Raw genomic sequence first — 288,358 nt, 5'->3', positions numbered from 1 at the left:
AGGAGGTCGAGGGCCTGGCCGCAACGGCCGCGTATGACCTCGAGGTCGCTGAACTCGAGGCCGCTAGCGGGGGACGGAGGAGTTTGCTCTCCAGCACATTAAAACGTTGCTGGAAAGCAGCCATCTCCCTGCGAAGTAGCTCCACCAAATCAGGTTCCGCCGGAGGCTGAGGTTGACGTCCTCGGCAAACGGCAAGCTCAGCCTTAGTGGCCCGGAGCTCGGCCTCCAGCGCCGCATTGGAGGCCGACAAGCGCGACAGCTCCCGCCGCATGTCGGCCAGCTCCCGATGTACTTTTCCCGCCGAGGGAACCCTACATATATCGAAGGCCGCCGCCATAATTTCGGCCTCCACCGACTTCAGCTGAGCGGCTCCGGCAGGCTGGGATTTCTTTCCTGCTATCTGGCGAAGTCCCTCCCTGACAGCTTGACGAAGGGTCTCAGAGCCACGCTCACCATTCAAGCTCTCGGCATCCACAACCTCCATCACGGAGGAGTCCGAGTGGACGGCACTGATTAGAGCGCTACCCTCTGCGGCAGGGCGCTCAGCCGGCTTGGGTCGGACAGTACCTGCCAACCTCTTGCCCTTCCCCCTGCCTCCACCCCGCGCGGCCGTGGGGATTTTAGGGGGGGCCGGGGCCTCCTGCGCGTTGGAGGACGAGGACAATCCCCGACCCTCCTCCGTCCTGGGGCGCTTGAAAGCCGCCCTTGTCTGTCGCTGAGAGCTCACGCTCGCGGCAAACACTGATGAGGAGTCGGACTCCGAGTCCGACGCCTTCCAGCTTGGGACCCGTGTGTGGGACTTGCTGGACGAGTCCAGCGCCTCCCCACGGGTATCAGAGCCATTAAGGCTCTCTGCCACAACAACTGCAGGCGAGCTAAGCTCACCTGCCCTCTCCTCCTCTGGTGGTTTTATTGATTTTGTTTTCTTTCCCATACAGTTCCCACGAGTGTGGGGGAAATATTCAGTCCACCCAGGCAGTGCCCCCTGTACCTGGGTAAGTGTATATTTGTATCCCAACTAGAGGGTCCACCGGTCCCCTAGCTGGGGGTGCGCTCGAGACTGACACTACTCCTCAGCCACGCATACCCTCGCCGCGCACCAGAACTTGGTATTGGAGGAATTTTTTATAGAGGTTAACTTCCTCGCGGTCCGGGCGATCAAGCCAAGACCCTCGTCCCGTTCAGAGTCATAAAACATGACCATGACATCTTCCCGGATTACGATATCAACGGTTGCAGTCGGGAACAACTTGTGCCCCGATGCTGCTCGTTGGCAGGGTGAGTGCACAACGAGCACCGTCCTTGCCTCTCCACCACGCTCTCTGCTAAGTCAGAGAGACGGGTGGAAAGACGCTCCCTCGGAGGCGCAGGCCATGTGTCAGCACAGAGCCTGCCGCCTTTGGAACCCATCTCGGGTCCTTCCGCTTCGTCCAGAAGTTCGCTACAGGCAATAGCCACTCCAACCCTATCACCCCCGTTAGGGGGACTATTACCTGTACCCAGGGTGCACCACGGGGAGGTCTTCTGGCACCGCACCCCGACTAGATTGGCTGCGAAGGGAAGTAATACTGAATGACTGCGATTTATTAAGCTATATTTTTACGTAATATTTCCAACGGTAAGATAAATAAATAAAAACAAACAACGTCTCGTCTTTTATCCCCGAAGGGGTAGGCAGAGGTGCACTGCCGCTATGTGTATGTGTATGTACACCCATTTTTCATTATTTGTCCTGTAAGTCCTATGTAATAGGGGATGAACTGATTGCCATACACAATTCCAGACACTGAAAAGAAATTTTCGAAAACTGAAAAAAGCCCAGTAATACTTTGCCTGACCCGGGAATCGAAACCGAGACCCCTTGTCCGGCAGTCGCACTTGTGACCAACGAGGCAGTTGCATAAATAAATAACACTTTGTACAAATGTGAAGCTTCATTCCAATATTTTACGGTTTATATACATTTATGGTGTCGTTAAGGTCGCAAATTGTACATTAAAAGTTGACGATATCATTGTGTTCTAACGAATTCTTTTTGTTATGTTTTGTGTTTACACAAATCTCGTGGAAATATTAAAGTAATTTCTACGAAAGCGAAATTCTGGAATAAAACATATTAAAGTAATACCTACCGTAAATAATTCCGTCAAATTTATTTTTTTATTATTCTTCCGAGATGTTTTCAGAATTCAGAAGGTTTTAGCTTCTTAGTTTTACGCAACCTGTATATTACGTATTATTCAATTACAATTCGACGAACTTTTAAGAATAATATCCCACTTATTATTACCTAAACATTATAATAACGCACTTGTGTTGCGACTGTCTATGGGAGGCAGCTATTACAATACTTACCATCAGGTGATCTGTCTGCTGGTTTACGGTCTTATACTTAAAAAAAAAAAAAAAACAAAGCCAACTACATAAAGAAACCAATCTCTAATTGTGTTTCCTTGTTCCAAATTAATATTTTCATAAAATGATTTAACCAGTTAAAAAAAAACAAGAAACAAAAGAAAATCTATTAAAAAAAAAAGACGTATCAAAAAGTTCTTTCCCCTCTGGTATAAGATCCTACTATATAAAAGTCACAATCTGTCACAGGGCTGTACCTAGTCTATCAATTCCCTTCAGGGATGACCCATGTCTTCGATCTGTACTGTTTATTTAATACAACCATTGATATACTACCCAAGGTTGATAGACCTATTTATCTTTATAGAAAATGGGTGGTCCCATGGGTTGCCAAAGGGTGGGAAGATAATTTTCTTGAAACTGTCAGTATGTTTAGAGAGTTGAGAGTTTGAGAGTCACTTGGGATTTATGAGTGAGGTTATAATGTCTTTCAAGTATGAGGTATTATATTTTAAGTGAGTTCTTAATAGATAATCCTCTTGTAGATTATTAGATAGCCTTTGAACGGCAGTTGATATTGTAGCTGTATGATGATATGATAAACAACAAAGACTGACGTGTTAATCAAGTGAATAATGTAATTTGTCAGTCGTTTTCTCAGCAATAACATTGCTATTATTTTTTTTTTTATAAAAACGTTACCCCGCACTAGTATTTTATCCTGTGTCGTGGGTGCGTATACAAACATACACTATCACATACCTAAACATGACACCCAGACATGAAATTATGATTTGGAAACCACACAAAGAGTTGCTGAACCCGCTACACGTTGATCGGCAGCCGATTGCAAAGCTACCGCACGTTGTCGTCGCTGGTTTGAAATTCTGTCTGGTGTATAGTAATAGCATCACATTTGATAAAACATATGAGCGAATTGAGAACCTCCCCCATTTTGAAGTCAGTTAATCATAGTTAATAGGTAATATCGCGCCCAATGGATCTAAAAGAGGTACTTACACTCTAAAGTATTTACTTACGAAGTTTTTTATGCTTCTACTTAATGTTATACACATTTATTTTCACACTTTATTACACCATCGGGTAAAATAATTATACCTACATCACATCACATATTCAAAAAAGCACCCAAAACTTTACCATATAAAAACGAAACCTTATAGCTGGTGCTCCAAAATTGCTGTAACAAATACTTATTTTTGTGTCCAAATTGCCCTTTTTTGAGAAGAAAAGGCCATTAACTTTGCTCCATTGTTATAACGAGGTTACTTCAACTTTGTAAGTGACACCCTGTGACTGCCTTTATGCGGACCAAGTCAAGGTGACGAGAATAAAATAATATTACATAAGTTAATTTTAACAAGTCTAATGGCTACTGAGTATTAAATATGAATAAATTGTTTTTCAAGTGAGTATTGGATTATAATGAATTTTGGTCTGCTTTGAAATGGTTTCGTTTAAATATTCGGTTATAAAGGCAAATTAAAGTTTAGGTTAGTGACACAACATCGTTAATTAACTTTTTATTTCATGTAGAATTGGGTAGAGACTCATGGCGTGATGTCCCGGGGAGGTTTAACAAGCCCGCTTCTCATACATGAGAGTGGGGGTTTGAAATCTACCAACGGCAAGTACCAATGTGACTTTTTCCGAGTTATATGTACTTTCTAAGGAAAACATCGTGAGGAAACCTGGGCTTATAATTTCTAATTATAAGTTTGCAATTGCCAACCTGAATTGAACAAATGTGGTGATTAATACTCAAATCTTAATTTGAGAGTGGTTTTGATCAGCAGTGGCCACCACCACACGACCCACAAGTCATCACGCTTGCCACCAATTAACTGATGAAACAGCCTAAAGTCTAGTCTAGTAAATTGAGTTTTAAATATTAATATTTACGATTAAAATTGTAAATAGATGTTTTTGAAGTTCTCTATATTGTGGAATACTAATGAATTTGGTTGCTTTGAAAAGGTTACTATTTTAATATTCAGTTAGAAAGTCAAGGTTAGCATAAATTAGGCTATGTTCATTTATAGTATAGGTATTTAGTAGATAGTAAAATTTAATTTAATTTGTAAATGAACATTATTTTGGAAAAGCCTTTTCATTTTCCTGCGGTTCATTTTACCGCTGTGTATAAGTTGCTACTTAAGACAGCAAGAAGAACAGGATTTTCAGCAACTTTAGGATTTTCTCCTGGGTACATTTACAAACATACAACATTAAACCCGGACCAGAACCCGCTATACGCGACAGCCAGTTACCCAGCCATCGCACCAACCGTGCAGTCGAACTTTAAACACAACTTCACCTACTAAAGGATCATTAGATAGTCTCCCTTTGTAAAATAAAACTCAAACGATACAACTTGCAAAATAAAAATACTCTTCCTAAAAATCTCGAACATTACCTCTGCACTTACAAAGGCGAAATCTCCAATTTCTTCATTCATCCTTCAACATTTTTCCTCGCTACTTATTCCTCCCAATTCTAAAACTTTAAGATAAAAATCTATACTGCAACGATACCTATTTATCTTGCTTGCAATTTACATATAAACCAAAGTTTTTATTCTACTTTCTTTACTGAAATCTATCTTAAGAAACGTTACAGAACTTTGCTTTTAGAAAAACGAGTTTTCTTTGTAATTTATTGTTGGTACTTGCAACCATAACATAGTCGTGGTGTCTCAGAGGCTTCTCATGCTTGAGGGCGCGGCTCCGAAACCTACTAACGGCAAGTACCAATGTGACTTTGTCGGAAACTCCTTACATATTTGGTGAAATGTGGGTGTTTCACTATGTATTTGCACCTTTGATTAGCCTTTGCCTAGAATATCTTTCCAAAAAATAAGGGTTGTTATGCTAACCAATAGTACTTGTAGTTATTAGACCAACCCGGAGCTGCGTACTACCTAGCGGGTTACCGGGTCTCCGGCTTGAAGAACACGAGTAGGAACAAGCTGGTTTTTAGTCAGTAAGAGTCTGTCACTACCTCTCGCCTCGCTCAAGGCGGAAGAAATGATTGGATGATTTTCCTCAATCAAAAAAAAAAGAGTCTGGCATTTTCTCTCCACCCTAGGAGTCAATGGATGATTTTCGTCCTCAAAAAAAAAGTCATTAGGTCTAATGCGACAATAATTACTAACAAAATTTTCGCATCCACTAAAGTTCACTTGATAGTAAATTTAAAGTTACGTAACCATCTAATTGCAATGTAATGTCAGCGATAACTACATATTTATTTGACTCTCATTTAGCCGCCATTATACAGGGCAATTCAGCAGCATTAATTATAGACTCTGCATCAAATGCAAATGATTGGGTTTTAATTTAGTTAGGTATCAATTCACAATTTATTTCGTCAGTATTCGAATCGACTGTCTCGTTGGACAAGGGCTCAATTTTTTTTATTGGAATATGGAAGAGAAGGAGCTCACCCCCTATTACATGGGACTTATAATACAAATGACCCACACTTTATGCTCGTGGGTCTGCCTTCTACTAGAGCAGGTCGGCTCGTTCATCTCTGTGTTTAATATAAGTATTATTGACTATAAAACTAACTAATTGTATGACAAAGGCTATTGTCTATTGTAAAATATAAAAGTGACACAAACGGTGAAAAGTGGGTGTACATTGTACAGTGTATAATGTACACTTCTGCCTACCCCTTCAAGGTAAAAGGCGTGACGTAACTGAATAGGAAGGGAAGTGAGCCGATAAGGGCCTGCTAGTAAGCAAGTACTGCCCATGGACACCCACAATATCAAGGAGTTTACAAGTGCATTGCAACTGATTTGGAAACCATTAGAGGCGGCAGTAATCTTGTGTCTAATATGATTATGTATGAAATATGATTATATTATATTTAAAAAAATACTGTGACGTTCAAAAGTACCTTCCTGGTCTATTTGAAATAAATATATTTTTTTAATAAAAACCTTAAGTCCACATTCATTGTAATTTTTATTACAATACTGTATTATATTTTAGGGAAAAACATAAATAACAAAGTAAATAACCCTAAGCAATTAAATAGGTACTTAATTGTTATTCTAACTACCTTTTTTCATTTAAAACCTCTTTTTATTGCACAATATTTTACAGGACCACAAACCGACGTTGTTTTTTAACAAAATAATGTTCTGTTTAATTTAATATAGTTAATGGTTGGTCATTGTAAATGGTATCCGTTACGACTCTGCCATATTGTATTTATATAAGAAGGGTAACTTAGAACAGAAGTTTAAAGTTTGAAGAAGGAATTCGAGTTGGTTACTTTTGTAGTTTATGTTAAAAAAATCTTGTATCAAAACTTATATTTACAGCTTGTATATAAATACGAGTTGCCTATTTTGTTTGCAATTTTAAAGATGACTATCAATCTTAATTGACAAATACAAAACAAAGAGATTTTCCATTAGATTTTTCGTTTGTTTTTTTGAAAAACGTGGCTCTAAACAAGGTTTTTTTCCCTTGTCGTGGGTGCGTTTACAAATACATTAAGTTCACATACACATGACACCCAGACCCGAAGCAACAATTTGTGGATCACACCAAAGAGATCAATACTACTACTATGGATACGTCGCATACTTGAGCTGCGCATCTTCCTCGCACGGCTACATAGCTTAGTATCAGTGGAAACGGTCACATAGTTTCACAGCTTAGGTATTACATCTTCAGAGCATATATATGGTAGAAAAGCACTCATATCATCGTACAAAATTATCCATTGATAGCCTTGGTTTTCTACCATACTATAGCATGACAATAAAACGATCATGTCTCAGCCTTCAAGTTACAAAAGTATCGTACAAAATAACAATACAATGATATCTTAGCCTTTTATTCTATTTAATTCAATATCACCGCCCACGAACTACGAACGTGAGAGCGACCACACCAAAATTGCCACGTCTAATATGATTGTTTGACATATCTATACTAATATTATAAAGCTGAAGAGTTTGTTTGTTTGTTTGAACACGCTAATCTCCAGAACTACTGGTCCGATTTGTATAATTATTTTTGTGTTGAATAGTGCATTTATCGAGGAAGGCTATAGGCTAAAACATCACGTTATGACCAATAGAAGCCGAGCAGAGCGGGTGAAACCGCGCGGAATTTATTATATTATAATAAAAAAAAAATACTAATTATTACATATTTCCTTTGACGTTCAAAAGTACCTTCCTGGTTTATTTGAAATAAATAATTTTGATTTTGACTGTGATTTTGAAAGTGTAACAAAAACCTTAAGTCCACATTCATTGTAATTTTTGTTATAATACTGTGCTAATTTTCTAGCCTTTTATTCTATTTAATTCAATATCACCGCCCGCGAACCACGAACGTGAAAACCACACCGAAATTGCCACGCCAAATGAGTCATGTAAAATAAAACTAAATATGGCGTCCATTTCATTTCAAATTAAGGGTGTAATGTCGTATTATTGTTTCACATTGGGCGTATTTAATTATAATATTAACACAAGGTTTCTTTTTACACGAATGCTAGATAGAAATGTAATACTTTGATGTGTTTTTGTTGATTGAATACTTTTAAAGATTCATATGCCTGCTTCGTTGGTCGAGTGGTCGCAAGAGGTCTCAGGTTCGATTCCTGGGTCGGGTAAATTATTACTGAACTTTTTCCGGTTTTTATTGTAATTTCTTAGTAGTAGCAAGGAGTCTGGAATTGTGGTCAGTATATGGCAATAGGGTCACCCCTTATTATATGGGACTTATATAACGCAAATTGTAAAAAGTGGGTATACATTGTATAGCGGCATTACGTGCCGTAATGTACACCTATGCCTATCCCTTGGGGGGTAAAAAGCATGACATTGTTTTTTTTAAAGATTCATACAAACATAACCTCACGCCTGTTTTACATAGTGGTAGGCAGAGACAATGGAACGCCAATTGCTACGAATCTCACATACTTATTTCAGAGTTTATAAAAATGTGTTTAAATTAAACAAACACGGATTAGACACCTATGATCATACAGATTAATTACCTAACAGAATGTTGCCTCAGGGTAATCGGAGCCACTCAATTTTACGTACCAACAGCTTAAGTCACTCAATAGTAACAATTATAATTGACGAATGCTTGCCAATTACAACAATATTACTGAGTGTTTGTATGTTTATGTTAATTAGTAGATCTCTTATTAGAAGGCTGTTCGTATCGCTTTGATCTGCTTAGTGGTAATTACGTGTGTGTGTTATGTAAGACTATGACTTAAGGCCGTCACAGACCTTGGTAGCTATAATATGTATTAATATATCGAGCTATATTATAGTAAAGCGATCTATCTACTACAGACGGGTGTATATACTATGATATAGTATAGTTTCGGTCTCTAATAATTTAGATATGTATGTATTCTCAGTAGTAGCACGGAGTCCATAAATATAATTATATTTCGTGGATAAATTTTGGTGATCTCACAGAAGAAGATATTTCGGGTGTTTCCGTTTTCATCCCACGTTTTCATCCCAGGAGTTAAAAATAATAATAATTATTCCGCTTTCAACCCGCAACAAAAATGGACTCCGTTTTCAACCCACGGCATAGTACATAACTGTTTAGTAACTTATGTACTTATGTAAGTAACGTTAGCAGACAAACAAACTTTGTTAGAAAAATCTTTATTCTTAATTAACACAACTAAGTCTTTAGAATATTGATATCTAGAAAATCACAGATTCGTACTATTATAAATTCTACATTTTAAAAAAATCACAGATTGTATTATTCATCCTACATCCTACATCTGTGCTGCCCATGTCACAATGAATGACATATAGCTGCATAAATGGTCGTATGCAACATTTAAATGTTCCGTCTCCAAAAAACATTGCAAGTTTACTCATTCGATCTCTAGCTTCATGTGTAGCGAACGCAATTATTCTATTATTGCTATCTTCGTAATCAAACAGTAAAAAATCTTTGAAGGTGTTTGGTATTTCTACTTCATTTTTGTTCTTAAATACTAATTTAGAAACATTTTGACTTCTGTTTCGGGCATCGAAATATGCTGTTTTCACACTTGAGAACTTGGGGATTTCTTCTACTAAATCTAACCCTTGTTCTTTTATTAATAAAACTTCATTTTCGTAGATCTGTTGAATAGGGCGACCATCGGCAGATTTGACTTGTTCTTTTATTTTCTTCATCAAATTATAAGTATAAAAAGTTTAAATAGTTTAAGATTATTTTTCTGTCTGTACCAAAAACAATTATAAACTGCAGTGGGTAGAAACCGGAATAAATTTTAGGTAGAATACGGAAAAAATAACTATTATTATGATTGTGGGTAGAACACGGACTAAGATTTGGGTAGAAAACGGAATAAAATATTCGTGGGATGAAAACTTGGGATGAAAACGGAAACACCCGATATTTCTTTATGCATAAAAATCAATTGTTGTTCGGTTGTTTCGACAAAACTCAAGAACGGCTGAACCGATTTGGCATGAATTATTTATTTAGCGTATATGCTTAGCGTAAGATCTCATCTAATTCTCTTTATAACGAGAGAAATTCTTTTTAAAATAGCAACTTCAATTTATAGAAACTATAAAAATGCTAGCACATTTTTACTATGCATCTTGAAAATGTATAAGGCGTCGTAGCGTCTTTAATGTAATATGTACATTGAAAGTACTTACTGCATAGTAGATCGCAAATTTATAAGATCAAGTCTGTGGACAGGCAAAATAATAATATTATTACCGTCTTAGGACTTCTAACAACAATTGTAAGCTGTGGGTGTACATTGTATAGCGGTATTACGTGCCGTAATGTGCACCTCTATCGAGGATAAAAGGGGTGACGTTGCGGTGCGTTGCGTATCGCCTAGGTATTAAAAAGACTATAATCTAGTTTATTAGGTACCATTTTAGGCTTACAGAAAACCAACATGAAACAACGCTTGCATTGTGTTTTGTTGCGTGAGTGATGCTATCGGAGGCCTACTACCCCCCTTCCCAATCTTCCTAATCCCCGACTCCCCAACAACCCTTAAATTCCTAACCCTCAAAAGGCAGGCAACGCACTTGTAACGCCTTTGGTGTTACGGGTGCCAATGGGCGGCGGCGATTGCTTACCATCAGGTGATCCGTCAGCTCATCCACCGGCTTCGAAACTACACCAACCACAAAACGCCCACTGCTAAACATAAGCCTCTCGAATGACTTCTAAAATCTCTAATATTGTATTATTAATAGTCACAAGCGCAAAATTATCCACAAATGTGGCAATACTTGGCTAATTATAACGTATTTCGAAGCGAAAGCTATCGTTAGTCGAGCACACGCGTCCGGGACGTGAGCGTAACGATTTGCCGTACAGTTGGAGCAAATGAAAATGGTGCAACGTTATTATTTAATCAGTGTTTTGCGTGCAATATTATATTTAGTTGCGCTATGATGCTTATAGATATTATTCTTGGCTAGTTTGTTAGATAACATACCAAGATTTGACTGCACGGTTGGCGCGGTGCTGGGCAATAAGGCTACCGCGTAACATGTAGCGGGTTCGATTCCCGCAAAGAATAACTCTTTGTGACATCCACAAATTGTGGTTCCGGGTCTGGGCGTCATGTGTAATGTGTAATGTTTGTAAAAGCACCCAAGACACAGGAGAAAATCCTAACAGTTTTTGTTTAAAAGACTTGAGCTTTTTACAGGATGTTTTTGATGGTATTATGGTTAGGTATGCAAATCCAATAACAAATGAAAATCAAAACTTAATAAATTTCTAATCACAACAACCACTAAAGTAGAACGAAGAACATCTATAAATGGACACAAGACGGCCGCGAAATACAAAATCAAATAAAAGCGAAACTCTGTGTTAATTCTGTCGAATCTAATCTTAGAACAGACGGACTTAGTTCGCTACGTCAATTTATATCGTAAATAAGGCAGATCTGTTTAATTCTGCTTTGTAGTTATTTAGATCTCTTGTTGATTGTTCTACAAGAAAGTCGAAAGTTTGTGGTTGAATGATTGTGAGCTTGACGACTCAGTAAAAGCGACTACACACCTTACGATTGACGATTTTACTATACTGGTAAAACTGCCTGTATAAGTCGGCCACTACAGATAAATCGTCACAGTCTGACTGTACAGATTCACTGCACAATCTGATTGTACAGTTAAAACTGCATTGTTAAATGGTAAGGTACGTATGGACTATAAGAGTTTTAAGTTACTGGGTCGGGTAAATATTGTTGACGATTTTTCGAAAGTTTCCTAGTAAAAACAGAGAGTCCCAAATTGCGTTCGGTGTACAAGTTACACGGTAATCGTTATATAACATAGTCCTTAAAATAAAAAGTGGGTGTTACGATGTATTATGTAAAATTCTGCCCAACCCTTGTAATGTAATAATACCTGTCTTTCATGGGGGTACATAGAGACAATGGAACGCCAATTGCCACGAATCTTACTAATAACATCTCTTCAAGATATAGCGTTTGCTTCGCAATCAAAAGATACGAGGTAATCATTACAATGTTACATTGCACCACATTCCAGCCGATGTATTGTAAACTAAAGGCAGTCCTGCATAGCCAGATTAGTTGGCGAACTGTAGGCACGTTGCAGATATCTGCATTCACGAACGTACTGACAATTTATTTATACTATGGACGTGCCACCACGTATTCTCCAGCCAATCCTCAAGTGTGGACTTAGGAAATAGTCTGTATAGATTCTTAGGTATAAGCTATGAATTATTAGAATGCCGGTTTTAGTGAAATATCGTAATGAAAATTTTGGGGGTTTTGTATACCAGAGATTTGCTACCAAGATGTAATAACTAATCTTTCAAACTATGTGACCGTTTCCACTAATAGTAAGCTATGTAGCTGTGCGAGGAAGATGCGCAACTCGAGTATGCTACGTATCGATAGTAGGGAAGCCAACCACAGCACGCATCCACAGCAAGTATCCATAGCACGCATCCACAGCAACGTAGCATAGCACATCTCTCGTGGAAAACACCTTTACCCTGATAGGTGTAATAATAAGTTGCATCTTGTTTGAAATAATTAGACCAATAAAGCAATATTATGAACCTTGCTAAGAAAAAAGTAAATTCACCATTAGGAACAGATTGCTAAATCACCAACCCGCATTGAGCAAGCGTGGCGATTAATGCTCAAACTTTCTCCATGCGAGAAGAGGCCTTTGGTCAGCAGTGGCCACTTACAGGCTGTTAAAGTAAAAGTAAGTAAGTAAAGAACAGATGGACATCCATACATAAATCTTTTTGCTTTTTGCTTCGCCATAGTCGGATAAGAACATGAAAAAGTTATGATCACCCAAGAATATTTGCTTCACTGTACTCATAATATTATTTTACGAAAATACAGCACCTAAACGGCGACGTAACAAAACAGAAAAGCTTAAATAATTACGTAGAACTAACAAATAGCTGACATCGTTTTCCTGTGAGGATTCTACTAAACTTTTGTTTCGAATTTTCCCTCTCTGCTCATCCCCTGACTACAAACTCTCCTTAAAACGCGTTTATTTTAAGCAAGAAGTTTTGAAACATATATTTATCACTCCTTGTGGGCCACTTTACATTCTCAGTTGCATACTGAGTCAGTTCCGCATTCAGTTTTTGCTCCGTGACTTAGTTTTAACAAAAACGTAGTTTTTGTCGGTTACGTGGTTGCAACAAGTTGGTTTTAACGTATTGTATGGAGGTTTATTTGAATAAAAACTATCTAAGTAATATGTTTTTGCTACGGGCTATCTGCATTTCAAGATTAAGGTGCAATAGTTTATAAGTAATAGGGTAGATTTTCAGCGTGGTCGTCCCACTGCAGGGCAAAGGCCTCCATACCACTCGTATCTCTGTGAAGCTTTCCAAACCTTTTTATAGGCATCGAGTTCATCTACATCGAAGCTACGCTTTCGAACGAGAACCTAGCTATACTGACGGACAGACTGACAGACTATTATTTATTCCTTTAGTTGTTGACATTTCAAAAGTACCATTTATGGTTTAATTGAAATAAATGCTTTCACTTTGACTTAAGTGTACTTAATTATTTGTTAGCTTAGTATTACAGAATTTTGAAATTCATTACCTTTGCTCATTTATATTTAAACTTTAATGTAAGCAAATTCAATTTTTAATAGTTTTGCTCAATTATTACACACTGGTCTAGATTCATTGGAATTCAATTTGAAATTAACGTTTTCATTTGTTTTACTTGGAAAAGTTAAACGTTGGATATAGTTGTAATTACTTCTACATAAATTGAAAACAAATATTAGATTTTCAATGTTACAATAATTTATTGGAATTCATTGCGTAATATTAATTTTTAATAATTTAAAGCCGACTGAACGATCGTGGTTTGTATTAAACTTAAGTTTTGTTTCAGATATTGTTGCACACCATGAGAGTGCGTATTGTAATGTACTTTATACTTTTCATCTTGAAATTTTATTTTATACAAGTATTTTCTACTAAGAGAAACTTCTTTATTGTATGTGGTCGTGGTCAAATGTTGTCATATTGACGACGAATGTATAATTTCCGCATCTATTGTATAGGTCTGCACGGTGTTGACACATACACACGGATTAACGTGCACGCACGAACGGACTGACTGCACAATTGACGCAGTGCCTGGGTAACCGACTGTCGCGAGTTCGATTCAGGCGTAGGACAAAAAATGCGAATGGCTTTTTCTGTGTTAAATAACCATTATTAGTTCGCAGTCAGGAAGTAATCTTCGGTAAATAAGTAAAGGCGTTGATCCTACACCTGACCTCTCTCCGATAGTGTCGGTCTGCGGTCCCATCGAGTTTAGAGAGTATGGGAACAGAGAGTGCACTTATATTGAGAGTGTATTTGCGCACACACTTGTGCACTATAATATCTCCTGCATAGTGGGCTAGTTTAGTTAGTCAGACTGGCTACCATGATTGAAATTGATTGGGAGGTTTTATTTATTTGTAGCTGGTTTTACTAATAATACATTATTGTCAAGAAACACATACTTATTGTACCTATACGGTAGTAAGTTTAGTTCTTAATATTTGCTATATTTTGTTCACAAAGTAAGTTTCATTATATTTTGTAATCTCTTTCCTCCAACACGTATTACAGTAAAACCGCCCAACCATTAGACATTGTAACAGCTTTTACTTAGAATATCAAATTAACCGAAACATACTCTTCATTACCTAAGTACGGAACGTAGTTAATAATAATTTATTAGTGTGTGGTACATGCATTGTAATGTAACGGAACATTTTGCTTAATTAATTGTTCAATACACTTGCGAGCAAAATTAAGGGCACCCCGAAACCTTGTGACGAATTTGATTTAGTTAGTTATGTTATAAGGTTCGTGTAAAATTAGATTTTAGAATGTTAGGTTGTAATGTGATTGGGGGAATTATGTTGATGTGTGGTTTTGTATGTAGGTCGAAATATAAATAGATAAACTCGAATTTAGGTCAGTATGTTACGTGTGTTAACAGATATTCACTAAAAGTATTGACTGATTTACAATGATATCTTCTTAGTTTTTCGTTAGTGATATTCCAAGTATTTACGTGGTACATTTTAATTACAGATTTTAAGAATTGAACTATACTATAGTCTGCTATTGCGAGAACTAAAATAAATAATCTCAGGATCTCATATTGTTAATTACTACAGTTCCAATCACTTACAGAAATAATGCTATTATTATTTTTTATGGAATAGGAGGTACTTAGAATGCGGTAAGCTTGATAGCTTACCATTAGAAGATTACGCTGATGCGTACATGGACATCCGCAACACCAGTGGAGTCACAGGTGCGTTGTTGTGTCTTTTAAAAGGAATACGCCTTTTTCTTAAAGGTTTGAAAGTCATATCGGTTCCAAAATACCGCCGACGACAGCTTATTCTATAGTAAGTTTTGCTGCGTGAGGCAGACAGTTTCGAGAGAAACGCACAGTTGTGGCCCACCATCTATATGATGGAGACGGAAGTGCTGTCGTATAGATCGATAGCGAAAAGACACGGTAGGTATCAGACCAAACAATCCTCAAAGCACTCCTCGTGGTATAAGCTATAGAAAATGCACAACGAAGGATTATATTTTAATATTCTTGATATTATGATTTTCATTTGTGCCCCAATTATTATGGCTAGATGTGTAATCACCAAACGTTTCTGCAGTTGGGAATACTAATCTAACAACATGTATCGCTTAGCACTTATCTTCCATTACTTGTTATAAATTATAATACATTTATACCTACACTATAAGCAGACTATTAGAAAATTCATTAATGTTTAACATAGTGTAAGACAAACCATTACTGGGACGTTAATAATTATAATGAGGTGTCGGTAACAGATGTTTAGTTTAAATTACTAGTAATAATGAGATATTATATGTATAATGTGGTCTACTAATTAATAAACTTTTTTTTTATATAACTTCACGCCTTTAATCCCCGAAGGGGTAGGCAGAGGTGCACATTATGGCATATGATGCCAATGTACACCCACATTTCCCAATTTATGTTGTAAGTCCCATGTAATAGGTGGTGAGCCTATTGCCATATACCGGGCACATTTCCAGACTTCACCCGACCCGGGAATCGAACCCGAGACCCCTTGCCAGGCAGTCGCACTTGCAACCACTCGGCCAACGAGGCCGTCGTCAATTTTTTTTTTTTTAATATATCTTGCTATCTTAGTAACTAGAGGTTCACAACGTCAAATAGTCAGCAACATTCGTGAAAGGCTTCTATTGGACAATACTGCATGGTTAGCGCGCTGGCTGCTGATTCGATTCCTGCACGGAGTAACTCTTTGTGTGATCTATAAATTGTTCTTTCCGGTCTAGATGATATGTGTTTCTTCTCAGAGTAGTCCGATAGGAAATGCCGGCCTCATCTAGTTAGTTACTATTTAAAAGACTGACGTGTAAAAGAGTTACATTGTAACCTATTTGCAAAATAAATAAATATCATTTATTTATCATTTATGTGAATGTGAACTTGTATGTTTGTAAACGCACCCACAACACAAGAGAATATTGTAGGGCAGGGCCACGTTTAAAACAAACAAAGAATTGGTTTTCTTTATTATGGTCCAGGTTCACTTGATATAAACAAAATTACGTACAAGCCCTTCAACAATTATGTATTGTTACGACTATTTAATAGCATACAAATAGAACCTATTACTATATACAGATTTCAATTGCTTACTGAGAATTTTATCTTAATTATATTTATTTTTATACCGCCATCTCAATAAATATAGAAAAGTAGCTAAAGTAGTGACATTCAAAATAGTTAGTAAATAGTAATGTTAAAAATATAGACAGACAGACTTCCCTTTAGAACGACTGAATACCTATTTCCTCATTTTGCTCAATCTAAAGTTGGGTGACATACGGCAAGTTATAGAGTTGGTAGGGATTTGGTCTAAATGAGAAGCGTTTGATGATGAAATTAATAAACTACAAAATAAAACGTTTTTAAAAAAGGGTATACGAAAGTATATGATATGTTTGTTACTCTTTCAAGCAAAATCTACTCCAATAGGGTAATGATAGATTATGCTTTGGATAGGCTACTTTATCCCACGAGAATGCGGACGAAGTCGCTGGCAAAAGCTAATTGGAAATATAGGATGATTAATTTCAAAATAGAATAATACAACATAGAATTCTACTCTATAATCTCGAACAACCAATACTTTTTTCACAATAGTTATTAAAAAATCAAATACCTATATTTTGGGTCTACTTCATACATTTACTGTTTGACTACACAACCAAATAATTTAAATTGAACTCGAATCGAAATACAAACATTAATCGAAAATGATTTCATTCAATCTAATTTAGTTTTATTTACATACACACTCCATTACAGTCCAATCAAATAAATGTAGTTGATAAAACAAATCATATAGATTAGCTGTAGCTATTTCGAACAAATTACTCATTCACGTCACAGAGTAATAAATCGTAACAGAGATAACAATTGGTACAGTAAAGTTTTTGCTTTCTCTAAGCTGACATATAAAATACTTAACTAGATTTGCGTCTACAGACCCGCCATTTGAGCTAAGATGTTTTTTAATAGGTGTAGGAATATTGATAAAAAATTGTCCATGTTACTGTTACTCTCTTAAAAGCATGTTTGGTGGTGGTGGAAGTATTTTACCATTTTTTTATTGGTCCAATAGTCCTAGATCTCACTTAATACAAACGAACAATATAAATATTTCTCCACAATAGCATACTACTAGCAGTTACTCGTAGCTTCATCCACATGGTGAAAACAACAGAACATCTGTTTTTGGGTCTCCAAACGCAAAAATCGTACCAAGAAATTACATCATTGCGATTTAAGAAAAACAAACAAACAGACGCATTTTCAAAATAATCTTAAGCAAAATTTATACAGACATGTTCTAGAAAATATACATACCATTTTTTACTTCGCCTCACAAGATTATCCATGTTTCGTAATTCCATTTTCTGATAACGCAATCAGGGAGTGGGTAGCGTCATCGTGACGAGTGTTTTTTCGGTTGCTCGCTCATCCCTTGCGACGTCGAAGAGTTGGGGGATGAAATATGAGCCCTCCTTCGGACGTGCTTCCCGAATCACCCGAATATTGGGTCTCAGCAGACTGCCGACATATATCATGCAAGTTATTTATGTGCGGTATTCACGCTTTCAAAACATTATCGTTGCGGTGCACGGTTTTTGCGATTGCAATCAATCTTGAATTGGATTTATGTGGTTGTGTCTTAGGTGTAATAACTTTTTACTTAACAACATCCTGGTCTAATAAGACTTGCTATCATATTATTAAGATTGACTATTATGTTACATATTAGCTATAGAATATGGATGATGACGAGGTATGTAAACTAAAAATCTATTTAGTCCGTCAGTGAGGTAAGGAAAAAAATATTAGACACGTACTTTTTTCGTGTCATATAAATTAACTAGCGACCCGCCCCGGCTTCGCACGGGTGCAATGCTGATATACTAAATACGCTGCAGAAAAACTGTGAACGTTGTTTATAAAAAAACATAGCGGCCCGCTCCGGCTTTGCACGGGTTTAAAATATGTAACTCACTGAAAAAATGATAAAATCAATCCAGTAGATTTGATTTATTCATTTACTGCCCGTAGCCCGCACGCGTTTTTGGAGTACTTAAAACAATTCCCCTTTCCTTGCTCCGCTCCGCTGCCGCCGCGCCGCGTCGCCGTAAACGCTACGTTCCGCAATTTTTAAATCTGTACATCTTCAAAAATATTGATTTAAATCAGATGCTGTAAAAGGCCAAATAGATCTACATATATTAAATCAACAATGTATTTAAGGTATTTAATTGGATAAGGATTAATGCTGTATTGGTTAAAATCGCTTTGAATATTAGTCATTATTTGTCGTAAAAAGTAAATGACAAAAAAATGTTATTATGGGATATCCATAAGAGATAGACATATACCATCGCGGAGTTTTCTGTAGACCTTTTCATTGTGTACAATACTTAGTACATTATTTTGATAAATCTCTTAGGATTCAGCCTGCGTTTGCAATGTAAGCGGAAAAAAATTAATTATTTGCGACATCACATTAGAAACCTCAAAAATAACAGTATTTGTCCACTATTTAATGGATGATATTATACATAAAAACCTTCCTCATGAGTTACTCTATCTATTAAAAAACATCAAACCGCATCAAAATCCGTTGCGTAGTTTTAAAGATTTAAGCGTTCATAGGGACATACAACATGACACATGACAGAAAAAGTGACTTTGTTTTATACTATGTAGTGATAAATACTTAGATAAAACGAATCAAAGGAATGGAAGCGAATTCGTCATTTCTACTTCTCCTTCTCCTGCTTTGGGCGAAGCGAGAGATATAATTAAAAACATAACGTATTCGATTAATTAAATCTAGTTTCATATAAAAAGAAATAATGTGAATCTGCTCTTTTTAAATTAATATACGCAAATTTTCATTAGGATTAATATAGGGAGAAAATCTTTACGAGTAATATTATTTCCCACTGCAAACAAATAAAAATATCTACATTCTGTTTATAAGCTTCAGTAGAGTGAACAAATCTACATTCTGTTTATAAGCTTTAACAGAATGAACACAAGATCTTTTAATATATTATGATGATGCATATATTACATACTGACATAAACCATGTTTCTTATTTTTCTAAAAAAACACGTCGCATTTTCTTGTACCATTGAAAAATTCTTAGTATCTAGTTAGTGTTTGAGCTGTAGGATCGTGCTAAGTTCGTCATATACTTTATTGGTAGAGTGCTTTCTACATGGAGAAGATGCTTTGATCTAGGAATATTTTTTTAAAGTTAGGAACCTTTCATAATATTGTACATCTGGGGGCACGGCAGTGCGACAGGGTACAACTTAACTAACGTAAGCTAACGTATAAAAACTGTTCAACAGCCAATCATAATATTATTATAACATTACCTACTCCTAAAAACTATCACTTTACTAAAAGTTACTTAGCGTGACATAATACCTAAACTAATTCCTTATTGTAGAGTTAGTTTTCACTTATAGGATGGTAAAAACAAATAAGGCTTTTATTATAACTTTCGTGAGATAACTAATTAACAAAAATGGCGTTAAATTTCATATATATACTTAGCTTAAGCCTTTCTTTAAAATTATGAGAGGTTTGTGGAAAACGGTGGTTAATGGATTTTAAAAGGCTACACAATAAAATTAAGGTAGCGTTATTACGCTAACCAAATTCAGGAAAGGGAAGGCAAAACAAATACTTCATGATTTTTGTCACTTAAAGCAATCAAGCGAAATTTATGGTTCACTTAAATTAGGCCACTGTGCCGTGGCGGTGTCGTAGTAAAATTATTTTAGACCAGTTCATAAAATTTTCATTGCTCTTCCTTAGACTGCCTGTGTGTGTTATAAAAACCTTTAATAACGTACATTTAAGAGATTTTATTCCTCTCAGCTGTGTCTTTCTTGATGAAGAAGTCGTAGTTAATAGACATTTGAAATTAAAATTAATTTTGGTAACTTTTTTTTATGAAACACCCGGTAAACGAGCAGACGTATCACCTGATGGTAAGCAATCGCCGCCGCCCATAGACACTTGAAACACCAGAGACGTTACAAGTGCGTTGCCGGCTTTTTGGGGGTTAGGAATTTAAGGGTTGTTGTTCGGGAATCGGGGATTGGGAAGATTGGGAAGGGGTAATTGGGCCTCCGGTAACCTCACTCACACAGCGCAAGCGTTGTTTCACGTCGGTTTTCTGTGAGGCCGTGGTATCACTCCGGTCGAGCTGGCCCATTCGTGCCGAAGCATGGCTCTCCCACACTTATAACTAACTTCCTCAATAATAAACGTTTGAATGATAGACGATGTACGAGCTGTTTGCCCGTACACTGAGATGTATTTGTTGTCAAGGAAGAAGGGATGTTCACAGAAATAAAATTACTGTTTTTGTATCCATTCATCCGTGCAAGATAGTATTTATTAATGAACTACATTAATTAATAAATGTGGCTACAAATAACATACTGTTGTTAGTAAGTTGCGTCATGAAGGCGCCATATTGCGTATTTGTAAAATGTTAGTATAGCATAATAAGGTTAAAAGTGAATTAATTAAAATCATATGGCGATGCTCGTACATAGAATCAGACAACAATGTGTTGCCTAGGAACCTAAAAATATAGTGGAAAATTCTAAAAATATGACATAAAATTGTATAACCACATTTCTAGATTGTCTAGCTATAAATTGTCATACAGAGTTCTAATAATTTTAGTTTCATTTTACATAATAACACATCTTGAATACATAATTCACGCCTATTGCTCAGGGTAAGATTCCTAAGCTACAATAAATTTCCACAAGATATGTTATTTGTAATAGGAGCAAGCCTCTATGATCAATGGTCATTTATCACAAAGTAAGTCTCCTAGCTTATATTTACCTAAATACCTACCCATGTCATCGAAATCTGACTGCTTTGTTGGCCGACTGGTTGTAAGTGGGACTGCCAGGCAAGTGGTCTCGCTAGCTCGCCAGGCAAATAATTGCTGTTCTTTTTTCGGTTTTCCGAAAATTTATAAGTAGCACGGAGTCTGTAAATGTGCCCGGTATATGGCAATAGATTCACCCCCAATTGTGAAAAAATGGGTGTACATTGTGCAGCGGCATTACGTGGTATAATGTGAATCTCTGCCTACCCCTTCGGGGATAGAAAGGTGACGTGACGATAAAAAAAGAAACAAACTATCATTGAAATCATAAGTTTGACTGCACGGTTGGTGCGGTGGCTGGGCAACTGGCTGCCGCGCAACGGGTAGCGGGTTCGATTCCCGCACGGAGCAACTCTTTGTGTGATCCACAAATTGTTGTTTCGGGTCTGGGTGTCATGTGTATGTGAACTTGTATGTTTGTAAACGCACCCACGACACAGGAGAAAATCCTAATGTGGGGCAACGTTAAAAAAAAGTACGATAGCATATCTTCTAAAATAACACCAAAACTTGTTTCTAAAAACGAAACCAATAATCGCGGTCAATCTCAAAGTCAATGAAATAGCTAATAAAACGTAAGTAATTCCCATAAATTATTAGCTAATGACATTCTAATATTCATGAAGGTCCAATGAAGAACTTTTACTGCTTTTAGAGCAAGCTAGGTAAGTTCAGTGCCTGAGTCATTTCATTAAACGTTCAAGATTAATAGTTTTCTGTCTTTAAGATGCACGGTTGGGACAAAGACAGGACTGAGCTAGTTAATTTCGTCTTCATGAAAAATGTATTGTTCCAAAATGTTTTATGAAAGAGTTGGTTTGTGTTACAAGTTGTATTTAAGCACCATCACGCCTTTGATCCCTGAAGGGGTAGGCAGAGGTATCCAGAGCTGTGGACAACGTAACAGGTTACCAGGGCTCCGGCTCAAAGCAGGAGAAGGAACGGAGTGGTTTTTAGTCAGTAAGAGTCTGACACTCCCTCTCGCCTCACCCAAGACATTGGATAATTTGCCCACCTTAAAAAAAAAAAGGCAGACAGAGGTGCACATTACGGCACGTAATACCGCCATACAATGAACACCCACTGGTGGTGGTACTGACAAAATTAGGTACGGTACACCTGTGGCGACACCTGACAAGTGACAGATGACAGAAGTCGCACATATACTATCGACGAGCAAATCAACGGTTGATGTCATAAAGATCCTATATCGCACATATGAAGTTTACATGCGGATAAACATTGATAGAAAATCCCAACGAACAACAGTTGGGCGGAAAGCCCGCCAGTCACGATCACCTCGCCTGGTCGGAGGATCCTTCTTATCTTAGGGAACTTTACTCTCTGTTCCCTAAACACCAAACTTCAGCCATTGTATACAGACCTCATTATCATCACCATTTAAAATGCGGTAATCTTCTGTCTTGCCAAGAAAAATGCCATTCCCATTAACATTCGCATATTTTTTCACTAAATTACTTGCCATAAGTAATTGCTTTCGCAAGAAATGCATGCGGTTAATTACCATTGTCTTTTGTAAATTGACAGTCTCATTTATTTGCAGTTGGGTAAAGTTATATTAGGTTTTGCAATATTCTTCACTATACTGATTTTTATTAGTTTGTAGAAGAATGTTGATAACTTTTTGTCTCTTAACATTAATTTATTTTGACGTCCGTGCGTCTTTTGATTGCATGCAACTACGTCATGTTCGTGATTAGAAACGACCATCCATGTGATAGGCCACAAATACAAATATAGATACAAAAAAATTGGCTAAAAATGTTCGTCAACAAATATTTATTCTGATAAAAAGCAACCCCGAGATTGTGTAAAAGAATTTCGGAATTTTTAATATACCTATCTGTAGTAGGTATATGAACGAATAAACTCGCAAATTCTGTAGTATTTATTATAATAAAATACCCCAGTTTATAATAAACTGAGGCAAAGATACATCAACCCTTTCTGTATATAAAAAAGCATGTTCAAATGTGCAACTTAATACAGTTTCAAAAATAAAAAGCGTCAAAATCTCACTCACAAACAAAATAAAACAATAAATATCCCACAAAACCCGCCCAGGATAATAATTTATCACTTAGCACAACTTTTTTACGTCCAAAATTTTAAAAATATGGTGACAACTTTTTCAAGCAGATTACATTTTTATTAAAAAACTCGCGAATGTAAAGGTTCACAGTAGTAAAGTTTCAGAGTGCGATTTACAACTGAATTAAAAGGAGAATTGAGTCCTTAGAGTGTATTTTTCTAACATTACACTTGTATACTTTAAAGGGCTAGATAGACATTCATTTCCGTAGTTAAGTTATTGATGACTTTTGATAGCGTAATTTGGATCTCTGAGCAAATTTTCAAGCTCAGTGCTAATAATAATAACCGAAAGAGTTGTAAACTCCACACGAAAACTAATTAATTCGTGTTTTATTTTATTAAGTGCAATTAATAAAATAAATTTAATTAATCTTAATACATTATTGAAAACTCTATTTTTTGCGTTTTTCACAAATGCATTCGTAAGACACACAAGAATAAGCTATAAAACAATGATTTAAACACTATTATTAGAACTCGAAACGGGATATTTACCAAGTTTTTCTATTTCTATGAGTTTCTGATATTTCGGCACTGTTGCAAGCGCCATGATCCCGTTTCGAGTTCTAATACTAGTGTTAATGACCAAGTCAGTTTAAAAATGATTGAAACAACTTAAAACACTTAGCAATATTTATTACGAATTTCCAAAACGGAAACGCTTCAACTAATCATAATAATATCTTGATCTTAATTAGTTTTGTAGACGAGTGAAAAGCTATATTTGTGGTACGAATTCATTTCGGAGTTGGAACAAAAGAAAATAAGCTTCGCTCGTCACACAGGTCTTTGTGCAGACGTTTATAAAGAAATATACGGTAACTTTGCACTTCAAATATTGTATTGTTTGATTTATAAACTAGTAGTCTGCCCCAACTTCGTATGAATGTTAACCCAAGGAACGTAGATCTATGCGAGACAAAGTGCTTTCTATTGTGTCTCATATACTGACAGACAAGAGGTTAAACTCCGAATTGGAACTATAAAGTCATATTTTCTGTCTTACCGTACTAATTTTGTCATTATTACCTAATTTAATACCATCTTTAGCAGGTAAATCTATCGACAGATTATAGAGACAGGCAAACAAAACATAAAATAGTAATACGTGTATTAAAAATGATCCAATTTGTTGAAAAATGTTCTTAACTTATCTAGCGATGACTTTTTTATACATACAGGATTATGACGTCTAAATATAAATCAAAAAGCGGATTTACTGTCATATAGCAAAAAAACAACTCAAAGGAAACGTTTGCTTTAGTAAGAAACAAAAAATATCTGCATGTTAGTGTCAGAATTGCGTAGATACCGTACTACTTTGTAATGATGTACTTTGATCTACCAGAGCAAAGCTATCGAGATGAAAAGATGTCATATCCTTTTTTATCGTCGATTGTGACTCTTTTTCTAAGCTATGTGAAAGCGCGTATGCGTAGTGTATAGAATACATGACAGTTGATTATTTACATGGATTGCTGTTTCTAAAAAAAATAGCCAGGATAAGTCTGTTATGGCAAAATATTATATATATATCATTACCCCTTTCGAACCGGAGTTGCGGAATACCTAACTGGTTACCGGGGTTCCGCCCGGTTCGAAGAGCAGGACTAGGAACGCGTTAGGTTTTAGTACGACAGAGTCTTACATTCCCTCTCACCTCAACCAAGGCGGGAGAAATAATAAGACGTTTTTCCCCTAGGTATTAAAATAGGTACACCCACTCTTCCCGCAAGTATTGATAAACCAAATAAGTTACCACTTATTTGGTTTATATTTGTGTGAACAGCAATTTGTAAATCACACTATTAGTTGCTCCTTGTGGGTATCAAACTCGTTACATACTGAGCGCTTCTTTAATAGATATACTGTATAGAAATCTTTTATGACAAGCCCATGCTAACTTTCACAAAGTTGAAGTCAAAGTCAAATAATTTATTCCGATTAAACCATAAATATGTACTTTTGAAATGTCAGAAATAAAGAAATGATAGTCTGTCCTTCCAAAATGAAGCTTCAAATCAGGAAGAATGAGCAAGAAACTCTATTCCTTACTCTTTTAAGAAACAGGTAGCAGTACCAGGTATAGGCACCTATTTCACAGACATATACTTTCATATACTTTCGTCATTTAAATATTCAACTACGAACCTTTCATTAAGTTCCTTTGATCGCAGATTTCCAAGTAAAAATATATGAATATATATTTTTCTCGTATAAATATGAACTGTATACATTTTTACTTTAATATTAATTTAGATGGAAATCTTCTACTTTTCTTAATTACACGTGCCTGTTTTGACTTGTAAAGTTATGTATATAAAATGATGTCAAAGGTGCTGTTGTATATAATGTGTAGTTAGGTATGTATTTAGTTGTAATAAAAGTGTTTGAGTGAGTTTGTTTCACTGTTGTTGAACTTGAAACGAACTTTTGTAAATGTAATTGTGTAGAGTATAATAAAATTGTAAAAAAATAAATAAAAGAATGATACTTATTATTTTTAGTAATATAATTCTTTTTTATAAGTTACGTGCGTTATTGATGTTAAATTTTACTCTTTATGTGTTGACTGTTTGATTATTATTAGTCTGCATAGTTGGTCAACCGACTGCTACGCAACGTTTAGTGGACACTGAACAACTCTTTGTGTGATCTATAAATTGTTGTTTCGGGTCTGGGTGTCATATGTATGTGAACTTGTATTTTTGTGAACGCACCGATGACACAGAAGAAAATCTTAATCGTTTATTAAAAAAAAAATAACAGAATACGATATATATCTTACGATATAATCTTTATGTATTGTTTCTGATTTGAACGCTGTTTTATTTTATTTTTTTCTTAGAACATCTGACTTTTATCGTCTAGAATCTTCCAAATTAAACTTTTTCATTACAACGTTGACATAGCCACATGCTTTAAACTATACGTATTGTCTATTTACAGAAGCCAGCTGCCGAAATAATTTAATCTGACTCACACACTACTGTCAGGAACTCAAACTTAAATACAGTGTAACTGTCGCACTCAACTTTATTTTGTAAAATAGTGGAGATGGGATGGGATGCATATAGTAGCAACCAAAGTACTGGGTAAATATACATAAAAACGCTGGGTAAATATCCAATTTATGTCTATATAAATAATATCAATTTATTCTTGAATATAATATAAATTATCATCTTCCTGCCATTATCCAAAATTCAGTGAGATTTTTTAGTGTAGGAAACGGTTCCGGCCCGACCGGAGTGATAGCACAGCCTCATACAAAGCCGACGTGAAACAACGCTTGCGTTGTGTTTCTTCGTATGAGTCAGGTCTCCTTAATCCTCAGCAGTCTTCTAACGTAACGCCTTGTAACGCCTCTGGTGTTGTGGGTGTTCATGGGCGCGCAAAGATATGATAAAAAAACCACCATTGGTGACATATTAATTAACACTGCAATACCCAAGCCACCTAACATGGAAAATTTGCCCCGCCCCTTAAGAAGGAGGCCGTTTTTCCATAGCTGACTCACAATGATATATTTTGACACTCTCCAAAGACTTTAGTAACTCATCCACTCTTTTTGTACCAAACAACCCATCTCTACTCTTGACTTGTGATACACATTCAACCGTTTTTGCCCAAGTAAACTGAGTAAGTTGCAGTGAAATGGGAGAATAATGCCCTGTCTAAACCTATTTAGCATATGATCATTTTGGACGACCACAACACTGTGGGTTCCGTTGATTAGTTTTACTGCATGCGGTATACAGTATGTTAACTAACAGAGGGCGTTCCTGTTAACCCGCAATAGTATAGCATCCATACATGCTAAAAAAATATTATTTTTCAAAAACAAAACAATTTTTTTTTTTAATTTTCAAATATTTACCCAAAATTTTAAATCGATACTTAAAAGAAACACTCTCACGTAGTTGAAGGAAGGCAACGTTGCAATTTATTACTTATTTTTCTATGCTGATATTTTTATTTTAATCTATTAACAAGTGACCCGCTCCAGCTTCGCATGGGTGCATTGGTGCATACATGTATTATCATCACTCAGAATCACTCTACCTATTACAAAAAACCGCATCAAAATCCGTTGCGTAATTTTAAAGATTTAAGCATACAGACAAACAGACAAAAATAGCGACTTTGTTTTATACTATGTAGTGATGATATAGATTAACAAGTTTAAAGGAACGCCCTCTGTTAGTTAACATACTGTATTTGTGCCAGTTTGATTACTGAACTGTAATTAAATATTGGACTTTGTTTAGTTATATCTCATTGTAAATGTACAGTGATATATTAAATGTTTCATTTTATTTACATTGTATGTTTAACTAGATATCGCATGACTAGGCTTTGTAAATAGCCAATATTGATGTGTTGAAATTATATATCATTTGCCTTTTCCTAAAATAATAGGGTAGATGACTAATTTTTATTTTAATATCCGTCTAGGTTAATTTATTTAAAACATTAGACACGTATAATTTTATTATATTGATTTAAAATATTGCGAGACTTCTAGGTAGGTATGTTTTATACGTAGAAATACGTAAAAGCCGAAGCTAACTTCGGTAACCGGTGACCTCCGTAGCGTTTAAAGTATTAACTAACCAACGGACTAACGGCGCATTCCAATAACCTACCTATCTTTAAATCCACCTCTGGTAGGCAAATCTACCGATAGGTAGGTTATTGGAATGCGCCGTAAATAGATTTTTGTTTTATACCCCGTCATCATCTCTATTGTAATGGTAAGTAACCAGTGCCTCCCATGTTGATTGGTGTCGATTATATTAAAAACTAGCGGACTCCGCAAACTTAATTTCACCAAGAATATTTTCTGAGCATCTTTGTTAATTTTTATAACACAAGAACCTTCTCTTAACAATAACAAACACAACAAAAAAAAAAGAATTAACGAAGTCAGTTCAGCTATTCTCGAGATATGCACTTAGCATTTAGTGATTATTTTTTCTATTATAAATATTAAAAAAAACTTTTACACGTAGTATAATGGTAAACTATAAAAACATTTTCAAAATAAAAGTAGTTGTATCGTTACATGCAGTTGTTAACTAAAACTTTCGAAATACTGTTATGGCCGTCATAAATAAGAATTCATAGACATTTATTATTTTAACAAACAAAATATAAAAGTTGGAAGTTCACAGCGATTTTATTGAACAATAAAATATGAAAAATAACAAAACTTCACGCCTTTTGACCTCCAAAGGGGTTAATCGAGCTGTGTGGATGGTTCATTCTAAATAGTTATGTATAGTTCTGTTTTATTATGTACTTAATACTTATTACTTTCAAACAAAACTACTACAAAATTCGTGATTATATGAGTGGAGTCAATTTATTTTATGATATTAGCCGATACACGAGCCCACGAATCACCTGATCGTAAGCAATCGCCGCTGCCTATTGCCCCAGAAACACCAGAGGCGTTACAAGTGCGTTGCCAGCCTTTTGGGGGTTAGGAATTTAATGGTTGTTGGCAAATCGGGGATTCACATCAACAGCTCGTGACAGTCCACCACTGGATTATACGGCTGTTTTCCATAATAGTGTTGGTTTTATCCAATATATCGACACATCACAGAGTATCGGACCTACGGCCGCGTGAGCACAGCTCCACTCACTCGACTCACTAACGCGCTAACATTGGAGCATTTCTTTATATCAGCAACATTAGTATTAACGATCTTTATTGTGGTTTGAGTAATAAACCTATGTAATTCTACAGTCCTCTATTTTTTTTTACTTCATAACCCAACAGAGCCTCGGAAAATATATGTTACCTATTTTTTTTAAGGGTACGTACAATGTTACTTGTTATATTTCAATCCCTTTTAACATAATTCCCCACTGACTACAACTCCATTTAGGTTCTACGCCACAAATGGCTAACAAGCTCCAATTTTATTTGAAACTTTTAAAGCCCGCATGTGACTTGTGTCAGCAACAAATACTGCAACAGAGCTCTGTGGTTCACTTCGTTATATTACAGTCAAAAAGAAAGGCTAAATATCAATGTACACCATTATAGTTGGAAATGGAGACAGGCAGACTTTATGCACTTTTTAAACTGTTTTATTAAGATTGCCCAGTTTATTTGTTGGGGTAAACAGCCACTTTATATTTATAGTGCACAGTTGGCGCAGTGATTGAGTGACCAACTGCTGTGCAACGTGTCGCGGGTTCGATTCCCACTTCGGCCAAAAACTGAGAATGGCAATTTCTGTGTAAAATACCCATTATTAGCCTGGAGTCTGGAAGTTTGGTGGGGTTTCACCCTCGTGTCTCGGAAAGCACGTAAATCTGTTTGTCCTGCGCCAGACCTTCTTCGGACGTGTCGGTATACCGTCTCATCGGATTTGAAGAGTGCACCTGTGTTTGTGGACACACTTGTTCACTATAATACCTCCTGCGTAGTGTACTAGTTATATAGACAGACTGGCCACCAAGATCGAAATTGATCGAGAGATTTATGTTTAGTCGAGCTGTTAATGTAAAGTCAATACAATTGACTGCCTCGTTGGCCGAGTGGTCGCAAGTGCGACTGCCGAACAAGGGGTCTCGGGTTCGATTCCCGGATCGGGCAAAATATTGCTGGGCTTTTTTCGGTTTTTCGAAAATTTCTCAGTAGTAGCATGGAGCCTGGAATTGTATGCAGTATGGTGTCAATTGACTCACCCCATATTACATGGGACTTATAACAAAAATTCTGAAAAGTAGGTGTACATTGTTTAGCGGCATTACGTGTCGTGCACCTCTGCCTACCCCTTCGGGGATAAAAGGCGTGAAGTTGTGTGTGTTTGTCAATAAAAGATCGGATGGTCATCGCACCGCATAGCACCATTTTATTTACAGTGTTAAAACTAGCCATACAAAACAAGTTTACTGTTAGTCACTTCGTGTTTTAAAAATCCAAATACTTTTGCTTATCCCTATGCTAAATTTAACTCGGGGGTCTTGATCGACTTCGACTAAAAGTTATTGCCTGTAGCTTTAAAATACATAATGAGCTAAATGAGCTTATAATAAGCCAACTCTTCACCAAATGCATCATTTTGCAATTATATCATATTGTACCTTATCCTTCTTGTATTTAAAAGTGAATTTAATTTGTGTAAGCGAAATATTCTCAAAGTTGTATTTGTATATTGAGAAAATATGGAATATTTTTAACATTGAAATAATAATACGTAGCAGTAACATAGTTGCATAATGAGTACTATATTTCTTTATGAAAATCTTATAACTGAAACGTTATTCATTTTACATCAAAGAAAATGTACCTTGCCTTACTACTCTTACGTATGTGATGCATATAATGTAGGAAAAACGTTGCGAGTAAGGTAGTAGAGTAACAGTTAATTATGTAATTAGCAACTAATTAACTAACGCGTGTAGTAGAGTATTTTCTATGACGTTATACGTAATTAGGTAAGTAGTAGGTAGTTTCCTCAGTCAAAAATATATTATTTCGATTTTTCAACAGAATAAAATAAACTATTAAACATTATTTCACACTTTCATTCATAGATTTGATGGACTACTTGATTTTAGAATTTTCCTAATTAATTTTCTTGGAATAAGTCTGATTTTTGACGTAAAAATTTTATGACGTCATGACGCACTATTTCAAACAAAAATCATAGAAATCATCATTTTCTGAAATGCCTATTATCAGACTTTTCGATTTTGTAATTCGAAATAGCCCATGGAACACGTAACAAACCTATCTGTCCTATACATATATACTATCTGTGTCCAGTTTATAAAAAAACATTAAAAACAAACAACACAAAATGGTTGTTACACTAAACATACCGTCTAAAATTTTCTATTACGATGTTAAATGTATGAATGCAAGCACAGTTCTCTCCTTGTGTATTATGTACGTAAACATAGAAAGAGATGACACACAAATTGAAAAATGTCCAAAATAAAAACAATTTTCATCACATTCCCAGTTCCAGTACGTGTGAAACAAAACGTAAATAAAAAATACAACAACGTAACATAGATATGGTATTCAAACCTGTATTCTAGGTTTTGGTCAAAAAATATCCGTTGAGGTAAAACACGTTGAAATTTTAAAATTCTATGAAACCGTGTTAATATAAAACTATGGTAGAAATGTGACACATTATTAAAATGAATGGACTTTACTTTTAATTTTTTTCAACACCCGCTAGTCTTGTTTTGGCTACGAAATTAGTAACGTGCTCTGTTTGGTACTTACTTACACGTGAATATAATGCACAGTGAAGTAAAAATTATAATGAAGAAAAATAAAAAGAAAAAAATAAGCGGGCAAGTAGAATACCTACTCTAGAATCCTTAGGCTACCGTACAACGTGTAACGTAGGTTTTTTTATCACCTCAATTGTTTTAAGTCAAGTAATATACCTTCACACATCTCCTAAGTCTGAAAAATACTATGGTAAAAACCGCATCAAAATCGGTGTAGCCAATCATACATACATATAGGTCAAACTCAGAACGCCCCCTTTTTTAAGTCGATTAAAAATACAAAGAAATTAGGGAACACAGTGATTTTTTTGTACTTTATTATAAAAGCACTGTTGTAAAATCAGTTTACCTTCAATTAAAACAACCACTTCTTAAGCAAGGAAACATCCATTCTCGCAACACAAGATATTTAGCAGACAAACTATGCCTTTTACTGTTCTCGGCCGCCCGTCCAATAACTAGGATTCCAGCAATATTGTCTGTGACATTGACAGTTATTAAATTAATAACAAAAGCGAGGCAAGAACGTGTCGGTACAAATCTGCCATCAATAGTATTGATAAGAATCGGCTTTTTGTGGCGTTACACAACATTTTAGAAAGTACCTACACATATTTTCCGATAAGAAGTTTTCCGTAAAAGTTTTCCTCTAGTTTATTTTTTGTTGTGATATGTTTGGTTGTCTAATGTTTATGGAATCGCATTGTTACATAACAAAACCTATTGTTATGTTTATAGAAACGCATTTTTTACAAGACCAATTTATGCCTATTGTTGACGTGCACACACAACATTCTGAAAAATGTCACAATTTTCTGAATATATAGATTTATTTCTCAATGTTAACAAAGAATATTGAATTGTACTCGGCATATGGCAATAGGTTCACCCCTTATAACAAGGAATTTGAAACTGGTGAAAATTAGACTCGCGATCTGGTGAAAACTGGTATAAATTAGATGTAACATTGTAATAAGTGCGTGTGTGTGTAATATGCTATCACATGATATCAACAGATTATAAGTAGCCACTACTTATCAAAGGGAAGCCACTCACACCGAGCAGATTTTGGGCATAATCACCAAACTGGCTCAGTGCGGTTTGGTGATCTCAAACTTTTAATTTAAATTATATAAGTCCAGGATTTCCTTAAACGTTTGTCAGTGATATTTAAATAATCTAAGAAAACACATATAACTTGGAAAAAATAATATTGGTACTTGCCGTTGGTAGGTATCGAACCCGCACTATCATGCATGAGTAACTCGTATTAATATCCCCATTAATAAATATATTTAATAGGGGTATATATACATAACCTAACGCCTATCTTCAATGGAGACAATGGAACGCCAATTGCTACAAATCTTTTTTTTTTTTTTTTGAGGGGGAAAATCATCCAATGACTTTTCTCGCCTTGGGCGAGGCGAGAGGGAGTGTCAGACTCTTACTGACTAAAAACCACCCCGTTCCTTCTCCTGCTTTTCGAGCCGGAGCCCCGGTAAACCCGCTAGGTAGTCCGCAGCTCCGGATCAGGCATCAGCCCTGTTGGGCCCCATCTGTAGTGGTCTGATGGCTCTTTGAGGCGCGCGCGGAACGCGACGCGCCGCACGCACGGGTCTGGTTCTGTTCGGGCGGTGAGCTACCCTTGCTCGCCGTCCGCAGGCCCGCACTTACGGTGGCCGGAGATCGTCTCGGGATCCCCTACGCCCGGAGTGTCTTTCGCGACGGCTGGGGCGTGAGGAGGTTTGTTCTCTCACGCGCCCCGCCTCCTCCTTAGCTAGCATGACTGCTTCGCAGAAGGAGGAGACGGCATCCCAGTCCCTCTCGCTCCGCAACATGGCCTGAACCAGTGCCGGGCGCGAGAGGTCGCCGTCGCCGACCACATCCCTGAGGACTTGGCGGTGCTCAGCCCACGCAGGGCACACCGCCACCGTATGTTCTACCGTGTCCTCCGGGCGGTCCTCACAGTGATGACACCCGGGCGTTTCCTCCCGCCCAATAAGGAACAGGAACCTACCAAAACTAATTGCTACAAATCTTACATTATGCCAATCTTATATCATTAACATATTAATAAGTCAGTAGGTACCGTGAGCTCTTTACACTGTATTTGTTATATTAGAGCTGCTATCAAGCCGTCGCTATACGCCGTGCCCACAAGGATTTCAATTTCCTGCACCACTCAATGTAGAAGCGAAACGCTTCGAGTCACCACAATAAGTGTAAATACGGGTATTGGGTACTGCTAAGCAGAAATCACATTTGTCGGCACGAAATTTGTGTCTATAAAATTTGCGCTTCAAATGTAGCGTCTATATAGTAAGTATCTATTTTAATTTGTTTTATATGTTTATATATAGAGGATAGCTATTGTTCCTGAGTACGATACACTGCCATCTATTATAGGATTGGCTGTAGTCGTAAGTAATGATGACAACGTCATAAAATCCTTGAGCCAGTAGTTCGGTTAGGTCACTGAAGGGGGCGTAGTTGAGCCGAAGTGTCGTGGACATGGTGCGACGGCTGACGGCACGAAAACATCCATTGAGTCTAGTTCATAACCAAAACTTGATTCGCGCCGCGAAATGCATAAAAGTTGTACCCCGAATACTACTTTAACCAACTTTTAGATCACATTCACTACAACAAAGAATCAGTATTGTACTACACAAATTCCATTCACGTTTTCCAACACTCAGTACGATGATGTAATTTAAATATAGCCATACTTTTTTTTAATGTAAAACATTAACATAATATTTATAACCCATCATACAGCAGCATTTTATCTTCACAGCTGACTGCACGTTACGTTGCAGTCACGTTGACGTCGGCAGACATGTTACAGATTGACGTAATTATCAGTTTGACGGCAACATGAGTCAACGTCACGGCTTGCCATGCCGACATTTTGTTCATCTGTTTATATGAATAGCATGTCTTGTTTGATGTATGTATGTATATGAGATGATAAGTGTGGGTAATATACAACTACTTACTTACTTACGTTTGGTAATATTAGTCGTTAGTATAGCATGTAAGGACAAGGACTTATGTTGATGCTGTTTTAATATAGTAACGCGATAAAAACAAAATCAATATAACAATTAATACATAGTCAATATATTTCCAATGACTCTATTAACAAAGTTTTTGAAAAAATCTAAAATGTTCTACGAATTTTCATTTTTATTTGAATTAATTAATTTGATTTTACGCGAAAGCTTTAAAATTTTGTTACAGCAATTTATACCCAAGTGTACTAGAATTTCACAGTACATTGAACAATTTAGTTAATTCAATTACTGAGTACAATATTAAAGTATTGAAAACTTTAGTTCAATTACGAAGAACTTCTGACCAATTAAATGTAATCTATATTGATTACGTTCTAATTGAATCGGATTAAAACGTCTAGTCTGGAGTATTGTTAAGTATTCTTTCAATGATTGTAAATATAATTAATAGTTAATTTAATTAGTACGGTATTGATTACTTGTATAGTTACACTTCTGTGCGATACTCTAAAAACTTGCGAATTATGTTAAATATGAAGATGCATACTCGTTGTCAGTTGTGTTATGAATTGACACAAAACTTGAAAACAATATCAAACTCCATAATTTAAATTCAATTTTTCAAACTCAATCTCAAATAAAACTCAAAGTCACTTTTCCGTTTCTTTTTTTGTGTCTGAATTTGACGATTTTTATTCATTCTTTCCCAGCAAATGCTCTTAATCAACCAACGAGGTATTTAGTTACATTTTTTTTATTCTTTTATAATACAATATGTCGGCATTGGGACATTAAACAGTAGTTTTGTCTATTCAATAAAGGCGTTCAATTAAGGACGATAACCGGCCTATCTGGAAGTCATTGGGGAGGCCTATGTTCAGCAGTGAACGTCTTGTGGCTGATATGATGATGATGAATAAAGACGTGCTCAGGGTAGCCAACCTGTGTCGCATCCTTCTTAATACATTTGTGTGTCTACTGCAGCAAACCTTGAGAAATCTTTCATAGTTAAAATATTAAGATGAACGTGTCAAGGAAGGTGTAGGCGTATAGTACACGTGTGTACTTACTTAGAGTCAACTGCAGGCACTTCCAGTGTTCCAGCATTATTTATGTATGCACCTCTGTGTACCGTACTACAACGTACAAAGCACTTTCTTTGAAAAGGTAGAAAATGAGCACTCACTTAAGAACGTAGGTAGTTAAGAATGAAAATGAAAATTGTATTTTCTGTTTGCCATCATAGTTAGAGTCACACTATTTACAAGATTTTATTTAATTAGCAACGTGGATGTGTGTGTGTGTGTGTGTATGTGTGTGAATTGGATCGATTTTTTTGAGTAGGGAAAATCATCCAATGACGTCTTTTGAAGAAGCGAAGCGAGAGGGAGTTTCAGAGTCATACTGACTAAAAACCACCCCGTTCCTACTCCTGCTTTTCGAGCTGGAGCCCCGATAACCCGCTAAGAAACCCGCAGTGAAGTAAAATCTTGCAATATTTTTTTATATATTACTCTTTGGTCTCCTTACATTTAACGTATAATGTATCGTCATATAAACCATAAGACGTTCACTGCTGAACATAGGCCTCCCTAACGACAACATAATGTATACTTAGTTAATTAAACGATAACTTAGATAACTTAAACATACATACATAATAATGTAAGCAAATATCCATAAACATGTTGTACAAACAAGGTAATAGGACTGAATAAACGGTGCATTTACCGTCTTAATGCGAACTTATTATTTCCTTCCGAGTACGGACGAAGGTTCATTTTGTGTAAGCACAACATCCGCACTCGAGGCACTTAATTAATTATTTTACACTATCAACATAGTAGTTAGTAAGTGTAATCCGTGTTATGTAATACGGAGTGAAATTGGGAACAGATTTAGTATATGATTCAGGCCATTGTCAATATAAAAATTTGTGTAAATGGAAGTTGAGGTAGTTCCCCAGTTACGATTTTATCAAATTACTGCAAGTTTGATGAATTTGCATGTTGAGATAGAGAACTGGTCAAATAGACTCACCACCAACATGAAATTTTTCAAACTAGTTTTAACCCAAACTGCATTTGGTGCTACGACGTAGCCGGCGTAGTAATATCGTAGCAAAATCGACTACGGCGTAGTAGCTTGGTACTAAAATATGATTTTAACGGTAACGTTGTGTAATGCAATCTGCTCGAAGCTTCTATTTGTATTTACATAGGGTTGTTAATTGTTATGATGTAACCATCTATTAATATCATCCCTAGAGGGGTAATATAAACTGTATACTATGAACATTTATATAGGAAAATTTTTGGACTGGAGAAGTATTCATCGACGAAAAGTCCAAATACTGGCGTCAGTCATGTAGATTTTGAGCTGTTGATAAATGGCATGTCCCAGCCACAGGCGGTTATGAGTGATGGTCTCACTTCTTGCGTAGCTTCATCAACTTTTTACCGGATTCCAAAGTTAGGAGTCTGATGTTTTCCATGAGTTATGTTTGACACCTGACCTGATTCGACGCACTGGAAAATAGGGTAAGGCTGACATGTGTATGGATAGGTATGATGGTTTATTTTGGTGGTTTCTGCTATCAATGGATGCTGTTAGGCATGGATTTTTTTGTTGAGATTGTGTTTTTAAATGATTTTTTTTTGGTAGTGTAGAATTAAATGACTGACTCTATCAGCATAATTCAGACACACTACTAGTCTATACTGGTCATGTTAGAATAATAGAGTAGATAAAGATTCACATTATATCACGTAATGCCACAGTATAACTGACAAAAACCCAGCAATACTTTACCCAAGACCCTTTGTCCGGCAATCGCGCTTGTGACCACTTGTGATAGACACATTTGTAATACAATTTTATTATCAATACAAACATAAATAATCACGAAGCCTTTATTCAATTTGAAACGCCATTTACTTTAACACTAAGCTACTCAAAAGTATAACTGCCAATGGTTAACCGCTAACTCGAAACACAACTGTCTATATTTAATTACGTTCAATTGTAACTTGAACTTCATACTTCTGTAGTGGTTTCAGTTAACGTTTGACATTTAAACTGGCTGTTTTCACTTTGAAGTTTTACCGTAGCCCTGTTAATAACTATTTTATGAACAATTGTTAAATTAAACTGTATTTAGATGGGCTCATGGTACATATTTAAATGGTGCTGTTTCCACGGCAACAGTTTCGTCATCAAATTAATGGTTTATGGAGTTACGTAAGTATTCTTTGTGAAGGAAAATATGGGTGATGTAATGTACATCAGAGGCGTAAATCTGACAGAGAATGCGTCGCGTAATATCGGTCGCGTTACGCCAAAACAGACCAACGTATAGAAAAAGCACTTGGCCGTTCATACTCAACCGATGATACGTTAGTGCGACCGACTATACGTCAGACATATTTTACGCCAGATATGAACCGACCCTATAAAGTTGTTCTTGTCCAGAGACTAGCTTTTCTAGAAATATTGCTAGGAGAAATAGCGGAAAACCCCCAAAAATATTGTAAGAAAGAAAATACTGGAAAAGAGAATGAAAACTGTCACATATGCAATAAACAAGATCGTCCACATTCTGTCGCCAACTTTGGAAAAAATATTATACATACAAGGAAACCACCGTCCAAAGATTGTAGAACTTCTTTTCAAAACTATTGTCACTTACTGAAGTACCAACCTAGACTGGACGATGCAAAAATCTCGTATGGTAAATATTTACAGAAATGTAATACCAGCCTAAGGCTTGGTATTACGAAAAGTCAATTTATGCTAATATAAAAGTTTTGTGGGAGATACATCGTATACTGTATGAGCCCGAAAATTGGCATGTACTATTTTTATGTACATTTTTTATATGAAAAAAGGGGAAAAATGTCGTATATTAGTTACTGCTAGTTTTATCTTATCACACAGCGGGGCTTGGGGTATGTAATATTTCGTAGTTAGGGTTGCCTCGCGCGAATTTAACTGGATATATTACATTTTTCCGTATTCGGCTCGTTTCTCGCGTTTTCTCTTTGCGTGTTTAACTGCAGACAGCGGTCTCGGGCAATTCGCATACTTTTGTGAAAGGCTTCCTTTGTAAGGTGTGTGGGATGTTTTAAATTCTTTCTTTTATTATAATATTTGGTTTAATACTATGTTTTAGGAAGATAATTAGGATAGAGATTGTAAAATTCGTAGAATTCGTATTTAGTTTTAAAGGATTTCAAAATTGTTGACCTATTTCATATGTTCTCTCATGATCTTTTATAATAAAAAATCTGATCATATCACTTTAGTATGAATTTAAAATAAAGGTTTACTCACGTAAATATATTGAGAACAGGTCTACTAGTTTCGAGTCCTAGAGGGACTTTTCATCATGAGCAGCGTGCGCGGACGTGTGACGTCACGCAGCCTACAGTTAGTTACTACTTTTCTCACTATATTTACGTGAGTAAAAGACCTCACGACTTTAGTTTTAGGTATTCATAGTCATAAAAAACTAAAATGAATGTTTTTTTTTCTATAGCATTCGATCATTATCAATGTTATGTGAGTACTTACCTACATATGCAAAATTTCATCCTAATCCGTCTAGACATATTTGAGTACAAGCGTAAGAAACCAACTATCCATCATCATAAATAATTCTCCTTTATAGTAGTAAATAAGTACATAGAATAACAAAAACTATCATACCTATTTGATCCGCTCTTCACAGAGGCTATACATAAATTCATATATTTTATCGACAAATTATTCTAAGGTTGATGTGAGATAAACCCAAAGTGAACCGTATAAATCGCCTTTAGGTACAAACAAAAATATCCGTAAAATACTCCTAATGCCTCATCCATATTTCCTTTTTCTATTGTCTGTCAATAAGCAATAGGGGTCAAAATTGATCAATAAGACCTTGAATAGAGTCCCTTGTGTTGTGTGTTATGGTAAGTTTATATTTTGAAGTAAATTATGTATAAAAAAAGGTTTTGTGTAGTTATTGTTTGTGTTTTTTTATGGTATGGTATAAACTAGCATACGCAAAACCTTATGGTAAGAAATTGAAAATCGAAACACCAGAGGCGTTGCCAGTGTGTGGTAGGTCTTTTGGGGGTTAGTAATTTAAGAGTTGTTATGGAATCGGGGATTGAAAAGATTGGGAAAGTGGGTAATTGGGCCTCCGGTAACCCTACTCGCACCACGAAACACAACGCAAGCGTTGATTCACGACGGTTTTCTGTGAGGCCGTGGTATCACTCCGGTTGAGCCGGCCCATTCATGCCGAAGCATGGTGCTGCCAAATGATGGGTGGTACAGAAAGAAAAAACGTTATACAAAAATGAGAATGAAACAATGAGTCTCTACTCTTACTACCGAAAACAAAAAGTTCACGCTTGGCCACATAACAAAAAAAAGCAAAGAAAATACTAACCTCATTTTAAATAACATTTTCCTATTTCGTATTTTAACTTGTTTAGTTACTTTTTTTACATCACTGATTCCCTTAAAAACTGTTGAACCGAGACAAAAATGATTTTCCAACGTTTCCTCTAAAATCGAAATGAAAATAATAATTCTTGTGGAAAAGTTATCTATCAATCTAACTTGTTACTCAAGGGAGTTGCCCTCACTTTTGAATATTCGGAACAAAAGTTATTAATCTTGATTATTCCTGTTTATTATTGTCATGCCATTGATCAGGATTCGTCTCTAGCAAACTTCCAAGGATTGGATCGGTGTGAAAATAATATTATTTTATATGTAGTACTATACTACATAAAAAATCTGAAATCTGGCACTGGTGGATTTACTCCAATATTTGTATTATAAATTGTATTACACATGGGTGAGAAGAACCACCCATGTTAAATAACTATGATTTCTTGACCATTGTTAATCGTAAACTCTTAAAAAGACTTTTATTCTGATTGACAATGACATGACGAATACAACTTCGAAACTTCCAATTACTTCTAGAAAAATAATGCCTAATTAATTACGTCTTTCATAAGTGTAACTTTCATAAATTTATAAGATTGACAGTAGTTTCATTATTATAAGAAAATGTTTACGTATAAGAGATACAGTATGCTCCAAAAATTCCTAAACTCAGTAGGCACCAGACGGCTGTATCATATAAAATAAAATTATCACACGCCACACGAAAAAAGGGGTAACATCAATTCTCATAAAAGACGGTGAATATGCAAATAAAACGTAACATTTATTTACTTCCACGTTATTGCTAGCATTACACGGTATTGCACGTTCGCCTGTTTTTATTTATTTGAATATATGAGCGGTTGCGTTTACCCCTTTACCCAGAAGCAACCGTCGTGTCTTTGTTTGACGTGTGATGTGGTAAATATGTTGATTTCGCTGTATAGATAATTAGTAATGGTTTTTTATGAATGTTCCATTTTCTATAGATAATTCGGCAGTTATTTTTAAGCCTTAAGCATTTTTTTTTGGAATGGGTCAGAATTGGGTTAACTAAAAATTACTGATTACTTACGTACATTAATGGAGAAAAGCTCTGCTATAGTTTCGAGTCATAGAGGGACTCTTCATCACGAGTAGCATGTGCAGACGCGGTGACGTAACGTAGCCTACTCTCGCCGCGTCTTACGTGAGTAAACCGAGATTATTTTGTTAATTTAGTATGTTTCATGTTAGTTATTATAAAGAAAATTGTGTTCTTAATTTTCTTTTGCTGTGCATTCTGTATAGTATGTTTTGTATATATGTATTAGCCAAACCGACTGCATATACCTCTCCCACTTTCCTATACTTTTGATGACCGCATTACTGACTTGAATAACTTAAACCAACGACAAATAAATAAATACACAAATAAACACACATGTTGTTTCAGACCACCAAATTAGATTTAACTGTTACCAAACAAAACCCATTCGTTCGTTACATAATTCTCAGTTAATGGACTTCAGATAACAGGATTAAGTGTAACGCACTCGATATAAAAGCCTTACTTTACACGTGCCATTAATATTAACAATATTCTCTTTATAAAGCACTATTTCACACAATACGTACAGCTGTTACTGAGAAACTTTCTAAGGGTTTCTGCGCTCCTGGTACTTTCATTTCTATTCTTGGAGTAGATACTTACGTATTTTAATGTGCACGTGTATTTTACTTACATTATAAAACTATACTGTACCCTTAGTACGGGTTTAATTTACGTTTAAATTAAACGAGAACGCGTTCGGCGCTTTGATTGGTTGGTTTATTCGAACCGGCCAATCAGAGTGTTGAACGTACTTTTCTGTTTCGATTATTTTAAATGTAAAGAAAACTCATACTAAGGGTACTGTTACTATGTATTTACGAAATAGTGTTTGGTTAAGTATTAATTCTGTGTAATGCACGCTACAAACATTACAGAAATGAATTTATTACTCGATAATCCCATGCTGGAAATGGGGAGTTACGGTAAAAAAGTAAAAGATTTAAAAAAGTAAATGAACAATTAACTAAGAGTCAACTTCAAAGCCTTTCAAAAGTCTACCATCTTACAACTTAGGTCTTAATAATAGAAATTGACACAAAATAGGTTTTCAGTTCAGTTACAATATTCCAGGAGACATTTTAACGTTTGATACAGGTCTCGATATTGCCGCTCCTATTATGTCAAGATTTGTGTCGACTTTTACTGCCTCGCCCGTTTATTTTAAGTTCCGATACTTTCTCGATGCGGTAAAGATATTTGTGTCGATTCTTGCTTTAGAATTTATTTAATTTTAAGTTGCTATTTTATTGTTATATTTGCTTTTTTAAGTGTGTGAGAGCCATGATTCGGCATGAATGGGCTGACTCGACCGGAGTGATACCACGACCTCACAGAAAACTGACGTGAAACAACGCGCTGTTTTTCGATGTATGAGCAAGGTACAGTTACCCCCTTCTCAATCTTCCCAATTCCCCGATTCCCCAACAACCCTTAAATTCTTAACCCCCAAAAGCAACGCACTTGTACCACCTCTGGTGTTTCAGGTGTCCATGGTTGGCGACGATTGCTTATTACCATTATTGATAATCAGTATGCTCGTTTACCGGCTTATACCATAAAAAATACAATAAAATCTATGTTCAAAACAATCACGAGAATGTCAAGCTATGAAATCAAATAATTTTACCAAATTAAAATAAATAAATTTTGTTACTAAATCCGACTCCCCAATTTGAATTCTTCGAAAAATTGTATCCAAAAAGCAATCACTCAAAAATTGGCTGACGTTAGCTATAGGTAAGGTAAACAGTGTGGCATCGGTCCAATTCAACAAAACACCCGCACACCAAACTATCCCATTCTACCAAACTTCCACAACCAATTCTCAACTTTATTACAAAAGCTTATGGTTCAATGTCCATTAAATATATTTGACAAGATGGAGGAGGTCGACCTGCCCAGCATTTCCATCATAGACGTACTTCCGACGTGTTCTATCAGCCCTACAGATCTTGGATCCCGGTGAGCTCGTCTTAAATCGGATCCTCGAAGGCAGAGAAGGGTTACAGAACACTATTTAGGCCCCGTCTTTTTGTAGGACATTTGATTTCGAGGATCCGTACGTATTTGCTGATAAAATCGTGAGCTACGGTCATGGAGGACGAAAGTAAATGAGAGTTTTGGGGTAAGTTCGTTGCTATGGCAACCATTAACTGGTGAAATGTTAACAATACAACAGTATGAAAACAATGTGAGAATCTATAACTCTTCCGTATAGATTTGATTGGCTCACAGTTCTCAGAAATTGTTGATTAAGTGTTTAGTACTCAGGTAAGTTTATTACTCGTATTTTCAGAAATAGAGAAATATGCTTTTATACAAGCAGATCAACTGACAATATTGTGAAGCAATTCCACCGTGAATAGGATTTTCCTTTTATCGCCCGCATCTTTAAAAAAGAAGTTCTACGGCACATAGCTATAATAAAAGATTTCAATACCTTTTTAAATAAAAATGAATAGCAAAATAAATGTCCTTTGTATACGCGATAAATATGTTTTTTTCAAACCACTCGTTTCAATCAAATACGCATGATATTGGATAACAGGGACTGAATATATTTTCATTGAACAAGTCTCGTATTTATTTTGCGTTAAATCTACATATTTAAAAGCCGACATGTGTATTTTATTCTCCAATTCATGGAAAATCGAAATTCTTCGTAAATTCATTTAAAAATTACATTTATTCAAACGTAATAAATGAAGTTGTTGGTAAACTGATAAATAGAGATGTATGATTGAAAACAGGGATTTCAACATTAGACCTTACTAAGTTATAGCACAGATGGTGAAAAGTGGGTGTACAGTATAGCAGAGCCGTACTGTGCACCTCTGCCTAACCCTTCGCGGGGAATAAGTCGTGACAGCTGCTGCAATTACTAAGTCTGATTTAGAGTCATAGAGCTTCTCTGTAACTGTCCTCATTTGAGGGCTAAAAGATTTATATTTCCCTATCGTCTCACTCAGGGCAAAGAGCCTCCTTCCAATCCTCTCTGTGTAAAACTTTTTGCAGCCAATCCTTGTCATAGATGTTGAGTTCATCCCGCCATCTCCTTTTGGGCCTGCCGCGAGGTCTGTGGACTTTGAGCAGCCTCCACTTAGTAGTGAGTTTTCGCCACCGCTCGTCTGACATGCGGCAGACATAACGAGCCCAGCCCCAGTTTCACTTCAAGCTCGCGGCTTTATGATCGACGTCGATGGTTTTAGTCGTGTTCAAGTAAACCTAATGACAAAAAAATTACCCGCAGCACCAGACTAAAAATCGAGCTAATGGGTTCAAAACTACGCTCATTATGCCACTCTTAAACCAACCTTACTATAGCAACTGCTAAGTTACTAAAACAACACTAGATTACAACGAAACCTAACCAAAACACGATCGACTTGATCCCGATGTAAGTAGAGCAACGTCCAATGCATACCACAAGCGTGTTACAAAGTTTCAAACATAATCAGAGAACTGGTGTTACTCGTCTAGGGTCACTTTGAAAGGCTTCGAGCCTCATTCGTAAAATAGGTCAAGAGACGAATGAACGACACGCCGATTTGTCATTGTCCCCTTTTCTATAAAAAGAGGTATGGTTGTCGTCGCAGAATGATCGCCTACCACAGTTTGATGACGAAATATGTTTGATATGACGTTACTTTTTTGTATATGTGATCTGTGATGGGAAGCTAACTTTGTTCTTTAACGATTATCAACCTGTATATATGACTTGGCGGATTGCTGAATTATTCTTCCGATCATTAACCGACTCAAAAAAATTTGGTTCTCAGTACCTGTATGTATGTTTTTGAGCGACTATCTCGCATTTGGCTGAACGGATTTCGAACCGAATATTGCTGGAGTTTTAGCATAGTATTTTTCAACCGACTTAGGACGAAGGTTTTACCTGGTATATTACTCAGGTTTTCAAAAAAGTTTAGGTTAACACATTACTTTTAAAAAATGGCGGTTCCTTTTTTTAAGTTTTTACAGGAAAAGGTTTGCATAATATTCTACCACGCCTAATAAGTGGGTTGAAAATCGCAGTTTGGAAGGTGCAGGTTTATCAAACAGCATTTGCAGCTTCTCTAACAAAAAAAATAATATTAAAACTTAAATAGGTACGATCATTACACTTGCCAAGTTCTACCTTAGTATTATGTTGCTATTACACAAGTTTGAAGTGGTCTCCGAACAATTCCACAGGTGATACACGAACACGTACAAGACGTTACATTGGTAACTATGACATTTTCGAAGTGCTTTTTAATTGTTAGCTTGTTAGCTAACGGTGGCAATTTCTAACTACGAAGCATTTGTAATTTGCATTCTCTTTAGTTTAATAATTATATAATATTATTTTTTGAAGGTGGAAAATCAATGGCTTCTCCTGCTTTAGGTTGAGGCGAGAGGGAGTGTCAGATTCTTATTGATTACAATACTCATTCGGTTCCTACTCCTGCTTCGAACCCCCGGCTAAAGTTACATAATATCTTGTCTAAATGTAACGCCTAGTACAAACAATACAATTTCACATACACACGACATCCAGACCCGAAGCAACAATTTGTGGATTAACAAAGAGTTACTCCGTGCGGGAATCGAACACGATGCCCGTTGCCCGGCAGCCAGTTGGCCCAGCCACCGCGTCAACCATGCAGTGCATCAACGTTAATAGTGAATAACAATATTTGCAAAAATGAATATCATTTATTTATGAATATTACTGTTTTTTTCTCATATTACATGTATGTGTGAAAAACATATTCTTTTTAAAAACTCGTCAGCTAACTTGTACCGCATCGTTGAAAGGTAAAAAGATACCTCTAAATTATTTAAAACCTCCGGCCTCTGGAGTCCGTTTTATACAAATTTAAAAGGTTTAAATTCTACTGAATAAAACATAGACTCGTATCTGGGCTAAAATCATTTATCGGTGTGAATAATAAATATGTAATCCCATAGTGTGTCTAGCCGGAGGCTTGAACTCACGGCGAACCTATACAGCTATTTTCTTTACCACAGTTATTTATTTAGTCGATGGTACTAGTGTTATTTTAGACAATTATTTTGTGTTTGCAGATTGGTAGGTGTAATTTTAAAATATTTTATTTGAATTGGCTTGTAAGTCGAATGGTGTTAACAACAGCAAATAGATGATTAGGTACACGTTTCAGTTAATAAATGCTGCGTTACAGTGTGAAATCTTCAACTGTAGTCAAAGTCAAAGTATTTATTACAATTAATCCTTAATTAGGCACTTTTGAAACGTCAAATCGAATCGTCTGTCAGTCTCTCTGTCAGTGAAGCGAGGTGATAGACTGGTAGATAATTGAAAAAAAATATTTTTCTCGACAGAATCCGCTTTAAGCCAAAAAGTGGTAAAATAAATGTCTAAGAATTAATTTTATCTAAACTAAAATCTAACTCTAGAATTCTAGTAGTGTCTATACTAAAATCATACCTACAGATGCATTCACCTTTAGAAAATGAGCAATACACATAAATACATAACACTATATCCTATACACTCCATACTATTTGCATTTCCATCGACGAAGTCATGTTTCTCAGAACGTTTGCCTTGATCAATACCTTCCCGAACATCGACTTGGTAACAGCTAATCAAATTTATTGTTACATAAATCCAATAGAATAGTACAATATATCAAGCTTATTGTCCCCTAAAGGGGTGGTCACAGACTGACTTATAGTGCATTCACTGTTGCTAAATTGTTGGTTTCGTTTTGTGGCTCGTTTCATGTGGATTGAGCTTTGTAATAGGATTAGTATTATTTACATAATTAGTACTTAATGAAAAGTGTCTGTCGATAAGTAGCAAAAGTAAGTAGATGTTATGACGTAGGCATCCATTAAAGGTTTTTATCCAAGAAGATAAAATAGAGGATGAAAGTTTGTATGAAACTTTATCGATTTTTAACCGATCGGACTGACACGTTGCATGCAAAAAGCTACACTATGACGTAAGCATCCCCTAATAAAATACTTTTTACAAAAAAATAAACCGACTTCACTAAAAAAGTTAAAAATAACTTTAATTTCGGAAGTCGGTGTTTCTCGGTATTATTTGTTTGTTTGTAAAAAGTATTTTATTTCACACTTTTTAGTTGCGATACTGAGTATCGCAACTAAAAAAGTCGGTTAAAATTCTCTATCTCAATAACTACTTTATTTATTTGTATTGTCACAGTCACTTAATTAACTTTATTGTGATTTCTATGTGAGTATGAAGTTCCATTGGCCATTTCTGGTCTTCTTCATCAGGTCCACCTCTTCAAAGGTTACTTTTTGACTGTAAATGCTTCAATTCTAGATGAATATACCAAAATCACTATATAGTTCCCTATAATATTTGAGGAGTTCCCTCGATTTCTCTAAGATCCCATCATCAGATCCTAACTTGGTGACAATGGGACCACCTCAGAACTATCTACTTTCGAACAAAAAAAGAATTTTGAAAATCCGTCGACAATTGACGGAGTATTCGATGAACAAACATACAAAAAAAAACATACAAACAGCCGAACATAGTACCTCCTCCTTTTTGTGAAGTCGGTAAAAACCGATCCGGAGCTGCGCAGACTACCTGGCTGGTTACCGGAGCTCCAGCTCAAAAAGCAGGAATAGGAACGGGGTGTTTATTAGTCAATAAGACTCTGTCACTTCCTGTCGCCTTGTCCAAGACAGGATGACTTTCCCCCGCAAAAAACCCCTGACAAAGAATTTTGATAAACTCTATTAATAATAATACTTCTTAACGCGAGAGAAATCGCGAGCAAAAACGAATAGGTACTACATAACATTACATAAACACACACACATACACAACTTCAAGCTACGCAAACAATACACAAATGACGTGCAGTCAAAAATGCACGCTTGCTTGAGTTTCGTTCATATTGGCTGCCTCTGATGGACCGAAAGTGTAAGCGAAGTAGTACAATCTATTCCAATAGTGCTTATTTATTCAACCGTGGGAAGTGCATGTGGGTTGCAATGCAAGGCGAAGCTATACAAAACATATAAACGCAAATACGGATACTGTACATATTCAGAAAGTTCGACATTTGAGTTCTATTTTTAGCAAGTGATATTATGAGATTTGAACAATCTATGTGTAATTTTTGTAAATGTTTTATGAAATAACTTTTTTCTTGCAGTATTCTAAAATAAAGGTAGCCTAAGTTACTTCTAGTCTTTAGTACGCTTTATTAGCTGCCAATAACGGTCCCGTCAAAATTAATTCCGCAATTTCAGAGATTAGCCAGAACAAAGAGATAGACAAAAAATGTAATAAGTAATGTGCGATACCAATTCCAACTGTTTAAGGCTTGTTAGAAAAAAATTTTACTTCAGTGATCTATTCTAATGACTTTCTTGATCGTATCTTAGTAAGCTTAAGAAGAGAGTAAGCATAGGAAATCGTGAAAATATTAATAGCAATACATGCAAAAAATATTAATCAACTAGCTTTTGCCCGCGACTTCGTTCGCGTGGAATAGTGACTTCCGGCAAATTTTTGGTTTTAACCACATAGTTCCCGATCTCGCGGGATCTCTTCAAAAATGAGATGTGGAAGATATTCCAGGGAACTCTTCAAAAATCAACATAATGAGCTCTGCGTTTGAATTTAATAGATGTATACTCACTTAGGGCTTTGAAAAAATAGTTTAAAAACGGACTTAAACTAACTTAAAACTAAAGATTCGTAATTTGTAGCTTACGAATTACGAATTTATAACAATTAAAAAAGAAACTATATTACAACCTATCCTCTATGCTATAATAACCAAGCTTAAACTAAATAATTTAAAAGAAACGACTTAAATCTAATCTAATTAAAAAAAAATTAGACTTACAATTTTATTAAAAAAACTAACTACAGTAACTACTAATAATCGATATCAAACTAAACCTACGTTAAATAGTTTAACCAAAAAACCAGGAAAACCCAACAAATAAACTTATTAATTGACAAATACAACGAAACCAATTTAGAATATACGAAACAGCAGGACCACTACAGACAAATAATCATACGACTGATAATACACTTTTACCGATAAAGACAACTTGGATTATTTATTTATACTCCGTTCGGGGATTTTCTTTGTACTAAAAGTTTAATTATATTGATATTATTTTTTTCATACCTTTTTACTATTTATTTACTTTTTTTCGATGAATTAAAACAATAACATGAACCGAAGTCGTGTAACGATCGACATAGAATTATCTATACTCCGTTAGAGCATTTTCTTTGTACTAAATGTTTTATTATATTGATATTATTTTTTTCATACCTTTTTACTATTTATTTACTTTTTTTCGATAAATTAAAACAATAACATGAACCGAAGTCGTGTAACGATCGACATAGAATTATTTATAAATAATTTATTTCTTATTTTTATTTTTTGATTTTTGAAATAAAAATATATCTATGTCCTTTCTAAGGTTCTAAACTATATCTGTACCAAATTTCAACCAAATCCGTCAAATAGTTGCGGAGATTAATGGTATAAGCATAGAATGTTCGACGTGATTCTTTAATTTGACATAACTTTTTTATTTATGAACCGATTGACATGAAACAAACACTAAATGTAAATTTAAGCATCCCACAATATATTCGTGAAAACATCATCCAACTCGGATCAGCCGTTTCTGAGATTAGCGCGCACAGACGAACAGACAAACAGACAAACAGACAAAAAAAAAGTTAATTACATTTTTGGGTTCGACATCGACATAACAATAACCCCTGCTATTTTTTTTATTTTTATTTTCAATGTACAGACAGCACTTTTCTACGATTTTATTATATGTATAGATATAGATGATGAGTATTGTGGTAACAACACAACAGCAAATATGAACGTTTATTTAAATTTATCATCACACATTGTATAACCATGTAAAACCATTTGCCTAAAAGATACACCTATAACTACTCGTATAACAACAACGTACAAACGACGGACAGACAATCAACAAACAGTCACGTAAAAATGAAGTGATACAATAAAAATGTGAAACGTTCGGTATGATTCTGATGATAGGCGCAGGAAATTTCGTTTAAAATTAAAAGGTACATTAATTTCGAACATCCAGAATTCACGTCACATAAAAAATGTATTCATTCGTTTAACAATTAATGACCGGAACTGTTTCGATTGGCTTTTTTATATATGTATGAGGAGTAACTTATATACTTACATACGGTAACACATCAAGCTATGCATAACCAGTATAAACTGACTGTTCGATACTTGGAAGGATAATAGAAAGCGAGACCAAGATAAACTGGTTTTGTATAAGCTTGATGTGTGTAAAATGTGGTTGGACAAAACGGACATTTTACCGACCACGGGAGACACGTGCGACCACGAGCCCTGCCGCACCAGAATCGCCAACCACAACCAAAATGGTTGACATTTTCTGTTTTATTTCACGCTAACTATTAATGACGCGTGATACGCATTTTTGTGGTAATGTGATCCAGCCCAGTACAATTTGATTCGAGCCTTTATTTAAATATTACAAATAACTGGAATACATGCCTATTTTCGGTGCTGCTGAAAATTTGTGAAGCGGAAATTTCTGTGTAAAAGTATTTTTTGCAATCGAATCTGTTATGTCAAAAGACATCCAGTAAAGTTTTCCTACGTTGTTTATAAAATAACACGGCACTTTTAAAAACGGAAAAATCGTGAATCAAACCTTTTTAAAAAAAACCTTTAAAAAAATCTTGATGCCTCGTGTTTTGTAGGCGTAGTTCGACCATTTAACGAACGAATCAGCTTATATTTATAAAAAAAAAATGTTGGAAAAATACGAAGTCATATATTTGAAAGTACCTAGTACACGCAAATACAGAAGCAATTAAAAAAAGCTAGGATGAATACCAGATTTAGTTGCCGTGAAAACTGGTATGAAAACTATTAATAAAAATTCAAAACTGACCGAGCTAAATTAATTGGTAGATGGATTTACTGGTGATCTGATATATCTGATGATGATAGGGATATAAAGTGTTTTAGGGCGCTTTTGCACCAGAATGTGCTAAGCTACGTTGCTGTGGATGCGTTTGGCTTCCACCAATTATATTTATTTTTTTATGTGGAAAGATGCGTGCTATGGATGCGTGTTATGAATGTGTGCTATTGATGGCTTCCCTACTATCGATACATCGCATTCTCAAGCTACGCATCTTCCACACGCGGCTACTTTGCAGCGACGCATATTCATAGCACATCTTACTCGCACAACTACAATTATACCATGCCTGATCAAGGTTATTAAGGCCCATCACAAAATAGGTCACTTACAATTAATTTAAGCTCGATAATTTCTATTAACCTTTAAGTACCGACGTGGGGCCTGTGAGGCCGTGGCGGATGGACAAGTTGTAAGTTTTACCCCTTCCCAGTGCAGGAGAGACCCGTGCTCATCAGTAGCTGCGAGTTTAGTTGCACCGACGTCGTCGAGTGTGGTAGAAGTACCGGCAAATACTGTTTTTGCAAGTTATGTCGATTTAAAATAACGACGCGGCCTCTCAGGCCCAACGTCGGTACTAACGTTAGTTTTTTGCTTGAGCTATGATCAAAATAAAGTGCTTAATTTCAGAAATTAAACTGCTAATAAGAATAATGGATGTACCTGGGACATCGAGGGGTAAACCTAGTTTACCTACAGACATATAACACTATTCCAAAAGACCTTGTTTTCATATAAATTCAAATAAATAGAATACTCGGTTCAGATATGCCAGATTTAGTTCAATTTGAGGCGAACGAAGAAAAAATAAGAAAAGTATGTGCAAGATGCACATACTTTTCTTATTTTTTTCGTCCACAAATTTTGTCATTATATTTACAAATAAAAAATCCACATATCAATGTTACTCATGCAAGAAACATGTTTGTGTGCGTGTCTTGATTGTGAGTAACTTTGATATTGGACATTTTTTTTATTTCTGGAATACCAAATACTTTTTGTTTTTTTTATGTATCTAATAACCCATAAATTTAGGAAAAATATAATTTACGGTTCCTAAGAAGTAATATATTGTTATTTTAGATATTTTTTTGTAGGCGAGTAATTTTTTAGTAAAAAATGGGACCAAAGATTGAAAATGTTATAATTTCAAAGTCTTTTAAAAATGATTATTAAAAATGTCATTTCTTTTATTTAGAAATCCCAAATTAACAGTTTTGAATTTGATGTATTTTTATACATATTTTTTACAAAACTCAGTGTTATTTATGCGGCCTCTCAGGCCCTATGTCGGTACTAGTGTGACAAAAAAACCACGTCAGTAGCTAAAGGTTAACAGACGTTTTCTAATAGATAAAGTCACTTATAAACAATAATGGTTGTCTGTTTTGTTAAAACAACCAAAGATCATACAATAAAGACAAAACAAATAATACCTTATTATCTTTCATTTCAAATCATTGCACGGAGGGTAAATGCACAATAAAAAATATTGAACACTAAACTTTACGTGCAAGCTTTTAAAGTTTATTTTACAAAAACCACTCATACTCCCTTCAATGCGTGGAACTCTGTAAAAATAAAAAAAATACAGCGACAATATAACAGCCATATTAAATAAAATAAAATAAAAGACAAAAACGTAGTCAACAGTATAGTGGCGACAGATCGACATTGATGGCTTTTATTCCGTAAGCATTAAGAGCGGATTTCGCGGTTGACTGTGCAAAACAATAATCTTATGCCATACTGTGGAACATATTGGAAGCTTGGAAGGTAGGTACTTAAACCGCGATATGAGCTCGGGTACACGGAATGCAATAACTATCTGACGTATATAGCAACTCTTACAGATATGGGTAGTAAGTACAATATTCCATGCCATTTGCCCTCAAAATGGCAGTCCCAAAACGATTTGAGGACGCTTATTAAAAATGTTACGAATATCCAAATATATGCTTTAGCTTTTCCATTCAACGTTTGCCGGTATTTCGGGTTGGTCCACTGAAATTGTGATTTTTTGATAGTTATTAAATTTTAGTTCTATTTTAGTTGCGTAGTTTCAAAAACTGTACCTACATGAGAAGCATGGATGGATTTGGTCGAAATTGGCGATTCTTGGATTTAGTAAATTAATATTGCGCATTGCACTTTCCAGTTATATATTTAACAGTATTTTTCTTTGAAATTCAGATAAGTAATTGGATATCGATATCGCCTATACTATTATATTAAATACTTTTATGTATATATCCAAATTAAACTTATTTGCAGCTTTTGGTAACTAATATAAATACTATTTACATAATGTAATTTATTCTCTGTATGGGAAAAAGCCTTTTCTTGGTATTCCGCAGTAGGACAGTTCCAGGCTGATTATGATAAAGGTACGTAAGTAGGTACGTAAGTATCTACATTACATATTGTGTTAATATATTTAATCTATAGGTATACATATATATATATATGTATGTTTAGTAATGTAGTATACATATTATTTATCAATTCTGAAATTTTTTGACTTCTCACCAACCTGTACATTTCTCAACACTACCCTATGGTTGAATGTCAGAGAATGCCTTAAGGCATTAAGTCCGCCATTCACTGTTATTTGTGTGAAGAAGATTAAATAAATAAATAAAAAAAAAATACATAGGTATCCAAATCAAACTAAATCCTAGATCTAAGCATTGTTTTTAATTTCATCCCTATCTCTTCAATAGTTTTTGCATAAAAGAGTAACAAACTTCCATACTCACAAACATTCGCATTTATAATAATAAGTAAGATTCCAAAATCTATCATACGGTATTTCTTGCTTTACCTACGTGCCTACGTCATCACGTTTTATCGATGTATGATGTTGCAACGCAGTATTGTGGCCTTGCCCTATATACAAATAGTACGTATGACCCGGCCACCGCTCTTAGTTTATTTAAAGCACTCCACATACGGACTAAATGCACTGAAAATCCCTCACAAGGGTACTATGGGGAGAGTAGGTGGATTTTGTCTGAATGTCCTGTGGTCTGTCTCCTTGTTAGAGTGCCTAGTAGTGTTGCAAGGGGTTTATAAATTAGATTACTAAACTAAAAGCTAAGTAACCTATGTGTTATTCCAGACTATGTTCTATGTGTGATCATGGCGCTTGCAACAGTGCCGAAATATCGGAAACTATTGATGAATAAACATGGTAAATATCCCCTAGGTTCTAATATTATGTTCTACCCCTATTCTAAATTTCATTTTTATCCCTTCAGCCGTTGTCACGTGATTGACTAACAAATATACACTCAAACACACACACTCACAAACATTCGCATCACTACATAGTAAACAAAGTCGCTTTCTCTGTACCTATGTTCCTTTGTATGCTTGAATCTTTAAAATTACGCAATAGATTTTGATGCGGTTTTTTTAATAGATAGAGTGATTCAAGAGGAAAGTTTATATTTATATGTAATAAGTGCATAATATATCACGGGTCGCTAGTTTATAATATTTAAGTAAGATAAACATTCGAACCATATATTACATACTAATATATTTGGTTTTAGTTCATAATACACTGAGCTAAGCTTACTTGTAGGTACTAAAGTGTTTTTCAATTGAGAAACTCTCAACACTAGTCCAGCCTTCTGATTAATTATGCCCAGTTGATGACATTTGGCTCGACCCTTATCATGGAGGGAAACTGGCGAAAATTAGCTTATTTATACTTTCACTTGTGCGTAGTTTAGTGAATTAGCTTTAGTATAAAGAATGTTTTTGTATGTAGCCTATAGTTTATATCTATATGAGGACTTGTAACTGGTAACATATATAAGTTTTTAAACTGACATGGTCTGCATTGGCACTGTTGCAAGCGCTATGATCACAGATGAACTGTAATAAGAAATATCGTAAACTCATAGAAATAGGAAAACATGGTAAATATCCCGTTTCGAGTTCTAATACTAGTGGTAAAATATAGTCAAAGACAAACCATTTATTTTAATTAATCCTTAATTAGGCACTTTTGAAACGTCAAAGTAGATACAAAATCATCATCATCATCATCGTCAGCCTTTTCTCGTCCGATGCTGGACATGTAAGAGGCCTAGGTATGTCCATCAGTGGACGTGTAGGTTCATCCGTGTACAAAATTTTCATCCAAAACCAACGGGAAAAGCTCAAATGTAGGGTTAACGTGATGTCCAAATGTCCGATCCGACGCATGTAGCAAGAGAAATTTTTAATTAGTGGATATGTACTCATACGAAAAGTCGACTGTTGCAGTTTCGACGATCATGCTGCCAGACTAAAACTTATTATTGTCTCATACCATGTTATTATTACGTGTGCTATTAAGCCTTATGTATAGGCATATTTAACTAATTTGTTAGTTTCTACGTGGTTTCTACTGCAAGTGACTTAACTACTGCAATTATAGAAATAATCAAGAAAAGAGCGTATTCCTTTTTAAAAGGCCTTTGACTCCTCGGGTGTTGCCGTTGTCCTTGGATGCTGTTCGCTTAACATCAGGGGAGCCGTATGCACCCTGTTGCATAAAAAAATTAAAACGTGGCTTAGTCTTAACCTAACAATGTGCGTGATGTGGTGACAGATGTAGTCAAGGAGTTTAGTTACACCGCAACAAAAGTCCGATTCTATGATTTTAGAAAATACCATCTAATCTTCAAGTTACTCCTAGCCTCTTTGAAAGTCCAAGCATTATAAAGCTAATCAATTTTAAACCCTCCCACATAAGTCTATAGGTATAACTTTGCTTGTAAGCCGAGCTAGTCGTGCATAATTCATCAACACTAAATTACTTGCCGAGGTGACATACGGAAGTTAGATGCCACAGCGCAGGTGGTACCTTTCTAATGGATTAATTCACTCCATAGATGTACCCCATATATCTAATATAGAACTTAGGTAATTGAATTTAAAGTTCCATTTTGCATATGGGTAGCTAATGTGGGAAGTTTAAAATTATTTGGTGGTTATGATCCTTTGTTATGGGGTGATATATGTGATGTAACATTATGGTACTAACTTGTAAAATCGAGGCTTTATTTAATGATATCTGAAAAAAATTTGACCTGGCTACCTCTTTAAGTATAGCAGCGTTGATGGATTACAGTTTTTGAACTAAATTTCATTACATACTAATGTAGACACATAAAATTTTTTTCGTGCTACTAAAATTATTTACCAAAAAAAAAACAAATTGCCAATTAGTACTAAAAAAGCAATTTAAGAGTCACTAGAATAGAACAACGACCTAAGTAAAATCAAAGATGCATAAAAATTGTGTATAATTATCTCAACCTTTACCTTATCTGTACCTAAAACAAATAAAAGTAAATAAAAACACAAAGTTCTAGAAAGTATTAATTAGCTAACTGTTCACAAGAAATAATTAAGCTTCGATCATGACTATCAACATTGTGAAACTTTGCCTAGTCTTGTAAGAAAAAGAAAAGCGAAGAAAGCAATTTTGTTATTAAAGGAAATGAGTTAAAGTTTTATATTTGCTCCAAGTGAGCAAACTATCGATAAAATAATGTAAGTATACTGCATTATTCTATATTTATTTGATGTATTATTGATGATGTGAATTGATGTATTGATACATCAATTTATATGTATATAGAATAATCAGGACAAGTACCTAAAATAATTATTTGTAAAGTTCTTTGAGAATTTTGTCGCATTTAACGTGCTGATTTTTTAAAAACGTTGCCCCATACTTGTATTTTCTTCTGTGTCGTGGGCGCTATGTGTATGTAAATGACATACACATGATACCCAGATCCAAAACAACAATTCGTGGTTCACACTAAGAGTTGTTCAGTGCGGAAATCGAACCGGCTACACGTTACGCGGCAGCCGAATGCCAGGCCACCGCGCCATCCGTGCAGTCAGATGGATCATGAATAACGTTTAAAAGTATTTTTGTTCGATTACAGTTATTTCTAATTAAAAACTATGACTCACATTGCATAACCATATTAACATACAAAAATAATATATAGTATTCATTCATACAAATTCTACTGTAACAAAATATACCTATACTAAAGTTACACACAAAGTCAAACCTTACACAATTGTACATAGAAATTAGTTTCCATTGAGCTTTAGTGTGCTCTCTTCAGAATTCACCGAAGCCGGTTCTTGTATGCAGTAGGGGAGCCATTGTATAGCCTTTGTGTGGTGCTATAGTGTATGTGTATAACAAGCTATCTTGTTGCACCAGACAGTTTCGAAATACCTAGACGTAAACGTTTACCTTTTGAAAATAGACCTAAAGGGCTGAGAATCGGTTCATTTTTGGAAGGACAATAACTGGAAGAAAAATAGACAAAAAATGGGAGTGTGAACAATATGTATTCTTGACATACTTAATACCGTTTACATGATGATGAGAGAATAAAAATAAAACTACGTTTAAAAAGACCGACTTCAAAAACTATAAACTAAAAACCAAATGAAAATACGTAAAACATGTGTTCAAGTGCTAACCTCCATTTTTTATGCTGAAAACTGCATTAAAACATTCAGACAAGTCAAACTGACGACCATATTTTTGCAATTGGTTAAAAAAACACTGTTACTAATAATTTCTCTTACCAAATGAAAAAGTTACAGGAATGTGTGCATATACAGCGTGTGACAAAATACCTATATACATCAAGAAGCACTGAAGAATACAGGTTGAATAGAATCTCTACACAAAGTTTCAGCTTAAAATATGTTTAAAAAAGATTGATACTAAATACTTGGTGTCGCAAGGTTCTTGATTTTATAAATCATACAAACGTGTCACAGCATTACAGGGGTCACTGGCTAATTACAAAACATTTCTTCTATAAATCTGATCGCCTAGTACCTATCCACCTATATTTTAATTCGCGTGAAAAATAAAAAAAAATATTGGAAAAATTCATAACTATGGTACCGTGGTAGTATTTCCAATCGTCAAATGATCACATAAAAAATATACTACACCACCAAATGTAAAACCAACACTTACTTATAACATCTTGACACATATTTCAATACCATTCACGTCACCCGCCATCAGCACCCCGCCATATTGCCTAGCATATAGCTGTCAGCTGACCGCAGCAGGATTATATAATCATAAACTATGTTGAGTTAATGTCCATACAAGACCACAACGCGTACCTATTAGATTTGGGCTGTGAAAGGTCAAACACGATACCTGTTCTTCCTGTAACTGTTCCGTGAAAATCACAGTTCTTAATACCTGTTATTTTTTTAATAACAGGTATTTAATTTAAGTACATTACACATTATTACTTGAGGTTTATTTACGTTAATTTTATACAGGTGTAATTTTGTAATGAAATAACAGGTATTTAGAACAGATAACATTGTACTCTTTAGTGTATCTATTAAGTCCGGTAACAGACAATGACAAGGTGTTATTTATTTGAGTTGAAATATCATTAGAGTTGTAATTCAATGTCATAACAAAGGTTATTTTAGTTGGACTGTGATTTGAGCTTTTGAGCTATAAAATAAATAAGGAAACATGTGTTATCTATGTAATATCCGTTACCCATACCCATTACATCAACTGTTATCAGCTAGCATATTAAGATTGTGCAATACCTGTTAATTATACCTGTGATAATAAATACGCCTCACACCTAACTTGTATACCTGACGCCTACGTGGGGTTGCAATTAGGCAACGCGGTTTATTAGTGACCCATAAATTCTTTTGTATAGCCTATATTTTCGGGAAATATGCCTCCCCAGTACCGGTTATATATAATAGGTTTAGGCCTAAAACTGAAGCTTATTTTGGGAACATTTCTAGTGTTTTAGCAACTTTGCAGCATTTTCTCATACGATTATGATTGGTATATTTTATAAATATTGTGATAGATATAAGATATAAAATTGCAAAGCAGACATACTTACACATACTTTCTTTTATACAAAGTATACACACATATCATCTACTTGTATGTGATCACTTAAATAATTCTCAAGGTTGTCTAACCATAAAAATACACACTGTATACGATAACCATCTTGAAAAATTTCTATAAACCACATCCTTATTACATGATGCATAAGAGTTATTTTTCCCTATTCCCTACAAGCAGGTTCCACTCATTCACGTTGAAGGTTACAACTACTTATAACTTATTATACGTAGTTTATAACGGGGGTCCATTAGACCTCTCTTGGGAATTCTGCGCATCTGTTATAGGGCACTTTACATAGTCCTTAGAACGACTAGACCCAAGGGATCTAATTAATTTCTTGTTCATATTTGAAAGGTGCAGAGACAAAGGGTTTTGGTCTAGAATTTGTAGGTTGAAAGGGTATTTTGGTATTTTATTATTAAAATTGCCTTCTATTTCTAATATTAAACTATTAACGTATACAAACATATTTTAACATATTGAACGCCGTGGTGGTCACCGGTGACCGACGTTAGCGGAGGATTTACCTTCAACAGTTTTCTATTGACAGTCAAAGACTTGAATGTTTCTTTTAAACATCCACTTTTCAACAGTAATGCTATAAGTCCCATGTAATAGAGATTGAGTCTATTGCCATACTGAGCACAATTCCAGGCTTCATGTTAAGATCAACATAAGCTGTCAAAATCCGATCACACCCGAACACTAACGAATTGTTCCGAACAGATTGCATAAATAGGTACCTACTCGTAGTATTCGTTGATGCATAAAGTATTGGTCACACCGTCAGCTTGCGAACGAGCGATATATACAAGACTTACTGCAGTTTATTTATTGGGAGATGAGCCTTTGGGGGACAGTTCAACAGCGACCAATGTTACGATATTGATCCAACTAGGAATACTGTTCCCCATAGGCGTGATATTTTAGATCTGGATCCGGACTAAAGGATACTATTCGCATAATTTTAATAAAAATTAGTCCTTCCTAAGTTACTCACAAATCCGGAGCTGCGGACTACCTAGCAGGTTTACTGGGGCTCCGGCACGAAAAGTTAGGAACGGGGTGGGTTTTACTCAGTAAAAGTGTGACACTCCCTATTGCCTCGCTCAAGGCGGGAGAAGTATGATATGATTTTCCTCCTCAAAAAAAAGTTGCTCAGAAATTAATGAACTGTTTATATTGAATTCAGGTACGGAAAGACTATTATTATATGTAATGTCATAGTTAGGTAAATATCTCTGGCAAATTTAAAAGATTTGATACGATATATTTTATGATCGCTCGATTCATTCGCTCGCTCGCTGACGGTGTAACCTACGCTTAATTTCCTTCCTCACGAGCGAGGATTAATCGAAACTAGTATTTTACTCTCACAAAGGGAATGCACCAGCTTTCTTCTTTTTCTTCATTCGGCATGCAAGGTTCGTCCCAAGACTGTCTATAGACTAACAGACGGATAAGTAATTGGTTTTTTAATTTAGTTTCTTTCTTAGAACAAGATAGAAGTTTATCTATACATATAATAAAATCGTAGAAAAGTGCTGTCTGTACATTGAAAATAAAAATAAAAAAAATAGCAGGGGTTATTGTTATGTCGATGTCGAACCCAAAAATGTAATTAACTTTTTTTTTGTCTGTTTGTCTGTTTGTCTGTTTGTCTGTTTGTCTGTTTGTCTGTTCGTCTGTGCGCGCTAATCTCAGAAACGGCTGATCCGAGTTGGATGCGGTTTTCACGAATATATTGTGGGATGCTTAAATTTACATTTAGTGTTTGTTTCATGTCAATCGGTTCATAAATAAAAAAGTTATGTCAAATTAAAGAATCACGTCGAACATTCTATGCTTATACCATTAATCTCCGCAACTATTTGACGGATTTGGTTCAAATTTGGTACAGATATAGTTTAGAACCTTAGAAAGGACATAGATATATTTTTATTTCAAAAATCAAAAAATAAAAATAAGAAATAAATTATTTATAAATAAAATAATTCTATGTCGATCGTTACACGACTTCGGTTCATGTTATTGTTTTAATTCATCGAAAAAAGTAAATAAATAGTAAAAAGGTATGAAAAAAATAATATCAATATAATTAAACTTTTAGTACAAAGAAAATGCCCGAACGGAGTATAAATAAATAATCCAAGTTGTCTTTATCCTCGATAGATGGATGGATGGATGAAATAGATCGCGCTATGGTTTCGTTACATTCATTTGGTTGGGTATCGGCCGAGCGCTTCGGTACTATCGTAGAAAAAGTGTATTATCAGTCGTATGATTATTTGTCTGGAGTGGTCCTGCTGTTTCGTATATTCTAAATTGGTTTCGTTGTATTTGTCAATTAATAAGTTAATTTGTTGGGTTTTCCTGGTTTTTTGGTTAAACTATTTAACGTAGGTTTAGTTTGATATCGATTATTAGTAGTTACTGTAGTTAGTTTTTTTAATAAAATTGTAAGTCTAATTTATAAATTAATTAGATTAGATTTAAGTCGTTTCTTTTAAATTATTTAGTTTAAGCTTGGTTATTATAGCATAGAGGATAGGTTGTAATATAGTTTCTTTTTTGATTGTTATAAATTCGTAATTCGTAGCTTTCTTTAGTTTTAAGTTAGTTTAAGTCCGTTTTTAAACTATTTTTTCAATGCCCTAAGTGAGTATACATCTATTAAATTCAAACGCAGAGCTCATTATGTTGATTTTTGAAGAGTTCCCTGGAATATCTTCCACATCTCATTTTTGAAGAGATCCCGCGAGATCGGGAACTATGTGGTTAAAACCAAAAATTTGCCGGAAGTCACTATTCCACGCGAACGAAGTCGCGGGCAAAAGCTATCTATCTATACATATAATAAAATCGTAGAAAAGTGCTGTCTGTACATTGAAAATAAAAATAAAAAAAATAGCAGGGGTTATTGCTATGCCGATGTCGAACCCAAAAATGTAATTAACTTTTTTTTTGTCTGTTTGTCTGTTTGTCTGTTTGTCTGTTTGTCTGTTTGTCTGTTTGTCTGTTCGTCTGTGCGCGCTAATCTCAGAAACGGCTGATCCGAGTTGGATGCGGTTTTCACGAATATATTGTGGGATGCTTAAATTTACATTTAGTGTTTGTTTCATGTCAATCGGTTTATAAATAAAAAAGTTATGTCAAATTAAAGAATCACGTCGAACATTCTATGCTTATACCATTAATCTCCGCAACTATTTGACGGATTTGGTTGAAATTTGGTACAGATATAGTTTAGAACCTTAGAAAGGACATAGATATATTTTTATTTCAAAAATCAAAAAATAAAAATAAGAAATAAATTATTTATAAATAATTCTATGTCGATCGTTACACGACTTCGGTTCATGTTATTGTTTTAATTCATCGAAAAAAAGTAAATAAATAGTTAAAAGGTATGAAAAAAATAATATCAATATAATAAAACCTTTAGTACAGAAAAAAGGCTCTAACGGAGTATAGATAATTCTATGTCGATCGTTACACGACTTCGGTTCATGTTATTGTTTTAATTCATCGAAAAAAAGTAAATAAATAGTAAAAAGGTATGAAAAAAATAATATCAATATAATTAAACTTTTAGTACAAAGAAAATGCCCGAACGGAGTATAAATAAATAATCCAAGTTGTCTTTATCCTCGATAGATGGCGTTGGGATCGAAATAGATCGCGCTATGGTTTCGTTACATTCATTTGGTTGGGTATCGGCCGAGCGCTTCGGTACTATCGTAGAAAAAGTGTATTATCAGTCGTATGATTATTTGTCCGTAGTGGTCCTGCTGTTTCGTATATTCTAAATTGGTTTCGTTGTATTTGTCAATTAATAAGTTTATTTGTTGGGTTTTCCTGGTTTTTTGGTTAAACTATTTAACGTAGGTTTAGTTTGATATCGATTATTAGTAGTTACTGTAGTTAGTTTTTTTAATAAAATTGTAAGTCTAATTTATAAATTAATTAGATTAGATTTAAGTCGTTTCTTTTAAATTATTTAGTTTAAGCTTGGTTATTATAGCATAGAGGATAGGTTGTAATATAGTTTCTTTTTTAATTGTTATAAATTCGTAATTCGTAGCTTTCTTTAGTTTTAAGTTAGTTTAAGTCCGTTTTTAAACTATTTTTTCAATGCCCTAAGTGAGTATACATCTATTAAATTCAAACGCAGAGCTTATTATGTTGATTTTTGAAGAGTTCCCTGGAATATCTTCCACATCTCATTTTTGAAGAGATCCCGCGAGATCGGGAACTATGTGGTTAAAACCAAAAATTTGCCGGAAGTCACTATTCCACGCGAACGAAGTCGCGGGCAAAAGCTAGTAAGTAAATAAAAGTGTATTGCTTGTCTCTATTAGTTGTTAAAATTGGGTTTCTAATTTACTAGGAATTTTCAACTCAAGCTCGATCTTGATAGGTTTTTTGATGTTAGGATTTTCTCCTGTGTCATGGGTGCTTTTACAAACATACAATTTCACATACACATGACACCCAGACCCGAAGCTACAATTTGTGGGTCACACAAAGAGTTGCTACGTGCAGGTTTATAATATAAAGTTGTCAGTTTGGGTGTCTTGAAATCATAGTTGTTAACTATATCGTTATTTCCAATATCGTATTGTATCTAAGTCCAGCCCCTTCGTCACTCACTCAAATTTCATAATACGGTCATCATTTCTTTACCGTTTATACATAAGTGATGAAGAAAATTGAGGTAAAATTTCTTTCACGGTATTTTGAGGCGACCAAACAATCAAGGCTCAAATTGTAATAATGATGGGTTGACAAGACTTCCTCAATCAGCTGTCCATATTAAATTACACACACTCTCATTTCATTTTTGAAAATATAAGGCGCCCTTCACATATACAATATGTAATAAATGAAGTGGTTTAGCGGTTCATTCTATAGAGGAAGTTAACATCCATGCTTAATGGAGTCGAAAATCATATCACAGAAGTGACAATTTTTTGGTTCATTACCTCATAACATAATGTGAGATGTCACATTGTTATATGTTTTATGAGTGTCTATATGTGATAAGGATTTGAGTATCATCATCGTTAGCAACGGCATTGTGTTCTGATAGTTGAAATGATGACAAAGCAATTTGTTATAAATAAATCACTAAACGAATAGGTAAGTACTTACCTACTACTATTTATTTAGTAGGGAGTCTTATAATCCGGAGCTGCAGACTACCTAGCAGGTTTACTGGGGCTGGGGTTCAAAAAGCAGGAGTAGGAACGCGGTGGATTTTACTTAGTAAGAGTTTGACACTCACTCTCGCCTCGCCCAAGGCGGGAGAAGCCATTGGATAATTTTACCCCTTAAAAAAAGGAGTCTTATAATGAAAAAATGGTACGGTATGTTTGTTGTGACACAAAATACAAACTAACTTCTTGGTTGATGACGCGACGATTCAATTTGCAAAATATGTGCAGTTTCTCCTTTCTAAATACTATGTGAATTTAACTCATTCTTAGATACTAACTCATTGCTTTCATAAAAACCTTATCTCAGGACTTAATACTTACATTAATAGTAACTTATCTATGTAGGTAGATCCAGTAAATCTTCCACACATTTGGTCGCGTATATATATTCTAAGAAAATTCACAAATAAAGCGTAAGAAACTAAGCATCCAATTTCTCAGAGACGTGAATCTCCGCAAACACCAGAAGATCTATGACAATTTAAATCGTGGACTAGCGCGCGTCCCGGCGCGACCCGTAAGCGATACGAAACGGCAATTTACATTAATTCGCTATATATTTTTGATGTTACCCGTTCTTTGTAATCCTAGCCGTATTATGCAAACTGTTGCCGTGACCCGCTTCCAAACGGCACTTCGGTAGAACATAATAGGTGCCCAATCTGTTATTGTTACTTGAATTTAATTGGACACTTTAGTTAATGTATGAGCGTGGATGAAGCTAAGAAAGTGTGGAAAGATTGTGTTTTCGAGAAAGATATTATCATCCGACGTATATACTACGTAAGTCTGTGTTTATTTGCGCTTATGTCAATGTTTCCAGAAGGTGGTGATGTGCTCCATAATTTGCTGAATCATCACCCCCTAACGACTTAGGCATTAGGCCTAACTGGTAGATCGGCACCTACCAATTATAATGAGGTTGTACTGTGGCTAACCCTCATAGCACAGTTTGGTGGCAGTCGTTGGGTGACCGACTGTTGTGCAACGTGTCGCAGGTTCGCTTCTCGCGCCGGTCTTAACGTGATAATTTCATTTTCAGAGTAAAACGATCATTATTAGCTCGGTGTTAGGAAGTTCGGCGGTGTCACCCTCGTGCCTCGAAAAGCAGGTAAAAGCGTTAGTCCTGCGTCTGACCTCGCTGCGGTCGTGTCGGTCTGTCTTCCATTAGGTTTCGAGAGTAAGGGAACAAAGAGTGCACCTGTGTTTGCGCACACACTTGTGCACTAAAATATCTCCTGCGTAGTGGGCTAGTCTAGTTAGACAGACTGGCCACCGTGATAGAAATTGATCAGCAGATTTACTATTTGTTTGTCATCCAATTTTACCTTATCTAAAAATTTGTAATCCTAATTGACACCTTAAAAAATCTACATCTTTAAAACAAACCTTAAGAAAAACATCTTTCCACAAATAAATATAAACACAAGAAATATTTAACTTTACCTATGTAACTGCTCACTCAAATGAATAGGCTCTCCGAGTAAATATAATAAGTACATAACATATGTTTATATGAACAACCAACCCTTATACATCTTGGGAGGATCCCGTGACCACTTTACCCCAAGTAACGAGCAACTTAAGAATTTGTAGAGGGACCTCCACAATTATGAATAATTCATGGGCCGTATTATGATTATTTTTTTCTTTTTCTCTTATTTTTTTTTCTCAAAAATATGACTGGATTAGAGTGTTCCTCGTTTTTTTATGAGATGTATTTGTATATAATTCTGGAAATCGAGGTCTTCTTAGAAATTATTAGGAAGACTGGATGAACATGAAACTAATTATTTTGAAGTGTGGGAGAGCCATGCTTCGGCACGAATGGCTTGACCGGAGTGATACCACGGCCTCACAGAAAACCACCGCGAAACAACGGTTGCGTTGTGTTTCGTTGTGAGAGTGAGGTTACTGGAGGCTCAATACCCCCTCCCTAATCTTCCCAAGCCCTGATTTCCTAACTACCTTTAAATTCCTAAGCCCCAAAATCAAAATGCCGGCAACGCACTTGGAACATCTCTGGTGTTTTCGGTATCAATGGGTGACGGCGATTCCTTACCATCAGGTGATCCATCTGATCGTATACCGGCTTATGCTATAAAAAAAGAAAACGTATTTGTAGTGTTTGTTTTTTCAGCTTTTTTACGTATCTATTCTTCTTTATTTTAAGCTAAGTATTCTAATATCTGAAACATTCATCTTATACTTCCAATAACTTTCTACATTTGCACGATTATGGTTAATCATAATTTATAAGTCATACTAAAACATCTTCAATGCTTTAATAATCTCACAAATTTGACGTACTGACAAATTACATGAAATAGGTCGACGTCAATCTCCAACCGATCTGATCTTGTACGAAGGGGATTTACGACACTCCTCAGGATACGAGCCGATCAATGGACTTGCAGACACTGACATACTTTCCATTGTGTCAGGAAATAAGTACCTAACACTTTACTACCGAAGATTTTATTTCCTACTACCTACTGGTCATTTGGAGTGGGAACTAGAAATCGTAAAAGTTCCAATCGAAGTAAGTGTGTTTTTAAAGGGGATTCTGTAGAATTTTCTGGAATACTTACTACCATACATTTTTTAATCATTACTTGGGTATAAAACTACTTTATTATATATATAACTAGCGGACCCGACAGACGTTGTCCTGTCTACACGTCTTTAATTTGAAAATTTTAAACTTTTTTTAATAAGCTAAAACTTTCTGGACCTTTTTGATGAAAATTGTTATGACAATATCTAACGTCATTAATATTTGACACTGCGATGGTAGCGCCGTCTGTCGGATCCAATGTAAAACATTCCAAAATCAACAACTACTGATAAATTAAAAATTAATCAAAAAATCATTGTCCAGCTGACAAAATTGTGAATCTAAACCATTCTCAGATCCCCTTGAACACACACAAAAAATTTCATCAAAATCGGTCCACTCGTTTAAGAGAAGTTCAGTGACATACACACTTACAGAAGAATTATATATATAAAGATAATACTACTTTTTTAATCATTACAATTATTAACAATATGTTACCACCATATATAGTCTACCTAACTATATTTTAATTTTCACCTATGATCTCCAATTGCAGGGTAAACGCCTCCCTACCCTCCCTCCACTCTTAGCGTAGCTTAACTATAACCTACTATCATAGTTCGAAATATTTTGTGAATGGAGAAATAGTTAATATTATACCCACCTATCTATAGTAGTTTAGGTATTAAGCTGTCAGCAACTTAATCAGACATTGTTAAATAGGTCTTAAACCTCCCATTTCTACAATAACAATAAGTTTTACTTATACTAAAACTAAAAATCTATTGTATGGATGGATTTCCGCAAAGTAACGACAAAAATCGATTTTAAACTATATTATTTTATTATAAAGCCGGTTGCTGTGGAGACTCTGGGCTGTTGGAGTGCGGAGGCAAAGAGTTTTGTGGGGGATTTGGGTCGTAGGCTCGAGGAGGCCACTGGTGACTCCCGGTCCAGGTCGTTCTTGGTGCAAAGGATGGCCATCGCAATTCAGCGAGGCAATGCGGCGAGTGTTATGGGCACTTTTGCGCCGGGAACGATCAGGGGCGGGTTATTTAATGACTCTTGACTTGTATTTGTTTTGACTAATGTATGTTTGTTTGTGATTACATACAATACATTTTGTATTTAGGTGAATAAATTGTTATTTTTTTGAGAAAAAAATTTTAAATTATAAAGCCAAAAATGATATGTTAAAATTGGCAAATTTGGGTAGATTGATAGTTGTAAAGGCGACTACTTAGATTCTTAGGTTAGACAACAAGTAAAAAGTCGCATAAACACAGACCTCACGAGATACCAAACATGAAAATATCCAATTTGAAAGGGTTATGAAAAAGTCGTCTCATCTATAAATAAATGTACCTGTGTATTATATTTTTATGGAAATACGAAATATCGCATTAAAATGTCATTAGAAGCCATCCCGGGGGGTTATTGATGCGGTTTTTTATTCAACCAGCAGGTGGTTCGTCTACTCTGTGGGTAATGATCAGCCGTTGTGCCAACAAATTTTAATACAGTCTTATGAATTTTTGTGTTTAAAATAATTTTTTTTTTAAGTTTGTGAACTGTGGTGTTTGCTTATGATTATAAAAGTGAATAATGTTTTAAATGGTTTTAGCATTCACACAAGGATTAACTTTTTTGATTAAAGCATCTACAATAACTAATAACTAATGGGTTCATACAAAAGAAGCCTCTAACATTGAAAAACAAGGTCTATAATAAAGGTGAGAAAAGTCCGAATTTCGAATTTAATTTAAACGAAATAATAATATGAACAACTGCTCGTGTAAACATTGTCTAAATTGGTCTCAAAAACTAATTTAATCAGTTTGAAAAACCAGTTGATAAGACATATTTTCTAAAGGTTACAAAAGGACTACCTCGTTGTTTGAGTGGTCGCAAGTTAGACTGCCGGTCAAGGGGTCTCGGGTTCTATTCCCGGGTCGGGCAAAGCACTGCTTTTTTTGGCTTTTCGAATAATTTCTCAGTTGTAGCACTGAGTCTGGGATTGTGCCCAGTATATGGCAATTGGATCACTCCTTATTACATGGGACTAAACACAAATGGTGAAAAGTGGCATTACGTGCAATAATGTGCACCTCTGCCTACCCCTTCGGGGATAAAAAGGCGTGACATTACGTTACAATCTTTAAAAAATATAGACCAGAAGTTAACTTCGTACTATGAAAAAAGATTTTATGTAAATAACGCCCTTTTACTTTACCTATCTAAATGTCAATTAAAAATTGATTGATTCCCAAAAAAAAGTTGGTCGAAAGACTCTTCTAAAATCAATTTTTAAAGATCAGTGAGATCTGAGTAGGTTGTTAAATGTACTTACCTACATTCCTAATTTGAAAGTTTAAAAATAAATCCAAAGATTATTCTTAAAGGTCAGTGTTTATTTGATACTTTCAGTTACTTATTTCGTTAAAATACAAATCTTAAAATATTTAGATGACATTTGATATTAAGCCTGACATTTCCTTTAGCTACAAAAATTTTATTCCGTAAACGGGAAGTATTTATTTATAATTACTTACTTTGTAATTACCCCTAATTATTGCTTTCTTGATATAGTTTTAAGTTTCAGTTTGAGCAAGGTATTATTTTGATATTTATAGTACTTACTACCCTTTTTCAGAGATTTCGCCCGGCTTAGATGTCTGACACTTTTTCTGACTAAAAACCACCCCATTCATTCTCCTGCTTTGAGCTGTTTAACAACGTAACGGGTTACCAAGGCGGTAACCCGTTAAGTTGTTAAACAGACATTTGATTGTTTTTTTAGATATTTAACTATTACAAATCATCATCAGCATGATCATATAAGTCATAAGACGTCCACTGCTGAACATAGGCCTCTCTAATGACTCCCAGATAGACCGGCTTGGAAATAAGCGACCTGCATCCGAGAACCTTTCTACCCCAGTGGCTGACCGTTCAGGGGGCCTACTCTAATTCAACGAAAAATGAAGTTTCGTCCGAAACTTCGCAGATTGCATACTACAATTCTATTTATTGCGAACTTTCGTGAACAAATATGAACGAATGAAATGAAGATAAATAAATAGGTTTTGATATGAAATTAAAAATAAAACGTTATTTCAAGTAATTCTATTAATAAATCAATAAAACCTGAAACTTCGGATTCGAGAACCGGAGTAGGCCCCAGGTCTATGTGCCCTGCTTACTATTACAAATTTCGTAAACAAAACACATAATATAGGAACTAATATCAGTAATGATATTGCCCTATTCCCATTGTTCGTGTCAATGCATAATGATAGTTAATAATTAGATTAATTATGCAAACGATACGGGAGCCATTTAATGTTACATTTTGAACAAATATTGTTGTATGTATGTTACGTGTCCTATTAGGTGCAATAGGACATATGTGCTAACACTAGTAATAGTGTAATTTGCGTAATATTAATTTTTATTACAAATTTTCAATAAGTTTTACCAGATAGAAGATGAGCCCATTATCATAAATGAACCCATATAATTCGATTAATTTTGTTTTAGTTTTACATATTGTTATACAAAAAAATGCAAAAATTCTGACCAATTTCGACGCAGATTTTTTGGAATTCAATTATTCGATAATACTTATGGTAAGAACTACACACCATATAGCGCTATAGTGATTAGTGGTGACGCAACCAAGGTGGATGCTAGACCAGAAACTTTCTGTGCTGCCGTGCCGACATCATGTGAGTAACTCTCTATAGAGCTGTATACATTTTGTTGGTAGCGGCGACTGGTTGCGCTGCCATGGTGTCCCAGTGTAATAAAGCCCTTAGAATATAGTCCATTGAACTCTAAATCACAAAGTCTCAAAGCTGAATTTGTAAATATTAATTACATTCCTCGATAACTACGTCTGCTCCTTGATTGGGCCGTTACAGAAATAATTACAGTTTCTGATTCCAAAACAAAATTTGCCCTCGATAAATTTAATGACATAGGTTTGTTTAGTTTTCGTTCGTAATTAGAGTATTCAAACTAATTAATGGATCTAATGAAGATATTTGTCTAGCCTAAATGTTTGGCTAACGAAGATGTTACTAAGTTGTCTTGTTAGATACATTTATAGACGATTTTGCTGTTTGCTTTTGATTTGTAGACGAACGTTTGATTGGGTTACGTCTACTTATAACTCAAAATATTGTATTATACTTTATTATGTTGTGGAGGTCTCTCCTTCTCGGGGTTGACCCAGTGGTAATAAAAAAAAATATATAATTAATCTCTTCGGTTTTATTCTACATACCTATATGTATACATATAGTATAAAGCTGAAGAGTTTTGTTTGAGTATGGAAAATCATCCAATGTCTTTTACCACCCGTCGTGAGACCAGAGGAAGCGTCAGACTCTTACTGACTAAAAACCACCCCGTTATTACTCTTGCATTTTGAGCCGGAGCCCCGGTAACCCGCTAGGTAGTCCACCAACTCCAGGACTCTATCAGTTACTACGCCAAAGCAATCAATTTGTAATTTTAAACTGAATCAAACATATGTAATACAGTATATAATATTATTATTCAATTATGCAACGTAAACAAACACATGGTTTGGATATGCAGGTATACATGGAATTAATGATAGACAAATAGACAGCTAATTAATTTTTAATTAGGTATATTAAATGTCACAGTACAAAAATAGGACATAACATTTCACTGGTTTAGTCTGTTATTCTTTAGTAGTGTAAAATCGCATTCATTTTTTAAAAGGGTAAATGTACAATCATTGTAACTCTCATATTCCTATCACTATTATGTTGACATGTAACTATAATTATTATGTAGTGATATTTTAATATACCGGGATATAAAAAAAATCAAAGTAAGTCATCATCATCATCAGCCTCTTTTCATCCACTACTAGACATAGGCCTTTCCAATAGCACGCCACTGAACTCGATCTTCACCTCCACGCATCCACTACTAGCCACCTTGCGGTTATCGTCACTTCACTTGCCTAGACGCGATCTCTGATCTAGAACACGTTTACCCCAACGGTCATCGGTTCTTCGACAAATGTGACCAGCGCAGTGCAACTTCAGCTTGCTAATCCTTTGAGCTACGTTGGTAATTTTGATAAAGTAAATTGACAAACCTTTTTATGGAATACGAGGCAAACAAGCGTACAGATCACGATCAACACCAGGGGTATCACAGTAGGTGCGTTACCAGCCTTTTAAAAAGGAATACGCTTTTTCTTGAAGATGTGCAGGTCATATCAGTTCGGAAATACCTTTTTTTTTTTTTTGAGGGAGGAAAATCATCCAATGACTTCTCCCGCCTTGGGTAAGGCGAGAGGGAGTGTCAGACTCTTACTGACTAAAAACCACCCCGTTCCTTCTCCTGTTTTTCGACCCGGAGCCCCGGTAAATCCGCTAGGTAGTCCGCAGCTCCGTATCAATTCGGAAATACCGCCGAAGATAGATTTTGACTACATAGAATCGCCATATTCTGAAAAAAAAGAAACGCTTGTCGCTTTCTGTTTGATGAGGGCAGCAGTCCATATCGGTGGCCCACAGGCAGCTTTGTGTCATTCTTGATTAAACCCTTTATCACATTTTCTGGCCTCTCTTGACCCGGCTATATCATGTAGTATATACAAGTGTGGGAGAGCCATGCTTTGACACGAATGGGTCAGCTTGACCGGAGTGATACCACGGCCTCACCGAAAACCGACGTGAAACAACGCTTGCATTGTGTTTCGTTGTGTGAGTGAGGTTACCGGAGGCCCAATTTCCCTCTTCCCAATCCCCGATTCCCCAACAACTCTTAAATTCCTAACCCTCAAAAGGCCTCTGGTGTTTCAAGTGCCCATGGGCGGCGGCGATTGCTTACCATCAGATGATACGTCCGCTCGTTTACCAGCGAGATCCATAAAAAAAAATAGTATTTATGTTTTTGCTCGTCCAGTAGCGGCGGTGATATATTGCCATATCTTAGTAAATATCTTATTGTCTATATCTATATCTTACTTACTAACGGCTGACGATCCGGGATGAAATTTGGAACAGGGTTAGATTGTGGTCTGGAATAACATATAGGCTAGTTTTTATCTCATGAGATTACATGTGAAACCACTGGCAGATGCTATTTAACAATATCACATCTAGTAATATATTGGCACATTTACGGTTTTCATAGTTTACCTGACTTGTTTTGTTTTTAGTTTACTGACCAATGAACCGTTGGTTTACGTGCGTGAGGGAGGAAACTATAATCATGGTATAATGACAGTTACGACCTCTAGCGATGAATATGAAAATAAATAGATGAATATGCACTTTTAAACACGTAAACCATATAAAGTCAATTTCGCATTTTTTATAGATGTGCCAATATATTACCAGGTGAGCGAATTTATGTACGGTATGCCTGTCACAAGTTATTTCTTTGATCCCAAGATGGCGGTACTATTGCCAAACCAGGCTCAAATCTAGACGTCGAATTATTTTCGGATTTGACGCCTACCTTAATATCTCTTGATTAATTTATCTATTTCGTGATGTCTTGGGACGAATCCTTACGTAATGAAAATTGATTCTATATTTAGTTTAGCTAAGGAATCTCGTAATATAGTTACCTAATTGAATAAAAATGCGTTGGCGGTAAGTCGAAGACTGTCTGTTAAGTAATCTTTGTGTAAAGGTAAATATAAATCCCTAAAATGTTGTAATTAAATACTGAATACTTATAAGATTTTGTAAATAATGTTCTAGTTTAAGTATAGGTCTAATTACATAAACTTTTTTGGATTGCTAGACCTACATAAATTAAGCATAATTAACTGGGAACACGTTTTTCCCTAAAAAAAAGCTAATGAATCACACTTTAAACCGACTTCAATAAATAAGAGGTTTTCAGTTTGCCCTGTATGTACATATGTACCTATGTTTATAATACTTATTCTTTTAAAGATACTAACAATACCTACTACGCATAGACTGTAATGTAATTCCCGGAGCTGCGGACTATCTAGCGGATTTCCAGGGCTTCAGCTCGAAGAGCAGGATTAGGATTGGGGAGGTTTTTAGTCAGTAAGAGTCTGACATTCCTCTCGTCTCATCCAAGACACGAAAAATCAGTGGATGTTTTCACGCCTCCAAAAAAACGAGGTATAATGAGGTAGGTATGACAAAAAGGAATGAACCATTTTTGCATTCAGCTTTTTAAAATTAATAAGTCATACCTACGTATTCCCATCTAATACATACACTTATTGTCTAAATTCTAGTCGTTAAAGTTGCTTAGATACAGCAGAGCACCTAATACTTACAAGTAGGTACATTCAGGTTACGAGTAAATGTATTTTTCTTCAAACGAAGACTACATTTGCGGTGGACGTGACCAGAAAGCGTGGCACAGCGCCTTGTGTTGCAGGCTGAGCAACAAATTCACGACTAAAAGTGCTTGCATAAGAATAATAAAAGGCGCTCTTATTTTAACTGGATCATCGCCGTTGTGCTATGGTTTTATTACTACTTTTATCGTAACTTTAAAGACTTTAGACAAAAATGTTGTTGAAATCGTGCTATGTGTAAACACTGAGAGCCATTAGCCAAAATGGCGCATTCCCGGTCATTTACAGCTGGCTAGTACCTATTGCGGACAGATAATAAATACTTTTTTTTTATTAGTACAAGGTATGTAACTTTAATTATTTCTGAATACTTTAAACAATTATAAACACTTACTTATTTAATAAGAAAATACCGCAACGTGTTTAAGGTAAAGAACATAGTTTTTTAGAACTAAACCACTAGGCGCTTGGTTTTATAGCGCAAAGTGATGTGAGGTATCGATAAGATTTAGTTCGCTGACTAGAGAAGAAACGATGTTGAGAAATTAGGGCAACTAGAGAAGTCTTCTTGTTTGCCTGTCGAGATTATGCACGTTTTGTGTCGATAAAGAGGTGTTGTATTATAGTTAGATAAATACATAGCGTTTGGAAATATACCTTTAGTTCATGGACTACTTATTACCATATTTTAATCGAGATTTCAATTACAGTTAAAATTACAGACTCACTAAAGGATCTAAATCCCGAATACTGAAATGCTACTCGATTTTAAGTTATACTTAAATACCGTGCTGTCTCTTTCGTTTTATAAAAAAATCTGTAGGTACATACTTAACAGAACTATTTCTGAGAGCGTCTTAAAATTGAGTGACATTTGAGTATTTGACCATAAGACTGGATTGTGACATTGTGATTCTATTTCCCTTGTAACTATTTATACAAAGTCTTGAAACCCATATTTTACAGTAAAATCACTTACTGAATTTGTTAGGTAATGTGATATAGTATCAAGGTAATTTGATTAAAAACTCCACCTAAATATAAAGCCAAGTAACACTACAGTCTCGTTCGTCCCAACAACAGAATATTCTCGTATATTTTTAGGCCAAAAGTTCACCTTTGCGCTGTAGTTTTAAATCATTGATTTCGTGAAATATTTAACAGGCAGCCGGCATCAGTCAGGGGCGGCCCATTGGCCTCTGATCGACCGGAACTGGCGGAAATATACTCTTGAATCGACTGTGAATATCAACGATCGTTTGTTACAGTTACTTTTGTTTGTTGTATGAGGATCTGATATATGTATTACCATGTTATGGCTTTAGGTTTATAATATTGTGATATGAAAAATTACACCCATTTTTTTAAATGGAAAATCATCCATTGCTTTCTCCCACCTTGGGCGAGAGGGTATGTCAGACTCTTACTGATTAAAAACCATCCGTTCCTACTCCTGCTTTTCGAACCGGAGCCCGGTAACCCGTTAGGCAATTCGCAGATGAAGCAAGTACAAAGAGGAGATGCCATAATGTAATGGTGCAATGTGACGCAAAAAACGACCTTGCCCAATCAGTTAAAAGGTTTAAATAGGTTGTAAGCAATCAGAAAGTGGCACATTAAAATGTGGATTTTTAACATGCAAACTAAAATAAGTCAGGCCTGACTCATACCTAAGTCAGTAAAGAGTGAATTATAACTTACAATCGGAAAAATTTTTAGTTATTTTTTAGTATAAATATACCTGTACCTAGCTAACTAAAAACTAAGTGTGTAAGTTTGAGGTCATGAAAAACATACAATCTTGCAAGTACGGATACTGAATATGAGGTGTCTCGAAAAAAAGACACCACAAATACTCGAATCACATCCAAAACATAATAAGCCGTAAAATATTCCGTATCATCGTATTTCATCTTGAATGCGATCAAAGATACTCTACCTCAGTACAAAGAGACGTTAAACGAAATATATTTTATAATACATCTCAGTACTATATCTTCCACCAACTCAGACATAGCTATTGAGAATTTCTCAACAATTTTGCCGACGTTTTTAATATCCGTTTAAAAAGTTTGTTTATTCGAATATCATCGTTGTTGTGTTGTAAGAAACGTGTTTTATTAAGGGATATTTTAGTAGGAGTCCGCCTTTTGATTTAACATGGGATTTTTCCTTGCCTTTGGCGTATGTTTTGTGTATATTATGTTCTTGCTCAAGTACTTATACCAAAATCTGGTCATGGTTATGAATTGACATAATTAGTCATTTTGACTAATTCAGACAATTATTAACTCATACAGTCGAGTCGTTTGGAAATTATTAACTCTCAAATGTAGGGCACACTTATTACATAATATATACGTTATTTACTGGTTTGATACCCGGATCAGACAAAGTATTGTTGAAAACCTAGGTTTTTGGGAAAATTTCATTTTTATATTGTGCTACCTACTAATATTATAACTTTTAATACGCGACCAGTGTTATAATATTGTAGACACCATTAGGTACGTACTGCAGTGCTGTAGCTGGCTAGCGTCTTATTTTCTTACGAGTCTCTGTAAATAAATTTTCGCTTTATGAAACTGCAATCTTCTGGTAATGAATAGTTATGTACCTAATTCTGTACCGTCAGCTAGTTTCATTTCTTGTATATCAGAAACAAGAGCTTTCGGTAGCCAGGTATATTAAAATATATGAGCTACAATTTAATTTCCACATTATGAGCTACGGGCGTCGCCAACTGGGACTGGTCAGTTCCAAATTGTATTAATTTTGTGAACCTCAAGGTTATTTTCTTTTTCTATCTGTTTGATTGAATATTAGTATTAGATACAATCTTATTACATAGGTAATTGAACCAACGAAACAATGTAACCAAGTATTGTATTGTGAATCTGATAAAATTTATCTTCTCCATGGAAACTACGCTGAACAAGGAAATAGCTTCACTAGAGGTCTTAATGACTTCTAACCTTTTAGTGGGTGGGTAACTTATAACGGGTGTCCCAATAAGAACGCAAGATTTAAATTTGGCGGCATTCGAAGTATCATTGTTTGACATTTAAACACGTGTTATTTTTTGTTAGTATAATGTACGAGGTTAGTAAAAATGGAGCGCTACACGATTGAAAATGAGGCAGGTCAAGCGCAAACAGTCAATCATGGTGTTCGGTATCGTAAAATGATAACCAGTCTTTTCGTACCTCGAATTGAAGAAATGGATTTGGAGGGCATGTGGTTTCAACAAAATGGCGCCACATATCATACAACCAGAGAAACAATTGAATTGCTGCATCAGACATGTCCCGGTCGTGTTATTTCACGTTTTGGAGACCAGAATTGGCCGCCTAGATCATGTGATTTATCACCATTAGACTTTTTTCTTTGGGGTTTCTTAAAGTCGATGGTTTATGCGAATAAGCCGACGACGACTCAAGCCTTAAAAAGGAAATTGGACGCTGTATTAATAAAATACCGCAGCATTTATGCAAAACGATCATTGAAAATTACATTGAAAGATCGCGTATGTTTCAGCAAACCAGCGGCAGCCATCTGCTCGATGTATTGTTCCATAGATAACCTCATCCTCTCTACTTTACGATATTATAAAGCTTTCACGATTTTTTTAAAAATATCTGCGTTTTATTTAAAATTTAAATCTTGCGTTCTTGTTGGGACACCCTTTAGTAGTAGTAAATACGTATGACAAATATAAAAGTAATTTTTTGCTTTTTAATTGCTATCTTTCGGTTACTTTTAGTTTTTGAAGTCGATGGTAGTTTTTCTTTGTGACAATAGTCATAGTAATAAGTTTTTCAGTCATTGCTAGCAGGTGAAATATACTTAAATGAAATGTTAAAAAACAAATCAATCTACAATAGCACCTTAACAAACAACAAACCAAACAGAACAAAGAAATATTAAGCACAAACAAAGTAAAACCAAATGATGAAGTAACCCCGTGCAAGTTCAGGCGATAAGTACATATTTCTGTTGAACGAGCGCTTGGCACGCGACGCGATGCATTCACGTCGCAATGATACATCATGTTTTCAAGACTCGGGCACTGTAAGCGTTTGACTGAGGAGTTTTACTTTATTACTGAGTACAATATTATGGCTGTATAGCATTGAAAAAGAAAGAGAGAAAGAAAAAAACATTTATTTCACATCCAAAAAAATCAAATAACGTTGTACGGACATTGACATATTATGTACATATACTTTATGAAAAGATTTGATAATAATATATTTTTAAATAACGTTGGCTTGCAGTAGGATTTGCTACTGTGTTGTAGGTGTGTTTACAAATATACAATTTCACATACACATGACACCCAGACCCGAAACAACAATTTGTGGATCATACAAAAAGTTGCTCCGTGCAGAAATCAAACCCGCTACACGCTGCGCGGCAGCCGGTTGCCCAGTCACCCACCGTATAGTCATAAATTATATATTGTATGGATTTTACACGTATGTCCCAAGTCTGCGGTGAAATGGGACCAGTTCAGCATGTGCAAGACAGGGCCTTGTGCTGGTATTCTACTAGCCCCATTCAATGTCAGATGCTCTGCCTTTGGCTTTGCCTTCGAGGAAATTAGGTGGCATGTTATGTCTCCTTTGTATTGTTGGCGTACATAGACATGTTCTCTCTGAATTGGCCAGTACATGGTCATGGACGTACCTAGTTTCTATGAATGTATGAATAGTTAAGCTAGAACTACATAGTAGCTCTCTCTCGCTTTTGTCCCGAAATTAAAGCGAGAGAGAGCTATTAAAATTCGCTACTTGATTTAAATACTAGCGTAGTGCGAATAAGGTATAACTGATAGATAGAAAATCTACTGTTGTACAGCTCAGCAGCAGCATCAGCATCTTGTTAAATATTCCACCTTTTTATTATTTTGAGTAATTTATCATCAACGCTAAAGAAAGGAGTTTCTACTTATTATCAAATCAGGAACAGAATTTAAAAAACTATGCCTCAATTTAAAAAAAAAATACACCAAAATGGATCCCACTTAAAAAAAAACAAAACTTATATTTTTATAATAACTATCGTGAGACATCATAATTAACTAAAAAATCCAATTTACTCACGTATGTTAATATGGAGAAAAGCTCTAATAGTTTCGAGTCACATAAGGACTCTTCATTATGAGCAGCGCACGCAGACGCGGCGAGCGACGTTGCTATTACTATACGTGAGTAAACCGTGACTCTATAGTTAAAAACTAAAACTCTAAAATTCACTCTTTACTTTACACACACAAGAAAGAAAACGTCTCACTATCAATACCTTAAAACAAACCAATACATTACCTACTCAATAATAAGCACTAACCTAAGTATTAAATTTTATTCTAACAATTCATAAATCAGTGCTTGAACAGGATAGTTTCCACCTCCTATCTTCATATTTTCAATTCCAACTGAAACGGGCTCTTGGCACGCGAGGTATTCACGTCGCGAGGATCCATCATGGCTGCCTTCAAAGAAATGGAAGCTTCTAACACGTTACACACCGCTAATGTTATAAACGAGATACTTTGTTACCTTCTGATAAATTGGATAGATTTAAATGGTGATCTTGTAGAGGTGTATTAAGTAGTGTGTTGGTTTGTGAGGTTCTGTATGATCACTTAGTTCGAGTTTTGCTTTACGTTTAAAGTAATTGAAACAAGAGCGCGGTCGGTAGTCTCATTGGTTGTTTTATTCGAGCTGGCCAATCAGAGCGCCGAACGCGCTCTCGTTTCGATTACTTTAAACGTAAAGCAAATTCATACTAAGGGTACTGTACTTTAGTGCAAGTACATTGAATGATTTTTTTGACTAATGTCTTTCGACTGTTTTCGACTGTAACGTTATTCATTGAAACATACGTAGCCGAACAGGACACAACGTACGCGTGAATAATATCACGCTTGTCTTTCCTTTAAGCAGTAGTTAGAGATTCTAAATATAACACCTTCTGTTCGCCAGTTACGTAACGATCCCATTCTTTAAAATTGGATTAAAAAATACCGAACGAAAAAAAAAATCATTTCGCGGAAAAAAAAACAACAAGCACTAAACTGGAGAATCCATTACAAACTAAAACTCCATTGCTTCCAATTCTAAATTTAAACTTTCCAGTGGATATGCAGCACTCCACTCATTTGCAGGTAATATACTTTTACTAGAATTTAACTTTAGCCAGCCAGGTGGACTTAACTTTTTAATTGAGTCTGCAATACGAACCCTTCGCGTGACTTCCAAACGGCACAGTAAGATGGCAACGGCCCTTTATTGCCCTTTGTTGCCAACTCTCAATTGCCATCCCGATCAAGTTAGCAGTAATGGCATTACCTCCAATAACTATGAATTCCAATAATAAACCCCCTTTACAATTGATAGGCTTAATAGCTTCCTGCTCCTTAATAATGGTGGTTGACAAACGAAATTGCCTTAGAAATTGTTTGCGGAATGATTTTCTTCATTAGCTGTCTGTGAGTTGTTCTTAATTAATGTACAGATGGCATGTTAGGCTGCTCTAATTTGTATAATTATTGGTAAATTCCCGTTTAGAACAATATTTTTTATGGTATAAGCCGGTAACATACCAGACGCATCTGTTGGTACGCAATCGCTGCCGCTCATGGATACCCGAAACACCAGAGGCGTTACAAGTGCATTGCTGGCCTTTTGGGGGTTAGGAATTTAAGGATTTTGGAGAATTGGAGATTGGGAAAATTAAGAAGGGTAGGTAATTGGCCCTGCGTTACCTCACTCACACAAAGCAAGTGTTGTTTCGCGTCGGTTTTCTGTGAGGCCGTGGTATCACTCCGGTCGAGCCGGCCCATTTGCGCTGAAGCATGGTTCTCCCACTCTTAAAAACGGTACTGGCAAAGGTGTAGTAGTGCCAGTTATAATTGTCAACGGTGATCTTCCTTGCTTATGTAGAAACATTTGTGGGACGCTTATTATAAGAAACAGATACCTTTCCAGACTTTATAATATTCCAGAAGATTTCGAATTTGTAATCTAATCACCAAATCTATATCACCTATTTACCGTGCCAATTACCTCACTACCATTCTCTTTAGTTGCTAAAACTTTACCAGGGAATGTTTCCTTCTTAGGTAACACGCGTATTTATCTTATAGGCAGGCAATTCGAAGTCACTGCTGTAACCAATAAACGCGTGAACGTCTAAATTTGCTAACAAGGAAACCTTATTTGCATAATGCAAGCATTTGTAGATCTCCAAAGAAAATTCTGTTTTAGGCAAATTGAAGCCACAAACATCAGAACGCTTAATGAGGTTCTAACCGTTCAAGGCTTCTTTTCGGAGGATCTAATTTGAAATAACATATTCAACAAGGAAAATTTTAACAATGCAGTGCCCTTAGTGATAAGTGAATTACGTAAAGTAGATTAGGAGCCTACCTGCGTGTTCATGGAAGGAGAAATTTCTACGTACATTTTTATTTGAATGAAGCATGTTTAATAAAGTGTTTGGTTAGGTAAGTGTGTTTGAACGAAAATTTGGTTAACACGTATAATAATTTTGGTAATTTTTTTTAAATATTAAGCCATTTTGAGGGGGAAAAGCATCCCATGACTTTTCTCACCTTAGGCGGGGCGAGAGGGAGTGTCAGACTCTTACAGACTAAAACTACTTCTTTCCTACTGCTTTCTAAGCCTGGGTAAGCTCGCTAGGTAACCCGCAGCTCCAGGTCAGGATCAGCCCTGCTGGATACCATATGTGGTGGTCTGATCGCTCTTTACGCACGGGTCCTGGTCGCGCGGCGAGATACCCTTGCTCGCCGTCCACAGACCTAGAACGCTTAGTGGATTCTACTTCTGTTTATTATTTTGGAACATGGTACAAACTTCACGTCTTTCGATAAGCAATACAAATCTTCAACAAAATCTTTTTAGCAGAGAAAAACAAAAAAATACCAACTGCTTTTTGTAGGTATAACTTAATTTGCCCAAAAAGTATCTACACGTTGTTTTTTTTCCTACATTTTAACTAACCTCTACCAAAGGCACGTCAGAAAAATCTAAACATTTTTGCTGCTGCTCACAAAATCACAAATCACTTTTAGCAGTCGTGCGTTGGTTGGCCGCTGTAATAAATAACGCGGGCTCGCTCAGGACTCCAAGTCAATTAGCGTCACTTGTTTTAAGGGAGATTTTTTTTTTATAAATAAAGGTGCTTCAAGCTCCAGCTACGTAATTACCTCAACTTCTACCGAATATGGGAAAACTGTGAAACGAAATTAGTTCGCGTGCGAAAATTGTTTAGGTGCTTTTTTTGCCAATATTTTTTTTTGCTGGTACGAAATTCTGGATTGTGTTCGTCGGTTGGAAAGAGGATTATTGTTTTAGCAGGCAGAGATTGAGTTTCTCTTTTTTTTAAATAAAAGATCTCCATTTAGGATTTTCTCCTGTGTTGTGAGTGCGCTTACAAACATAAGTTCATATGTAGGCACATATGACACCTACTTAGTACCGAGAGTACAATTTGTGGATCACACACAATTTGTGGAGTGTAACGAGGCCTTTGTCCTGCATTGGGATGATTATGACTGAGAATAATAATTATTATTAGGCTCATATAATCATGTAATCACAGTATTATTTATTTAATTATTGTATTGTCCCACTGCCTCCTTCCACTCAGGGCCAGAAGGAGATGGCGGGATGAACTTAATGCCTATGAAAAGGATTGGTCACAGAAAGCTGTACAAAGAGACGAGTGAATTCACAGTATAGTAACATAAAATCTATCTTCTATAAAATAAAAATAGTCTTTATTATTACAATGTTAAGTAACATTATTTCTTGAATATTATTTTGTATCTTCATAGTAGTTTTCATTGTCGTTTTGCTATTTTTATTGTTTTAATTAACCTGAACTACCCTTTTGGGTCTTAATTGAAGTCTTTTCTTTTCATATTTCTAGACCCAAGCACTATTATCATTACACATTAGGTAGATACCTAAGTTTTCCAACAAAAAAATTAAACAAATATTTCAATATAGGTTACCTACCCTTAAAAACATAGTACCTACATATATCCATATTATGTTATTAATTCACATTATTTTCTTTGTTCACTTAAAGGTTATGAAAATACGTTATGTTTTACGATATAGTTATTGGTTGAGGTACAAAGGATTTTCCATTTTCCAAATTGTGTGTTGGGTATGTTATTTTTTTTTTTTTTTTGTAATTACGTGTTGATACAAGATTCGAAGTACTAAACATTGCAGAGAAACTTTGTATAATTTTTTTATCTCCATACTAGAATTTTCTTTCTGTATCACGAGTACATTAACAAACATAAATGTGAGAATTAAACCTATGAAACCGCGTAGCCAGTTACTTGACCAATGAAATGTATATAAAAAAAATTGTGCAAGTCAAGCAACTATGCAGTTACAACATTCGTCTGTAATTGTTATCTATTCAAGTTTCATAATAAAGTATAGAATATCTTAATAAAATACATACTGTACCTGACAAAAAGTACGACGTACGTAAGTCTTTCCACTTCGAAAAATAGCAGCCATATTTGTATGACCATCAATTCAATACGATCGAGTTCTATTCCCCTCGCAATTACTCTAACTTGACCAAGCATGACGAGAGCATCGCAACATTTTCGTCGTGACACAAAAGGTGACTCGGTGAAAAATTCGCAATGACACTCTCTCAACAGGAGGTCTCGCTAATAGGATAACCGTGAGGGTCCCATAAATAATGCCCTCTTGAATTTAGAGGGACACGGCTACAAGAGGAAATTATAATTTCGAAATATGAGACGGTATAGCTGCTTGTTTTGTTTATAAAGTTGAAGTGGAAAGAAGATTAATGTGAATAAATTTTTTGGTCCTAAGCGCTACCAATTTTATTTAGTTGCCAGGCTTTTTTTTCTCTCTCCTTGTCATCTAATATTTTTTACACACACAAGCAACTCTAAAATGGCACGTTATTATAAGAAAATTGTGATTAGGTACGCACTTCGTTCTTATGCCAGGTACAGACTCAATGTAACGTGAAAGAAGCATTTCATAAGTGTGAACGCAAAGCAAGCACGTGGCGCGACGGTACCGAGCATGATGTGCTCGCGATGTCTTCTATCTGTTTCGAGATGCAAGGCATCTACATTATGGCAGTTTTGTAACATTAGATAAGTCTATACGCAACTTTAGATTTTTTCAAACTTGTTGATCTGTTGTTGTTTGCCAAGTACGAAATTTTTCATTAACTTTTGGTCCCTTATTGGAAAAAGTATGTTACGTACTAAGAAATTTTCCGATTGAGATTTATAGTAGAGATATACTTACGTATAAATTTACTTCAGTCGAGTTGTTGTGAGTCAATGGATGCAGCTGGTAGCTTGACACACCGTCAACAGTTTTTCGGCTGATGATGATGATGATACATTTACTTCATAACAACACAGGCTGATAGTAAACTGAGTGACCTTTTACTTATGGTATACATCGTTACATTAAACATGCAAACGGCCAAACTAAAGTTAATATCACGAATAATTAAGTATAACTCGCCCAGAATACCTAACATCAAGGCAAAGCGCTTCCTCTTCAGTTTAAAATCAATCTAACTAGACTCAGACTTCAATAGTTTACCTAATGAACTTGTGAACTAACTCCAGTGGAAAATTGCTGGAATTTAGCTTAATCTCAGATTTAAATTATGTTGAACAATTACTGAAGATATTATGGAAACTATGTGGCCTTCAGACGTGAGTAAGTTTTAGGTTCTAGATTGTTCTTAGTTTGTAGGTAATGTAGACAATTCTTAGGTATTTCCAATATTCATGTATGATCTTGATTTTGTTTAATTGAGTATTTTGAAAGTAAACTTTACATGAAGTATTCTTTTAAAATACTTATAAGGGTGTTTTTTTTCAGCAGAAATGTGCTATGTAGCTATGCTACAAAGATGTACTAGGTAAGCTGTGCAACAATGTGACCGTTTCTACTGATGCTATATACCTGTGCAAATAAGATGTCCTACGAAAATGTGCCACCGCAAGGTAGCTGCGTCAAAAAGATGCGTAGCATGAGTATGCGATGCATCGATAGTACGGAAGCCATCCATAACACGGTGCCACGCATCTTTCCATATAAAAATATATCTTAGTTCCACCAGTGTTAACCTATGTGTACCAAAGAGTATGATTGTTACATCACTGTGTTGTCATTTGTTTTTCTTTGCTTTTTAACATCAAACTCTATATTCTAAACACGAAAATATACATGTAATGTTTATAAAATAATAATATTATACTAGATCTCGTTACTGGTTTTAGGTCATACATATATTTATTTTTAGAATAGTATACCAACGCCCACGTTCAACGTGGAGGGTTGGAGCTTACTTCGAGTACCTATAGTTTGAAACGGAAAATATGAAAGGTCAGGCTACGTAGAATGAGTTGTAGTAGATATTTCCTAACAGGTTTAGTATTTTACATAACAGAATCATATACCAAGACACGAAGAATACGTACCTATTCATAGCACACCAGTTCCTATAGATATAATAACATTATGTATTACCTATAAGTTTTTCCCGTAAAAACAAGCCGATGAAGCACACGTTTAAGCCGCCTTAAAAATTGAGGATCTCAGTTTGACCTGTATGTATGTACCTATGTTAATAATACTTATATTCTTATACTCTTACAACACTACGCATAGACATTTATGTGATTCCCGGAGCTGCGGACTATCTAGCGGGTTTACCGGGGCTCCGGGTCAAAGGGCAAGAGTAAGAAGGAGGTGGTTTTTAATCAGTAAGATTGTGACACTCCCTCTCGCCTCAAATAAGACGTAAGTAGTAATTAGATCCCCCCCCCTCAAAAAAAACTATACTGTAATTAGGTAACAATTTTATCTTTATAAGAAAACACACTGTTATGTAACAATAAAGCGAGCAAATATTAGACTTCTAGTCTAAGATGCCTAAGTTACTAAACAGCCTAACAAGTCACGTACCAATTAATTAGGAAAGAAGTTATTCTTACTAACAATCGTAATAATAAGACTTATGATAAGAATCTTGATTAAAGACTACAATAAATGTTACATAATGTGCTGCTATTTCTCAAAAAGGTTCAGGACTATTAATTTTCTTTTTATGAAACGTTCTGTATTGCCCATTGTCTCTTAACCTCCATGTCTTATGAATTGGTGAAGTGGTTTCTAACATTATGAATGTCTGTCAAAGTTTTATTGTAGTTTGGAGCTGTGTACGACAATAAGTTCAGCCCTTATTAGATGGAACATAAGGTAACAAATAAAAATTTGATGATCACATCGTAATATACACCTATGCAGATATGCAGAAGTTCTGCATTTCTTTTCTCATTCGCAAACCAAGCTTAACACACGTTAATAAAAACTCAAATTTTATTTCAGATAGACTATTCTATAAGTTACAATTAGAAAGGAACGAAGTGAACTCGATCGCGGTTCACCATGGCATTAGTTGTGTGAAAAATTTTGACCAATGAGCGACAAGAATTCAATTGAGCTCACTTCGAAAGCTGCTTCAATGTACTTACAGAATACCATTGCTGTTTTGCTTTTAGCTTTAGTTTTAATGTTGTTTGCTGTCTACATTCAGAGGCTGTATTGTTCAGCACAGGATAAACTTATAAGTTATGTTGGCGATATGCGGACTGTAACCGCACTGAGTTATTCAGTGACGGCTTTACATACTATATGTATTAGGTACTTGTATGTAAATGTGTCGTAGTTTAAAGTGTATTTTTATTCTTGAAGAGCTTTTAAGTTTCTTTATTGTTGTTAGTTAGTTAGGTATTGATAATTATGTCATGGTATTTTTATAACAAGTGATTTTTATCGTGTAGATAGTTAAAAAACAAAAAGTTCTTATTAAAAATTAAAGTTATTTTTTTGTTTTTTACCACTAAATAGAAATGAAAATTGTACATTTTGATCTTAAACTCATGCGTAAGATACGCACGAGACCCATAATATACAACATGAACTTATTACCGTACGCCGGTCATTCCAAATTCAGTAGAAAAACTGAAAGTAGTAAAAAGTAATACTTTACTCGACCTGAGAATCCGACCTTCTTGTTTATATGTGTGTGTGCTTCTCGCAAGTATTTATCACTGTATCAAGTGAACTACCTTCAGGCGAAACTCCATGCATATATCCTACGTACAGGAACGTTCGCTTTAACTGACTTTAAGCAACACAACGTAGGAAACAGATCGGTCACGGCACCAACTGTACTTGGAATGTCGAATAGATCTTCAACTTAAGGCCATAGTTCGATCTTAGGTTTGACAGTTTTATTTGAGTTGCTATTAGTATTCTAGTGTTCTAATCTATTCAGTGAATAGTATTGTTTATTGAATATAGTATAATAGAATCAGGCGTTACTTTACGGAAATCCATGCTACACTAACAATACAATAGATTTTTAGTTTTAATTCCGCTTATATTATTTTTTAACATGCGGTGTGTTGTGCAGCACCACCCTCCCTCCAGCGAATTCGAAGAATGCGGGAGCCGCCGAATCAACACCTCCTGAGGCTGCTCCGTGGATGAGCAAGACATATGTCGAATGGTATATTGCATGGTATGTGTGTGTTTTTATGTTGCACCTCTGCTGCATGAGCATTTAATTGCGTACGAGAGGACTGCACACCGCATGTTAAAAAATACATGTATAAGCAGAATAAAAGAAACTAAAAATCTATTGTATTGTTTGTTTATTAAACTAGCTAACAGTCTTTGTTTTTAATTCTAATTGGTATATTCTACGGAAACCTTTCACCTGAGAAAACAAAGGATCAGTCTGTGGCATGAGGCTTTAGGTAGCACATTCAACCTTGGCCAAATACTCGTTGTGGCCCTCTTTGCACTTCACTCACGGTGCTTTACCCTTAGTACGAGTTTGCTTTACTTAAAGTAATCGTAATGGGAGCGCATTCTGATTGGTTAGTTCAGTCACGCCGGCCAATCAGAGCGCCGGACGCGCTCTCGTTTCGTTTTCGTTTTACGTACAAGCGAACTCATACTAAGGGTGCAGATATCGAAGATCTTTTCTAAGTCTACTATCCCCAGGTCAATTTGCAAGTCGCACTAGTGCTCACTCGTTTAATGAGACTTTTTTTTATATTTTACCCACCTTCGCTTGCGTGGATAACGGATTGTGTGACTTTATTTTCTAAAATTAAAATTACATCGGTCCAGTCATTCCAAAGAGTAACCGGAACAAACAGACAATTCTTATGCATGTATCAAAAGGCGTTTTTTTTTCAATATTACAAACAGATGCTCGAATTTTATTTAGGTATTAAATCTGTCTTTTCACAGAAGAAAAGTAACACACTTTACGTTATTTTTATAACAAAATTCTAACTAATAGCTCTCTTAATGTTCTTGTTGTTATAATGTTAGTACTTTATACTTAGAACTCTTAACGAAGTAATACCTATATTCATTACCACCCACCTCTTCTTAGAAAATATCTAATTATAATGTAGAAGCAAAGGAAATGATAGCAAATGAGAAGTTAAATACATACATCTTTAATTAGAGATTTCCTAAAATACCTATATTATGCCTTATTAAGGAATCTTGTTAAAGTTAAAAATATTATCGTGATGGTCCGGAGATTTAATACGCTTCTCATGTATGAGGGTGCGAGTTTGAAACCTACCAACGGTAAGTACCAATGTAACTATTTCCCGAGTTATATGTACTTTCTAAAATTATTTAGACATCGTGAGAAAACCTGGGCGTATAATTTATATTTAAAAGTTGAAATTGCCAACCCGCATTGAGCAAGCGTGGTGATTAATGCTCAAACATTCTCCGTGTGAGAATAGGCCTTTGGTCAGCAGTGGCCACTTATAGGTTGTAAGGGTAAATGAGCCTTATTTATGGTGACTGGAGATCCATCGTGTTTTTACCCGACTGCGCCAGAAGGAGGGTTATGTTTTTCGAAACCTATGTAATAGTATGTATGTATGTATGTATATACGAGTATGTATGTATAATTGTTTGGCACGCTCTGCAGCCTAAACATTTGATGGATTTTGGCTTGAGAGGTGTCGTTGGATTCGTATTTACTGTGAGAGTGACCTGGATATATCATCGATGACTTTATTGTTTTAGAGTTTTTTCATTTTCAATTATATAGAAACGTGGTGATTAATGCTCAAACCTTCTCCGTCCGAGAAGAGGCCTTTGGTCAGCAGTGGCCACTTATAGGTTGTAAAGGTAAATGAGCCTTGTTTATGGTCACTGTCGAGATCCATCATGTGTTTTTTCTTTTTAGTTTCTGTTGAGATATTTTAGTTATAGTTATTATCATTATATATCATTTAGTTATATGAATAATTTGTCAGTATAGTTAGGCACTGATAATGTTTTTTACTTATCTATGTAAATAAAATGATCAATCACTTATTTATTTCTGTCTCTGATCCTTTATTCTGATAAGCTTGTAGTAAGACGAACTGCTTTTTTCAATAAATTAATTCAGAAGGCCTACTACAATTCTCTGAAACGATACTTCGAAAGAATAATGTCTGACAAACAGTATAGCTTAATTACGTTGCTTTTTTTATTCGACGGACTAGGATAGGCTCACCCCCAATTACATGGGACTTATAACACAAATGGTGAAAAGTAGGTGTACATTGTATAGTGACATTACGTATCACAATGTGCACCTCTGCCTATCCCTTCGGGGATAAAAAGCGTGACGTTGCATGGTATTTTTTTAAATCGTGCGTTCATGAAAATTGATTATTAGTTCGAATTTTAAGTACCTATGCATTTAAAAATGTTAGAGTGGAGTTAGAATTTTAAATTATTGGAAACTTTTCATTAACGAAATTTCGTTTCGTAAAATTGTATTAGACCTCCAGGTTACCAATTTTGTTCTTTATTTACTAGTTATTCGAGAAATGTTGACCTTTTTAGTCTTTATAAGTTTAATAAAAGTTGTTGTTATTGGTACACCTACGCTTATTCTGTCGCTTTATTAGATCATATTATGTGATAATATGTCATCGTCAAAAAATAAGTGATGACATGTAGGTACTTACTGTGAAAATCTTAACAAATTGTGTTAAATTAACTAGTAGAACGTGCCTGCTTCGTTCGGGAGCTATTTTCTTAGTTTTTCTAAGAATTATCTTGAATAATAATTTTCTACTGATTTTAATAAACATTTCATTTCATTCGTGATTTAAAATATTTACTTAGATACTTATTAGGTATGTAGTTTCTTAGTTCACTGTTCGACTGCCATTAATATTTCCTAGAATAGGAGTATAACATAGGTGGTTAAAAATTAAAAATACACTTTCATTAACATCTTTGCTTACACCGTCACAATACACACACAAGCATTATTACATAGATACTATTTATATCACCCACAAACAAAAACAAACTTTAAAACACAAGAAACTAAAACTAAAATCAGATGGAACATTTTTATGTCACATCGAATCTTCCAGTGATTTCTGCTAAACCAAGCAAAAACCGATAAAAACTGCTCACACAAGACACTTGGCTGCCGTTCCTGGCACAGACTATAATTTATTGGAACCAGATTTAATGTGAACTACTTTTTTTTGTAAAGTTGTAAGAGTATGATAACATATCATATTGGTATTGTGAACTTTGAGAAGGTTGGCTTTGAACCAATTGATAAGAAATAGTCTAATAATGTAGCACCTACCTTGCTAGCTAGGTGCTACCTAGAAATGTAGCACCCAGCTTCCGGACTGACTGACAGACTATTATTTATTTCTTTCTTTGTTAACGTTTCAAAAGTACCTAAGTATTTATGGTTTAATTGGAATAAATGATTTGACTTTGACTTTGTGTTTTTATGGAATAAGAAGCGAATGGGCATTGGGCAGACCATGAAGCAATTACAAAGAGGAGATGCCATAATGTGCTTGTGTACTGTAATAAACAAACGGGTCCTGCTCAATGATATTATACGTAAAGAGGTGTAGATAGGTTATAAACGCTCAGAAACGTGTTCGTAGTATGGGACTGCATGTTCGAAAATAGAGAGGGCTTGGTTTGTAACTTCCTGCGCTCTTTGTAACCTATTCTTCTGTTGCCATTTTAATCTATCCATCACCTTTTTAAAGTAACTATGACCTTATATTTAAAAAAGAACAGGATAGACAGTGAGTCAGTAGATCAAAACCTAGATCTTTCTGCCTACAAATTATTGCTTTCTTTGATCAAATCAAACTGTCAAAAATCTTCAAAGGTTTGTGTTTACTTCACTTGTTACTTTAATTTATAATTGAAAACTTCCTTCAGGTTCTTTGAAGAACTTTAATTAGTAATTTATAACATTTGTACAGATAACGTCACGCCTATAACAGAATGAGAGGTGCTGAAAGTATCTATCTATCACTTTTCACTCGCTGTCACAACTAAATGAAATTGTCAATTTATGTACGTGAATGTATTGTCTGCCTCATTTTAGGAGTTCACATAGTTATAGGATACTAGCGACTCGCTCCAGCTTCGCATGGGTGCAATGGTGATATATTATGCACATATTATACACTAGCTTTTGCCCGCGACTTCGTTCGCGTGGAATAGTGACTTCCGGCAAATTTTTGGTTTTAACCACATAGTTCCCGATCTCGCGGAATCTCTTCAAAAATGAGATGTAGAAGATATTCCAGGGAACTCTTCAAAAATCAACATAATGAGCTCTGCGTTTGAATTTAATAGATGTATACTCACTTAGGGCATTGAAAAAAATAGTTTAAAAACGGACTTAAACTAAAGAAATATTATAATCTTTCCGAACTTAAGATGAAAACTAACTTAAAACTAAAGAAAGCTATGAATTACGAATTTATAACAATTAAAACCGGCCAAGTGTCGGACTCGCCCATGAAGGGTAGCATAGATGACATAATATAAAAGTTGTAAAATAACTTGGTTTTACATAGTGTTTGTATGAACGACAAAGTTAACGGTTTTTGAAAATGTTTTATTTCTTAAAAACTAATAATGAGTTCAAACCAATTTTCGTGTTAGTTTCTAAATTTGTTTTCTCACTCTATTTTAAAAGTTAGAGGGGGGGGGACACTCATTTTTCCACTTTGGAAGCGTCTAACTTTCCAACATTGATTTTTACGAAAAGTGGTGCTAAATTTGTCTATCTATCATATTCGCTACGGAACTGTCACAACTAAATGAAATTGCCAATTTATGTACGTGAATGTATTGTCTGCCTCATTTTAGGAGTTCACATAGTTATAGGATAGGGACAGCTGCGAAAAGTTTATTCGCAGATGGATCACCTGATGGAAAGTAATCGCCGACTGTACGGCTGGCGCGGTGGCTAAGCAACCGGCTGCCGCGCAACGTGTAGCGGGTTCGATTCTCATATGGAGCAACTCTTTGTGTGATCCACAAATTGCTGTTTCGGGTCTGGTTGTGACCCACGAAACAGAAGTAATTCCAAATGTAATAGGTGCAACCTTTTGAAGGACATCAAGTATGACTGGCAAATATCTCGGTGATTTAAAAAGAAACTGTAGTTTAATACGTGTCTTAAATGCATTTCCAAAACATACAAGTTCACTACTGCAAACCTATCCCGGAACAACATACTATGAATTGCAATAGAAATGTTCTTCTTCAGGGATAAAGCGTAAAATTAAAGCACCTATTTAGGCTACTTAATGGTTTATATTTATACCGTTCGATATCGGGTATCGACAACAGTATCTGTGCGTTAAGCCGGGATCCAGTAACTAAAGTAAAGTAGTTGTTAGCTGTAGTTATACAGCACTTTGTTGATAGGATCAAAAGTTTGCCTGTATTCGATGAAAACAAGCCAATGTTTAGCTAAGTGTAATCTACACTATGGATGAATCCGTTTCAATAGGGATGATGATGGGGTATTAAAAATCTTTTTATTCTGTCAGTTAGGTAATGAAAAAATATAAGACACATTTTTGTCACACACCTTGTCATATAAGATCAATACTTAGATAAAACGAATAAAATTTTTGGAGTGGAAGCAAATACAATAGTCATAGTCATAGTCATAGCAATAGTCATTTCTACGTATAAAATGTATCTAGAAGTTTTGAAGGTTAGGAATTTAAGGGTTGTTGGGGAATCGAGGATTGTGAAGATTGGGAAGGAGGGTTATTGGGCTTTCGGTAACCTCACTCACACACCGAAACAAAACGCAAGCGTTGTTGCACGTCGGTTTTCTGGGAGGCGTGGTATCACTCCCGCCGAGCCGGCCCATTCTTAAAACCACTACTGCATAGTTTTCTCAGATACTTTATCTACTTAAAACAGTACTTGCAAAAAACATATTTATCTCATCTTACATACTTACAACGTTGTATTCATGAAAACCAAAACAAAATACACGATAATGTTATGCTAAATACAAAGAATAGAATATCGACTGCATTGTTTCGACAAAACAAAACCATAAAGGTACTTACATAGGAATAGGAATGTATAACGTAGAGTATCTCATTACATAAGGTACCTAGATACCAACAATTCCGCTATTCCATGCAAAATATTATGTCGAAATAATCACATTAATGGCGTACACCAAACAATAGAATTTTCATGTCGGTCGAAACAAATGAATATTGAATTGTCAACGAACAAAAGCTTTTGATCGAAATGATATTCCAATACGATCTCCGTTGTTATTTATTGGTTGAGAGAAACCTCGATGTAACTGTTATTATATTATTAAGTTGTTTTTGTTTTAAGGGTAATGATATCCAACTCGTCGGTTCACCGAGCAAACGGTTTCAGATTTGATTCTCAAGTCGAGCAAAGTCTTATGAAGTTTTTTTTTCAGATTTTCAGAAACTCTCAGTACAGCACAGGAATTGAAATCGTACCTGATATATGGCAACAGGTACGCTTTTATTACATGGTAATGGTAATAAAACCTGGTAGAAAGTGTGAGTACCTCAAAAAATGTGCATTTTTTAATTGTTATGAATTTTTAGGGACTTTTATAACGCACAGCGTATGTCAGTCTCATCAATGTGCATTTCAGACAGTTAGGGATCAAGCGTGACGTCATACCATGTAACGTAAAACCTCTTGACATATAAACAGTAATGTTTTTTCGAAAATACGTCATTGCCAAAAGATAGGCTCACTCATTTATTATCCCCAGTCGTCCAGTGGAAGTCTATAAAACGCGTAAAAGCCTCCGACTGAATAAAAAGGCTTTAAGATCCGTTCACATGGTCTGTTTTATGACTCAGCAGGGGTAGTGGAGTGGACACACACACTTTACGACGTGTTAACATTAACACTGAGTAAGATGTGATACATGTTGACATTGCTGTGATGCTTTAACGTGTTTGCTGTAATAATCTTTATTGTAGCTAAGAATGTATACTTTAGAAGTTAATTTATAGTTGGCTAAATGAGACAATTAAATGTATTGTGGGTATAGCTTCTGCCTTCGGTTTCGGCTGCGTCCCTGTGGGTTGAAGAGTGGTCTGTCACCCAATCTGCATTGAGCAAGCGTGGTGATTAATACTCAAACCTTCTCCGTGCGAGACTTTTGGCCAGCAGTGGGCATTTATAAGCTGTTTCTGTTGATGTATCACCCAAATCATCTAACCTAGATGTATACCAAAATTCGTCCAGTAGTCTCAGCGTGATTTCGTCGATAAAAAATAAGCTTGCACATTTTATAATGTTAGTACGATACGCTGATCGAGGTAGGTAATGACAAGTAGGAGCTCATGAAACCTTAAATAGAATACACTAAAGTAGAATTAAACTTAGGTATCATACTTACATGCGCTGTTGTAGCTATAAAAAAAAAACTGAACAAAGGTCGTAACCTTGAACTCCAAGCTACTATCGATAATATCCTAACCAAATCCCCCAATAATAGAATCAAACCCAAAGGCCTCGTCACTCAACCAAAGAAATATAAAACTACGACCAAAGACTAGTACGATTTTATGTGACAAAAAATAGGTCACCCGGCTGACACGTTTTTAGAACGCGAGGGATCTTTGAAACCGATCCTCATTCGATTTATCGGTACTAAATGATGCGGAAATGACGTGGAGAGATCCGATCTAATTATATCTTCTACATTACGTGTCGATACAACCGTTTGCAGGTTTTTGCTTCCAATACATTTCCCTTATCATTTCCCATAAAGATGGGATCCAATTAGCGATGCTACAAATGCTTTTTGATACAAAAAAAAGTTTGGAACTTCTGAAAGGAAAATTAAGGCTCATTAGATCGAAATTAAGTTCGAGAAAGTTGGGGAAGTTTGTAAATTTCACAACATTAAAAGAGAACTAAAGAAACGGGCGGTTTGCGGGTTTCTTTTATTTTTGTTTTAATGACTGCCTCGGTGTATAGAGGGTGCAAACGTGACTTCTCTGCACGTGTGCTTGAGGAGATGGGGTTCATTTCCCCTGTTTAATTTAATACAAGTTTTTGGATAGTTACGAAATAAGCTTACCTACATACCTTTATGTGATTGATTGACTCTCGTATTTCCAAGCGTATTTGGTGGTATTTAAAACTGATTAGAATTTTAACTACTATTACTTAGTCTACTGACTCGGTCGCTCTGGGCTCCGTTTTGTGAGAGAAAAAATCTTGTTACCTACCATTTTGCTTCTTCTTTGATGATAGGTATTTCCATCTTTTAATAGAGATATTTTCTTAGCCTGGAATGCACCGGATATTGTTACCTTAAGGAATTTTCCTTGTAGCTTTAAATTTTCCGGTGCTGCGGACTGCCTGACGGGTAACTATGACTTTGTCTCAAAAAGCAGGAGTAGGAACGAGGTGGGATTTAATCAGTAAGAGACTGACATTCCCTCTCGCCTCGCCCAAATCAGCATAAGACAATGGATGTTATTGCCCCCGCAATTTTTTAAGAAGATATAATGAATACTTATCTGAGTGTGCTTGCAGGGTCAATACACAATGCTCAATAACAAACCGAAAACCTTGAAAATCAGGCGTGACATTGAATTTATTTTGCTAACACAATCGAATTAAATGAAACGACAAATTTCTCGGTAATGCCGATGACAATAGAAGTAATATTGAACTTGGGTGATGGGGAATCGATGCACAAGTGTTGAGCATAGCCGATACGTGAGGGGAAGAAAGACATTTATTTTTTTCTCCCCTCTATGTAATTATTGGTATTTTCGGATCAATCTCGAGTCACCTTGTGACTACTAGGGGTTATAACGTTGATATACTTTTGTGTGCTAGAAGAGCACTTTGAATTGGTAAGGTTTTTCACGAAAAATGTATTAATGTAAGTAACGGTCGATGCAACAAAATCATAATTATTCTTCTATGTGATTTAATTTAACACAAGGAGTTAATGTAATTATTTGCTGTTGTTTTAGTTTCGGGTCTGAGTGTCATGTGTATATGAACTTGTATATTTGTAAACGCACCCACAACACAGGAGGCAATCTTAGTGTATAGTATTTTTTTTTTCATATCAGAAAGCGATTTATTTTATTTTTAACCGTGATCGTCGCACTGCTTGGTAAAGCCGTCTCTACTCTCCTTCCACTCCTCTCTGTGCAGAGTTTTAAAAGAAAAAAACGCTTAACTAAATATTTTAAACTTAACTTCAAGGGAGATATGCTGCAAAAAATAATTAATAAGTCAACCTGTTTAGTGTCAAAAGCCACATATCTGCGATACCAACCTGTTTTACAGAGTAATTCTGTGATGTATGTTAAATTATTTAAAGTACCTAACTTTAGAGTAGTAATTCTGTCTTATATATTAAATGATTTATATACATCACAGAATTTTTTATCATATTTATAATATTTTTTCTGCAATGTGTGCTGTATTTATTTTTGTGCGTTGTACACACTTACCGTACACTACTACAAACATTTGTTTCGAGTACTCTAGAAGTGACATTGTACCACCCCTATGTATCGCCTCTACACATGAAGTAGCCTGCTGTTGCCACATCCAAGAGGGCTTATATTACCCAATACATTAGCTTTATTGATCGTCCCATGGACACGTTTATTTCGAGGGATCTCTAATAAAGGGCGGGAGTTACTAGTGGGTCCATAAGAATACATCATCTGTTCTTTGTTATTTCCAAAGTTGCTGATATAAGTGCTGTGTAAATATTGGTTATCGCCAACTTTTGTTAGAGATGTAAGATAATTCAATAGTAGTGGGTGTAAACATGGGTGTGAAAGAATTCCTCTCGAAAAACGCTACTTTTTTGTTTTTATAACTTCAATCGTTTTTGTTTTCGTGTTATTAATGCCATTTAAGCCTTAAGCATTCGATTATATAAAATAAACATTTAATTCTTAATTTTTTTAAGTAAAGCTTGATTTTTACCTTCGCCTATTTGCGGCGTGTGGGAGCGTGCCGTTTACATTCTGTATATGATAAGCATAGTACGCTATAATTGGCAGCTGTCAATCTGTGAAACTATTTCGCCTATAAAATTGGTGTTTGAAAATAATGCCATTATTTTATTGACTGTAGAGTGTAGACCTGACGGATTGCTGGAACTCCGACTCGAAGAACAGAAGTAGGAACGGGGTGGTTTTTACTCAGTAAGAGTCTAACACTCTCGCCTCACTAAAGGCGGGAGAAGTCATTGGATGATTTTCCTCCCAAAAAAAGTGTAGACATTATGTTGTTTAGATAATTTTTCTCTATGCATGTATATCTAAATTACCTGTCAGATATATTTATTTATCCTTTTCTTATTTAGAAAATATTTATATCAAAGACCCATTTCTATATCAACACAAAATATCTTTCTCTTCTTTTTAAAAATCTGTAGCCATTTATTTTACCACAAAATGCAATTTAAACCCTAATTACATTTTCATACTCACTCAAGTCATACATCGCGTTAACTCATTACACAACCCGTTGCACATGCATTATGTTAAACAAAAACGCTGAAAAACCATTTTAATAAAACAGTAAATGAAAATAGGAACTCATTTATTTACATATACAAAAAATATTTACACTGCACCAACTACCGAGTGTTTGGCACAAACATACAAACAAGAATGGCATCTTGAGCAAGTAATCCTAAGCTATTATTATGCAACTCTTATATCTATATCGATTATCACTAACTAACTATCAAAACTATAATTACTTTTGAGTCTCTTTGAGTGAATCTCAAATCTTACAATCTAAAAAAAAGCATTAAAAAAACGAAATGAGAAGAATTTTGAGCAAATAGAAATATAGCGCCATGTTCAAAGAGGGTGAGTAAGTCCCTTTTAGAAATAATAAAAGAACCCCCAGTGGCCAAAAGCTATGGGGATTAAGTGTAATTTCAACGACCACGAATGTCTCATTTTCAAATGGAATGTTCTTTAATACTCCTATTTTATTATTATACTTCATAACCTAAATTAAGAATAAGAAAAGAAAGTTACAAAAGTAAGACATATAAAAACCAATTACCGATCTAATAAAGTACTACGAAAAGGAAAATCCCCGAAAATATAGAAAAAATAGACAAAAATATGAAGTTCAAGAGTTTGTTACAGCTCTTTGGAATAATTTCAAAATAAACTCAAAACGTTTTGTACGAATTAAAAATCTCATTAAACTAATACTAATACTCGATTACGATCTAACATTAAACATTGTGACAAATGAATGATAAATATCACAACACGAGCCCTGCATCTGGTCTGTACCTAATCTCCTAGTCACTATCGGTCACTTGATCGATAAGTTCGTAATACTTCGGTTGGAATGTTAACAATTGCTATAAATTCAAGTCATCCTCTGATTCGCTCTCACTATAATCCTTTAAAGCCTTATGAATCTCTTCTTCAATCTCCACTGCACTCTGCAGTTTGTCATCTACAGCCAATGTTTTATACACTATATTTGGTTTGTAATAACCGCCGCAACAATATCTCTTCGTGACACACGACAGCAGGAAGTACAAACAGGCAGAGCTGACTACAAACAAGACAACAACAAGAGCAACGTTGACTCTGTAATGCCAATCAGCGTCCTTTATTTTCGACAATACCGTGTTTGGGTAACAGTAGTATTTCGGTTCGGTGTCGGTTAAATTGAAGAGTTGAGCGTCGTCTAAACATGACAAACATTGATTGTTGTGAGGGCCCACGCATGTGGCGCATGTGTAATGACACGGAAGGCACGTGAGAGGGGGCTTAGACGCGCTCTCGTTAGATGCTGGCTCCATATCTAAAGCTTCCAAAGCCGTCTGCTGGGGGGCGCCACTGTCCTGTCTTTTCATTACCGTTCCCTCGGAAAAATAAGTTAGATTACGTCTTCTTGAGCTCCTCTCCATTGTAATCTCACTGGCATACGTACCATCGGGACAACGTTTGTAGCATCGACCGGAGTACAAATGCAAGCCCTTCGCGCACTCTAGTGGAAGAAAGAGAACAAAGATATTTAATTACACGAAATAACAGAGCGACAGTCCTTCACCACCCAGCACCTTTCCAGCGTCCATGCAGCTTGCGTTCTCTTGCCAAATGATGCTGATGCGCGTCCGAGCGAGTATCGATGTCAGTTCACAGATAGGGAAGCAAGTTTTGGAAACTTAGGAAAGGTACATAGAATCTTGTCACTGATCTCAAATAATTTTGTTCATAGTAAGTACATACATTATTGTCGAAACATTTTACGAAAACAAACCAATGTTAAACAGTAGAAGAGACATGCAAAGACGTGCACAAAATTAAATGAAATCAGATAGAAAATAAAGTTTAGTTTTCAAGTGACGTAATGAGTGAATGGTGAGAAGAAATTAAAAAACAAAAAGGTGCTAAGAAGTACTTAGTGCGAAATTAAATTGACACTAAAATAAAGCGTGGTCCGCGGTGATCAAAGCAAGCTTAGTCTAAGCGAAGCGAACATGCACTAAACAAAATGTAATAAAATAATAATAAACAAAAAAATATAAAACTAATGAAACACAGTTTGTTTTCTCGTGAATGCGACTAACTGCTTAATTCTATCAGAGACAAGATACTATAACAAAATCTTATATAAAATGAAAACCTGAGTATATTTTGTAATAAAAGATTGTTTTTATTATTTCCCGTTCACATTAGATTCAATATATACAAATTATGCTTCAACATTTACATTAATAGATACAGTTCATTCGGCTTGCTACTTATCATCGTAATCCGTGAACAATTTTACATATTACACAGCTATTATAAAAAATGAGGCTTTGCAATGATTCGAGTTCCATCGAAGGACATTCACAAGTTACTTTCACCTGTTATGTTGGTAGAAAATGAAGTAGTAAGATGTGATTATGAAGAAGTATTGTAGATACTTATGTATTACATTATAATTACGATAATTTTACTACCAGTCGATGAGAAACCATGAACGTTCAGTCGTTTTCAATTTACAGTTTTTTTGTGAGCAAATTTGTACAAGTCTCCAAATTTTTTTAATCCATTTTTATATCGATACATACCTACTTATTATTTACAATTATTATTATATTGTTCTATGCTATATGGATTGGCAATCTTCGCTATGATCACAACCACAATATGCAATTATGTTAACCCTACAAATTACGTCCATATGCATGAAGACTATATTTAGTTGGCTTGTGTTTATCGTAGCATTCATTTGTTAAATATTCTAATTAAATAAAGATGTCACTTACTTTTAAAGAACAAACAAAGATCTAAAAAAAAAGTATTTTTCTGTCTTTACGTTCTTAAAACATCGTTATCAAAGATCTTAGTACGACTTTGTTTTACGTTTAACGAAATCGAAACAAGACCGCGTTCAGCACTCTGATTGGTTAGTTCACTAGAGCTGGCCAATCAGAGCGCCGAACGTGGTAGGTAACGTTTCTATCTTATTGAACGTAAAACACATTCGTATTAAGTCCGAAGAAAGTATTATTTTATTTTTAAGTTAATAATATTGTAAGTTAGGTATATAAGCATTATTATGTAATATTATGCAGGGATAATACAATATGATTGTGCTTATAACAAATGAAAACAATCTATACATGTCTGTCTATATGTATGTACATGTAATAAAGCAAAACACTTCTCTTTCAACTAATAATATAATTAAATAGAACGTTAAATCAAACCATTATGACGACGTGTAATTATTATCCTGACGTGATTGGCAACGTGACAGTATAATGCTACGATAAACACGCTGCTCATAATAAGGACAATATAACCGTGAAACTTATTATAACAGATATGTATCCTGTTCAAACACACGTAAAGGCGATTTTTCCATAGCAACATATGCGATATAACACAAAATATAGCTGCTAGAAGCTGCAAATGTTCATAAATTGCAAATCAATGAAAAATATCGCCAAAACGATGCCGTAAATAAATCATACGATTTTTATACTAAAACAAATTTTATTCTATTATTTTTTTTGTTTATTAATTATTATAATATCTAAATAGATTCATTAATAAATAATTTATGTTTTACACACTTGAAGAGATAGTTATAGTAAATGCGCTAACATTTGGTATCATTTTTAACGTAATTTTACACGTTTTTAGTCAAAATAAATCTTTAATAGGAATCTAGCATGATTTAAGAACAAGCCTACATGATTGTAGCCACATAAATGATAAAAATAAAACTTTAAAAATCAATATCGAAATATGGGTGCTTTTCCACCAGAGATGCTATGCTACGAAGATATAATAGCAAAGCTGTGAAACTATGTGACCGTTTCCACTGATACTAAGCTATGTAGCTGTGCAAGGAAGATGCGCAGCTCGAGTATGCGATGTATCGATAGTAGGGAACCCATTTACAGCACGCATCTTTCCATATAAAAACATAGCTTAGCTGAGTTCGTTTCCAGCAGTGCCTATGAATATGATTGGTGGAAGCCATACGCTTCCATAGCAACGTAGCATAGCACATCTCTGGTGGAAAACCACACTAAATCAAATAATTGGTCACGTTGTAAAAATAAGTACGTAATTTTGGCTTAAGTTAGTTCTTACATACAAAGTTATTGAATTAGAGAACTTTACATAATATTCACTCACACATCCCACAATGCAATTACTCGTGAAAAATGGACGTTGTCATCTTGATATTATCGTAATTTAAACATTATTATACGTAATTGCACTTGTTCGCTAGTTCTTCATTAATATCTTTTTTGCCAATTAATTTTGATGGTTTATACAAATGAACATTTACTTACAATTCCTAGTGAATTTATAGTTACAAGTATTTCATTTCGACTGTCCGTGCGACATAGATGTGTGTCTTGTCATATAGACATATTATTTCTTCAATTAAATGCTATTAAGTGAAGTTCAGATGTAAAATTAATCGTTTTTGATATGATTGTTTAATAAATTACAGTTTTAACTTATAGAAAAAATCCAATAGTCCTTATATTTTCTTTTAAAGCAAACATTTTAGATGCTAATTTCTGAATATCAACGCAAAATCGGTTATAACATCTGAACTTTACATAATAACATGATATATATTACTTAACTAGTACAATATATACCCTTAATGAACAGTACGTACGTAAATCTTAAGTACGAAATCTAGGTACGAAACGCGGCATAATTAGCTAACTATTGGTAAACAATTTCTATTATAAGTTTGTATGGCCTTCAGCACACCGATCTAGTCTGGCTTTAAAATCAACTCTATGTTGTAAGAAATAAAATTCATAGTTGCCTTAAATGTTTCATAAAGAAGCTACCTAGGTACTCGTATCATTCGTTCCAAAATATTTGGAACAAAGATTAAATAAGGAAAAATATCGAGTTGACAGGTACGGTTGCTGATTCTAAATCGAGTCTATGGAATACGATGTCTGCTTTTACTTAAACCAAGATCGATAATGAAGAGTCCCTTTATGACTCGAAAGTAGTAGAGCGTTTCTCTATTAAAGAACGTGAGTAAACCGTGATTTTTTAATTTATCTATCCTTGTGATTTGTTCATAAACATCTCACATCGGTCTTGGCCTAAGTACAGTTAGTCTTCCAAGTATGTGTTCTTGTAACAATAATTCAATGCGTTAAAAATTATAGAACACATTGAAACTACGTATTGTAATCATAATTCAGAATGAAATTATCATTCGAGAGAAGGACGGAAATCGAGACACAAACACAGTTTGTGTATCATCTAAATTCGAGCCCGCAAAATCAGATGCGGTTTCGGTAATAAATTAAACCGCTTCTATCTATATTAATTAGTAAACGCCAACTGAATACATATTATTGTACAAGTAATCTGTGAAACCTACAAGGATTTGGACTAAACTAATAGACCAAGAGTATTACGGAATTTCCAATGAATTCAACGTCCAATGCTGTCAAAGCTTTTTTTTTTTTTTTGAGGGGGAAAATCATCCAATGACGTCTCTCGCCTTGGGCGAGGCGAGAGGGGGTCAGACTCTTACTGACTAAAAACCACCCCGTTCCTACTCCTGCTTTCGAGCCGGAGCCCCGGTAAACCCGCTAGGTTGTCCGCAGCTCCGGATTAGGCATCAGCCCTATTGGGCCCCATCTGTGGTGGTCTGATGGCTCTTTGAGGCGCGCGCGGAACGCGACGCGCCGCACGCACGGGTCTGGTTCTGGTCGGGCGGCGAACTACCCTTGCTCGCCGTCCGCAGGCCCGCACTTACGGTGGCCGGAGATCGTCACGCGATCCCCGACGCCCGGAGTGTCTCTCGCGACGGCTGGGGCGTGAGGAGGTTCGTTCTCTCACGCGCCCCGCCTCCTCCTTAGCTAGCATGAATGCTGTCAAAGCTGCCTATGTATAGCTAGCTGCCTTTGATTTATTTTATTACTCCTATGCTATAGTGCAAGTACTGTGGTTCTATGTCCTCTTAGAACTAGCCTCCAAAGCCTTGTTTAAATATTATTTCGAGTTATATTACCATCTGAAATAGCTGTCGGTTATGCCAAGTCTTCTAGTTTTATCCTCTTGTACTATTGCCGTTGAAGTCGAGACGAGTTGAAAATTAAAGCCAGAAAAAATCAGTGCGACGGGCGTGACTCCACATTGTGATCGGACAGCATAATTGTAACTTAAAAACAAACATATCAATAATAACAGCTTGTACTTATATATAAACCCGGTAAATTTAACTAAAATCACAATGCCTTAGGCGCGACGAGTACTAGGGGCCCAGTGCGGTCGCAGAGGTTGGTGTTAGGCGTCGCAAGCAGGGCGCGCGAGGCGGCCGAGTTCCTCCGCAGCTTAACTCTAACCTTATGCTAGCAGTTAGTTCACAATCGCGCTTACTTACTCTACGGGGCTGTCTGCGTTGAGAACTCAAGGAATTTGTTTGTATACGCAACGCGTCGGCCGCTGACATTAACATGATGATGAATAGGCACAAACCTAGGCAGTGGAGCGACTGTGGCGCGTGTGTCGCGCAACCCGACGCGTTGCCCGTGTACTGTCCCGCGTTGCCGGGGTCTACTGTCTCTGGGGGGCTGTCTTCGCTTATCTAGAGTAAAAAAAAAAACAAATATTGATTAGAAACATAAAGCTGCAGGTTTGATACTAGACAAAGAAAGTTATAAAGTCTTTCAAGATATAATGAGGGCTATCGATGGTACTACTGTATAAGTACGTATTCGCCCATAGTGGCCAAAAGCTCGGTCGGTTCATATCTGACGTAAAATACAACGAGCGTATCATCGGTTGTACTAACGTATCATCGGTTGGGTGTGAATGATCAAGTGTTTTTCTATACATTTGTCTGTTCTACCGTTACGCGACCGATAATACGCGACGCATGTTCCGTCAGATATGAACCCACCCTTACTTTCCTCTAGAGACGGGTACGATAGCCCTCATTTTAATAGAATCAAGTAAAGTTTTTCGTAAGTAAACACTGATATTAAAACGATAAAAGAAATCTTATTAATATAATTTTTACGAACTAAATATTAATTGTGTAAGTTAAATATTTTAACAGACTGATTTTTAATATTTTAAGACTTTCGATTAATACTTTTATTAATGTTAGGTGTACATAGCTAAGTTACTAAAAGAATTATCTATAACGTTAAGATTTTAATAACAAAATACAAGTGAAACTGGACCTTACGTACATTGGATTAAGAATTTAATGAAGTACTTATGTTATACACAGTTTTGGATAACATTTAACTTTACCGAATCCTTAATTTGACTTCAGCATAGTCCATATATCTATTGCGAATGGAAAATTTTAATGAAGAAGTTATTCAGAATTTTATAAAAGCATCAACATCTTTTTTTACATATTACAACAATATTAATCTGACAGAAGCATGTAAAAATATATTTTATATTATTTTAAAACTAAAGTCAAGCAGTCGAGCAACTAATTGTATCTGGTATCGACAACTAAGTTGCTTGTCGGTTGCTCATCGCAAAACATTGTATCAACGCACTATTGCACGACAAATGCTATTTTCAAATACACATTTTGTAAATTCAAAAAAGTTATCAATACAATATAGAGCATCAAAGCAATAATAATTGATACTCGTCTACTTAATATCTAAAAAAATATTAATCAAGTACATCTTATTTGTACTTAAATTATTTATAAACTTATACAATATACTCTTTAAGATAGCTGTTCAAACAAATCCTTGTCAAATTATATTTTAATTATATTTATCTATATACTTGAAAATTACATCGTTAGACATTCTGTTATTTTTAACAGTCACTCGAGTCGATTTACTCAAGCTAACAGTAGTTCTAGAGACTACATTTTGTCTCAAAACAAAGCAGTAATCTTCATAAAACGTTTCATCATCGTATATTTTATTCAACAATTTATATTTTTGTATAAACAAAATCATAATTTTATTAGGAAAAGAGTGATCTTATTACCAAAGTACTACGTATTCCAGAAATTTTAATTTTAAATACAATAATTTTAAGGTCAAAAGTCGCTCGTCTACACAAACCCTAAGACCAGTCATATGTTACAAATAGGGCGCAAAGTCTACTGAAATTTAGTAGAAATTTAGGCAATTTCTAATAATTGTAAGACCTATATGAACCCCTTATTTGCGAAGCTCAAATTCCAGTATCGTGTGATAAGATAAGCCAAGACTGAAACAGTTTTCCGACCTAGACCCATTTATCTTCGTAACAAATAATTCATAGTACAAAGTCATTTTATTACAGCAAAATGGCATTTATCTTATGAGGCCTACGATATATTTTCCCTAATGTACACTATATCTTTCAGGAATTGAACACATTTTGAGAATATTGTAGTAAAATGAGAATTATGAATCGTGTAATGTTTAAACTTCCCAAGTATTCTACCTATACACGGTGTAACAAAAAGGGGTATATATATCAAGTGCACTGTTACTAGATAACATAACAAACGATACGGGAAGGGTTTTTTAAACATATGTTTTCATGGAAAGAAGTTATAAATTTTTCCAATACATCAATTTCCAGAAACCGAACATCAAAATTAGATAGATACAGGTACTAAGCGATCAGATTTACATAAGAAATATTTCGTAATATTAGCGAGTGACCCCTGTAGTGTGTGATATTCTATACAACCTGTATTCTTCAGTGCTTCTTGATGTATATGGGTATTTTGTTACTCGCTGTATATAGTAGGATTGGTGTTTTATTATATTTGGTCATACAAAAATTATGAGATACTCGAGACATAAAGAGAATAATTTTCTACTTGATTTTTTTTTTGTCTATTAGATTCTAATTTATCTAGAATTCTAGTTCAATAAGGATTAATAAGCATTGTATTATCATACGTTGACCAAAGTATTTAGGAATTAGTATTGAACAGAGCAAATTCTGTGAATACGTTTCAGTGGGATTTCAGTTATTTGGGATTCAAATTTTCCACACTGCACATAGAACTGACAGCTCTGTGAAATATTTTGCTATCACTATACACAGAGTTCATCAACAATATTCTAGGATTCAAAATATTTTGTTAGCATTATCAACGCAATACCTATTTGTCAGAACGAACTAGACGAGCAACTATTCTTCGCCATCGTCGCTTACATAGCCATTACCTTAGGCTCTAAGGTAGCTGGTACACCGATGGAGACAAGAGACCTGGGGCCTTAGTCTGCTATTACAATTGTGTCAGAATGGTCGATCACTGAGCAGTGCGAGAGGGACGGAGCTATGAAGGTTGTATAGCTCCGTCCCTCTATGATGGTATATCATTATGGTTTCCATCGGATAGGTTTATAATTTACCAAACTCCGTTGCAGTCCATCAAGTCAGTGCAAACCGTAACGAACCAGAAAAATGGTAGGCCAAAAATATAGAACAAAAAGCAGTACCTACAAAAAATATGTCAGCAATCAAACCTACGTACAACGCGGCTTAAAAGTTTTTCAACAAAGCTGTTGTCCAATCAGCGATTTTAAAAATGTATGGCTTTGCTAATTGGCTGGTGGTTGGAGCGTTAAATTAGGCCGATAACACAGGTGCGTGCAAATCTATCGCCTGCAGGGTGCATTAGTCAATTAGTCGAGTTAATGCTACCTCACCATGCATCTGATTGATTTAGCCACAAGCTGTGTAAGTTCTGCGTCTACAGTAACATGGTACATGACTATCAGAACGTTTATCCCTCTAAGTAAACAGCAGATTTCAAAAATACCCTAAAACGAGCTCCCAGCGTCACTGACGGATAGACTGACAAACTATCGTTTATTTCGTTTTTGTTGAAGTTTCAAAAGTACCTAAGTATTTATGGTTTAATTGGAATAAATGATTTGACATGAAATAATTACACCCACTTTTCGCCATTTAAAATACGAATCCGCAAGTAATACGGAGTTTTAGCCAGTTATTGACGGTAACAAGGACCTAAGTCTGACTATCTATCTACACTCCGTGTTAATTTCATGTGATACCTTTCTATACGCAAAAAATTGAAAACTGAAATCCCATTTTTTTTTCATCTCACCATGGCTATTTTTGGCTATCAAGTTTACGAAAATTCTACCAACGAGGCAGTTTGAATATACCACGGTAAATCTAGACCGAAGCGTAGGCAACCTAGGCAGGCAACCGTAGAAAACTAGGGAATTCGATTTTGCAAATCTGATTTTTCCCCTGCGTTGCTACAGTGCATAGTGGAGCGCATATCTGATGTTGACAACAAGTCAAACTGAATACGGTTGATCAAATGTTACGGACCGGATATTTGTACGGGATTCTCTACTATTTTTGTAGTTTTAAAAACAATACGGTCTGCGGTTGAGTGATTGAGAGTGCAAATACTGAGCAAGGACCAATATTGTAAGTGTTTCGTTATCTTAAAACAATTTTAGGGTAGGGCGAAGTATTATTGAGATTTTCTAATAAGGAATTCTTAGGAATCCCATGGAATCCGAATCTATGGTAATAGACTCACCCACTATTACATGGAAACTGGGTGTTACATTTAATATTGAGAGTTGGCTGGGCAACTGGGTGGCAAGGAAAGTAAAAGAAAAATTTATCATACCTTGCGGAATAAAAGACCTTATCATTTGCAATGTAATTGGGTCATATTATAAACATATAACAGTGTTTATAACACAGCATTCACAGTTTACGACCATAACAAACCGAAACCAGGAAGAGGATATATTACAATTTCGATATAAACAACTTAATTGGGTAACATTTTTCCCAACAGTTATGGGTACTTGTTTGCCCGGCACTCAATTGCCTCACGATTTATGCCCCATCCACATAATTTTCCCACAAATTGCTATTTTTCTTTTTTTTTTTTTTTGAACATTTTGTACGAAATTGTACAAGTTTTTAATACAACGAAAAAGATGGCCTTACACACACCTATTCGACTGATATTTTGAATGCAAACGTATGAAAACATATACAGAGATAGATGTTTGCACGCAAAAGCTATCACATCTAGATCAAGTGTGACATAGAGATGTATTACATATATTTTTCTATGATATAAGCCGGTAAACGAGCAGACGGATCACCTGATGGTAAGCAATCACCCGAAACACTAGTTGCGTTATAAGAGCGTTGCCGGCCTTTTGGGGAATAGCAATTTAAGGGTTGTTGGGGAATCGGGGCTTGGGAATTGGGTTGTTTGGGTCCCCCGTAAACTCATTTTCACAACGAAACACAAAACAACACAAAACAAGTTGTTTCACGCCGATTTTCTGTGAGGCCGTATAATAATGGAATAACACATAAGTAAATGTACTAATATCGACCGTCATTAAATCATTTCTCCATCAATCACTTTGTCTCAATACTAATAATATAGTTCGTATTACTATTAGCATTTGTTTTTATTACCCCCATTGTCTAGTTATTTATACAAGACTAGTTGTTTTGATCTAACATAATAATATTTTAATACTGTTATTGAACATACATATAAACAAATGTGTATGTTTATATCAGAACAAAGAAAGTCGATTACAAATTGACTTTTCTTTGTTTTTGCAAATCTGTATATAGAAATATGAAATTAGGTTTTTATATACCTTTTTTTTGCCAATGTATTATCAATACCTTATAACAGCCCATGCTAATATATAATTTGGAGAAGAATCGGGAAAAGTCATTGGAGGATTTTCCCCCTGAAAAAAAATGTTAATATAATTGTGATTTTGTGACCTCTATTCTCTCTAGTATTCTACACGTTCTGTAATAATCACGACACTATAGGTATATTATGTGAGTTACTACAATATTAATTCTAAGTAACTAGATCGTTGCGATGTCGATTAATGTTATAAGAAACGTTACGAACAGCAACACGCTTTGTTTCAATACCAAACGAAGCTCACAAAATATGAATCAAGGAATTGTTTGCACAGAGTAAACAACGAACAGAGTTCAAACTCACCGTGTGCGAATGCCAGACGAGGGTGAGGTCGTCGTCGAGTGCATTCTGTCTCACTTCCTCAACTGACTCGGGGGGCTCGTTCGCGCCGTTCCACGTCGTCACCGGCCCCGGCATTTCTGCCGGACCGGCAACCGCCACCGGCGCCGCTCCACCACTCAACGAGTTTGTCTCAGGAGACGCGTCTTCCTCTTGAGGAGGCGTCTCCGTACCGTAGAATATCAACTCCCATTGAGTCAGTGGACCAGCTGAAGAAATATTACACTTTAATTAACTTGTCATTAAGAATTTCCCAGGTGTGCTTTCTACAATAAAAGCAAATAAAGTTACAAAAAAATAAAAAAACAAATAAAGCGTGAATATAATATAAACTAGCAAAGAAAAGAATATTGCTGCTTGATCGACAGTAACGACTACAAAAGAAAAAAACAACAGAAATAAACTGAAAATTTCACACAAACTCAATTATCCGTCACTGTCTACATCATGTACGATACAGTAATTACTTAATTGAAAACAAAACTCAATTGAAACTGTTTCGTTAAATAAAGTTCTGCTACAAAATAAAATGTAAACAATGCAAACACACGACATGCAAAGAGCGGCGGAGTCTGGAACAAAGGTAATTGACGTGCAGGCACAAACTAGGCGGCGAAATAAAACGGCCGGGGCTAAACGAACTGACACGACATGCAGGCAGTACCGTGGGCTTGCAGCGGCGCGGGGTATATGCGCTGTATCTTCGGGTACTGCTCGAACAGGCTCGACATCTTGCGGCCGCGAGCGTCCGCCAGCGGGTCCGTCAGATCCGCGCGCAGGTTCAGACTCAGGTCGGCCGCCGTCGACGTCGTCACCCGTGCCGTCGTACTCTCTATAGGCGACCGAGTCGCCGGCCGACTCTGTTTTGACTTTTGTGAGTTCCTATTCGGATTCTTAGAGTTCTTATTCTTTTTCCTCTTCACTAGCCCCACGGTATACGTGGGGACGATCGGCACGGGCTTCCCTCTATTGTTTTTGCGGCCCGCCTGAACCACGATAGGTCGCGTTGCGTTGCCCTTGTTGCGTATAATTGGATTCCGGAACGGTATGGGATCGTTTTTAGCTGCAGGCGTGCTAGTTCCATATAAAGTTAAAGACCAATCTTGCAACGTCGCTCGCCCTATGACGTGGAATTGAAGAAACAGATATTGATTTACATTTTTTGATTCAGCTACCAAAACTACTGGAAATCTTTTCGTTTAATACAATGATAAGTAGCTGTGCTGACTGAACAATGTTCCTAAGAGACATCTTAAGCCTTTCTGGGCCTTGAAAATTTCCAGACCGCCGACTTTTGTGACAAGCCATTCGTTATAAATGTGGTCATAAAAACTTTGCGGATCACGCGCAAACTCTTTGTTATTCATGATTCTCTAAAAGAAGTAAGATGTATGTATGGAGGACGAACATATTTCATTCTTTACATTCCTTTGTCAAAGTGTTCACCTGTTGCAGAATTCAGTATGTAATTTTGTTTAGCTTACCCATAAATCGTCCCTCGTTGGTGACTTCCAGCCGCCAGGGCCCGAGCGGTGACTCGCCCCACATGTGCACAGACATGAAAGGCCACGAGCTGAACCCAGTGCGAGACGAGTCGTGCGGCCTGCCGGAAAATTAACTGTCTAATTACACCCGCTGTGAGCGTCTAGTTAGCGTCTTGTCGGCTTTAATAAACTGACTAACTAACAACACACCGTACACGATTAATCGTATTGTCAGGACGTATTCTGTTCGGAATTGTTTGACAAATTGCTAAAATTGTATGCGTGGTCCGCATATAAATGTGTGCGTATTTCAAATTAGATAATATTTCAAACAACTGGAGTGGTTCGTTGTAATATTTTTGCGTTACTCACACATACAATGAACGGGGACATAGGAACAGTTAGGATGGTATTTAGTGATACATTATCACGTCTATTCTAAACTGAATAGATGGCACATTTTGTATTTGCGGTCACGTTGTTCCATGTCACAGCACATCATAGCATCGTGCATTAGCTTTGAGAGAGTACAGTGCATTACTGAACAGTGGGTTAACTTTGAACATTACAGTGAGATTATAAAATATAGCCGCTTTTGGAAAGAATATTAAATTGAACTTTATCAAAATCTTAATGATTTCATCAAATCTATTTTATGTTTTTTTTTTCGTCTTTGACTAAACCGTCTTATTGACTAACCTGAAGTTCTTGAGTTGTGTATATGATCAGAATTAAACGTTTTGTGGTTTATACATTTTTTTCATATAAAAGAAATACCCTGCACTAAGATTTTCCCTGTGTCATACATGACACCCAGACCCGACAAAAACAATTTGTGGAACACACAAAGAGTTGCCCCGTGCGGGAATCGAACCTACGACAGGTTGCGTGCTGTTAAATTGCAGTGCAGTCAATTACATTATGATGATGATGATAAAGAAACCCTCATTTAAGATTATTCGGCAATTCAATCCTCTTTCCCCCACAGACTATATACAGTTCTACATCTACATATAACTTGTTCGCTCAATGGAGATTGTAAAGCTGCCAATGTGAGAGCCATTGTGTACCGGAGCCATTATACCTCAATTACTGCCGAGCTCCATCTACATAGCAACGACATTTATGTACCGTACTGTACCGGACACACCAAATGTACTCGTGGTTTAAGAAATACCAAGTGCTATTAGTTTGTGTCGTAGAATACGGTAAAATATTTATATATAAAGTTAGTAAATGTATAATGTTTTAAGTTTAGAGTGTATTGTGTTGTTTAAACTCTGAAACCTATGATTTTAGCTGTTATAAATTTATGAGTAAAATGGTAATTGTGATTTTGCTTTGATTCTGGGACTTTATACGCACATGCTAATGATTTTTTATTGTTTTGTTATTGTGATAAAAATAAAAATAATGAGTATACAAAAAAGTTTCTTTGGGAAAGTTGTTTTGTAATCATGAGTACAATCACGTGTTTAAATATCCTTCACTAATAACAGGTACCCTATATATAGAACGGGAAAAAACACAGAGAACAGTTTCTTTTACTTAAATACAACTAACCAAACCATAGTACGGTATATGAAGCAATGCAAAAAATGCTAATTGCCATATTCGTTTTATATTGATCGATAAAATGTTTAATTCTTATTTAAAGTGGCCTAAGACATACGTACAATCATTTTCACTAACAAATAAACCTCTTTTAACCATACAACTGATAAATATCAACACAATTTTTAACAGGCCACATACCTCGGTGCAAGTAGAGTGACTTTTGTTCCAGCTGGTGAAGTAAGGACGATGCGAAGGTCACCACGTCTCGCAGCCGACAGTGACACGCGTGCCTGCACGTGCTCCAAGTAGTTTACTCCTGGACAAGCGCCCACGTCCAGCTGTGAAAGAAGAAAGTCGTCAATGGATGCTTAACAATGGTAGATAGTCGTTACATATAGGATTTAGAAAGACGATTGCGTGCTAATAAGTCAAATTTGCATACTGTATGATTAGGTGATATCTACGCTCGAAAATTTATTTTCAGTATTTTCTTATTCTAAGTTATTATTAGAAGACAATTGTTGTGCGTAGGGCGTGTCGCGTTCCACGCTCGCCTCAAAAAGCCATCAGACCACCAAAGATGTGGCCCAGTAGGACTGACGCCGCGAAAAGCAGGAGTAGGGACGGAGTGTCTGACACTCCCTTTCGCTTCGTCCAAAGCAGGAGAAGTAGTGAAAGAAGAAGAAAAAAAAAACAGTTGTCAGAAACAACTGTAATAATATTGTATGTACTTCCATGTTTATTTTTGTCTTGAAAACATAATAGATGCCCGAACGTAATGCATCTGCGAAACCATCATAAATCATCTGGTTTTCTGTATATTTGAAAAACTACGCTTCAAGAATATTTTATAAAAACATCTGAGAAAGGATAAATCTTAAGAATCCAGCTATCTTGTATTGCTTTTTTACTTTTACAGATGCAAAACTCCATCCCGCGTAGCAGACGTCACTTCATTCGTGAGATGCGCTAAAATGCAATAAGCTGAAAACACATTTCTCCACGCTTACATAAAGTGCAATTTGCAATGACGTGTAAAACCTAGGGTACAAGAATTTCTCTCAAGATACATACATTTTGGAGCTAAATGGTTCTAACGTTGGGATACTACATGTTTTAATGACGTCACATACATTTGTTGATTAACATAACATTATGGCTTTTAATCTTAGAAGAGGTAACAGAAGTGTATATACTACTTGTATTCAATATGACACCCATTGTATGAGTTTATATGTTTATAAGGAACAGAGAGTAAAATTCCTTAAGAAAAGGAGAATCCTGCGATCAAGTGAGGTGATCGTGTCTGGCGGGTTTTCTGCCCAACTGTTGTTCGTTGGGATTTTCTATCCATATTTATTCGCATATAAACTTCATATGTGCGATGTAGGATTTTTTATGACGTCATCCGTTGATTTCTATGTGCGACTTCTGTCATCTGTCACTTGTCATGTTATTTTGCCACAATTCCATATTCATACAAAAGGGAACACTCGACACTGGCAGTATACTCGTAGTCGACAACATTGGAGACTCGGATGCCATTAAAGTATTTTTACGATTTTACATATGTACATCGAAATTTCGGAAGTGCTTGATTGTATATCGATTCATTTAAATACACTCTATCTTTGAACCAGTTGATTTACTGAACACAATATGACAGTGGCACTAGGTGTAATGAATGTACTACTGCACACATGCAGATGGTTATATATGGTAATGTGTGTGAACGCTTTTCCGACGCTATTAGCATAAACTCGGTACCACGGTAGTGATACTAAAAGGCATCGTACTGCATAATATCCTTTATACCAAGTCCAATTGTTAATGATATCCAGTGTTCTGGATACTTCTGGAGTTCTGGACATTTCTACTTGTATATCACACTATCAGACTTACCTAATATTATCAATGTGGAAGTTTGTTTATTAATTAATTACGCTGAAACTACTGAACGGATTTTGATGATATTTGGTATACAGACAGGGTTTCAGCTGACTAGGATGATAGAATAGATTTTTATCTCATGGAATCGCGGACGAAGCCGCTGATAGCAGCTAGTATATTATAAATATGAAAGTTTGTTTGTATATCCATTAACGACTTATCTGCCTGATATGGATCGTCGATTATATTTTTTTAATACATATATAAATATATGAAATACTACATAAACTACAATATATACAAATTTCTTATCGCTCTTGCGAGCTTTCGATCAACGAAACAGTCATTGCGAGTATTCAGAATATAGCCGTTTAAAAAGCAATTAAAAATCATTATTGCCAAACTTTGTGAACTTATCGGGCTATTAAGCTTCGGTTAATGTACTAAGTTTTGCATTTGTATTAAATTTTCTTGAGTTTTCAGTCTTTATGGCGTTTGGACAAGAGTTTGTTTTGGCTTATCCGGGTTTCTGTCATTTATTTCGACCGTGGTTTCTTACCCGTATTACTCACCGCTGCTGGGTTACTGTGCTACTGTGGTTTCTAACCATATTTGTGAGACTGCGATGATCTAGTGTCTGTGTCGTTGGACGAGAGTAGCTGCGACTCCGGGTAAGGAGTATAGGATGTGATTACCAGGTTGAGCAAATAATTATAAGAATTTTCTTGGATTTAGTTATAGCCCAGAGTCAAGAATTGATCCCGATGTGTGTAAATAATTACATTCTTTGCCAAATGCGACTCATCCAGCGCAAAAAGTGGCTCTCTATGCAGATCTACCTCACGCTTTGAGTATTAAGAGACATAACACTATGTTATTCTAGTCACGAGATCACGCCCGATCATTCACCATCGATTATACCCATGTATTTATGCAGTACAACATTTTCAATGTATATAGGTATACGAGTATACATGTTATGCGCACATTGATTCGCAAATCTGCATTTGTTATGCGTATAACACGCGTCACTGCGAGCGAATATTTTATTTGATGTCTTTACATGTCAAACGATTGTTATTGGTGTTGTGTGTTCAAAAATGTGTACACGATTTTTGTATGTTTTGAAATGTAAAAAATCTGTGACGAATAATCCATTTATGTTTTGAATATATTCTGGTTCTAGATTTCATTGTAGGTGAAACCTAAATGATTGAAATACAACTTTACATCGCACCTTTTGTTCCTCAAAAATATACGCATAACTGTACGTAACGGACGTCCCAAGACTTTTGCTAATTAATAATAAATGACCCAAAACAGTCCAGTAGCATTCAGGATTACCACCCACATGGGGCCCTGTACGGCTGATGCCTGATCCGAAGCTGCGAACTACCTAGCGGGTTTACCGGAGCTCCAGCTCGAAGAGCAAGATTAGGACCGGGGTGTTTGGAATTTTTCAGCCTTCAAGATTACCTTATTAACAAAACAATCAACCAATTTACATCTCTAAAACCCACAACTTAAAGTTAAATCTCACCTGCAATGTAACAGAAGACCGAGGTGGAACTGGTCTCTGTGGCCTTGGAGCTGCTAGTTCGCATCTTCGCTGCGGTGGTACAGTCCTCCAGCTCTTGGCCAGCCTCACCATGCCAGCAGCATCCAGGAGTCCATAGCCGAAGGAGTGGGAGACGTTTCTACCAACCCCGTTGACTCGCCATTCTCCACCAATGCTGAGACGCTCGGGTCTCGCTGTTCGGACCACTGTTGGAGAAAAAATGTGTTTAAAGTTTGGTACACAATACATAGATAAAAAACTATTTTATTTTTTGGATAGATTTTGAAATTGATTATGGACGTTTTGAAAAGTTTTCGCTTTTAGGAAACGAGCGCTACCTTTTAATGATTCTTACTTCTATTTTCCTATAAAATTTCATGTAATTAGAAAGCAAATCAACCTCTGGCCTACGAGGAAGTTAAAGTTATTCATTTACTTAATACACTTGTTGTGGAGTTGTTTTGTATACAAACTTGACAAGAAATTGTACAATTTCTTAGTAAAAGGAAATATTCCGTAGCTGTAACAAATCTTGTTGATACTCTAAGAATTTCTTCATCACGAATTCACACCTACTGTTCGATCGATGACGGGTGACGGATTGTCCAAAATCGGACATAGTTTCCAACACCTATTAGATACCGAGAATTTCACAAATCTAAACACTTAATAGTACTGTACCTACTCTATTGACGAAACTAATTAGATTTCTATGCGTCATACGTTTAACATTACCCCAAAATAAAAATATACCAACTACAAGATACTAAAATCTAAAACAAAAAGTTACTGAAACCAGATTGAGTCTATCCCTAATAAAAATGATCATACTGTACATGTGTACTCACACAACTACAGACACGTGACTACGACTCTTTATAGCACATCCCTACCCCTACAAAACTCATATAAAACTTCAAATATCGTTTACAGAGATAGTTTGAAACTAAACCTTCGTAACCCAACTATTTCTAAGCGATATTGGACCCTATAATCATTATTATACTGTTTACAATTAAAACTTAAACTAAGGGTAGATAAGGGCGGTAATGCGTGTTCCATAGGGCCAAGTTTGCCAATCAGCTTAATGTTTGTCGCTAAATAGGTCATCAAGGATACACTGAACAGCTAATTGTTAAATGTTTACGGGATAATGACACTGTAAATGCAGATTTAAGTATAAACAGTGTTAATTAGATCTTAAAAAGAACTAAAACGGGGATTCTTTAAAAAATAAACGAAATAAATAAAAAATATGTTACAATAGCCGAGCTTATTTTAGAGCACTGTAGAGTCCAAAAAAAACTGTAAATTTGTTGAAATTCCAGTAGTTTTCAAGTATTACTTATCTAAAGACAAACTCTCTTGCGTAAAACGTAAACTAAACACTTGTACGTAACGTCTAAATATAAATAAACAACCTCATCATAAAAAGGGACAAAACTGTTTATAGAATAATTCATTTCTATTTATAGTAGCAATAGTGGCTGTAACAACCCACTGCGTAAGCCAAGAGCCGCTTAACAAAATAGCTTGTCAAACAAAAACAGTTAGCAAACAACGTTATGTAAATACTCTCCTAAGTCTAACTTGTCTTGGACATTCCAGAAACTTCGACACTCAATTCCTTACGAAACAAAAGTTGTACAAAAACACTTATAGAAACTCTTTATACCCATCCGTGGACAATTCGCACTAAATTCCAGAGTTAGTGACGAATTTTTCAGGGTTAGTGACGAATTTTCCAGGATTAGTGACGGATATTCCAGATTTAGTTACGGATTTTCCAGATTCGGTGACGGATTTTCCAGAATCTGTATAAACCATAATAAACGACACATCAAAATAACATGACGGGAGGAAAACATTGAAATCAGCTTATGAATAAAGCCTCATACATATATGATTACGATGTATTGTGTACTATATAAAATGGAACAAATACAATATTTATTTACATGGATTTTGACTGCGGCTTTGCTCCTGTGAGCTTTATCAAAATATACTATTGCATGACTTCCATGAAAATGTACCTGTATGTATAGGGAAAATATGTTTTTTTAAGTCTGTGATGTGACTAGTTTTATGTACTAGGAGTATTCACTATTTCGTGGACTTTTTACAACTACATTTTAATTAATACATACACAAAACTACTAAACAGTGAAATGTGTTAAAAAATACACATAGTTTTCATAGTTATATTTTCAGTCCTATGAACGTGTAGTAGCTTTAGAAGTATGTAAGAATCGTACTAGATGGCGTTGTGTGGTCGTCGGTCGGTAGTTAGAGAGAAAGATCTCTCTAACTATTTTGGAGAAATAATGAAGCCTTTTACTGCCAACAAAAAAACTGTTTTAGGCTATTGCTCCACTAGTGTCGAACAACGTTGTCCGACATGGCGTCTAATGTGTTAAGTAAATTCATTTTAATTATGTTCTACAAACATACTGATTTCGCATTATTATTTACTAGTATAAATGATAAAACACCAAAAGTCATTATTTATAAATTGAACCTTAATTAACTTTGTAAATACATTTAATTGCGTTCAAATGTTACTAAAATATTAGTCGCTAATGTAGTTTTGAATTAATGTTTCTAGGTTAAATTTGTTGTATTATTTTTTCTGAAAATGTTTTATAATAATAGGTACATAACTGGTTAATTTCATAAAGCTCAACTATTACAATATATATATTATTTTTTTATTCACACTGGTAGCAATTAATAAATACATACTATGTACAGTCTGTAAATATTTTATTTTATTTTTCTTTGTTTTAGTATTAAGTTGTACATATTTATTTATCCAACTTTTCATTTCTTGTAAAAAAAAAGTAATCATTCTCTTGAAGCATATTCAAATTAAAACTGAGATTAATAATCAGAGAAGAGCCACCTTTATTTCCAAAATCTTTAAATAACACCTAAATAAAGGAACATACGTATTACGTCATATATTTCGTAAACACAAAAAGATTCAAAGATATTTCCGCAGATTACGTAACATATCTATAATAGTCTAGTCACATTAGAATTGGACTCCGTAATCTTATAGCGAAACCTTTTCCTACCTCTTTCGTATGACGAATGAAAGCTAATAAAATTAGGGATAGATAGGTATTTGATACAGATTCTTTCCTTATATAAGAGACGAAAATAGACAGCTAAGTTAGGTAGCAACGTAGGTATTTCGTGACAACATTTTCAAATACTATCTACTATTAACCTTTTGTATATAAGACAACAATAGAAAATACATTGTGTCTCTCGTGGATCCGCGCTCCCGACATACCACGGGTTAAACTGACTGCATCGTTGGTCGAGTGGTCGCAAGTGCGACTGCCGGGCAAGAGAACTCGGGCTTGATTCCCGGCTCGAGCAAAATAGTACAGGGCTTTTTTTCTATTCAAAGTATTTTTAATATTCGAAAATTTCTTAATATTTCTGTTTATTTTTGTTAGCGTAGCATAGCGCATCTCTCGTGCAAAAGCACCCCGATTCTCACAATCCTTCAGCCGACAATTTTCTTTACGACTTTCTCTCCTACTTTTGGTCAACCTTCGTATTGGTTTCCGAGTGAAGTACTACAAATAAGCAATCCTCGTTATTTTTTACTACTGCATCGTTAAACGGGAAGGGATTCACGACAATATTTTTTTCATATCCCCTTTCTGATACATTAGTCTACATTTTCTTTTCTTTTTAGTATTAGTAGTAAAATGAATGACTAGTATAAATGTGGATTCTGAACATCAGGTTCTATCTTTTATTCTTGTATTAGGAACAGTTTTAGGGCTTTCGATATAACTAAACTACTTACTTAATTAATTCAAAAAATATCAACTGTTGGCGTGGTGGTTGGGCAGTCGGCTAGCAAATAAAGTATAGGGGGTTCGACTCCCGCACGGAGCAATTCTTTGTGTGATCCACAAATTGTTGTTTCGGGTCTGGGTATCATGTGTGTGTGAACTTGTGTTTGTTAACGCACCCACGATACAGGAGAAAATTCTAGTGAGGGGCAATGTTTTTCTCATAATTCAAATTTTATAGAAAATTCAACCTTAAATCCGTATTAAATAACAGTCAATACAATTTTTTGCTTTATTACCTGTAATATAATGTGTAATCGCTTATTAGATTTAAAAGATCTTCTCAATATGGCGCGAGAATTCGACTATAAAAATGTTATATCTCAATCCGTCACACTTATCACGGATTTATTTGCCATAACCTTCGATTTTATGAACGCCAAGTAAATCTACATTTAATGTGTAATGTACAATCTCGACTGTTTATCTGGAAAGGGTTTAGCTCGATGTATGGCTAACGTAAACACTTTACTTATATGTTTATTTATTTATGACAGTTTTGTAACGTCACATAAAATAAACATGATATTAAGTTTAGTACTTGCGGTTGTATAGAATAGCTATAAGTTCGTCTTTATCATATTTACATCATAAGTGTAAGTGGACCCCGCTGACCAAAGGCCTCTTCTTACACAGAGATTTGAGCATTAATCACCACGCTTGCTCAACGCAGTTGGCGATTTCAAACCTTAGCGTTTTCTCACGATGTTTTCCTACACCGTTCGTCAGTAGTGTCCAAATAATCTTAAAAACTACACATAACTCGTAAAAAATCATTATACTTTTCGTTGATAAATTTCGAACCCGCACCCTCATGCGTGAGAAGTGGGAGTTTTAAACCTCTGGCCACTAAACACTATCAGATAAAGCTAGCAAAATGGTGAAGCTAGCGAACTGTGAGTAAGAGTTTACATCTTTCTCTGAAGTTGCAATGTTCAGTTGATATATAAGCCCTAACTTTGAAGAGCTCAAACAAACATTAAAATCCCACAATATTACTATGATTCCTAAGAAATATCAAAACACCCCAAAAAGATCCAGCACTCAAATCCACACACTACAACTAATCCAACGAAAGCAATCACCAACATAGACAAAAACGACTCCACTAAAACCATTCTTGGAACCCAACCTTAACGTTATGTGAGAAAATAAATCCGATCTAAGCATCTTGGCTGAGTTAAACCCATAATCGATTCGTAACACAATGATGCTACACTCTATTCATGGTTAATTGAAACTCGATCCAGCCCTGGATTGGGCTAATGCTGCCTGATATCCTTATTGAATTGCTGAATGATTTTTAATGGTGTCTGGACTTATTAGAGGTAGATAGATGCGTATAGTGATATGTTGGATTGGTTGAGTCTTGCATAGTCACTGTTATATTCACAGTGTTGAATGGGTAGATTCAAATGGAGTCCATGTCTGACAAGGCCTAGCTTATCCATCTAACTTGGATTTCGTTGTAACATCAGACCTATTAAGCCTCAAAAAGAAGGCAGAAGTAATTTCCCAGTTATGTTACAAAGTGTTACTATTACGATCAGTTACATTTTTAATCTCATTCATCATCATCATCATCATCAACCGAGAGATGTCCAATGCTGAACAAAGGCCTCCCCCTTAGTCCTCTAAGTATTAATCTCATTATAGCCTTCATATTAGTCCTAACAATTTTTAATTCTAAAGTCAATAATAGACAGAAGAGAATTTGTAAAGCAGTAATGTAATAAGGAATTATTTAGTAAACACTTACCAATATGCTGCATATCTCTCCAGGTAAGGTCTCTATTGGCTTGCAGAGCTAGAGCGCAGATACCAGCGGCAAGCGGCGCCGACGCAGACGTGCCGGTGTGCCCCGCTGTGCAAGAGTGATGCAGATCTGTTGTCACCACCTTAAGAGGAACGAGGGAGGAATTTAGTAAATTTCATTATACATATGCAATAAATAAGCTTTTTCTAACAAACCCATACATTGTGGTCATATTTTTCAAAATGTAGTTTTCGTATCAAAGGACCAAACTGTTACACACTCAATATTCCCAACTTTTGTGTCTACTCGAACATAACATTCATCAAAATACACATTCTATGGAACCTTTCCATTGGAGAAAAACATAAAAATAAAATACACCCTCTATAAATAATAGCATAACAATACACGAAGAATTGAAGGGAAAAGGAAAAAGCAATCTCGCATGTGGCATATCACATTCACAGGTTGTTTTAAAAAATAACACGAACTTGAATACAAAATTTCTTCGCACTAAAATGGAGCAACTGTATCGTGTTAACTTTGTCTGAATAAAAAAATACCCTCTACATTCTCTGTATTGTTTTTAAAACCATGAAGTTTGCATACAAAATGTGATCCTGTTTTTTTAAACAACGTGCTTTTAGATCTCAGTAATGGGCAAAGAGAAATATTTAGCCAGCCCGCATTCGTGAACTGTGAAAGAAAATTCTCTTGATAAAAAAACTTGAGCATGCTTTTCATTGTTACGGTTTTCATAATGTGAATGAATACTTCGAAATTATACAAACGAATTTGCATACTTGTGGCAACTTGAAAAGGTTGTAATTTGAATACGTATACAGAATTCTTGACTGTAAAAACCGTTTACTATAATAGTTTGTTTTGACGTTTGGCCTTTGTCGAATTCGATATGCGAAATGATCCTTAAACGGCCTATCTTAGCACGAATTCGGTCGATCTTGATATGAAAAAACGGCCTACATAACGTATCGGTGGAATAAATATCGGATGACTACAATTCGAAGCCAATAGTTTATCCATTCGGAACAATTTCGTTTGACCCAAAAGTTTGTTCAACTTTGATTGAGAGGGCGTGTCCTGGTTTGGTGTACCTACGTATAAAGTCGCCGGGAACCTACGACTACATTAACAAGACCAGCCTTTTAATTTACATTGAAATGACATAATTTTATTTACCTCGCCTCCTGTGCTAAAAGGGCAAAGGATGTTGTAGGTACTTCTACCCTGTGTAAAGCCGTGTAGGGACGAAGGTAACTACTTTCAGAGTAAGTGGGATTGAGGGTCCAAATACGTAAAAAGGTAAAACCCCTCGGTAAAAAGATAATAATAGGGAGTTTCTTTTCGAAATCCGAGGGCGAGCGAATGAATATTTTACGTATAGCCACTGTAGGAGAAATATTTTTACACCTACTTTTGGTTAGCTAATAATGTTTTTAGATCAAATACGAATCAGATGAAAATAAATAAATACGTCGAGAGTGAGATGTGTAGTCATAACATAGTGGGATAATAAAAACATGCTGGAAATAGAACGCGTGTCATTGATCTTGGACATGCGAGTAAGTTGTCAGTTATAGTAGACATCAAACGAAATGTTCATCGTATCTCAACTTAACTTTTTATTTGGAGGAAATTAAATCTTGAAAACAGAATTGCTATTTCTGATTTTAACCTTAATCTAATTAAATATTATGTATGTATATCTGTCTTCCCTCAAATCTCTAAAGAGTAAACGAAGAAAGCTTATTAACTTACACTACTGTGTATAAGGTGAAGTGAAATGTCTCATTGTTCAAATGGACGTTTGTCAACTTGGAAACTGAATGTAAAACGTCGATTTCACACAATATTAAAGTCCCATAGCAAGCTTTCCGAATTTTCCGACTTCTAAACTTCAAACAGACAAATTTTGACCAAAAATGATGGTTTCCATAATCTATTTCTGTTACCTTTCAAACGACATTGGTGATTTTGACAAATGACGTCTGACATCAATTTATCTTAATGAAACGCCCGTCTTTCAGTATTAGCTACTTCAAATAATAGAGAACTCGATTATTTATCTTTCAACGGATTGATACTATGAAAGGTATTATCAGATTTAAAATACCATTTTATAGGAACATGATTTTTCTTCGATATTTGTGTTCGTTCTGGGAAAAGTTGTTTGACAAAGCATTCTGAAAGCAATGTTTATAAATCTGATAGAGAAAATAACAATTCTATTTATAGATTTCTAATAATATCTGAGGTTTGTAGACCTTTACAATATAACACTGCTAAGCTCAAACAAACGAGTGTTCAAGGGAATTTGAACACTAAGTACATTTTCTAACAATTACTCAAGTCCAAAATCCGTTCCTCGTGCCGCTTTAATGTTTTAATTTTTAAGTTCAACGTCAAATATTCATGATTGACCTTCCAGCCTTCATCTTAAGCTGAAACACTCAAGATACTGACAAAGGGTGAGTTAGTATAGACGGCTTATTTACATGCGATGATTACAGCGGAGAATATTGTGAAATGGTATTTTTCCCTCTTTTCATAAGGGTGGAAAAATTTGGCATTTATTAAAATCATTATTTTCTATTTTTGTATAACAAAAATGTAGGAGAACCATGCTTCGGCAAGCATGGGCCGGCTCACCTAGAGTGATACCACGGTCTCACAGAAAACCGACGTTAAACAACGGCTGAGTTGTGTTTCGTTGTGTGAGTGAGGTTACCGGAGGCCCAATAAGCAATCTTTCCAAAGCGCTTTAGCGCCTCTGGTGATTAGGATGTTCATGATTTCCACATATTTATCTAACACTCAAAACTCTTTTGACAATGATAACATAAAACTAATAAAATAATAGTCTGAAAATTCTTACCTGTTTCTCATTAATAGCACCACTGCTGTACGTAGCAGCCAGGGTTGAACTGCACATTTCAGAGTACCAAGGCACCTCCCCTCGCTCCGTCGCCGAAGATATCGATAAGGTCCATATAGAGTTGGTATACCCATCACAGTTGCAGTTATCGTGCTCCCTTCCGCCATTTCCTGAGGCCCACACGAAAATGGAACCCTTGCCGTTACGACCCTGTATCGGAAATAGAACCATTAGTCTAGGTCGTAAGTGCTTATTTTGCGTGTCAATGTTGACGTGAATTTTTATGGGATCATTTGAAGTGTAAGGGTATGTAAGTGTGGTTGTAGTTTGGAAATACTATAGGGAGATGCGAAGGTGAAAAAAGTGCATGATCGTTGAAAAGTCGCTTGACTCTATATAATACTTACAATTTATTATTCTAATAGGGATGATGACGGGGTGAGAAAATTAAAAATCTATTTAGTCCATGAGTTAGGTAATGAAAAAATATTACACAAGTATTTTTTTTTACTATTTCGTATAAGATAACAATACTTAAATAAAACGAATTAAAGTTTTGGAATGGGAGGAAATACGTCATTTCTACGTATACAACCTACCTAGAAGTAATGTCACGCAATATTTGTTTCCGTAAGAAAATGACAAATACGTATGTAATGTCTTAAATAATATCAAATAAATCCATCTACCCTATTAATCTTAATTACTATCTACATATTATAGTTTAGTGTTCGTAAACATGACCTACCGAGTCTTTAATTAAAGCCCCGGGTTCGAGCTGAAGTTCTCAGTAATAGCACCATTTCTAGAATTGTGGCCAATGTTTGGAATAACATATCAAGATTATCTAGTTAATCTAATTAGAGGATGGTTGACACTTTAGGTGACCGAAAGGCTGGCTTCTACCTTGGTCAAAGGTTAAGCATTGCCATTTAACGTGGCAATGCTGCCAGTCTTTTGGGCACCATACCTCACGACTCAGATGAGGACAATTTCTTCGACGCTGTAAGTTAGTTTTTATTTATTTATTTTCCTGTTAATCTAATTACCGTTGTATTTTATTAAGACCCTATTTCATCATCCTAGATTTAGTGTTAGGTTTTGAATATTTTCACTCCATATCAAGTGTGTCACCCTAAAAGCAATTTAATCAGGCATTGTTTAAGTCCCATAATCCTTAACATCAGTCTTTAAAATACATGTTTTATTATAACCCACAAACCACTAGACAGTGTAAACAAATACAATAATCCAATATTCCTTCCCTCAGGCGGCCATTTTAAGGAACGATGACTTATGTTCCACGACAGGTAAATTTATCATATCTGAGTTAGTTCATGTCCAACATGAAAGATGGCGCTACGTGCCGTTTTTGGCAAGACGTCCCCTTCTTAGCATTCAGATTCAATTGTGATAGATTAGGTAAATGTAAGATATAGGCGATTTATTATCTTACTGCGCAGATTATAAGTAGCAGATTGCATTGAATGTATTTTTAAAATGTTTAAATAAATTATTATTGTGATAATTTGGAGGTAAAATTTTTATTAGTTTAGTAAGCTGACTATTGTTTTTTTATGTTAAAAAAATATGAATTTAAAATTTAAATCTTTTTGTATGGGGTTTAATAACAAGGTTGCCGTATTTTTTGGTACAACAATATCTACAGATTTATCAACTCATTTACAAAATAAAATATAAGTAATAAAATAAAAGCAGCCAGTACCAGTCACCTATATTCGTACATAAGAATAAAAAAAACATTCACGTGTCAAAAATCTATGCTACGATATTTTTAAAACAACTATTATTGTTTGGAACAAAAGGTGCCGTTGAAATCTACCGGCATTTTCATACCGAACTCCCTATGGCACGCTCGTATTGGCTGCAAACAGACTATTTTTTCGTTCGATATTCGAAATTTTGAACATAGCGTTCGAAATAAATCATACAATATTTTGATTCCAATCACTAGGCTTGTATTTATATGGAAAACGTGCGTACTGCAGTACAAATGAATATAGGTGCGTTCTTTTTTCAAATCGTATTTTTATAAAATGGAATTGTTCCGTGATATACGACCTTACCTACATATAAACAGGCACAGTACATATAAAGCTATACTAATTTGCCAAATTACTACAATTTAATTTAAACTCTAAAGTTTTATGTTAAAGTTGAAAATGTATTGACAGCTTGGAGTAGCATGATGTGCGGTCGTTTGCCTATATTTTTTGATTAAATCCACACCGTATAATTTACTATCACCTCCCTGTACGACAATGTATAATGATTTTATTACATAGGTATAATCGTCCCATCCTCTCTGATTCTCACATCTACATACATTAACATAAATGTCATTATGTAAACGAAAAATGGAACGATCAAAAGGGTCAATTAAAAAGTTTTACAAATAAAACCTTTGACTTTTCAGTGTTAGAAGAAAAACCTCGGAATCGCCGGCGCCGGGTGATATTTGAAAAATTCAAGCGTCTCTTTATTCAGTTCAGTGGTTCCACATTTTGTTACGACAGCTTAGAAACGCTTTTGCTATTGAAAGGCAGATAAATCGAGCTGTTCGGAATAGTGTGGATTTATTTTGAAGATGATTCTTTATTGCATAATTGGTTAATTTGGTGCAACTATTTGGGACTATAGTTTCTAAAGGAAAGCTTCTATAGACCCGCATCGTACGCATCGCATGCTTTCCGTATGACGTCTTCGGTACGCATCGTATGTAGGCATTGCCGATAACGCGGTCCGTACAATAGTTTCTAATCTGTCTAAATATGTAGTAGGTCTGTGGAGTCATGTATTTTTTTACACAAAAATGTATAAAATAGCTACAACCAATACATAAATATGAATTGGAATATGAATCCTTTTTTTTTAAATTAACTGCAAATACTTGAATGTTTTCTTGTTAATCCAAATAGCCATTTCTTTGTAGAGAAAAGATTGTAGGCCAAACTTGACAAATGAAATTAACGAGCCCTGAGAATAGAGTAAAACATTTTAGAAAACTCAACTAACTATTATCGCGCACTAGACCTAAATATAAACTTAATATTAGCTACATACGCACAACATTCAACTGCTTTTTATCGCATTTACTGCGACATAACACACTCAAGACTTTAAATAAAAGTCCCATAAAGACTCGCGAGCCAAGTGTATTAGGTAGCGCAAAAGGTAAGTTTTTTCCTCAAACACACGCGTTCTATTTAAATTCGAATCCCGAAAAAACCGCAGAGGTAATAAAAGGCGAACTTTTAAACGCACGCCTAGTTTTGTATAAACAAGAACCTTCAAGCTATTTAGAGTTGAAAAAGGGTAACAACTTTATGTAAATCGTGCTGTGAACACTTGACCGTACACACATGAAGTTACACTCCCAGTTTATCTTGGTCTCGCTTTGTATGAGCTCTTCAAACATTCAAAGGTCAACTTATACTGGTTATGTATAGTCCGATGTGTAATAGGGCGGCCACTGTACAGTGTGGGAAAAGAGCAAAAGAGAAAGAGTATGAGAGAGCGAGAGAAATAATTGCATCATTACAGAAATTGCTTTAACAGTGTCGCACGGCTCGGGTGCCCTCCACTAACTTAGTGACAGAATTACTAAAAGACTGAAAGTAAACCTTAATACTAACCGTTTAGGTTTCAATGTCACATGTCAGGGGTATAAAAGTTGATGATTTAACCTCGGTTGTGTTGTGACTTATCATTAAGCCTAGGTACAGTCATTACAAAAAGTGTTGTTGTTCTTTTTTATGCCACCATTAGTAATATAGCAACAAAACTTATGGCTGGTCTGTTGATAAGTGATCAGTGGTCACCTTTAAGACCAGAGGTATCACAAATGCTTTACCGACCATGTAGAAAATTGCTTAATTGTACTATTTTCAAAGAGTCTCCTCTCCAAAAACGACGTTGTTTCAGATTCTAGACCCATTTTATTTCTTGATTTTGTTTTTTATTCAGTAAGTGAGTATATGCGTGAAGAGAACTCCTTACGTTTTATGTAAATCAAGTTTTGCTGTTTTAGTGTCTAAGTTATACGAACATGTTTAGAATAATTTCGGTGAAATCTTCTTATGTCTATCAAAGTTAGAATTTGTAGTAATAATTATGTTACTTTTTCAACTTTATTGTCTCCTTATTACACACTTTAAAAGACTACACTTCGTCTAGTCACTGTTGCCTTTTATAACTAGACGTACTCATAAAAAATGGTTTAGAAAAAATATATTTGCAGTACCTAATTAAGAATCGAAAAAGAAACCAAAAACTAATTAACTGCGTTATTCATCAAAGACTAAAACCCAAACAAAAAAAGAAAATTAATAATTTTAATTAACGGCGATGCCGCAGACGATATTCAAAGAAGAAAAAATAATACGTTTGAAATATAAAAAAAAAAAAATTGTAAGCATTACCTATGTCTAAATGAATACTTTTGATCTTAATAGTACTCACATAATTAAAAACAGGTCCCGTAAGAAAATATCACTGAATTTAGTGAAGATTTGTTTTTTTTTTCTAAACGTAGATATTTTTTTCGTAATTATTTTTGTGACAATTCCTCCAGAGACTAATTAATTTAATGAACGTAAGACCTTCTAAATGTTTAGAAAAAGTTTAATTCCAATTTCTTTTTCAAGCTTTTTGTACTAGCAAAAATAAATCAAATACTTAGTCACTTAACTATTTTTCAAGATTTTTTGTGTTGGTACAAAAGTAAAACGACTTTATGAACCTTCTTTTCTTTTCGCCAATATTTTATTCTATGTAAAAAATAGTATATAAGTAAGAATATTTAATTGGGTCTATACATTTAAAGAAAAACAACTCTATATCATTGCCTTTTTGCATTTGATTGTGGTGTACAAAATAGGAGCATCGTTTTGATTAAAAAACAAAATTAACTAAAATCTGATTTAAAGTTCAGGGATTCTCAAAGAACATTAATTTGTAGATGAAATGCTTTTTACATTATAATATACATACATACATACATATCGTCACGCCTTTCATTCTCGAAGGGGTAGGCAGAGGTGCACATTATGGCACGTAATGCCACTGTGTACACCCACATTTCACAATTTATATTGTAAGTCCCATGTAATAGGTGGTGAGCCTATTGCCATATACTGGGCACATTTCCAGACTCCGTGCTACCACTGAGAAATTTTCGAAAACCCGAAAAAAAGCCCAGTAATACTTCGCCCGACCCGGGAATCGAACCCGAGACCCCTTGCTCGGCAGTCGCACATGCAACCACTCGGCCAACGAGGCAGTCAGACAAAACAGACATTATAATATCTATTTCGATAAACTCAACTTACACGTACAAGAATGTTTAATGTAAGTATTTCGATGATTACCTGAACAAAGTTTCAAAACTTGTTATAATCTGATATTAATTATAAGCCATCTTAAACCTTAAGATCTCCAACCAAAAGAAACAATTTTGAACTGCCTGACAACCCAAAATTACCGACTATTTAGAGAGAAGTGCCCAATGGCACTGCCGAGAGCGACCGTATAAATGAGGAGACAAATTGCTCAGATTACCAGTCAATAGGTCACATTAGATCCAGATTGAACAGGGAGACATTATAGGTCTTTGTGCTGTTTACTGGGTATTTAAGAATTAAGTATTTTAGATAAAGGATATTTAAGAAATGTCACTTGCCGTTTGTTGTTTTGTATAAGTGATGATGTCGCATTATGGTCGTTTTTGTCTGCGATATTTCTATTTAGCGTTGTTTTTGGTGGTCTGACCTTAAGTAGTTTTGATTTAAATTCCTAAAGGCAACAGTTTGCGTGGTTGGAGAGGTAAGTTCTACTTTAATTGTAATCAATTGATACTTATTTTCTCCAAATGATTTAACATACTAATTCTTTTTTTATGTTGTTTAGTATTTTCCTCTGAAGGTATTGCCGTACTCCACAATTCCAGACAATGTGCATTCAACTCAGAACTTCGTAAATCTTTACCATAATTTTAAAAACTTGAGAATTCAGTAAAGAGTTTTTATTTAAAAAAATAATATTATGACAAATGAAAAATAACCTTAACCGACAAACATGCATGAAAACACATCAACAGTCATCAACTGTTGATGAAGCGAAAAAGGGTATGTAAGATTGGTAGCAATTGACGTTCCATTGTCTTTGCTACCCCCATAGGAGACAAGTGTGAGGTTATGTATGTATGTGTTAAAACACTGGTACAACGACCAAACTTACGTACCTTAGTAACTCCTTCAATAAAAGCCCTAGTGGCCAGTTCTCCAGGTCCATCAACAGTCTTCCCATCATCATCAGGTCCCCAGGACGCGCTGTAGATGTCCACGTGCTGAGGGTTCAGACTCAAGGAACGAGCTTCCACAGCATCTGTGACGTCACCGTCCAACATACGTACTCCTGTGAACAAGGATATTGTGTTTAGAATATACAAATGTATGTACATATTTTTTGGGCCTATGGGAATTATGATGTATTTTTACTTTCACAAAGATATTAATAGTGTTGGTATTTTAATATAAAACTTTTAACTATCATAGTAATACCAATAGTATTGGTGCATTTATAATGCTAGATGCGTTTGTCTTCCACCAATCATATTGATTGGTACACATATACTTAGCAATGGTGGAAACGGACTCAGCTAAGCTATGCTTTTTTATATTATGGAAAGATGCGTACTATGGATGCTTCCCTACTATCGATACATTGTATACACGTGAGCTACATAGCTTAGTATCAGAGAAAATGGTCACATAGTTTTACAGCTTAGCTATTAGGTCTTGGTGGTATAACTACATAACCCGTCTCTCGTGGAAAAGCACCCTAAAGACCCAGTTTGGCAGTTTCACATCCCTCGACCAATTACCTACCTATGTATAGAAAAAAGACAATATAGGTAAGACAATATACGTAACCTTTACAATGTAAGATTACAAAACATTATGAGTCTAGTTCCTTTAATGGGTAGACAAATTGTGTCATAAATCTCTAGTATTATGTAAAGCGTCTTAAAGTATGCCTATCTAGACACCAGTGTGCGTGCACTACTTAGAAATTGTAGACATAGCACCAATGTAGGATTTTACGCAGTACCAAACCAAATGTTGTTTAAATATACAGACGTGAGATGCCTTAATTTTAAATGATAGAACTTAATTCTATACAACTATAGCAGAAGAAACCTTTTTTTAAAAAAAAAGAATAACCGATTTTGATGTATTTATCGCCTTACAATTGTCTTTACCGCCTGCATTTTTTTAAGTCAAGTAATATCCTTAAAACCTTCTCGTATGTCTGAAAAATACTATGCTGAAAACCGTATCAAAATCGGTTCGCCAAACTCAAGATAATCGCGCACAAACATACATACATACATACAGGTCAAACTGAGAATCTCCTTTTTTGAAGTGAATTAATACTAGAAGCCAAAAAAAGTCTAGCTTCACAGTACTTTTTCCAAAATTCAAAAGGGACGTGCAGGCATTTAGACAAAAGGATAATTAGCATAAAAGTCCCCGACTAAAGATAAATGTTAATCCCAACAAAAACATGTTTTGTTAACCCGTTTGGAGCAGTAATTCGTGTTAATTTAGAGTTCCGGCCGTGTCAGCTTCAACAATTTATTTTAGCTGATCCCAAGGGCCTCTTGTTTTGCAACACACGAATGTATAACTTCTAATCACGTGAAGCGATATGTTTCAACTTTGGTAAATAATATAAATTATTGTACGCATTTTTTGTTCCTTAAACACTTGGCTGGACTAAGTAAAAGTGTAGGGAATAAGCATAAATTTACGGATAAGTATTGTATCTTTGGAACTATTACTATATGTCTATTGTTTGGTAGAATAATTTTATAGGTAATTCCAAAACTTTTAATGTTATAGTCATGCCCTCAGTCCCCAAAGGGGTAGGCACCACTGTACAATGTACGCCCACTTTTCACAATTTATGTTGTAAGTCCCATGTAATAGGTGGTGAGCCTAAACGTTATTTAAATGAAAATGTACGACTTAGGAACAAGACTATATTTTCAGAACTAGGGGCAAGTACTAGCGACACAGACAATTTATACAATTGAACAGAGACTATATCTACACTAACAGCTATTGATTAATTTCACATTACAAAATATTGTCTGTGTTTTTTAATTAGTAAACTAATCAGAACACTATAAATATACCGATCAATAGCATAGCATGCTATAGTTAACACGTTAACTGCCACGTAGATCACCGGTGACCTACGTTAGTGGAGGATTTGCCTTCAACAGTTTTCTGATGGCAGTTAAAGGCTTAAGAAATTCAATTGCGAAAAAAAATACGCAACTTATTTTCTCTGACATAGCAAACTCGCTACGCTTGAAATTTCCATACCAAAGAAGCCATAAACTACATCAAAAACAAAATCTTCCATCATTTGATGTCTCTCCATCCAAGTGATGAACATAAACTGTTTTATAACGGTATAAACGTTCACTGCGACATATCAACGCATGAAAACTGGGACTCGGAAATTCAGGGAATTTCGTCTAGCCTTTGATCGTACACGCGACGCTAAATTATAATTTTAAAGCCCCTTAAAGTTGATGAAATCAGTATAAAGATACATGTGAATATAGACCTTACGACGATACTTAAAGTTGTAACAAGCAAAGAGATTGTAAGTACGTGTAATACTTTTAACATACATTTTGCTTACATTGAAGTTTGATTAAGAGAGACATTACTTTCCAAATAAATAAATAAACAACGAGGATTCTGTTAAGTAGACAAATAGATTGAAATAGAACATAAATAAATGTACAATTTCAATTAAATTGAAGAACTAGCAAAAGTATTTGCAATGATAAATCCCCAATGTCTGCATTGAGACACGTTTGTATTGCAGATCGTAGACACGTGCGTTATGAGACTGTATTTAAGAGCATTCAAGTGGCGTGAGTTTCTATACAAACTTTCCAAACCAAATTCATGGAAAAAAAATCAGTAATTTTAATAAAAATTTTTACACAATTAAAGACAAAACCATATTTTATAATAACTATCGTAGAGCTACTTTAACTAAATATCACATACACGCTGCGCTAATTCTGCGCACGCTGCTCAAGATAAAGTCCTTCTGTGGCTCGAAACTAGTAAAGCTTTTCTCCATTAATTTATTTGACTAAACCGTGATTTTTATTTAACGTTTTACATGGTTTAGAGAAACAGAGACAGACAATGTAAAGTTTCCATGTATGTAAACTGCAAACAGCTCCGCGTAAACTCTCTTAAGTAAAGTTATTATCAAAGATAACGAGAAACTTTAAATATCATAGCAAGCATAAAGGTGTAAGTTGAAAAGTGTCGGTAAAGCAAGTAACTCCAGTGAATATGCTTCGTGGCAGCCACGCAAACTAATAACTCCGTATTCTACAACGTTTTCATATCATCACGCTGACACATAAAAGTTTTTGAATTTTCTTATTTGTGCAAACATTTCGCATAAACAAATTTAAAACTTTTCAAGCGTTGCGTCGCTTTGCTAAAACGGTTTATAACTTCGAATAGTAATGGAATATTTAACCAAGTTTACAATTAAAATGAAGTTAATTGCTTATAGTGTAATGTAACAAACTAAAGAAAAGCTATAGACCATAATAATTGCATCATCATGTGTGGTGTTTTCAGACTTAGGCGACAGGTTTTAAGTATATTACTCTACTTAAAAAAGCTGAGGTTCAAACAGTAATTTCGAAGAACTTTTTTAAAAAATTTCTTTGTCACGATTATATGTGAATGAAATATTCTACTAACACCTATTTAAAGAAATTCTTCACTTATTACATTCTATATTGCATAAAATATAATATTAAAAAATCTGCTACAAGCATTGTGCAGTCTAAAAAAATATTCTACCTGCATTCAAATGTCCAACAATTAATAATACCTACATCTATGCTATAACCAACTTAATATTCAGTACAACACCGACTAGTATTCACGACTTTATTCGCATTTTACAACCCACATTATATACCATCTGTTTATATAAAAAACCCAATAAAAACATACGAGGGGACATAAAAAACCGACACAACGGTACAGTAAACTTGAAAAAATACATATTTTTTACTTTGTCTTCGTCTAACACAGTGAGATGAAGTAATGTAGGAGACTTTTTGCAATAAAATCTTTTGTTTATCTCTCATTGAAGTGATACATGTCGTGATGCTTTAAATGCAGTTTTGTTTTCAAGTGGTCTCCGATCAGATTTCTAGGTTAAAAAGTAGTTTTATTGGCTTATCGAAAGTAATTGCAAACTACGGATAAACCATATTTTTATAATAACTATTGTGAGATATACTAAATTAACTAAAAAAAATACTGTTTATTTGCGTACATTTAGAGAAACTCTCTAAGTTAGGAGTCATAAATTCTTTAGTAACGTTGCCACGCTATGACTCGAAACTACAAGCTCCTCTTCATTAAATACGTGGGTTAACCGCGATTTTTTAATTAATACGGACCATTAAAAATAACACATTCGTCTTTTGTGTTTTTATGTTCAACCAAAAAAATGTAAGATAGAATTATTTATTTTATTCTAGTGCGAAAATAAAATTTTATATTTCTTTCAACATAAACTTAGAAGAAATTAAGGTCGACTGGCAGAAAATTAGGCATAAAATAAAAAGTATTTTTGCTAAAATTGTTTGAGATCATTTGGCACACATAGTCAGTGCCACTTATTCTGAAGTACCTACAGCTATCGTGAGAAATGTTACGCTTGATTAAACTAAGTCATATAAACTTTATGCGTCTTGTGTATTTCTTCAACTACATACATAATTATCTTATTTCTGTATGTCTGTCTATCTGTCAGAATACAAATCTTGTCATCATGATATATATTTCAGTTTCAAGTTTAATCCAGTTACTACAACCTTAGATATTGTTGTGTCGAATGTTTTTTCTACAATTTAGAGATCGATTTTTTAATGTTAGTGAACTATAGTATGCACATATATACCTACATACCGAATGATTACATACTCATACAAAATTGTAAAATTTGGTTCATCGAGGAACTCCCATTGATTTAGAAATATTTTAAGCCGCACTCGACAGTAATTTAATAGTTACTTAACCCATAGTTTCATTGTTTTCGGAACAATATCGTTACTAAGGAATACAAAGTAGCTAATCTTAAATGTCTCTGAGTGCGGCAGATAAAATACAAGTTAGGGTAGGTTCAGATGACAAGCGCTCAGCGCGCGTTGAACGCGCGTCAATTTTTGTATAGTGTTCACATTGCGCGCTTGTCACTTAAACGCGCGTTGTTGCGGCCAGTTTGAGTTCTACATGTCGAAGATGGACGTAGAATTTTATCGGTGATTTTATACAGACGGCAGAAACGACACAACAGAAGACGGAGATATTGTTCACCCAATTTTGTCAACCAGGCTGACTGAAAACCAGTACATTATTATATCCTAAGTTAAGGCAATTTGAGCCCAAATTCTTTAATTACTTCAGAAGTCCATCAAGTCATTTGAACTTACTGACGACTCTCATAAACATGAACTCGTAGCAGTATGATTCCGTATTAAAAGCTTCGGTTCGACGAAAATCTCCGAAATTTACGATTTTCGGACGAACTTGACAACCCTAAAATACGTCTATCCGCGTCGAAAGCGCGCGATCAACTGAACGGAAACATAGAAAACCAATGATCTAAAGCGGCGTTGACGCGCGCTGACAACAGTCGATAATAGCGCAGCGTTGAAATAAAACGCAATGTGTACGGCCTGAATAAAATGATGTAGTTGTAAACGCGCGTAATCAAAACGCGCGTTGAGCGCTTGTCATCTGAACCTACCCTTAGCGTCCACATTCCGCATGGTACGCATCGCACACATTTCTTTCCGTATGACATCATCAATACGCATCGGTATTGCAAGATGCGGATCAATGGACGCAGTTGTATGAGTTTCTATACAAGACAAACTAAAATCCGTTGCGTGCGTATGCGTACGATGCGTTTTGGACACGACCTTATTTTTTTATGGGTTAGACCACTCCGTCAATAATGTTATCTTTTATTATCTATACATATAATAAAATCGTAGAAAAGTGCTGTCTGTAATTGAAAATAAATAAAAAAAATAGCAGGGGTTATTGTTATGTCGATGTCGAACAAAAATGTAATTAACTTTTTTTTTGTCTGTTTGTCTGTTTGTCTGTTCGTCTTGCGCGCTAATCTCAGAAACGGCTGATCCGAGTTGGATGCGGTTTTCACGAATATATTGTGGGATTTTAAATTTACATTTAGTGTTTGTTTCATGTCAATCGGTTCATAAATAACATAGTTATGTCAAATAAAGAATCACGTCGAACATTCTATGCTTACCATTAATCTTTATTTGACGGATTTTGTGAAATTTGGTACAGATATAGTTTAGAACAGTAGAAAGGACATAGATATATTTTTATTTCAATAAATAAAAATAAGAAATAAATTATTTATAAATAATTCTATGTCGATTTACAATTCGGTTCATGTTATTTTTAATTCATCAAAAAAGTACATAAATAGTAAAAAGGTATGAAAAAAATAATACAATATAATAAAACATTTAGTACAAAGAACGAATGCTCTAACGGAGTATAGATAATTCTATGTCATCGTTACACGACTTCGGTTTGTTATTGTTTTAATTCATCGAAAAAAAGTAAATAAATAGTAAAAAGGTATGCAAAAAATAATATCAATATAATTAAACTTTTACACAAAGAAAATGCCCGACGGAGTATAAATAAATAATAAGTTGTCTTTATCCTCGATAGATGGCGTTTTTCGTTACATTCATTTGGTTGGGTATCGGCCGAGCGCTTCGGTACATCGTATTTGTATTATCACGTATGATTATTTGTCTGTAGTGGTCCTGCTGTTTCGTATAGAAATTGGTTTCGTTGTATTTGTCATAAAAGTTTATTTGTTGGGTTTTCCTGGTTTTTTGGTTAAACTACATAGTTTGATATCGATTATTAGTAGTTACTGTAGTTAGAATAAAATTGTAAGTCAGATTTATAAATTAATTAGATTAGATTTAATCGTTTCTTTTAAATTATTTAGAAGCTTGGTTATTATAGCATTAGGATAGGTTGTAATATAGTTTCTTTTTTAATTGTTATAAATTCGTAATTCGTAGCAACAAGTTAGTTTAAGTGTTTTTAAACTATTTTTTCAATGCCCTAAGTGAGTATACATCTATTAAATTCAAACGCAGAGCTCATTATGTTGATTTTTAAAGTACCCTGGAATATCTTCCACATCTCATTTTTGAAGAGATCCCGCGAATCGGGAACTATGTGGTTAAATAAAGTTAATAAATATCTCCATATTATTTAGTATTTCTAGTCTCTTTTAGATAAATTACCAAGTAAAGCAAGGAGCCTAATCCTAGTCTCGTATTATCCTAAATAAGCAAAATAAAAGTATAATCAGTAAATCTAGACATTCAGTCCATATATCTTAGTAAATATTTCTTGCGCATTGAATATGTTTAGTCAGACTGAACATTTGAACAATGGTTTACGACTCGAACATAAATTCTGTAAAGAACTATCAAGTTTTTATACATGTATTTCTGTTTATTTCTTTGGGATGATATACATTTTTTTTCTAAGCTACAAAGAACATATGAATATAAATATGTAGACGTTTTTCTTTTTGTGATTATTACCTAGACATACTACCCTATAAATCAATAAATATCAAACATAAATCTGATTTTAATAAATTTTATTAGAAGGATAGACAGTTCAATAAATGATATTTAAACTCTAGCCGAACGAGTGAATAGAAAAGTCAATACTAACATCAAAGTCAAGGTTTAACATTGACATTTGATAAATTTATGTCAAACTTGCATCAAAGTCACACTGCACTATAATATTTTTTTAATTCACTCACAGATTTCATTTTCATGAATTTCGACTGCATAGAACAAAAGAGATGACAGATAAAACTAATCAGAATAACTAAAATACTTTTTACAAAAAAATAAACCGACTTACTAAAAAAGTTGAAAATAACTTTAATTTCGGATGGTGTTTCTCGGTATTATTTGTTTGCTATACCGAAAATTAAAGTTATTTTCAACTTTTTTAGTGAAGTCGGTTTATTTTTTTGTAAAAAGTATTTTATTTCACACTTTTAGTTGCGATATCAGTATCGCAACTAAAAAAGTCGGTTAAAATTCTCTATCTCAATAACTACTTTAACTTGTATTGTCACAGTCATTAATTAACTTTATTGTGATTTCTATGTGAAGAAGTTCCATTGGCCATTTCTGGTCTTCTTCATCAGTTCCACCTCTTCAAAGGTTACTTTTTGACTGTGCTTCATTCTAGATGAATATACCAAAATACTATATAGTAAATATTTGAGGAGTTCCCTCGATTTCTCTAAGATTCCATCATCAGATCCTAACTTGGTGATGGGACCACCTCAGAACTATCTACTTTCGTTTCCGTCGACAATTGACGGAGTATTAATTAACTTTATGTGATTTCTATGTGAATGAAGTTCCATGGCCAATTCTGGTCTTCTTCATAAGTTCTCTTCAAAGGTTACTTTTTGATGTAAATGCTTCAATCCTAGATGAATATACTCACTATATAGTATAATATTTGAGGAGTTCCCTCGATTTCTCTAAGATTCCATCATCAGATCCTAACTACAATGGGACCACCTCAGAACTATCTACTTTCGAACAAAAAAAGAATTTTGAAAATCCGTCGACAATTGACGGAGTATTCGATGAACAAACATATACAAAAGCCGAACATAGCTCCTCCTTTTTGTGAAGTCGGTAAAAACCGTTCATGTAAACATTTGCTTAGCCAGTTGATCCATGAAAGGCAAGAGTGCTGCTGGAAACTTTGTTTTCCTTTTTTATGTGATAGGCGGCAATGATGTTTATAATATATGGGTTGTCCATCAAACCAGTCTGCGTTGAAATATTTTAACAAATGTTTAGTATGAATATGGCTTAGTCTGATTAGGTTTATACACATCCACAGCTACATACAGCGCCGATTGCTTACCATCAGGTGATCCATGTTCTTATTTGCATCCCGATTTTACAAAAAACCTCAACCTAATCTATACTAATATACTAATAATATATAATATAATATATAATATAATATATAATATATAATATTATAAAGCTGAAGAGTTTGTTTGATTGTTTGTTTGTTTGTTTGTTTGAACACGCTAATCTCCGGAACTACTGGTCCGATTTGAAAAAATCTTTTTGTGTTGGATAGTGCATTTATCGAGGAAGGCTATAGGCTATTAAACATCACGCTATGACCAATAAGAGCCGAGCAGAGCGGGTGAAACTGCGCGGAAGTAGCTAGTTAAAAAACAAGTAGAAAATTCCTTACCTCCAACACTAGCCCCATAAGCTACACCCACAGCACATAAGGAGTTGTTGGCAGTGGCAGCCACTTCACCAGCACACCTGGTTCCATGGCGGTTGGAGTCGATCATATCATACCTTGGCTGAGGATCTGAGTCATGGGAGTTGACGTCATAGGACGCCATTGGGTCCTGGTGGAAACAAAACAAAGAAGAAGATTAGCAAGTTGTTCAATAATATCAATAGTATCATTAGTGACCATATTTCCTCTAATACGTTATGGAGGTTACTAGTTAAATATTTTATTTTGATACATTTTTACAATAACAGTACATACATATAGTTAAACCAGTCGTTTGGTATAATTTTGAGCGTATTAGATACTCTGATTGACCGACTCGAATAAACTAACCAATTAGAGTGCCAAATACTTTAAACGTAAAGCAAACTCATACTAAGGGTATTGACCCCCTAAAAGTAAGTTTAATAATCAAACCTACTTAAACAACTAACTAAACTATAATTAAATATATAGAACTACAAATTGAATCTAGTTACAAAATTACATGATTACAAATTCATGTGCCAATTAACAGCTTAAATTGCCAAATCCAATATAGGTAGTCCAAATCCTAAGATTATAGTTCATTATAAATTCAATACATATTAACATCATGTAATTGTACATACTTGAACCGATTAAGCCTGCAATTGAATTTACCTGAACTGTGCATCAAATAATGCACGCTGCACATCAAGGTATACTAATCTACATATTAGAATTCTGTAATAGATATTCAACCTTATCTTTTCGCAATGAAGTTGTAAATGGATTAAAGAGTTTGAGAGTTTAGTATACCTTGATATGCTGTTGTCTCCTAATCCCAATACAACGCGAAGTTGTCACGGTCGTCGCGAAATAGTCGCCCCAGTACAACCGCGACCCAATTACCCATTTTTTTTTTTTTTCGCAAACGCCAACAGTGAAATTAAAGCCGCACCGGGCGAGATGAATCGTGTAATTTGAAACTCCGAAGCTTTTGTTCGAAGCACAGATGTCACTCTACGGTCCCTTTATCGCGAAAGCGCGGATCCCCCACATTTTACTCCGTTCGCGTTCCGATTTCATCCACTGTTTTTTTTTTCAAAATTTTCCTTGTAAATCACGATACGTGGATTGCCTCTTACATCCCACCAAAGATTAGATAGCACAAGACACAAAAGCATCGTCATAAAACATGCAATGAGACAATTTCAAAGGAATTCATTTGAAATGTCGTAAGAGACGTATTCTGCGACGTGTTTTACGAGGAAAACTGATCAACTTCTTACGAGTTTGTATTTTGATCAAAAGCAATGGACATACACGTGTATCTACGTTCTTTATGGGATAAACTCGAGACTAATACCTACAGTCACTTTGCTCTCTCATCATTAGGAGGACAAATTAAAGCCTTTGTACTCACATAATTCGCTACTAAATCCGGATGGTCAGTCTCAAGGCCGTCGTCAAGGATGGTCACCACCACCCCTCGGCCAGTGATACCTTCCCGCCACGCTGGTATCACGTTCATATCCAAACCACCTCCGCGATTCTGTTAACATAAAAACAAATCTAAAATTCTGCAAAAGAAATATACGTTCACAAACACAAACATAAATATTTACAAAATACTCGTACCTACATCTATAATCATTTAGTAGATGATTTATGAAAGTATTTGGCAGTAATGCCTACAAACAAGAAGTAATAAAATAAAAACCAATGACCCACTTAATCTTCGGTGGCCGTAAAATCGTGAAATGTATCACAAAAATGAGACGCGCGGGTAAAACCAATTACTCAACCGGCAGCCATCAGCGAAGATTTTTTAATTTACAAAATTGTTAGTAAAACGAATTTGTTGAAATGTATTTGCAACAGAGGCAGGCCAAATGAAAACGAAGTAATATCAGGCGCAACGCCGACGCGACGCGACCACTGGAAATTTGTATTGACGGATCGTTTCACTGATATACACAGGGACGAATTTACATGCTTTTTGGGGTTGTAACCCCATGGGCCTGTAGATATGAGAAGCCAAACTTCAAAGCAGATGCTATTATATATTTTAAAATTAAAATAAAAATCCAATTTGTCCTTTATTTATATTCTTAAGATTTTTTCATTCATTCATAAGAATAACTTTTGTTAGTTTAACAAAATCGTTTAAGTATTTACCAAGACACTATTTGATGATTTGAGGGTTTGATTAAAGAGGTAAGTTTGTATCAGTTTAGGCCCCTTAAATCCCCAGTACATCTCTGTATGTATCTAAACGAAATTGGTTTTTATATATCAAATATTTTTGACCGACCGAAAAATACAAGTGAACAAAGCAAACAGATTCTAAATTGAAATTACTTCTGTTAAATGATTGACGAATGTGTGTGTGTGTGTGTGTGTGTACTGTGTATTAACGTGTTTTTGTGGTCAGAATTGACTTTTCCAATTTGTCGATACAAATTGAAAAGGCAATGTGTGGATTCATACGTAAAATTGGGTCTATTTTTCCATGGACGTTTAGACAGAAATCGTCTAATAAATTGTATAAATATCTTTATTCGGTTATTGAAACCTAGATTTGTTTTATTGAATAGGGGCAAACGAACAGACGGATCATCTAATGCTTCACCAGAAGAGTCAAAGGTGCGTTGCCGGCCTTTTAAAAAGGAGTAGATTCTTTTCTTGTCGGTTTGAAAGTCGCATCGGTTCGAAAATACCGCCAATGATTTCAAAAACTTCTAGTTAGTAATTTCCAGCAATCGTCACTAGATACTGGTGTCTCTAAGTAATCATCTAATAGGGACGCACATACATTTCAATAAAAAAAATGGCACACAACAGGAAATTTTATAAAAGTATTGAACACAAATTTGAGGTCAACGCTTTATACAACAGATGTAATACAAATTAATTCACTTGAGAACCTCGTAATAGGCAAGAATGTATATAGAGATACGAAATCAAAAACATTTCGACCCTCATTAAGGGAGTTAGAGAAGATTTTATGTAAGAATTAGGCAAATTTTCCTCAATATCTTAATAAAACTCAAATTTTTGGCTTCGACTCCGTCAATATTTAAGGAGACTGTTATAGGAATACAAACTCGAAGAAAATTAAACTTCTCTCTTCTTGGCAAAGAAAAACAAAAACGATGCGAACCGTAACGTACACAGTGTAACTTTACAACTCTTTGATATAATTTTCCCGACAATATTCCGGTTTCTAATTGAATATCACCTTCGCAATCATGGCGACACCAGTACTCATTAGGAGTTTGTTCTTTACTTTGTTACTCACTTATATGTGTGTGAATATTACACCGATATTTTTATTAACCGTCGTATTTATACTCCATAGTATAATCAGCTTCTGGTGATGGAGAGATTGTCGGATTGTAAAGTATGGTCACGTGTCGAAGGGAATATGAGGCAGATGGTGCACATTTATCGACACGTAATGTCACTGTACTATGTACACCGACTTTTACGTTTTACCATTTGTCATCAGTTGATAGCCGGATTAATGAAATCAATACTAGTCAATATAATAAAAGATCACGATGTTTGGAAATAGACCCAATAATTCATTAATCAAAACATAATCCTTCTGGCGCAGTCAAAACTAGCCAAAACCTACTCATCCCATAAAAAAAAGCTTATATTTTCCTCATCGAGCTAATAATTATAAGAAAATAAAAGATAATTATGGAGTAATTATTCCCTGCTAAAATACAATTCATCTTTCCTACTCTAATTAATTCCAAATACTAATTTGTTGAGCCAACAAAGTTTTAATAAGCTAAAAGTATAAGCTATCCTATGAGTAAATAAAGGGCCTTTTATACTTTAAATTAACTTTCATCGCTTAATGAACTTCCAAGTAGTTTTAGATAGTTTAGATACCTGTGTTCAACAAATATTTTTGAACATTTACTTAAACTTTTTACTGACGTAGTAACAGACACCGACCTTAGCAATTGTTTTCAGAACAAAATTACTACTATATTACTAACGAATAGTTTGTAATTATTAAACGTCACTGAGTGCGGTAGTAGGAGATTTTAACTGAGAAAAATTTGACATTATTTAGAACAATCTTCAATTCAACTTTTGCTTTACAATTTTTCCAATAAGTGCTATGATTGTAAAAGGAGCGGCAAACTTAATATTCCTTGTCAGTTACGTAAAAGTGCACATGTTAAACATAACACCAAAACATTGCCAAGTAACAAGGACAATTCCAGACAGTATAACCATAAGAGAATTTCTAGATTTTCCTATTTCATTTTCCATTACTTAGGTTCTAGTGAAGACGTAGGTACTATAAAACTAAGAGGCCATACTTAATCAGATTGCCACTCTTCAAGGTCAGTGCTGGGCTTGGCACTCAGACTAAAGTGGCAAGCTTTTATAACTGTGAATATAATTATAGCAATACTTTGAAGGAAGCGTGAAAGTATTAGATCTAAAGGGCTTTGTACCCTTAGTACGAGTTTGCTTTACGTTTAAAGTAATCGAAACGAGAACGCGTTCGGCGCTCTGATTGGTTGGTTTATTTGAACCAGCCAATCAGAGCGCCGAACGCACTCTCATTGAAACGTAACGCAAACTCATACTAAGGGCTCTGATGAAATATACACTCTGGTGAAATATAGTGATTGATTGACATGGCACAGATAATTAGGTGAATGGCCTCATTTTATACATAGAATACGAATGCCACGTTGTTTGTTCGGTTGTAAAATTAGCTGCAGATGAGTAGACACTATACTCAGGGCTACTTTGCGTCAAGCTAATTATTGTAGGGTTTTTGGTTTACTGATTCAAATGTGGAAGTGATGACTGACTCATATACTGATAAGACTGTTATTTAATTTCTAGACTTTTACTCGTATATTACAATTCTTCTCGATGGTGCTCGGTTGGCACAGTGCTTGGGTGACCGGCGGTAAAGCAACGCATTGCGAGTACAATCTCCGCGCCGGCCAAAATGTGTTTATGGCTTTGGAGTAAAATAACCATTATAAGACCAGAGTCAAGTTCGATGGAGTTTCACCCCGTGCCTCGGAAAGCACGTAAAGCCATTGGTCCTGCGCCTGTTCTCTCTCCGATCGCGTCGATCTACCGTCCTATTGGGCTCAGAGAGTGAGAAACAGAAAGTGCACCTGTGTTTGCACACACACTTGTGCACTATAATATCTCCTGCGTAGTAGGCTAGTCTAGTTAGACAGACTGGCCACCTTAATCGAAATCGATCGAGAGATTTATTTATTACAATTCTTCTATGTACAATAACCATGTTATACTTACTAGATACCACATATGAGGCCACTTTGGGTCGTTGAGTTGAAACTTGGAGTCTGCAGCTCTTGGCCGTCCCTTCACCCGTGACGGTTGGAGCTCTCGCTTCGAATTAGTGTCGCGCTTCGACGCCGCTGACGGCGCAGGCGCGGCCGACGCTTGCGCATCGGATGGCGTTGTTTTAGCTGCGACAAAAAATAAACGTCACGACAAGTCGCACGCTTCGCTGCTCGTTTTGCGAATCTGGGATAGTGTGTCGGTTAAGGTAATGATGATGTCTATGTTTATTTTATTGTTTTTAACGATTTGCAAATAGATTTGTTTAAGAGTAAAATCTGTTTTTACCTTTTTATTTTTATTATCGAATAAGTCATTATAGCAAGTACGGTAAAAAACTTGATTAAGTATTTCAATTTGAGAACTGAGACCCAGATGTTGACTCTGCTTACTTATAGTCACGGGATCACAATAATAATATCGATCAGTGAATATCCTGAAATGAAAAATAAATAACATACCTATAGAATGATATGAATCTGGAATAGTTTGAAAATCTCTCTTCTTTCTTGAGAGGGCACGTTGTTGTCTCGCCCATCTGACTCGGTTGTCTCCCTCTAGCTTGCCATGATGCTCGTGCGCCGGTGTGATCGACCGCTTCACTATAGCATTGTGGTGGAAATGGTAGTGGTCCTCGAATATCTGGGGAAGAAAGAGAAAATTGTAAAACAGACTGATACATGGATATTTGTAGGAAGATTGGTTTAAAATATTTTTTAAGTCAAAGTCATAATTTCAAAAACACACAAACAGACAAAACATTCTTGTAGTCAATAGACGAGAAAGGAGGAGAATTAGAAACCAAATTTAGTAGGGGGCAATGAGCATGGTTTTTCCTGCGGGTCGCGGTACGCGGTTCCCATTTTCACCGGGTCAACTCATGAAGGAGAGACCTCCACATACTAAGTTGTTTAATTTCTAAATTACAACTTAACATATTTAGGCACGTTTATATATTTAGAAACGTTCAGACACGTTATCGTTGTTGTAGAAAAACGTGATCAACGACTAATTTCGTTCCTTTTTCTTTTAACAATTAAAACTGAATGCACCAAAGATAAAATCTAAAACAATACAAACTAATTTTCCCAACCACAGTCCAGTTTGATATTGATGGCAAAAGATAAGCGTTCCCACTGCCTAATAAAAGTAAATGAACGCATTAAGTTAATTTCTTAGCTTCATTACAATAATAACCCGATTTCAATTCAAAATGCAGAGTGAAATATTTTACAAGACCACTGCGTTTTGCCAAGGCCGGGCTCAATTTGAGTTTGTTTGTTTAATTTACCTTTATGAAGACTATTTGGGTATTTGAAACAAAGTAAAATATTTTACAAAACATTAATATACGTACTATCACGAATTTGATTTGAAACGGGTCTGTTGAGCCACGTTTTTTTAAGGGTGGCAAATCATCCAACGCAAGTAGGCCTACTTGGGCAAGACGAGAGGGAGTGTCAGACTTTTACTGATTAAAAACCACCCCGTTCCTGCTCCTGCTCTTCTACCCGGAGCCTCAGTAAACCCGCTAGGTAGTCCGCAGCTCCGCATCCACAAACTTTCGCATTTGTAATATTGTTAAGTAAGATCAATAGTCAATATTGTAACTAAAATAAAGTAGTAGAAAGTAAATGCAGAAAAACGAATTAGGTAATACTAATAACTTTTCCTCATGAATGAATTCTTTTATTCAACGAATGAATCCATTCGTTCATTGAAATTATTATTTATTATATAAAACTTTTCATTAATGCCAGATGTTATATTGTTTTATTCCATTTTTATTTTATTTTAAAACTTTTTAATAAATATCGCAGAGCAAGTTGATCGAGATTATTAAAAGTCTGACAATAGATTATAGGTATGCAAAGCAATAGACTGGAAATATGAACTGTGATAGTGATATCAACAATACAATACTTCTGACTATTCATTTTTTGTTTAATTTTTTGCTTGTATTTAAATGAATTTTTATATAAGACTACATTTATTTAAATTAAAATATGATAGGAACGTTTTTTTTGTTTTCTTGTATTTACTATGTTTTTACAGTTATTAGAGTGCTTTTCCACCAGAGATGTGTTATGTAGCTATGCTGCGAGGATATATTGGTAAGCTGTAAAAGTATATGACCGTTTCCACCACAGGTTTCCACTGATACTAAACTTAGTAAACGGGTGTAAACGGGCTACATAACTATGTAGCCCGTTTACAAATATAAAATAACGAGACCACCACGAAATATTTGAAAAGTATTTATTTGAAATAATGCAGTAGAGCTGAAAATGTTAAGTTAAATAACTTTTAAAATTTAAAATAAAATATCTGCATTAAAAATGACAACGGAATCCGTTTGGCTTCGAAACAAAAAAAAATGCAAACATATTTTTCGCAAGCCGGTTCATCGGCGCGAAATATTTCCCTCAATCAAGGAGTTTTAATATTATTTTTCGAATTTCATTCCTCGACATTGCCGAAAAATCTTTTAAAAACACTAATGATGTCAATTTACGATTCAATCGATGTGGATTCAGTCAGTTTTAAATGTGTTTTGAAATAATCGGAGCTTGAAGTGACCAGTGACCCGCTAGTGGGTACTCGTGCAAAGTAATAGTTGTGCCAAATGCACGTATGAACTCGTATGTAGGTGAATCTAAAAAACCTTTGACAAAATAATATTTATATATTTTTTTTAGAATTCAAATTTAAATTGTAACCAATATTTGAGTGTTGATCGATTACTTTGTAGAATTGAATTCGAATATCGAAACATATTTTGAATTTTAAAATTGTATATCACTTTTTTTGATATTCACGACAATAAGCAGAAATATTTTTAAATAACTGATGAAAAGTAGATAGGTAAATTAATAGCCCGCAAATATATTACTCAGTGAATTCAAATTATTCATATTTAAACCCATTATTCGCAATAAAATTTAAATATTCGAATAATAAAGCAATAAAACGTTTAATCATAATAATATATAGTTAAAATGATGCGGTGAAATATTAATATAACATGTTCCTACGTTTCAATACAATTTATGATAACGTTTCCCATATTTCACTTTTCGCTTTGGCATATAAAATGTATGAAAAGACGCTCAGTCCCTAGAGTGTGTGAGTCTGTTAAAAGAAAAAGCCTTGAATGTTTCATAGGTAGAAATTATTATGTAACTAGGTATTTAGCTACTATGTTATATGGGCTCAATTCCGGCAAACCGAAATCTTACTAATATTATAAATGTGAAAGTTTATGTATATGTTTGTTACTTGGGATCGGGATGAAATTTGAAGGTATAGATTTAGTTCTGGGATCAATTCGACCATAGGCTACTTTTTATCCCACAATGACGACCGAAGACGCAAACAGAAGCTAGTTTTTGAAATGAATTAATTTATCAATTGATGAATCAAAAAGTGTTTAGTTGTTTTAGAAATTTTAGCGTATAAATTCAGTGCCTTACTTCATTTTTTGCAATACACTGATGTACATTTTTCACTCTTGTATATGCGGCTGAAGGAGAAAATATTAGCATGCGATAATATTTTTGAAAAACAAAAGCGAAATATTTAAATCCTTTGAGCCGTTCGGCATTTCTCGACACGATATAAGTAATGAAGCTAAATCTAAATCTTCTACGTGAAATATTGAGGATTTTGAACGAAATAAAAAAAAAGAATTGGCAAAGCGGTCGTACTACACGACGATTGCTGAAATTTTCATATAACTCCGCATTGCGGTGTCGTATTTGATATGTCGTTCGAAATATATTACTCTACGAATAAAAATATAGATATTTTGTTATGTTTAAATTACTGGTGCAATACCTATGTTTTGCTATGATTCATATGTATATTAAGGAGCTATTAAAAAAATCTCAGTAGCAGCACGGAGTTCTGAAATTGTACCCGGTATATGGCAATGGGCTCACCCCCTATTACATACTATTACACTTAGTGAATACATGGGGAAAAGTGGGTGTAGTAGTACGGAGTCTGGAACTGTAACCCGGTATATGGCATTAGGCTTACCCTCTATTGCATGAAACTTAGAACACAAATCGTAAAAAGTGGGTCTACAATTACTTACCGTAATGTGCACCTCTGCCTACCCATTCGGAGATAAAAGGCGTGATGTTGCTATTTATAGAAAAAACACAATATTTCGTACATATAACATTTCCAATCTTAAACCAACTGAATCCTTTTCAGATTTCCCTGTACATACTTCCTTAGTTCTCTCCAACTTACAATTCCAAAAGAGGTTGTACCTCAAAAATATTTGACACGTTTCGTCATTCTGTCTAACGACATGATCAGGAAAATGCGTCCTTTGAGAGTCCATTCACTTTTATTTCATAATTCAATTAATTTTAAAGTTTATTTTCCTTTGGCATCGTGCTGGCGTATCTGCCACTGGAGTTAGGAGACAGACACAAGGCCACCTTGGGACGCCATAAATATTTTTTCGCTTACGAATGCGGTTTTAGCTTTCCTAACGTTTTTGGGGGTAAAATAAAGTATTAGAATGCTGATAGAAATTTCGGGGATTAATGTTTGTTTATTGTTAACGTTAGCATGTATAGATTACCGTACGAAAAGTCAGATGGGGCGCAATAGGGCTGATGCCTGATCCGGAGCTGCGGACTATCTAGCGGGTTACTGGGACTCCGGCTCGAAAAGCAGGAGTAGGAACGGGGTGGTTTTTAGTCAGTCAGAGTCTGACACTCCCTTTCGCCTCGCTCAAGGTGGGAGAAGACATTGGATGATTTTTCCCCCTCAAAAGAAAAGAAAAGTCAAACTGATTCTCGTTTCTATTGCTTAGAAAGACCGTCACCACTTATCAATTATTCTTTCCAATTATTTGAGAAGAAGACCTTTAAAGCAGTGGATTCTAGCAAACTAATTTCTTTGATAATAAAATTAAGTCCTCTTGAACTCAGCAACGAGTTTCAATTACAAAAGAAGGTATGAAAATAATAGTTTTAAAGACTCGAAATGTTCATTGTATTCATGCTTAGATTCGTCTCCAATCTAACTCGTCTATGAACGAATGAATTCTTACAAAAGTAATAACTATTGAATTTGATCTTGAAAAAGTAATCTGACAAAGAATTTCTTTGGTCGTTTTATGTTTAAATTTTAATTTAGTTCTTAAATCAAAATATTAGAGACGTGATTGAATGATTACAAAAAAATATATATTTTCAAAAAGTCAAAGCATTTATTACAATTAATCGTAAATTAGGCATTTTTGAATGTCCGTCAGTCTGTCTATCAGTGAAGCTAGGTGCTCGTTGTAAAGTGTAGTTTCGAATGGAGAAGATCGATCAAAAAACTCTATCGTTATTCTAGTTAGTCCTGTACCTAGTCGATTTATAAAGACTTTATAAAAAATATGACCAAAAACACTTCTTTATAAACTCCACAACATAGTCTATTCCTTTCTTTTTGCCGGTCCTTTGCTTGTTTTATTTCTTTTTCGCAACACGATTAATTTTAAAGCAGCCTTTACGGTCAACAAGACAGGCGGGCAAGGGATCCTCGTTGAGAGAACCCGCGGGCATCGTGTCTCCCGTATTTATGAACTCACGTGGAAAAAGGGATTTCATGCAGCCATGAAGATACAATATGCAGGCAACCGTGGCACACTGTCTCACTTTCTTGCAAAATTTGGCAGCTTACCGGCTTTTAACAACGGATTTTGTTACTCAAACGCGTCTGTTGAAAACTGGTTGTAATTAATTTTGTTTTACACACACACTGTGTAACGGTGGCGTGGAAAATGTTTTGTTTAAAATATGTTATGTAAGAGAATTACTTAATAAATATGTTTTAAAATATTTTGATAAAATACACAGTGTTACTCTGTGTGTGAAGGATTTTCTAAAAAATGCATTGTTCAATTGTTCAGCTGAGCTGCATTGGCTATAATCCATTAAAAAACATAAAAAATCCATAAAAATGTATTCCTAAAATGCTGAATGTAGTGCTAAAATCCATCGTTCATTTTTTCTATGTAGATACCAGAGCTTTGTACGCATGAATAATTAATTTAACGAATGCAAAGCCGCAGGCAGGTCGCTTGCGTAACAAAAATGTCAAACATTTAAAAAAAATGTTCATACAACTTTGAAAAAGGAATTAGCATTTAAAAATGAATAAGTTGCTGACATTTAAGGATTCAAAAATTAATTCTTAAAAAGTAATGTTAACCATAACGTAAGGATGTTTTTTCTGCTACTTTTTTTTTCGAGGCAAAGGGGTAGTTTCGTGTCAGTGCACACAGTCCTTAGAAACCGTTTTGCCCTAAGGGGAATCGTGACCCGTGCCAACTTAACGGGGGAGAGTGGTGACAAATGACACGGACATCTTTGTGTCATATTCATTCTTCTTGCTTATCCTTTGAACGTTAAATTGACGAAAACATGAAGTTTCGATTGAAGGCATCAACTTTAAGCAAAGTCATTGGCTTTATTCATACAAATAATAAAGTAATATTTATATTTATGGTGTAAACCAGTAAACGAGCAGACGGATCACCTGATAGTAAGCAATCGCCGCCGCCCATGGACACCCGAAGCACCAGAGGCGTTACAAGTGCGTTGCCGGCCTTTTGGGGTTAGAAATTTAAAGGTTGTTGGGGAATCGGGGATTGGGAAGATTGGTAATTGGGCCCCCGGTAACCTCACTCACACAAAACACAACGCAAGCGTGATTTCACGTAAGTTTTCTGTGAGGCCGTGGTATCACTCTGGTCGTGCCGAAGCATGGCTCTCCCACACTTATACATTAAAAATGAACATTGTTTTATATTATTATCATTAATGTATCCTCTTTAATGCTCGGCGGAAAATCTGTTCATACAAAATATGTCTCCGAGGTTTACATGTAATCTTAATCCGCCCTTGGTGCACGCCATGTTTTCTTTTATTAAAATCTTGACACTAAGCTGGATAAAGGATTACGTAAAATGTGTGGTTAAAGATTGCGAACATACATTTATTTATTTGAGTTAATACTTATGTAATATATAGAAGACTTATTTGCACTAAGACCTATGGCAATAAGAAGAGGATTAAGTTGATATAGATTTATCCAAACAATTATTGTATCGAATGCCTAATTAGTTGGAATTTTCGTGCCGACCAATCGGAGCACCGAACGCGCCTTCAACGTAAAGAAAACTCGTACTAAGGGTACTGCTCATTTATTTATCTTAATTTAACACAAAACTAATATGCCATATAAAAAAATCTTCTTTTAAATAAACTATTGGCTAAAACCTAGTCTAGTCTTTTAATATTATAGGTATTACATTGAAATATATAACAACGTGACATTATAATACGCACTAAAAATACAAAGACAAAATGACTTAACGTAAAAAAAATAGAAAAAATGTTAGTTCTTTGGCAAATCCGATGAAAGCTTGCTGGATTAATGAAAAACTACGATTGTTTTAGGATACAATTCGCATCGATACTCAATGCTCTCTTTGGATTCGCCTACCAAAATGCCTTTCAGAATTACATTCGTCATGTTCCATCCGTAATTTTTTTTTTCAATCAGACCATTCTACACTGTATGTTTTCATCTATTTTTTCTCTTTTTGCAATTGGAACCGGGAACGTGCAACCGCAGACTGCCACTCAGGCGTGTTTCAGTTTTCGAACGCACCCAATATTTGCGCGAATGCGTAGCGTTCCATTTTTTTCATTATTATTTTTCAATGCGGAAAAGAAAAATGGCGGAGGTACTTCTCTGAAAGCCAAAAAGTATGGTATTTTTTATATGTACTTATAAGTAATAAATAATACTGGCTGTTGACAATTTTATTTCTTTTTATTTTCAAATAAAGAATTTCAGTCTGTCACGAATTTGAGGCGTGATTTTTTATTAAGTTATCTATATAGACAAAATTGGCTGTCTTGGTATTAAAACTGACTATTTTCTAATAATCGGTGTACCTTCCTAATCTTGGCCAATGAAACATTTTGTAAAGAATTCTTGGAAAATTTACAAGAGAATATAGTTTCTACGAATTACATTTACAACAACAAGTTGTTTTACAAGCTTCTAACTACTTTAGGGTCGTTTCTTGAGAAATCTCTCTTTTGTTTACAAGTAACCAGAGATTCGAAAACATGGGCTATTTGGCGATTCCTGGATCTCACTAACCACTATGACGTCTTATACCATATTACGTTACAATAGCATAACCTTTTTAGAGTTATAGATACTCGTAAAAATAAAGGCAAACAAACAATTGTGTCGTATTAATTTTCTTGGCCCTTCTCCAACGAGGTACACAGATATTACAGAAGACACAAAATATTAAATGTACGTTTCTATTTTATACAAGAAATCCTAATTCTTTATATAACAAAACAGTGCTATTATTATTCTGGGCGTATGAACCCGAAATACGTATTCCATATTTTTCCATAATAATGTTAAAATACTAGCCGCCATCTTGCCTAGTACATTATGTGCAAATGACATGTTTGGAGCGTCAATTTCCGCACAGCGATGTCATTGACGTCTAATTTGAATTTGGAATCTCTCAATCAATCCTCTTTTTTTCGTTTTTTAAAAGGATCCATTTTGAAATAACTCCCTTGATTATCTTATGGCCAATTCCCAGATCGGATTAAGTGTAGGTGGGCATTAATAATTAGAGATTTTACCAAGAAAATCTCAGTCTATTTCCATTTTCTTGAAACACGTACAAAAAAAGAATGTTTTTAAGTTACAAGGTCTTAATTAACAAGGGCAGACGTGTTTCGGAGAGGTAAAAAAAATATCTTAAGTAGCTATCCATTTCTTTCTTGTTCAGTTATTTTCCATCGTTTTGGAAAAATGTGGAATGGTTGATTACATAAAAAGTTTTTCGAAAAAATTAACTGTGGTTGTAATTAATAGATACATAATGAAATTAGTACCTAAACAGTAGTACTGCGATTGAGGAAAATCAGTCTCTACAATGTCAAAGACAAAGTATACACCAGTACATCAAAGCAAATATTCAAAATATCTTTCTGTCAGTCAGTACTCTAGTGAAGCTATTTGCTAGTTCCAAAGTGTAGATTGCTATGGATAAGAACAAGCAAGAAACTCAATAGGTTAATAATTATTCTTTTTCAGGTTCACAATACAATTCTTGGTTATAGGTATCGTTTCGTTGGTCTTCATGAAAAGCACAGAATTTTTCAGGATGTTTATATTTAAAATTTCCACCTATAGTATAGTGAGTAAAACATGTATATTAGATAATTCTGTATCGTTATTATTTGTTGTTTCAATAAAATAACATATTATACAATCTCGATTTTGCTTATACATATTGACATAATATTTTACATAATTTTTTTCCTCAGTCATAATCGTAACACTTATACTTGTTTATGAATATAATGCTTGTTTATGTATGTACTTGAAGAAATATTATGACACGCCATTAAATCTGTAATTAAATTTAACGACACACAAATGACACTATATATTATATTTCTTTAAATAAGAATTTATAATTTCCATATCCTCCAATATCATTGATTAAAAATATTCCATGAATACTCAATATAAAATCTTGTACAAAGCCGTTGTTTTAAACAAAAACAAAATATAAAAAAATCAAATTTCAATAAAGCTTTAAACAACACAGCGCAACAAAACAACGAAAATATATCGATAAATTCCAGTAAACAGGAAAAGGGCTCTAACAGTTTCCAGAAAACGAAAAAAATCCCCTGCAAGCTCCGCTTCAAAGTCAAAAAATAAACGCACACGTATAGGTTGGTACATAATCTTGTTTAACGAATCCCTGTACAGGTAGCGTGGGTCGGGTTGCCATGGTAACGGGCTACCTCCACCAAAAATGGATCCCTGAAAGTCCCTTGTCGTAACATAAAATATCCGAACCCTACTGGAGGGCGTGAAATAAAGGCAAACCGAACCACTGTTGTTAGTTATTAACGTTAGACAAAAGCGGGTAGTACGAAAACTTTAGTGCGCAAACGATGTATGTTCTCAATAATTTACACGCTTGTAGACTTCCGACGTGAGCGGTTGTGTTCGTCGTGTAATTGGCGTGTATTAGAATTTATTAAAACAAATGGATGTCATGACATAATAGGCCAGTGCAGATAGGTTTTGAAACAAAAGAAATTTATAGTAGAATGAAACCTATTGGAAATGGAAGAGAATATGCTAAAAATGGAAAAAAATAAAAATTCCACTCCATCCGAGTTCGGGAAGTGGGGGGGAGGAAGGTTTTAAGAGGAAAAATCGGTTTATCGCAATTTTCGGCGAAAGTACAAGTCCTATAAAAAAAAACGGCAAAGTTGTAGGTAATAAAAAGATCTACAACTTTTGTATTTACACTTTTTTTGTATTACCTCAAAATTTTGTGAAAAATTCAAAAAACTACGATTTCGGGTTTTTATTGTTATCTTCGCCAAAAATATTTATTTTTTAACGAAATTTTGTGAAAACGTGCCTTTATATGTACCAAATACATTGTATTTTTTTGGAATTGAAAAATTATTTTTTTTACCAATTATTGATTAAATACCGAAAAATTATCCTAATTTTCAATCGAAAATTCACGCGTCAAAATATCAGATTTTTTATAAAGTTCGGTGGGCTTTTTGTTTGTTGAAATCTCTACTTTTCGATAGTGTAAAAAAAAATAAACGTTACTATGGAAAATGTTCTGAAAAAACAGGTGATAGTGAACGGTGGCTGGAAATCGTCGCGCGATTCCCGACGCCCGGAGTGTCTCTGGAGGAGCGAGCGAGACTGGGATGACGTCTCTTCCTTCTGCGAAGCAGTCATGCTAGCAAAGAAGGAGGCGGGACACGTGAGGGAACGAACCTCCTCACCCCCCAGCCTTCGCGAGAGATACTCCGGGCGTCGGGGATCGCGCAAAGTACTCTGGCCTCCGTAAGTACGGGTCTGTAGACGGCGAGCAAGGGTAGCTTCCGCCCGAACAGAACTAGACCCGTGCATGCCGCGCGTCGCGTTCCGCGCGCGCCTCAAAGAGCCATCAGCCCACCTCAGATGGTGTCTAGTATGGCTGATGCCTGATCCGGATCTGCCGACTACCTAGCGGGTTTACCCTGCTGAAAAGCAGGACTAGGAACAAGGTTTTTAGTCAGTAAGTGTCTGACACTCCCTCTCGCCTCACCTAAGGCGAGAGAGGTCATTGGAGTGGATTGGATGATTTTGCCACCTTAAAAAATAAAAAAGGTTTATAAATTATCTTCAAATAAGAATATATAAGTATCTACGTATTTAATTCAAACAAAATTCTACATTTTTCTTATAACATTGTAGATGTCTTATCAAATATAAACATTATTAACTTATTTGATTGTTAATCATAGTAGAATGTTTTAATTTATAATTTTTTTTAAATTGTCAATGTACCATTAAATCTTACGCTACATGAGTTAATTGTAATAAATAGCTCAAAATTGTGCATAATGATGAAAAACAAATTTTTTGATTCGAGTTTTTTTAGTTTATTGCGTTTTTTCAGAACATTTTCCATAGTAACGTTTATTTTTTTTTACACTATCGAAAAGTAGAGATTTCAACGAACAAAAAGCCCACCGAATTTTATAAAAAATCTGATATTTTGACGCGTGAATTTTCGATTGAAAATTAGGATAATTTTTCGGTATTTAATCAATAATTGGTAAATTCAAAAAGTTTTTCAACTCCAAAAAAATACAATGTAAATGGTACACATAAAGGCACGTTGTCACAAAATTTCGTTATAAAATAAATATTTTTAACGAAGATAACAATAAAAAACCGAAATCGTAGTTTTTTGAATTTTCCACATAATTCTTGAGGTAATAAAAAAAAGTGTAAATACAAAACTTGTAGATCTTTTTATTACCTACGAGTTTGTCGTTGAACTTTTTTAAGGACTTGTAGTTTCGCCGAAAGTTGCAATAAACCGATATTTCCTCTTAAAACCTACTTCCCGAACTCAGATGGAGTGGAATTTTTATTTTTTTCCATTTTTAGCATATTCTCTTCCATTTCCAATAGGTTTCATACTACTATAAATTTCTTTTACGTTTTACCTTTATTAGAGGTATCTGCACTGTAAGAATTGTTCAGTATCATAGTTTTAATTAAGTTAGCTAGTTCATATTTAAACTTGGAATTGTTTTATTTCACTATTATTTTTAAGTAGTTTATTACGCTTATAGAACAAGACATTTTATGTGCATTTGACATTCTGTTGACCTTTTAATAATAACTAGGTTAAACTGACCTTTATTGAGATTTGTTAGTGTTTATTTTATTATTAAGTTATTAGTATTTTAAAAATCTAGGTTTCATACTCTAGTCACGTACGATAGAGGGCGTTGTAAGAATTGTTCAGTATCATAGTTTTAATTAACTTAGCTAGTTCATATTTAAACTTGGAATTGTTTTATTGCACTATTATTTTTAAGTAGTTTATTACGCTTTGTACAAGTATTTTCTGTACCATTTGACATTTTGTTGACCTTTTAATAACTAGGTTAAACTGACCTTTATTGAGATTTGCTAGTGTTTACTTTTTAAATTATGTTATTAGTATTTTCATTTAATCTAGGTATAATTTGGAATTTTATCTCAAAATATTTGTGATATTACTTTGTATAGGGAGTGTCAAACTCTATACCACCCGGTTCCTACTACTGCTTTTCAAACCGGAACCCCGGTAACTCGCTAAGCAATCCGCAGCTCCGAGTCAAGGTGTAAATACTATTCAATCGTTAACCAGAATCAAACTACTTGTAACTAGAGTAGTTACACACAAACGTGTACTTATTGAAATAACAAAACAAAGCTTGATTCGCCCCTGTACTTAACTTTCTTCGAAGCTACAGAAAATATTACTATCATTCGCCTATTGCAAGCTCTAAGCTATTTTCTCTTTACCGACGAAGCTGCAAAGTTATTGCTTTTCCAAACTGTTGTCACAACCATTCACAGATGCCTCCTTTATCAATAAAAAAAAAAACAAAAAAGTAGTCGCGGCGGTTGCCATAGCAACGGGCACAATGTTATTAGACAAACAATACGTTTACCATTTTTGTATTCAACTCACGTTCGATATTTGCAATTTCATATTTTTAAATTTAGAATGTTTAGATAAACAAACATCGTAGTGGTGCTTTTGAAATACGCTTTTATTTACTTGTAGCTAAGATAAAATTTATATTTTTAAGTTAAAAAATTTTTTTTTCCACCCCTTGCAATAAATTAAACTGTAAATCATTTTTAAAAAGCAATTTATTTCTGGCTGACTTAAATAAAATACGAGAAATTCGAATTCAGATTGTTTTAAAATTTAAAATCGTAAATAGGGCATCGCTACTTGATTTTCTTTTTCACCTTGATTGAACAACACGTTTTCCTCATTTATACAAAAACTAAGTAGGTAAGTACATTTTTGTTTTTTTTTCGTTAGAAACACGTTAAAGGAAACTGTATTCAGCCTACTTTTTCTGTACGTGGAACAGAGTAATATTTTTTGTCATCTCTAAATAACAAAACAAAAGCCTATGCCTATCTTTTGAAGTTTTTTTTACTACCAACAACAGATGGTTAAGTACCCAGGAAACAGTACGTTTCTCAGTAAGAAGTATTAAGTATAAATAACAAGGAGAGGCATTTAAACACATTATTTCCCCTTACATTTTCCACACAATGTATTATGGTTAAAGCGATCGAATAGGCTTATGCGTGAAACAAGGCGTTTTAGCTTTTGAGCCAAAGAATGTATTATTAGTATTTATCGTGAATATAAATGGTGTCGTTTGTTGGTAATCGAGATTATAAGTTCATGATAATGTATTGTTTTGAATTAAGGGCAGTAGTAACGTGCTTTAGTTTTATACATTTTAGGGTTCGAATTTCATTATTCATCTCATCAGTCATACCTACTTTTTAAGTAGTATCACTATATTTTTTGCATCTGAAAGACATTATCATTAGAACTTAAAACGGGATATTTTCCATGTTAATTAGTTTTTTATGAATTTCCGATATTTCGGCACTGTTGCAAGCGCCGTGATCACGGATGAACTGATGATTAATGACATTTAACCCAGACATTAGCGATTGTTTTCAAAAAAATCGTTACTAACTAAGGAGTAGTTTAAGTAATCATTAAATGACTAAGTACGGCGGTTACAGAAATAACGTTACAATATTAGAAAAATAGAAAATCTCTTCCATCAAACGTGGCTAACGTTCATTTTTCTCAGAGGTTTCTTTCATTATTTTTAAAAGAAACCCTACAATGGAAGTTTTGCAATAAAATACCTACGCTAGAGTTATTTACTCTCTCGGGAACATTTGCTGCATTCGATGTAGTGACGTAGACTTAGCATCGCTTGCCTCCGAGATTTACCACTGATATCGAACTAAAGTTTATTTGAATGTTTAACTTTGTGTTGGTCAATTGATCTTGTTGGTTTTTAACGAGATTTCGACTAGATGGTCGGTTAATACTCATAGATACGTTTTGTGATCTTGTATTTGATCCTCGGGTCTGAAATAATGACAGTGCGTTTTCTGTGTCAAAATTCTTAGTAGCACGTATTCAGATATTTGTACAAATATTTGCAGTATAATAGGGATGATGACGAGGTAAGAAAATTAAAAATCTATTTAGTCCGTCAGTTACGTAATGAAAATAATATTAGATTTAATTTTAATCGTATTTTGAAGTAATCTACAACAACAATCATCTACCTTATTAATCCACATTTAAACGAAATCCGTGTATGTGTACTGCAAGTAATGGTATACTTTTACAATATGCATTCTAAAAGATGTATTTTTACGTAAATATCCCAATCTTCTATGGCGACGGTTCACCATCAAACGGGTCGTAAGATTTGTTACCAATTTTATAAAAAAAATCTCATTGGTCTTGCTCAAAGACACTTAGCACCTAAAACCAATATTCCACGTTCTTAATAAACAACCCCGTAGTTACTACTTCGCCTGTAATATTTTCCACTCAATTATGTCATTACCATAGGCCTGTAGAAGGACTGGAACCAGCTTTTTCAATAACCGCAACATATTACAAGCACAAAGAGCCGTTGGCTGCAGATCCAATATCGACTTAATAAGCTTTCAAGTCCCCTCATCCATTATGAATTTTTAAAATACGATGGAAACGTCGAGAAACGCTGATTCTGCCGCTGGAGCTATCTTATCCATGTTTCATCTTGTTTAGGCTTGAACAGTCACTGTTTTTTAAAGAGTTACGAGTTGCTATCTCCGTGATTAATCGATGTTTTGTAAATAAAATACGAGGAGAGATTGAACTTATTTGTGTAGGTAGCAAATCATACTTTTTTGTTTTGTGTTGTTCGTAAGTTTATTTTTAACTAAAACGTTACATAGATGTTTGATTTGGGGACGACAAGTTGTGAAAGTTTTGAAAGGTCTTATCTAGATAGTCCAGAATTATTGACGAACTAGTTGACGCCTTATTTATCAGATCAAACTACTGTAATGGTCCCAAATCAAATATTTTAGTTTTAGTTTTTTCCTGTCACGTACAAAATATACGGAAACTATACATTACAGTTAACAAACAGATCATATCAATAGACAGAACACCGTTACAGCGTTTCAGTCCATCATTTAACATTATCAGCAAAAACACAATAACCTAAAAGGCTATTGTGAATGCATAAAAGTGAGTTCCGATACGGTACAAAAGCTGGCCGCATCGCCTAGCGACGACACGGTCGCAGTGACTCGTGCCGATACAAGTACTGATTTCAACGGCAACTGAAATTCATTGGAAATAAGATGGAAGCAAACGCAATGTAGTGAAAACGTGCGCTATTGTGGAAGGCGAGGCTTTTACAGAGGGGGGCGCTCCACACCCCCCCGTCTCGACGGCACCCCACCCCTCGGTCGCCCGCCAAGTCTCAACAGACGGCGTGGCAGCCCCGCTCCATTGTAACTACACTTTCCACTGACTTGCATCGGTTTCCTTAATCATATTTAATTAACGACCACCATTGTTAACTTTACCGTTAATATTGCTCTGAAGAAAACTATTTAACGTCAAGAACTTGAAGAACAAGTCCAACGATTTATTTGTAGATAAAATGATGGGAGGTAGTACGAGTAGCATTAATATGAATTAGTAGTAAAGTGACGACACTTAAAATAATTTAGTGTCCATAAAAGGAGTGTTAAAGATGTACATAGATTCCGTTTATAGCTCTTGGGATGTTGTTTAAGTGTTTTCCTGATATCTTTAGTCGATATTCTCTTCAAAGGTGTAATAATATATCGTATTTCGTTTAAGGTTGGATCAAGATGCTTGCATTCATTAAACTGTTATTAAAGTTTGAAGTTCGTCAAAGTCTTGGGGGTAGTCTCGGCTTTGCCTGAACTAAGAAACTTGATAAATCATGGATTAAGGAGCTAGTTTGTTAATCAGCAGACTTTCCTTCCGTAAAACCGCACGGCACGACTGAAGCTACTAAGTGCAATGTATTGAATTTAGTTACTAGTTCGAAATTCAGCTGAATTGGGAATAAGGCAAACGAGAAACTTTGTCGTCGTTTCGAAAATGTGGCCTGATCAAGAGGCAGAAGCGATGAGATAGCTAAGTAAACGAGGAACATTGTCCACTGTTTTTTTACTGAAATAGATTTACATCAAAATTAATAAACATAGTATAGAAATAACATTTCTTTTTTCGAGTTGAAGAGGTTAGGTTCGTCCCCCATTCTATGTGCCATATTCAGAGACATTTAATGATTACTTAAACTATTCCTTAGTAACGATTTAGTTTCGAAAGTAATTGCTAAGGACTAAATTTAAGGTTATTGCTAAGGTTAAGTAACCATTAAATGACTCTAAGTACGGTGGCGGTAATAAAAATCACAATGTCCTACTTAAGTAAAAAATACGACTCAATATCTACTCCAACTTCAATTTAATCCCATAAGAAACAGGTTATTTTAAATTCAGTTCTTAAACAAAGAGGTGGTCATAAAAGCGAGAAAACGGCTACAATAAAGGTTTTTCTCGAACGAAGCTTACGTGGGATGATGTTAAATGTATGAGCAAGATACAAGCAAAGTGCTTGAGGCTGCTAATTATAATGGATTCCAGCTTCCGGGCTACAATATCGGTTAACATAGTGTAAACCAACTCCTTTTGTAATAAATTTTCATATTTATTTTACGCTCCACAATAAGTATACGTAGGAATAAAAAGTATCGCGTTACACGTCACTGAGATTTTTTATATGATGTGACTCAAAAACTGGCTTGTTGATGTTTGAATATAAAAAGTAACCATGATACAATTTAACTTAGAATATTCGAAATTTTTGACAAGAATATATTAAGCTTTATTACCCACTTAATATGGACATGTTACGATTAGAACGTAATTATCAAATCATTAAACCTTTTTTTTTTGAGGGACCAAATCATCCAATGACTTCTCCAGCTTTGGGCGAAGCGAGAGAGAGTGTATCCGTACTCACATTGACTAATAACCACCCAGTTCCTACTACTGTTTTTCGAGCCGTAGCTCCGGTTAACCCGCTAGATAGTCCATAGCTCCAGAAAGTCATTAACCCTAAAACATCATTAAAGCAAAATATTGTGCAAAAGTGATAAATCATTTTGTGGAATGTAATTTTATCTCTAATCAAGCTCGGTTGGGACAAGATAAGGCATATTCTTACGTAAAGTAATACCTCGGTACGGGAATCAGTGTAATCCACAAGACGATCACAGGTTCCTTCGTTTTATTCAACAAGCTTATCTAAGACGTGACGGATATTACACGACCTTATTAAAAGGTACCCCTTCTAACGTACAATTTAATAGGACACGGTGTACTTTATTTGTAGCCAGCATGTTGTTGGAAAATTTATGTTTCTGTTTCATCTTTCGTTTTTTGCGCTTCCTAGATGGCGCCTGTATCGAGTTCAATCCTGTTAGGTAAGTTTTTTACTATTAGGATATTTTATAAGACATTTACATTCTAATTGGTATGCTAATGCTGCTGAACGATACACCAATTTTGTAACAGTGCGATACAGATGTGTTTTTTTTTTGATATACTTTTTTTTTATTTTTGAGCAAAATTCAGATAGGACATAATTTCATGTACGTTTTTATCACGATCGTCCTGTTCTGTAAACTAACGAATACAATTTTAATTTACGCTTCCCAAATAAAAATGTTTGACATAAGATTTTCAATATTTACATGTGTTAAACGAAAAGAATTTGTAAAAATATGTGAAGCATGTTTTTATTGACAAATATTTCTTTGTTCATCTTTCTTGGCCCTATTCCAACTGGGTTAGTGTAATCAGTGTTTATTTATATTCGGGTTAAGATCAATAGTTTAATATCCGTCTTATAGATTATTTTAAAATATTAGCCACGCATATTTTATTTTCTTATGGAAAGAAATACTTCCGAAGATATTTCTTCTGACGGTCTAAATAGATTTTTATTATTGTTTCTCTTTATGGCGCTAACACATAGGAAGTGGTATCTTTTCTCTTTATGGCGCTAACACATTAGATTAATCAGGCTTTTAAGATAATTTTCAACATTTTCTCTCAAGAATAACTGCTTTCAAAGCTAAGAGAAATTATTAAGGCACTTCTTTACACAAGAACACGTAAAAATAAATAATATCTAAGTGAAAAACATCCACTTCAGTTAACTCAGAACTACTAAGAATTACGTAATGGAAAAATCCAATTACTTGACCATTTTTCATCAATTCTGAATTGAGTTCAACAAAAATTTCCACCGAATTCTCCTCGTTTAGTTTCAGCAAATATAATTGAGCGTTTAGTTAGTTCATTAACGAGCTCAACAGCGGATAACTGTGTAGTGTTCAAAGCCTGTCATTTTCCACGCCGTCGGATTTCTATAGCTACTTAATAAAGTTATTCTGAATAAGATGCTGACATTGATCTTGAAGAAACGAAAGCTAGTTGACAAGATGACATCATATCAACAATTTCAATACTAAACTTAGTCTACATACTGATTTCAATAAATGTAAAGCTTTTTTGTTACCGTAAAATCGGGTTTGTTTGACCCTAGGGGGTAATTATAACCCAAACTTTTAAACCAATGATAAAGTAATATACGCTTTGTTCCAGATTCCCGTGGATCAAAGTTACCCCAGAAAGTCAAAATAACCCGTAATTATAATTATTATTAAGAACAACTCTTTAATTAAAGCAAACAAATCAAAAAGGACGATACTCGTATTTGGTCTCATAAATTCAAATGCCCTTCATCAACTCCAAAAGAGAGCGTCCATCACAAAATTTGAATAATTAAACAATTAATTAAAATCTTATACCTACTGCAGCTTGCTTTTAACGCAAGAAAATAAACTGGGAGTGAACTAAAATACGGGGCTCGTACTTTTAGGAGTTTCGATTTAATTTAGTAAAGTTTCGTGCTTGGCGAAAATTCAGTGGTCGGCGACCTTTTGACTGTAACCGGGGAGAACAATACAGAGTATACACAATACAGAGGTAACAAAAGACCAGTTGCAAAGCCTGTGTTGACAGCTACCGTTTAACACACGCGGTTATAGGTCAAAGCAAACAGTTTGCTTCCAAGAATTCCGAAGCTAGGACTCTTGTCTTTAACAATCTCTGCTGTCTATTTGCCAGTTCATTCGCTATCGGTATGTACTATTGGCTATCAAGCTCGACTTCGTTGATGTTAAAAGACGCGTTTTTGTTTTGAATTATTTTTATGAAGAAACAAAATATGGGTATTCAAAACAAATATTTCAATCTCCTGTTGTAGTAAGCGGGTTGGTGGCCAAACACAGACTTATCAATGCTAATAATTTGAGAAAGCTGCTTAATAAATAATCTTGACTTTGACTTTAACTCTAGAAACATCACGTCTCTCAAATCAATGGAGACTCATATTAAAACTTTGTGACGAGTAATTCTTCTGCGTTTCTCTACATCGTGGATGCAAAAAGCAGACTAGTAACTATATTAACACAGTACATATCCCGGCAGCAACATTTTCCTTCCTCGCACAGTCCATAGATTCTATGTTTGCTAGAAGTTCTATACAAACACAACTCCAACCTCGCCTGCCTTTCGGCGTAATATTTTCCTTTGTGCAGTCTGTGCAAATTGAATGTTTACACGGCAAATAATACAATTTGCGTTTTACTATGAATTTCTAAGTTATTGTTCTTGAATATAAACATTAAACATGTATTCATTTAATACTGTGGCTTTGATGTCTATATTTCCTTGTTCAACCAATCATCTACTAACACAAATGCGTATCGTTGTTCAGTACCCTTAGTATGAGTTTGCTTTACGTTTAAAATAATTGAAACGAGAGTGCGTTCGGTGCTCTGATTGGTTGGTATATTCGACCCAGCCAATTAGAGCTACGAACGTGCTCGTTCTAAGTACTGAATTGAACACCGTAAAAGTCAGTATCATATTAAGGTATATACATTTAAATTGTACAGCAATAGGCTTGTAACATGTAATAGATGATTCTAGTAGATAAAGGATATATTTGTTGTAATGAATTGAATCAACTTTCATTTAATTTCCAACTATACAATTAAAGTCATAAGGATGATTTTGGCAGGGACGAGGTCGATTAAAACTGACACATACTATTCTGTATTTTATAAAATTCATCTCCATTCTAATCCGAACTTTATTCTCTGAACAGGTAGCACGTATTTAGCTATTCCGTGAATCCAAAATCAATCCCCAATACATAACTTCCTATTTATTTTTACCCCAGTGTAACCGTATTCTATTTTTAGCTTGAAATCTCAATAAAATGATCTCAAACCTTTTTCCACTTGGAATGATATCGTTTCAATATCTTTTTTGAGTATTGTGTGGTGATATTTGATAGTTATTTATATGTGGGTCAATACGGAGTGACCTCTCAAAGAATGGGGTCCTAATGCTGGTTGGCTCGGGTTAACAGTTACATTATGTGTTTAAGGGGCAAAGAAAATGCGGAAATTGGTTTTCGGATATCTAGTTTCTCCTATTTTTTGTGAGAAATGTGTTCTCATTAGTTCTTTGGCATCTGCATTGGATGAGTTCGAATGAAGTAAATTAATGTCTTTTAAAACCATTAATATATTATAGACTAGCTGGCCAGGCAAACTTCATACCGCCTTAAACATTCTTTTCTGAAATTTAAAACCTTCCCTGGACTTCCACAAATAAATCAAGATCAACATTTGCCAAAACGGTCCAGCCGTTCTCGAGTTTTAGCGAGACTAATGAACAGAAATTGTTTTTTTTTTATATAGAGATGTCAAAGTTCAATAGTCCAATAGGCCCAACATGGATTTCATAATATAACTGGTGAGAAAAAAGGGCAGTACATCGTATATGTGCACATTCGTTTAGCACCTTGATTACTTTCAGGCATAAAAAACGTGACGTCACATTATGTTACGTTACCTATATAAAGCCATCTATCGGGGGCATTGAACTCACACATATTATCAATATACTAATTCAATTTGTCACTTGTCTCCACAAGCTCCCGTTACATCAAATAGGGCTTATATTTTAGCACCTCCGTCACCAATACGTGTCCGCTTCATTAGAAGTCAAGTCTGTTCACTTTACCGGTGGAAATTTACAGTAAATTATCTGTAAACCTTTACAGAGACTGCTTTTACAACCTCTTTCCTAAGTAATATAACAGTTACGTACGTGTTTTCCGCTAATACAGGTTGTAAGATATTTTAGAGAACTTTTTAGGTCTAAATTACTGCAAATAACTAAGGTTTTTGATGTATTAATCTTACGCTAAAGCTATTGCTTTACCTATACCTAGACCTTGAGATGTTTTTATACAACAGAAGCAAAATTACAGGCAAATCGCCTGAATGGTTAATGCCCACCCACGGACTCAGTGCGTCAACCTAAGCTATACAAATAGTTTAAAATGATGAAGTTGTAACACAAGACAATAATTGGATAGGAGATGTGTAATGTATACATTTATTCCTACTTGAAACCTGAAGAGAGATATTCCGAGCAAAAAATAAATGCGCAGCCAAAGACACTTCACAATTTAACATTATTCATGACAATATATCTCAAAAATACTTAGTTAGGAAATAAGATCTAGAGATGCCTAAATTCTGCCTAAAGAAAAATCAGCATAATCAGTAAGAAAGACAGTTTATGAGAATTGCTTTCAACGACATTCATATTTTAGACTGGACCTCGTTTTATAAAGGACCTATTTATATGCGAAAGTGCGGTCTCTATATTATTCGTGTTACCGACAACTTTAAATATCAAGGTAAACCCGTGATCTGTTTAAACAAAACTATGAAATTACTATCTATTTTGGATAGTTGCAACTGTTGTATACTTAGCTGCCGAATATTAGCCAAAGTCAAAGCATTTATTTCAATTAATCCTTAATTAGGCAGTTTTGAATTGTATGTCAGTTTGTCTGTCAGTAAAGTTAGGTGCTCATTCCAAAGTGTAGCTTCGAATGGAGAAGAACGAGCAAGAAACTCCATCGTTACTCTTTTCTATGTATCAATTTCGATGTGAGCAGAGTATTATCAGGCATTTTGTGTTAAAACATTCCCAGTAAATTTCAAGGAATCTAGAATCCTCGACCTTTATCAAAAAAGAACTAGTAAAGTCTGCCAAAATGTGGGTGTCGAATACCTACCTACTCTTTTCTCGACCAATTCGCGAAAGGTTTAACGAGCAGAAAAATAAAACAAGTAAAACAAAATAAACTTCAGCAATTACTGTTCAATTATAACCCACGTACTTATCAAGGAACATTAAAATTTTAACCCAAAAGGCTCCTTGCCTTCATCGTATTTATTTAAACTCAAAATAGACATTAAGAGTCCATTAATTTAACGTTACAAAATTTAATAAAAACACGCGTAAGTAATTTGTTCTGTTAAATGTGCACATAAAACATTAGGAAATCGGACCAGTGAGGAATAACGGCTTCAAAATAGAACTTTGGGGTACATTTGTTACTTTAATAGGCACCTAGCACGAATAAAGGATGTACTAAATACTGTGAATTTACACAAAAAATATTAGAGTACTGACGTTAATTGGTACCTAGAAGCGCTTACACTTTGAACAAGAATGCTCGAATTGAAATGACAAACACCGATAAATATGGCGGACGACGTCATTCTATTTGACACCTGTCACGTTGACAGGTAAAGGACCGTTCCGTTATGTCAAACTTTTAACCATGTATAAATAAAATAAACTTACTAACACTTGTATTGAGCGAAATTATACCTTTCAAAGTAAATAAAAGGCTATATGCTTGTAAATAGCTAACATTTTGTACTAAATCATAGGGTAGTGAACTGTAATTTAGCAATGAATTCCACACGTCTACGATTTCGTACAATTTGCATGCCTTTATATTAACAAATTGGTACGTTTATTTGATAAGGGCAGTCGTTACACCTATAATTTTATTAGGTAGGGCTAGATTATACTTGCCAACAACATACTATAATATGTACCCACTCACCTATTTCAAATGGCACCTTTTTCGTTAAGTCTTAAGGTCAAAAATTCTACGAACCAAATCGCTGGAATTCCAAAAAAATATTATTTGACCTTTATAATTTTAACTTTTAATAATACTAATTCAGTTTGGGCGTTACCAAATCTCTCCTTTAAATTCTCGAATAACTTATCCAATGTTGACAATCAAAATAAAGCGATCACCATAAAAAATGACAGGCAAAAAGCAACCACGATGAAATATGTTACAAGAACAAACACGATATATTTTAATGACATAATATCTCCCCGAAATCTGAATAAGTAAGGATTCATTACCATACAAATAAGGGCAGGCCAAAATACGTGACGATTTTATAAAATAATGTGGCAATGAAATCTGGAGTTGGCAGACAAGGAGACGTCATTAGGAGTGTTTAATTAAAATGAGTGGATATGTCAAATTCATTTGTGGAATATTTGTTATTATGAATGGCGAATAAGAAATGTTTTGAGTACGGTATCTGCATTTTCATAATATTATTGTTGTGTACGTGTTTGTTTGTGACGGCGAAGAAAAACATGGTGAGGATACGTGGACTTATAATATTCCAATTTTTAAGAGTGGAATCAAGCGTTTTAATTGCTTGTAAAGAGGTTTTTTCCAAGAATTGGTTCAAGTACAATTGATATTGATAATGATGATGTTCAGATGTTTAGGTTTCAGCTCAATTGAGGCTAAAAGTATGTTAGGACACTGTAGAAATACTAATAGAAAAGGCATAATTTCTATGTGAAGGCACGTTTGATGCATCAGTTAGAGATACCCAACTTTAGCGGTAATTAGACATTTACGAAACAACAAAACATTCAGCTGTTTTCCGCTAAAATAAACTACGAACAAAAAAGCCACCATAAAAATGTCTGCCATTTCTTTTCAGTGTCACACCCATGCAGATGGATATAGATAGAGATCTAAATCGATTGTGTGGCTCTCGGAATTAGTTTACACACGAGTATGGAACTTTATTTATACTGTCAGTGATATACAGGGCCGCATCGAGGGCTGACGTGACAGCACGACTTATTGCACGCTCGACAAACGTTGTTTTACGACCGTGAAAAACGACCGATCTACATATTGCCTCAATTCTAGGGTACAGGTGCCAAATAAAATGTATTGAAAGTGCTCTATCGTATTGTACTTTCTGGGAAGCAAATTTTAAGGTGAACTTGCTAGTCTTAACACGTCAGAGCCCTGATAGATGTTATTAGGCTGCCAATAATACGGTACATTTAGTGAGGGTGCTCCCAATACTTTCTTTTTTAGGTACAAAGTGATTGGTTCAGGTATAAAGTAAAATATAGGCAATACAATACTACATCTGGATTTCTGATATGCCCTTTTGTAATAGACTTGCTATCGTACATCAGTCACAAACACGAGAATTTCAAAAGAAAAGAGAGACACATTTGCTCCGTCTAAAAACGAACGGAGAAGTCACAGTTTTCTACAGTCAGACTAAAGAAACAGTAGCCAAAACAAACTTTCAGTCGAAGAAACACAGCATAAACAAAACAATTTTAATCATCCCAAAACGTTTACTTATATTAAATTGAAATTTCTCAAACGAATATCTTAATAATTTAATTCATACGCTATATCAAAGAATTGCTTTGACGTGTCGCACTTTCATATATGGTATTAATTTTCAGCAGGGAGGTATTATTAATTCGTAATCTAGGTTAAAGGTTGAGGTCAAGTAAAACTAATTGCGTGTATTAAAAGCATTAAGACCAGTATAAAATGGCCTACGACCGTTTGGCACGCCATGAATTAATAGCCTCTTTGATCTATAGATAGATAAATCACGTAATTACGTATAAGTCAAATTAATGTCTATTTTATCAAAGTAAATGAATGATGTTTGAAATTATGGCGTATTGATCGAAAGGTGACAATAACGGTCACAGTATTTTTATGTATCTATGATTCATGAATTGAGGAATTGAAGGAATTGTAAAGTACCACTAGAAGGTGGTTACATGAAATACAGATCAGACAAGTACATCAAGTTATATCTGTAAACCAATAGATTTTGGACTTTAATAAAACACAATAAGTTTTAAAATATATTAGAGTTGAAACCAAGCCAGTTCAGCAGATATGTTGAGGCACATTGGCCGTCACACGATCGCAAGACCATAATTTTGATCCCATGACGATTAATATAGAACTAATCTTTAGTCATTGATACAAGACGCTTTTAAGAACAAGAAATATAAAAATAAATATAAGTATGCAGCATAGAAATAAACCATATTTTACAGTACAAGTAACAAATACTGAGTGCCAAGCTCTCAACATTCACACTTCTATTATGAAACTCGGGCAAGTGAAAACATGCATCGAGAAAATGGAATATCACTCTATAAGTCTTCTTTGGCTTTTCATAAAGAAAATGGTTCGACCACAATAAACTTAGACTGCAGAAATACATATTTTAAAACAGTTTTGTTGTGATATGTTATGGAATTGAACTTTTATATTTAAGTAGAGAGAGTAGATTTTCGCTTGACATCTGTATAGCTTTAGGTTTGGATTTGTGCCCAATGTTGAACAATATTGTCATCACTTAAACACAGGAGTTTTATAAAAACCAGTATTTCTAGTTCAAAAGAAAAGAAGAAGAATCTGCCATAAAAAATGCCTTTCTAATCGACTAACTAACAGAGCAAGATGGAAGAATACGTAATAAACATAAGGATTAAAATGAAATATTGTAATTGGTATATGTAACTGATAAACCAATCACAAACACCAAAGAAACAAACCACCAAAACAATATAAAATAAGAATCACCAAACAAATACTTAAACATGAAAATTTTCAACATATTCCTGGGTACAAGGGTTTGTACCCCATCATCGTCACACAAGTTTAATCGGCGTCTAAACACGTAACATAAATAGGGCCTAATACCATCAGCCGAACCTTAGATAATAGGCTATCGACGCCATTATTGAACTAAGTAATTGTACCGTTGAGTATCAAGTTACCAACTTGAGTAGTTCAGGATGTTAAAGTAGTGTGTGTTTAAGTTCGGAACTTATATGTCTCATACTTTAGTGTAGTAAACGATAAAAGTGAGGGTGTTGTTGTGTCTGAGAGAACTAAGAATGTTGGTATGGAGGGAGATAACTTTGACAATGATACAGGATTAGATTTTTGCTTTTACAAGCGTTTTTGGTAAGTATAACAGCAATTTTTGAAGATATCGCAATTGACTCATTTTTGTCATCCAATGACTTCTTCCGCCTTGGGCAAGGCGAGAGTAAGTGTCAGACTCTTACTGACTAAAAACCACCCCGTTCTTACTCCTGCTTTTTGAGCTGGAGCCCCGGTAAACTCGCTACGTAGCTTACAGCTCCGAATTTTAAAATCCTGAATGCACATTTTCAATTGACTTCCATCATTTAAAAATAAACATATTGGCGAAATTATATATCGATTCGTCTCCAAACAAGCCTTCAGAGCTGCAGACTCAACCCAACTTAATTAAACCCGTATGTTCCTTATTTATCGAGATTAACATCCAAAACAAATACAGCTTCTCACGATTCACGATTGACGTGAACCTCTTAAATCTACCAATTGTAATTACTGGGCCGCAATCCCATTTTATCTAGGTCATCGAATCTTGGTCGCCTACCGAATATATCCGACCCTCTTCATTCTCATCAGACATTCCAGGATAATTTTTGCAAGGGAACACACTTTACCACTTATGTGAATTTTCGCTTGAGAAACTTCCACCGTCTTACTTTAAGTGATTGTCAAGGAGTGAACGACATATCGATATTGGATGTAGAAATAAAATTTTGTTGGACACTTTCCCCAGCCAGGCTGAGTTTTGAGTTTAAGTTGTTCGTTTACGACAACTTTTATATGATTTGCTTTATGATATTATGGGACTTTTCTGATATTTCGCAAGATTTCTGAAGTATGCAAAACGAGAATAAGATTTTTGACGTCAAAGCATTCCATAGTGGCTTCAGTGTTTAGATTGACTCACGATGTACGTTAATAATGTCTACTTATACAGTTGGCAGCGGTTACTATGTTTCCTAAATCTCCTCAGCCTATCTCCTCGATAAAATATTGTAAGTGAATATATTTTCCCGGTGCCATTTACAAGTTTGAGCTGTGCAACTGTGTCCAATACGTTATGCGCTGTATGTAGCGCGGCGCGTCATTAAATATGCACGCCACTTGCACCTACTAGATGATAAATATTGCTCGTCTGTCGCCACTTCACCGCCTGCTACTAAGTATCACGCAAACATTTTCAATTTTTTACTGGGAAAGTACTACACTATATTTTATAACCTACTTCAAAAACTAGGCCACATTTATTACCATTTTTCCAACTAAAAACTGTGATCGCTCATAATAATAAACAGTAATTTTTAGCACATGATTTGCGTTGTATTCATCAACAATGGCTATTGTATTTTCTGCATTATACGAGGGCTCCATTCATTATTGTAACATAACAAACCCACGTTTTCGAAATAAGCATATACACCACGGGCCCTCGGTAGTAAAAATATCTTTGGGACTTTGTGACATTTGCATGACAGCGAATCTCACTTAACCGGTCACTTTCATCGCAAACCCGTGGCTGACTAAGGTAGACCGCATTTATCACATCAAAATATGATTAACCTTTGACATGACGCCGGTAAATGGATGGGCCGCGGTTGTCAAAGGCTTAGTAGAGCAAGGGACTCAAAAAATCACGTATCACTCCCGTAAAAAGGGTACCCATCAAAAAGCTTTTAGTCACCCAGATATTTTCAGTATTATGTTACTTTAATCCGACAAACTCGGATGTAGTTGGAGTGACCAGTCATTAATATAGCCTAGGCTAATGCCTAGCACCTGGTGCTAGAAAGTTCTGTTGGCTACCTAACATAACATCGGAGGTTTTATTACCTGAGAACGAAGTTTCAAACGTGTCCAAGTTCACTTTACTGCATTTTCATGTTCAGATAATAATACTACTTACAAATAGGATTTCTATATGGAAAATAATTTTCAAATCAACACCTACTAACGAAAAATTTATCTTGAATTATCGCTTTGTCTTATAATTGAGTGACACCAAATACGGAGCGCCACCTACACTAAACGTAATAATAAAAAAGACAAAGACATATCCTTAGCAATGCCTGACGCAGCCATTAATTTCTTCACAAAATTTTACGATGAAGTCTTTTTGAGTTATAAAACAATTTACAGCGAGACATTAAGTCGCCAGTCGTATTATTTCTTTTGTTTGAACTAAAGGTTATAAAACTCAAATGATTTAAAGCCGTGGTCACGGTACATAATGACGTCATGGTCAGATTCGATCATGGCGGACAATCTCAAGGGGAATCGGATATACGTTGGAAAGCAATGCATAAGATTGCTGATATTATAGAAAGGCTATCGCTAGGCTAGCTAATAAAAACATTTTCAAACATTTGACTCTGATATTTGTGAAATCTATAACTAAACGCTTTATGTCTCATTTAAAACTAAAGACAAAGGTGAAATATGTTTCTATCTTCGTTTCTCGTCGCTCACATTAATTGTTTCAAAAAAGAAAGGCTTTCATCCCGGTAAAAAAGTAAAGATTAAAAAATCTTATTTTTCCTAAATCAAAGTTTCAATGCGTCCAAATTTGAATTTGAAATATCGCTGTCTTACGTTTAAGATTAATTCATAAAGTCGGCCTTACCCAAACGGGCACAATTGCTAAACTTTTTGACAAGTAAAGCGCTTGAAATTAACGTTGTGCTAAGTTTTGGCAAAGTTCGTGCGAATTGTTTGGGAATTTTAGATCCTCTCCGTAACCTTGGTGACAAAAAAAGTCGGCGAAGTATTGTCTGAGTCACACACGAGGAGCTCTGTACCGAGACTTGTATTCAATTACTTATTTGTTGTTTTGTAGTCACACATTTGTAAGAACAGTAAAGGGAAAGGATACGATATAACTTTGAAGACATTTATCTTAGAACCGACAAATAATTACAATAATTTACATCAAAGTCAAAGTCAAGGCATTTATTTCAAATCCTAAATTAGGCACTTTTGAAACGTCAAATTGAATTGTCCGTCAGTCTGTCTGTCAGTGATTGTAGGTGCTCGTTCCATAGTGTAGCTTCGTGCCATACATGCCTTTGATGCCTATGTTCGTCCTTCGATTCTAAAACTAAATAAATATTTTAAAATGTAAACTTTACTATGTGACATCCCTAATACAAAAGAACAATCAAATACCAAGTAGGATCCAAAAGAATTGACAACTTTTAAATAAGGAACTCCATAACCGATCAAAATGTATCCTTCACGATCAAAGTATAAAACACTTCGATGTTGCCATTATCCGTGAGTACTCGGTACCTCATTGTCACGTGAATTCGTTCATTGCCCGCCTTTTGTGAATATATTTCATTGCGATACGACCTTGTCAATGAACCTCGATCCGGTCATCTGTGACGATTTATCAAAAAAAGAGTTTTTATACCGCACAGCTACGAATTCCCACGAAGTCGAAATGGAATAAATTTTAAAATGTAATTCGTATCATAAAGTTTTTGAACTTGTATTCTAATAGCCATCGATTTTGTTTCTCTATTTTTATGGCGTTCAAACTTTATTGCGGGTGCGGTGAGGTAAGTTTTTGGAAGTCGAATAATAAATGAGGAGTTTGGGTAATAAGAATTTTATATAAGGAGTACTAGAATGAAATGTTTGAATTTTGAGCGCCGTGGAAGTGGACTTGAGAAATAGTTTTTGTAGTAGCCATTGTATTTAGATGTTTTATCTATCAATTGAACTAAAAGCAAGAACGCTATAGATCTCACTTCTCCTTCATCAGGTAATAATAACAAAGCTGCCATGAATTTACATACTTTTAATCAGCGAAGATAGACACTTATCGAAACCCCCATATCTTCAACCGTCAATCGATCCGGGAATACCATTATGGTTACCATCAAAGCAGCAGTACTTGACTTAAATCCATTAGAAAAGTCAACACAAATTTTCCAATCTACCACAGTTAAAGTTTCGATCACACTTCGACAAATAAAGTGGTGTTGGATACGCTAAAATAGAACCGAAAGGGATCAATTAACAACAGTTTCAAAAGTAATTTAAGGAAGGGTTGTGTCTCATTTATCAACTCGTAACCAAAGTTTTGTTGGCACTTCTGACTGTGTACTACATTAACACGCTATTAAAACGACCACAATAATATTTTCTGCGAACAAAAATCAAAGTGGAACTAAACTAATCTTCTTCAAAATCAATGTACCTACCAAATCTTCATTGGATTAGTCAACTGGACAGTAGTAAAAAACTAGGCGAGAAAGAGATGCACTCTCACAGTCCAAGGGGACGTAAATCTGACACGGCAGTAAAGGATAGAAATTAGGGGTTATAATTGATGAATTGTTCATCCGTGATCGCTTGCAACAGTGCCGAAATATCGGAAACTCACAAAAATTAATAAACATGGTAAATATCCCGTTTTAAGTTCTTATGATATTACTAGTGACCATGTCAGTTTACAAACTTATATAGTTAGTCGAATTTGGTTATTTTTTGTTTTAACGTCAAGCCGTATTTACATTTGGAAAAAGGCCAAAATAGAAAAAAGACAAAAACAAGTACGTACGGTCTATAAACATGAAAATGTCATATCCTACGGATCATAAAAGCATAGTGCGCATAAAATTAAACGGCTGGCAGACAGACGTTAAACATTTTGTTTGCACAAAAAGTAAAATGGCAGTCGGCCTTATATTTATAAATTACAGGCCGGAGATAATAACGAGAACAAGGCAGAGAAATACGAAAATGGATATGTTGCAATTTTATTTATTTAACTGGACTTAATATTACATTTTTTATTTTTCGAACAAGTATACGTGGAGGACTAAGGGAGAGGCCTTTGTTCAACAGTGAATGTTTTCCGACTGATGATGATGATGCTGATGATTATACGGGTATGATTTTACTGTATCAGTTTACGTTGTCTATGTTGCGTGCCTATTTACAGTAATAGCACAATGTTGTATTCCGGAATACTATTCAAGTCACTAAGGACAATGCAATTAGAAAGAAAGAATCGTAAGAACGTGAAACCTCCATCATTATCAATCGTAAGAAAGAAAGCAGTTAAAATTGCAAAATTGCAGACAAAACAAAAAAACAATACACCAAAATTAAAAATTGCGGATCAAATGATTAAATATAAGAATAAAAGAGACGTCTTAACGTGTCCATCTCGTTGACATTTGACATTTAAGAAAATCTCTGCGTTTGATAAGTGGGAAAATTTATTACAAACAAAATGTCAAGAAAATTGGAACGTCAACAATGTCTCAAGTTTATTTATCTTACGAACATCGACACTTCATTACGTTTGTTGTTTAGAATGTTTTGTAGGAATTTCTTTAAGAATGTTAAGATGACGATATTCGGGTGTTAGTCTGCAATATGCGGCTATCAATCACTTAACACATTCTATTTTTTGTCCTATAAAAATGACCAACACACCACAAATGTGTTTAGAGACCATTCGGTTAGAGACAGATACTTTTTAAGGATTGCTTGATAAATAACACGACAGACAAGTAACATAAAACACCATTGTTTTATACACAGTAAACACAATAAAGAATAAAGAAGACACAACACTTAACAATATAGAACAAACAGTCTTAGTATAAAAACCATGCAAATAAATTTTGCCAACTAAACTATTACAATGACTATTAAAAGTAAATATCATTTATCATTATTTATCATTTATCATTTAATGACCCAATGCTATGACCTATTAACCGGTAAGCTAATGACCAAAGGAACCATCCATAAAATATGATCCATATACGAGAAAATGCTCACGTTAAACCGACCGACTACATAATGCAAGCTGTTATCGGAACCGTGTCCGCATGTAGGATAATGAATGGCCAGTTTTATACGGCCAATGCGAATTTAAATTTAATTCACTCAATAGAATTAATTCTGGAAGCCGTTGCCAAGAAAACTGCTATAGTAACTAAATCGATAGTTATCTACGTTTTGTAGTAAAATGTGAAGAAGAATATTCGTTTACGGTAAAATTGTGAATTTTCTTGAAGTAGGACTTTTTTGTATAAAATCATCCAATTTACGTTTAGAGAGCTTGCCTAAATTATACACTTCTCTAGTTTTATTATAAGAACCAGTATCCAGTTTAGCAGCAACTAAACCTATTACTAAAAGCTACTTGCTCTAATAAAAATGAAAATGTTCTTAGGAACTCATAATCAGGACTTGCAGCCAACGAGGCAGCACGAACCAATTAGGAGACGTTATTAAATGATGCCAGCATAAATAAAGCAGACAAAATAGCTCGTCGACTCGCATACGCTTTTAAAATATAAAATAAATAAAAAGAACTTAATCCCTGTCGCCGCGTTAGCTATGATAAACATTTAACGGAAATGCAATTTCTCCCATGCTATCCGTTTAATATTTTCGCTGGAACGATCGTAACCCTCTGGCCTTCTTCCAGACTCCCACACAAACTTAAACGTTTATTCTAAATATGAGGAAAAAACCATATTTCAAGATAACTCCACAGCAATTTTTGTGAAAACAAAGTCGATAAGAACAATCGTACTTTTTGGAGTTCTAAAGTTTGGTCGTATTACAGAAAGAAAACAGTAAAAATGTTATACTGGAATCATACTGAGAAAAGAGAAAAATCTGCACTTAGTAACGCAACTAATCATTCTGCATTTGCTTGACGTATATTGGGACATCTCACCTACTATGGTTAAATAGGAGACGGTTTAAAAGTAATTAAAAACTTCTTAATATAACACATCCACTTTTTACCAAGCATATGCATTCATATCAAATTCAAGTACTCCATTCATAGAAAATACAACCCATAATACTTCATCAAGAAATTGGGTCAGAACCCGTCAACAGCTCGCGTATAATTCCCCTAAAAAAGGACGCAATTTCGCCACGACGCCTACGCTCTGGTCGATGACCGGAATAAAATTGATAAAGAAGAAAGTAAAGTAACTAAGTGGCTATACAATTCGAATCAATAGCCTATTGAGGGCGTACAACGAAATAGTATTTAGACGAAATAAAAATATACAGACTGCCGTCTTGGCCTCGTGAAATAAACGTGACTTTTGATCGTGAGGTTTTGGTTTCAATCGACCAGTCGGACCATTTTTTCTTTATTATCATTTTATGGAATAATGCCGGTAGACAAGCACAGGGAACACCTGATGGTAAGCAATCGCCGCCGCCCATGGACACTTGAAACACCAGAGGCATTACAAGTGCGTCACCGGCCTTTTGGGGGGTTAGGAATTTAAGGGTTGTTGAGGAATCGGAGACTAGGAAGAAATATAAAGATTTCTTCATATTTTTAGGTGTATTGAGGATTCTGCCACAAAAAAAAACACAGCATCGAGAAAATGCAAGTGTGAAATATTCACCGAAGCAAACAAACTCAAAGACCTTGATAACATTTCTGAAACACTTGACTTAACAAGATAAAACTTTATGTCAACACATAATAAAGACTAAATCGATAATAAGCAGCATAATGACGCTAAAGGAGACATAATGCATATATTTGAATAGCATACATATTTATTCAGGTGACATCAAAAACTTCAGAAGCGTGTAATCGCTTACACGGAAGAAATGTACAAACATTTTTGGAATTTCCAAACGCCAAATGATAAAAAGACCCGTATGGCGTTGGTAGAGAAAATTATCACAATGAATTTAAAAGGAAAACGCTTTTAGAATTCCCCCTTTTATGTTTATGTTCAGTGCAAATGTGTGCAGTGATAGATAGCGTTTGTCATGTTGAATAATTAGCCGGCGCCGCGCTAGTAATTGAGACTGATCTAACGATTGAGCTAGATGACCTTTATTAACCTTGGGACTTGTAGAAAAAATATACAATTCCAGCGCAATAGAAACAAATCTTTTTGAAGATGGAAACACTATTCAAAGTCTCATAACTTTTTCTAATCAGATTCATATGAGGATGCGGGTTCAAAACCTACCAACGACAAGTACCAATGTGACTTTTTCCGAGTTATATGATCCGACTGTTGATGTGATTACAATAGGCTATTGATGTGATTATTGAAGCCGATATTAATGAAATACACACAGATATCTCTAACATGCAGGAAGCGGTAATAGCTACCATTTATTAGACAATCTATAAAAGGGAAGCCACACACAAAGCTATTAGTAATACAACAAATGTTAGTGATGAGCATTGACCATTGCTAAGCGTTCCAGCGAATTGTTTTATATGTCATCCACACCAAGATTATAATCCCCGGTCATTTTAATTACAAATGGTGACAATGCATTCAATTAAGATAATATTATGGTTGCATTAAAAATGGTGAAATTTGAGATTGATTCACTGAGATAAATGTGGTAATGTCATGTGTATAATATAAAAACTGGTTTTCGTAATAACATGTGCCTACATTGTGTAATTGCATCCCATTTTGTTCTAAATTACTGAGAAATATTTTTGTCTGAGGACACGAGGACTAAAGTTAAGGTCATATAAAAGCTGTAATTGCAAAGTTACGCCTTTTATCCTGAAAGAGGTAGGCAGAACTGTGCATTACGGCACGTATTACCGCTACGCAATGTACACCGACTTTTCACCATTTGTGTTATAAATCCCATGTAATAGGAGATGAGCATAATGCCACAATTCCAGACTTCGACTTGGCCGACAGCGACCACTCGACCAACGAGTCGAGACGAGTAAAAACTGTACCTATTATAAAAAGATCGTCAAAATCAAAGTGCTGACGTAATCCCAAATCATTGAGATTCCAATTTAACTCTAAATTGTTAAAAGTCATTTAGGCATATAATAACTTTGTCACGTAGTCTAGGCGAGAAACTGGCTAGCTTCTTAAGTTCAGTAGAACGACGGAATCCTCTGGCGTAAGGCCAAACAAATATCGACCGAGCCTCTCACCTATAATTCTGACGCACTGGATTTTGAGTAACTGCAATCGTAAAGGTGATCATTTGAAAATAATAACACATCAGATAGGCATTAGTTAAAGTCTTACCGTCGTACTCAGAGTAACTTAATGAGTCAGTCCTTAGCAATTGTTTTCTAAACAAAATCGTTACTAAGGAATAGTTTAAGTAATCATTAAATGTCTCTGAGTGCGGCAGTTAGGAAGAAGTGGACACATTATTAATACACCATCAAGGTGAACAATGAAAATCTTTCAAAATAACTTACGATTACATCTGTGTCTTAAAGGGTATTTGGTAGACTTAGTTCTCAAAGGCAACCATGATTTTATCCAATAATCTACAGACTAAACACTAATTATTTATTTGATCGAATTAACGAAAACGAAAATGTAGAAAATCTAAATAGAAATTCTTCGCGATATAAAACAATATTCTCTTGTATTGTAATTGAACGTTAACTTGTATTGTTCAGTTAACAAACTTGCCGTTACTGAATAAACATGAACTATTTAAACACGACTTTATAGTTAGTTATAACATCGTTGAAAGTATTGATAATGTTCGGGGAAGTTCTGATAAGTTTCTCATTGTAAACTGTATTGCTAAGGAAAACTTGATATAGGCACGTTTCTTGTATCTAAGTTGTGTATATGAATCAGATATCATACGAAGATAATGCTAATATTCTGTGGTGACAAACTTTTGGAATCGAAAGACAATGGCGTTGAAAATTAAGGTGAATCCGAGAGAATGTAACGTAGCAACACCCTTTATTCCTTAAACTGATAAGATTTAGAAAGTTTTGAAACATACTCAGGATTATCGAGTTACAATGGTAGTGGTTTGTTGCCAAGACTTTACCTTTGTTTGAGAACCGAAAAGTTCAATACGATATTGAATTCAAGAACCAAAATATGTATGCCACTCATCTGGACTGACCTGATTTGAGCCATGTTTGTGTCTAGAAGCCTGTATATACGAACCACTTTATTAAAATCGGTTGGACTGGGCTACCGGCAACCGCGCAGCGTGAAGCGAGTTCGATTCCCGCATTGAGCAACTATTTGTGTGATACATAAATTGTTGTTTGTGGTCTGAGTGTCATGTGCCTATGAACTTGTGTTGTTGGAGACGCTCCCTCGACGCAGGAGAATATTCTAGTGTGGGGTAACATTTAAAAAAAGTCCATACCCAACAGAAAAGAAAAAGCAAACTTTAATAATCGTACCACATAAAGCACTTTCAATTACGAACTCATTTTCCAAACTACAAACTAATAGACTAATCGAATAAAATGAAAACTAATAACACTAATCTTGTCGTTCAAATGTAATCCCTATATTAATCCGAGTGAGTAGTTAGACGCAATATCGATAGTCGATACACAAGGCGCTCACAATCGGCACCATCATTGACAATCGATTAATTATCTCGGCTTTCTGTTACAGTCGATTGCTTGGCTATTAGTATATTAGTTACGTGAAACAAGTCACCTTTGAATTTGTAGATATATGAATAAAGTTTATTTATTTATTTATTTTATACTTCATTGCACACATACATTATGGACGGTCTTATCACACACGGCGATTTCTTCCAGACAACCTTTGAATGGAAAGTTGTATTTAAGTTGTTTTTTAGACACGAACATTTAAAGTTTTCGTATGATCTGTTACTTCAGAGTCATTAGCGATGTTTTTAATAAGCAAATTCAAGTCACTAAGGTTGAAATTACTATGAATATTATAATTTTTAATACCAAATCCGTTTTCAAAGACTGTTTGGTTGGTTAAAAGAGTTTGTCCAAAGACGATGAGAGAGGACAATTTATAAGTATATCAAGTAAAGTTTTCTATCATTTTTGAAAACGACCTTTAATAAAAGACACACCCATCAATGGTATTACCCCTAATAATGATACTAGAATTATTAAAATTACGAAAGAAAATTATGGATCCTCTAGCACGTTTTAGGCTATAACAGGCCTTATATAATGTTCCCATTTCGAGTTTACGTATTTAGATTCTGAAATACATTTCTTGGAACAATGACAGCAATTTAGAGTTCAATTACAAGACGAATGAGATCATTTATACGAACGTTGTTTTTGTTTTTATATCTAGACCCGCCGTTTAAGACTGGGGAAGTCCTGTTTTACTGTGTTCGTGATTAATTATAGTCATTTACATTACGTTTTATTACTGTACTATGTACCTACATTTATTTATTGAATACCTACTTAATACAACTCCATATGTCTGTAGTTTTTGTTCCAGTTTCCTTCCAAGTATCAGATTCCCTTAGGCGTCTTCACTGCCTCCCTTTTCGCCAAAAATAGGCCTCCTGTCAAGTTTATTCAAAAGCTACTGGAATTTTAAACATGTCATAACTTGTTGAGACTTGTTCTATCTCAAGACTTCCATTCAGTTCAGACTCTGTAGCTTTGTATAACATTTATATATCTTATCAAATGTTTTACTCACGAACGTGAGTTCTGTGTAGCTCTTATCATGAATTCTCGGATGTGTATCGTTCATCTTAAATTATGACAATACAAAATAATGATTGACTATACTTTGCATGGATTGAAAATGTCTGGAAATCTGCAAATTCCGAGTCTTTGAGAATTTTATCTAAAGAACAATGGTACTTAATGATGAGAAGATTTTAAGATGAGTATGTCAAATGTGGACATGTGGTATTATCATACGATTAATATGCATAAGTCGCTTACAATATACAAGAACTTAATAATGCATAAGTAATATTATAAAAGAATCATTGACGCATAGGTACGTAATACATAGTTTTAATTATAATTCCAAAAGACATTGCAGTACTAGAAACTATACAACAGTAACGAAATTAAGAAAAAAACCACTCAATAGAAAATAGTGTTCCAATAACTACCTAAGTCAGTTAATTGGATTTCATTGACGCAAATTGCATTCCCTAGAGTCCTTGTCCACAGTAAGGGATATTGCCATATTGCTAATATTTCCAAGTAATTAATAAACAGATAACGTTATCGGAACGGGGTCAACGCGACGTCATACGACACAAACGCAATAAGTACAGACACAGTAGATCATGCTATACCAATCTCGCAAATTACTTTCAACTTTATCTCTTTGAGATAGATTCGAAAATCTGTTGATGAAGTTTATAAGATTGGTGTACGTTAACCAGCTGTTAAACCATAAAATAATGTGATGCTGATAACATTATTTAGTTAAAGTAGAAGATACTATATTGCAATTTATTCCCTTTTGAATGAATAATAAATTAAAGTAAGATTTGCAAGCAAAAACACAAAACCCACATTCCCAATCTTCCCAATCCTCGTCTTGGGGAAAACAATCCTTTAATTCCTAACCCCCAAAAGGCCGACAACGCACTTATAACGCTTCTGGTGTTTCGGGTGTTCATGGGCGGCGGCGATTGCATACCATCAGGTGATCCGTACGCTCGTTTACCGGCTTATATCATAAAAATCCTACTCCTACTGATACTCGTAGTACAAAATGTGTCTCCAATTAAACAGTTCTACAATAGCCATCAAGGCCACATGTCCTTCAAAAACGGTCTTCTATTTACAACACAATAATATTCAACACTCAAGTTTCCATGACATGTGGACAATTCAGGTACCAGGCCCATTCTACTCCAGAAGATACTGATCAATTACACAAAGCAAGTTATATACTAGATACACTTAAATTAGGTTACACCTTTAGGTCCTGTGTAGACGAGGGACTTTTGTCGGGTGATGACACAACTAATAGAGGATTGTGAATGAGATCCATTGAGGTCTGGACGCATCTACATCTTCTAGTATGAATACACATCATTTTAATGTCTGTATTGAAGGACATACAATGTAGTAAGACTAGACTATGGACCCTTGGCATAGCTTGAAATTAATCAAGTGACCTCGTTGAAAAGCTATGGCTTACAATCTATTAAATTACTTATTTCTCACCATAGTTTATAATACAGAAATAGTTTTGTTTAAGTCGGACAGTCCCGAGTTTGCGCAGAACCAAAAGATGACAGTACCTAAATATAGGACTACGCTGTTATCATGAACACGGCCCCGTCCCAAACTGACCCAAAATAAAAGATATACATTTTGTACTCTTTATTTATTAATATTCCAGACAGTCAGCCATTTTGCAGGTGAATCGTTAACGACGGTAAATGGTGCCTTTACCTTTTATTTTTTACGTGTGCAAGTCTTTATCTAAAACATTTTTATTTATAGGAACCTCTTTTAGTCTTATTTCTGGTAAGGTATTTAACGTATTTTTTTTTCTTCGTAATACAATATGAAGCCCATTGACATGGTAGCTAAAATATTGTTTTCATAATTAAGAATATGTCTTGTTCTATAATATATCACTTTAACTGTATAATGTATTAGCTTAAGCTGTAAAATTATGCATAATTTTCCTACTTATTAATAAATAAATATTAAGCACAGTTTCCTTTATATTCTCTTGAGCTTGCATTGATTTAAAAAAATAACATCAGTCTGTCAATATTTATACGTTTCCCTATAAGTGAGAAAAACCTAAACTGAAGGATTTCTAGCTTAGATTTATTTTATCACAAATATGTAGTTTAAGCCTCGCATCCTATCTTACAGTACACACCATTCCGTTTGCGAACGACAGCCATAAACCAACTGAAACTTCAGAACATCCTATTTCAGACGTGGAAATGAAGTAGACGTGCAAAACAGCACATGAAACTACCCCAAAATCTAAAAATTCTCTAATCGATTTTCAACTGTAGTACTTAAATATAAGGTTGAAAATTGAATTAATGTCCTATTTCAGACGTGGAAATGAAGTAAACGTGTAAAGCAGCACATGAAACTAACCTAAAATCTAAAAATTCTCTAATCGATTTTCAACTGTAGCACTTAAATATAAGGTTGAAATTTGAATGAATGTTGTTGACATTTTAGTATAGTTTGAAGTGCTGTCGTGTATTTCTTCTTACCTTTTATTTATTTTAAAGTACCTACGACGATACTTAAGTACCTAGAGCGCGTTAAGAGCACTATGTAAAGCACTATTAATGAATAACATTATATTTCACGAGATTATCCCTCGGGGAGTGTTTGCCAGTATTAAAATCTCCCATTGTGAGAGCAGGTGGATTTTATAGACGTGTATTTATAGTAGCGTTTAACCGACTTCAAAAAAGGAGGTTCTCGGTTTGATCTGTATGTATGTATGTACGTTTGTGCTCGTTTATCCCGTGTTTGGCTATACCGATTGTGATGCGGTTTTCAGTATAGTATTTTTTCAGGTTTAGGAGAAAGTTTTAGGTTACCCAACTTAAGAAATGAACATGAGTACAACCACTTAATATTACTTAAGTCTTTGACTGACAATAAAAAACTGTTTAAGGGAAATGATCCGCTAACGTTGGTGACCGGTGACCACGGCGTTCAATGTGTTAATTACCTACTTTAAAAATAAGTAATAAAACTTATATATCGACAATAAATTGCACCCATTACGTGTCAAATTCGTTTACACGTGACCAATTTAAGATAAGTACGTTTTACGTACATTATCATACTAAAAAACCCGACATATCTGTGTATATTATTATAATAATACTATATATCACATTTATCGATGTCAAATTGTAATTACTTGAACATACTTACTTACTTATGTACTTAAGTATAATCCTGATAACACAGTTCATAGGTACGTACTTCAAATGCGTAATTTGTTAAACAAGATAACTTATTGGCACTTACAGTGTTGCCAGCGCAAAATTAAATTTACCCCACGAAAATAATTAAAAGGAAACATAAATAAACTTGATAAATTACAGAAATGTAAATTAAGTTTAAATAATTTCCTTATTTTAATTTAAAAATGAAACCGTATTTTGTGTTATATATTTTTATAGACAGTAAATTCAAATTTTGAATTTCGAACAGGAAAAGAATGCTCTTTAAAATTATTCATTTTTTTATTGAATGTTGCCAAGTTATCGTCTAACTACGTAAGTTGACTTATGATGTGCAAATTTACGTTTTATCGCGTAAGAATTAAGGTTCAATTCGGGGCAGTCAAGTGTAGGATGACAAAGTAAGCCTGGGTAAGTGACCCGGAAGCTTTTAAATTACGCCCGTTGAATATTTTATTTGGCACAAACCAATGCTTCGGTATTTAAGAAGTATGCAAAATATATGAGATTTTTTATCTGAAATCGTGTTTTTAGGAGATTTTCCTCGCTTAGAAACTTTACTTGAACCCCTTAAGAGTTTACGATAAAATTCTCAGCTTTAGCACCCAGGGGGTTCGGTATTGTACCTGGTATTTCGACAATTATTATAGGTACGTTTAGGTTAATAAATGTAGTAACAGTGCTTGACACATGAATACATGCTAGTGTGTTTGTCATGTTGACTCTGTTTCTCTAAACTCGTCAGGTACTGTTTACTATATTTTGTCCTCTAACTGTACATGTGAATCTTTATTTATTTAGCTGTACCCTTAGTACGAGTTTACGTTTAATGAGATTGAAACGAGGGCGCGTTCGGCGCGATGATTGGGTGGCGCAATGAACCAACCAATCAGACTGAATTATAAATAGTGTGAACACTAATAACTTGAAAGTCGATTTTTACTACTTTACACTATTTTTATTAATATATCCGCTAGAATTTTTGTAATAAATAACTTGAAATTTCTACTAATGACACAATTTCTTCTCAATATCCATCTCTTTTAGGACTGTAGTCAGAATTCGTAGAATGGATTAAATTAAACTGATACAAGGCCTCGATTTGATTACTAAGAACGCCTAAGATATAAATAAATTATTAACAAGAAATTAAAATTTATACAAACTTTACAGGCATCCCACGCCTCAAGGAAATCCTAATATAGAAACAGGTCTGGAAATCTTACCTGAAATAAAAGAAAAACAATAATTAATGGAATTGTTTCATACTTAATTAGAATTCTTAAAGATTTAATTTTGCTTCACAGTTAATTTGCTTTGAAAACAAATCGTAATTTTGTTTTAATTATTATTTATTTAGGTATTGGAGATCCTTGGTTGCTATGTAGCTTTTGAAGTGATCAAAATGAGTTTAAAATATTTCAATTAAATCTTAAAAATGCTTAAGTTGTTATAAACGAAATAAGCACTATTAAGAATAGGTTTTTTTATGGGATAAGCCCGCCACAACCTCCCATACCGCTACAACTCCTGTAAGCCAGCATCTACAGTAGATACAACCATGAAAACACCGGAACACTGAAGTCCGGCTTGTCCTAGGGACATGAATACTGCCTTGGATCCTTTTTTTGACACTCCCTCACGCCTTGGACGAGGCGGGAGGGAGTGTCAAAAAGTGTTTCAGACTCTTACTGACTAATAACCACCCCGTTCCTATAGAGGAGAAGAAAAAAATACGATAGTTTTCACTACGTATAATAAAATCTAAGTTTATTATAAGTTACTAGAATTATTTTATATTTACTAATTTTATACCCAAAACCCACAATTACCTATTCCGGCGCTAGCTTCGCTAATCCAAACCAGGATCTTGTACTCGGTAATTCCAGTAATTAAAATGTTAATTTAATGTAATTACTGAGTAGAAAATTTTACAAGATCTTAGTTATTTACATATTGATTATTATCGTCGTTTGAAAATATAGAGATTGTGTCCTCACAGTCAAATTGTTAAATGGTTTTATGGGAAGTTAATGAACCGGGATACAACGTTCCAGAAACATGGAAACGTCACGCCTTTTATCCCCGAAAGCGTAGGCAGAGGTGCACATTACGGCACGTTATGCAAAACTACTGGACCGATTTGAATAAAATTTGGTACAGAGATTGAATAAAATCTACAATAACACATAGATTAATAATAAACATTATATTATCCTAAGAACATGGGCGAAACCGGTAGTACAAACTAGTTGTTAATGAACATTTTATATACATGTTTAATGTTTAACAAAAGCGAAATAAGACGATCATTCTTATACACGACAAAACGTAAAGACTTAAAAATCAAACATGGCGGGATTGCAAACAAGAAACGTCGACTCCCACTTCGCTCCTTTGCTTGTCCTGAACAGCCGCCACCGTTATTATCGGAGGCGTCCATTAAATAATGAAACGTTTTTTAAAAGCCATTACGTAGATTATTGGAAAACATGGGAAAGTACCTTAATGTAAAAGAAGAATATAAAGAAACAAAAATGTTAAGACGGCTTAACATAAAAAATTCGTACATTTAATGTTTGATGGAAGTCAAAATGTTTAAAGTACGTTTCGTTCGAGACGAAGTTTTCTTTCCATAATGCATGGGGTGTTTAAAGAATGTTTAGGGTTGTTTTGTCTGTGTATGTTGTGTTTGGCAATTGGGAGTTTTTCAATGGTTTTTTATCGGAACTATGCTTGGTATATTAAAGGTTACATCGCATGGACGTTCTCCAACGAGATTGACCAAACAAGTGAAAGATTCGTACTCAAAATTTTATACGGTTGTAAATGATGCGCGGAACAGAAATGGCTGGAAGCAGATTATCCCTTTTAGATGCAGTCCTGATGCTGACCACGATCCTCAATCATGAGGGAACGACCAGAGAGAGAGATGGCATAGTGAAAAACGTTAGTTGCAAACCAAAATCCTGTCTCATTCTAAACAAACTTTACTAAATAAAATAAAAATGTCACTAAAAAGTTTACAAGTTATGAAGATATGGCAGCATGGAACGTGACTCGTTCTATTCGCCTTTTAAAATTTAAGGAGGATTATAAACAAGACTTGGTGGGACATTCTGGAAACTTGACTCGGATGCGGTTTATTAACGAAGTCTCCGTGGAGAGCACGAAACTTCCGAACAGCTTGCCACAGCTTACTCGACGATCGAAATGACTATCCCGTCGAAATGTCCGTCGATTTCAAAACTTTTGAAACTGACGATCGTGCTAAATCCAAAATCGGAATTTATATTGAAACTTTGTACGAACGTGTTATTTCAAAGAACGGAGAACTTCATATATTCTCAGAATTTTATATTACACACTTACTTATGTAATGGAAAGAAAACACCTACTCTCCTTGTTTTTGAACTTCAGTTTCGCGAATTGATCTTTATCATGTTAAGAAAAAAGTCTATCGTGTGCACATAGGCATATCGAGATAATCGTAAACACCATTTCCAGCTAACAATACAGAAAAAACAAGTTCGCTAGTCCGATAGATAGAAAGTAAATAAATGGAAATGTATTCAGCAAAGTATATGCGCATAGTTTGATGGGGAAAAAATAGGGCGAAAACACATGTAAACTCCAAACTGCAGAACCCAATATCATTCGTATGCAACAGGAGCTTTGTGGACACTAACAGCTGTTGACAATGAATTGTGCGAACACATTGGGGACGATACGGAGCAAAGTTGCAAATTCGCAATCTTGGGTCGATTGGCGATGTCCGGAACTAAACTAAACGCAGGACCAAGTTGGGAGGGTAACTTGGTCCGGAATTGGAGAGTCGCGGGATAAGCTAAGTTAAATAGAAACGGTATTGAGAACGCCGATTCGACGCATTTCGGTGCTAGTAATCAGGACATTTGCCGAGAACAAGGCTGCTTTATTTTTCCAACCCAAAAGATTTGCAAACTTTATCGACGATGCTGATGAGTTCGATGTTTCGTAATACAGTTTACATATTGACGTTGAATTCTGTGATTGGAAACTTGATGAATATTTCAGTACAGTATGTCTCGGTGCTTCTAATGCCTTCATAAATCACGACTCGCAGGAGATTAGTCTGGTGAATGGCTTAGAGAAGCCACTAGTTCAGTGTGGGAATAAACTAAGCAATCTATTAAAAAGTTTCTCAATTACGCTAAGCTTGCCTGTTGATGTCGCCGTTAGCTATCATTAGTTTCATTTAGCATAACATTAAACCTTTAGACTATAGTTTCTGCTAGCAAAATCATGAGACTTGACTTAGAGGGTGAGTTTTCCATATTATATAGCCTAGTAAAAACTGGATGTTATTTCACGAATACTGAAATTATTAATAAGTAGATAGACCTAAAACATAAGGGAATAGTTCCTTCTCAGACTCAGACCTACATGCTACCTGCTGAGACCAAATCAATGTCTTGTTTTAATAACATGGTAGATGTACTCACTATATGAATAATTCCTCAAAGACATTTTTTTTTTTTTTTGTATAACATATTCCACGAAGCAATCTCCATGGAAAGCGTTATTGAATAGCAACCTGGCGTGGTGTATGGACGCAATAATATCAGTACAGACAAGTTAAGTCGAGAGCGACACGATAGCAGCTGTTCGCAGGAGGCGCCCGACTAAATTGGGTCACAGTCGAGCTGAACTAAGCGGTGCATAATTAATAGCACCATCCATTCGCAATCTCTTAAACCTCTCGGATATCGCTTACAATCGCTCACCAGCATAAATTAATAAATGTGTCAACGCTGGACCGGAACCACGAAATATTTCCTCGCCCAAGTAACAAGAGATTTGCGAACAATATAATTGAAACAATTATCTCCTGAAGCCAACGGTTAATGAGACTAACATTTACTAAGACCAGTTTTATTAGTAGCTCCATTTGGCAAATTGCCAAAGTTAATTTAATTCAAAAGTTTATCAACAATCACTTGGAACTCTGAAACCGCTCAGCTGAAAGCCTCACAAATTAGGTCAGCATGGTACATGGGAAAACGAATAAACAGTTCTTGAGTTACACTGATTAAATTAATTGTTAATTAAATTCATTGTAACCGATATTTTTTTATCTCTTGTCTTTCAAAAACACTTGTATTGATTCGTTAACAACCTTCCGGGTTTCGTCATTCGAATATTTCTTTGCATAGTAACACATCTCCTCTCAGAACGTCTCATATTTTACGAAGTATACGTACCTACTTTGCTGTCGATTCCAAAACTTTTCGAATAATTTCAATACACATGACATTTTTACGAGATCCGGAATTTGTTTCAATAGGAATACAAGCAACATAAATATGTATGTATATGTCAGTCGTCTCGTTGACCTATTCGTTCGAGCATAACTTCGGATCTCCCATTCACATACAAGGTCGAAACCTAATAAAATAAAAACTTTTATGTTAGAATCAGAAGTTCTCTACTTGACGTATACCCAAACACAAAATGTATACCGACTGATTTGTTCTTACTTGTTATTTTTATACCTCTCATTAATGCTAATACCTTTAAGCTTTGGCCCTAATTTGCTTTTAGCATCATCTGTATGTCATAAAATTATATTCATCCTTGTCCTTCTATCGTCCTAATTTATTTAAGCTAATTTGATCAAAGACAGAATTCTATCGATCATCAACACGAATATTTCCACAAGATAAATACGATTCCGTACACTTACATGAACTCTGTATTATACAAAGTCGAAAACTGGAAGCTCCATTCCGTTTCCCAGATCGGGCAAAAGTTTAATTGGGTTTTTCTATTATTCGTATACATGTGCAGGCTGAGGTTTGAACTTTGGCTCGGAGCGGTGTGCCTTCACTCATTAATAGCATCGGGGAACGAGCGTTCAGACTTTATTAGAGGCCACATATTGTCACACCACATTGTCACCTACATTGAGTGGCGGTTTTGCTTCATATAGAAGCATGTTTACTGCTTTTTTTTTGTAAATAGCACGTTTGTTTTTTCATCAAAGTTTGAATAGACATGTCATAACTGTATAGCGTCTATAATACCCAGCCTTTATGAATCCAGAGTCAAATATACTCCGGAGCTGCGGACTACCTAGCGGGTTTACCGGGGCTCTGGTTCGAAAAGCAGGAGTAGGAACGGGGTGGTTTTTAGTCAGTAAGAGTCTGACACTCCCTCTCACCTCGCCCAAGGCGAGAAAAGTCACTGGATGACTTTCCCCCGTCAATAAAAAAAGAGTCAAATATACTCCTCAACACTAATAAATCCAGCATTCTCAAATAATAGTGAAAACTTAAGTAGAGAATAAAGTTTCGACGTTCTAAGCGCCTCATTAGCTAGCTATCGACCAAAACACAAATTGGGATCCATTTCCTAGCCCAAACTTAAAATCATCACGTTCCTGGGACGTGTGAATGCCCGGTCGCTTCGTCCGGAAGATAGCTGACCAAGCGATTACTTATATACCTCCAATTAAGCAGTAGGAGATCTCACTTATATTGACGTGTTGGCGAAAAATATGTGCTCAGCAATTGTTCAGCGATTGTCAGCTAGGGAACTGGGTCACAGTTCCAGAGTGGAGCATACTTAATTCCATTGCACGGCTGGAAAACCGTGAGTGAGAGAGATTTAACTTTTTTCCAGAATTGCCCCTACAGACGCTAGTCGCGTTTTGTGCAAGCTAAACAATTCGTTTATACTGGTGTTTGTTTTATGAAGTGTTTGCTAGCCAAGTAATTAGTTTTGATGTAGCATTGTTTTGTTTGTAATTGAAGTTTTTATAGTTATTCGTAATTTCGTTGGGATATTTTCGGTGAGAATAAAATTGATGTTGTAAAATCTTTTAATACTTTAATTAATAAATGATTTCATAGCATGTCGGTTAGCAATATAAAGCTATAAAAATATTTTATTTTAAAATCAATCCTAATTTAAGATATTCTACAGCTACTACTGCAAAACTTTATACCAATAGCTAACAAGATTTGCAAAACTTGCATTTTATAGCCTTATTATTCAGAAAGGTCAACCAAAAATCCGATTAAACACGAGATGAGAAAACAAGGAAATACGCCAAAACCAGTTTAAATAACACAAGAGCACCCAAAAATCAAGTGTGATTACGCTTTACATCACACCACAAAGCATGGAACTTGGGAAGTTTGACAGTGGAACTTTAAATTAAGTTGAACGGTGACGTCATTGAGTCAGGAAACCAGGTATCTCCAACTAAGTGAAGCAATACAAAGTTTATTCATCAAGACCACGGCAACTTTACTAAGGAAATAGAAAAAGATTCTGTGTGGTTTTTTTTCATATTTTTTTCCTTTTTTCGCCTTTTCGTTTCTGCGTATTTTAATGTCATCTCTTTTGAAATTAAATTGATATTCGTTTTTTTAATTTTTGCTGGTATTTTTATTGGTTGGTTGGTCGTTTAAATGAGAGTTTGGTAAATATAGTTCAAACGAAACTTACGAACAGTTTAGTTGTTGATGCAATTCTAACAAATACAATTTCCGAGCACAATTTTATTATGATTCGATATTAGATCTCCCCATGTCACAATTCAGAGAAAGTTTACAAGAAACGATTACCTCAAGTGAAATTTCAAAATTCAATTCAAACATTCGATTTATAATTGAACCATTTGATTCTTGATTCGAAACAAATGAATAACAAACGCAAATTCAAAGAACATCAATAGCCCAAAGCCCTTAGATCTTTTTAAACGTGATAAGTACACAATTTCTCAATAATCGCATCTGATATTTAGGTTACAATCATAAACAGCAGTAACAGTTCACGTTCGTATGAAATTGAAAGATTTTCGAAACTAGGTCACGATTGACTTTGAAGCATACTTCCAAGCATTGTGGAGAAAAAACCGGCCAAGTACGAATCTGACTCTTGCACGAAAAGTTCTGAATATAACTTCTAAATGCCTATAAAAATCATCATATCTGTTGTTATAGCAGCTCTGTTACTTGTATTGTAACTTTCGTGAGACATACTAAAATAATTAATATGGTTTTTTGCTAACTCAGCACGTAAGTGTTTGACGAAAAGTTCGTCTAGTTTCAAACCATTTTAGAGGCTCAAAATCATGACGCCGACTTAAAAAAATTTACTTCGCATTGTATTTTCTCCTGCGTCATTCAATATTATTTCTTTCAAAATATTATTCTTAATTATTGTATTTTAGATCCTATGTGCACAGCGGCAACAAAAAAAACATCATCTAACAAAACTCGGTTATAAGATACAGAGATATACCCTGGTTGACTCACGATCACATTGGAAAATCTTAGTAAAAGAGTCCCGTTTTATCGTATAGGTGAGTATGGAACCCTAAAAAAGATTTTTACCGAACTGCTTTCGGTTTGAAGTACTCTAAGACAGAAAGGGAAGCTTTAAAACATTTATAGTTGCAATATAGAACTAAATGTTTGTTTCCGAAGAAGTTTTGCGAAGCGACCGATGCGATATTGCGGTTCTAGTTACTAGTATTTATATAAAAGTTTAGTATTTATTTAAAGTTTCGCGGTAACGGTATAACTGTACCAGCTCTTTGCGAAGGAATTCATTTTAGTTTATGCTTATATTTATGTTTTACGTAGTCGGTTTGGTTTCAAAGAAAACCGTGTTATTTAAGTAAGGGTAATTACGACAAGGCAGCAATTTCATTCAAATAGCAAATAATAAAGTACCGTCATGCCTTTTATCCCTGAAGGGGTAGGCAGAGGTGCACATTACAGCACGTAATGCCACTGTACAACAATGTACACCCACTTTTCACCATTTGTGTTATAAAGTCCCATGTAATACGAGTTAAGCCTATTGCCATATACTGAGCGCAATTCCAGACTCCGTACTACCCCTTAAATTCCAAACCCTCAAAAGGCAGGCAACGCATTTGTAACGCCTCTTTTGTTTCGGGTGTCCATGGAGGGCGTCGATTGCTTATCATCCGGTGACCCATCTGCTCGTATACCAGCTTATACAATAAAAAAAAGATCACAATATTCTCTACATTTAAAAAAGAAGAAAATCGTTAATAAATTATGTACATAGTATTAAAATAATAGTAAACAGCCATCTTTTGTTCGTCTTTCAGTCTTAAAATCAAGTCTATTTAAAAACTCAGGCGTGTCTAAATATTTAACTTTCATTTCTTAAGTTGAATCTTGAAAATATTCACAAACAGCTACTTAAGTGATCCTTTTACGTCTACCTAGAGACTTAAAGGCCTACAATCTAAAACTTTAATATTTTTTTTATATTCTCTTTAGAAACAAAATTTCTAAAAATAGACTAGGCCGGTAAGCGGCCATTCTTAAAACCTTTAACCTTAACATTTTAAATACGAGGCCTTTGGAAATTAAGGTATTAAATATTAATGCTTTTCATCAAGAGTAAAAACCTTACATGCCTTCATTACATAAGCCCGTAGCATAACATGATAATTTGAAGGTAGGTACGTAGAGGTGCACATCTTAGTTCAGGGACTAATGACTAAAATTGAAGTGTCTGTTTATAATATTGAAATAACCAATTTTAACTACATGTATATGAATATACATACGATATACGATACATATTATACCAAATATTATATTTTTTATAATTATTAGCAAAAATTGATATCTCACAATCTTATATAATTACATAGTAACAATCTTATATTGATTGTTCCGGAGATGTTTGTGTACAAAAAAAGAAAAATCATAGGAAAAAATCGGGAAGTATCACCCGAGTAAAACCTTGCCTGACAGCTAGTTTAATTTAAAACACTGTCAACATTAAAATCAGTTGTTTATGTATCCATATTGAGATAATCGTGTAAGCGTCGTGTGTTTGTCTTACAAAGTGGCGCATCTGTTAACTCATATCTACGGATATATACTCGCGAGGAGTATGTTTGTTTGTTGATGCTATCTCTTGATTTGTATGCTTTAACATGAAGAACTTTGACTGGCTTAAGTTATTTCGTAATAGTGGCTATGTGATGTGTGAATGATGTTTTGTCTGGTCTTGTAGTAATAAGAAATCTTTAGTTGATGTCTCCATCTTGATCTTATACGAGATAGTTCGACCAGTTTCAAACCTTACAGGGAGTCATAGTCATGAGTAGCACACGGAACATCCTTTTTTTAAGGGGGATTCCTAGCACGGGCCAGGCAAGAGAGAATGTAGACTCTTACTGACAAAATTTACCACGTTCCTACTCCTGCTTTTCGAGCCTGAGCCCCGGTTAACCTGCTAGGTAGTACGCAGCTTCGGACGGAACAACCTATGTTACTTTTTATTCAAAGTAACTACTTCTGCTAAGAAACAAAATTTAAGAGCATTTAGGTTTTAGATAAACAAGACAATCAAACATTTACACACTATCTAATCTAAATCCTACATAGTTTGCGAAACTCTTTAGCACCAACAACAAAATTTCAAAAACTCTCAAGACATAATTCTCAGCAAAAAGAAACTAGTTTACTTCAGTGGATTTAAAGAAAAAACCTTTTTAGTTTCATTGTTTTAGTTTGTAAACTTACACTATTTTAGTTTTATTTTAGTTTTAATCTAGATTAGGTTAACCGCTGAGTTCATTGTCGTCTGAAATCTAATTCCCAGTAGCAAATTCAAAGCACAAGATTTTGACTCCATTTCTTTAATTAAATGTTTAATTAATTACAGTTTCTAGTTTCTAATTAGAGGTAAACTAAGCTACATAATGGTTTGTGTAAGAGAAAATGGCTCTTATTATAACTAGGTAAAGTAGGATAGTAACCTACCAAAGTTAGGAGTCGACTGAATCGATATTGGCGTAAGGCTTTTGTCTTAGTAAATTCAGCACTTATAATATAAAGCGTGTTTTTAAATTCTAAATACTGAAACCAAAATAATTCTGAATAGGGCTTACTAATTAATTTAATTAATGAGTCAGTTTTATTCAACGTTTTATTACTAGACTAGGACTTTTTAATTAATGAAAAGCGAGACCGCCTGTAGAAAATTGAAATATATCATGTTTTAGAGCTACCTGTATGCACATTTGAAGTTTATTCTATTGTTATTTCATAAACAACACACGTTTTCCGTGATATGTGTTCGTTCCAACAGTCTGTCTAATTAAAATTATACTTAGTTGTATAACAACAACCTTTCTAATTTCTAACCTTTTGATTTTCGGTTTAAGAAGACAAACAACAATCCAGATAATTTGTACAAGACAGTTTCGGAAAGCACCTAATCCATTGCCGTTTAAGTACCGTGAAACGACAAAGACGCATGACTAGGCGTAGAGATCGACAGCAAACCTCGCTCGAATGCCGATAAACACTGCGATCACTAATCTGCCCGCCAAACGCCCCTATTAAGACAGAGACGATCCAAAGCCCCGGCATTATGTAGCATTACAGCTAAATTACTCACCATCAAAACAAAAATACGTGATCATTTTCCCATAGACTCCATTACAAACACCGTTTTTATCAAACTCTGATCCCATATTGACATTCGTCCGTACAACGATCTACTCTTAATTCGCTTCTAAAAGATTATAGGGGACATCAAACAACTGCCCAAATTCGCATTACTTAGGATTACTTAATGTATTCCCTTCAAGTTTTAAGACAATCCCACTGACGTACATAATAGTAGATCCTTGGAAATAAAAGATGTCGGTCCCAAAGGAACTAAGAAATAGGATTAAAAGAATAAATGCTTTAACGGTATTGGGTTGAGGGAAGTAGCCGTCGCCAGCGGTTCCAATAATATTATTCGCTATAATAATTCTGTTAAAATTTTATGCACTTCGCTACCGATTTGTGGATAAAGTTAATAATTGAAAATTTCCTTGACGGTGTTATTGAGAAAGTTTAGCGAGCCGATCCACAATTTCTTGATAGTGAACTTGGAGACGGTTACCAACACCGCGAAAATTGGTTTTTGAAATTATGTTTTTATTGAGTTCTTATACTACAGGCGTACTTTGTGTGGAGTTTTGTACGCTGATGTGAAGAGTTTTGTAACAGGATTTTGAAGGATTATCAAGATTTTCAGATCTCTTGAATACATTCTGGGTAAAACTACAAAGCTGAGGAATTTGTTACTCCGTTTGAGTAATAATTAATTCATTTCTTCGTTACAGCTGAAGAGCCTACAATAATCTTATAGCAAGAACAACACTTTATTTATAAACGACGCCATCTTCACAGACTATTTACTGAAGCATTGAAAGTAGAAATTAACATTAACTACCGCCATTGTCTATTAAAATAACAATAACGAAGTAAAGAGAAATACAAGTTAATTAAAAGGTTGGTCTTAGAAGGCTTAGTTCGTTCGCGCACTGGAAACAACTCATTTACGTGGGAAATGCAAATTCTTGTAAACGCTAAATTGAAATGAAGTTTTTTGTACCATTCCGGTTATTCAACTTGATTTATTTCGCGGGGTCGGTCCATGACAGTCGGGCCGTAATTGGGGGCCTAAGCCGAGGGTCCCAATTCGAGCGTCCCTTTCACCTTGGTTCCGGGGAAAATAAGTGCAGTTTCACGGCGAAATACGTGTTTGTATTTTTCTGGAGTTACGGATGTGTGTGATAAAGAATCCTTTAAATATTGATGCACCATAAAGCGAGCGCGGGGTAAATGGGAGTGCTGAATGATAAATCGTCATACAATGCTTTGTTTACGGGGAAAACGTTTTGTTTTTGTTTGGGCTTGTGGTCTTCGCAACGTTTTTTCCGTGGTGCGCACCGAATTCCAAACGGTTTGGTCGTTGCGTAAATATCCTGCCATATTGACCGTTTAACACGAAAGAGTAATAGAAACATTTTATTGTTCTTTTATCTTTGAAACAAAATGTTTAGTAGCGTTAATCGGCTTTCTGTATTTAAATGTAAAGAGGAATTCAAACAGAGTAATTTGTAAGGAAATGACATCAGCGTAACAGAGGTCCTACTGCAGATTATTTTGCAAGTCAACAGCAGAATAGTTGGGATAATTAGAAAGCGGAACTAAGAAAGTTGGGGCACTCATCTTTACCCAGGGGCATCGTAAAACCAACTAAGGGACTCGTATCAGATACATTACATCTAATTACAAACTGCGAAAGCATAATTTCCCCTAGGACGACAGTTAAAACAAAAAGACCTTGACAACGAACCTAAGAAAACTATAAAATGAACACAAAAAGGCGTATAAAAAGAGATTGATAGCTGTGACGTCTCTGATCACCACAAAAACCTATTTGCCTCAATTTATTGATGTAGATTCGTCGGCTGACGATCGAATAAAATGCCCTGTTTATCAAGAAAGCAGTGGAAAAAGTCTTAAATGTATTCAATTATATTATTTTCAATGATAGAGAAGTATTCGATAACTATTTTCAAATCATTAGAACTAGCCAATTATCCATCTTAAACAGTCTCAAATTGATATCAGAATTAATACAGTAATACCGATACTTGCAAATTAATACATCGATATTCACAAACTTTCAAAAAATCAGAAGAATCGAATTATAGGAGAACAATAATCCAATTAAAACCAGCCGAGCACTTCTGGGGTTAAGCGAATACTTCGATCCGTTTATACGATTATATGGACCGATAAAAAGTATTAACGACCGGATTGAATGCCACAAAAAATCCCAAAGGAACGCAATTTTACCGACACATGGCACATTAATCTGCTTTTGTTTACATCATTTATAACAAAAAGAACAATAAAATTCTTACTCCCTGTAAAATACTTATCTACAAAAAGCAATAATGTTTAAATTGTAGGATCCGTCGAAGACGACGGTCGTGGCACGCGGGGTCCATACAAACATTTATTCTGTCCTGGCAACACCTCCCGAAACAATATTGGAGCTATAAAGAATGGAGTGCGGGAGAAAGACGAGGGTGGCCCGAATAATGAGAAATATTCCCCCACATATTCCACTTGCATCTACCGTTAATTTGAAAAACATTCGCGCAATCCAAACATTTGTTTTTTTTACCCCGGTTCGAATTAATTCGGCCTAATAAAACATGCTTACGTACAAATTGTTTTGATTAAAAATTCCTTCTTCTTGGAATGTTCGGATGAAAAGGTGCGTCTTATTTTTATGATTTATTTAATAAGGAGGTATTTGTGTTACTTTTAATCAAGAGTATCTGCGTTCCGGAGGAGGGCTTATAAATCTAATTTCCTCTCTTGGTCGTCGGATACCAAATTAGCTTGACGAGAGTGTTAGAATGTGGAGGGGTATTAAAAATAAAATATTAATGCAACATATTAACGCCTAATATTTTGAAATGTTGTTGGAGGAATTTCTATAAATTAAATGGCAAGCTTGTGTTGGGTCAACGCTCGGGACCTGGTTATTTATACCATGAGCGACATCTCTGCATATCATATATCAAACCAGTGGACATCCACGATCTCTCATCACAAAGTATAAAGTAACGACTATTCTAAAGCTGTTTACACACTCTATGTCAATCCTTAATGACTGCACGTCTGTAGATGAGCAAATAAACTTAGGTACTAACGACATCGAACTCGATTCATTACGTGTCTTTAATTTACTTGAAGGAGAGAGTGGACTTTTCAAGCCAGGTTTACAATCAAAGAAACTTGGTAACTTTGAACCTATGTTTCTAATTTAAACTAAAGGTTTTCTTCACTCTCAAACTTAGGCACTCATTGTGGGAAAAGGTTGTAGTTGCTCCACGCAAATGACAGACATCGATAAAAATAAAACATTTGCCGATCGAATAAAACAAACTAAGGGAAAATAACTTTGGTGTCTCAAAACAAATATCTAGAACCAAGGATGTGCAAAGTTTAAAAACGAAAATGAATGAACATTTTAATATAAAAGTTTATGTAATTTAATTTCCCTATATTTATCAGGTGACCCTACTAGGACTGGGACTTTGCAAAAATATCGGAAATTCTGAAACGAAGTTGCTTCAGATTTCGTTCTTGAATTACAAACTTCGCTTCGAGTGTATAACCAAGGAACTGTTATTTCTGTAAACTGATATTATTGATATAGTCGCTGCAAAAGTTACCGCTGCGAGAAAAATAGTATTTAGGTTTTGTTTCTTTAAAATCTCACCAGAATAAAGGCGTCAGCAAAAAGCAGAAGATGTATAAAATTTCGTACTAAATGAAAGATTAGACAAAAATTAGCATACCCAACTTTTGTCCAATGCAATAGTTCTCTATACACCAGACAATCGTACTACGTATTTCTGATTGGTTGGTTTATTCGAGCCGGCCAATCAGAACGTTTAAACGTAAAGCAAACTCATACTAAGGGTACTAATAACATAATCAAAATCTCAATCAGTAATCATGCTGACGGTCATACAGCGTGAAAGGCCTAAACAAAGCTTCAATTAAGCATGATTTTGATACATAGACACTGTAAATCAAACAACACATTCATATCTAAGGAGACAGATACAGGCGCATTTGCCAAATCAACCTCCACTAAACAAAATCATGGTACAGGTTTATATTTATCCCTTATCGTAAAAGCACGGCTGACATAATGTGCACAGGGCGTAATGTCCTAACATTGTGTAGAAGCAACGAACGGCGCAGTAAACCGGCGTGACTCGCATTCCTCGCTTGACTGACAGCGAGACATCACATATTAATAAATTGCATTAACATTTGCTATTTTGTCAGAGTGAGCTGGGATGCTAGGAACAACATTGTGAGAGTAATGCCAGTTTATATGAACGCAGTTTAAGTTGTAATCTTGTTTTGTAATTGGATCGTATAAAATTTTTTCAAGTCTTTGTGCACTAGATACTACGCGTGTTTCCGCATGATCAGCTGTTAACAACGAGACGTCAAAAATATTCTAAACACAGCATACTATTCATAAAAAGATTCCTATATGTACATAAAATCCAACAGCCTAAGTAGTAGTGTAAACCTAGCTCACTTTACTAGACCCAAGGTGAGAATGAGCCTATCTGCCCTACCCACACGAAGTTGTAATCCCGGGCTAAACACACAAAAGGTTTTAGGAAAAAAAAAACCAATTACACTTCGTTCGAAATCGACTTCCCAAAGCCTGGTTTGAGACCCAAGAGATTCCTATGAAGTGTATCTAAAGAAATCTTTAGTAGAGGTAATTGACTATTAGTAGCTACCTAGTCCTAAGCTTAGGTAATCAACAAGCTTGACCAAATACTGTTAACATTTCCGTCTGTTTATCCTAGGTCTATTTAGACAAAGTTATATTAGAGTCGAGCTGGTCTAGCGTACTCATATGTACGGTTTGTATGCTCAGTAAACTAAAACTGAGCTATTAAAGTGCACAGTATAGTTTATGGCGATTTATGTTTTACTATTTGGTAGCTTGTCGTTATAGCCCGAGGGTTTAAAATGCCGCACGAGAGCTGCGGGTTCGAAACCTACCAACGGCAAGTACTAATGTGACTCTTTCCGAGTTATATGTACTTTCTAAGATTATTTAGGACAACACTGACAAACGGTGAAGGAAAACGTTTTAAGGAAACCTGAACTTATAATTTGTAATTATAAGTTTGAAATCGCCAACCCGAATTGAGCAAACATGGTGATTAATACTCAAAACTTCTCCATGTGAGAAGAGGCCGTTGGTCAGTGGGAAAATATAGATACAGAATAGGTTCATAGGACAGACTCCATATGCAACCTATTCTATATCTATATTTCTAACTCTTACCAATCGTGTATAGATTATGGTAAAACCCTGCTTTGTAGAAGAGTGGCTTCTCTAGATATCAGGTGATTTAGTAGCTACCGCGACAGAATCTACGTCTATTTAATGCTTTTTATGCACATTTTTTTCTCTTCATAAAAAGTCACAGACTGGAAAAAATTAAATGAACTGTGCCTATAACCTTCGACAAGTTCAAGATCAGTAAACATACAAACAATCGTTTTTATATTTAAGTTATTTATAGCTTCAATGTCAGGTTATTCCACTGAAATAGTAGAACTAGATTATACCGATAAATAAATATTTTTTTCAAACAACATGCAAAGCTTCGGATTATATTTCTGATACTGGTTGCCAGGTTTATACTAAATACGACTTTACTGCTTAAAACTGAGAGTTCATTTTCAAATAATATTCTATTTATTACAAGAATTCCTTAAGTTAAAAACTACATGGTGTATATGACAGGGAAGTAATTCATCTTAGTCTGTTTGCTGTGAAAATGTTCCCGTTTAAGCTTGAACACGCAACGCGTTATCGAAGGATCAATCTGAAAGGTAAGTCATTATACGTTACACCCTGTATTATGTTAGAGTACACACAGTTTCACATGAAGCTATAAAAAACCAGTATAAGCTGACCGTCGAATGTGCGGAAAAATCATACAAAGCGAGACCATGATTCACTGGTTATGTATAGCACTGTGTTTACCTATGTAAAGCATTATTAAATGAAAGTTTAATTATCTACTTATTTTACAGGTCAATATTTCAAAAAACGATGGATAAACGAAGTCTCAAGTTCTTTTTCATTGGTCTGCGAACAGCAAGCTTGCTGCCCGACCAGAACCAGACCCGTGCGTTCAATCAAATTCATCCAATGCCTTCTTCCTTACTGACTTAAAACCACCCCGTTCCTACTCCTGCTTTTCGGGCCGGAGCCCCAGTAAACCCGCTAGTCGCTAGGTAGTCCGCAGCTCCGGAGTCTAATATCTCTAGGACTGGGTCATGGAAAATACAGTTTGATAAACTTATTGTTTAGTCATGCTTACAACAAAAACATTTTCCATTGGTGTCTAGTTAATTAATGAAAGTATGAGTCAACCATTTTTATGTTAAAAGAAAAAAGAATATACAATATTTTCCACCACTATTATAGTGGAAGGAAGGTAGGGAGGCCTTTGCCCTGCAGTGGGACGATCATGGCTGAAATAAAATAAATAATAAACTATTATATAAACTAATTAGCAAAGAGATCGTGATTTTAATACGACTTCCCTTATCCATTATCCGTGACAAAGGAATCGTGACTTACACATAATTATCGTCGGATTTTCTCCAACATAACAAATAACGTGTAAGCAGGTTCAGAATACAAATATGAATAGGTACTTAGACACATAATGAAGTCAGGTTTTAACTTTTAAACCTAACCTAACTAGGCCATTTGTGAAAGAAAGAAAGATAATTTATTCGACACCGGGCACGATGCATCAAACATATTTACCATTTGATCCTATAGCTTCATTTTTTTAAGTGAGTAATATGACGCTCAGACCCGAAACAATAATTTGTGGATGACACAAAGAGTTGCTCCGTGCGAGAATCGAACCAGCCAACGCGCTAACAATGCAGTCAAAACGAGCAAGCGGTTGTAAAGGCTACTGACGAACAAGTAGTCTTAGATTTTACTCCTGGGTCACGAAAAGTGCAATAATACTAATCTATTCGTAACATTCCTACTAGAAACGTGAAGGTTATCTACATGTATTTTTTTCTATATACCTAGCTGATGGAAAGCAGTTACCGTATTCAATCAGCTAATAAGCTGATTACATCTGCAACACCAGAAGTGTTCATCGCGTTGCTAACCCACAACTTGTTTGGTATGACAAAGGCATAATTTGACTATTGTAGTTAAGTTTCCAAACTATCACACCATTTCAACCTATAACCGCAAATTGATCAAACAATTTTGAAGTTTAAAATTAGGTAAGTTAAGGTTGAATTCGCATTGTTCTGTCATTCGTGTAGGTAGGTGTAATCAATCATCGTAGTTCCTAAGTGGTTTGACCTTACCCTTAAAGTTTTGTTGTAGTTCGAGCCTAGGCCACAATTAGTACTTAGGTTTTGTGTTGTTGTTCCTAAATGACTTATGAAGTCGTTCGAGTCATTAGTTAAGAGATCCCAAGTACTATTCTAGGGATAATATTATTTGTAGGGTTCTGTAGCTTTATTCATTTTAATGTGGAAAATGCAGGAAGCAAAAATTGTGTGATTTTGCAGTCACATACTTTTGATGATCCGCTTCAAAGTGTACGGGGATAGTTAAGTGTTCTGCATGTACACTTAATAGGGTAAAGGAACCTATATTGGATTACTCTATTGTTCATTGGAGGTTTCAAGAAGGATCAACCATATACTTTTTAAAAAAGAGTAATGATGGAGTTTCATGCTCATTCTTCTCCATTCGAAGCTAAACTTTGGAACGAGCATCTAGCTTCACTGACAGACAGACTGACAGACTATATTTACAAACCATGTAGACCATTTAAACCCTACTATTAAAGTAATAGAGACGACAACTTGTTATCATTTTTAAAGGTGCCAACAAAAGCGCAAATGCTTTATAAAAATGCAGCTTTAAATGAATCAACGTCAGCTCTAGTCCTTGATAATAGAATTTCAATCGAATGACACAAACAATTTGGTTGAAAATGTAGTAGCGATTATTTTAACAAGAATAACGGATGTATGTAACACTGTTTTGACAAGGTTGGATTAAAAAATAACCAAAAAATATTATTAAATTGATGCGATGCAACGTCACGCCTTTTATCCCCAAAGGGGTGCACACAACGGCACGTAATGCGGCTATACAATGTACACCCACTTTTCACCATTTGTGTTATAAGTCCCATGTAATATACGAGGCAGGTTATTCAATTAATTTAATAATAAAATTCTACTGAAATTTAATGTTTGATGAAATCTGTAAATAGTTCATAACTTTAGAATTACAATAACCATTTTAGTTTCTAACTATAAAAGCAACAAGGCTTTCATTTAACGAATAATATTTTATTAATAAACCTCTTAACTAATTAGAAAATCCAATAAAATACTATTTACTTTAACCTTTGAAATATAAAAGGCCATTTTCTAAAGAAATAATGAAAAAACATTAATACTCCTAAGTACTAGTACAACCAATACGACATTTCATTACATACATTGAAAAATAAGCTTAATTACTTTGAAGGAAAGGCTCAACATCACGTAAACGCATTACTCAGCTCAAAACGTTGGCACACGTTCCAGAACGCTCCAGAAAAGGTATTAAACAGAACACCATTTATTTTCTAAGATTAAAGATTAAAGAAGCAAACAAAATGGTTGCTTGAAAATTTTCCTTTGCAAACAATAGCTGGGAAGAATATAGGTAAAAGAATATAAAGATAATGGCACTAACATATTTTTGCTCTATCTAGTGTTTCTGAAAGGATTCTTTGTACAAGTGGATGAAATTGCACGGTAACACTTTGAAGGAGTAATCAAATTGGGTATTAGATGATGGGTTCTTGAAACACTTAATAGTAATGCCATAAAATATTATGAGGAAGATAAAGAAGTAGGTATCTACTTCTATTCCTAGAATTGGAACTTAAAACGGGATATTTACCATAATATTTATGAGTTTCCGATATAAAAAAATTGAAAAACATGGTAAATATTCAGTTCCAATTCTAGTGTTAGTGACCATGTCAGTTTAAAAACTTATATCTACTTCTATTCTTTAAAATTCTATAGTACTCATAGAACTTTTATACACTTTGTAGGAAGTTTATGCCAAATATATTCTAGCATAATACAGTCACACATGCGGCAGACGCCAGTGTGGCTCGACTGCGGATCAGTAGAGCCGCTGTTATAGTTCGAAATCATGACTGCAGTGACAGGTCATAGCGACGTGGCGTGGCGACATAAAATGACAACAGTGGACGATCCGCTGCTGTTAATATTATTTTTTCTGTTGACTTCACAAAGGGGAAACTTTCTAAATACACCTAACTTTTTGGGGAAAAAGTTTGGGAGTGTGGGAGTTTTACCTCACTAAAATCTACCCGGTGGCCACCATCTGCACCTAAAGGAGGTACTGGGTCCTCTTAGAAGACCAACCTAAGAGCCTCCATAGTGCAACGACTATGGCACTTTACCGCTTTACTGTTAGGCATCGCTGCTGCCTAACGTCGCCCGCTTCAAACTTGTACTTTAATACAGAAAATACTAAAAACACATTTTCTACACACACATACACAAACATATATCCAAAGAAAACAATGCAATTAGTATCACGAAGGTCTGTGAACATAAATTATTGTCAAGAACGAAATTTTGGGTGACACGTGAAATGTGGTTGCAAATTACCGTTTTTGTCACCTTTCAAATGAGCAAGATTAGTTGTTCATGCTCATGGATCTGCTAACATTTTTTACAGCTATTATCGTCACATTTTATTATAGGGGTAGCTATAATATAAACGTGCGTTTATTTTTATGACGCCATTTTAAAGACACTTCTGCGTAAACGATATGAAATATGTTTTATTTAATACTGCCATTACCTGCTTCCCTGGGAGACAAGAGTGTAATGCATGAGAATGGGTGTGCGTAAATTGCGTTATTTTTTTTTTATAAGAAATTTCTTTTTTTTCTTTGGGCTGTCTTAAGCCTTTTTATTGTATATCATCGCGAACATCTTATAAATTTTAAGAAACCCCAAAGGTAAGATAAGTGATATTTTAATGGCATTTTGGATTTTTACTAAGCTCCAAGTGACATAGAACAAGTAAGGCCAATTACCCCCCTTCCCAATCTTCCCAGTCCCCGATTCCGGGTTAATTACCACGTTATGCTAAGTAATCTTTAGTTAAGATATGATGGTAGGTTAGTCAAATCGGCCATCAGTGTCTTATGTACAGGTGGTATGTGTTTAACAAGATATGTCATCTAGTTTTAAATCCCCCAAAGCAATGAACTATCAGAATAGATCAATGACACGACAAGATCTAAATACTTTGGTACTAAGATCATTTTCTTCTAAACATGCAGATTCTCAAGATCCTACCATTAATCACAGTCTCATTGGAAAGACGAAGAAAAATATCACCGTGTTGCACCTTCGCATTCGCAGTTTTGTTATAAATTCTAAAGTTATTCAATACACTTAGGACGACAACTGGCGACTGTCACGACATTTCACGACAGTCGTGAAGAGATGGCGTGGCGTGAATACATTGCTTTACATTTATCAAGCTGACTCACATCACGTTAAATACAGCTCTGATAACCTTAGAACCTAGCCTTAAAATATCTCTTACACATGACGTAAGTGTGTAATACGCAATCAATTTCGGCCCTCATTCATTTGTGCTAAATAGATGCGTTTGTTTGTAATTGCAACATGATTTGATCTACATTGAAGGTCTATAGGAATCTTACCAATGTTGGAGTGTGGCAACTAATATCTTCTCGATCAATAAGGTATTTAACGTAAAAGACTTGCTGTTAAAATAATTTAAACTTTTTAACCAAATGTTACGCATTTTAATAGGCTCACCCGAGATTACAACTTATAACACAAATGTTGAAAAGTGGGTGGACATTGTACAGTGACATTACGTGCCGTCATGTGCACCTCTGCCTACCCCTTCGGGGCTAAAAGGCGTGACGTTGCTGTGTTGCTCATTACCTATATCTAACATTTGTCTAAAGACACAGGCAATATCTAGAGTATCATAGCACCACGTTACAAGAAACAAATCTATTGTCAATTTCGGCAACAGGATTAAATTGACGAAAATAGAACGTGTCGCCGACCACCAGTCACGTTCGCGACCACTAGCCGAGACCGTATCTCTCTTTGGATTTCCTAAACAAACAGATAAACATAAGATACCTATATCCTTAAGGAAGGTAAGTAAATACTCCGACACCGAGTTTCAATAGTAATTTCTGAAGGAAATAAGAATTTCCCCGAAGAAATTGATTCTCAGATCAATGGCGAGTTTCGATATAAAAACTTGTCACCACACGTCGCTACCAAAACGTATTTTGAATAAACATTTATTGTTGTTCTATAGAAGTGTGTCACCGAGTATTACTGGTGTCAATCCAACGTTCGTTTGATGTCATAACATGTCATTAGTCACATGTTTTCTGAGTAAATAAATGAACATCTACATGACAAACTATTAGTTTACTTACTGCATACATAAACTTTACTTTTTCTAGGTGAATAGACGAAAGACCACAGAAGATTACCTAGATATTTTTAGTGTACTTAGTATACCTATATTTCTTCCTCCATGTTCATACTTCGTCGGTTATGACTTCGCATACATTATAAATGTGTACCTAAGTGACTTTGTTTGTACCACACATAGAAGGAACTTTGTAGTACCTAAAATAAGCAAGGCTTTTACTAAAACAAATCGAGTTGAAAATACTGAAGACACCGACAAAAACTCGAAAGATTACATCGGAAAATGAACAAGAAAATTTAAAGCAACCGAACAAAACGTTAAAGTCTATTCATTGAACTATTTGAAAATTCAAAACGTTCTATAATTCCGATCGCCATCTTTATTTCCTTGGATCCGCGTCACCGTCTAAAGGAAACGGTGTGGTTCGATATTTATCTAGTTACGTTGAAATACGACGGGCTCCCTCTTTAGCCGAGATTAAAGACTTTGTACTGAACGAATCGTATTTCTAATAAGAGTGATGTTATTTTTTTGAGGTTTACTTTCTGGTGCAGTGTCGGATTTGTTGTTGTTTGCACTTCTCTTAGATTCATCCTACGTACCATTGAAGATAGTGGAAAGTGGATTTTCCCTTTCCATGGGATTTTTATCGAAAATTAGATGATACATTGAACAGCAACACCAGCTCTTTTATCTACCTATAATATATAGAAACAATATAAGGTGATTTGATAATTATCTAATACTGACTAAGGATTAGTATGGATGATATTACTTTCTCTCAAGTAAGCAAGAATTAATGTTAAATCTCCAAATAGAGAACGACTGTACTTTATTACAATTTCACAATGCCCAGGATTATCTATAGAAGTAAATTTAGTATGTCTCGCGATAGTTATTATAAAAAATAAATTCCCAGAATATTTATTTTTATTATGGGTTCAGTACCATTATAACATCGACACTAATCTTTCAATTCTTCCCATGAATACCGATCACAACATTATGCTAATTAAGACAAGACAGCCCCACATTCACATAGCTCCCTTATAAATAAAGATTAATTAATTATAGGCCAGTAAAATGGTAAAACTGCAAACCAATCAGCCGATAATGGTTGCGTGCTTATCTGAGAATCTGAGCAAATTATTACAAGATGTATAGAGGTAATAAATAGCGAACGAGAACGGAGTATCTATTCCTTTATGGCGACCACTCACGACATGCATGAGGTCTGGATGGTGCAGCTTGCAGTGAAGTCTTAATTTTATAGCCCTAATATTCGCTAGAGTTAAGCAGACAGTGCGAGAATACTGTTTGGCTGTTATGAAATTATTATAGGTAAGTTTTATGACATGTATCGATGGCTTGAAAATTTGAATTTGGAAATGGAACGTGTGAAAATATCTGGCTATCAAAACGGTACTGCAGAATCATATAACAAAAAGAGTATTAACTCTTTTATGATTCAAAAATCGAATTTGAAATATTTTCTTTGGCTTTCGAATACGAATCCGTAACCTACCTGTTTATAGAACTAAGATTATATAATCAATTCTTATCATAAGACTTGTAGTACGTAGACGTAGTTGACTTTTTACTACCACCTATTTTTTATCACCTTTTATACCTTCCCTGGACATAATACAAGACCAAAATCTGCCAAATCGGTCCAGCAGTTCTGGAGTTTCAGCGAGACTAACGAACAGCAATTGATTTTTATATATATAGATACATAGACATTATTTTAACCAAAATCACACAAACAAAGCCAAAGGCTCACATAACTTAAATCACATTAAAATACTAAACTTAAATAGAATATTTCACTCGCAAACTAATTCAACCGTAAAATTAGGGACATATACCAATTGCTTTAGCACACTCCAAGTGCTGTGAAAAGCAAAACTTAAGATTAAGACCGCGTCCAGACATGAGTCAGCTAATCAACCTCTGGGTTTCAGAACTTAGCTTATAATAGACTTAGGTAGAATCTAGGTTTCTAGTCAGATTTGTTTATTAAACTTTGGCAAATTTATGGGATTATTGCTGTAGGAGCGAGATTCAGTGAGAGAACAGTGTTTGAGGGTAATGTTTTATGGCATTGTAAATCAAAATGTAAATTACTATTTTAGTATATTATTTTGATGATGGAGCGGAGATAGAAATGGGTTAAGTGGTTTCATAGGGGAGAATGGAAAAATAATATTATCTATCTTTATGGAATGGGCAAACAAGTCTGGTCACCTGATGGTAAGCGATCAGCGCCGCCCATGGACACTCGCAACACCAGAGGAGTCACAGGTGCGTTGCCGGCCTTTTAAAAAGAAATACGCTCTTTTCTTATCTATACCAGTTCAAAAATAATTAAAATTGTTTCAGCTGTTTAGGAGAAAATAAACCAAAACATTAAGGTTATAGGAAACGATTAGCTTACATTACACTCACATTTTCGACCAAAAACAAAAAGTAATAAATGCTAAATTGTTTCATTAACATTAAAAAGTAATAATTTGAAGTTATCGCTTAATTTTCACGGTTTTGTTTTAAAACACGCAATGTGACGTTAGCAACCTTCTCAAATAGAACTAAAAATAAACCTTAAACTTAACAGACAATATGGTTCACTCTTGCTTAACACTAAAATATTAACCATAAATACGCGAATTCTTACCGTAGTTAATATTCTAGGAATAGTTAGTACAAACTTAATATTGATAACAGTGAATGCTGCACTGATACGGTACGAATACTGGTATCATTTCTATTTTGAGTAGTGATTGGAAACACGTACTTAACTAGTTTGTAATGTCAGTTACTGACCTTTAATAATTGCAATACAATAACATTGTAACAACGCCTCTGATATTAAATAAAACGATAAACAAAAACAACTTTTAAAAATATATTTTTATGCAACTTATCAACAGCCCGTCAAAAAAATGTCAATGACAGACCATGGGCCTTATCTACTGCATGTAAGGCTTATAATTTGCTGTGTTAGTTAGGTTTATAATTTGCTGTGCCCGACAGGGTCCATAATTGTGACTAAATACTGTATTTTCCAACACCTGTGTACATTATGGATGCAATAAATACTTGAAAACACATAATGGGAGATTAGTTTAAAAATTTTAGATTGATCAAATAACACAACGGCCTTTAGTTAGCTATCGTCAATCGCCTTTAGTCTTCTAATCCTATTTCTAACTAGCCAGTCGTTTTCACACCTAAACCTTTATAACTTTTACACAGATACATAAACTCACGCCCGTCTCCAATGGGGGTAGGCAGAGACAATGGAACGCCAATTACTGCGATTCTTACACACCTCATTCGCTTCATCAACAGTCAGTTTTTTCATTCTTGCTCTTCGTTCTTTAATATGTCACCAATCTCGTTAGATACGATATGTTCGTCTAAGGCAGCCTCTACCGACGGCGCCATTTATATCCGCCTTGTATATTTCTTTTGTAAACATAAACTATTATAAATCACTAGCTACTTCCGCGCGGTTTCACTCGCTCTGCTTGGTTCCTTTTGGTCATATCGTGATGTTTTATAGCCTATAGCCTTCCTCGATAAATGCACTACCCAACACAAAAATAATTATTCAAATCGGACCAGTAGTTCCGGAGATTAGCGCGTTCAAACAAACAAACAAACTTTATAATATTATTAGTATAGATTAAAAAACAACTACACCGCAGAACTTGCAACGGATTTAATTAGTATATTTCATACACAAAACAACGTCCTCACAAAGACACGGATTTCCCCACACTACCACAAACATTCCCATCCAATATTTCCCAATGATTTACCACCAGTTTCCCAGCCAAGTTTACTCCCTACTTCCGCGTCTGTGTGCACCAAATTGCAGTTGTAAATGTGCAATGGAAACTTTAACTGCGCGTTCACGATCTAAACTCGTTAATCCTAATTAGAGTTCCGACATTAAGAGCCCAAGTGCAACGGTAATACGAGTAAATCATTGTTTCGAAATACAGGCTGATGTTGGAGTATATCTTAGACAAAATAACGTTTCATTCATAGGAACAGGTGTGAACACCTTACTATTTACATAGAAAATAATTGGTTTGGCTGGTAAAAATACCTACGGCATTAACCCCACCTATGTACACATTCATGTGCATAAAGAGTTAAATAAATAATTAAGACGCCTTCATTTGTTAAAAAATATGAAAGAATCGTCTTCAAACTGTTGCTTTCAACCTCCATAAAACATTCAACCATTATAAACTGCATTTCAAATTGGCACGTAATACAAATTGCCTTCAATAACAAATAAAATCCTTTAACAAAAGCGAACGCAGATAAATCCTGAAACCACAGTTCGACCCTACAACAATAAAAAGAAACCTAAATAGTCTCATTAAAAGGCATTGTTTCACAATCTCGCCTCAACGGGTCGCCGGCGATAGGAAAAATCGGCTTACGAAGGATTGCACGTCAACCGATCGTTTCTTATTTATTGTTCCATTAAAAAATAGTTTAACAGACTTCTTAGGGTGCTTTTCTATCAGAGATGTGCTATAATACTACGTGTCTGTGGATGCGTTTAGCTTCCACCAGTCATATTCATTACTACACATAGCTTATAGCATTGTTGGAAACTGACTTAGCTAAGCTGTGTTTTTTATAGGGAAAGAGGTGTGCTATTGATGGGTTCTCTACTATCGATACTTCGCATACTCGAGCTATGCATCTTCCTCACACAGCTTAGTATCAGTGGAAACGGTCACATAGTTTCATAGCTTAGGTATTACATCTTCGTAGTATAGCTATATAGCACATCTCTGATAGAAAAGCAGCCTTATTTCCCGAAGCATCGGCGGGTTCCGTCGTCGCACCGAGCTACTAAATCTCATTTGCTCGGTTTCACCGGCCGGCGGTGTGATAAATTTCCCGTAATTTATCCGTAATATAATTCCGTATAAAATGTTTTAGTACTATACTTTTAATATTTGAATACGTTTTCACATTTACTGTTGACGATATCTAGATATATCTAAAATAACGTGTATGTATGTAGACGTCTCTTAGTACTTAATAATAAGCTTCCATTAATAGTTCCAGTCTTTCGAACCTCAGAAATATTACACAAAAACATTTCCCTTTCATGAATATTTCCACGAGATTGCAAAGAAAAAGCAGCAACGACGGCTTTTCAAATTAAAAAATCAGGTGGTGTTGTGACGGGCACGCTAACGACCCTCGTGCAACTGAGAGCACTTGCGGGAATAACCGAGAATTACCGCCTTTAGCTCTAAACAACGCACGCCCCGTGTTACAGCGAATCAACTAGCTTGTTTTCATAATAATGCAATATATATGTACGCATTCATTCATTCGCGCCGTTTGTGTCGCGGCAAAAATATCCCTTCACCTACTTTCATCCGGCCTACTTTACCCCAGCCATCAAAGCCCCAATTATACACTGTCTACGCCATGTTACTACTAATTGTTTCCAATCCAAACTATTATCCTGTTCAATGAATGTTAATGTAAATTGAAATTAACATATTTAAGGTTAACGCTTCCGACACTCCCACTAGAAACAATTTCACGTATTTACTAACAGGGGATAAATCCCATTTTGCTAATATCCGACTTACGTTTATTTTCATTAGGGATGTTCTCCTCGCCGTTCACATCTCCGCGGGGGAAACACGAATTACAACTTCATCGATTTCCCACAAATTGTAATTATACCCCCAACTTGGAGTATATTTACCGAACAACATAAATATTCATTGATACCGCATCTAATTCACGTCGAATGTGAATACTACGAAAATAAATGCCCTATATTAAGCGGAGAGCCATTAAGAAAATGGGGATAGGGAGTCGTCAAAATTTATTGGTGTCGTTACAAGCTAACACGCTACCACAGGAACTAATAAAGATCCAGTCACCTCGAATCTAACTAATTAATTGTTCAAAGGAAACAATCGGTAAGAAGAAATAGCGAAGTTGCTTGATGGAACAAGACAAATGGAAGTTACAAAGGTCAAACCAGCCGACGAGGGAATTATACACAGCGACGCCGAGAAGCGGAAGAACTTAGTCAGAAGTTGGTAAGTTGCTGCGTTATTACATGTTAACTACAGACTACGCGTCTAAGTACACACAACTAACGTGGCTTTTAGACATCAACACTAACTATTATAGAAGATGCCATTACCTGCTATGTATTTTGCAAAGTAATTAACGTGGATCACCTTTGCTTGTATTATAACATTTTCGCAGTTTGTTAAACCATTACTTGTAAAAAGTGTGTGAGTGAGGTTACCGGAGGCCCAATTACCCCCCTCCCAATCTTCCCAATCCCCGATTCCCTAACAATCCTTAAATTCCTAACCCCAAAAAGCCGGCAAAGCACTTGTAACGCTTTTGCAGTTTCAAGTATCCATTGGGTACGGCGATTGCTTACCATCATCCGTCTGCTCGTTTACAGGCTTATTCCATAAAAAAGCGGAAGGGTCAAACGACATTTTTTCTCAATTCTCATGGTGAATCAACGAGTTTAAATGAGAACAATTTGCTTTTAAAGTTGCCATGGCCAGTAAGAAACTGGGCAACACAGTGATCCACCTCCAACCATGTCCTCTCCAGTCGCTCATGCACGGATGGAAAGAACTGGTAAAGGTGACGGCCCTTGGTGGAAGATTCCCATCTGCACTGCCATTCAATTAGAAGCTCATCCCAGACGTCCGTTAATGGCTTAAGCAGTCTAGCAATTTTGTTTCGATCACGTTGTGCTAGAAAGTTTGCGGAAAAGTTAGGTCTCGCATTGTAATACATAGCAGCACGTCGCTGCACCTCAAGATCGACTGGAAGTAGTCCCGCGAGCACAGGTAGGGCCTCTGTGCTAACCGTCCTATAAGCCTTACACAGAAAGATCAAGGCTAGACGCTGACCTTGAAGAAGCTTCCGCCGTACCGCGCCTATTGTGGCCCTATCAGCCCATACTGGTGCCCCGTAGCACACGCATCCTAGGTAGGTTGCTCCATATATGGTTTTGAGCGTAAGAAAAGAGAGACCCCAGGTAGCCTTCGAAATTCGCGTGAGTGCATAGAAATTATTTTTGGCTTTCTCACTAATAGCCTTAATATGTTCAATAAAAGAAAAGTTTTTTTCTAAGACTAGACCGAGATAGCAAACCGACTCCTTTCGTTTTACGGGAACGTTTTTGAATTTAATGGACGGCCATGATTTCAAGTTTCCTTTAAGCAATAGCTGGTAAGTTTTATGTGGTGCAAAAGTTAATCGATTACGTTCACCCCAACGGCAACGCACTTGTAACGCTTTTGATGTTTTAAGTGTCCATTGGTGGCGGCGATTGCTTACCATCAGGTGATCCATCTGCTCGTTTACCGGCTTATTCCATAAAAAAGCGGAAGGGTCAAACGACATTTTTTCTCAATTCTCAGTAACAGATTTATTGTCAGCAGAAGTATTATGGACAGAAAGTAGCATAAACTTCGTCTGAATTGACTTAATCGGATTAACTACTCCAACTAGATTATGCGACGACGTTGAAGTTTCCATCAGCTCTGCAGTAGTTAGCGATTTTTCCGTTACATCACTAACTTCAACAAAGACAATTGCAATAAAACTTGAAACGGACTTTCCTATGTTGTTCGAGCCTCTCTTACGTAATCTGATTTCCGAATAACCGAATACTTAGACGTAAATAGACTTAGAACTTGGAGTGAGGTCATAACTTTTATTGTCCTTACTTGCTGTAGTCACATCGTATCTCTGGTTTTATGTTACATTGACCGTGATCTTGACAATATTCACGTAGACGAATACATAATACATAACACCTAGGTACTCTTATTATAACATTTTGTATTAGAAATGTGTTCTATACTGCACACCTACGTCACTAATTACGAACGTCCAGTCTGCCCGCCTCATATTGCATCAATTTATCAATTGCGGTCTCGTAATTGGCGAGTATTGCGCAGGTAACTAATATATTAGTACAATTAAACGTATCCTGGTCTTCACTCAGGTCATATGGACGTAATTGCTGTGAATTAAGCTCATTAGTTTGTTACACAGCTAAACACTCCTCTCAATTGACTGAGTGGAATATTAAATGACACCCACACGAAATAGTTATCAAACGTCTAGCGAGCAACCGTCTACGTAGTCGCAATAAAATTTATCCAATTTATATGGTGACCGTCTAGAACGCCTGTCACTTTGTCTCTGCTTACGATATGTATTACAAAGCAAATCAAATACATCAACACTCTTTGAAATATTCAAAAATGAATTGTATTTATAAAGTAGACTACCATCAAATGAACGATTCCATTCAAAGTCAAAGAAGTTGTTAAAAACTAAATCTCTTTGTGCCTTTCCATCTTCGAAAGTGGCTTTAATAGCGAACGTCCCCTCGAAATGTAGTCAGCGAAAATAAAACGAAAACAAATCGAATTTCACTGACAAAAATATTCATCCGCAATATATTTTCTTGAAGACAAACGAATAGTCCCCAGCCACTCCTAAATACAATATTCTCGTCAGATATGAAACAGAAATAATTTGTATTTCCTTGGGAATTACAACCAAATGGATTTATTGTAATATAAAAACAAAAGATCAGCGTCGTTGGAGGAAATACGCCAATATCACAAAAAAATAAGCCAAGGGTGCAATTTCCCTTTGGAAACAATCACTCAAATTGGGTCAAGTATGTAGGTGAACATTTTACACCCGCTGTGTTTGATGCCAAGAATATAATTATTACGATGTAACCTAATTTTGCCATCGGGCCTGACGAGGGACAAAGACATGGTTCTTGAGTCGAAATGGCGTCCTAATTTGGTTCAATACAGATTGAATATTGAGCAGACTGATACAGTAGCATATAATGAAAGTTGTGTAATGAAACAACAAATGTTATAAGATTAATAAAACCTAGTCTTTTGTGAGAAGACCTAATAAGGGATCGGTGGCAATCTCTTTTATGTGAAGGCGTAATTACTTCTAACCTAAAACCGATATCCTGCAGACGCTCGAGACAATTGGAGGCTCAACAAAATGCTTGTGGCCGTCCTGAACTTACTACTGAGAGGTATAAAGCCACTCAGTGCTTCTAATATCTTGAACCGGGGTGGCTGAGCACATAGTCGTTTCGAATAAGCTAAGGTTACCACAGATTAGAAGGTGTATTGGAATATTTTTATAAACTTAGTAGTATCTTATACTTCATTTTGTTACCCATCTCATTTTAATAAAAGGTCCGATTATCTTATCAAATAGTGAATCGAAATTTATTCGGATACATCCAAATCATCACATGTTTTTGCTTCGCATTATATGCGTATGAAATGCAAACATTTCTGTGTACTGGACAATTAATCCTGTCATTATTATCATCAGTATTTGCACTAAACTGACAGGATTAAATCCAATATGAAAATTACAGTACAAATATTAATCCAGAACAAATATTAGTTATCAGTTTTACGACAAAACAAACTGGTCTGAACTGAACGTGTGAATCATTTTCGTGAAATCTTATTGTTGAACCAGTCGATACCAAATATGGCGAGCTGCCAAGTCTTCGAGCTACATCTCGCTAAAGCAGAGCTGTTACCCTTTAAGCGACACAGAAAAGATTCGAGCCTCAAGCCAGTATTTCCACAAACAAAAAGATCTTAGAAAATGTTTGTAAAAAAGTCCCAGTTGTTTGTAAATCCGTGGCCATTCTACATGTCTGTGAAGAGTCGAGCCAAGCTTGAGTGCTCTCAGGATCGCCCGCGTAGGATTTAACGATGTCAGACTTATCGATAAGCTCTATACGACCAACCGAAGTTTAACTAAAGGTAGTTTCAACGCTTACCTGTGTTAAAGTTTAAAGCCTAGTCTAGCGATCCTATGTAACTATGTACATGTTCTAATCATTGAAGTTCAATTTAATAGAAAATCACGCTCCATTTTGTTTCCGCGTTCATCCCGTTCAATTACCGATTTGGTGAACAGTAAAATGGACTGGGTAAAATTGCACAGCTAAATTGGTAATGGTACATAGTCGCGGTTTATCAATATTGATTGGAACTATTGGGTATAATATTCTCATTGTTATATTGAACATAGTCCAATATGGGATAGACGAACTAAATACAGGCAATTCTAGCTCTATTTTTGATGTCATTGTGATATGATAGATGTCGGTAACCATTCTCATTTCAAGTACTATGGCACAAAAGAATCATTACCCTATTTTGACAACATGACTAAAGACATCGTACCCCTTTGTTTGTTCGAAGATATAATATTTTCGGAAACCATTTTTACTGACGGAAAAGTACTTTTGATCTCACGTAAACCTGACTGATATGTTTTGTTTTTCACTTTATTATATCTATTTTCTTTATGTTCTTGTTTCGTGTTTTCATGTTGATATAAACGTAAAGGGACTGAAGTTGTTATTTGATATCATTTAGGGCCTTTTGATAGCTTAGTTTTATATATTTTTTCTCTATTTGATTTTGTTGCTAGGGACTATAGAAAGGGAAAGATGAAACGGTTCAAATCTGTTTTCTGTTTGTTTGTGGAACTTGTTATTTTTTATAAATTTTTACGTACCTAGATACTGAGAAACGTAAAAGTCAGGTACATTGGTTGGGTTAAAGTTGTTCAGTACTGATGATTTTTTTGTGATCCCTCTATTAAAGTATTAACTACCGAAAGGAAACTATGGAAGGCAAATTCTACGCTAAGCGTCGGTCACCAGTGGCTGTGGGTGTACATTGTACAGTGGCATTACGTGCCATAATGTGCACCTCTGCCCACCCCTTCGGGGATTAAAGGCGTGACGATATGACGGTGACTTATGGCACCGACTACATCCAAAACAAACATCTGAACGTAGTACCTCCTCCTTTTTTGGAAGTCGGTAAAAATTACGACGACCTTATTATTTAAAAATTACTTACATTTATAGTTATCCGTTTAGAAATGTGATACTTACAATACATACACTACACTTGACATTATTAAGAGCTTATCCGCACAGAGTGGGCCACAAGGCCAGACGGAACTGGTCTCTCTGCAACTGACATTACACAGCGGATTGCCTTCGAATTACTTACACTCACTTACTGCCAGGAAGATTAATGTCAACAGTACAACGCCCTTTGAATTATTTTTATAGCATAAAGAGCAGGACTGCACGGTTGGTGCGGTGGCTGGGCAACTGGCTGCCGTGCAACGGGTAGCGGTTCAATTCTCGCACGGAGCAACTCTTTGTGTGATCCACAAATTGTTGTTTCGGGTCTAGGTGTCATGTGTAAGTGAAATTGTATGTTTGTAAACGCATCCACGACACAGGAGAAAATCCTAGTGTGGGGCAACGTTTTTTAAACAAAGAAAGCAGACGGATCCCTAATCAGAGGTGTTGCAAGTTACAAGGACGTTGCCGGGCTTCTGTAGGTTAGGTCTTGAAGAAACCACCAAAAAGTGTATCATACCTGAAACAAACAAAAATAAATCATTAAAGTCAAAGCCAAAATTATTTATTTCAAATAGACCAGGAAGGCACTTTTGAACGTCAAAGCAAATAGAATAATATTAATTATGTCTGTCTGTCGGTCAGTCCTCCAGTAAAGCTATTTGCTCGTTCCAAAGTGTAGATTGCTATGGAGAAAAACGAGCAAGAAACTTCATAAGTTAATCTTTTTCAATCCGATTTACAATATCATTCTTGGTTACATTGTTTCGATTGCAATAAGAGTAATTAATTAAAATAAGACTTTTTAAACCATCATACGTCAATGATGGAGTATTTTTATAGAGGCTTAATATCCTGTTTAACGAGGAAAATGTTTGTTCAAATACTTATTTATAGTAGTTATTTATGTATGTTCATTCATTGGTGTTACATACTCTGGTGTGTTAGTCATTTGGTTCTAGATACAAATGCTGATGACTGAGAATTTCTATATGGAAAGCCACTAAATAATTCTCGACCTTATGACATAATTTTCCACAGAAACTTTGCTGTCAATGATAGTTCTTCTATTAGCTGTTCTATCGAGATCTATCTTCATTGAAACACGTGCATTACTAACATAGTAAAACCACAATTCTCCAGCGTTCACTCTAAAAAGATTTGTGGCCACAAATAACGATTAAACACTGGACATAATAAAAAACGGACCCAGATCCAGGTCAGGCCCATTAAAGGCAAAAGTAAGTAACAATTTAACTTCTAAAGCACCTGTGAAGTTAATTCAAGAGCAGTAATTCCATTGTTGAAAATGTTAGCAGAATGACCAACCGCTAGCTACAATCGAAAACTTTTCCTTAAAAGATAAATTGCAACTTTATTTAGCTCAGAGTTTAAAGCAGTCAGTACTGAGTTAAATCTGTTTGGTAGACTATTTACAACTTTATTGTAATGGTATACAACGTATAATCCTGTACGTTTATTTTATTTTACTTTGATTCAACTAAGGTAACGTCGAAAAGAATTTGCATTTTGATTAATGTCTTGTTTTCCTTCAATATGTTGATAGAAGAGTTAATTATTATAGTAACGATTTAATATTTAATGCTTTATATCAATGTACAGTTACTTTAACAGATAAGAAAGGAAGAAAGGCCAATCATAAACTACAAACAAGATATGTTCTACAAGCTGATGCTTTGAAATAGCTCCCACCCGTGGAAGCAGAAATAAAAACAATCTACAACACGTGTAGGAATGATTACTTTGGTTCAGGAACACGAGTAAGTCTATCAATGTTACTCACAATAACAGGAAGGTGGGAAAAAAACATTGGAAGCATTAATAACATAGACAAATCAGAACTAGCTTCTTAGATTGCAAATTCAGGATCAGGAGTAGGGACGGGGTGGTTTTTAGTAAGAGTCTGACACTCCTGCCGGACAACGGTTAAAGTACTACTAGGGTTTTTTCGGTTTTTAGAAAATTTCTCAATAGTAGCAGGGAATCTGGAATTGTGCCCAGTATATGGAAATAGACTCACCCCCTATTACATGGGACTTATAACACAAATGGTGAAAAGTGGGTGTACATTGTACTTCTGCATACCCCTTCGGGGATAAAAGGCGTGACGTTGCTACAAATCATAACTAGATTCTAAGATTCCTAGAGCTCTAAATTTTAACATCCTCAAGAACAGAGAACAAAGAGTAACGAACAATACAAATATATGTCAAATACAAAACGAACGTGGAAACTACTGAGTTACTGAGTTAGAGCGATCAATCAACAAACCAATCAATGGTGGGGCTTCAAACTTCAGCTGCAGTTGAGTAGAAAACTTTTAAATTGAACTTGTTGTTTTTAAAAAGAACCGATACTAGTGGTTCCTGATGCCTTGTGGTTGAACTCTAGTGGTTGAAGCTTGAGTTGTACTGAGTTTGATGGGGAATTCCTTTATGCAGTATAGGACTACAAGGAAATAGGAACAAACTATAATATAGGTTTTTGAAACTTCTCGATGACGGTGACGAAGAAACTAATACTAAAGCAATTTTGAAGCATTGTATCTATGTTTCATATTTATTGTGTTCTTTGCAAGACCTCCTAGAAATTTTAATATCAAATGTATATCATTTACTTTTTACCTGTAACTAACTATCATCGGTTATTAGAATTCATCGAAAATAGCCTAGAATTTTATCCTGTTACAATCTTTCCTCAGTTTATTTCCATAGTAATCATGATAAACCATCCATAGATGTTTCTAGTAGATAGTAACAAATGTCTATTGTATTATTAATTGGGTTAAATTGATAAATAAGCGGCGGATGTTTCCAGGGTCAGTCGGAACTGTCCTTTGCTTGCACGACAGTTGGCACAATAGAATCTGCGCATTGCCATGACATTGTCGCTCTGTACGGTCATTACTATCATCTGACTGTTTTGTTCTCAACCTGATCAAGGTTGACGTTGTCAAGCAAGAATCGGAGCTTAAGGGCGCTTTTTCAAAGAGATGTGCTATGCTACGATGCTGTGGACTGTGGATGCGTTTGGCTTCCACCAATCATATTCATTGGTACACATCTCATAACACTGGTGGATTTAGCTACGCTATGTTTTTATATGCAAAATGCGTACTATAGATGCGTGCTACGAATGTGTGCTAAGGATGGCTTCCCTACTATAGATACATAGCATAGCTAGAAAGCACACCTCTGATGGAAAAGCAGCCTAATATAAAGTCTTATTCGCTTTTCTGAAGTTCTAGTTTTGTGAGACAAAATAGAGTATTGTGTACTATGTGTAGCTCACTAACAATAATATCTATTCATCTTTGTAAACATAATCAAGTTTCTTTTTAGACATTTCTTAATACTAATAATAGGACTATTCTAAGTATTCTTTCTATTATATGCCTATTTTTTATCCCTAGTCTTACGTAATTACATTAGGTACACATGAATTCTTTAATCTAAATCGATGATGTCACGCAGTTCATTATTAATGTTGCAATGGATGAACGCTGAACACAATGCCTAGAATGATTTCTGAGAAAATTTCTAAATTAAGACTGATTTGCTAATTTTATCGTCAAGTGCGGCTGGCCCAGACTATTCTGGGTCATCTGTGCTGCGGTCATTAGAAGGTTACCAATAGGATCGGAGATAGGGCAATAAAGAAAATAAATAGGGTGGTATACTCACTAATGAAAGGCAAAAGAGGTAAGGAAGTTCAAGGTTCTAGTCAGCAAATGACCGGTTCACGTATAGAGTTGAAAATGAGAATATATTGTTAAAAAAATATTTTCTATGGGTCCCCCATCATCAATCCCCAATCATCTAATGTCTTCTCCCATCTTGGGCGAGGCGAGAGAGTGTCAGACTCTTACTGACTAAATACACCTTGATCCTATAATAGACTAGACTCTTACTTCAAGAGACTTTGTATATTACCAGACAAAAAGAAGCTATAATACTATTTACAAATATATGTGGAGGATGACTATTGTTCCTGAGTACGATACACTGCCATTTATTGGATAACAGCTGTAGTTATAAGTAATATGACAATGACATAATATCCTTGAGTCAATAGTTCGGTTAGGTCGCTGAAGGGGGCGTAGTTGAGCTAGTGTTGACACGGTCGCTGAGATAATGTGTCATGGACATGGTGCGACGGCAGACGGCACGACATCGTGCATTAATTCTAAATTAATAATCAAAACTTAGACATATATAAATTAAGTTAAAGGTAAACCAATGATTGATTATATTATTGGTAACATAACAAAATAAACCGCCAAGAAAAACGATAACCTAATCAAACGTAAAAAGAGGTTCCTAACTCCGTTCACGAGTCGCACAGCAAAAAACACGCTCAATACGTATCAACTCAATAATAAGAAGTAATATCCTAGTTTCTGACACGTTCTTATTGTGTCTAACCTTTTTCCCTTTTCAAGTACTTACTTTCCGAATGTCTAGAGGCGATTTCCCACAAGGTCAGGCTATATTATTGCTGGTAAATACATACGGGATACACGTTTGACTTGTCCCTCGGAATATAAAGGAGCTACCGTTTTCCTACGATACATTTTTGTTTTGCAGATTTTGTACGAAAAAGATGGAGAAAATTCTGCTTGAAAGAGTAGTAATGATATTGTGCTTTGTTTGAATAAGAGTTTTTTATGATATAAGACGGTAAACGAGCAGACGGATCATCTGGTGGTAAGCAATCGCCGCCGCCCATAGACACCCGAAACACCAAAAGCGTTACAAGTGCATTGCTGGCCTTTTGGTGGTTAGGAATTTAAGGGTTGTTGGGGAATCGGGGATTGAGAAGGGGGTAATTGGGCCTCCGGTAACCTCATTCATACAGCGAAACACAATGCAAACGATGTTTCACGTCGGTTTTCTGTAAGACCATGGTATATTATTCCAATCGAGCCGGACCATTGCCGAATCATGGCTCTCCCACACTTAGAAAAGTTTAAATAAGAAAATGAACAAGAAATGTATACCTACGAAATACTTACATAAGAACTTATTTATACTTTTGTCCGAAAGAAACATCTACGTGGATATAATCTGTCTCTAGGGTGTCATCTATCTTGGAACAAAAACTTTTAAAAATATTCTACTATATTTATTTAAGAACGGATACAAAAAATTCTTTTTCGGATTTATATTAGTAATGTATAAACACGAACTAACAATAAATTGTACTTAACAAAAGTAGGTCTAGGTATTTGCAAAATTCGAAAACCTAACTTGCTACACGTTCCAAGTTAATCTACCATTAAAGTTCAAGGTTTTCCTTGAAAGGATTACTGATTAGTAATAAGGTTTAACAATAATACAGGAAATTATTTTCTGCCAAAAATTCATCATAATCTTACGCCTATTTTTTTGATAATCTCATAATACTTTTTCCACAATCTCAATAGCCATTATTATTCAGTTCACGCTCTGTAGAGCTATCTTCAGGGAAATATAAACTATAAACAAAAGAATTACTACAATAAAATCTTTATAAAAAAGTCAATACAAAACTATCAATGGCCACCAACTTTATTCTGTAGTTTATCACATTAGCACTTTTAAAGTGTCTAGAAAGAATCGTCCGACAGTCGGTTCAGCAGTGACTTAGGTGACAAAATTAAAAAAAAGCTACTCGAAACCTGTGGTTGCTATCGCATAATTCAGATGCCTACAAAAGCTAACACCTATAGTCTGATATGAGGATTAGTGTAACACTGGTTTGATTCACCAAAAACACCTCTAACACACTTAGAATCTAAATATATAAAACTCAAAGGTGACTGACTGACTGACTGACTGACTGACATAGTGATCTATCAACGCACAGCTGAAACCACTGGACGGATCGGGCTGAAATTTGGCATGCAGGTAGATGTTATGACGTAGGCATCCGCTAAGAAAGGATTTTGATCAATTCTACCCCCAAGGGGATAAAATAAGGGATGAAAGTTTGTATGAAACTTTGTCAATTTTAAACCAATCGGACTGAGACTTTGCATGCATAAAGCTACTATGGCGTAGCGCCTAATGACAGATTAGTAAAGAATATTGTGTACAAAGAAGTTTTGTAGGCCCTAATTTTTTACACACGCTAAACAAAAGTAAAGCCGCAAAAACCATACCTAATTAATAATAATACTTCTTAACGCGAGCGAAGCCGCGGGCAAAAGCTAGTTAGGTAATATATCTCAAGTACGAAATAAAATATTCAAGCAAACCCTCAAAGGTTAATAACATGAGCAAAATTTAGAGCATATTGCCCAATTTATACATCATTACAGCGTATATTGTGAGAAATTATGGATGATTACGGTTACACGAGTACGATTATAATTTGACGATTGAATAAGCAAATCGAATCGAATCGAATACTTACTCATCGAAATACCAAATTATACTTATTTGTCGAACATAACCATTAAGCCTCATCAAATTACTGGATAATTTTATTTCGTGGAACACAGATTTACTTATAGCAACATCGTCAGGTAGACGAACTATTTTTGTACGTTGGCAACATTACATTGTGACAGCTGTCAGATTCAATTTGAGCGCGAAACGGGCACAGCACTAAAGCGAAATAACTCAGTTGTTCAGTTGAAATTCTGTCCACCTGAGTAGGCACTGGCAGGACATCTCCTAGAAACTCTTTTGATATCTCTGGAACAAGTATAAAATAAAAGTGGGAGCATCGATACATATTTCTCTTGTTACAATTCAAAGTAGCTCAGATTGTTGAAAGAGAAAGTTTCATTGAACATTCGGAAAAAAATTGGACCGATAAATTCGCGTTACAACTTTCAATGTGATTCAAAGAATCAAACATTGCTTCTAACTTCGGAATAAAAACGCTATTAGATATATTTTTTTCTTAAACAATTTTTACGTAAACATTTTTTCGCAAACTGAATTTCATTTGAAGCTCACAGTAGTCAATTAAACTCCGTAATATTGTTACAGATAGTAATTGTTTGGTATAAGATTTAATTACACGGGTAAATTATTACTTGAAACCGCAATTTATCTGCTTTAGATACTTAGGTAAGTACTTAAGTTTGGTTACTACATCTCTATATTCAAACTTAGATGTACTAGTCACTATTACTTTTATTTAAACAGAATAGTTAACATAAACCATTGTTTTTTTAAATATTATTCATTCAATCCCTTTGTTAAGCACTTTGTTACTCTTAATTGTAAATAAATTATACAACGCAATATTTACAAATAAACTAAAAGTAAAAGAAAACTAAAAGATATTTACTATTTATAAAGCAACAAAAGCATTATTTACTAGTCACTCAATTATAATGAGGATTGCTAAATTGCGTGAGTTAAATATTCTAATCTACACCACAAAACAAAGGCAAAATAAACAAACAACATCCAGTCCGTCTGTAACTTTTAATCGAGCAATAAACTTATTAAATAAATATATCTTTTCTTTTTCTACAAAGCAAAGTCTATTAAAGTCTTAAGACAAACAATTACGTAGAAACTATCCAGTTCCAATTCAAAAAGACCATCCCAACAACATCTTATTAAAAAAAAAAGTAATTTATCTCAAGAACGTGCAATCCCAAGAAAGTCTGGAAAAACAACTCATGTTTGAAGCATCGAGGGGAACCCTTTACACTTCAATAAACTGAAAACGACCTTAGCGACTCCATTCACTCTGTAACAACGTTACTGTAATTGATTTTAAAAGTCCTCGTATTATCTAGAGCGAATTTTTCAATCAACAAGGTCCATTTTGGAGTGGCACTAGGTGCAAACAATTTGTTACATTTTTATCGAACAAATTGTAACACATTTTACACCAACTTTTCGTCTATTATGTTACGTATGAAAAAAGTTTTAGAGAGCCACTGGACATAAGTCGGTTCCAACTACCAAGCCGTGATTTGGAAGTCATTGAAGGAGAGTTATTTATGCATAGCAGTGGACATCTAGTGGTAAACATAATGAGATGATGATATTAAGAAACCTTGATACTGACCATATTTGGATATCGAAAAACCCCCCAAAAAATATTTGCCCAATCCAGGAACCGATACCAATAAATAAATACCCCTTTCTTTCGCACTCGTGACCGCTTGACTGACAAGATAGCCATGTTTTATTTTCTCATGATAAACAATTTAACGTGGAATGTAAACATCTTTGTTCTCTCACTAAACATTACATTGTTCATCGTAAGATTGTTTAACAGATTTCATCTGTATGATTGCGCTTCGGCAGATCAGTCAGATGTCGTTGGTGTTATTGTTAGAAATAAATAATTAAAGAAAGGCCAAATTAAAAGTACCCTTAACCGAAGAGCATGCATGAAAAGACTGATGACTGTTGATGAAGCGAAAGATGTATGTAAGATTCGGAACAATTGGCGTTCCATTGTCTCTGCCTACCCCACGGGAGACAAACGTGAAGAGATACATGCATAAATATTGAAAATACTATCTAAAATTAAGTGTATGTATGAGAATTACAAAAAAATAGGTTCTTAAGACATCAATGACCACTGAATGAAAAGTGAAACTGTTCGAAAATATTAAATATGTTCAATTTTATTTATTTTTTTGCTAGGAAAATAATTTCGTCATTCGAAGGATCATAGAGCCATAATCTAATCACATTATACGACCATTAGTCAGCCAATACGTGTGTAAAGAACAACCTAATAACAAGCTTCAACTTTCCAAGCAGGATGAGCAGGAAATTTTGCATTTTGCGTAAAACTGCCAGTTATATTACGCAAACGTATAGCTACTTAAAATTAATAGCAGGAACATTAAATTATATTATATTAGGAACGTGCAACAAGCATGGACGCATCGCCCTCGTTGCGATTCAGGCCAGGACAAAATTAAATACCAAGTCTACATGATCCTAGGAGTTTTACTGCACTAGAAAGAGAGAGAGAGAGAGAAAATGCTATCTTTGTACGTCCTAGATATTAAAATTATACATTCGTAAACTGTGTTGCATGGTTTGCTTCTAGCTCAGCAAGGAAGATGCTCGAGTATGCGATATATCGATAGTAGGGAAGCCATCCATAGCACGCATCTTTCCATATAAAAACATAGCTTAACTGAGTCCGTTTCCTCTAATGCTAAGCTATGTGTACCAATTAATATGATTAGTGGAAGCCAAACGCCTCCAACAACGTAGCATAGCATCTGATAGAAAAGCACCATTAAGTTCCATTCTATACATCGGAAAATCTGTCCAAACGATACTGTGGCATAGCAAAAGGTTACTAAATATAAATGTATCCTTTTCCTTACTCGTATCGCTTTCGTAGCGAATAGAGGTCCGAAGCATCCGAAGTCAGACGATAAATTCCACCATCTCCTCTTGCCATTGCTATAGTGCAGGCAAACATGCGAACTTGTTCCTTAGACAGATATATTTTCCGGAACAGTTTCGTGTTAGGTTTTATGTGAAACGGAATATAATTTAGTATTATGGCTTCAAAAGGTAATGAAGTTATTAAGTTATCTAACCGTTTATGTTTATTGCTGTGAATGGTGCATAATATGATGATAAGATTACGTGATAATATCGCAAATTGGCTTGCGTAATTTTTTTATGCATTAGGCGGCAAACCGACCAGACGCTTCACCTGATGGTAAGCGATCAGCGCCGTGGAGACCCGCAACACCAGAGGAGTCACAGGTTACAGCTAAGTATAAGCCAATAGGCATCGCACTTTAAAACCAGATGGCGATAGTGAGGACCTCTATTTCTTCGATCCAATAAGTAATCAGCTAGTGTCACGACATTGGACATTGTCAATAAATGACAGCTGGATTGGTCCTATTTGACAGCTACTGTGATTAGACAAAAAACCTCTTCCTACATAGCTAAGGAGGATAGGTAGAGAGGTATCTGTTGTAACCCATTGTTTCTACCCTTTGTAGAATTATTACATAGTTGTTTACGTTAAACATTTATATTTTTCAATGTCACACTACAATGTCTAAGTGCACACTTCGTTGGCTTCCTTCAAGTTCGTCTTTACTGCTTACTGCGTACTCGTGTCAGTTAACCGCACGCAGCTGACCTTTTTCAAGGGCAGTAGTAGGTAATAAGGTTGTTGTACGTCCTTCTGCATTTCAAGTATGTAATTTCCTTAGCATATGACTTGTAAATGAGTGATAAGGTAATGATAAATAGTGTAATACCTCAAGATTAAGGGATTAATAGGTATTATTTTTTTGGGACATATTTTACTTAAATGACATCATTCCATCCTAGCTATTAAGTTACCATGCAAATTCGAACATTAAATCTTATTTCGTATATATTTCATAATGTTAATACAGAAAAGATGTAAGCGCGCGGTCCGCGTGTTGACAGCGCGCTTATAGCATTGTATTGTTTCCGAAGCAAAAAACGCCGTGCCCGTCCGTGTCCGTATACATATGGTGTGCGATGATCCTTAGACGTTTCAAAGATTCAATTCTCTGCTCCTATTTAGAACTATAAATTCGTAAAAACCACGTGAAAAAGAATGTATTCGTCATGTGAATGTTTGCCTACACAATTTCATACAAATTATGTAATGCTATAATATTATGAAATAATAGACGAATCGATCAAACAATCCTTCATAGTTTATTGTTACGTTCATATCAGCCGAACCAATGTACCGAAATAATACCGATTTGCATATTAATTGAAAAATTTTACTCGCTTTGCGTTACAAAAGAATCAATTTTTAATATCTGTTTGTACTAGGAATCGATTAGTTTGCCTGGACGCTGCTGATATGGCCGCCATGTTTGTTTACGTCCAATTTAATGATACGGCTTATTTTAATTACTAGTGTAATGAACTCACTCGTAAAACCAGCATTCAGTAGCTATCTAATGAAATTGATCAGTCCAAGATATATGCGTTTGTCAGTTTTAATGTCATCGTTAATGGCGTATCGTATTACATTAACTGCTATTAATTTATTCTATACACCAATTATGTAAATGCGATCTCCTAATACTCGTATTAAAACATGGGAAAGATTTTGTTTTGTAACTCAAAATTTAGTTTTAGAAAAATAAAGTCTAAAGTATTAAATCTCTAATCCCTTCAAGCTACCTTTAAGACGACTTTCTTTAGGTTCTTTATCCCCAAAAAATATTACTCTTCCTTTAAAATATAATTGGTTTTCAATATTCCACCCTGCGGGTTCACGTGGAACCGCAGAATAAGAACTTAACCCTGACATTTAACCTTTAGAATTCCGCAATAACTTCGTACTTAATATACATGCTAATCGTAACCCACCATTCAGCCACGAGTCATATTCACACGTGAACCTTAAGATCTTGGAGTGAAAGGCTATAATATGCTCGTGGGAAATACAAACCGACATCTCATAATTTCCCTCCCACATTTTACATCTTACAATTTATATTTCAATCTTGTTTTTCATTCGGTTCCTCAGCCTACTCGTATCGTAAAAGTTTCTAAGGAATCATGTGTGAAATGGAGCGGTTTTTTTATCAGTGGTAGAAGGCAGAAGTGCTTGACCGTTGGCAGGAGATTTGCAGTTTTTTTTTTATAAGGCAAGTTTATTGGCGCGTTGGTGTAGGTTCGATATGTGAATAAACTTACGGGTCAAAGGACGGAACTTGGAAGATAAATCCGTCCGAGTGTTCATCGTTTTGCAAAGGTCAGATTGTACTAAAAGTGAGAGAATGTTGAAGAAAAAACGTAATAATCTTTTGCCCGTTTCTGAGACCCTAAGACCTTGAGTGGAAATCTTCATGGAGCTTCGTGTTATATCTTCTTAATGTACATATGTCACTGGAGCGTATTGAAGAATCACATAAAGACATTCATTGTATTTATAAACTATTGAAGCCAATATCTATCTATCTCTATAATATATAGCACACATACTAAAGCTAAGACGTGGTACTAGTGAATGAACTTTCATTAAACGCTTCAATTTTCCGAAGTTGCTAGTCGTTAGTCAAGTCGGGCAAAACACTACTGGGCTTTTTTCGGTTTTTAGAAATTTTCTTAATAGTAGCCCAGAATCTGAAATTTTGCTTAGGCTATAGGCTCAGCCCCTATTACATGGGACTTATGAAAAATGGTGAAAAGTGGGTAAACATTGTATGGCGGCATTACGTGCCGTAATGTGTACCTCTGCTTACCCTTTGGGGACAAAAAGGTGTAACGTTGTGTTTTTCAGAGATTTCGTCACAAAACTGTCTCCTAATAATCTAAACATGTATAATATAATTAGCTAACACATAACATAATAACACCGTACACAGCTGTTTCATAACGGTCCATATTTCCCTTTAATGATAATAGCAGGAACCCCAGTGAAATGCGAAATGCCAAACATTATGACCTAGTTTTGGTTCCCGTGTCAAAAACTAATCACGAGAATACATCCGGGTGCTTTTGATATGTTTTTAATGTGAATTGTTTGTTTATTGTGTTTTGGAAGTATATTATTTTGCTGCCATTTAATGACCATTTAAAAAATAATTATTTTATTGCTTTATATTAACGTGTGCGTAACTTACGTATGGATATTTTCGAGTAACACCGCGACAGTCGCAGCGTCGTGTGTCCCGGAATGCTGCTTATGAATATGAGCCTCTAGCTAGCATGAAACTAATCGAGTTCCTTATCAAACATTTACGTGAGAAACACGATAATGAGTTAAGAATGAAATTGACACACCGTAATTGTAGGTAGATAAGTCTTAACGAGTAAGATGAAGTAGAGTACACCATTCTGTTTCCCAACAACAAAAAAAAAACTTTAAAAATTTACGATCTGTCAACACCAAACCAACCAAAATTATGTGCATGAAATATCTGAGGGGAAACTTTTAAAAATTTAATATAATAACCAAGGGGTGTTATCTAAGATGAATTTACCATAAAACGTCCCCTGGTTCAAATAAAAAAATGAGGGCCATGTTTTAAAATTGGATGGATGATAAAACCCCATTTTTCGCAACCCTAAACCTTAGTAAGCGGGTTATTAAATTAAATTGAAACCAATGTTTATGAAATTGAATTTATAAAAATATTCTCCATATTAAACTGGGCCTTCTATTTTTTTTTCTACTGAACTTAGTCGTTTTTTTTTTTAAATGTTCTTATAGTACTTACATGCGATGGAACTCAGGTTTCTTACCTAGACCAGACTTATCATTTTCCTACAAACTAACTGTCTTGTTATATCTAATAGATAGAAATAATAAAAAAATTAAATCGTAATATAAATAAAACGAATATCATTAGAACTTAAACGGGATATTTACCATGGACGGATGAACGTATGAAACGAATGAACGTATGAAACAAATTAATACTAAAAATACTATGTTTAAACATTTGTATAGTGTGAATGGTTAAGTGGATTCAGTAACTAATCCAGGTCACAGCTCATACAAGCCTGGATTAGCAACTAGCACAATATAATTTAGACCCTACATTTTCATGTAAATGTGATTATTACAATCATACTCCAAATCGTCATTAATTATACAATTGTCACATCTATTCACACTAGTTATACTATAATAAATTTAAGATTTTTTTTTCGGGGCATATCATTCAATGACTTCTCCAGCCTTGGGTGAAACTAATGAGAGTGTCAGACTATAACTGACTAAAAATCACCGTTCCTACTCCTGCACTTCGAGCCGTTATGTCTATCTCGGCTCCTATTTAAGGTTGATTTTAGGATAAATTGTAGACACTAATTTAATGGGAATAAGTCCTAAAATTACACGACAAATCCCTATTAATATCACACATTCATATACCTATACATATTACATAGGCACTCAAGTCAAAGGCATTCTAATCTCGTCAGTCTACGAAGCTCTAACACATACCCACCCGCTTAGGCCGTTTAATTACTATTATATACGTAATACGTACTTAATATTAAACGCTAACATTGAGGGTAAATACAAATAGGTCCACGACAAAGGCAGGACTAATATCTTACATAAATAACACAATAATCGAATAATAAATATTATTTAATAGCATATTTTCTACGATTTATCTCCAGACATTACAAGTTAAGATACAAATAAGTACCGGTAAACTATGGCAACTTTACCGGGCCCTTGGCAACTTTACCATACTATAGGTATTCGGTATAAACTCATTTATCTAAAAATCTACCCACTAGAATTCTGTTTTGTAATAGAAGTATTTTTTAGACATTAAAAGGAAATATTTACTATATTTTGCGTAGACGTAAGACTGCTATTATGCCAGTAATGGCCGTCACAATGTAAGCGTGAAAATGAGCTAAAAGTTAGTTGTTCCTAAATTGTGCTTACAGAGGTTATTTGTCACAGGTGAGTGAAATTTTGATCTTGTATGTATATTATAGTTGGGATTACTGTTGTAATGTCAGCAATTGCTTTTTCTTTAATTTAATGATAAATAATCGCTTCGGTAATGTTGACACAGGTTAGGTAAAGTTGCCACGGCCTGCTTTGTGGCAACTTTACCTACAGTTAGGGTTGGCAATAAATGTTTTTTTCTTGTTTGTGTGTATGTAACCATTTTCGAATACCTAAATTTCACAGCATAATATGGTGAACTTAATCCTGGATGATAAGATATAATGTATTTAATAATACCTTTTGTTCATAACAGCACAAAATGGCTCCCATGAAACGAAAACCGCAGAAAACTCGGAGCTAGACACTATACAAAATTATACGAAAGTGACTGTTAAAATTAGCTATGGAGATAGTGAAGTCATAAAATTAAAAAGTCAAGGATTAAACATTATTTTGTAGTCTTTTTTACAATTTTAAACATAAATACTTAAAATTTTAGAATTTAATTTAGTTTAAAAGGGAATAATATTTATGTTAGAAATTTGTGCGTTTTTTTATTTAGGTTTAAGGATTATTAATTTTTTTTTAACAGTGATACATGTCATAAAAATTTCTCCTTTTTTGACAACCCCGAGCGATAACAAATTATTTGTATGTAAATTACGATGAAACCCGTGGCAACTTTCCCGACTGTCTGTGTAGCCGTTATCTTTATAGATATCCTCATACTGTTTGCATTATAATACGAAGAGGTCCTGGATAAAGCCCTTTGTACCTCAAATTAAAGTATAAACAAAACTGCTGGGAAGGTTTAAACCAGTGAAAAAGGCTAGACTTTAGACATTTCACCTTTGATCAGATTCAACTGACCGTTTCGTTAGCCGCTCTACTTGTGCGCAAAATTGTTAACAAACAAGAATATTGGGAGGTAAAAGAAAATACTAGAATTTACATTTTCACGATAAAATACATTTTAGGTAGCTCGTTAGGGTTAGCAAGTGAATATTTCGAGTTCGAACTGGTTTTTGGTCTGCGAATTGAAGTAAATTGTTGAAATAAGAAGACTTTTAAAAACGTGTTTTCAAATACGATTAAAAAATACATATTTTTTGCTCATTGCCGTACAGGACGAGTAAATCCGATATTGTCTGCGAAATTAATGAAGTTCGATGCCGAAGCTGACAACAGAGAAACCAGCGGTATTACAGATATTTTATGTTGTTTCGAAAGGGTTTTTGGGGAATCGGGGATTGGGGATTTAAATAAACAATACGTATATTAATTAATTAACTCATTAGACGTACCTACATAAATGATTTTAATCTTTTTTATAGACTCAGTATAAAATTGTTATTTATTCTTATGTCCGTAATTCATTTCATGTCATTACACTATTGATAAATCATTTTAAATGAGTATTTACTGATTATTTTAATGAAACATAAAATCATTCATTTAATATTAAATTATGATGTGATGTAACCAACAATTACATTTGCATGGTTACGGCTTATTGTTAACGTGTCAGTAATCAGTCGGTAAAGAGTGAAGAACCTATTAAAATTAATAAAATAGTGGGAATATTGAGTAAAAAGGCTATTTAGACATTTCACCTGTATTAACTGACCGTTTCGTTAGCCGCTTTTGTGCGAAAATTGTTCAGTAACAACGAATATTGGGAGGAAAAGAAAATCGGAATTGTACATTTTCACGATAAAATACATTTTAGGTAGCTCGTTAGGGTTAGCAAGTGAATATTTCGAGTTCGAACCGGTTTTCAGTATGCGAATTGAAGTAAATTGTTGAAAAGTGGGTGGACATTTTAAAAACGGTTTTCATTACGTAAAAGATACATTTTTTTCGTATAGTGTAAGCTGGTAAACGAGAAGACGGATCACCTTTGTAAGCAATTGCCTCCGCACCATAGACACCCGAGATACCAGCGGTGTTACAAACACGTTGCATTTACGAAAGGCGTGATGTTGCGTGTGTCTGTATTTTTAAGTAATAAGATGCATTAATGGCAAATCCATAAACATAACACTAGACATGTATTTCCTAATGAGATCTAAAATATTAGTACAGGTAGTATAGTGCCTATATTCGGAATTCACGTGGTGATAGTAATTTATTACCAAGAAGCGAATACAAAGAGGAGATGTCATAATGTGATTGTGAACTGTGACAAAACAAATGGCCCCTGCCTAGTGATATTATAAGTAAAAAGGTGTAGATAGGTTATAAGCGCTCAAAAACTGGCACATTAAAATGTGGACAATTGACAACGCGTTTGTAGTATGTGACTGCATATTGAAAAATAGAGAGAAGCGTGGTTTATAACGTCGTGCGCTCGTTCATTAACAGTTTTTTTTTACGTTTAACGTGGTTTTTGAAACTGCATGCACTTATAACACAATAAATGGACCTATACCAAATAACGTGGAGCACTTCAAATATCAATCAGAAAATGTAAACCTCAAAATCATATGCAACACACTTAACATCAGATTTAACAGAAAAGCCTTTTAGAAAACTCTTTAAAGGATTTATTCATATCCGCTTATAAAAGATTGAGAGATTTAAAATCCATTTCAATGAAATATTAAGAAATATTTACAAAATAAAATGAAGTAAACATACATTTAATATCATGTAACAGTTCAAATAAATTCTGTTTAAAAGCGTTTACGTGGGTTTTCGTGTATAAATCCAAATTCATGGAAACTACTGAACCGCTTTTAATGAAACTTGGTACGTAATCTTAAGTGTGGGACGTGGGAGAATGGATCTCAACCGAAATTATAATACGATCTCACAGAAAACCGTCGTGTTACAAAGCTTGCATTGTGTTATGCCATGTGAGTAAGATTACAGGGGTCCAATTCTTCCGCAGCCCAATCTGCCTAAATCTCTAATCTTCATACTCATCGTCCTAATCCTCAAAATTCTCGAATTCATAACCCCTAAAAAGCCGGCAATGTACTTATTGACACCACTCGACCAAACAAAACAGTCAAAACCATTAGGTACATTTATTTCCTCATATAAAATAATGAACTAACACTCGATACGATTCTAAAATACTAATTTATTTCGAATTTCTTTGTCATCCATTATTTGTTCGACAGAAATTGATAGCCATACGTAAACAGAGCATAGCTCGATAATGTAGTAATAATAACAAATTGTACCAATATTTTCCTTTAATCAAACACGACGTGTATTATAATATTTGGTTTATTACGGAAAAACATCAAAATTTTGCGAAATAATTTGTATAGATACATACTAACTTTTGGCCGCGACTTCATACGATCATTAAAATCTCGTTTCATTCTGTTTTCGGTATTCATGGCTTTTTTTAAGGGGGAAAAATCATCCAATGACTTTTCCCGCTTAGGGTGAGGCGAGAGGGAGTGTCAGACTCTTACTGACAAAAAACTATCCCGATCCTACTCCTGCTTTTCAAGCCGCTAGGAAATGCATGGTCTGATCCTCGAAAACCAACTAGAGTTTTATTTTATACATAGTTACAAATTGTTTGTATAATATACTTTCGATAATATCGGGTAATATAAGTTTAGTCGGAATATACAATATACTATATCCTAATAATGCGCTGTTTCGTGAAAATAACGTCGGAAAAATATCAGACATCCTTTTTTTTTGCGAAGTTTGTTTTCGGGAATTAATAACATGTTTCGATAATATAATGTTCGGTAATCATTAGATACTTGTTTTACTACGAAATTTCCTGTATTTGCGGAAAATGTTATGGTGTATGGTGGTGTAAATTATTGTAAGAGGGGTTAACACAAAACAAATACAAATAAAATGTGAATATTAACCCTAATATACCTGAGAAATTGTAAAAAAAAAACATTTTTTTCTAACTTGCGAAGCAGTCTCACTAGAGCTTAAAGCTAGCAACACACCTCACGATTTAACTCAGCAGTTTTAACTGTATAGTTAAATCAGAGGTACATACAGCTTGCACATCTTCAGTTATAACTGTACAGTTCAGAGATTGTCTCGACTTCGTTTTATACACTAAAACCTGTACCATATTATTTAACTATACCTACACTTCGACTGTACAGTTAAATCGTAAAGTATGTAGTATGTATAACCAATTCGACAGAGTTTCTTGTTTTACAGAAGATGGAGTAACACGTCCCTTTATCCTGACAACTTTGGTCCAAAACCGTTGTATTATTTGTTCAATTCTGTAAATGTAAATTTCACTATCCCGGATATTAGAATATGCTATAGCTTGATAAATTTCATTGTGATTGGTAGGGCTGTCGCTGTGAAACATTATTGCGATAAAATCAATAACAAATTATTGAACGTACCTAATAAACATCAAGATGAATTTTACTGAAAACCATCTTTATATGAAGGGACTCATCATTAACATCATAAACGCAGGGCTTACGAGTACGTTTTACGTTCAACGATATCGAAACGAGAGCGCGTTCGGCGCTGTGATTGGTTAATTCATTCACGCTGGCCAATCAGAGCGCCCGAACGCGCTCTCGTTTTGTTTTTGTTAAAAATATAAAGCAAGTTTGTATTAAGGGTACTGCCCTCGGCATGTATAGGTAGGTACCTATAAACAACTAATTACTTTCGCTCAACAAAATAAAACAACATCTACCTCCTTTGAAAATCCTAATTAATCCGTTAAAACACGAGATTCCACTGAAGCGTTTCTGTCAATCTGATTACGGAGTTAATTAGAAAATTAGCAGTTGGATGTTTGGGAGCCCTATGGGTGAGTATCAGTCCACTATTGTTGGGGGGCGCGAGATTGGAACGTGCGGTTCGCGTCCGGCCTCACACAATAGCCATTTCGATTAGTATCGCGATGCGATCTGTGGACACGCGAATGTCCATTACACATCCTGACAACGCAACGTTACCTGTGAACATGGTACAGAGGAGATGTGTACGGTATTTGTAAAAAAAAAGTGTCCGTTAGTATGTGTTAAATAGGAGGAAAATGTTGTACCACATGCATCTTGCCATAGCTTTCGCAGAGATCATTGCAAACCTAAACCTTTTAAAATGCAATCTATAACACGTTTACCAAGTTAGAATACCGGCAAATTCCCTTTTGAGAGAAAGTTCTACGTTCGGGAGTGGCCTGTAGCTATTAGTTAATGATGATAATAAGTTTTGCATATTAATTAATGGAGTAATAACACATCATCATCAACCACTGCTGGCCAAAGCCTCTTCTCACATGGAAAAGATTTTGTCATGGAGCAGGTTTTTCAGGAGTTCACCGTGAACACAATCCAATTAATGCAATTCAAACTTTCCATACAAGGTCATCGGCGCAACATTATCTCTGATTGCTTCAACAAGAGATACGCATCTTCTTTTCTTTTTCTCTTTTCTTTTTTTAAAAACGTTGCCCCACCCACCCAGGATTTTCTCCTGTGTCGTGGGTGCGTTTACAAACATACAAGTTCACATGCACATGACACCCAGACCCGAAACAACAATTTGTGGATCACACAAAGAGTTGCTCCGTGCGGGAATCGAACCCGCTACCCGTTGCGCGGCAGCCAGTTGCCCAGCCACCGCACCAACCATGCAGTCACATTACTTTACACAACCGTGCACCACCGCATCTTACATTATAATCGTACTTCTCACCTCTTTAATCCATGCCTGTGTTGCTATGCCCATCTGTCCGACGGCAAGCGCCAATCATTCAAAATTCTGACTGAATTTTAGCGACATCCGATAACGTTTCCATTCAATATGGGTTCGATACCTCGATGTGACGAATCCGTCACGTCATTCCTGTTATAACGGTGTCAAATCATTTTCTCGTTTCGCCAATGTAATGTTTTCTATAGCAGTTGTCGTTTAGAAAATCTATTTAATATTTATCGTTATTTTGGTCTCGTTTCTGTAGGTGGAGAAATATGAGACATGTTTCTTCTGAGATATTCAGGTTTTAGAATAGTTTTTTACTAGAGTTTATTTAAGTCTATCTTAAAATCGTATTGAAAATAGCTCTTGGTGAAGATCGACTGTTTTATTTTTTATCTTAATGAATTGGACTCCCAACAAAGGATGCTGCCACTTACATGCTAAAATACAACTGACTATAGTTTAAATGGTCTTGTGATCCATCAATTACAAGGAATCACATCTTGCGAATTTAAACTTGAGCTATTAAATACATTTTTTTAAGTCTAATGAGATCAAAAGAAGGTAATGATCAATGTCTTTACTGTTCAGTGGTCACTGTAGGTACACTTTACAATTTATAACTAAGTACTTATATTTGAAACAGAACATTCCATCATTGTAGACTCCATGTAGAAGAAAAAGACCTTATAAAAAGCAATCTAGCCGAGCAGAGACAGTAAATTGCGAAAAACAAATCAAGAAAGGGACATTTTTCAAAATAAACGCGCGTCCACGTCGTAAAGCAAGTTCGCAGACGGCGAGAAGGTGATATAAGGGGGCAAGTTTAAATTTGTACCGAGATCACGTGGCCGGCCCGGGTCGGAACACTCGGAACGTCTCACTCTATAGCGCTCGGCCATAAACTCTAGACATCCCCAATAAAACTTTAACTCGTTTGCACTTACAAGAAAATAATACTGCTTGCTTACTTTCCGATTCGATTCCGATTCCAAGATAAACGTTTTATTGCGTTCAGTTTTAAAGTTTGTGCGAATAAATGTGTGTGAAGACTGAAGACGCCATTTTAAAAGCGTTTCAGTGATAGTTATGAAATCGATCAACAGCATTAATCATAATAAAAAACTAATAGTAACAATTACAACTCATTTAGTTTGTCGCCAATGACAACAATATACGTGTAGCCTCTTAAAAAAACGATAATACATCTAATTATTTATTTACAATTTGTTGCACACGAGTTGAAACTATATAAAGATGCATATTACCAGTACCAATTATTGCCACTAATTGTAGCTTACCAAAACGAATATTAGCAATAATAATTACATTCAGTCCGTGCACAGAATTTTATGATTAAATAATCAATTATTACAGTTCATAGTCGTATAACCGTATCTACGGGACACGTGTTTGAAACTTTTTAATACAACAAAGAAAATTAATATCATTTTTGCTCCGTGAAATATTTTGTTTAAAAGAAAGACAATATTTCATAAATGAATGTAAAGAAGTAAAGAAGTATTCATGTTGTTTACCGACGTTGAATTCCAGTTTCATTTTAGTGAAATATCTCAAGAGGATTTTCTAGCCAAAGTAAAATCTTGGAAGCATTTAAGTCTCTAAGATTTAAGATTAAGTAGCAACTCCGTAGTATATTATGTAAGTTGAAAACAACTGGCAACTGGCTTAGCCTATGAATGATAGAACATAATAATATGTACATACAAAAGTTTTTTTTTATTACCTGCCGGAAAGGTAGCCAGGCTACCTTAGCTTATATATGCCTATTATTAACGTAACTATTTGACGAGGAACTCGACTACTTACAAGCCATGCTAAGGACTCATATTCATGAGTAGCATTACGCGACACACGACGCGGCTCATCGCTGCTGTCGCGTTATCGTACTTTTAAATAACATCATGGGTAAACGCTCGATTATAAACAGACAGATCATCTGATGATAATCAAGCAGCGTCGCCCATGGATATCAGCAACATTATAAAATTAAAAGTGTACTAAAACGTTTTCAGCATTTAAGAACCACAAAATAACAATAAGTGCTCGCTTTAAATACCAACTCAGCTTGACAACAAGAATACACAATTAACCTGTCGCACACTTATTACAATGCAAGAAAATATACATAAACATAAAACAAAGATGACACATAAAAGATAATAATATCCCAGTTTTGAGTGCAGTCTGTTTTATTTAATACATATCGTCTGTGGGCCTACTTGGCAACTCGTCAACCATGCACTTACATTCCTTCATCACACACGACACACTGTTTATACACAACCGACTACTACACAAGCTATACATAACCAATATAAACTGACCGCTGAATGTACGGAAAGATCATACAAAGCGGGACCATGATAAACTGGTTGTTTAGCTCGATGTGCAGCCATGAGTACAACGTGCCAAAACTTGAACAAGACGTTCGTCGTTTTAATGCAAAAATCTTTAATAAATTGCCCATTAAAAGTGAGAGTTTATACTGAAAAGTATTTAAAGAGAATAAATCAAGTGATTCAGGTTTTAAGACGGTCATTGACCTTTGTTCCGTGATTATTACAGATGTAAACGTTATGCATTTTTTTTAACGAAAATCCATCTCGTATATACCATGGAAGTATTGAAACAAGTAGGTAATTCAATTGCACTTTCCGATATTAAGACTTTTACTTTCGCCTTTTCTAAGTCCTTGCTTATTCCAATAAGTCGTATTACAAACGCATTAAGGTTAAAATTGGCACTAAATTACTAGTAAGTATTATTTTATCTGCACGCTGAAACACATTAATTATATTGTTATTTCTTTTTCCTTAATGAGTTCTTTGAATGTTATCTTTATTATTTATCCTATGCATTGTTTTGTTGGTTAATACACTGGCAAATTACATAAATTATTAATTTTATCAAGCGATATCACTCACGTTTTCTACAGTACCTACCTAACAGTTTTGGGACATCAAGGTTTTGTCAAACGTTGTCCCACGCTAGTATTTTGTCCTGTGTCGTGAGTACGTTTACAAACATACAAGTTCTCATACACATGACACTCATGTCCAAATACTCAAACATTACTCAATTTTAAAACGCTCTCCATGCTAGTTCTGTCCCTATCGATTCTTTATAAAATGACACCGATAGCACGATATTTAACAATTAACGATTGTAACATTTCAGCATTCGGACGAAAGACCCAAAACAATAATTTGTGGATCACACAAAGAGTTGATCCGCCTAGCCACTGCGCTAACCGTGCAGTTCAGATATAAACGCAAGGATATTATTCCAATTCTTCAATAGACAAGCATTATCGAACAAATAAACAAGTTTTGCTAATCCCAAATGACTATAAAACTCAATAAAAACACTTTAGCAAAGCAATTACTAGTTTTATTGTTGTAAACGTTTTTAAATACAAGTCATGAAATCTATTACTGCTTAGCTTAGGTACAGAATAAAATTGTGATAACAGTATTGTTTAACTTCTTTAGGAATTTAAGGATTGGACGTAATCCTACCGATTGAAAATTGATATAATACTACCATTATCATCAGTTTATTTGAGAACATAATCATTATATTACTTCTCCCGCATTGGATGAGGCGAGAGAGGGAAATTCCTCTCCCTTGTGCCTCATATTCAAAAGCAGCAGTCCGCGACACACGACACGGCGATTGTCGCGCTACTACTGAGTCAAGTTCCTCGTCAAACAGTTCCGTGATTAAGTCGAAAATATCATAATTATTTTAAAAATGTATTTAACAAATATTGGGAAGAAAGAATAATCATCGCAATTTAATCATTAGCCGTCCAATTCTTTACATAATTCTAAGGGAATATTCTATCTCATATTGCAACGGGTTTGTTTATCGTGGCACACCGTGTATGTGAATGTGAAAGCGAATATTGTCACTTTTCTTTTTAGGCCGTTGACTGGGTAACCGGCTAAGCAGTTGTTATGGAGACCACTAGACCATCACATGGGACAAACACCCTACAACTAACTACGCTTTTATTACAAGTGTATAAGCGTTCTGTTTTTCTATGTTCTTTCTTCTAAGTTACATTTACTTTTATTTGCAAAAGGATAGGCAGAGATGCTTATTATAGCACATAATGCCATTATACTATGTACAATCACATTTCGCAATTTATGTTATAAGTCTCATATAATAGGGGTGTGTCTATTGCCAAATACCAGGCACATTGCCAAATTCATTCACTACTGAAAATTTTCAAAATATGGAAAATGCTTAAGAATCAAACCCGTGACTCTTTACTAGGCAGTCGCACTAGGCACCACGGCCAACGACGCAGTCACACTTTTAATTCTACGAATTTCTTGTAACCAAATAAACTTTCTATCTATTTTCTTTACCAATAAATTAGAACTCTCTCTGCGTCTAAGACTAAAGACCAACGGGGATTATAGAAGCCGCCCTTAAATTCAATAACAAATAATTTAGCTCCAGACAGGATCATTATGATTAGTAAGTATCGATTAGACTAGCGTCTACGATGTCTTAAAACCTCATTGTTCTTAGAATAACAATCGATGAAGAACGTTCGATTGTATGAAGATTCATCAAGGTGAGAGAGACATTGGGAACTTTTAAAGCAAAGGATGTGTAAATAGTCTAATTGCCGCACTCAGAGTAATTTAATGATTACTTTAACTATTCCTTAGTAACGATTTTGTTCAGAAAACAGTTGCTAAGGGCTAGGTAAAGTAACTATTAAAAGACGCTGAATGCGACGGTGAGGTTAGGTTGAATGACGCATCACACATCATCAGCCTATAAGAGGCTACTGCTGACCAAAGGCCTCTTCTCGCATGAAGGTTTGAGCATTAATCACCATGTTTTCTGACTGCGGGTTGGCCCAAACTTATAATTAGAAATTATAAATAAACCAAGGTTTCCTCACAATGTTTTCCTTCACATAAATAATCTTAGAAAGTACGTGTCCTCCTTTTTTTGAAATCGGTTAATAACACAATAACATGAAAGATACGTAGTAACCAGCTAATCTTAATTCTCATAAACACAATACAAAGCAAGACAAAAATAATTGCCACCAGTCTGATCCCATTACTAACTTACACTACGGTTCCTTACACAAAGCACATCCAAGTTTTTATTTATTGCAAAACTTATCCAACTCAAGATTACACCTGTTTGCACAATGTTCCAGACTTCCTAACTACCAACATACAATACATACTTCTCGAATTTTCCCAATTACATTGGAGTAGCTGTTGAGTCGTACTTTGTCATTTATTTTTATTTGTGAGTGACTTTATGTTATCCATTAGTTAGTGAGTAACACAATATTGTTTTAAATATTAATTAGTAAGTTTTTGAATCATTTTACGGGATAGGAACTCAATATATGTTTACTGTTTTTAGTGTATTATCAATATGTTTTAGCACAGCTAATAGCAAGATATATGGATTTAAAACGTCATCAAAAATCAAAAAGCTCTGATGAAGCTAGCGCTCGAAAAATCGCTTGTTATTTTCACTACCAAGTAACGTTAATAAACTCATATAACATACACATACATATATACCACTATACCTACACAAGTATCATTTAACCAATTCTCAAGTGACACTCACAACAACTTAATCAACAGAACTGAGTAAAAACCCCATAAAAGCATCTATTTCTCAGAGTAACAAAGTTATTTCGCGAAACTTTATATAGCCTGATATTACATAAAATAGGGTTTCGTAAACAAATATAAAAAACATGATTTACTTTATAGGTTTCGTAACGAGCCCCTTTCGTATTGAAATTTTAAGGCGCCTACATATTTTGCAATCCAGTGTAATGAAATCGTAAAAGAATGTTTTAATTTAAATTAAATAGAGTTTGATGGATCGAAAAATAAATGAAAATATTCGGTTGAAATATAGTAAAAATGATTGGTTATTTTGAGCAACAAAAAATATCATAGGATCATTTTTCCTCGGGTTACTAAACTAATATTTATTCGCAGATGTAGCCTTACATGATTTATATACATAATAAGTAATCTATAGAGTTGAATACAATTCTGTGAAATGTTCCTCGAAGAATTAATTTACATGAAACAGTACTAATGCCTAGTATTAAAACCATTATTTCAGGATCTCAGAGACTAAAAGTTTCTTTAAAGTATTTTTCCAATTTTCACTCTACACTGAACTCTTAAAACAGTAAAACTTATCTTAAAACAATTGTGATAAAATACAAAGTCGCACTATTTGAACTTTTATTAAACTAAAAGTCGTAATGCGATACCACAAAACAAAAGCTGTAAGTACTAACAGTGTCAAAACCCTACTTCTAGTCTGCGACACTCAATGAAACTGGATGTCAATGTCAGGACCCTTTCGACTCTTCACCTTTTACTTAAGGGTCAATAACTTATAACTCATATCAAGTAAAATAATAAAACCAATTTACGTTTTGATGTTATTAAGTTTTCGCGTGTAATGTCATAGTATCAGTATTAATGATACGCATTTAGATGTATCTTAGTGTATTGTGTGGGATTTCTATTATCTCTATTCATGTGAATGTTAAATGTATTACATATATTACATTACTACTTACAACAGACTAACTTTCACTTGTGGCCACTTGCAAAAAAGTTTTATAGGTACTTTTGAGCCCTAAAGTTGAGCACTGGCATTTTTGCGCCTTTTGATTACTTATTTGAATTTATTTGCCTGCAAAATTGTAACGGTGCAAATAAACGGTTTCTTTTACTTATTTGTATCACTGTTCAGCCTCCTAAATATATCCAAAAACAAAAATTATACCATAAAATCGCACTCCAACAACATGAAAGAAAGTCAGAGTTCTGTGCTTGAAGAAACATGTCATAAGATACGACAGACATAAAAAATACACCACATCTTTACCCCACCATAAAAAACATAAAGCAAAAAGTATTAATACCCATCCGTTCTCAAAATAAACAACCATCCATTTTGAAAATAAACCCCATACTTCACAGTGTAGATACCTATCCTTTTTTGATGTGATATAATGATCTAATGTCTTCCCCGCCTTAGGTAAGGCGAGAAATGTCAAACTAAAAACATCCCGTTCCTACTCCTGCTTCGAGCCGGAGCCCTAGTAACCCGCTAGGCCGTCCGCAGCTCCGGATAATATACCTACCTTTATCTAAATTAATTATATTAAACTGGGCTTCTGAAATCTCTTCGGGCAAATTCCTGGCACTTATTACGAGGTATTCCTCGAAGCGCAACTGTTTTGAAGCGCACCTCTCCAAGCGCCTATTTTATTCGAAGCACCCGTTAGTTGCGCTTCAAAATTATTAAAAATATTAATTTTTATTTCCTCGAAGCGCACCTATGTTTTATTTGCGACTAGAGAGGGGATGCTAACTGAAACTATCGATAATAACGAGTACGACGAGTACAGAGTTCTTGAATATTGTATAAAATAACTAATAAAAGTCGTTGATTGGCGGTTTCAAGCGGAACATTTCATTTTGCGATGTCATACATCGACAAGAAACTGGAATTTAGTTTGTAATAAATAAGAATTATTCGTAGTTATGTGTTTGTTAGTTTATATAAAAATTGTGTTTGTTCATATTGTTTTGAACAAGCATTTATTTTTTTCACACACAAACAGAGCGACCACACGGTCGCTCTAAAATTCTGGTTTGATTGCGTAAAAGTTTAACATAGTTAATACATACATATAATTAGCTTATTTTTATTTATTTTTTGTTTACTGACGTATTATTAATGGAGAAAAGCTACACTGATTTCGAGTTACGGAGGACTCTTCATCATGAGCAGCGTACGTAGACGTGCAGCCTACTGTCGCGGCGTCTTTTTCCATAAATTTAAATAAATAAACCGTGTTTTTAGTAATTATATTAGTATGTCTTACGATAGGTACTATATTTTTTTACTAGATTCTAAGTGTAGACTTTCGTTTCTAGTGATTTAAAGTCAAACATAATCAAAGCCAAAGAAGCCCTCAATAAGCAAGACCCATATTTTGTGAAACAGCTGAATCTTCACTTTCAAATGTCTAACACAGCAGGTTCAGTCTGCCTAGCACATTACCTTCCTCATATTATTCCAGTCTAGCCATCGTGAACGTAATTAATAACCCCCCACTGGGGTACTAAGTTGAAAGCATATTCATTAAAAGGTTGTAAATTAAGTCCTCTAGACAGGTACCAAGTTTTTCACTCATTCATTACATAATATCATGGTTGTTCTCCCTGTTATGTTACGAAAGATAGAAGAGAATTGTGTCATGTTACAGTACACAATAGTATTATAATCCTTCACTACTTTGAAATTGGTATTCTATAAAAATTTTGATCATTTTACAACACTTTAAACCATCCTGTAACTACTCCTGCTTTTCAAGCCAGAGCTCAGGTAACCCGCTAGGCAGTTGGCAGCTCCGGGTCCATTTTACAAGACTTTGGAATTGATACCTCAGAATATTGATGCACGGTTGGTGCTGTGGCATAGGGTTTTCGGGTCCAATTTCCGCACAGAGCAACTCTATGCGTGATGTATAAATTGTTGTTTTGGGTTTGGGTGTCATGTGTATGTAAACTTGTAAGTTTGTAAACGCACCCACGACACAGAAGATAATTCTAATGTGGGGCAAAGTTTTTTTAAAAGAAAAAGAGAAAATATTGACTTGTCAATACGTCAGATCACAATCTGCAATAGTTACTAAAGGTCGATGACTTTAAACATACTGCTCATTAAAAACCAAAATAACTACGTAGCTATAAGTTATACTCATATTCATGTTCTACAAATTTAACTTCCATATAACAGAGAACAAAGGAATACCACTACCACTATTCTCAAACGAAGAACTATTTATAAAACGCCTTCAAAGTGAAAACTCAACTCGGATAACTTGAGTTTCTCATTTCACCCACTTATATTCGTATTCGTACATACTTTCCAAGTACATTTAAACGGTGAATAAAGCTAAATACGTCATGAAATCCTAGAAAATTATCGCAAATAACAACGATTAACTTTAAATTCTTAACCCCCAAAAGGCAGGCAAAGCACTTGTAACGCCTCTGGTGTTTTGGGTGTTCATGGACGGCGGCGGTTGCTTACCATCAGGTGATCCGTCTGCTCGTTTACCGGCTTATACCATAAAAAAATACTCAGCATTCTTATATCGATCGTATCGATTCGAAAACATAATCGAGGAGATTCGAAGCAGATCGATAAATACCCCATGGTAAGTACTCCTGATCAGAAAAGCATTGATGATCGATCCCTAAACATATAGGTAACAGCCAGCTATAAAGCCCCTATTTGTGGTTGCAGCAAATCGTTGTTTAACTCTTTCGTACAGTTTACGACCGCCATAAAAGGAGTAAATTTACCGTACCACTATTAAAATCTATTCTGGAAGGTGCAAACATTAGGGCCGAGTGCGAAGGAGAACACCCTCGCCCATATAGGGCGGAGCTATCGCTGTAAATCACCATTGCTTTCGTGAAACAGGTCTTTACGTCAGCCAACTTGGATAATTAAAGTACGTTTGTGGTACAACGTAAACATACCGGTTTATGTGACTTCTTTATAGATGTTCAAGTGAGGTCTAGTGGGGCGAATTATGACGGACGTTTATGGCAATGTTGCATTGCGTTTTAGCCTACAGTCTTAATTCTGTTCTTAGAATGGGACAGTGACGGCATAGCGGAGAATAACAGCCAATAAAGAGCATTTGATTTGAATGTATTACTCGGAAGTGAGCTCTTTGAGTTGGACTGTATGCTTAAGAAATACCAGTATTATAACAATAAAGCTTTAGAAAACTGAGCTACCTACAAATGGTAGCTGCGTTTTATCTTCCTAGGATCCTTATACCTTGCTTTACGAGCGATATAAAGTCCAGTGACATGAACATCCATAGAGAATAGTCTGTCGAACGGAGTCGTATTCAGAATGGATTAAATTCTACTTTATGCTTTGCTGGTGTTTTATGGGACCTGGAGGATTAGACCTCCCTTTGAGATGTGAAATTCATTACCACACAGCATAGAAAGATAGCTCAAGGGATTGCAGCTATTGAAATGTTCTAAGTATTTGTATACCAACCTCAAAAACCTGTACATTTATAAACTTCTTGTTTTCACAATACTCTCAGATGTGAGTTTATTTATTTCCTTTTTTTCATACAAACCTTGGAACATTATCTGTATCTAATCAGATACTATCTTGCACAATCGTACTGATTGTACAAGCAAATATGTTATCAAGAAATGCATTATCACTGTCGAAACTAGTTTGTAAACATTGTTAAGGAGTTAAGCAAATAAGAAAGAATGTTAAGGAACTTGCACAACTGAAAGTGCAAAAATATAGCGATGTACAATATAAACAATAATAGTAACAGGACAGGGATGATGACAATAATAATAATCTTTATTTACATTGATACATGTTTCAATATGATGTTAAAATTCTTTCCCAAATTGTGTTGTAAATCACTATAAATGTAACAATCAGAAATAATAATATGAAGATGCCACTGCTTGGAGTAAATCTCTTCAAAAAGACAAATGAATCGATAAGAGTTTTGACGACATACGACATATTGGATCATTGTCTGAAACAGGTCGCATAAGTAGCAGAGCATAAAAAGTTAACGGTGTAATAGACCTAATATTAGGTCCAAAGATATATATCTAAAAAAGAAACCTAGAAAACGAGTGACGTAACAAAACGGTCTGCGGATAACAACACGGATTCGCATCAGTCTTTCGTCGCGACAATCCGATCCAAGAGTTTCGATCATATGCCATTTGTTTGCAATAGAAGAACAGGTGTTCCGGCCTTCTGAGTTATTGCTCACTCTATACGTCGGATAACAGGGAGCTGTTACATCGAACATTTTCACCTTTTTGTCCTAGAGATCCGTGACTGAAATGGTAGTAAGGATTTTAAGTTTTTAAGTCTTTGACTGCCAATAGAAAACTGTTGAAAGCAAATCCTCCGCTAACGTCAGTCACCGGTGACCACCACGGCGTTCAATGTGTTTATGAATCACCTATTGGGTGATTATGTCTACTGCGATATGGTAGATTTTGAGGTTGCAACTGTTCAAATTCCCGCTAAAGGGTATAAAGTCCCACGTAAGGTTTTTTAAGCGTCAACTATTGGGCATAAAAAATCCTAATACGTCAATATATACCCGTACTTAAACATAAGCAGTTTATCCATCTTTATTCTAAGATTTCAGAGGAGCAATAATGTATATTTACTATTACAAAAACATAACCCTCCTTCTGGCGCAGTCGGGTAAAAAGAAACAAGCTCAATGTAAGGAACCATAGGTGGAAATTTCTTCCACATTCACCCTATTTTTTGTACAACGTCCACCCAATGTGTTGAAGTAAAACCGTTTGAGTAACGCCTAGTTCAGACTCTTAGTTTTATTTATCATCGAATGAACTCGGGTTTTTCGAATTTATACCTATTCGTTTATTTTCTAAGGTCTCTTTTACATTGTTTTCTATCTGATACTAAAAGGATTTTACTGTGCTGGACGCTTCAACACATAAAAAAGCGAACTGAAAGAAACTTGCAACAGTGTGCATTTTTGAAAATATTACAATGCACGGGAAATTCCTAGTAGCATAAAGTAAAGTGTAGCATTGGATATTGACGATTTTCTATTAACAGATGGTGAATAATACTTAAAAATTAAATCTGGTATTTAGTAATAGGTTCATCAACTTTGTAGTTGAAGAGAGAACTCTAAGACCATCTATTAAAAATAAGAGGCATAATGATCTTGCTTTTTTAAATTATTTTTCTCACAATTCTAAAGATAAGTGCTTATTGTTATCAGTTAAGCAGGTGGCAGTAATTAGTAAACCATTAGTGACCATTTGACAAAACATTTTTAAGTTACACTAAGAAAAATCATAATACATAATTGATGATCGGTCATTTGTGAGACAAATTAAGTTTTGAAAGAAGAGCGATTTTAGCTGATGTGAGCTGATAATTCAGCGGTGTAATTAAGGGTCAATGACACGTCTGACATTTTGTTTCAATGACCAGTAAGGTTATATGAGACAACACTGGATTATAAAAAAACTTTTAATACATATTTTCTGCTTCACCAAAAGTTATGTATAATTTTACACAAAATATACATATAAAACACAGCTGTTTTCCATTTTCAATTCTAACAAAATAAAACAAAATCCAAAAATAACGACGCCCATTTTCGAAAGCAGCGCCCTCTACCCAAGCATAACTAGATTCCACAAAGTAAAATTGCTTAAAATTACTTCGACACATCGTTCAAACAAACTCCTAATTAATGTGGAGTGTGTACAAGCTTTATGAACACTGCATCGTCAGCTGGTGAACTTTCATGTAAATATATTTGAATACCGTATGCCGTCACCTGTTTCTGACGTTGGGCCATGAACATATTTTACAAAATTCGACGCCATTCAAAATCCTAACTGAACACGACATACAGCGAATAGAATACGAGATGGAATTCTCATTTTGAAATTCTATTGCAATATGTTTGAACAATAGAATAGAAAAATGATATTTTAAATTTGTTCTTTTTTTTTAAGCATTCTTAAAATCATAGCAAGGTATTTGTTTTATGGACGTAATAAGACTTCGTATTAAGAACGTTATTGTTTCAAAAAAAGAATTGTTGTTAAAGATGACATTAAATTATTTAAATCTCATGGTTTATTTGAATGTGTTTATGCACAACAATAATTTTAAATTGCCATATTACATGTGGCTCTGCAGTATTGGTTTTGCGGTTACGAGTGTTTATGGTTACTTATTGACCAGTGAGGTGTGAAATATAATTTCGTTAAACAGAAAACTATTTACTATACATGGAAATATTAAATAAATACAAAATCTGAAAGTATATAAACGCATGCTGTTTCGGACTACCGTGTAGGAACCGGATAGTTGTAGTCAGTAAGAGTCTAGCACCTCGCCTCACCTTAGGGAAAAGTCATTGAATGATTTTCCGCCCTCAAAAAAAAACAAAGGTACCTATAGAAAAAAATATCGAAATCGCAAATCGCAACGAACATTCATAGAAATCAGAAACCGAGTTCCAACTTCCAATCCTAGATAACGTCCCATCACTATTCATTACCAACATAAAACAAAAGGCAATCGAACGAGGGCAAGTGTCCTACTGATCACCAATGAAGTTAATAAAGAGAGAGACAGAAAATTCGTTCCTATTATTCGGATCAAACAGGGATGGTGAACCATTGGCACGCAAGCTATTTATTGATGGCATGGAACACAAAATTTTGGACGCGATAGTGACTAAACTAATTATAGGTATACCGACAACCCATTTGTGAGTCTTTAGTATTGCACGTGGACTAACCGTCGTACTCAGAGTCATTTAATGGTTACTTAACCCAGTCCTTAGCAATTGTTTTCGGAATAAAATCGTCACTAAGTATTATTTTAAGTAATCATTAAATTTCTCTGAGTAAGGCAGTTGGACTGCGATAACAGCTTAGTAACTGGAAATTGTGTTACTACTGATTGATTAACTAGGATAAATAGTATCCGAAGCTGCGGACTACCTAGCGGGTTTACCGGGGCTCCGGCTCGAAAAGCAGGAAAAGGAATGGGGTGGTTTTTAGTCAGTAAGAGTCTGACACTCCCTCTCGCCTCGCCCAAGGCGGGAGAAGTCATTGGATGAATTTCCCCCTCAAAAAAAAAGGATAAATAGTATAAATTAATTGATGGCACCCCTAAGACTTCAGTACGCATTTCTTCGAAGTAGCAGGCACGTCAATATCTACCTAAAGGTTCACCATCCCTAAGATAAAACATTGCGAAAGAGCCACCAGACACATTGATTCGGGGGCTTGTGGCAACTTGCATCGCGATTGTTTGTTGGGCCATGCTCATCACAATGATTGGGCGCATTGTTTTCAATTACGCAATACAAACGAGCGAAGTTGAATGCAGATTTGAAAGGACAGCACGCTTTGTAATGCGGCGTAATGAGATTGTTGCAAGTATGCACTTCTGTTGATGTAAATGAGGACGGATTTAATAAGTTCAGTGGTATTTTTGGAGCTGATTAAAATTGAGACATAGGCATATGACGGAACAGTTTTTGGTCTATTAAGATAAACTGTTTTACAAATGACGTAACGCCTCTGTACAATGGACACTCTCTTATCACCGTTTGTGTTATAAGTCCCATGTAATAGGGGGTGAGCCTAATATTGCCTCTATTACTGAGAAATTTTCGAAAAACTGAAAAAAGCCAGTAATACTTTACCCGACCTGAAAATCGAACCCGAGACCCTTTGCCGGGCAGTCATACTCGACCATTCAACCAACGAGGCAATCAATCAATTAAAAGTTTAAAGGCAAATTCAAAACAAAAAATAAGACTTATTTTAAGTATTAAACACAAAATATTCTATCAAACTTACAAAGTTTCATATACTCGAAATATAAGTAGATACTCCTATCAGCACCAAAAACGTACCTGAAAACAAAAAAACAAAACAATTGCAATAAAGAACGACAAGCCAAAAACACGAGCAGTATTAATACTTAAGCCATATATTAACAATTGTGACGTCATAATTTCGTAAACAACAGACACATAAATTTAGTTCCGGCACAATATGAGGGGAAATGGAAAGAAAAAGGATTTTTTATGATGCATAACATCGTAACCTAGCCGGGCGAAACACGCGTATAAAACTAACTAGTTATTGCATTATTTTGTACGTTAATGGTATGGTACACATGTATTTTATAGTTACTTTTAATATTAGGGTTTAAAGAGAATTCGTGGTGGGCCAAAGGTTTATGACGCCCGTTTCCCATGCATGAGGGTGTGAACCTACCAACGGCAAAGTTCTAAAGTGACTTTTTACCGAGTTATATGTACATTCTAAGATAATTTAGAGGAAACATGGGCGTATAAGATCTGATTATAAGTTTGAAATCGCATTGAACAAGCGTGGTGATTAATGCTCAAACCTTCTTTGTGCGAGCAGAGGCCTTTGGTCAGCAGTAGCCACTGTTGATAATGATAATCATGAAGAGTGAAAAAATAATATTATTTTATAAAGTTTTGAAAGTCATTGTTACCTCTACATTCCCTTAACCTTCATATTAGTTCTAACACCATTCAAATTTTCGTTTTTATCCCTCAAGCAAGATTTAAATCCATTAAACCTACTAGTCACATGATTAACGTCTGTCGAACAATACTCGGCATTCAAGTGAGAAAAGAACCTTATAATGCTATCTTTGAACCTATCTATAATTCTAAAACAGTTTAGAAACCTAAGGGCCGCCATTTGTAAGTCACAAAGCGTTCCGTTTCGTCGTGCGATGACAATGATCTCTTTAAAAGACCCTTTTTATTCAAACGATGCGACGGTCTGACTCACTTCCTAAGTATTTTGCCAATGATTCATAATGTTAACTGATAGAAAAAGTTAACGATGGTTACATTAACCACCATTATATTACGGTTGGTTTTTGTGTGAAGGGGTAAGTGAAAGTACATATTCGTATTCGTACGTACACAAACTTTTGAAAATCCGAAATTGTTCGATAGTTTCTTGAACAATTTATGGAATGGTGTCAATTTTTTTTAAATTGTGGATAATATTTTATAATAAGGATTTATCATCAGCCTATAAGTGGCCACTGCTGCCTAAAAGCCTCTTGTAATACGGAGAATGTGAGAGTGGTGTCTAAAATATAATCTTAGAAAATACATATAACTCGGGAAAAAACACATTGGTACTTGACATTGGTAGGTTTTGAATCTGCACTCTCATGCATGAGAAGCGATCGTCTTAAACTTCCGGACCACCATGACATACTCGTATAATAAGGGTTGCTTGACGACAAAGGACGGAGGTCACTTTCAACCGACCGATCTGAAAGTCATTCTAGGAAGGTTCTGGTCATCAGTGTACGTTTTGAGGCTGATATGACGATGATGGTGATGATTTTACACCGATAATAACTTTCGTTATCATTCAGGAAGGCAAATCCACTCATTTTAGCTTTCCTCATCAACACAAATACAAGCTTAGAGTTATGACGGTAAGGTTTCAAGAGAAAGTCGTAAACACTATCCTTAATCCATCTCAGTTACAGTTTTGTAACAGACATTAATACTTAATAGTAGTTTAGGGACATGAGATGAGGGTGTTTCATCTAAAATTTAAAAGATACGCTCGTGAAAGGGACTTTACTGAACACATAAATCCACGTTGCCACTGTTCTTATTCGGCTCTGTTTATTTGGAGTTTAGGCTAAGCCTGCTATTCCAGTGGTATTAAAATTACTTCATTATGGCATTATTGTTGGGCTGAATATTCGAAAATACATTGATATTCTGGTCTATTGACATTCTCGTCTAACATTACAGTTGTGTGTAGTTGAATGTCAATATTATAGGTATTCATTTACAATTCTTTGCGTATCTATTCATTAGCTATGTCAGAAGTGTCCTTTGAGCAAATAATATGTACATAATTTATCTTTATGAAAAAACCTCCGCTTTCGACATTATACATATAAATTAAATTACCCAAAAAATCTTATGTAAAAACACAAACGTCTGTTGCCTCGCTACCTAAAACATCAAATACAATATTTACATAATTACAGAAGCAAAGATAAAAAGACTATTGCTACTGATATTAACTCTCAAATCCCTTTGAAGTCTCAATAGAAGAACGCTTACGAGCATTTTTTTTCAACAATCCGAGTAACAATAACAAAATTACTGAGTCATAAAAAGGCGATCAAAGCATCAAGGAAGGTGGCCTCGAGTTGAACGGTACACAAAGGGAAAAAAGTACCTACTGCGAGGATCTGCGAGGACATCATTCATCATCTCACGACAATCGCTCTACAATCGAGGCCGACATCTGTGTCGACGACAGAACAAAATAGAATAAAAGACGAAATAGAAAATAACACGTTTTACCATCAAAAATAACTAGCGCACCGGCCTAACGGCGACTTCCCTAAAAATAAGCAAGGCGTCTTTATTAATATGCAAATGAAAGGGAAGCAAACTGCCGTCTCAGACGCACCTGTATTGCCAGCCCATAAGCATAATGTACCTTTTTCACTTTCTACCTTAGTCCTTGATATTCTGAAGAAACGAGTGTCTGCGGAGAAAATTACGGTGTCCATTTTACACAGATGGCCACACGAAATTATGCTCGTTCAGTGTAATCGTCCAGTCAGCCCGACGGCCATTTACTTTTATTAGCCTAAATATTATTCGCATCAATAAAACATTATGAATGACCTCGTGCTGCAAATAATTTTCGTTTTTTGGAACTTCTTGTCGAATGGTTCAAAGGTTCTTTTAAATGCAGACGCGTGTTTGTGACGCACGCTTAGCCGGGCTTCGCGGAAGGATGAACAATAAATCGTATGATACGCAAATGCAGTCTCATTGTCTCATAGGACTGAGTCCCCCACTACTACGCACAGGTGGTTACGTAAACCCTCTATGATCGACATACATTGCTGTGTCACGACACGCTACACGAAAAATCTGTCATATCAGAGGCGTTATAGAATATTGCGTTCGGCGACACGTTGTGAATTCTTCCCACGTGTGATTCTCAATGTGTTCACTGGGATTATCATATTCATGTGACAAACCGTGGAGTGGGAATAAGTCTTCCATATTGGGTAAACAGTGAACTATAATATTTCTTACCAACTTTATTGAAAGTTACGTTTTGTGAAGCTCCTGCATCGAATATTTTGTTGTCAGTGTTGCAAACTGTAATATATCTAGGTTTAGTTTGGTCCGTTCTGGTCGAACGGATAGGTAAACGTTTGTTTTTGCGATCGACCTCTCCTGTAGCGTTTATTTATTGAAACAGGAATATCAACATTTGGATTACAAGTCTGTTATTAATTTCCATGAACGAATTTTATGAACTGAACTCCAGCCAGTCAGATTATTAAAAGTGTGTTTTATGCTCGATTTTCCTTAAAGTGTTTTAACGTGTCAGTTCTAAGTAATGACGCAATCATTATTAGAGTTATTTTGTAATTCATGGTGCACAAGACTTGTATAAATGCAAATAATCTCAAAACAAAGAGGGCGTACAAAAACCTAAAAGAATAATCATGTTCCACAGCCGTCACAGTAGTTGAAATGGCAGATTTAGCTGTTACTTGGGCAGATATCCAACATGAGATAGGCCATTTATCTTCGAAACACACATGACCTATTAACCCAGGAGTTAACAAATTGTAGAGCGATATATAGACGCTGTATTACTGCATCATTCATTGACTGACGACAAGACACTCAGATTGAATTGGCCTCTTTTGATAACAAAGAATCTGAAGCTTAGTGGTGACGGTATCAATTTCTTTGAGACAAAGGCACGTATCTAGTGAATTGGTCTATTCTACTAATGATGTTTTTACAGCTCTGACGACATTAGCCAAATGGTAAACGGTGAAGTCTTAATACACCTGCAACAGCAGAGCCCTTAATACAAGTGCTTTAGATACGATTTAAAAAAACAGTTGGCAAAACCGATGGATTTCGTCTTTTACGCAATACAATAACTATGTATAGAAAGACTTTGAAAGGTTTTCTTGCATTAGTTAGTAGAAGTTATATGCAGTAACTTCGTAATCATCAGTAATCAGAAATCCCTAAACCAAAATAAAATCCTAGTCAAGGAAAATACACAACATCCACTCGTCTACTTAGCGAAAATTGCTCCCTAGATGTTTATAATAAAACGAGCATTTTAATTGAATGTTCTTGTCTAATTATTGTAATTAGCATTGGGAGTTTCGGCTGCAGTGTTTTGTCTGGGAAATGTGGGAGGATTTTTGCAGACGATAAGGTGTAATCGAGCGACGTCTCGAATGCTAAGCTCGCCGTGTCATTGTACCTCATCTACCCAAATTACCATCGCGCCCAAAGTAATCCCAACGCTATTACAAAAATAGGAACCCCGGTCGAATAATTAAAGTTATTGTTTTGTTGCTTCTTTTTGCTCACTCAGAACGGAGTCCAATTGGGAATAGCTTCAGCATTAATCGTTTCTGTTCCAGCTACGTAACGTTGAACTAATTCTTTCTTTTTCAAACTACTAAAACGACTCTAATTGATGTTGGATTCGTTTTTAATATCGTGTAAGCCAGTTACTTTTTGTAATTTTTCGTAAATTCCATTTTTAATTTCTCATCGTGACGGTGCAGAAGATTGAACAAGAGTTTAGATATTCAACGAACTGTAAAACTTCTATATCAGCTTGAAAGATTTTCTTTTTCGTGTCGCGAACCTCTACAATGTCATTTCTGCCAAAGGTTGAAAAGGTAGTAATCTATTCAGGGTAGAAGTTGTGAATCAGAGCCCGACGTATAACATGTGATGCGAAGTTCTGGGGCGTATTTCAAATAAGTTGTAAAGCAACATTTGTATACATTTCGTTCCGGCGAAGGAGCTCGTTGCTTGGGAGTGCCCTCTACGGGACCGTTTGAAAGGCCACGTTACCTTACCATGGCTGGCTTGGCGTCCTTTGACGACACTTGAGAGCACTTCGTTAGTTCACCGCAATAGGTAACAGTGTTATGATCCCGCACGTCTCAGCTCCAAGTAGGTACTCTTTTTAAGAAATATGTACTTTAAAAAACCAACGGAAGTGAGCAGAACTTAATGGATGCATGTGGCGTCTGGTGAATACTTTCAAATACAAATGTGCATTTTTATCAAAAAGTCATAAAAGGAAACGAGTCAGCTGCATCATGTGGGAGCTCTCAGATGTTGTATTTTTCTCATGTCAATGACTCAGGCAGTTAGTTTGTGCTTCGAGTAAATTTTAAATGACTTCATTTATTTCTACCATAAATATTTGAAAGCTACTAACTCACACTAAGATTTGTAAGACACCGGATTGGCGTCCGGTATTGATTCCCGAATACGTTTATTTAGCAAAGGAATTATTAGTAGCGATTATCAAACCGACGGTTGAGAGGCTAACTGATCTAAGAGTCTTTTTTTGCGATATTGAGTTATATACATCATTCGATAGAGAAAAATTCGGTGATTCCGAATATTATGTATATAAATTAATATTGCATAAATTGTCGCTTAGATCTATTACCCTTTCAACCATCAAAACAACGATCAGAAGTTTTTATGCTTATACATATGTATTTCTATTGTAGAAGATAGCTCTTTTATAAACAACAAACAATGCGATGGGAACTCTGCATATGGGAAACAAATGTTCATAATTAAAAATGTATAACATTAAGTAATTACTATTTACATCCATTAATATTTTATAGCAATACGCAAGCAATTATGTACTCTTTGATATTATAATAAAGTAAATAATCGTGACCTAAAAAGCTGATAAACGAGGATTTTTAGAGGTCATACTGATGAAACGTTATCGTACGAATATTAGTAATGTCTTGTATTTACTTTAACGCGTACAAAGATAATGAATAACTAATTGGGCTTCTATAACGAAATTCTGAGAAATAACGAGTATTCGGTATTCACTATAATCAGTGCTAGCTTTTGTGCCCGACTTCGTAGGCATATACGTAAAATGCTTAGAGCAACTAGTACATTTTTTTCATGTATCGTCACGCCTTTTATCCCGATGTGGTAGGCAGAGGTACACATTACGACATGTGATGCCACTAAACAATATACACCTACTTTATGCCGTGCTCTGGACTCCGTGCTAATACTGAGAAATTTTCTAAATGCCGAAAAATGCACAGCAATGCTTTGTCCAACTCGGGAAACGGGCACTTTAAGGGAATATCATCCAATGACTCATCCCGTCTTGAGTCAAGCGGGAGAAAGTGTTTTTAGCATTTACTGACGTTTTCCTACTCCTGCTTCGAACCGGAGAAACTTCAATACAAAGTTATAAGTTAGTTAACACACCAGTTAGTTTATTTCTAAAGTAATTTTACAAAGGTACAGAAAAAAAACGTCCAAAATCAGTACACATGGAAACCTTCCCAAAATACAAGTCTTTCAGGTTCTAATTTTAATCTAATTACGTGTTATGAGTTTGAATTTGAAGCCGAGCCTTTGTGATCCTTTACTAGTGAAAACTTTCGGCCGGTTTGACGTCCAAACTGTCAGAATCTCGTTAGAGATCCTTCAAGCATGAAGCAACTAATACCTGTTAAAATAATATAATTAGATATTAGAAAAACTTCTAGATTGAACCCTAGTCAGAACCCTGTGTTTTATAACTACTTTATAATCTACTGTCTGTTCCAATGTCTATTTTAATTAAACTTTTGAAATAGTTTTAATTTTGTGTGTTTCGATCAGTCTCTCTTAGATCAACAATGGTTAATTAATATGCTTGTAAATAATATAATAAACAAATGGCAGAGTTATTGAGTAAATCGTGTATAAATATACAGTAGTCTACGCCCATTTTTCTCTATTTTGGCAATAATAGGGCAAAATAACAGTGCTCTATGCCAATGTTTGAAGTTAGGTATTGAAAGATTCTCCACTTATCGGAAATCGGAAAGTTACTAGAGAAGGGCAACAAGAGAACCTCTTCAGATCAAATCTAAAATCTAATCTCACTCTTGTGATGGGTTAATTACGCTATTTCCTGAACACAAGGAAGCAGGAACCGCGCGATAAGTAACTTCAAAGTAAACACCGTTTTGTAAGCACACTCTACCACATCAAACTGCTCAAATCTGACAATTAACATTTTGAACTTTATTATCTTTAGAACAAAATCGAAAATCGATCAGTGAGAGTTGATTTAAGGTACTTCGATGTGCGTCTATAGCTATATTCAACCTCTTATTGGGTAGAAACGAAACATTTATATAAATAATGTGGCCAAAGAAACTTGTGAAAGGCCTCGTTGATTCTTCGACGCGTTCTGTGATTTCCCGTGGGTTTTTACCATGAATGCTTTCGGGAATCCGTTTGATATTATCTATTGGAAAAGCATTTTGAGGTTAGACGTAGATAGGCTTTTAAATAATACAAAAGTTTTCAAAGATACATGAAGAGAGATAAATGAAAAGCAATGTTTTTTTTCATGAAGCAAGTACAAAGAGAAGATGCTATAATGTGATTGTGCACTGACAAAACTAATGGATCCTGCCTGCATTATTGGATTTTCGCCAATTAAGAGCTGATGTTAATTTTGTAGGTACTCGATTGCACGGTGCAGATTCCTAATGTTATCTAGTGAATCCACGCGCCACTAAATTTTATTTAATCCCTAATTGAATTTCATGGTTTGTCGCTGATAATGAACGGATAGATTTATAACTATTCATAAAGTACATTATATACTGGTAACAAAGAAGAAACAACCGGTAAACGAGCAGACGGGTCACCTGATGGTAAGCAATCGCTGCTGCCTATCGACACTCGATAGATCAAAGGCGTTACAAGTGTGTTGCCGACCTTTTGAGCGTAAGGAATTTAAAGGTTATTGGGGAATTGGGAACTGGGAAGATTAGAGAGGGGGTGCACTAATTGGGTCTCCGGTAACGTTACTCACAGAATGAAAAACCACACATCGGTTTTCTGTAAAGCCGTGGTATCACTCTGTTCGACCTGGCCCATTCGTGTCGAAGCTTGATCCATACTTAAACGGCATTCTACGGGAAAAGTCTAATAAAAATCGTAATCTTGCCAATCCTTTACCATAAAATACGATGTAGATATAACAGACCATCATGATGATTCCTTCCATATTCAATTGGAACCAGACTAAAATCCTAAGAAACAACCGTCCACGAACATTAAAACAACGTGCACTGAGAACTGAGAATTGGTTGAATAATTGTGCAGATATTACGTAGAGTAATAGCGAGGACCAAAATAAACGACATTAATTAATTTCGCTGTTGATTTAGGAGACAAGTGGGACCACTTATTATGTGGAACTTGAATTGCAAGCAGAAATGTTCAGGGATACCTACTACTCAGTCAGTTTACAGCTGAATTTAATTTGCAAGAAGACTTGCGATGTTTTGCTGTTTAAACGTAGGTTTTAATATCGTGATATAAGACGAGCTAAGGGTTTTATACTCCTAGTTTTTTAGTCGATACTCATCAAATGACTTCTCCCGCCGTGGGCAAAACGAGAGGCAGTGTCAGACTCTTACTGACTAAAAAACCACCCCGTTCCTACTTCTGCTAACTATTCGAGTCGAAGCTACAGTAAACCTGCTAGGTAGTCCGCAGCTCCTGATCTCTGGTCGATACTTAACACTCTGTACTCTAGTTATAGATGACATTTTGATGTTCGTCATTCGATCTCTGAATGGTATTTCATTGTCTAGCTCCTTTTTTCTTTTAACCGACTTCAAAAACGGCAACCGCTTCCAATACATGGATCCATCGTTACGCTAATTTCCCTAACTCTTTTATCGACCTTAGCACATCACAACAAGGTTCAATTCCAAATACCAAGCAGTAGTTTATATGTCATTATAGAAAACCATTCGCCGTGGGCTATTACCCCATCCCAACCCAATATCTAATCATTTATTGATGGAATTTAGGCCACTAACACACATGATTAGGACCACTAAAATGTACTGTTGCTAAGCGACCGGAATTATGCTATGAATGGAGACTAAGCTGATTGACAGATGAATAGGTAATTGAATATGTGTTTATGTGTAGAAATATTGTATGTAAGTATGTTTCTTTAATACTGGTTCTATAGAGTGAGACTGGATTTTTGGCAAAGCTCATGTGTGGAGTGTAAATAAGGCAGAGAAAAAATCAAACGAAGGTGATTAGATTGTATGGAAGGTAGAAGGCAGAAGTTTGTGACAGCTAATATCCAATAATAAATGGACAACAGCTAAGACTATACTAGATTGACTTCAAATAACTCAGTTAAGTTCTCTATAATATAAAAATGAATCGGTAATGTGTTGCTAAACGCAAACTTCGAGAACAGCTGAACCGATTTCACTATATTTTTGTGTTTATAATATTGTTAGAGGAAGGTTTATACGTAAAAAAAATATGCATAGAAATATTTCTAATGCGAAACTAATTTCGTGGGGTCCGCTAGTATAATATACATACATCTATTCCATTACATTGATAATGTTTTGTGCAGAACTACCCAATCAGGTGACAGATTCACCATTCATTACCGTTGATCCATCCTACTCAATCCTCGAGAAAGCAAAAATGATACTTCTCCTTCATTCCACTTCCAGATGTGACACCTCTGCCTTTTTTGTTCTGCCCTTTTTTGTACATTCGTGAAACGTATGATCATGTTTTTTAAACTGATACTAATTTACTTTATATAAAGTAAAAGCCTATACAAGTTTCATTTCTAGATTCTCTAGTGCTTCATCATTTCCATTGTCATATGTGCGTGTCAACAGACTGTAATAATTTCTATAATGCGTAACGCATTGTTCGCGCGTGCGAGATTCACAATAGCCCCGTTGTCAACACGTGCTGTTTTCGCACACACTAACGATTCTTACGTGCTTATTTTAAAAGGTGGTTTTTTCATTTATTTTGATGAAAAATGAACCTTATTGTTATTGAAAAGAAAGTAAGATGTTTTTGGTTTTGGTAATAAAATATAGTTATTCAATTTAGATATATTGTGCGTTTATGAAAGTCTTATTGTGTAAAACTTCTAGATCACATTGATAAAATAAGTCTATGATCTAAATGCTACGTGAATGTGACTAAGTCTTAAAGAAAAGAAAAGATATGAAATAGAAAAGAAAAGATAGTAAATACAAGACTATCTCTGGATAAAGCAAAGAAAAAACATTTCAAAAGTATTTTAATTAGTTAACCATTTATAAAAGCACAAACTACGGAACAAAAAAGATCAAAAATCAAATAGTACCATTACATTAGTCTCTTTTCTAATGAATTACCAACAGCATTACTTTGCACAAAATTCTCGACCTTGAGACTTACTCTTGATTCCAATTCCGACCGATCGACATTGATATTGAGAAATTTCGTACTCTCGAGTTGCAACACTAGCGCCCATTGCATCCGTATTGCGTGAATATTGAAAGTACTAAATAGTGTTGAGTTTGGCTTTATAATTTCTTACTCTGAATGCTATTTTAACAGTTACATTTGCGATTGTAGTTATAGTTTTGACATTGAATAATGATTGAGATTTTATTGAGACTGTCTCGTTGGTCGAGTGGTCGCAAGTACGACTGCCTGCCGACAGGTTCGATTCCCAGATCGTGCAAAGTATTACTGGGCTTTTTTCGGTATTTCGAAAATTTCTCAGTGGTAGCACGGAGTCTGGAATTGTGCCCAGTATATGGCAATAGGTTCACCTCCTATTATATGGGACTTATAAAACAAATGGTGAACAGTGCCGTAGGCAATGTGCACCTCTGCCTACCCCTTCGGAGGTAAAAGGCATGACTTTGTTAAGATTTTATCGGCTTCAAATTGCATTGACATTGAGATTGGTTTCAGTAGTAAACGCCCTTATGTCCATCAATTCCTAACAGGTTTCTATTTGCAAATACCTACTCCAGTGAACACAATATACCTAACATCTATACAATACCAATACATAGTTCCCAAATGCATTGAACTGTCAACATCTAAGTTCATAAACCAATTAATGTAATTCTGTTTAACAATCAAACATTGCAACATTTGTTCCGAGGTAATCAAGTAGAGTTATTAGTTCAAAGCAAATGTTCTATTGAATTAGGCTGCATTACCTATGTTACGGTAAAGACGACGGATGCATGAATATCATTTACCTGGTGCCTGGGTAAGAGGAATAAGGTAGGTGACTAATTTTTGTGTTTAATGTACGTCTTATAGATCATTGCTAAATAATAATTATATAAGTCGATTCAATTCGCTGCAACAAACATAGCAATTTACATAACTATAAATTGAGCATTTTGTAAAACAAAACATGTATTTTTTATTGTAAGCCGGTAAATGAGCAGACCCATCACCTGATGGTAAGCCATCACTAACGCCCATGGACACCCGACACACCAGAGGTTTTACAAGTACATAGGCTTTTGGGGGTTAGGTATTTAAGGGTTGTTGGAGAATCAGGGATTAGTAAGATACAATAGGAAAGAGGGTAATTGGGCCTCCGGTGACTCACTCACACAACGCAAGCGTTGTTTCACGTTGGTTTATGTAATATATTTTCACAAATCGATAAAAAAAGACAGATTAGCTGTCAGCTTCCTCATAATCCTCATACCTCAGCAGACGGAAATAACAAACCAAAATAATACTATTATTGCATGTCAAAATGCACTAATATAGTTAATTTTCATCAATAAATGTATGTATCTACCGCCCACGTTTCAGTTTCAATTAATGATCCTAGTATAGCCAGTTTAATAAATAGTTCGCTACAACAATTAATCTGTATGTATCGCGGAAACAGGATACGACACTACGATATGGCTATTTAATCACGAATCTATCGTGACATGTGGATATATCAGTTTATGTATTGGCAGATAACTAATGAGATCTCTCGTGATATGATTGGCAGCATACATACTACATTTTCAGTATAAATATTATCCTTTGTTATGTACCATTTCACTCTGATTGGTACTAAAACTACGACCAGTAGTACCCTTAGTACGAGTTTGCTTTACTTCATACGAGAACAAAACGAGAACGCGTTCGACGCTCTGATTCTTAGTACATTCGTGCCGCAATCAGAGCGCCGACGCACTCTCGTTTCGATTACTTTCAATGTAAAGCAAACTCGTACTAAAGGTTCAAGCACCGAAGGACTGGCAATAGTATTCTCTAAAGTTTGAATCATAACTGCTATCGTAAGCCGCCTGGCAAATGTGGTCTTTGAAGAAAGGGCTTTTGTGAGAAGAGATGTGGATTTAAGGTGTTCTAAACGCTTGTGTTTAGAACACCTTAATACGAAGAAATCTCAGTGTGTGATAAGACCGCCCATTGTACTTTAATTACTATTAATTACAATATAAATGTATTTTATGTATGTGTGCAATTAAGTATAAAATAAATAAATAATACGTAGATTTTTGTATGAAAAAAAGTCATAATCAATAATTTATTTTTCACTATTGTAATCTTCAAACACAATACTACCTCTTTAAAGCCGAGGCAGATACATTTAGAACACCTTATATTTCAAATTTCTAATAATGTAGAAAAGATGTAAAAGGGACCCAAATATGCCAAAATAGAGCTTCTTCTATATATGGTACACATTCAACAACCACAGAAAATACATACGCAAATAGATACTTGAAATTTTCTCAAGACACCGTAAACAAAGCCCCATAAGCACAGATGTCGCTCACAGTTAAATTCATTAGATGTTATATGACAAACGGACTTCGAAGCAATTACGCGGCTTCTCTACCAGAATGGCTGTACAAGAAAACCAGTATAAACTAACCGTTAAATGTACGAAAGAACTTTGTATGGAGAGGCGAAGATAAACTGGTTCTGTATAGCTTGAGATGTAGCCGTGTGTATGTTGCGAGAGAATGCACAGAGCACAGATAATTAATTAACGGGACCTCAGGTTAATAGAGAACGGGCCTGTCGTACGCACGTGCCATGTCAAATGCCGCTTTCATTAAAACTAAGATAAACAAAACAGCTGTTTTGAAATAAATGTGGAGAGAATAAGTTAAGTAAAAGACAGAAATGGAAATTAAATATATTTTAATGGTATGAAAAGCAATAAATAGATGGAGAAAAATCGTTTCAGTGAAATAAGGCATACCTATTTTACATAGCGACATGTTACCATTCACGTTTGTAATAACTGTCAAAACATTTTAACAGAGTTCCGAATTTGAAATTTTGTGGTTGTAGTCTGAACCTTAAAAAAAAATTATAAAAAGAAAATTATATTTCTTTAATTTTGAATTTGGAATGCTTGGCGCATTTTATGGTAGTAGTCTCAACCTTAAGAAAAAAAAAACAAAACATATATAGAGAAAATAAATTTCTTTAATTTTGAATTTGGAATGCTTCGCGCGATTGTTTATAAAATGTCATGTTTGAAGGTTAGGATGATTGGAATATGGTGCATCGAAGTAAAGATTAATTGAGATATATTTTGTGACAAAACGATTAGAATTTATGGATAAATAAACATTGAATGTCGTTTCTTTGCTGTCAGAAGCAACACATTATTTGAATCCATATTTATAAGATATAACGCCTTTTCACCACCTTCATATAAGTGCCCGATAAACGTATATAACAGATAGTGCATACAAATTACGTTCTTAATTCAAAGTTATCTGATACATAGCGGCTATCCAGACATTGTGAAACAAGTCCATAGTTTTATACATAAAAAAAGGAATCTGTACATAGCCAAACAAAACAAAACAAAACAACTATCTACGTACAATTTCAGTGACAAATGTGACATTTCAAAAGTCGTGTGTTCGTGAATAATTTGGGATTTAAAGTTACAGCCTGAACAAACGCTTTGCAGGATATTCCCAACTGAAAATGCATCCGTATCTAAAGCTGACGGCTTTACTTGTTATTCCAGTATCCGTTGGCCATTAAGAAGTATTGTCTATCCATTTTGGCTGACTTACCTAAAAAAAATATACATACATGCTTAAATAATATCCTCACGCCTGTCTCTCATGGTGGTAGACAGATGCGATAGAATGCCAATTAACTACTAAGTACCACACATAGCTCTAACGCTTTTCAAATATTATAAAACATCTAAGTTACTAATATTGTGAATTAATGGTAAAGTTTGTAAAACTATGAATAGATTTTACACATCCACGCCGTAACTTTTTGAACCATAAAAAAATGTAGCTATTAGTTAGTCTGAAAATCCTCATGGAGCGTCTAAAGGCGACTGTCTCTTACTAAATTAAAATTTGCACAGAGATAGATTTTAGTCTGAAATAATAGATCTCAGTATATAAGCTACTTATTCCCCAGGTAACAGAGGCGAAGCCACAAGCAGAAGCTAGTTCAACATAAAGAAATCCAATTTGACTTAAGTTTGACACCTTATTAAGTATTTTGTTTGTTCTCCCTTGGGACGAAAAGTAATTTATCAAAATCATCTCGTAATAAGACACCCTTAGCGTACCGACCGACGCCATTATTTATAGACCTGCAACTTACTTTATATGAAAGGTAAGAAACGCTATAAATTCTAATTTAAAAAATGATCTATGTCCAATTAGATACGATTGAATTTTTATCAAACTTTATGAGTTTTTCGTGTAATAAAGTCGTATTTTATTTGTATTTTTCGTGTCATTTCGTTCAATTTCACGTGCATGTGTGAGTCAGGTAGGGAGGTAATCACTGGCTTAACATCCCACACTTTTATTACTCGCTATGGAAGCTGCCATAATCAAGAATTTAATCCCAGACCCACAGAACACAATCCATCCTTTGTGATGGAACCCACTTTTAACTTTCATCAAAAGTTTAATTAATTTCCTATCAGAAAATATGCAAACTACGTGTTTTAATTAATGCCTGGTACTTGTTTATAATGAGGTATGAGCCAAGCTGAATGATTTAATATCTAGAGTTAGTAGGCAAAACAACATACCTATGTACGTGCCAATCCAATTAAAATAATTTCAAACATAAACAGACTACATTTATGCGTATGTAGCAAAGCAAAACATCAACATTAAACGTGGACCGTGTAATAGAATTATGAAAAGGAAATGAAATAAATGAAGAATTCTTCGTATTCAATACATTAATTCATCATTCACCTTCAGAAGTAACGCACATTCCGACTGTAAATGTTTTGCGTATTATTCATAGAACTATTTACCAACCTACTTCTATTTAAATACAAATATAATGAAACTATTAAACGGAATTTTAAGGTTTATGAATGACACTAATTTTCTGTAACGTGGGTTGTTTTAGGAGTGTTTTGTGATTAGTTTCTTATTCTTAAAGCTATCCTTAGATATTAGACCGGTATCCGACCTATGCTAACTATAATGGATTCTTTGTAATTTACGTTTCAAATTGACATATTTCCGATATATTTACGATTCCTTCACAAAGACTTGCTAGAAGTAAACCTTTATATTTTATGTTTATTTCGAAGAATTTCATGAATACGATATTGTTACAACTTAATAAGTAATAGTAGAGTAGAAAGTAACTAAAAAAATGGTATAAATTTCAGTTAAGACGTTTTATTATACAAATACAGGTTTGGTCGTAGTCTGGATACGATTTGTTTCCCTGTCCCTTGTTCCGACTAACTAAGGGAATATAGGTTTTGGTGTTTTTTTTAAATTACATGATAAGCACATCATCGGTAAGTCATCGGGATGAACGACAAAAACGTTAGTAATAGTTATAGTACTTGTACGTAATACCTACGACACATAATGTTCCGAAAATAACTACCGAGGTTTATTGTACCTACAACCTACAAGTAGTAAAGTAAATAAAATAAGTACCTACCATATGTACGATACATAGTATGTAATGTATAGGTAGATACATAGAAAAGTTTAGTCACGAATTTACCTAATTACGTATCTTAACAATAGGTATCTACCTATAGGTACTTAAAGACCATTCGCATATTAGGCATAATAAATTAAGATCCACATGATGTAGGTAAATCTTATGCTGAAATACTAGGAAACTTAATTAAAAAATAAATAACTACCTACACGGTAGGTTGAAAAGTAGACGTCACGTTGTATGTTCTCTGCTTACATCTCCGAGTGTTAAAAAACGTAATGTTATGTTAAATTTTAAAATTCATTATCGTAATTTCAGTATCTAATCCAAAAACAATGCGTGAATAGTTTTAGAAAGATAGTTGTTTTACGAATTTCTACTCTACTGCTAAGAAATAGAGTTGATTTTACAATGTGCGTTTGGGTCGACGGATTCAGGTTCCTGAGGAGTCGGTATCACGGACATCTGTCGGCAGTCGGTCGGTATACAGGGACTTTAGTATTTTTCCAAGCGTAAGAGTTTAAATCGAAATATAGGTACAAAATAGTCGTAAAAGGTTATGAACATATTTCTAATTCATAGTTAATATACTTTCGGAAAAGCATTTTTTATTATACGATCTTGAACATTTGGTTTATCTTTTGGAGGATTTTGTTCGCCGCGCCGATCACCGGTCGGTATTCGGTGCTTTTGCGTTATATGCAACAAAACATTTACACCTAGCAACTGTCTACCGTACAAAAACACAGCTGACTTGATTAAACAAATAGAATGACAAAACAAAAGACAGCCACAGCAAGCCAAATTAAACCAGGTGGACGGAGCGCACCTACTGATAAAAATCCTATGTCCAAAACAAAAAAACCTTCTCATATAATTAATTAGTTAACTTTAACAACATAAATAATTTCATACTTCGACAGGAAAGGCAAGTTTCTGTTCATAGTTACCAAGGTATGGTACAACTGCGTTGGTGGTCCTGGGGTTGAGAGGCGAAATAAAGATTTCGATTGATTTCAGATCAAGCATAGTTATCTCACTAGTGTAATACTGTGTTTTTGTATTTCTAATCCCATTACGTGATTCTGTTTCTTTTGCGATATCTGACTCAGCTTTCAATAGCCTAATTGAAATGCAAACAATTCTAATCAGTCTTAAGAACCTCTGCTTAATAGTTTTTGCCACCGAGCAGTTTTTAGTCTACGAAATGAGGATAGTAAAAAGTTTAAAACAACGAAACCACTGAATCGCTTTCAAACACAGTCGGCAGACCAACGAAACAGAAAAAAAAGCGCAAAAATTGATAGCTAACTCGACCAGAAGCATTTTGCAGAAGACAACAAAAAGGGAATAGTTCTCAAATGGCTAGCCATTTACTGATTACCTTTGTAATGTATGACTCAACATCCGACGAAGGTAATAATTTGTCTGTTCCCAGCATCGACCTTCATTAGGACAACGGCAGGTACAAGTTTTTTCATCTCGACCCAATGTCGGACCACCTTATTATCGGCTCGTAATCGCTCCCCTAACATACTGACAACACGACCATCTTTTTATTACTTACGTTCATTTCGATTATTGTTTTGTTATTGCCATGTGATTAAAGCGATGATGATTCTATCCTTTCAGAACTTCAATAATGGACGCGCAAATTAAGTCTTAACTGTGGAAGATTTCGGAACAGGTAAGATGAAAAAGAATGACGTCGTAACATAAATAAACACATAAATAATAATTGTTTAAAGGACAATAAGGTTGGTTTTTGTTCTCACCGGTGATGTGACGCCACTGAGGCGTAAGGTCCAGTTAGTTCGTCATTGTAACTCTCAAATATTTATTGCCACCAATGGACCGATATAGCGTAAACGAGTGGTTTTTGACGTCAGTCTTTTTTATTTTTTAGGTAGCATTATTGTATCTAGTAAAACGGGCTTCTATTTTAATGATAGCAGTCTTTAATTTTCCTTGTAGAGTGAATTGCGGATAAAATATTTAAAAATTGTAATTATAATATAAACTATACATAGCATGTTTTCAATTGGCAACAACCGTCTGAATGTCCTTCAAATTGTTTGGGGGAAACCAGTTATTCTTACAATGCGAACTTATTCATGTTAGACACGCAACTAACCGAACAGCTTATAAAGATCATATAAGTATCTAAACAGATGCTTCAAATCCCAAGTAAAATAAGAAACAATTATTTAAGGCAAGAATCTCCAATTTTCAATTCTATCAACAAAAATAAGATCCACTTAGTTGAAATGAAAGCTATTGAACAATACGCTCCTCTGATAACAGGGAGTAAATCACTTTATGCGACATTTTGCCTTAAGCCGAAAATACTCAGAGAGGAATATGAAAATGCTTTATTGAACCCCTTTGATTTGACTTCTTTGTGAGATTTGCTGGAAGGTTTCCATTTTCGTCCCAAATCCAGGGGCCGAATGAAAACTCGTTTGCATAATATAAGACAAGCCTAGTATCGAGACTAAACGCAAATAAATGGTTCCCTCAAGTTAAGACGACAATTTACCGGGTCAACGGAGCCAAGATAAATTTGAGACCAGACCTTACCGAATACAAAATCTGTCGCTTACTCTTTTTTGATAAAAGTCTACATAATAAAGAGTTGTTTTTATCAAAAGGTTTGTAAGCTTACCTTGGCCTTGCCTACTGTCTTTGTTATGTAACCTAGCATTAGGTAAGTACTTACCTTTATTCCGAAAAATATTCTCCTAATGTTCTACTACAAGAAATTCGCCGTAGTCTTTATTTGTCGTATGTATTTGTGGTTGTTCAAAATGGTGGAAACATTTTTTTTTTCAATTTTCAAAGTGACTACCTATTTTCTTCCATCGAGTTCCTATACGGACAAAAAAGCTTTTGAAGCGATTAGTCCATAAGTATTATAGTGAACAAAGTCAACTACCCTAAGAAATGTCTGTGAACATGAAACTCAAATTATGGGATCTAAACAACCTTAAGAATTTAGATGAAAACTTAACGCTGACCGTGTCCTATAGAGGATAGACGAGAAGAAAGAAAATACCATAATTTTTGTTGACTGATGACATAACCTTAGCTGTAGAGATAATTTTGACCTCCAAGATTTAGCAGGTACCATTGTAAATGAGACACAAACACTAGATGCCTAAGATATTTCAGAGGCAACTTTCCACACCAATAAAAACTTTGGGCAAACCTATAATAATAAATTGTGGTAGTTAAACTTCTTGCTGAACCCATCTATCTAACGATAAGTTTGTTTGTTTCGTAAGCTTCTAAGTGAGATAAAAGTGAAACAAGCAAAACGACGAGACATCTAATGAAGCAATCAGTGGATACGTTCATTAGGAGACTCGTGTTTGCAATTGTACAAGAGGAAGATAGTTTCGAGGTTTACGCGAATATGGGCTTTTTAATGATGGTATATAGAAGTGATAGTTCTATCTAAGTTTCGATGGTACTTTATGATTGACTAAGTCTTAGCATCAAATATCTCCCAAAAATATCTCAGTCTTGCTAAGAGAATAAAGACATATTCAGAGATGAATGTATCAATACAATAAATTGGAGATTGAAACAATTGGAATCCTCTTAGTTATAACATAACAATACCTCTTAATTAACCTCACCACCTAACTAATCTTTGTACAGTCTCCTCCGATATATTCCATTGTAAAAGCAAGGGAACGGCACGATCCCGCTCTGTCCAAATTAAATTTTAACGCCATTGATCTATGTAAATTGAAGGCCTATCGACCTGATTGAATCTATCTACGAATCCATATCAATGCTGCCCAAAAATAGATTGTCTCAAATACTAATTAATGCCTTCAAAGGCTCTCCAAGAGAATTGTATTATGAAACATTTTTAGACAACCATTGTCTCAAATATTCAGAGTATTGTAATGTAAACTTTTATAAAATTTTGATTGACATGAAATTGATGACTGTTAATTGATATGCAGTGCAACGAATTCCAATAAAAGTGGCCACGGTTCAGTTAATAATTGAAGTTAAAATGTTGCTTTTGCTTTACACAAATCAATTTACAGTTTTCGGAATTCGACCAACTTGTATAAACTTAATTTTGGTCCTGACGATGAGTGATTCGTTTTTAATTAAATTAGCCACAGCGGTCCCGATGGCAAACGAAAGAAACTTTTTGGTTTGTCGCAATATCTTTTGTGATTCGCCGTTGCGGAGCGGTTATTTCTTAGTAGAGTTAATGCAATCGGTTTAGCGGAGGCCGGGGCCGGGTATTGTAGACTGTGTTTGTGGCTGGTTGAAGATAAAGCCCCGGACACACAAAAGCAGATGCCCCTCCGCCCCGTGCCTCCAGCCTCCCCTCTATCCACTTGGTAGGGAGAACGTTTAAGGCAACGACGATTGCCCCTTACAAAAGGCAGTCGTGACACCCGCCCGTCCTCACCCCGCATTCGACTGCAGAATGGATTCGAATGAAAACCAAATCTCATTCCGTACGGGCGCTCATTGTTTGAGAATCTTTCACAATTGCTTTTTAAATTTTACAAACTTCTTGAACTATTGCTAGTTATACGATTTATCAATAAACTCACTTTTATGAATAACTTGTTTCCAACTTTATCTACACAGAGATTGACTTCACAGCCTCATTAATATTTTTCGCATGACTACATGTTTTGGAAGTTATGGAGTCTGTGAACTGCTCACGTATTGTAGAAATTATGAATAGGCGAACACAGTTTACTATTTTGAATTCGTTGATTCGATCTCTTCGTGTACTTATCTAATATATAATAATAGACAATACGCTAATTGTAACAAGCACTACTATGATTTCTTAGTTCACAAAACATTGATTCAACTACGCCATGTGACTATAAGTACCTATCAGAGATTGTATAAGTTTGAAACATATTCACGAGAGCGTTGACATTCACATCCTAATTACCTAAAAAGTATTTAAAAGCGTCAGAGTGAATGACTCGCACAATAAAGCCAGCGGCCCGTTTCCGCGGCTTGCGCTGATGTCGCCGTCCGTCGGCGCCAACGCATTTTGGCAACCAGCCGACAGTTGTGATGAGTGCACGTTCCGGCTTGTGTACTAACGGAAGCGAGCGACGATGAAACAAACAATAATGAACTCCAACATAAAAAATACATTCACAACTCAAGGTAATTTCCTCTCGTTGTCGGTTTTACGAGAATTATAATGCAAACAATACATTTACTTCAGTTGAAAAACTTTATGAGTCCATTACTTGTCCAAGTCTTTCTGAACTCTTTAAAAATGCGTGTAATGTGATGTCCCTATTAGGTAGAATTGACTTATATTGAAAGTAATAAGGTGTGGTCCTAACAATGAAGTCCCTTCCTTTATCGTTGTCGAAGCACGTGGCAGGCCTGTATGAGGCAAACCCTATTATTTGATAGGGTGACACAGTTGAATAGCGAAACGAATTTGGAATGTGTTAATATAACTCTGTCGCCTCCTGACCCACCTGTTAATATACAATAGATTATTGATTCCCTATCGATAATACAGTTTTTTTGCTAACTCATTCCTTTTGCGTCCAAACATTCTTTTTTAGCAAGGCCGTCTGCATCGTGTTTTTATATTAGCGGTTCGTAAGTTTTTCCCTTGCACATACAGAGTCTAAGAGTGCATTCCTCTACAGATTGTGACTATAGTGAACACAAAGAATCATTCTGTCTATGTCGACACAAACAATCGCAAAATATTGCGATTAACGCGAGCAGTCGGCACGCGACACTAGACGGTCCTACATCAAATACTAGCGTCCCAAAACTTACTCGAATCTTTGTCACCAGGAACTCGAATAAATCTTTCTGCACGTCTTCAGAAATAGTTTTCAACTAAACCATTAGAATGTCGACATACATTTCACTCTAAGAATTTACCATTACCCAAATATTCCGTTAGTTATTGCTATAACGCTAATGAAACATTTAAGGCTATAGAGACTTCTGGAAGAATTGGATTTCTTTTATGAAGAAAAACGACTGCATCTATATTTGCAGGTGCATTTATATATCAAAGACTATGAACCAATAAACTAGATACTTAAGTAGTGAAAGCATCTGTCCATTAAAACTCATTTTCTCGCTGAAATCCTCGTAAATTTGTTGGTAAGGAGATATTTGGAGTGTTACACAGCGGTCGTAAGACGCAAATAGTAGCATCTAGTGATAAACATACAGACGTATGTACACAGAGACTGCCTGTCGCATCTCGTCTGCCAGCTGAACAATACAACACAGTAGCAACAGAGCAATGTATACCTGTGTGATTCTATCAAATATTCCGTTTCAAGACCGACATTTTTGAACAAAAATAGGAGCGCTAGGATTCTAGACTGGAATAATATAGCTTATGACTCAGTGACAGAGTGTAAAATGAATTGTGCTAACAGATATATAGCGCAAATAAAGTTCCTTTTACCACATTCTAGATAACCTTAAGACAATATGGCCATTAGTCATTCTGTCGGGAGTTTTCTGCAACTTGTTTACGTACATATGATAAAGCTATAAATAAATCTGAACGTCTTATAAAATTTTACGATGGAGCCCTCCTTTGTTAAAATATAAAAAATAATCTTTATTGAATCAGTCGACGACATTTCTCGGAATGATGAAAGTAACTCATTTAGTTCTAAGTATAAAACACGATTTATTGTACAAAATGGGCGTAAATACAATCAGTGTGCTGTTAAAAGGTTCGATACTAGTACCTACTGTATTGGAACGAAATGGGATACAAAAGAAGAAAATGAATAATGTAACAAAAAACTGGGAGAAATATTAAGTGACCCCGAATCGCTCTGGCTATATTTTGTCCCAAATCTTACGTAAGTACGTATGGAGCATATGAACTCGCTAACGATACTCGCTTGATCGCCCAAGCAAGGCAGCCCATAACAAAGACCAACGTCCTGCACTTAACATACTTTATTTAGAAAATTCGGTAGACGTTAAGTATCGTTAACCATAAGACACATTTTCGCGCACATTATCAATACTGTTGATGACGTCAGGTCTGCCATTATGTGCCTGTAGACGTGTGTCGTCACACAGGTCTGGTACCAACGACAGTATTTTGTTATCGGATACATGGAAGCGATGGCTCGAGTGACAGCCCCCTTTTGTCCTCAACTCCGTGTGCCTCAAAGCTCCCATTCTTCCCTCAGGCATCGCACAAACGTTGTTTTAGTAACAATAATAGCAAGGCAGCATTATCAGCCTTTTGTTTATATTGTATTTGTTAAATACAAGATAGTACAGAGGAATCTTGTGAAAACAGATGGCATTTTAAGCCAAGGCGCGTATTCCTCTTAATTATTCCAAACATCATCTCGTGTAAATACTAATGTGTTTTGCTTCTTTCGTGCCTTTATGTACGTTATATATGGAACATCTCCGGGTTATAAATAGATGCCATAAGCAGAAGAAATTCCAAATGAAGTTGTCGCTTTAAATAAATAACTGTGCTCACTTAAATTTCCTGTTTATTTTCGTCCCCCCGCTTCGCATGCGAGTGCTTTCTAAACGTGGCGTTGGAAGTTTTGAGAGGTTTACAATCAATATTTTAAAAATCTTTCAAAGCGTGAAAATTTGTATCGTGTAACACTGTCTTCAGCACATAAAGTCCACTTGTTTGTGTTCTCTTAGTTCATCGTAAGTATCGATTCAAGGGATACTCTTTTAAGCTTCACCTCTTGTGAAAGAACCATAAATTCTGTTTTGTAAAATTAACTTTGCAAATTTAAACTTTATCTCTATTGAATAAATACCCAAAATCCACAGCCCAGAAGTGTGGCATGCAAAATATTTGGATTTGCACGTTGTTATTTAACAATTAATCTGCATGTTTAAGCAAAGTGTTTATGAAGATGTTGAAAGCTCGTGAATTGTGTTGAAGTGGGCGGCGATGCTAAATGGAACATTTCCTGAAATCTGTTGTAGGTACTTGTTACAACACATGAGTTTGCATTTGCCTCTAAATAACACACTAATTTTATCACAGTGCAGTGTTAACGACGCGGTTCGCTTGTTACCTGATCCCACGCTCACTTTTAGCAATTTACTGTACCTACGACTATTTACTAACATTGTTTTGTACCAATCATCTACATTTTCTCTAACACTCAAATGAATAAGAACAACAATCAATGTACCTACCTTATAAATAAGCTAATCGATTATAAGGTTCATATTACCCAACCATAGCTAATTACTTCTTTAATCGATTAATCCGCGCCCAACGGAAGAAACAACAATAAATTTAGTTTCGTTGCCAATAAATAATATAACTCGGCCATTGCCAAAAGGCTGAAACAAAAACATAAAGCCGTTGACACTAATTTGACCACATCAACGCAGTTTTGATTGTTTCATAAAACAATGGCATGAGCACCATTGATTTGGAATTAAAATGAATCACCCAAGGTTAGATCGGTAAACTTGTAACCTGGCAATGACCGTTTTAACCACAGAATTGTGGGTGCCTAATCCGGTTTAGATTCATTGACATGAAAACTACAATTTGCGTAGATAATAATTGGGCATACCCAATTAGGTTCACCTTTTTCTTGGACTTATCGAAATAGAAACGAAGTATCCCACAAAAACATTTCATGTTAAATGTTGCCAAGACGAGACCATATAGCTCGCACTGTCAAAAAGTAATCAGATCCCGTGTAGAGCCAAGTTTCTAACCCTACATGCCCAGACCTAAATCGATAAGCCCTAATTTCACACTCAAGTTACGGGGAAATTCTACAGCCATAGCTCGTACTGCGTAGTTCGTAGCGCGTAGCAGAGTTTTTACGTATAATCTCGTAGGCGTGCAAACCTTGGACATAACTGGCGAGTTGGCCGCACGGAAAGAGTTTAGAAGATTGAATAGATTTTTAAGCTCAAGCCCATATGACGAATAGCAAAAAGTCCGTGCGGCCGACTCGCCAGTTACGTCCAAGGTTTGCAGGCCTACGAGATTATAGCGTAAAAACTCTGCTACGCGCTACGAACTACGCAGTACGAGCTATGGCTGTAGAATTTCCCCGTAACTTGAGTGTGAAATTAGGGCTTATCGATTTAGGTCTGGGCATGTAGGGTTAGAAACTTGGCTCTACACGGGATCTGATTACTTTTTGACAGTGCGAGCTATATGGTCTCGTCTTGGCAACATTTAACATGAAATGTTTTTGTTGGATTTCATTTCTTTTTGTAGGTTGTACTTTTTATCAATGAAAATTAAAACACTAGTACCTAACTAAACCTTCACCTACTAAACTACTAAATTTATAAGAAAATTGCAAACGTAATCCTAATACTTTTTATCAATGAAAATTAAAACACTAGTATCTAAACCTTTACCTACTAAACTACTAACAATTAAATATTAGGCAAATGGTATTTTTCTCCGCGATAGCAAACTTTTAAATCACCGAAATATTCCGAAAATTTTTCATTCAACGAGACAACCGTCAACGACGTCTGCCCTCGCGCGTCTGCCCGCGTTCGGGTGCCGCGCTCGCTGACGGGCCGATTATTTTTAGCTACTGCGCGGGGACGAGGGGGCAGGCGGCGGGCGTTGGCGCATACTATACTTACGATGCTTATGTTCAAAAGTATAGGTTGATTAATAAACACTTACCGAAGTGAAGTGTAGTAATATTATTCATATCTAAGTACTTATGGGTAGGATAATGTTTTGATTTGATGAAAAGTTTGTGTTCTATGTACTTGTGTATAATTTTCAGATCTCAAGCAGGAAATAGGGAATTAAGTTTCCCTATTTCAGATTTTTACCCCTCCGCGGCCGCATTCAGACCTCTAGCGTCAAAAGTTGCGGAAGTCTCGAACAAACTTTCACCCCCTAGTTTAAGGGGTTGGGTGGTAAAAGTTCCAAGTTTTATGATTTTTTTGTTGTTTGGGTACTAATACTAGCTTACATACCAAATTTCAGTTTTCTAGTACTTCAGGAAGTACCTTAAGAATTTTGTTGATCATCAGTGAGTGAGTGAGTGAGTGACGAAATCGGGGTATTTTAGATATCAATAAAATCTAAAGTATAAGAGCTATGCAATTGAAACTTTAGAGGTTTATTAAGTCTACCACTGACATTATATCCTGAAAATTTTGTTTATCTGGTATAACCCAAACTCAAGTTATGAAGGTTCAAAAATACGACGAAGCGCTTCGAGAAAAGGTAGGTAGTGCCCTTGCGCTTGCGCTTCGCTTGGCTCGTCTTGGCGGGGGCACTACCGTGCCCCCAGAAATGAATTCATTTAGAAGAGAGTGTTCCGAATTCTCAATGTCTTGGCAATGAAAAAGGTTGGGATAGAAGCGGATAATGAAGTAGGTACCAATAATACCTATCATTCAATTAAAAAAACAATACTGGCCCCGACGGCAGAGTTAATGGATTTCAAAATTAGAACTAACTAAAACGAATAAGAAGAAACCGACGCAATTATTACTAACAACCGTAATTATTCCTATTTCGAGGTAAGACCACCCAAGTCCGGATTTCCTTCATCGAAATAGTAACAAATGTACTGTGCCAAAATGTCTTAGTATTCGAGTAGTTACTTAGCTCCTTATTTTCTTGGTAGTGGATTTTGCAAGAAGTCACAATCGAGATAATGGCTATTGTATCAAAAGATTGTTGAGAATTAGGTAAATGAGTACTAAATACATGGTAGACTATGGAAGAAAATCTTGGTTATTTATTGTCATTGACATTATGAGTATCTTACCTCTCCTAAATTGATGAATCCATGGTCTCTGGCCACTGCATCTGCGGCCTCCTTCCCTCCCGGTATGTGGACGGCCCATGTAGGCGTATAATGCGCAAATGTTGTCTCCAATATTGATAAAATTAACACCAAGATGGTCGACGATAACACGGCACCCCGCGCCATCGCACGCACTCACACACTCACCGGCTAGTACTTATCAGCATTGCACATACACTTCCCAAAGTGTTTCTTTTTTTAAACTTGTCTCAAATTAAAGCTTGCTAATTAATATATTGATTGTAACGTAAGGATTATTGCTGGCTTTGATCATAAAGATCCACGCATGGCACTTTACTGAAAGAAATTTTTCGTTTAGTATACTGCTACAGCATGAGAAAACTTGTCACAAATAGACCCGCGTAGTGATAACAATGTTTTTAGACGTGGACTGCACAATTCACCTAATTCAAAACGGTATTTGAGGAAACTTGATTGGACTCGTTTGCGAATTGCCATAGAAGGGAAAAGGGCGATGGCTTCACCGATGGACGTAAATTTCCTAACGTGACTGTGCAATAAAATTAGCAATCAATCGGAAATCAGTTTCCGACAAATTAAAACTTGGACGGGCGCGTACGGCCTTTGGCAATACTTCCACAACAAGTAGGTCAAGTATACACGAAGGACAAATGTGTGGACCCGGCAGAGTTCTCTGTTATGCCGTTCTTTATTACTGTATCACCGGACAACCATTAATCACAGTGCGTTTCATCGGGCATACTTCAACCTACTTTGGCGTAAGCATTGTTATATCTGACGTTTGCCTTTTCTGTATAAACAAGACATGGATCATTTCCGCGAGTCTGCCCGTGTTCCTATTCTCTTTTAAAAAGTAAAGTAAATAATTTAGCATCTAACTTGATTCATGTTTTGTTTGGTCTTTGTTTTTTTCTTTTGTGAGCAGCGTGTGGAATGGAATTGCGGTTTGTATCAGCTTTTTTGTTGCCCGTATCGTAGCTGCGTGGTGCGTCTCATGCAAAAAGGATACGTTCTTTTTTTTATTTATTAATAACGCGTAAGGAGTCTGCGGCAGACATTTTGCCACCAGTATTATTCAAAATTTATGTAACAACGTTCTGCTTCCTATTTAAAGTTTTATTTGTATTTTGTATACTGTAGTTTAGTTTTTTTTTTCACAGCAAACCTTTTTAGCGTATTGACAGAATAAAAAATTGTTTTGAAAAAGGTTTCACCTACTTCTCAGTTTAGTTTCATCTAAAAACTTAATGAATTTATAAACTTTGCATCTATTGTATAAATTCAATCACTGAACAAATGCTTACGCATGAATACCCATTATTCTTTAAAATCACTTTGTTTAGAATTATTTATTAGTTACATTGGTAGATAACCTCTTTGCTGCACAATAGATATTTCATGCGAACGCTTGTTATTGTATGCTTGTTGTGAGATGATGTCAGTTACTTGTTATTATGTTTGTGTTGTGTTTATCTATCGTGAACAGATTATCTCCGGGCAACATCGACTCATTAACTGATGTTGCCATTTTTACAATGCATTTTTGCACCATAATATTCTACATTGTAGGGTACACACATTCATATTTTACAGTCATGTGTTTATAATCAAATACCACTCGATTATTATATTGAAGGAAATACTTACGGTACCGTTATTGTTTGCACTAAAGAACGACCAACTGCGCGAAATTATTTGTGTTACATACAAACAACACTCGTAAGTCGAACGTTACTGTGCAAAATACACACATTTGTCGCGGATAATTAGCTCGTTTTAATATTTGCATTTTTTAAAGTAGGCCACTCATACCGTCAACTGCTCACACGTTTACCTAGACTGTCGGCGTTATTTACAGTTACTATCGACAATATTTTATCAAGCAATCGCATGCCAAACCAGCTCACAATTTGCATAGTTATTTAGTAACAAAAACACTTCGTCCACTAAAGACAACCTACTATCAAAAGACAAGTTTTTATCTTATCTGTATCCATCGGCTCGCTATGTAAACATTCGGTTTTGTGACTAATCGCCGACGCAAATATTTCGCGTGCAGCCCACGTCGAAAGGCGGATGCTTCATCGATGGAATCCGATGGGAAGGACCAAGATTCCGTGGCACTTAGACAATAGTAGCCGGTGAGAGTCGGCGCCGCTGTGACGAGCGTTCACCTCTCGCATCCCGCCTCCCTGTTATCACTTTACGCGTTTTCTAAATGCGTATTAATGACAAATTCCTCACGTGTTTATTGGCAGCAACAATCACTACGTTACACTATGATGCACTACAGTCATTACAGGACACGGCATAACTGTCAAATGGCGCGTGAATAATCCGTCGGCTCGGCACAAAACACGGCCGTCACGTCCGCGCACGTGATGCTGACTGGTGGGTTTGCTACTTTGCTCTCGGTCGCTCGCCGCGATTGGAGCCCGAGACGACCGCTACCTTGCCACACTCGGGGAATTTACCCATAAATGGGGAAAATGCTTTGAATTTACATATTTGATATTATTATGAGTGTAAACAATGTTCGTGTTGCTAAGTATTTTAGTGTTGTGATATTTTTAGTTCGAAGTTGTCCTAATTAGCAATGGGTAGGTAGTGTGGAGTGATCGATACGAGTGTCTGGTTCAGCGAACTCTCTATTTGAGTGATTAAGAGCCTACATAATAGATACTTCAACGATTGGAAGACTTTGTATGTTGTGTAATCTAGAGGCAGACTGCAGTGCTAACAACCTCTATAGCAGTATGCGGACGGAATAAGTTATTGAAAGTTTTACTCAAGGGCATACATTGGCATAGAAAAAAATGTTATATAATCATTAACATTCGGCTAGACTAAACAGAGTTTTAACAATGCCTTTTCAATTCATCGAAACTATACGTATTAGATGAAAATGCAAATAAGGAAATGACTTCATTCATAGTTACTTTTGTTTAATATTAACATGATAGTATTCAATGAACAGTAAGAAATATAATATATTAAAACATTATAATTCTAAAACAATTTACAAAATTATGTCATTGGGGGAGGCCTATGTTCAGCAGTGGACGTTCTGTGGCTGATATGATGATGATGACGATGAATTTTAAAACAAGAGCTTAGTTTAAATATTGCGAAAAAAAAATTAAAAAGCGAATGTTTTATATTTATTTTATTTTAAAATGTCGAAGGCCCAATAACATTGTTTTCTTTGTGAACCGTATCTACATTACTTTATAGGGGTTGAAAAATAAACATTAAAGGTACCCAAACACACAACACAAGGGGTACTTAAGTGCCCAGTTAACTTACGGGTACAAAATTATGGGGGTGACAGAAATAAGTAATCAATACGTGATCAAATATCGATATTAATTTGTGGAAATGTGTACACCGTATAAGGGGCATTCTAATGGAATCCCATTTCAATGTATTACAAAACTATTTTATTTATGTAAAAATATGTTTCTGTTTGTCCTTGAACAGGTTATTATGGATGCATTTAGGTCCAGTGTCCTCACTTTTTGCTATCCTAAGTAATATGTTTGTAACTCGTTCACGTCAAAACGGCTGCTGGGATTGAGATGAAATTTGGAATAGGGTTAGATTATGGTCTGAAATAATACATAGGCCACAGGACCGCGGGCGAAGTCTCTGGCAGAAGCTAGTATGCTATTATTATGTCCTTAAACTAATATAATTGCGATGTAAGTTTCTATCAGGGTGTGATTTATTCTGTGCTTTTTATATTGTACTTATTCCAATTTTATTTAGCTTCAGGGTGGATCTAGGATTCTGTTTTTAGTCTATAGAGGTACTTAATTACTTACTTAACGATACATTTTTTTTTAACTTTCAACTATTCGTCGAATAAGATAAGACAGATATACATATTTTATGGTAATTTACTTGGCCTTGTATCATGTTGTAATTAGCAACAGTAGGTAGGTGTTTTTCTGAAGACACTTGAATCAATATCATACTGTCGGAAATTATTTCTTGATACTATTATTTAGACACCAGTGACAAACCTCGATAGAAAACATCGTGAAAAAACCTGGGTTATAATGTCTAAAATAATTACATGTTTGAAATCGCCAATCCACCTGGAGTAAGCATGGTGTTTAATGCTCAAACCATGTGTGAAAAATTTTCTCAGCATGGGCTATGATAGCTAATGATGATAAAGACACTTGATAATTAAGAACTAGGTAAGACAAAGTTAATTAACTAATTATCAATTGGAAAATCATCCAAATACTTCTCCATCCTTGGGCGAGGCGAGAGGGAGTGACAGACTCTTACTGACTAAAAACCACCACGTTCCTAGTCATGCTTTTCAGGGCCGGAGGCCGGGAAAATCAGTGACCTGAGTTTTTATAAAATGCTTAAATAGGAATGAAATGAGGTCACTCGTCTAGACAAAGCGCGGGAGGTCTATTAAAATTCTGAATATAAATATGTATCCTAATTACATTCAAATTTTTAATGTCTGCTTAGAAAACACTAAGTACTTGAAACTTCCTGAGATTTCTCCTGCGAATTATACAAATTCGAGATCGAATTTATTCAAGATTCGAAGATAGAAATATACTTACTTACTTACTTCTTTAGATATACCTATCTAAAAGTAGAATTTCGTACATAATACACCTTAAAATAACTTTGAGAAAGCGGGACGTCGATCGGCGATGTTTACTTTATTCCTGGAACGTTTTTTTAGGTACACTTCGGTTTGAATACTTAATCACTTGAGATTTCGATTTTAGATTGATTTGTGGCGTTTTCCTGTGGAAAGGTACAATTCGACAGTGCCGGATTAACTTCATAGTAACATAGCAACCAATATGAGGATGGATATGGCAATATACTAAGACTATGACTATCAGGGGTGGGAGGGACAGACCTCCAACTAGTCGTGAGGACCCAGTGTATGTAGGTGGCGGCTTGTCGTTCTACGTGGAAGACGAAGGGGGAAGCCTTTTTTCAACAGTGGACATGTTCCGGCTGATGAAGATGACGGCTGTCAGTCAGTGATAGTCACAGAAGATTACAGTAACATCCTTCAAAATTTATATGTCTTAAAGGTGTGTAGGCGTACCAACCTAGCG

At 35.3% G+C, this 288,358-nt stretch overlaps 2 protein-coding genes across 6 annotated transcripts in view; both read right to left on the bottom strand.

The window, feature by feature from the left end:
• LOC118282453 (uncharacterized) overlaps nt 1–1,410 on the bottom strand; it is a 2,013-nt gene extending 603 nt beyond the window's left edge. The window contains exons 1-2 of the mRNA XM_050707452.1: nt 1,341–1,410; nt 1–900 (exon numbers count right to left, since the gene is read on the bottom strand). The exon at nt 1–900 is cut by the window's left edge and continues 212 nt beyond it. Coding sequence (XP_050563409.1) covers nt 1–900; nt 1,341–1,410 — 970 coding nt within the window. The remainder of the gene's footprint in view (nt 901–1,340) is intronic.
• Nucleotides 1,411–98,557: 97,147 nt separating this feature from the next.
• On the bottom strand, nt 98,558–285,666 carry LOC118273819 (furin-like protease 1). 5 transcript variants are annotated; one of them, XM_050705223.1, is made up of 16 exons: nt 285,498–285,666; nt 283,233–283,568; nt 146,856–147,036; nt 146,347–146,522; nt 142,457–142,585; nt 141,016–141,181; nt 131,799–131,971; nt 125,537–125,746; nt 122,644–122,782; nt 116,992–117,215; nt 113,760–113,899; nt 112,005–112,123; nt 111,185–111,640; nt 110,485–110,729; nt 104,988–105,096; nt 98,558–99,999 (listed from the first exon to the last, which is right to left on the bottom strand). In XM_050705223.1, exons 2-16 carry the CDS (start codon nt 283,395–283,397, stop codon nt 99,362–99,364), a joined length of 3,270 nt encoding a protein of 1,089 aa, XP_050561180.1. In that variant the 5' UTR covers nt 283,398–283,568; nt 285,498–285,666; the 3' UTR covers nt 98,558–99,361. The 5 variants fall into 5 exon arrangements, with proteins under 5 accessions (XP_050561180.1, XP_050561185.1, XP_050561182.1 ...); XM_050705228.1 differs by having other exon boundaries at nt 283,233–283,474; nt 285,498–285,657; XM_050705225.1 differs by having other exon boundaries at nt 283,233–283,495; nt 285,498–285,654.
• Nucleotides 285,667–288,358: the final 2,692 nt, after the last annotated feature.

This window comes from Spodoptera frugiperda, chromosome 3 (genome assembly GCF_023101765.2).
Source record: "Spodoptera frugiperda isolate SF20-4 chromosome 3, AGI-APGP_CSIRO_Sfru_2.0, whole genome shotgun sequence".
Lineage (NCBI taxonomy): Eukaryota > Metazoa > Arthropoda > Insecta > Lepidoptera > Noctuidae > Spodoptera > Spodoptera frugiperda.
Note: the sequence above shows the minus strand (reverse complement) of the source record. Positions and strands in the feature narration are given on the sequence as shown.

Excerpts from the sequence above, each read along its gene's own strand:
- LOC118273819 (XM_050705223.1), bottom strand. The coding sequence starts at position 283,397 with ATGGCGCGGGGTGCCGTGTTATCGTCGACCATCTTGGTGTTAATTTTA. Across the intron at positions 117,216-122,643 it reads GAGAGATATGCAGCATATTG|TGGTCCGAACAGCGAGACCC; the intron begins GTAAGTGTTTAC and ends TTTCTCCAACAG. Across the intron at positions 105,097-110,484 it reads TCGTCTGGCATTCGCACACG|ATAAGCGAAGACAGCCCCCC; the intron begins GTGAGTTTGAAC and ends TTTTTACTCTAG.